General features: G+C 47.9%; 2 protein-coding genes across 9 annotated transcripts; one reads left to right on the plus strand and one right to left on the minus strand.

The window, feature by feature from the left end:
* Window positions 1-1,099: 1,099 nt before the first annotated feature.
* On the plus strand, window positions 1,100-82,447 carry SGSM2 (small G protein signaling modulator 2). 8 transcript variants are annotated; one of them, XM_082201192.1, is made up of 25 exons: window positions 1,100-1,477; window positions 17,459-17,534; window positions 42,347-42,509; window positions 43,904-43,975; window positions 44,812-44,976; window positions 47,263-47,330; window positions 48,230-48,375; window positions 49,719-49,853; window positions 51,973-52,097; window positions 53,318-53,385; window positions 54,002-54,165; window positions 55,345-55,480; window positions 56,489-56,623; window positions 62,132-62,282; window positions 64,002-64,066; window positions 65,711-65,856; window positions 68,383-68,511; window positions 72,483-72,659; window positions 73,488-73,892; window positions 75,495-75,619; window positions 75,969-76,051; window positions 77,278-77,387; window positions 79,538-79,634; window positions 80,170-80,337; window positions 82,219-82,447. In XM_082201192.1, exons 1-25 carry the CDS (start codon window positions 1,421-1,423, stop codon window positions 82,305-82,307), a joined length of 3,255 nt encoding a protein of 1,084 aa, XP_082057318.1. In that variant the 5' UTR covers window positions 1,100-1,420; the 3' UTR covers window positions 82,308-82,447. The 8 variants fall into 8 exon arrangements, with proteins under 8 accessions (XP_082057318.1, XP_082057323.1, XP_082057320.1 ...); XM_082201197.1 differs by having other exon boundaries at window positions 80,263-80,337; XM_082201194.1 differs by having other exon boundaries at window positions 56,513-56,623.
* Window positions 82,448-89,556: 7,109 nt separating this feature from the next.
* MNT (MAX network transcriptional repressor) lies at window positions 89,557-155,002 on the minus strand. Its single transcript, XM_082201247.1, has 6 exons — window positions 154,633-155,002; window positions 132,614-133,193; window positions 129,677-129,718; window positions 128,221-128,332; window positions 94,191-94,383; window positions 89,557-91,247 (listed from the first exon to the last, which is right to left on the minus strand). The coding sequence occupies exons 1-6, from the start codon at window positions 154,703-154,705 to the stop codon at window positions 90,535-90,537; spliced, it is 1,713 nt and encodes a 570-aa protein (XP_082057373.1). The 5' UTR covers window positions 154,706-155,002; the 3' UTR covers window positions 89,557-90,534.
* Between the last annotated feature and the right edge of the window lie 68,512 nt (window positions 155,003-223,514).

Here is a 223,514-nt window from a genome sequence, read left to right on the forward strand (position 1 = left end):
ACACCAACCCACCTACCAGCACCATTTCATCTTGCACAACAACCCTGTGTATGTGTGTGTGTGTGTGTGTGAGAGAGAGAGAGAGAGAGAGAGAGAGAGAGAGAGAGAATGCCACTGGCTCAAGGTCACCCAGCGAGCTTCATAGCTGCGTGGGGAATTTGAACCCCAGTCTTCCTGGTCCTCGTCTGACACTCCAACCGCTACACCATATTGCCTTTTGAATTATTTATTCCTTTGCCCATTGTACGATTGCGTATCGGAGGGGAAGTGTGGTGCACTGGTTAGCACCTGTGACTCCACAGAGAGCCCCGGATTTAAGCCCTCCCTCTCCTGCATTGGGGGATGTGGGTGGCGCTGAGGGTTAAACCACAGAGCCTAGGACTTGCTGATCAGAAGGTTGGCGGTTCAAATCCCCGCGACGGGGTGAGCTCCCGTTGCTCAATCCCTGCTCCTGCCAACCTAGCAGTTCAAAAGCACATCAAAGTGCAAGTAGATAAATAGGTACCGCTCTGGCGGGAAGGTAAACGGCGTTTCCGTGTGCTGCTCTGGTTCGCCAGAAGCGGCTTAGTCATGCTGTCCACATGACCCGGAAAAACTGTCTGCGGACAAATGTCGGCTCCCTCGGCCAGTAAAGCGAGACGAGCGCCACAACCCCAGAGTCGTCTGCGACTGGACCTAACGGTCAGGGGTCCCTTTACCTTACCTCCTGCATTGCAGGGGGGTTGGACTAGATGACCCTTAGGGTCCCCTCCGACTCTCACCCTGACCTACCTTAGGGCTGTTGTGAAGCCAAAAGCACAGAAAGAACCCTCCCTCCCTCCATGAAGACCGTGTTGGAGGGGCAGATTCCCAAACCCATGGGAGCGGAAGGCGGCGTGTGCTTGTTTGTGAGCGCGCGTCCGAGAACTCTGCCCATGCTCCGGATCCCTCTCGTCTCCTTCCTCCCCCGGCAAAACCCAAGCTCCCAGGTAAGGCAGGCGCAACGTGCCCACCCCCGCGACCCGCCCTCACAAAAGCACATTGTTACCAAATAATCCCCCCCCCGCAGCGCCTCCCGTTTCCTCCCGGCTCCCCGCCCCCACCCCAGCGAGGAACCCCCCCCCCGCCAAGGAGGCGGGCCCCGCTCGGCTGACGTCAATGTGGGGGCGGGCTCGGAAGATGGCTGGCGCTGGAGGGAATGCCCTCTTGCAACCGCAGCGCCGAGCGGAGCGCAGGCTTGGCGGGGCCGCGCGGGGGACGCTGCTGGGGCCGGATCGAGGAAGCGCCCACCGCCCTCCTTTTGCACCGGCCGCAGGGACTGCAATCGCCGCCTGGGTTTTAATTTTTTAACCTCTATATCGATCGATCTCTATATTCCTTTTTTTTTTTTTTTGAAAGAGTTCCCTTTGGCCACCTTCCCTCGTTCAGCCCAGGAAGCACCATGAGTCTCCCTGAAGATGCAGTGAAGGAAAAATTGCTCTGGAATGTGAAGAAGGAGGTAAGAGAGGGAGCGGTGGGTGGGTCCTGAGCACTTTTTTTGCACAATTTTTTTTTGGGGGGGTCGTCCCTCCCAAGAGACTGATCCCCCCATCTTCTATTTTCCCCATCTCTCTCCCTCTGGAGTCTTCCTTTGCATTTTGGCTCTCTGCCCCCCACCCCCCAGATAGATTCCCCACCCAACTCTCACCCCAATTCCGGGATTTGTTTGTGGGCATTTGAGGGGTGCCAGAGCTCGGCTCGGCTGAAGCTCAGGTGCGGAAAGGGGGCTTGGTTTGTTTTTGAAGAACCAAGGAGGTGATTTGGGAAAGGTCTCTGGGTAGCCATGCTTGCCCCCTGGGGGTTGGGGTGGGTCGGAGGGGTCAGCACCCACCCCGTCCCCGCTTTCTCAGCCCAGAATTGGGGATCAGGTGGAAAAACGTGTGTATATATGCTGTTTTCGAATAGCGAAGGAAAAGCACTCTGTGCAGGCTCAGAGGCTCCCTTTGCCCCTTCGCTCACACTTTCTATATTGCAAGGTACTGGGTGCAGGTGATGTTTGAATTTCAAAGGGACACACTTTCTTTCTGTGTCTGTCAGTGAACACCATATATTTAAAGCACACCTCCCTCTCCATGTGAATCCTGCGAATTGTAGTTTACTCCTCACAGAGCTACAGTTCCCAGGATTCTTGAGGGGTGTGTGTGCTTTAAATGGGGTGTGTCCCCCCAAAGTGCATGCTCTCATATATATTCTGCAGGCGAGACTTAAACCTTATTCTTAATGGGACTTACTATGTATTTAATGGGACTGACTCTCTGGTAAAGGGCATACAGAACCACAGCTTGGATTTGACCTGGAGGCCTAGGACTCTAGAACCTGTTTTCTTCCTAGGTTCTGCTTTCAAAACACCTGGCAAGCAAACCTGCACCCAGTTTGGAAGCTGCTGTGGATGTTTTTCATTTGAGCCTGGGGTTTGTCAGGCTCAGCTGTCAAGCGTTCGGCTCTGTGAAGAGAGCAGTTTCCCTGGTGCATCTTCAGTTAGACCTCCCCCTTCCTACTACCAGCTGTGTAACCAGTCGCCAGCCTGATATAGTGTCTCTGGGTGTGTGCAGAGTGCCGTTCTCCCACCACCGCGACACGCATAGCTGGAAGAACTCCTCTAAGTCTGGACTGGCACAGGTACGGCCAGCTCAGAGGTTGTGGTGTTGGGGGCTGCTTTGAACCCTCAAGATCTCACAGATTAAAACAACATTGCTCTCAAGGAGGAAGATTGCTCCAGTGTTGCACTAAACCTGGGATTTGCCTTAACACCAAGCAGATCACTTGACCGGCTGACTAGCAGAGCAGAACCAGGGAAGCAGCCTCAGACCATTGCTCCATCTAGATCAGTATTGCCTACACTGACTGGCAACAGGGCTTCAGGCAGGGGACGTTCCCAGCCCTACCGTTGGGGATTGTGACCTGGCCGGAGGCGAGGCAATAAAGGCATTTTACTGGCTGGTTCACTTTGCAGACTCTGAGCACACTTCCCCAAATGCCTTTGGAAAGCCTTGTCCTCTGAGGGAAAGGTTGCCTATTTTTGTGGAGAGGGAGATGGCAAAAAGAAAGGGTCTGGAATACATTTTTTTGGGGGGGTGCATACTGGTTAAAAGCACCAAAAGTCTTCACCAGCTCATTTCCACACACACACCCTGCCTTTAGTGAGTCTTGCACAGAGATAGAGGAGCAATCTGTTCTTCGGTGGGGAGGGGGCTTCTAGGATGGCGATGGATGCTTTGGCTTTGGGGTGGGGGGCAGCTGGATCTAGAGGGTTCATCTCCACGCTTTCTCTCTCCTCTTCTCCGCCTCCCCCCCCCTTTATCAGTTGCCGCGTCCTCAGTGACGCAGATGCTTCTGCCTTGCTGATGTGTGTGTGTGTGTGTTCATCGAAGTGTGTTGGTGGGGGACGGACGGGGACATGAATTCATTCAAAAATTGCAAGAGCCGCATCCAGCCCTGTGTCCCCTGATGCATGTTAAGTAGCCGTGACAGCTTGATTTAAAGGGATCTGCTGCGAATTAGCTGCCTGGGTTCTAATCCATCAGTTAATTGATCTGAGAGCTGCATAAATTTGCATATGAATGACAAACGGAGTGGGAGGGAGAGAAGATTTATTATCTTTTCTGGGGAGGTTATTTTATTTTAGCTGGTGCAAAAAAAAAAAAAAAGGTTTCCCAAAAAACACACCCATTTGTGTGTGTGTGTAAAAGAGAGAGGTACAAATCTTCCTAAGACAGAGTTAAAAGAAGCTCCTTGTGTGAGAGAGACATATAAGTCCCTTCCACTCACAGATTTATCAGGGATTGCAATACGATTATCTTAAAGATGTACTTGGTTGTATCCAGTGTGTAGATGTGCTTAGAGTAGACCCACTGAAATTAATGGCCATGACTGACTTAGGTCTATATTTTCAGTGAGTCTACTCTGAGTAGCCCACTGTGTTTCGAATCCTAGAATTGTGCAGTCGGATGGGACCCCGAGGGCCATCTAGTCCAACCCCCTGTGATATAGGAATCTTTTGCCCAGTGCGGGACTCGAACCCACAACCCTGAGATCGAGAGTCTCATGCTCTCCCGTTGGAGCTTTTATTAAGGTGGCGCTTTTCAATCAATCAATCAAAACTCGGATCGACTTGTCCAACTAACCAATTTCATGGCCTACACCAGGCAGCTTCATGCAAGCCAGAAATCTCTCCAGGAAGATGTGAAAATCGAGATTAAAGGCATAAGAAGAGTTTGCTTGGGAGGAGGCCAAGGTCCATTCAGTCCAACATCTCAGAGTGACTGACTAGATACCTCCGGCAAGCACATAAACAGTGCAAGAACCCAGTAGCCCTGTCCTGACCCCCTCGACCCATATTAAGAGTTAGGGATGGGCAAGAAATTTGATTTGGTTTGCATTTAAAGCCAAATCTATCGAACTCACGCAGTTAAGGGGTAGACTGCTCCTCAACACAGAGACTCTATTTCTAGTTATTGTTGTTAATAAGAGCAGAGTCCTGCAGGATCAGATCAAAGACCTATTAAGTCTGCCGCCCCACAGTGGCCAACTACTGCAGATGCCTCTGGGAAAACCCCAAGAAGGGCTCTGAAGCTACAGCCCTCTACCAGTGGTGTCCTCAGCAAGCTGGAATTCAGAGGTAGGACTCGAACCCATGGCTTTGATTTACAAGAAAGGAGAATCCGACTAAACATCAGGAATAACTTTCTGACAGCAAGAACCGTTTGACAGTGGAACAGACGCTCTCAGGATGTGGTGGATTTTCCTCTATTGGAGGTTTTTAAGCAGAGGTCTGTCTTGGATTCCTGCCTTGCATGGGGTTGGACTGGATGACCCTCAGGGTCCCTTCTGACTCTTGCGATTCTGTGATTCTAGGTAGAACTGCCTCTGGACATGGAGGTTCTATGCAGCCATTATGGCTCATTCTTAGTCCTCTCCTCCTTCATGAATTTGCCTGTACGCATCCCCTTTTTGAAACCAGCTGTGCCCATGGCAGCGAGTTAGACCAATGAAATCAAGGCTGTGTGTATTAATGAGATTCTCCGGGCTGCTGAGATGGCTTGCCTGATGGCAGCTGTCAGCAGTTCATGAAGCAGTTGCCGAATATGTGCAAATCTCCGGGGTCCTCCTAGGCCCAGGGCGGCCCAGGTTTTTGGCAGAGTTGCACCCAGGTTCCCAGGAGACCTCTGCCTCCCTCCCCCTCCCTACATTTATGGGGGGTTTTATAAAGGTTTATATAACACAGCCAGCAATCGAGGCGTGTCTTGGAGACACAGTTTTCTGCGCACCCCTGCTTCCTGATAGGTAGACAAACAGGAAAGTTGGGGGATCCTGGGGGCCGCACTCCCTTCTGGGAGGCCAATTGGGGGGACATGTGCCCTGGTGGGTGTGGCCAGAGGCAAAAGTGGGTGGAGCAATAAATGTGAGCTTTACCATTTTGCAGAGTAAGCTAATTTTATCTCTCACTCTTCTTTGCCCTCCATCAAGAAAGCAGCTTTATAGAAGTTATACTTGCCATGCAAAAGGACCCAAGGAGCTTTTAGATTTCCCACAATGCCTTGGTGCCACACTACATGGCGGCCATTTTTAGGAAATTTAAATGGCAGCCGACCGCTAGGAAAAAGTGGTCTCAGGGCAAACGCTGGCAGTGGGCATTGGAAAAGCAGTAGTGCTCTGAGTGCCTGTTGTTGATGGCGAACCTGCCCCCTCAAAAGAGTCCGGAAGCTTCCTTTGTGGGAACATCCAGCCCACCTTTGCTTAAACCACTTCCTGGCCACGCAGATGTGTTTTGATTGCTAAAGTGTACTCTGATTTCCCCCCTTCCCTCGTGGCATTTAATTCCCTGCATCTTTTTGCGCCGAAGCAGTAAATTAGGCTTTTGCGTGCGGCAAATTGTTGCCCTCGCCCTGCTTGAGAAACTGCTAAAACTGAGTTCCTTTTCCTGAGCAATATGTTTCTCTGCCTCAAACCGATCCGTTTCAGGTAAATCTTCGTCCTTGGGGGAACATTTAAGAACTTATTTGCTGGCTTGGATTTTCTGGCGGCCTTGCTTGCTGTTCCCACTGGGAAGCAATTTATTTCCTTGACTTTAAGAGAAAGGCAGGCCTGTAAAGTGTCTCGAGAAATTTGGCTCAGTTGCCTCCCGACGTTTACCTCCTCTGTGGGGAAGCCTGTCCCGATGAAAAGTGTTGTGAAACTCGCTGGTCTTTCTCCAGCTGATTTATGGGTTTCTGCAAATCTGAACCAGATCAACATGGGCGATCCAGCTTTGACCCTGGGCGACCACTCAGTATGGGCTGTGCAGACCCACAACTCTGAGAAGAGTGCAAGAGGTGGTCTCTGTGCTGGGAGGGAGTCCAGTGTAATCAAACTTCTTTTGGCCAGGGAGCTACTCTTACCCACCACTTTGCCACACAGCTTTCCCCCTCCTCAGCAGTGTTCAAAATTAGACAGGTGCCTTTTCCACCTGACTATTGACCATTTAAAGGGACGCAGGTGGCGCTGTGGGTTAAACCACTGAGCCTAGGGCTTGCCGATCGGAAGGTTGGCGGTTCGAATCCCCGCAACGGGGTGAGCTCCCGTCGCTCGGTCCCTGCTCCTGCCAACCTAGCAGTTTGAAAGCACAAAGTGCAAGTAGATAAATAGGTACCGCTCCAGCGGGAAGGTAAATGGCGTTTCCATGCGCTGCTCTGGTTCACCAGAAGCGGCTTAGTCATGCTGGGCACATGACCCGGAAGCTGTACACTGGCTCCCTCGGTCAATAAAGCGAGATGAGTGCCACAACCCCAGAGTCGTCCGTGACTAGACCTAATGGTCAGGGGTCCCTTTACCTTTTTATTGACCATTTATGATCAAGTGAAGATGCCTGGACAACAGGATGGCATCTGACATCTCCACCATTTGGAGATGCATACCTGGGGACTTTACAGCCATCTTGTCCAAAAATGGCAACTAGACATTCTGTTTTGGTGACTGCAACCTTGGTTTAAGGTGCCATTTTGCACCTAGCTTATATAACTGAGTTTCTAGCACTGCTCCCCAGCACTCACTTTACAGGGTGGCGCTGGGTAGTTTATATCTTTGCTCATCCCGACGCCATTTCTATCTTTCTCTCTTTGCCACTGCCACCAAAATCATTGGGGAGTTGGGGGGCGGGGGCTTTCCAGGCTGGAGGATAGTCAAACTAGTCTAGACTAGAGGTGTGAAGGCATTGAACAGAGAGTTATGACTCAGAAATGGTCTGTGTTCTCCCACATCCTTCTGGGCCTTCACATATCTAGTCTAGTCTAGACCCCAAATCCTTGGTGGGCTTATAGGTCCACAGCAGACACTCTCAACTTTGGTTCCCCAGATGCTCTTGAACTACAACTCCCATAATCCCTCACTACTGGCCATGTTGGCCAGGAAAGATGGGAGTTATAGTCCAACAACATCTAGGAACCCAAGGCTGAGAAAGGCTGGCCTAGAGTCTGGACCCTGAACAGGAAAGTTTATCATGTTTGGCTTCTGTTGCCATTGCAGCTTTGAGACTTGGCAAGTCACCGTTCGCACTGGATGCCAATTTGTATCCATGCTTGGTTCAAGTTGCCAGTCCTGGCCTGTCATCTGATGGTTGCAGCGGGTAGGGAATGGAAAATCAGGAGGGAGAATGGATTGGAGTGTCATGAACAAGGGCATTCTGCACTGCAAGATTTTGTTGCGGGGCTCCCCTGATTTTAATTCCAATTCCTGTTTGCTCCTGTTTTCTATGCAAGCTCACATGGCTTCCCTCAAAGAATACTGGGAACTGTAGTTTAACCCTTACAGTGCTATAGTTCCCAGCACCCTGAATAAAGTGGTCAAAGATCTTGTGAACTGCCCTGGGATCTTGTGATGAAGGGACGGTGTATTATAATCATCTTCATCATCATCATCAAAGCAGCACACAAAAATCAATGAAGCAAGAGTAAAACATAGCCTATAATACATCTGTCATATTAAAACAAGTAAGCTTTTTGTTTTAAAAAAACACTTTTTTATTCCTCAGTTTGCCCTAGTATCTTGTTTGCTCTTCACAACACAGGAAAGAAACACCTCCATGTTTCTTCTTCCCTGATTTCATTGTGTTTGCCAGGTGCTGAAATTTTAATAGAGGCTTCTTCCCTATATCCAGGGCAGCAAGATCCTACTAGCTACGAAGCCATTAGCTAAATTAAATGGATTTCTGCCTGTTTTGGAGTGGGTTGAGGGCCTCCAATGTAAGACCCAATCTGTGCTCAGGTCTGTGTGGGCATGAAAGGAATGGTGCCCATTTTCAAACTGCATCTCCAGGCAGCTTTTCAGGGCAGAATCATAATTCTGTAGCTGGTTGGAAGTTGGGGGGGGGCAGCGGCGGCGAAAGACTCTTACACGTTTTTTGTTCAAAGCAAAGCAAAAATGCCCAGCTGTCTCCAACAACCTGCACCTGATTCAGAGAGAATGGATTTTGTTGCTTCACTGCCTGTAGCATCTTAAAACTTTTGCGGTTTTAATGCATGGTACGTTTCTAGATCTGGAATTAGGTATGGGGGGGCACCCCCTCCCATGGTCAGAAATACTGCCAGCGTGCCAAGGGTGTCTGTCTGCCACCACTGAGTAATTCTCCCATCCTTGACGAGAGGGCAGGGAAGTGCGATCTATCACAGTCCTCCCCGACATAATGTGCAATTTGCGGTTTCAGTTGGACTAGAATATGCTTGGTGGATTTGTGCCCATCTGGGAGACATTTTGCTTGTTGCTGTTGCTTCCCTCTTTGCAGTGATGGATGGCTGTATCCTCTAGACTCCCAAGCACAGAGAAACTTGTGCTGGATCGTTTTCAGTTCTGAGCATGGGATGAATAATCAGCCACCAGCAATTTTTGCTCCCGTTTCTTTCATAAGGATTCTCTTGACTTCCCTGGTGCAGTGAGCCCTTGTCTGCCCTTGGAACTGGCTGCCATGCGGGGTCTCTGCCTAACACAAGGAGTCTCTGGCTTGCCACATGGGGTCTTTGGCTGGCCATGTGGCGTCTCCAGTTGCCACGTGGTGTCCCTGACTGCTACGTGGTGTCTTTGGTTTGCCAGATGGAGTCTCTGTCTTATCAGATGGAGTCTCTGGCTTGCCACGTGGAGTCTCTGGTTGCCCCGTGGTATCTCTGGCTTGCCACATGTAGTATCTTGCTTGCCATGAGGTGTCTCTGACTTGCCAAGTAGCGTCTCCAGTTGCCACGTGGTGTCTCTGGCTTGCCACATGGAGTCTTTGGCTTGCTATGTGGCGTCTCCAGTTGCCACGTGGTGTCCCTGACTGCTACATGGTGTCTTTGATTTGCCAGATGGAGTCTCTGATTTCCTACGTGGAGTCTCTGGTTGCCCCGTGATATCTCTGGCTTGCCACATGTAGTATCTTGCTTGCCATGAGGTGTCTCTGACTTGCCATGTGGCTTCTCCAGTTGCCACGGGTGTCCCTGACTGCTACGTGGTGTCTTTGGTTTGCCAGATGGAGTCTCTGATTTCCCACGTGGAGTCTCTGGTTGCCATGTGGTATCTCTCGCTTGCCACATGGTGTCTCTGGCTTGCCACATGTGCAGTGGCACCTCAGGTTACAGACACTTCAGGTTACATATGCTTCAGGTTACAGACTCCGCTAACCCAGAAATAGTACCTTGGGTTAAGAACTTTGCTTCAGGATGAGAACAGAAATCATGCTCCAGCGGCACGGCAGCAGCAGGAGGCCCCATTAGCTAAAGTGATGCTTCAGGTTAAGAACAGTTTCAGGTTAAGTCCGGACGTCCGGAATGAATTAAGTACTTAACCCGAGGTACCACTGTAGTATCTTGCTTGCCATGAGGTGTCTCTGACTTGCCAAGTGGCGTCTCCAGTTGCCATGTGGTGTCTCTGCCTGCTACATGGTATTTCTGGCTTGCCACATGGAGTCCCCTGGCTTGTCACATGGTGTCTTGGTCTCTTGGCCCTTTGCCTCTGTTCTGCTCGCTCCCCTCAAAACCTGGCCCTTCCCCAACGCACAAATCTATATTATCTCAGGACAGTGCTTTCTGGGTCTTCTGCCAAGGCAAACAGGGAATGGAGCTGGTTAAGACAACACCGCTTGTTCGAGTGAGCAGGGAGGGGGCCGCCCCGTAGTTCAACAAGGCTGCCCAGGTGTTGCCTTAGCGATGCCACTTAGAGGCCCATTTCCACTCCCTCTCGCTTCCTGCTTGTCAATGTGCCAAGCTTTTTGCCTCCTGCCACTTCTCTGAGAACTGGCTTGCATCCCGGGAGGACTGCCCGCCTTTCTGAAGTCAAAAAGACAACCCGATACAGTTCCAGGCCGGGCATTTCCACCTCATGGAGCTACCAGTTCTCAAACTGGTTCAAGAAACATTCTTTCTTTTGGGAGTTTGTGAGGGGACGGGGGGGTCTCCTTGCACCCCTCCGCACCTTTAACAAATGACAGACCCCGGGATTTTTGTGGCTCGAGGAACCAAGACTGCTTAAAGTGGTATAACGCTGCTTCAAATGTATGGGGCAGGTGTGGCCCTAGTCGTTCAGGGGCCTCTTTCTGTAGGGCCCCATCAGTTCAGGATTTTCCACAGGCTTTAAAAGCCCACTTCACTTCAGGTTCCGTTTTCTGCAAGCGTTCCTGGTGCTTGTCATGGCCCTTGGTTGCAGCAGGGAAGTCAGGCTTCTTCAGGGAACTAGGCTGGATATTTGAGGCAGTGAAGGACTTGCCCGTGGGGCAGCGCCAGATGGACGTAAAGAACAAAAAGCCCTTGCAGAAGAGGAGGCCAGTATCTCCTGGCCCAAGGAGGTTTCGTTACCCTCTTGTGACTCCTGGTCCCTCGGAGCCACTGATTTCTGAAGCAATATTTGAGCTCTGCTGTTCTGGAGTCACCAGCCTGAGCCATTCTAGATGCCCTGTGCTCTCAGAACAAAGACAAATTTGACCAAGGATGGAGCAACTTAGGCATAGCAAGCTAGCTTATGGCAAGCCAGACTGTCTGTCCATCTATCACAGCCTTATTGGTGAAGTGTAGTGGTTAGAGGGAGACGTGGGTTCAAATCCCCTCTTGGCCATGAACCCTAACGCTAACACTAACACTAATATTTATTTATTTATTTATACATACATATACCCTGCCCATCTGGCTGGGCTTCCCCGGCCACTCTGGGCAGCTTCCAAAAGAATATTAAAATACTATAATACATCAAACATTAAAAGCTTCCCTAAACAGGGCTGCCTTCAGATGTCTTCTAAAAGTCTGTTAGTTGTTGTTCTCTTTGACATCTGATGGGAGGGCGTTCTACAGGGCGGGCACCACTACCAAGAATGCCCTCTGCCTGGTTCCCTGTAACCTTACTTCTCACAGTGAGGGAACCGCCAGAAGGCCCTCCTTGGAGCTGGACCTCAGTGTCCGGGCTGAATGATGAAGGTGGAGATGCTCCTTCAGGTATACTGGGCCGAGGCTGTTTAGAGCTTGAAAGGTCCACACCAACACTTTCAATTGTGCTCGGAAACGTACTGGGAGCCAATGCAGATCTCTCAGGACCGGTGTTATGTGGTCCCGGCGGCCACTCCCAGTCACCAGTCTAGCTGTCGCATTCTGGATTAATTGCAGTTTCCGGGTCACCTTCAAAGGTAGCCCCACGCAGAGTGCATTGCAGTAGTCCAAGCGGGAGATAACTAGAGCATACATCACTCTGGCGAGATAGTTTGTGGGCAGGTAGGGTCTCAGCCTGCGTACCAGATGGAGCTGGTAGACACAGAATTGACCTGTGCCTCCATGGACAACTGTGAGTCCAAAATGACTCCCAGGCCACACCATTTGGGAACAGGGAGTCCTCCACACCCACCCGTCCCCTGTCCCCCAAAACAGTACTTCTGTCTTGTCAGGATTCAACCTCAATCTGTATAACCCTTGAGCTCCTTCGAGAAAAGGTGGGATAGAAACAGAATAAATAGAATAGATAGATTATTGAGACTGACAGGCAGTAGCTCTCTGGGGTCTCAGGCAGATCCTTTTAACTGGAGATGAATGGGCATTGCACACCTGGGATTGTCTTCTTGCAAAGCAAGTATCTCTGAACTGTGGTTGCTTTCTTCTTCTTCTTCTTCTTCTTCTTCTTCTTCTTCTTCTTCATCATCATAATCTTTTTATTAATTTTTTAAAGATTTTACAAATTCTTTTAGACAACACTCAAAGCAAATCTCTCATATCCCTTCACTTCCCACCCAGCCTTCCATGGTGTTCTTTTCTTACCATATAAAACTGCTATATTTCTCATATTTTACCCATCTTATACATTAATTCTAACTTATTAAACTACCAATTTTCATCTGTTGCTATACTTTAAATCCTGCATATGTTTTAACATAATCACGGTTTTTTAAAATCAAATATTCCACGAAATATTTCCATTCTTCAATAAATTTTCTTCTTTGATTCTGTCAGTCAGTTTAGCCATCTCAGTTTATTTCATCATCTTCATAAGCCAATCTTCTTTCATTGGGACTTCTTCTTTTCCACTTACTTTATTTTATTTATGATTTTCAATTTTATACATTTCTGTAATTTTACAATCATTTTAACATTTCAAAGCTCAACTGCCTTCCCCCTCTTTCTGCGGTTTCTTAATTATTTTTTTTTGCATTTTCTGCATTTTCCAAATTAACTTAATTTACTCATTTATTCATCTACTTTAAATATATACTCTTATAAAACTGCAGGTTATTACAACAATCCTGCCAATGTTCTTATCTGTTTACAGTTTATTTATAAATATTCAATAAACCATTTCTATTCTTCTTCTTTTTTTAAAAAAAAAGGTTTGTCTTGATTTCTTATTTTTCCGGCAAGTTTCACCATTTCTGCATATTCCATAAGTTTTCGTATCCGTTCTTCTTTTGCTGGGACTTCTTCATCTTTCCACTTTTGCACATAGACTATTCTTGCTGCTGTTGTAGCATACTTAAACAAATTAAAACAATTCTTTCGGAAGCTCTGGACCTGTTATACCTAACAGAAAGGCCTCAGGTTTCTTGGGAATCATTACTTCAAACATTTTTTTTTAAAAAACTCATTATAAAATAATCTCCCAATAGCCTTTCGCCTTTATGCAGGTTGAACCGTGTTTGCTTTCCAAGCGTGCTGGTTCTGGGCCAGCTTGTCCACTTTGGCTGTGTGACTCTTGGCTCCTTCCTCGATGGCAGAGTAAGTCCAACCAAAATCCTCTGCAGCCGCTAGCCAAGAGCACTTGATCCTTCGACATCTGCTTCTTCTTCCATCCTTCTGTGGCTTCCAGTGATGGATTTCTCCCTGATGGACCAAACTCCAAGCCTGGAGTGTATTGGCGACTGCTATCTGCCTTCTCCTCGGTGATGTAGCTTCTGTCCTGCTTTCGTGTCCTCCTGGATCAGATCCACGGCTGGCTGGGCCTTCACAACACACGGCACTGTTGCCTCTCCGGCCTGCCCACACATTCTGTGGCTGTGAGTCAGCTGTGCTGGGCACATAGCTGTCAACTTACAGATTTGAAAATAAGGGACCAGCAGCCTCGAAAATAAGGGACTAGCAGCCTCGAAAATAAGGGATCAGCAGCCAAAATAAGGGATTTTGCTTAGCTTATACAGAGGTCCAGCACTGATGGAGCCATGCTGCTTTTGCTGCGACTGACTGTGTTTTGCAGGGGTTTGGACTAGATGATCCTAAGGGTCTACAACTCCGACCAAAGAAGAGTAGCAGACAAAACTGATGAATGACATTGAGATGGCAAAGCTTACAGGCAGAATTAGAAACCAGGAAGAATGGGGAAAGTTTATCATTTATTTGAAAAGCTATTGTAAAGCTATTGTATTGTAAACATACATTGGTAGGATTGACAGAAAACTTGTAGTAAAAATTTGAACTATGGATGGACAAATGATTTATAAAAATAGAGTTATGAAAGGGATGCAGAGGGGGAAATCACTACATTAAGATGCTGCACTGGTTGGAGGGTATGCTAAGCAGCATGTCGGGCCTGCTGTCGTCCTGGCAGGAGGAGTTCCATCGGCCCTTCCCCGCCCAAGAGAGAGGGAGGGAGGGAGAGAGAGAGACTCTCGCCCACGCCGCCCGTGAGCCCGGCATGAGGTGGTTGTGGCGCCGTGGCGGCCGCTGAAGCACCACCCTTCTGCGTCCCTCCCCATCCCCTCCTCTTCCTCCTCCCTCAGGCCGCCTCCTCAGCTGCCGCCGCCACCTCCGGCTTCCCCTGGCAGGGCGGCGGAGGTCTTGCAAGAGAGGGGCTGCCTGCCCACCCGCCGCCACCCGTCTCCCCACAATGCGCCCCTGAGGGGGGGAAGGGAGAGACGGAGACGCGGCAGCTCGTGCACGCGCTCTCTCGTGCGGCGGAGGACCCCGAGCCGCTGCTACCCTCCCGAGCCGGGCGAGCGTGAAACCCGGGAAATTTAAGGGACATCATCAATATGGGACAGCAGCGGGATACAGCTGGGATAAGGGAGTTTCCCGCTAAATAAGGGACAGTTGACAGCTATGGCTGCGCAGCCTCTTGTCATTGCACCCCTCTTAAGTTGCCTGGTCATGGTCAATGGGAGAGGAGAACAGGTTAGCAGCTGGTTCCCTCTTGCCAAGTGTTGCATCGCTGTTCGCTTGCTTCAGGAACCTGGGAAGATTTTGGCAGCCCACCCACATTCCCACACCGCAAACGTGCTTCTCAAGTGGTTTCAGGATCCAACAGTCTCGCCTTCTGCTTCGGGGAGATGCCATTTCATACAATGTCCACAGCACCCACCTGTTCCACCAAACTTGTAACTCTTATCATAACAAAGGAATGAGATTCATTTGGCATGGCTTGTTTTTGAGAAACCCATAGGATTTATCCTGCAGTGTTTTTATTCCTCACTGCCTCCTCCTTTTCGGACAGACACCCTAGACAGGCTTCAGTGCCCTGTGCAGCAAGCGCTTGGGCTAAGAACTGGTTAAGCACTTGGGGTCGACTCCAGCTGTGTTTGCATGTCCTTCTAAAACACCGTTGGCCAACCGGGTCTCCTCCAGTTGTTTGGAGCTTCCAGCTGTCATTCTCCCATCCCAAAACAGAATTCCCCAGGAAAAAGGGATTGATTGTTTAAGCGTTTTGGGAACTGTAGCTCTGTGGACAGAATAGAGATTCTCAAACCACCCTCAGTGCCCTTCAGTTCCCGGGATTTTGGGGGAAAGGCCATGTTTGAAAGTACAGTGGTACCTCTGGTACTTAATTCGATCCGGAGGTCCCTTCTTAACCTGAAACTGTTCTTAACCTGAAGCACCACTTTAGCTAATGGGACCTCCAGCTGCTGCCACGCCGCCGGAGCACGATTTCTGTTCTCATCCTGAAGCAAAGTTCTTAACCCGAGGTACTATTTCTGGGTTAGTGGAGTCTGTAACCTGAAGTGTATGTATCCTGAAGCGTATGAAACTCGAAGTACCACTGTATTTAAAGTGGCATGATGCTGTTTTAAATGTGTAGTGCAGATGGGACTTTAGCCAGCATTCCATAGCCAGCCAGTGAATCTGACCATAGAATCACAGAATTGTAGAGTTGGAATGGATCCTGGCGGTCATCTAGTCCAACCCCCTGCAGTGCAGGAATCTCCACTAAAGCATCCATGACAGATGGCCATCCAGCCTCTGCTTAAAACCCTCCAAGGAAGGGGAGACCACAACCTCCCATAAATGGGATGTGGGTTTTGGGGTGGGGGGGGGCGGGAGTCAGTGTCTCTGAATTTTTTCCTAAAAAAGTGTTCTGCTTCTGCCAATCTCAAGTCTGCTGATCCATTCCTTTTGTGACGGGTGGCGTAGTTTTGGCTGTCTGGTGAATGGCGGTTGCAGCCAGAACGCTGGGAAAAGAAGGAATAACTAATCAAACAGGCAAACCTGGCTGTGGCTCCCCACTCACATTTGGCTTGGCCCAGAGATCCAGAGACAATAATGTTTTCCAAAGCAAGCAAAGAGGGGTGGGGGTGGCAGCTTTGCAACGCTGCCATCATGCTTCTTCCTGCAGCGGTTTTTGCCTGTTTCAGTGTGCTCCTTCGTTTTCCTTCCCTCCTCTGCCTTAGGCCAATTGCTTGCAAATAATTCTTCTTTCAATTTGCTTTCTGTCCAGCTGTGTCGGCAAGCATCTTTTTCCCCCAGTGGTGCTTGCTGCAAAATGTCAGTGCAAACAAAAAACGAAACCCTCGGTGCCTTCCTGCGCGGCCTCCTGTTCAATTTGATCTGATCCTGCACTCATTTGGCTTTGTTCTAAGGCAGGCGTGAAAGGTCACTGCGAGACATCTTTCGGGGATGCTTGGCTCCTCCTCCCAGGGTGGAGATTTATTTGTTTGTTTTTGTTCTGCTGCTGTCAAAAAACAGCCAAAAGCACAGGGTTAGCGCACTGCTTTCTTTAATCGACTGACACAGCAACGCCCAGCAAAAACCAGCGAGGGCCATGGGATTGTCACTTAGACTGAACATTAAAGCAGGCTTGCATGTTGGACAGAAACAGGTATAAAAGCTCCCTCAAGACAGCTGCTTGTTTTAGGAGGATTGGAAGGGTGATTTGGAGCAGAGGAAAATGATCAGTTTTCCACCTGCTACTTTTACTCTTTTCCTAATTAACTGCTCCCCCTTAAGAGGACTTAGTGGCAAGAGCTCACCACTCTCTCATCTGGCAGAAATAAAGGATCGGCAGAGACACCCATTGGCATGAGGGGGGGCACCAGAGGGCAGCCTGGCAATGGCCCCTTCGACATCGGCCCCGGGGAAAATCAGTCCCCAAGACCCTGGAGGATCTTTGCCAGTTAATACCGGGATACTCATAGAGTCAATGGGAACATAGGACAGAGAATTCAGCCTTCTACTGAGTCAGAACATTGGTGCATCTATCTCACTGTTGTCTGCACTGACCGGCAGCCGCTCTTCAGGGTCTAGGTCACCCTACCAGGAGATACTGTTGAGGACTGAACCTTGGACTGTTATCTTTTGCATAGAATAGCACGTTGTAGAATTGTGGAATTATAGAGTTGGAAGGGACCATGAGGGTCATTTAGATCAAGACCCTGCAGTGCAGGCGTCTTTTGCCTGATGTGGGGTTCGAACCCACAACCCTGAAATTAAAAGTCTCATGCTCTACCAACCGAGCTTTCTCAGGCCTGCCTGATGCTCCACCACCGAGTGAGCTGGGGTCTTGCAGCCGAGAAGCAGAGCACATTTGCATGTGAAACTTCTGTGCTCAGTGCTTGGCATCCGCTGTCATGAAGGAATCGGGTACCAGGTTGTGGGGAAAGATACTCACTCTGCCTGAGGCCCTGGAAGCCTGCGGTCTGCTTGAGCAAAACTTGCCTAGACAAACAAGCCAACCTGTTGCTGGACTCTCTAAGGTTCTCCCTCTGCGTCTTTATGACCCATCGAGTGTCGCTTTCCATGCACAAACTTCTTTATTTCTTCCTGTTCAGGTGAAGCAGATCATGGAAGAAGCCGTCACCCGGAAGTTTGTGCACGAAGACAGCAGCCACGTCATTGCATTGTGCGGTAAGTGAATAATTGTCGTGTTAAGGTACACAAAACCGTTGTGTTTTTGCTTCATGCAGCAAGTGACAAACCGTTGCTTCGTCGCTGTATTATGTGGTAAATAACAAAATTGCTGGAGCTCCGAGCTGGTGTAAACTAGGATGGCCTTTGTAATTTTCCTACCATTCACTCTTTTTGTGTGTGTGTGCTGCTGCAACAGCTTTGCAGCCCAACAGAACCGCAAGTTCTGTGCCTGGAATGCATGTTGCAAATCATGACTACATTAGCCACAGTTGAATACACTGGCTTTGATCAGATTGTAGAGTTTAGAGAGCCAGGAACTTTATTGCTGAGCTGTTGTTGGGAGACAAGGCAGATGTTCTGCTACTGAAGTATGGCCCCTCCCTGGTCACCAGCCTTTTTGAACCAGTGGACACAGAATACCCTGTGTGCCCCTTCGCAGGAGGGAGGCAATGCAAGGCCTATTCAGTGGTGGCTCCCTGCTTGTGGAATGCCCTCTCTGGGGAAGCTCACCTGGAGCCCTCTCAGTCTAGTTTAAGGCACTCTTGGCCCTTAGTTTGAAGGGTTTTTAAGTATTTCTGACCTCTTTTGGTGGGGCAGGATCTGCTGACTCTGTCTTCTATTTGTATGGAGGCGTGTGTTTTGTTTTTTAGGTTTTAGTGTTTTTGTTGTGTTAGCAGGTCACTTTTGAGTCATTTTTAGGAGCAAAGTGGCTAATTATTGTTGTTTAGTTGTTTAGTCGTGTCTGACTCTTTGTGACCCCACGGACCAGAGCACGCCAGGCACTCCTGTCTTCCACTGACTCCCGCAGTTTGGTCAAACTCATGTTCGTAGCTTCGAGAACACTGTCCAACCATCTCGTCCTCTGTCATCCCCTTCTCCTTGTGCCCTCCATCTTTCCCAACATCAGGGTCTTTTCCAGGGAGTCTTCTCTTCTCATGAGGTGGCCAAAGTATTGGAGCCGCAGCTTCACGATCTGTCCTTCCAGTGAGCACTCAGGGCTGATTTCCTTCAGAATGGATGTGACTAATTAAGTAACAAATTAATAACAATAGCTCCCCTAGGAAGTACAGGTACTCTACTAACCCTTAAGATATTTGAAGATGGTCACTGCATGTCTCCACCTCGTTGGTTTCCCCTTCTGCTTCCTGAAAGACCTCTAGGTTCAGTTTCTGATCTCTTTCGTTGAGACGATCGTGGATATATAGCACGGCACTAGATGGATAAAGTTTCCTTTTGGGACAAACCTCTTTCACATGGTCCTTCGATGTAGTGCATTCCCTCCTACTCAAGTGTTTCAGTGGATCGTTTTATGTTTTGCATTGTCGCCGTGCGGAGGCGAGTGCTGTTCCATTTGATTGACACCCGCTGTTCAACACTAGTGGTTTTTGATTGATTCCTCACTTTAAGGAAATAAAATAAGATCCCCCGGCTAGGCCTCTTTACCGGCACAGAGGCTGGTTTCTTTTTGTTTGCTTTTTTTGCGGAGTTGTGGCTTGTGCTTCAAGTGACAGTTTTATTGGCAACATTTTTTCATTTCGCTTTTTGTTAACAACTCCTGGAACGTTAGTTGCTTGGCAGCCCATCCCAGCTCGGAAAAGGGTTGTATTACAATCTGCCTCCCCAGTACCCCAGGAATGTCTTTTTTGCAGTCTCTGGAGAGATGGGAAGCATTTGCAAAGTTTATGCAGAGCTTCCCCAGCAGGTCAGATGGTTGAGCTGAAGGACGGCGAGGCGCAGCGCATAGTTAACCTATGGAACTCTCTTCCACAAGAGGCAAAGATGGCCATCTACTTGGATGGATTTAACAGAGGATTGGACAGATCTACAGAGGGAAAGGTTATCAATATACTACAATGACTATGTTTTAACTTGAATTCCAGCAGCAGTCTGTGTGTGGTTTGGGAGCTGCACGGCCAGGGAAAAAACAGTGCTATCCAGGGTTGTAAAGACTGCAGAGAGAATAATTGGGTGCACTCTTCCCACCTTAGATCAAATCTATGCTGCCAGGTGCCATAAGAAAGCGGCAGAGATAGCGCAGGATAGTACGCACCCCGGAAATGATTTCTTTCAGCTTCTGCCTTCTGGAAGAAGGTATAGGGTTATAAAGGCCAGGACTAGCTGCCTGAGAAACAGCTTCTACGCAAATGCAATTCTGGTTCTAAACGCAGCATAAGGTGTCTCTGTGTATTTTAAAATGGGGTTTCAGAGTTTTTAGGGGTTTTTGAATGTTTTATGTAGTTTTCATGTAGTTTTATGTAGTTTTTATGTAGTTTTATGTAGTTTTTATGTAGTTTTATGTAGTTTTTATGTAGTTTTATGTAGTTTTTCAATTTCATTGTTCTGCATGGGACAATGACAATAAAGATATTGTATCGTATATATTGTAATGCTTCTGAATGCCAGCAGCTGGAAACTGCAGGAAGGGAAAGTGCAGGTTTTGCATTCAGGTTGTGCTTGGGGGTGTCCCACAGGCATTTATCTGGTTGACCACTGTGAGAACAGGGTGCTGGAGTAGATGAGCCACTGGCATGATCCAGCCGGGTTTTTCTTAACGTCATTCAAATTATTACATTATTCAAATTATCAGGAAGATGTTTAATTGTGTTTTTATATTTTGTTGGGAGCTGCCCAGATCAGCTGGGTCAGCCCAGTCAGATGAGTGGGGTCAGTGTTTGAAATTAGCCGGGTGCAAGGTGCATTTTGCCCCTGACTATTGGCCACTTGTGACAAAGTGATCTGATCTGTTCCAGCACGTTGCCCTCCTTTTTTTCCCTTTTTTTACATTTTTCAATTAGATGTACACTAAAAGAGTAAAAACTGAAATGTAGCATAATCATACATCGGCACATTATTCTAGAAAACATTATCATACCAATGTACTTAATTATCACAGCAGCGACTATTTAATAATCTTAGGGTAAATATCAATAGTGTCAGTGATCAATTATGAACCTGCCTATTGTGTTCCGTTGCAATCCTCCCCCACCAGCTTTTTTCTTTAAGTCTTTAAATTCACAGCATTTCATTGCAGATTTCCCTAATATACTCTGCTCAATATAGACATTTTTGCAACCAATTCCCCCTAATAGGATGCATTTTTGTACGTCATTTTCACTAATACATGCATTTTAATGCGTTCTTGTGAACACCTTTACCCTGGTATATACATTCCTTAGCTGGACAACTGCATTGCAGAAAAGCAATTCATCCACTCGGGTCTTGGTTACACAAGCCAGTTCAGTTCCCTCATCCATGATCACATCATAGATAAGGCTGGCTCTTACTCCTGCACTGACCTGCCATTGAACAGCGCAACCAGGTTAGGAGCCTCTGTAGCCAGGCAGCCGATTCTCTGCTGGATAGGATCAGTCGAGGGGAATAGCCTGAATCAACAATTAAATGGCTTTGTCTACTTGCAAATCAATCGGGTCTCTCTTGATTTAAAACCAAGCCTGATAAGCACTTTTTAAAAAAGTCAAATAAGCCTGAGCTTTGCAGACAGATTGATTCTGTGCACAGTTCCACATTCCGCACACTTGCAGAGTATTGCGGTCGATAGACAGCCCTGGTAATGAGCGATGCTGTGCTTCCTGAGGCCTGAAAATCGATGCAACACCCTGATCTCTTGTCTGTCTTGTAGGAGATGGAGTCAAGCAGCCTTCAGGGCATTCATTGCCTGTGGTCACTGAGCCTGGGAGCTGTCTGCATCTAATGCATCTGTCTGGAAAGTGGGGGTGCGGCTTTGAGGCTTAAATGCAGGCCACCCCAGTCAAACTTAATGCAGCTTTCTGGACAGTGTTAGAAACTAAGATATAGTAAAAGCTAATCACCAAATAAGGGACGCGGGTGGCTCTGTGGGTTAAACCACTGAGCCTAGGGCTTACCGATCGGAAGGTCGGCGGTTCGAATCCCTGCAACGGGGTGAGCTCCCGGCGCTTGGTCCCTGCTCCTGCCAACCTAGCAGTTCGAAAGCACAAAGTGCAAGTAGATAAATAGGTACCACTCCAGCGGGAAGGTAAATGGCGTTTCTGTGCCCTGCTCTGGTTCACCAGAAGCGGTTTAGTCATGCTGGCCACATGACCCGGAAGCTGTACACTGGCTCCCTCGGCCAATAAAGCGAGAGGAGTACTGCAACCCCAGAATGGGTTACGACTGGACCTAATGGTCAGGTGTCCCTCTACCTTTAATCACCAAATGGGACCTTAAACCTAGGTTACGGTCACCACAACAGAGTGTCTAGGTGCCCTTTTTATACATTGCAATTTATTATTATTATTATTATTATTCATTTCATTTCTATATCTCTGTCTTTTAAAGGGGGGAAATCTCAAAATGGTTTGCAAGACTTTAAAACATCAGATAAAACAATCCAGAATAAAACAAATTCAAGCTTCAAGGAAAATATTTCAGATCCTTCTCTAAGTGACATTTTGCTTTCTCCATGCTTGTTTACCTACTTAATTTAAAGAGCTGCCCCATAGCAGAAGTGCTCTAGGGAGCCAGTGTGGTGTAGTGGTTAGAGTGTCAGGCCAGGACCTGGGAGATCAGGGTTCACAGTGGCGTAGCGTGGGGGGTGCCAGGGGTGCCGGCCGCACCGGGCGCAACATTTGGGGGGGGGTGCGTTTGGCCGGCCCTCCTAGAGGAAGCAGGAACCCCACTGTCCTCTGACCTCCTCCGAAGCCTGGCGGTGGGGCGGAGAGACCTTCTCCCCGCGCCAGCCTTCGGATGGCTGCCCTGAAGACTTGTGGTGGGAAAAGTGGCGTAGCGTGGGGGGTGCAGGGGGGGCCTGCCACACCTGGCGCAACATCTGGGGGGGCGCGGAAGAGACTCGAGTGCTAAAATCCACGGGTTAGGGGGCGCAAATTACTTGCCTTGCCCCGGGTGCCCACGCTACACCACTGAGGGTTCAAATCCCCCCTCAGTCCTGAAGCTTGCTGGGTAACCTTGGAGTCAGTCACAGCCCCTTAGCCTACCCCACAGGGCTGTTGTAGGGAACTGACTGGGGAAGGAGGTGAACCATGTACAGTCATACCTCATGTTAAGTTTGCTTCAAGTTACATTTTTTTCAGGTTGCGTCCTGTGGCGACCTGGAAGTACCGGAAAGAGTTACTTCTGGGTTTCACTGTTCGCGCATGTGCACTAGTGCTAAATCACACTTCGCACATGCACACAAGCACCACATTTCGCTGCGCACCTGCACAGATACGGCGCTTCAGGTTGCGGGCGTTTCACATTGCGAACGGGCCTCTGGAATGGATCCCGTTCGCAACCAGAGGTACCACTGTACTCCTTGGAGAAAAAGGTGGGATATACAGTGGTACCTCAGGTTACAGACACTTCAGGTTACAGACGCTTCAGGTTACAGACTCCGCTAACCCAGAAATCGTGCTCTGGCGGCGCGGTAGCAGAAGGAGGCCCCATTAGCTAAAGTGGTGCTTCAGGTTAAGAACAGTTTCAGGTTAAGAACAGACCTCCAGAACGAATTAAGTTCTTAACCTGAGATACCACTGTAAATACAATAAATAAGCTCTTCTGCTTACCTGCTTAAGTAAACTGGAGGGGCCAGCCAGATGGAGACAAGAGTCACCAACTTGGTGGTCGCCATTGGACCCACGCCAATCGCAGAGCACACCTGGGAATTTCTAACGCTGTTTGTGGATGCTTTGAAGCCAAGCCGGCTCACCTGTCCACCTCTCTGAGAACCCCTTCCTCTTCTGTGATGCTTATATGGAGGAGAGCAAGAAAGCGCTTGGGGAAGGGACCTTAGCTCACTGGTTTGCATTTAGATACACCCAGGTTTGATCCCTGGCATCTCCAGGTCCGGCTGGGAGCAGCCCCTGCCTGCAACCCTTTAGGGCTGCTGCCAGTCAGTGTAGAGCTGTGCATCTCAAACTTTTTTCTCTCGGCCACCCTTTCAGAGTAAAAATTTGCTTGTGCCACACCAGATTCTTTCTTGATTAAGAAATACGTTGGAAAATGCAAAGAAACAAATCCTAGCAGTGCTTGATTCATAACACAGAACACGACTGCTTTATAAAATGATTGTGAGGCATCCAGAAAGTATACTGTAAAACAATGCAGCTGCATAAGAACATGTCTCAACACGCCCCCCCCCCAATATAATGATAAAGGGGCCTCTTGCAAACTAAATGAGAGGCATGAACTTGCTTTCGCCGGGATTCCAAAGGCAGATCTGTATACTGACACCCAGGAAGCCCCAATAAAGAATGGGAGAATGAATCCCCACTGACTGGCAGCGAGGCTGGCAAAACCTCAGACCCAATCAAGAGAGCCCAAACTGTTGGGTAAGGAGAAGTGTGCTTGCAGGCGAGTGACTCACCCTCTTGTGTGGGGCGGCTTTCAAAAATAGAACGGGAACGAGCCTCACAACAAGCTGGATGAGAGGGGAGATCAGCAGATATAGATAATATGAGAACGTAAGAAGGAGCCTGCTGGTCCTGTCTTGTCCGGCGTTCTGTTCTCACCATGGCCGGTCAGATGCAGGTGCAAAACCTGCAAGCGAGACCCAAGCGGAAGAGCGTTCTCCCATTCCGTGGTTTCCAGCAAGGGGTATTCAGAAGCATGACTGCTTCCAACTGTGGGAGCAGAGCAGAGCCATCATGTCCAGAAGCCTTCTGTAGCCATGAATGTGTCTCATCCTCTAGGCTGGTAGCCCTCACTGCTTCCTGTGGCGGTGAGTTCCGTAGTTTCACTATGCACCGCATGGAGAAGTGCTGCATTTTATCTGCCCAGCATCTTCCATCATTCAGCTTCATTCAGATGCCCACTAGTGTTACAAGAGAGGGAGAAAAACAGTTCTCTATCCACCTCTTCCACGCCAGGCTTAATTTTATAAACTTCCATTATGTCGCCTCTTACTGGTCTTTTCTCTAAACTAAAAAGTCCCGGGCGCTGCAACCTTTCTTTATAGAGGAATCGCCCCATCCCCTCAATCAGTTTGCTTGCCTTTTTCTGAAACCTTTTCCAACTCCTTTTTGAGGTGGGGCTACCAGAACCCTACACAGTACTCCCAAGTGCAGTTCGCACCGTAGATTTCTATAATAGCATTACAATATTGGCAGCTTTTATTTTCAATTCCAATGATCCTGAGCATGGAATTTGCCTCTTTGTACACACACGCAATTCATAATCCGCCCCCCCCCCAATCAAGGCCATTTTTCCAAATCTGTTGGAAAGGTTTGGCAGTTCTCCTTTCAATTAGCCAAGGTGTGATCACAACAGCCAATGTCACCTCCATTGCTTAAAAAGACTAATTACAGGCACCCTCTCACATTCCGTACGGGGAAGTGGATTCCTTCCCAAGCCTCACTAGGAGACCTTAGCAACTGCGAGGTAGCTGGCAAGCGATTAACTTGCACTATCATATCCATCAACACATATCCAGAAGCAGATACTAAAGAGAAGCAAAGCAGTATCAGATTCATCTGTGATGCAGTGGGGGAAACCAGAGGTGGTGATTGAGCCAGAAGCAGGCAGAGTTTGCCTCACTGCAAGAGTTTGCCACTGCTTCCTATCTCTGCCCCTCCCTCTCACAGAGGTGTTTAAGCAGAGGCAGAAGAGGAAGAGTTGGAGGGAGAAAGAGCAGATAGCGGGCCTGGAAGAGATGGAAGAGGGAGGTTCTTCCCTTGTAATTCTCAAATATTGGAAAGGACTGCAAGGGTCAAAGTAGGAATCTTTTGCCCAGCTTCAGACTCAAACCCATGACCCTGAGGTTAAGAGTCTCTTGCTGCTACCGACTGAACTGTACCGAGATGCCAGAGAGGGGGAGGCTCTCCCCCCCCCCCTTATGGAGTACAGAGCCTCATCATTGGTCTGGGAGGAGCACTTAGGCCTGCCAGAAGGAGTGGGGGGGGGGTGGCAGCAGAGCTGGTGGCAGAAGGACAAGGCACAGTCTTGTAGCCATGAACCAGGGGCCACCTTTGTAGGTGGGATCAGACACACCTGCCCAGCAGGTACGTGGTGGAGCCATAGGGGGAGAGAGTCCCTTGAGTGAGTCCACTGCCTCTTCTTTTAAAGTTCGGTGGGAGGGATGTGTCCTCTGTTGGGACACCTGTATAGCTTCCATTCAGTTCTTTTTTTTTAAAAAAAAGTTTTTTTATTCAAAATTAAAACAAGACATATTATCCAAAAACATATCATCCTCACCCCCCCCCATTTTTCCTCCCTCCACCCACCCCCACAAAACCCACCCACCCCCACCCCCCGACTTCCCTCAGTTCCAGTCTTTGGTTTCTCTGAGACTGCTGTTTTCTGCATGTTACAAAGTTGTATAGATCCTCAAACTATTTAGCTGATTATTATAAATAAAAGGTTTGTGAATGTTTATTCGAAACCTGCCAAGGAGTCCAGTTCACTTTGTTGCATCTTCAGATACTTTGTAAAGGGTTCCCATTCATCCTTAAAGTCACAGTTATCCTTGTCCTGTAGCTTATATTTCAGTTTTGCCAGTTCTGCATAGTCCGTCAATTTTTCTTGCCATGATTCTTTAGTTGGGGTTTCTTCAGTCTGCTTCCGTTCAGTTCTAAAGCTCTTGCCTCGCTCCTGTTCCCTGGCGTCCTGTTTTCTGGACCTTACCCTTGCAGCTGAGCCTGTGCTACTATCAGCCTGAATAAAGGTCTCTTCCTTGCTTTTCAAGGAACAGCTTCTGCCTTTGCGTTTTGGGGCGAGAGCTTGACAGCTTCCCTCCATCAGTTTTATGAATGAAGTCTGGGAGCATTGTAAAGACTAGCAGATTCCCAGCCCTCTTTCTCCAATCTGTCTGTAAGCCCCTGAAGCTTGTGCCGCAATAAATCAGCCATTTCCCCCTGTGCTATGAGAATCTTGTTTGGCAGTCAAGAATAACCCTGGAGGCCTGAGAGCAGTGACTGGTATCAGAGGCCTTTGGAAGGGAAGCAACGGCATTGTCTTTTGGAGCTGTCTGTGGTGCTGATCTGGTGCTTTTCCAGTTAAGCTCCAGGATCCTTCAGGCATTAGAGAACACCCTTCCTCTCCTTTCATTTAGCAGAGCTTTGGCTCATTTGATATTTACCCAGTGAGGGCTTTTGAGTGGAATATGACTAATAGGTTCTGTTCTTTGTGCGTGTGTGTGATATTCTGATCTTGTTCTTTTTGTAGTTGCTGGTAGCCTCGGGTGCTCTTTGAATGGAAAGTCAGGTTAAAAACCCTAAATAAATAATATCCGACTAGGAGGAGAGTTGGCTGGCTCAAAGCATCACAAGCTGCCAATGCCTTTGTTCCAAACAACACACAAGAGTTATTTTCTCAGTCCTTTGCATAAGCCTAGGTTGGTGATATGGGCAGGGCAGCTGTGCACTTGGTCAACGCAGAGAGCAGGGCCTTTCCCTTGCTGTGATCCACACTTTGCCTTCTCTGGCTCAAAGGTCCACCTCTGGAACCCTCTCCTAAGGACTCTGGGCTACTGAACACAAAGTTGCAGGCCTGGGATTTGGAGACAACTGCCCTCTTCCCTTCCATTGTTGTCTAGGAGGTGCTCTTGGGGTCCAGGGTCTTGCTCCAAAGAGGTGAAAGCCTTTCAACAAAAGCATTTATCCAAGAGAGTAGGGTTCCAGGTGCAGCATAGTCTGAACTAGTCAGGGTTGTAGAATTGTAGAGTACGAGGGTTGTCTAGTCTAACCCCTCTTCAATGCAGGGATCATTTGCTCAACGTGGGGCTCAAACTCACGACCCTGAGGTTAAGAGCCTCATGCTCTACCGGCAGAGCTATCCCAAGTCCATCTCAAGCACTGAGAATCATTCTAGCTTCCAAACATAATCCAGGGGCAATCAGGAAACAGCCCAGAGTCGATATCACAAGGAAGGGGGATTAGAAATGGGGGCTCAGCCCCAAAGTACAAGGAGCCAGGGGCCTGTGTGGTTTCTGGAAGGCTCAGTAGGGAGCCCTATATGGTGGCTTCCCTAACCCTAGCTGCTGATAGTGTTGCTGCCCTGGGCTCCATTAGAGGAAGGTGTGAGCACATAGGTCTGTTCAGTAACTAGCAATTGATCAAGTTCTAGGGATTCTTTACTCAGGAGCTGACAACCATTTCGCCTGAATTGGGAGATAACTCTGGGCTTATAGATGAACATAAGAAGAGCCCTGGTGGATCAGGCCAATGGCCCATCTAGTCTAGCCATCCTGTGCTCAAGGTGGTCACCCAAATGCCCCAAACTGGAAGCCCCAAGGCAGGAGCTGAGCACAAGAGCTCTTTATCCCCACTTGCGACCCCCAACAACCAGTGTCCAGAGGCATAATGCCCCCGCCAGTGAAGTTCTTCCTTGACTTGGACCTTTCAATTCTCAAGGAACAAGGGTTGGCTGCCCATCCCCGGACAGCTCCAAGGGTTTCCCAGCAGGTCACCCACCAGAGGGTATCTCTCGCACCAGTTCCAGGAGACCCTTGCCTGCTCCTCAGGTTCCCCCACCTGTGGACTGTCTCATCTGTCCTTTGAGGACTTGGTGTCTGGCGCTGGGTCAGAGCTGAGCATGACACCCTCCCTCCCTGACTCTAACGCCACCATCTGACAAGCATGTTCCACCAATGTGCAACACTGGAAGGCTTTGCTGGTGCGAGGTTGGAGAATCTGGTGGCGTATTTCCTCCCTCCGTTCTGTGACCTTTTTCTTTTTCTCAAGCTCTCTGCCAGCTGCTACTCTGCCATGGAACGATTGGACTGATCTGTCCATTGCAGCGTGAAGAGGCACATGCTACTTCACTTGCAGCCGTTACGCCCTTTAAGGGAGAGATGTGTTCACGTGGCCATGGGGACAGGTTATGCTCTGCTTCTGTGTGCCATCTTGTAGAGCCAACAGAAACACTGCTGTCGTCATTAGATGACCAAGCCTTTGGCAATATCTTTACTGCCGGCACAGGGTAAATTCTTTGAATTGCACAGTCCATTAAGTGCTATTAATAGCCATTGATGGTACAATATAATAGCAGCACGTTGCTTATTACCAGCAGGGACCAGGAAACTGCGTACGACCTCTGTGTTTCCGTGTGGGTTGTGGAGAAGCTGCACAAGACCTTCTCTGTAGTGGCAGACGTAAGCCGTGGATGTCCCAGCAACCATCTCCAGTCTGGAAACGGCTCGCTGATGTGCTCAGAAAAGGCGTTGCTTGAAAACTCATGCCACAGGGAAGGTTGGTGCAGATCACAGGTAGGGAACCTGTGGCCCTCCAGATATTGTGGGCCTCTGAATCCCATCATCCCTGATGTGAGGAGCAGGTCATAAGTGAAGTTAACCCTTCAAACAAGGTTTGCTCAGGAGGTCATGCCTAGTGAGCACAGCAACTCAACCCGGTTGATCTTGCCTCTATGAGGCAGTTGTGGGGACAGAAGGTCACTGCCTTTCCCCAGTTGCCTAAGCCTCTTCCTCTCCCAGGTCCTTCCTCAGCAATCTGAGACCACATCATTATGTCTGTCTTTGCTACTCCCTCTTCATGCCTCTTCTGGTTCTGGGAGACTAGCAGGAGAGGGACACACACTGGCCTCTTCACCAGCCTGATTCATCTCTGCCTCTTGGCCTCCCTTCTCTCTGGCTTCTGCCTCTGCTTCTGATTTGTGACTTCTCTCTGCCATAGACTCCTCCTGCTCACTAAACCCTGTTGCCTTCTTCCTCTGACCATTCATTGTCATCCCACCACCACTCCCCGGGCTCTGAGTCTTCTTCCCCTGGGGGTTCCCCAGCCTTTCACCACTCCTCTGCGTCTGGCCAGTCCATGACACCTGGTCATTGGTCATGATGGCTGAGACTGATGGGAATTGGTGGCCATCAAGTTCTGGAGAGGTGCAGGTTCCACATCCTTGGTGTATGGACCCGTCTTCTTCAACCTAGTTCTCTCCAGATGTTTTGAACCATGGCTCCCATCAGCTGCAGCTAGCATGACCTATGACCAGGGGTGTTGAAGGCCTACAATATCTGGGGGCCATAGGCTCCCCACCTCTGAGCTACACCAACCCTTCCCGATGGCTATGTTTCCATCAAACTCAATGTTATGCTGCCATTCTCACTGGAGCTGAAGGGAATCGTTTCCCTTCTCCACCAGTACGGCTGATGGCCAGGGATGATGGGAACTGTAGTTCATTAGCATCTGAGGAGGCCAGAGGTTTCCCACGTCTGTTTTGCCGCAAGGAGTTAAAAAGGGGGCATTTACGTCTCCAGTGTTAAATATATTTGCATAGGCCCTGTTTTGTCAGTTCAGCGTGGCTTGTGACATATCTGGAGGCGGCAGAGGGGGCTCTGAACTACCGCCGTAATTGCTCTGCGCGGCTGACACCCAGGTCTCTGGCAGCCTCTGCGTTTCAAATTCCCCTTTTCACAAAGTGGATATCAGCCTTTCTAAACCATACACGCATTTCTCTCTCTCTCTCTCCCTGCCTGAAAGCAAAAGCCTATTACCGGCAATTAAACCGAATGTAATTTTCAAACGCAGAAGACAACCGTGGACAAATTGAAAAGCCCACATTCTGTTGAGAAGGCCTATCTCCAGAATTGGCTTTGGCGATTAAAAAAAAATAAAATCCAGAGGGAAATGTATTGCAAGGGAAAGGGAAGGAATTCCTTCCTGGTGTGCCTATGAGGAGGAGAGAGAACTTTAAAAAAAAGCTGTGTAGGCTTGTTTCCCCACTTCCTGAAATGTGTAAGAATTCACACACACAAACAATTTGTTTTATGGGGGGGGGGGATCTGCTTATTTGTTTGCATCATTTTTTTGAACTGATCTGCATCCAGCAATCATAATCTGAGGCCTTTCTTCATGTGCCTTCTCTGTGAAAAGTCTGGAGAACGGACATTGTTGTTCTTTTTGTTTGTTATTGTTTGTTCCTATGGTATGTCTTTTTCCTCTTGTAAACGGCCCTGTGGTCCTCGGATGAAGGGTGGTATAGAAACTGAATAAATAAAAGTTTAAAATAAAATAACCGTTTGCTGGGGGTAGCATAATGCAGTTAATTGGGCCTGGTGGGGTGGAAGGCAGGGAACCCAACAGTAGGTGGCGCCAGAGGTAATGACAGCAGTGGTTGTGGACACTCACTGGGACTCTGGGGTAGAAGGGAGCCCAGACCGTGGCTGGAGCCAGAGCCAATGGCAGGCAGATCCTGCTCATTCTCACCCCCATCTTCTTCCCTGCGAACTTCTACGAGGGAAACTTTGCTAGGAGGTGGAAGCTGAGATGAAGGGGTTCACTTGGAACCTTGCCAAACAGAGCGTGATTTTAAACCCTGCGCCACTTCCCAGCCGATGAGCGAGGGTTAACTCCTGCAGAATGGGCTGCCTGCACCAGTCCCTGGAGAAATGGCCTGCACAGGCAGTGCAGGATTAAACCCCACCTGCTCCCCATCAGCCGATGCCTCAGCTGTTGACCCAGGGGTTCTGGTTTCAGGGAAATGGACTTCTGGGCCAAACCTCTGCTCAAAAGCCACCCGATGGTTGTCTGAAGCAGCTCCCCTTGGCAGCTGGTTTGAGGCATCACGAAAGGCCAGCAATGTTTTACCTCCTTAATTTATTAGTATTCCCTCTCTCTCTCTCATCAACAAGGACCGGGAGAGTTGCTTGTAAGGTGTTCTGCCTTGGTTTGCAAAAAAGCTTGACCCCCCACTCTGGGGTGCTATGCACATTGTGCTGGATGGGGGGGGGGGCTCTGTTTGTCTTGGGGTGGCGGCCTGTCGCTTTGAATCCACCACATTTTGCCAGGTCCCGCAGAGCACATCTGGAAATCCTTTCCCCTCCCCCTGCGGTTTTGTTGCCATAGTAGCGGCTGTTGGCGCTCCTGATGTTTTAAAATACCTCACGCCACCTGAGGACGTGGTGTTTCTCTCTGTTGTGTTCTTCTGCCAAGGAGCAGATTATTGGTTAATTGTTCTTTGTGTATCAACAAACCGTTTTTTTCTGAGCTGACTAATAGGATCGTGGCGCTAATGGTAATGAGACAATTAGTGCAATCATCTCTCTGACCCGCCTCCTCCACTCTGGTATTAAACGAGCTTCCCTTTTTTTCATGGGGGGGTGGGGGTGAATTTTTTTTTTAATGGAGCTTGTGTTCCAAGAAGACCCAATATGTGAAAAGGGGCCGGTTTAATTCTCAAAGTTCGACAACATGCTTTATTCAGTTTCTGGGGTGAAAAGCAGTTCTGCGCAGGCCATTTGAATGGCGTGTTCTTAGTAGTGATGGAAGGATCTGTCAGCTTTGGTTCTCTCAATTTGTCATTGTTCACATTTTGCAGGAATCTGTTATTAAAAAATACCGTATTTTTTGCTCTGTAAGACACACTTTTTCCCTCCTAAAAAGTAAGGGGAAATGTGTGTGCGTCTTATGGAGTGAATGCAGGCTGCGCAGCTATCCCAGAAGCCAGAACAGCAAAATTGCAGAGAAAGGGAGAGATAAGTATTTATGAAAGGGGCAGTGACATGCCTGGTGTGGCCTGCTTTTGCATGCTGATACTTTGAGCTGATAAGCGAAAGGCTGATCGTCTGGCGATACAGCAGGAGGGATGTGCCATTGTTTCACTCCATCACATGCTCCTCAGAACCGGGGTGGGGGCAGCGAATTCCAGGTCTCCAAGTTTTTATATCAGGCGGTAACACCGGATTGGCACACTAGTATCACCTAACCAACTCCCTGTGTTAGGAGGGTTCTGGGATGTTGTGCTGCCTGAATGGTCTGTACCTCCTTTCTCTAGCCAGCAGGGGCCCAGGTAAGCACTATTTTATTTATTTATGTTACGGTAATTATTCTTCATGCAAGGATTTATCCGGTGTTTTCCAGGGCCTTCAAAGCACTTCAGCCTGCATTATCTCGGTAATTTGTTTACAGCAGCTCTGCAAAAGTGGCTCGGTATTTATTGTACCCATTTTACAGATTGGAGGGAGGGAAGTGGAGGCGGCAGCCTAGAGGAAAAGCAGCCTGCTTAAAGCTGGGGACAGGACATGGGGTATTGAAATGAAAAGACAGCGGCTGTTATTTTGATTTCATTTATTGCATTTACACCCCACCTGTTTCCTCTAAGAAACTATAAGGAATTATGGATTTGTAGAGTTGGAAGGGACCCTGAGGGTCATCTAGTCCAACCCCCTGCAATGCAGGAATCTGAACTAAAGCATCCATGACAGATGGCGTACATGGTTCTCCCCCATTTAATTCCCCACAATTACCCTGTGAGGTAGGTTATGCTGAGAGGCAGTGACTGGCCTAAGCATCATGGCTTAGTGGGGATTTGAACCCTGGTCTCTCAGGTCCTAGTATGGCATTCTAATCACTGTACCACACTGGGGCTGTTGTTAATTATAATATTTAATGTAATATAGCATTCAATTTATCAGATATTTCTTGTTTTGTAGAGAAAAGGCCATTGCAATGCAGTTCTGTAACAACCCAGACCGGGCAAGCCTCATAAGTAATTTTTAGGAAGAATCTGAAAACATTCCTGTTTTGGTGGCTGAGAATTCTGTTCCTGACAAACCTAAAAAGATTACCGGTACCTGTAGAAACACACAGACACAGCTGTGCCCCTGCTCATTCTGCTTACCAACCCCCTGTGATCTTGCTATTGACCCCTAGAGCTCCCTCTTCCCATCCCTTGCAGAACTACTAAGTTCAGTTTTAGTGGCCCCTTGGGTTTATCCTGGATTGTGATGTGGTACTACAAATCCTCCAATGGGGGCAGTGCGACGACAGCCTTACATTTCTATGTATATAGGAAGATATATATATATGATGCAGTTACATAAGAGTTAACTGTGAAGATTAAGGTTGTCATGTCTGCTGATCTGATGTCTGCCGAGGCTGCTTTTGTGAATCTTCTACTGAAGGCAGAGAGAAATTGTGCTGGGGAGATAATTAGATTCCCCCCCCCCTTTCTGTCTTACAAATGCAATTAGGAGCCTCTGGCTGCCTGATTTCTGAAGCTGGAGACCTCTGTGTTTGCACTACTCTCCCCCACGCTATCCTCAGGGTCTTGAGGTCCAGCTATGGTCCGAGAAGTCAAACAATGGCCTTTAAAACATTGCAGGAAAAGAGCAACAAATCGGGCGGGGAGGAGAGAATCACAAAGCAATCCTGAAAATAATGAGCAGTGCCACACTCTCTAGTTTTCTCTCTGGGAGCAAGCATTGGCAGGAGTGGCTCAGAACATAACAGAATTGTCCATACACCCAAGTCACCACCCTTGTAGAAAAAAAAACCATCTTCCCCTTTTTAAGCGAAGGTACCAAGAGGGTTTGGAAATGGCAGCTTCTTGAATGTGGTGGAAAACTTAGCAGGGGTGGGCATCCCTTTCTTAAGATAAGCATTTTGCAAATCTGGGAGACAGCCGAACAAGCCAGAAGTCCCGTTATCTTACCTTTGTATTTGTGATGAGGAGGAAAATTCCTCCCAAATAGGCTCCCCGGCTGAACAGAATAATGGGGTGGGGTGGGGCTCTACGTCTTCCTAGCTCTGTGTAAATAATTTTATTTATTTAATGTTCCTGTATGCTGCTTTTTTTTTTGTCACACGAGACCCCAGTGCGGTTTTACATGAAAATAAATAAGTCACATCATTGCAAATCAGAGAACACAGTGAAGAGCGCAGTAGAATATAAGCAGCAGTGCTATAAAGCAAATAACCAAGACAGTACTTTAAAGCTATAAATCAGCACCATAAAACGAAACAGACTCCAGGCTCCAAAACGGGCCCAACCAGAAACCACCAAAAGTGAGGGGGAAATAGAGAATATGAACAGGGAACTCCTGACAAACGTGTGGCCAACTCTGTCCTCCTGAAGGAAGGAACATTTCAGAACTGGGGGCAGCGCAATGTAGTTTTATTTTTATTTATTCCAGCAATTTGTAAACCACTTAATCACAGTCTTCTCTGAGGGGTGTATAGGATCAGTGTATTGGATCTGGATGTATCCCAAATACCAGGCTGATGTCCTTTGCTTGATAGGCTGGTCAGACACAAAGTGGAATCTTTACCAGGGTGGAATCTAGACACATATTTAGAAATGCTGTGAAAATGCTTTTTTTAAAACACGTTTTAAAAAAATAAGTTGAATTTGCCATAAGCTCACCATTGCCATCTAGTATAATGCACTTAAAACACACTTAAAACTTTTTAACTTCATTAGGTCTGCATAGTTCTATCTTAAAGTATTACCTTTTATGAACAGATGCCAATTTTATGCTTTGACCCATATATTTTTGTATTGTCCCTATGCCAATAAAGGTGATTGATTGATTAATTGATTGATTGATTGATTGATTGATAGTTCTTCTTCACCCCAAATCAACTTTAAATGTTTCCAGCACAAAAGACCCCAGATCTATTTGCCTGTAATTTGGCAGACTTTATCCACTTGGAGGAGCTAGCATTCCTGCAATTTTCATCTACTTCTGCCAAAAGAGGAAAACAGCTGTAGCCATTAAAAATATATTATTATTTCCCAATAACAAATGTGGGAGCTTTTGGGGTGACGGACTCAGATCTGGATAGGAGAGCCTGTGAAGCTCCTCAGATGAAGGCGGGGTGTTCGCCGAAGTGCTGAATCAGGGTCTGGATAAAATATTGCAGGCAGTGCGCACCCCTAAAATGTGGTATCTCCCAGTTGGAACATGCTGAGCTATTATCTCAGGGTGGAAGGTGCCAAAAGGGGCATGTTTCAAAGGCAGGGGAAGCTCTGTTCAGAGAGTCAAGATCTAGGAACTCCTGGATTCAGGGCTCTGGGAAGGCAGCGATGACATGCTTTTCAGAAATATTCTTGCAAGGAAACAGAAGCATGCCGTAGGCCAGCTCTGGGCTGTCGTAGTTGAAATGATTTCCTGAAGCAATAAGGGAGAAGCAAGCACGATTGCGGCAGGAAAAGTCCAATTAAGTCTTCTTTGCTGCATAATTGTCACCTGGAGTTAAATTATAGAGGAAGAACCCTCCTGACTGAGTCTAGGTTTTTATTACTTTGCTTCACTTTTCTGTTTTGATGCATGTGGTGCTATCTCAGCCGACGGGCAGCTTCGCAGCTGACGTATGATTTCATTAGTTCCCTCTCCCGTCTCCGCGGGTGTTGTGCTGACTCTAGGCTGATTCCATGGCCGCTTGCTTTCCTTAATGTTAGGCATTAGTTAGGCTGGGATAGCAGGATGGTCCTGTTGAGACCAGGGATGTAATATACTCCCAGACACCCTTCCCTTTCTTGCCCCTTAATCAAGTCAGCCGACTGAGGATCCAGGATTGATCTCCAGTGTTAAACTGCCGGCTTTACATTTACCAGCTTTTCCTTAAGAGCAGAGCCCTGCCAGGGCAGACCAGTGGCCCAGCTGGTCCACCATTCTTACAGTGGCCAACAAGATGCTTCAATGGGAAGCCCACAAGCAGAGCATGAGGACAACAGCACTCTTGTCTCCCTGCAATTCCCAGCAAGTGATATTCAGAAACATTAGTGCCACCAACAATGAATGGAGATCATAGCCATGGGCTGGCAGCCACCAAGAGCCTTATGACCAGAACAGGATGGAGGTGCCAGAAAAATGGAGTCTTCTACAGAAGGGCATCAACAGTGAATAAGGAGTATTGGCCAGTGAGTGAACAAGGAGGACATAGCCCATCCTCAACTGTTGTTGTTTTTTTTACCTCCAAAGTTCTCCAAGTGTCACAGACTGGTTGGACGCAGAGAAATGGTGGGAGGCAGGAGGTGGGGAACGTCCCATGGGATGAAGACGCAGGGCCAGGGGATTGGTGGTAGGATGGTGTTCAGCGGTCAGAGGGAGAAGCCTGGGGGGAGGAGGAGGAGGTGACAGTAGCAGGAGAGGTAACAGGGTTTAGTGAGCAGGAAGAGGCTGGGGCAGAGAGCAGTCCAGACTCAGAGACAGGAGAAGAGGGAGGCCCAAAGAGATGAGTCCAGCTGGTGAACAGGCATGGGTGTCTCCCTCTCCCACTGTGGGAAGCACCTCACTCTCCTGGTCTCCCAGGAGAGGCATGAAGAGGGCAGAGGAGAAGCCAGCTTCATGCAGGCGCAGTCTCAGATTGCTTGGGGGAAACCCTGGAGAGGAGGGGACTTAGGCAGCTGTGGGGAGGTGGGAGACCTTCAGTCTCAGCAACTATTTCAAGGGGGCAAGACCTGCCAGAGATGAGTTGCTGTGCTCCTGCGCAGATCCTGTTTTTACTAATTGAGAGTGAATTCCAACCTGCTCAGCCCTCTCCTGTCTCCAGGGCTCCAGGTCTCTCCCAACCCTACTTGGAGATGCCAGGGATTGGACCCTGCTTTGCGTTGGTGACGGCGTGCGCCTCCAGACTGTCAGGTGCTTTCCGGGAGGAATCCAAGCCCATTCTGGAGCTTGGTTATTTCAAAGGAGATTAAAGGGCTACAGTGCAACAGATGTGCCTTGAAAACACCCACCCATCAAGATAGAAGTTTTGCAGTTTGGAAAGTGACAGTGAAAGGCACAGAGAAGTGTGGGGTAAATGAACGACAAATGGGAAGATGTGCAAACACCCTGAAGCAAATCAGGATGGATGCTGAGTGAGCAGGTCCTCTGTAGGGTCCTGGGGACCTCCCTCCGTGGATCCAGCCCTTCCAACAGTTCTAATTTACTGTGCGGACAATCTGCCCGTCCCACATTCTCCCCAATTTTAATTTTGTTGGAGCTGATAATCTTCTGTGCCCCCAGCTCATGATGGAAGCCAAAGACAGCAATCATGCCTAGCCTGTGTGTGGGATGCCTGGAAGGTGAAAAAGCCATATATCCTGTCTCTCCCGCCCACACAGGCACTGGCTGCAATCTGGAGCCTGCCTGGCAGACACAGAAGCCATCTCCAGGCAGGGCGTGTGTGTGTGTGTTCCTGAAATGGAATTAACATGCATGCAGATTGGCTGTTCCCTGGCAGCAAATGAAGGTGTTTTAAGGATGCTCAGACAGGGGCGGGCTCGGTTGAGAGCTTGCGGCGACGTAAGACGGGTCAGCAGTACGGACAGGGGAGAGTTTTGATTCAGTGCACCTGGAAAAGCCTGTGGGCCAGATCTTGCAAACAATTCCAAGTACAGAACACAAATGTTCCGAGTGTTTGTTCTCTTTTGGCGGCCGCTAAAGGTACCTTTTTCATGGGCTGCAACAGTGGATAAGAGTTGTAGCAAGATTTATGTTCCTTCCAGTATTGCAATACTAGCCTTTTGGCCACCAATGTAGAGTCCACTTAACTTTGCCCCTCCGTCAAGGCCCAGAGCATTGGGATGTTACTACGTATATAGCATGGCATCACGGATTGGGTAGATGCAGAGAAGTGGTTCCCCAAAGGGAAGAAGGCTCAGAGCCAGGGGATTGGTGGCGGGACGAGGGAGAAGAGGGAGCAGACTGCAAGGAGGAAGTATCAGCAGTAGGAGAGGTGACAGGGTTTAGAATCATAGAATTTAAGAGTTGTGAGGGACCACGAGGGTCATCTATTCCGCCCTCCTGCAATGCAGGTAACTTTTTGCTCGAACCCAAACCCTGAGATTAAGAGTCTCTTGCTTTCATGAGCAGGGAGAGGCTATGTCAGAGAGCAGTCCAGAATCAGAGGCAGAAGGGTCAAGAGGCAGAGATGAGGCAGGCTGCAACAGGAGCCAGGAGCTCTCCTGCTGCTGCTGCTGTGACCAGCTCCCTTCCCCTCTGGTCTCCCAGACCCTGCAGAGGTATGAAGAGGGCAGAGCAAAGAGAGACAAGACAACGGAGCCTCAGATTGCTTGGGAAGGAACCGGGCAGGAGGAGCCTTAGAGAGCAGTGGGAAGGCAGGGATTTTCGTCCTCTCAACTTCCTCGTTGGGACAGTTCCCTGCTGAGAAGAGTTGCTGTGATCACTAGGCCTGCACTGTTTTCTTTCTTTGAATAAAGAGTTAACTTCACTGACTCCAGTGTTTTATTGCTGACCTATGCCTGATTCTGGCTTCTGACACATGAGTATCTGACTGCTTTAGGGATTTTCCAAGGCGGTGACTTTCATCCAGAAAGGTGCCACTCTAGGGAATGGCCAGATCGTATGTTTCAGTGCTGCCCCGGGCATACCACAGTGCCAGAAGGTGTCCAGGGATGCCACATGCTTTAAAGGTGTTGTGTGTGTGCAGCCTGAATCTCTGGGAGTAAATTTGGACAGTAATGTTGGCACCAGGCGGGCCTCACTGGGGGAAACATTCCATGATTTGGGGTGGGTGGAAGTCACCACCGAAAAGACCCTCCTCTCATCTAACCCAGTTGGCTCCATATGGTTAAGACTGGGGATCTGAGACTGGCAGGGTGAGAAAAGCAGGAAGTTCTCCCCACTGGTGTAAGGACCGCTCTAGATTTTTTTTTTTTTTGGCATGTGTATTCAGTAACATGTCATTGATGCTATAATGCTTGCTTAGTGGTGGATCTCTACTGGATTTATACTCCCCTGTCCGCATGTCATTCCGCTTGTCCTGTGAGTCTTCCCCATTATTACCACCTGGAGGGGCGCTCTTCCTAGAATCATAAAATTGTTGGAAGGGAACCCGAGGGTCATTTAGTCCAACCCGCTGCAGCGCAGGGAATCTCAGCTTAAAGCACCCATGAGAGATGGCCATCCAGCCTCTGCTTAAAAACCTCCAAAGGAAGGAGAGCCAGCAACAAAAGGGGGACAGAACACAAAACTCCGGAACGTTTTGCAGTATGAAAAGTTACCGGATTTCAGCAGGAAGCTGCAGGGCACATTCCAATTAGACACGACGCAGGGTGCAAAACCTTTTAAAGTGCAAACAGGAGGGAAAGTGGCGTTATAACCAACCACAATACAACCATGAGCACAAATTTTCACGAATGTAGAATGAAAAGAGAGCCTGTGGAGTCATGTTTCATTTTCTCAGAGCCTTTGGTGCTTATCGATGGAGCTGTGTAAGTCACAGAAAGACACCCCCCCCCCAAAGAAGACGCAGAGTTTCCTCTCCCTCACTCCCCTTACATGTTTGAATGAAGTGTGTGGTTTTTCTTCAGCCATGCCTGTGTGTGAATTAAAAAGCTTGGTATTTTTCCACTGCTGTGCTACGAATGTTCCAAGTTTGGGTCTGAGATGTTCGGCCTTTTCTCCTTTTAAAAAACACAAAATGAAGCTTATCTTCCCAATGGATAACGCTTTTCTCCCCCACCCTCCTCCTCCTCCTTTTTTTTTTTTTTTTAAGGCTGCAAAATGCAAGTCTCTTTCCCCAGAGGTTGCTCACAGTAATTGACACAGGCAAAGGCAAGCACTTGTGGTCAGATCAATCTGGAAAAGAGGCAATCCGCTTTATGCTATCATTTTCTTTGGGAGGGCTGTGGGGGTTGGAGGAGCGACTGGGGAGGGGGGCGCAGGATGCTGTCTCTGAGACGTCCGTGCTCCCTGCCTCTTTCTTCCCTTTCCGAATTTAATCACCAATCAACTGGGGTTGATCATGGATGAAACTTTCCGTGGGTGTTAAGCGCCAAGATTGCGATGCGGCTCAGTCCATTTGGTAACTACAGAATTCAATACGTGGGCATCTTCTGAAGCGGCAGGAGAACTCATCGTGAAGGGTGGGGGGTGGGAGAGCTAAATTCAGCCTCCAGTAATTTTGCAAGCACGTTTCGGACTTCTTTATCGGCGCCTCAGAGTTGTTAAACGCTTCTTGCTTCCAGGTGATCAAAAGCAGTGCTGGGGTCCTGACCTCCCTCGCTTCAGGAATCTCAATCTGTATCGCCTGCTCTGCCGCGGGACCCCTTTATGTTTGCTGCTCCAGGAAGGGATTTTGGGCAGACCCACAAGGAAATAGGGAGGGGGTATCGCTGTGGGTTAAACCACAGAACCCAGGACTTGCCGATCAGAAGGTCGGCGGTTCGAATCCCCATGACAGGGTGAGCTCCCGTTGCGCGGTCCCTGCTCCTGCCAACCTAGCATTTCGAAAGTGTGTCAAAGTGCAAGTAGATAAATAGGTACCACTCCAGAGGGAAGGTAAATGGCGTTTCCGTGTGCTGCTCTGGTTCGCCAGAAGCGGCTTAGTCATGCTGGCCACATGACCCGGAAGCTGTACGCCATCTCCCTCGGCCAATAAAGCGAGATGAGCGCCGGAACCCCAGAGTCGGTCACGACTGGACCTAATGGTCAGGGGTCCCTTTACCTTTACCTTTTATGCTTTGGAATGGGCACACTGGAAATTTACGTGGGCCACAAACAGACTCGTTTGAATCCCTGATCTCTCGTTGCCAGGGATGCCTTTTGCCCTGTTAGGATCTGGTCTGGTCTGGCAGCTTCAGATAGGGGAAAAAAGGAGGAAATAGAAGGAGCAGGGCTCTGTCTTGTCACTGAGAACCAGGCGCTGCCTTCATAGGTGGGATCAGTTCATGCACCTGCCCAGGTGGGCCATACATGTGGGCACACAGCAGGCCAGCTGGGCAAGAGGGTCCTGCTCATGAGGTCTCATCTTTAAAAGCTTGGCGGGAGGGGCGTGTCCACTAATGGGACGTCTTCTGTTTGGTTGTGAACCTCTTCCGTTGATCGTGTGCCTTGGAATCTCAACTTCTGGACCTCGCTAGGCCTGTCCTGCTCTTAGCCAGAATGAAGATCTCTTCCTTGCTTGCAAGCAACAGCCGTGTTTGCAATGAGCCAGGCGCCTGGCGCATTTTGCACCTGGCTATCGACCACGTAAAGATGCCTGGGTGCCACGATGTCCCAGCCTGACATCTCCATCATCTGGAGGTGTGTGCCTGGGGAATCCTTGGATCTGGGCGGTTTTCACACACTAATACCCTCTCCCTTAGAATCCTATCTGTTCTTTTTTGTCTGCACAATGGGCATGAATTTCTGGACCCAAAATGCTTTTTCTGTGCAGCCTGAGCAGCAGCAATCACCATTAAGAAAAAGAGGTCGGAATAGGCCAATGCCTCTGGATCAAGTGACTTTTCTTCTTTTAAGTTGTCAAAGTTCTTAACCTAGCTCTAGGTCGCCACTTGAACTAGCCGGATATTTAACTGAGAATCAATCACAGTCAGTCCATCATTTGAAAAAATAAGACTTGAGAGCCGTCTTGCCCCAAAATGGCAGCTAGACATTCTGTTTTGGCAACTTTAACCTTGGTCTGTGGGTTAAACCACAGAGCTTAGGACTTGCCGATCAGAAGGTCAGCGGTTCAAATCCCCGCAACAGGGTGAGCTCCCGTTGCTTGGTCCCTGCTCCTGCCAACCTAGCAGTTCGAAAGCACGTCAAAGAGCAAGTAGATAAATAGGTACCACTCCAGAGGGAAGGTAAACGGCATTTCCTTGCGCTGTTCTGGTTCGCCATGGTTAGTCATGCTGGCCACATGACCCGGAAGCTGTACGCCGGCTCCCTTGGCCAATAAAGTGAGATGAGCGCCGCAACCCCAGAGTCGTCCGCGACTGGACCTAATGGTCAGGGGTCCCTTTACCTTTAAGGAGCTATTTGGCACCTAGCTTATACATCTGAGTTTCTAACACTGGACAACAGCCACTGTCGTCGTGTTTTGCGACGGGAGCCTGATGGTAGTCAGAGGTAGTTCTTCATTTGTACGCCCAGGTCATCCCAGGTAATAGCTTAGGATGGGATGCAGTGAGGCTGTTGGCTCCTCCCCCTGAAGCGCCATCTTGTAGCCTTGTAGCCTTCGCCATCCATGCTCTTATTTTATACCTGGCTGTGGTTGGTGGACCACTGAGTCCATCCACCCTGAGCTTCCGGGGAGACCCACCCCTGAACCACACCGTCCTTTTGCTCTTATTGTTAAACAAGAGCCTGTGTTTGCCCCAAGACCACAGAACTCTCCAGCGGAGTGGGGTTTGCTCCTTAACACTCTTGCCTTCTTATCTCCTCCCAGGGGTGGTGGAAGCTTGCCTTCTGCACATGCTCAAGAGACGGGCAGCCGGCTTCCTGCGGACCGACAAGATCGCCGCCCTCTTTACCAAGGTCGGCAAGACGTACGACGTTGCCAGCGACGTGTGCAGGAAAGCCCAGGAGCTGCTGCAGCAGGTAGAAGGCAGGTGAGGGTTAATGTCCGCCTCCGAAGGGAGTCCGCAGCTCAGTGACGAAACCTTGTTTTGCAGAGTTTGCCCGCCCGCCCGCCCACCAGCCCAGTCCCGGAGTTAGATCTGCACTGTTTTCAGCTGAAAGACTGGAGCGTGTTGATTTCTGCACACTGCAAAGGGCTGGCATCAGGGAGGCATAGCTGTCAACTTTCAGATTTGAAAATAAGGGACCAGCAGCCTCGAAAATAAGGGATCAGCAGCCTCACTTGTCCCGGCGACAGTCTATGGGATATCTAACAATCCGGGAAAGCAGCGGGAAATGGCGCTGGAATAAGGGAATTTCCCGCAAAAAAAGGCAAGGTTGACAGCTATGTTGGGGGACGGTATCTTTGCGCAGCGGCCAAGGATCCCAGCACTCTCATGCCCCCCCCGGCCTTGATGCCAATTTGCAGGGGCACATTTTAGCAGACCGGTTGCAGGCACGCATTGCAAGGCAAAGAGAGACCTTACTTGCACTCTTAAGAGGTCATCTCAGACAGGTTTTTCGGGTCCTTTTATTCCTTGCCCTGTTTAAATATTTGCTTCAACTGTGCTGCCACATTTTGAACAAGTTTATATTTAAATAGCCTGTGTGGTGATGGGAAAAGGTTCCACGATGGCTATGCAGCAGATATTAAATCAGTGCTGAAAGGGGAGGGGGAGTGTTTATTTTAAAAACAAACAAACATTTTATAACGGAGAGAACAACTCGTAACAGCAGACAGAAATCAAAAGGTGAAAAAAGAAAACTATAAAATAGGCACACGAAATGAGTACAGTCGCTCCGGTTTTAACATGGGGTTAAAATAACAAAATCCAAGTAAGGACTATTGGTATTATCAGATTATCAAGTATAGTTCCTGAATTGCTAAACTGGTGACAAGGGTTGTCTTGAAAATGATGGTTGTGCATAAAAGCACGCCAAAACGTTTTAAAAAGTGTTCTAGTCCTCCCTAAAATCTCAAATTATGCATAATTCTCTCCATTATAGCTATATTAGGTACCATTAGTTTTCCAGCACCATTAATTTTGGACAACAATAGTTTATTTAGCAATATTTATCATTTCTGTCAAAAACAAGCCATCCTTTGTTTTTGTGAATGCTCTAGGAGGCTACTGAAATTGGCAAGGTGTTATGGGGGGGGCAGCCGGTCTCTCTCGCACCCCTTCTCCTCTGAGACTTGTTCCGGTTTAACCCAGAATTCCTTTGGAACACACTGTTCTAGGTGCCGACTGTTTTGTCTGCGTTGGCCCAGACACCAAAGGCATGACCCCCAAAAGTGCAAGTGTGCTTATGTGCACTCTCACACACAAACACGCCCCCACCAAGAAGTCTCAAAAGAATCCATCTTTCTTTTTTCCCTTTTCAGGTCACCTTTAAGAAAGCTGGAGAATATAGTGAGGAGTTTCAGCTATCAGCCAGCGCCTCTTTCTCTCCTCAGGTTATTAGTTTATGTCAAGTGAGAATAAGATGGGGTAGTCCAGCCTACAGCAATCTGGTGCCTTCTGGATGTTTAGGACTACAACTCCCATCAGCCCCAGCTCCCAGGGACTGCTGGGAGTTGTAGTCCAGAGCATGCAGAAGGAACCAGATTGCCAAAGGCTGAGCTAGACAAATAAGGGTTTTTATTTTCTTTCCCCATAGTCCGGAAGATTGAAGGAGGGAGCAAAAATGTTTCTGATGGATTTTTTTCTCCTCCTCCTTGCCGCCCCCCCCATCCATCCTATCCAGTTTAAACTAGTTTACCAATGACAGTAAGACTTCTTTTACTGCTAGCATGTTCTCCTATCAGCTGTTGCTTTAACACTCTTTCGAAAATGGACCAATTAGGCCTTCTGGTTTGGAAATGGTAGCTCCAGTCAAGGCACGAGCACAAGGTGAACATAACAACATCACAAGTGTGGTTCAAACACCTGCCTAATGCTAGAACAGGGAGATATCCAATGGAGCCAAATGTCGGACAATTCAGGGCAGATCGAAGGAAGATTATGGGGGCATTAACTGTGGAACTCACTGCCACAGGAGGCGGGGATGGCCACCAGCTTGGAGGACTTCTGAAGATGATTAGACAAAACCAGGGACAAGGCTGTCAATGGCTACCAGCCATTTATAGGTGCTCTCCCCCCAGAAGTGACCCCTTTGAGGAATGCAGGCCTTGCATTTGGGGCGGGCACAGAGTTGTCAGTCCCTCTCCAGACAAATTAAACCGTGTTTGCGATGAAGCTTTTAAACTCTCTCTTTTTTGAGAGTTTTTGGGCTTTCTTTATTTCTCTTTAGCAGGAGAAGTCAGCCGGCTGGCCAGGAATCCCTCAAGAGGCAGACGTCCACCACGAGCAAAGCCCCTGCCCTGACCCCACAAGCCGTCAAGCACATCTGGGTTCGCACCGCTCTGATCGAAAGGGTGCTGGACAAGATTGTGCAGTACGTGGTGGACAACTGCAGGTAAGGGACGAGCAAAAGGAAAGAGAGCCGCGAGTGGCGCATGCTGTCGTTATAAAAAAAGCTTTCAGTGGCTTGGGGGGGGGGGCTTTTTCAGCCTGAGGGCTGCATTCCGTTCTGGGCAACGTTCCGAAGGCCACGTGCCACTAGTGGGGAGAGCAATGAATGGAGGCTCTCTCATCATTAGTAATAATTTTGATTTATTGCCCATCTTTTACCCTAAGACTCCAGAATGGACCATATTAATTTAAAAAGCAATGTTAAAAACAGTTAAAACAAATTAAAATCACAACTCGACTGAGTCTTTCTTTCTTTCTTTCTTTCTTTCTTTCTTTTTTTCTTTCTTTCTCTCATCTATCTAATCTGTATCTGTCTGTCTGTCTATCTATCTATCATCTGACTATCATGTATCTATCTATATCTATATCTATCTGTCTATCATCTATCTATCTATCTGTCTGTCTATCCATCTATCTATATCTATCTATCATGTATCTATCTATCTATCTATCTATCTATCTATCTATCTATACATCTATCTATCTAATCTATCATCTATCATCTATCTATATCTATATCTATATCTATATCTATATCTATATCTATCTATCTATCATCTATCATCTATCTATATCTATCATCTATCTATCTATCTATCTATCTATCTATCTATCTATCTATCTATCTATCTATCATCTATCTATCTATCTATCTATCATCTATCTATCTATCTAATCTATCTATCTATCTATCTATCTATCTATCTATCTATCTATCTATCTATCTTTCTATTTTATTTTCCTTTCTTCTGTTTCTTTTTTCCATCTTGCTTCTCTTCTCTCTGCTCCTGTTTCTTTTTAGATTAGATTTTTTTAAACACTTCTTTTATTCTAGCATTGGGCATAATCTTTGTGTATCAATAGCAGCACACCTGGAACTAGAGACGATGCTTTCCTTCTCACCGGTCAATGCAGAGCAGCTGGCTTTTGTTGTGCCAGTTCCCTCTCTGTGTTAACAACATGCCTTCAAGAGAGGCTCCTGTGTGCTGTGCCCCCAAGTCTGTACGAACGAATGCTGATGCTGCCTCTTTCATTTTTGTAAAAAAATGGTCTTATGGGCAGCAGCCAAGGCAGGCCACCGAGTTGCAAAGGCAGCCCACTGCTTCTTTTTTTAAAACCAGGAAAATATTCCTGGGCGGTGGGAATGACATCAGCGCTCTTAGGGGAAAGAGTGAGGACTCCTGTTCCCTCTAGTGGTGAAATGCCACCATTCCCACCATAGAATCAGAGGGATGTAGAATTGTAGACAGAAGGGGGGACGCGGGTGGCGCTGTGGGTTAAACCACAGAGCCTAGGACTTGCCAATCAGAAGGTCGGTGGTTCGAATCCCCACGATGGGGTGAGCTCCATTGCTCGGTCCCTGCTCCTGCCAACCTAGCAGTTCGAAAGCACGTCAAAGTGCAAGTAGATAAATAGGTACCGCTCCAGCAGAAAGGTAAACGGTGTTTCCATGCGCTGCTCTGGTTTGCCAGAAGCGGCTTAGTCATGCTGGCCACATGACCCGGAAGCTGTACGCCGGCTCCCTCGGCCAATAAAGAGATGAGCGCCGCAACCCCAGAGTCGGCCACGACTGGACCTAATGGTCAGGGGTCCCTTTACGCTTACCTTTTAGACGGAAGGGACCCTGAGGATCATCAGGTCCAAACACCTGCGATACAGGAATATGCAAGGATAGAGCCTTGGCATTATCAGCACCCACGCTCTAAGCCAGGCATAGGCGACCTCGGCCCTCCAGATGTTTTGGCACTACAACTCCCATGATCCTTAGCTAACAGGACCAGTGGTCAGGGAATGATGGGAATTGTAGTCCCAAAAATGCCCGGAGGGCCGAGGTTGCCTATGCCTGCTCTAAGCAGCTGAGCTAAGTAAGAAGTATGAGGGCAAACTGAGGTTGGTGGGGCAGACCTCCCATTTGCCGTAAGGCACCAGCCTCCGCTCTGGCCTGGAGAACGGCTGCCAGTCAGAGCAGGCAACCCTAGGCTCAAGGAGCAAATGCTTTGCCAGGGTATATAAGGCAGGGACCCCTGTGTGAGGAAGCCACCCCTGCTTTTTTTTTGTTTCAGGCTCCGCTCCTTTCAAAACGTGGCCTGTGTTTAAATAATAATAACCGGAAGAGCGCCTCTCTCTCTCCTCCGCACGGCAAACTTCATTAACGCCCATGCTCCTTTTTTTCACTGAAAGGTAAATGTTATTTTATCGCCGGTCGTTTTGTGTGGTTTCTCTCTTCCAGCAAATATTACGAGAGAGAAGCTCTGCTGGCAGATCCGGTCTGTGGGCCCATCTTGGCTTGCCTGCTGGGTGAGCATCTTTCAAATGATATTTCTGTGTGCTTTGGAAGAGCCCTGTTTTGACAGTCCCCATGTGGTTCGCCGAAAAGGCATTTGCACAGAAAATGAACATGAGTCAAGAAACGTGATGCTATTGCACCAAAGGAAAGAGCAAGGATTCAGGGAGAGGAAGGGAGAGGAGGTTTCGTGAAGCGATGGGCTCTATCTGAGGCACGGCTAAGCTTTTGGCATCAGCATCAACAATTTAAAAATCCCAATTTTCCTTTCCTGGTAAAAGAGGAGTGGGTTATATGTTCTATGGAGCTGGGTCTGGGTAGGGGAACCTGTGACTCTCTAGACATCGTTGGACTCCAACTCCCATCAGCCCCAGGTAGCATGGCCAGTGGTTAGGGATGCTGGGAGTTGTAGTCCACAGCAGCTGAAGGGCACCACTATTAGCTGTCCCTGATATAAAGGCTGATAGGTACTTAAATCCTGTTTTGCCAAGGGCCAAGATGCTGGATTTGGCAGACGTCCACAGGCAATTAGTTGTGTAATCTGAGGGCCACCACCAAGAAGCTCCTGCCACCCTGATTGATGAAGAGTTTCCCTGAGCGAAAAGTAAAGATGTTGCTCTTCCGCCACTGGAAATCAAGCAGTACCCAAATTTGAGATAACCTGGGAAACAACTTATTTGCCTCTTCCTTTAGACCAGGGATGAGGTCCTCCAGACGTCATTGTACTCCAGATCCCACCAGCCCCAGCCAGTACGGCCCAGTAGTCAAGGTTGATGGGCGTTGGGAGTCTCACAACATCTGGAGCCCCCATCAGTGGCTTAGATCTCTTTAGCTGAGGAGAAGCTACTGGCTTTCTTCCACCCCAAATGAGTTTCCCAATTCCATTCTCTCTCTCTCTTTGGTCTGTTCTCAGTTGGACCCTGTGCCCTGGAATACACCAAGCTGAAAACAGCCGACCACTTCTGGACAGACCCCTCGGCCGACGAACTGGTCCAACGGCATCGCATCCATGGAGCCCACGGCCGGCAAGACTCTCCGTCCAAACGGCCGGCGTTAGGAGTGGGTCCTTTTTTCTCCCTGATGTGGCAGCACAGCCTTTTCCATCCCATGGCCCTTCAGATGTTTTGAGGCTATAGCTTCCATCAGGCCCAGGCAGATGATGGGAGCTGAGGTCCAGAATATCTGGAAGGGTGTGGCAAACGTGGTTATAACCCATTTAGGCCGCATGCACACTGTATGTTTTGGGCAATTTTGAAGCACAGGTCTACCCCACAAATCCTTGGAAGTGTAGTGAGACTTCTTAGGGGCACCCGCCCCTCAGACTGTAAATACTATAGAATCATTGAATTGTAGAGCTGGAAAGAAATGTGCATCTGTTCCATATAGGGATCAGTAATATCCAAAGGCAACATGATGACCGAGTACCACAATGTAATGTCAATATAAACCCTTTATATAATCTATACAGAGCACTGAACAATATGAAATATATGAAATATGCACTCTCTGCAAAACCAAATAATGGTGGCATGCTATTATTATTATTATTATTATTATTATTATTATTATTATTACAAAAGCATAAAACTTAACACTAAAATATCTGGACTTCTGAATACTCTTCCTTGGACAGTGAAGCCCATCAAAATCAATAGGATTTCCTTCTGAGGAATTCAGATGGCGGCCTTGCTGCGAAATGTGACGCTGTTCCTCTTTCGGAAATCTAATATGGGGCAAAGCTTTTGTTGTTTCTCCCACCCCAGAAAAGGGCACTTCTCTTTGGTGTCTTGTTCAGTGGTGCCCTGCAAGACAAATGCCTCGCAAGACGGAAAACCCGCTAGACGAAAGGGTTTTCCCTTTTGGAGGTGCTTTGCAAAACGAATTTCCTATGGGCTTGCTTCGCAAGACGACAATGTCTTGCGAGTTCCTGCTGGTTTTTCCCCTCCCCCCTTTTTTCTAAGCCGCTAAGCCGCTTATCAGCTTCCGATCAGCAGATAAGCCGCTAAAAGCCGCTAATAGTGCTAATAGCGCTAATCCGCTAATCCGTCAATGGGCTTGCTTCGCAAGACGAAAAAACCGCTAGACGAAGAGAATCACAGAACGGATTCTTTTCGTCTTGCGAGGCACCACTGTATCACCATTGCCCATTGAACCAGCATGGCCAGGGGGACAGGATCAGGTGATGGCTAGCAAGGGGTGTTGGGAGTTATAGTCCAGAAAAACAACAACTGGAGACACAAGCTTGGGAAACCCTGGGTTAGGGTAAAGCCAAGGAATAACCACAACTTAACAATGAAAATATAATTAATGTGAGGCCGCCTCTCTCAACAAAGCAGGAGGTTATTCACAGTTGCCCATTGCAGCCAACGCAACGGTATCCTTACGTGTTTTCCCCACCCCAGATACGGAAACGGCACTCCAGCGGAAGCATGTCGGAGGATCGCTTTGCTGCCTCGGCTAGAGATTACGTCGAGTCGTTGCACCAGAATTCCCGGACGCACTTGCTGTATGGAAAGAACAACGTCCTGGTTCAGCCCGTAAGTGCTTGGATCGTGTGGCGTGGGGCAGAGGAGCTCATCTGCCTGGGGTGACGTTTCATATTGGTGTTAGAAAGAGGAAACCGTGCCAGGAATCCTGCTTCTGTTCCCAGCCCCCATACAGCAAGCCCCCATACAGATCCTGCCCCCTGACTTGTGTGAGCGAGAGAGAGGTATGGGGGCTTGTTCAGTAGGGCTAGGTGATTTATCTCAGCTGCTTCTTCCTCCCCTAAGGTAGAGAGAAAGAAGCAGTTGAGATACATTCCATACTGTGATATACAGTGGAACCTTGGTTCTTAAACTTAATCCATTCCAGAAGTCCATTTGACTCCCGAAACCATTCGAAAACCAAAGCGCGGTTTCCGATTGGCTGCAGGAGCTTCCTGCACTCAAGCGGAAGCTGCGCCGGACGTTTGGCTTCCGATAAACGTTCGAAAACTGGAACACTTCCGGGTTTTCAGCGCTCGGAAGCCAATTTGTTCATCAACTAAGCCATTCAAGAACCAAGATTCCACCGCATCAGCATATCGCGTATTTAGCTGCTGATATATCGCAATGCTGGAAACCAGATGTTGCCCAGCCCTGCTGTACCTTTAAAGCAGTATCAAACCCCTTTAAGCAGCTGGGCCTTCACCCAAATAACTCTCCACGGGAATCTCTGGGAATTGTAGCTTTGGGAGGGGAATAGGGGCCTCCTTGCAACTCTCAGCACCCTCAACAAACTACAGTTCCCAGGATTCTCAAGGGCAGGCCATGACTGTTTAGAGTGGTATGATACGATACTGCTTTAAATGTGCAGTGCAGATGAACCCAAGGTAAGTCACTTTTAGCCTGTTGCCTTGATAATCCCAATAATGTACTGAAGGAGAGAAAAGAGTCTGGCGAGGGGTGTATATTTATTCACCTCGTTTGCCAATATCACGATCTCTCCAGAATCTTGGCTGTTAAGTGCATCATCACAAGCCAGCTGGGGACATGTGCCGCTTCACGTCAGAATTAAAAGATATGAAGTGGACACTGACAAGGGAATTCATTTAAAGACATGAGTCACAAACAGGACAGAGAGGGTTGGAAGCATTGCGATGAGTCACCAATTCGTGCAAGTCAATGAAGGGAAGGCCAGAATGTTGGCTTCATTTACATCTAGGTACCTGGGTCGAGGAGACCCCGGCTTCGACATCACACGTCTCCTATTTTTGGTCCCCTTTCCTCTCCCTCGCTCTCTGTCTCTTTGCTGTGCCCAGCAGGACATCTCGCAGCCTTACTGATCCTTCACAGCTGCCTAGAAGCTGGCTGTGCATTCGAAGTTGAGGACAAGCAACAGAGAAACATTATACCTCCCTCTCTCCTTACAATAGAATTGGTGGAACATCTACGGAAGCTGGATGTCGGGAGATTCAGGACTGATGAAACAAAGTCCTTCTTCGCACAGTCAGGGCATAGTTAAATTGCGGGACTCTCTCCCAGAGGAGGCAGCAATGACTAAAGGCTTGGATGGCGTTAATAGAAGATTAGATCAATTCTTGGAGGAAAATGTTCTAGTGCTATGAGAGAGGGAGCAAAAGACTTTTCTCTGCCTGCTTTCCGATGTGCAGCCCAGGGCCTTGCCTGCTCCCAGTTTCTTTCCAGTTCAAAGCCGTGCTGTTGAAAGGTTTGAGGCCCTTTGGGGATGGGATGTGCAGAAACAGTGTCCCCAGTAATAATAATACTATAATAATTTATTATCTGTTCCCTGCCTATCTGACTGAGTTTCCCCAGCCACTCTGGTTGGCTCCCAACAGAATATGAAAGCACAATAGGACATCAAATGTTAAAAACTTCCCTAAAGAGGGCTGCCTTCAGACGTCTTCTAAAAGTCAGATAGTTGTTTATTTCCTTGACATCTGATGAGAGGGCGATTCACAGGGCGGGCGCCACTACCAAGAAGGCTCTCTGCCTGGTTCCCTGTAACCTCACTTCTCACAGTAAGGGAACCGCCAGAAGGCCCTCGGCGCTGGACCTCAGTGCCTGGGCCGACCAGGACTCTTCTCGTTTTTGCGGTACACAGTGTTGCTCTCTTTCTCCTACATTTGTCCTAAACTGTTTCCTCTCCTTATTATTTGGCCGGCTTCCCAAACAGAAAGATGACATGGAGGCCATCCCTGGCTACCTGTCTCTCCACCAGTCGGCCGATTCCCTGACTCTGAAATGGACGCCAAACCAGCTCATGAATGGGGCGCTGGGGGACTCGGAGCTTGAGAAAAGGTAAGACGCAGTAGTGGCCCTTGCGGTCGCTGGGTGTAAGAAAGAAGTCTGGCAGGCGGGGGGCTGGCTGAGAGCAGACTGTGCTTCTTTGGGGCAAGCGCCCCATTCGCTGCAATGCACCATTGGGGAACCTCAGGCCTGGGAGGGGAGTGTGCAGATGTGGTCCTCCCAGGGCTCTCTGCCCGGCTGTCACAGACTGGCTGGACACCTAGGAATGGTGAAAGGAAGCAGCTGGGGAACCCCCAAGGGAAGAAGACTCAGAGCCCAGGGAGTGGTGGTGGGCTGACAATGAGGGAGAAGAGGGAGAAGACTGGGAAGAGGAGGTGGTTTCGGAAGATGAGGGGTAACAGGGCTTAGTGAGCGGGGAGAATCGGTGGTAGAGGGAAGTCCAGAATCAGAGGCAGAAGCTGAAGCAGGAGAGCTGGGAGGTCAAGAGGCAGAGGGGAGTCTGGCTGGTGAAGAGACCCTGGTGTCTCTCCTTCCTGTTGCGACAAGCTCCCCTTCCCCCTAGTCTCCCAGAACCAGAAGAGGGCTGAAATGGGTGGAGCGGTGGCAGGCTACATGCAGGCACAGTCTCTGATTGCTTGGGGAAGGTCCTGGAGAGGAGGAGACATAAACAGGTGTGGGAGGTGGAGGCCTTTAGTCTCTGATTTTCATGGAGTAAGACTACTAGGAATGAGCTGCTTGATCTTCTGCCAAATCTGGGAAGATCTTGCTTCTGTTAATAAAGAGTTAACTTCAGCTTTGAATGGTGTGATTTACTGCTGGGTCGCACTTTGACACTGGCCTTCAGATCTCTTTGCAGGCCACACCCCTCCCTGGCTCTGCTTTGTTGCTCCCTAGGCTAGGCTGTGTCTTTGAACCCTGATACTGCCTCTTTCTCACCTGGGCAGAGGGCAGAGAGGGGCATGTGCAAAACCCCTCTAGCCCCAAAGTGGGTGCTTAGTGCTGATACTAATTTTGTGTGTTGTGCGTTGCCTTGACAAAAGCTTCAATTATTAGCCAATCAATCAAACAGTAATTAAACAAGTATCTGAAGAAGTGTGCATGCACACGAAAGCTTATACCCAGAACAAGCTTAGTTGTTCTCTAAGGTGCTACTGGACAATCCTTTTTTTTTTTTTTTTAGTAATTAAACAAATTTATGTTGGGTTGACAGGGCCTTGAAGAAATGATCACCTCTTGTATTTCTGTTTGTTTATCTTATTACATGCATTCAGCATCTACTGGGACTATGCCTTGATTGTGCCATTTAGCCAAATTGTGTGCATCCACTGCCATCAGCAACGTAAGCATCATACGCTCTTACTCATGGGGAATCTGGGGAATCACTGGACCATATGCACTTTCTCCGGTCAGTATGCAGATTCCCCAAGACACATGCCACCTTTTCCAATTTCTTGTTCAGCAGTGTGCAGTCTTCACTCCTCAGGCTGCTGCTGTTCTGCTGCCTAGTCTTACATGGCCCACAACACGCCTTCCCATTGACTGGAGAAAATGCATATTGCCCAGAGATGTACAAAATTCAGTCACAATATGCATATCATTGAGGGCGAGAGGTGGGGTCTTGTCGTCTGGGCAGCCCAGGACCTCCATACACACTGCCCAGGCTTGCACCCCAGGGAGGTCAAACGCTTATGCACATTCTCCAAGGCTTGTTGGGGATTATGCACAATGACAAGAGAATGTACAAAATTTAGTCGCAATATGCACGTTCTCCAAAGTCTGTTGGGAATTATGAATACTGACCAGGAAATGTGCTTCATGGAAAGATTATGTGCACATTCTCCCTGAGGCCTGGTAGGAATGTGCCAGGTTCCCCCCCCCCCACATTAACCACTCTACTTAGATTCCTCTTGACTTACGTAAACAGAGCTAACATTGAGGCATATTCATTCCTGCAGCAGAGCGAGGGGGGACGCTGGTTCTGGTGAGCCAAGATGGCATCCAACGGCCCCCGCTTCACTTCCCGCCTGGCGGACACCTCCTTGCCTTCCTCTCTTGCCTTGAAAACGGCCTTCTGCCCCGTGGACAGTTGGAGCCTCCACTGTGGTCTCAGCAGGGAAAGGTAAGCCCTCTAGCCTGGCAAATAACGCCTTCCATATGGACCTGACAGGACAGTAATGGGTAACCTCCAGCCCTCGTGATGTCACTGGACTCCAGTTCCCATCAGCCACAGCAGCCAGCATGGCTGATGGAGAGGGATGATGGGAGTTGTAGTCCAGGAGCATCTGTAGAGTCACAGGCTCCCCATCTATCAGCGGCACCTGTAGGGATCCATGCAGAGTCCCCATGAGCTGTGCGAGGTGCTTTGCAGGCCCAGCAATCGGCTCCCTGTTGGGACTTCAAAGCTTGCTTATACCTCCACTGTTTAATTTCAAGTGGCAATTGATAGGTGGCCCAGTCCCCCACTCTGCTGTGTCCAATCAGGGTCTCTCTTCCAGTCTCGACCAACCATATGCTTCCCAGCTCTCGACGGCTATGCACCTCACCCAACCAACTAGTATTCGGTTATATTTCATGAAGGGGGAGGTTGTATTTTGGCAAGCAGCTGCTGAGAACTGCTCCACTGGAGGGTGGAGCGCTGCTGCTTGGGAGCCAGACACCCAGCTGTGCCCTTTTCCAGGATATCCAGTCCAGTCCACCACCCGCAGTTAGTCAGCATTCTGAACATTCTCGGTCCTCTTTGGACTGTTGGAGGATGCAATTGGCAAACCCCAGGATTTCCAAGCCTTCCCAGACCTTTGTGTGTTCGTGTGTGGGGTGCCATTATGGCTGTATAACTCTTGCACATCAGAAATTGCCGGAGCAAGATAGACCATTCCTCCTTCTCCATGAGAGGCCAAAAAGAGCCCTGCTAGATTGCACAAAAGTGCCATCTAAGCTAGAACCCTATTCTAGTGGCCAGCCGAATGCTCTTCAGAAGCCCCCAATCAGGTCTTGAAGGTTATATTGCCCTCTACGATAGTTGCTGCTCCTTAGCAACTGGTACTCGCTGATAGACTGCCTCTGAACATGGAGGTTTCATCTTAGCCATTGATAAAGAGACCGCCCTGCTCCATTAGCCACCTCTTCTGGCAATTGACTTCCACATCTTGCAAGGAAGTCCTCCTTTGGCCTGCCCTGGATTTACTGCTTTGTTGGGTAACCCCTTGAGATCTAGTGTCATGAGAGAGCGATTTAGAACTCTCTACTACAGCCTCTCTGTGAGTTACATCCTGTCGGATTGCCCTGTTTTACATTGTAGGGCAAAGTTTTCCCCAAACTCCGGAAACGGAACACCCACAACAGGTCTGTGGATCTGGAAGAAATGCCAGTGGCTATGGAGACGGCTGCAGATTACGTCTTCAGGATCATTTACCCAGGCCATAGGCACGACAACAGTAAGAACTTCCTTTGTTTTGATTTTTCATTTTACGTAGATGACGGTAATTTCTTTGGTAGGGGCGACATTGGGGATTTCCTTGAAGTTCTTAATCTTATTTAGAACATTCGCACCGTTCCTTTTTGGCTTAAATTGCCCTCGAGGCATCGTAAAAATAGATCACACCATAAAATACAGTGCCATTTAAAAATAATAATTAATGAACTATCATCAGGGTCAGGGATGGGGAACCTGTGGCCTTCTATTTTTATATCAATTTCATTAAGAGTTTTCAACATATGATACAATAAAAACCCAATTAGTCTAAAAAAAGAGAGACTTACCAGCAAATTGGCATTGCATTTGAATTTCCATGAGAAATTATCACGTACAGAAAACTGAGTTGTAGCATTCAATGCAGTCATTGGTAGCATGCGTCTCTCTTTTTAAAAATAAAAATAAAATAAAATTGAAGGATCTACTGCAGGGAGTAAGAACCTGGAACCCCCCAGATGCAGATGGACTCCCAAAACCAACAATCCCAGCCAGCATGGTTAGTGACTAGGGATGATGGGAGTTGTAGTCCAATGATTCATCATGCCATGGATGTGTTAGCTGAGATTCCTTAATTGCAGGGGGTTGGACTAGAGGGTGTTGTGGTCCCTTCCAACTCTACAAATCTGTGATTCTGGAAGGTTGTTTGTGACATTGAGGGTGGGGGAAAGTATACAGTTGTGTGCAGTCTTCCTTGACTGGCTGAGTAGGCAAGCCAATTTTCAACAGCTTTTGGAAACACCAACCCCAGCTGTTGCACCGTTTATGCTCGGCTCTTAGGAATGGATGAATGGGCCTTTGGTTGGAAGGTGGCCTTCCTACCAATCCATGATGTCAGAATCTTGTGTTTGCCCCCTTGTGGAGGGGAGGACCCGGTTCCCTTTGCTTCAGACATGTCCTTTCAAAGCTTGACTGGTGGATCCCAATGCCCGTTTTGTTTTCTTATTCCTCTTTCACTATTTTCTTTGAGCAGTAACTATTAACTACCACCACTTAGCTGCCAGCCGCTCTGCCTCCGTCGACGATGACGAGGACGACGAAGACAAGCTGCACGCAATGCTATCCATGATCTGCAATCGGAACCTCACAGATCCTAAAAGGATGAAAGGTTTTTATCCTTCTCCCCCCGCAACCCCACTCCCTCTTCATCCCCACCCCCTGGCAGCTCCAGAGCAAAACATACTTTCTCACACTCGCACGCAACGTGCAATGGTGCTGGCATTGCTGCAGCCTTGATGCTCATTCTTCCGGGTCAGAGGAATTGCAAGGAGGCCATCTTGGAAAAAGGGAAACCGAAGAGACCAGTGGCTCTTTTGTCCCCTGTTTCCGTTACAAACAGTCACTAACTCCTTTCTCTTCTCTGCTTAGATCAGCAGTTCTCAACCTGTGGGTCCCCAGATGTTGTTGGACTACAACTCCCATCATCCCTGAGCTCTGGCCTTGCTAGCTAGGGGTGATGGGAGTTGTAGTTCAACAACATCTGGGGACCCACAAGTTGAGAAAGTCTGGCTTAGATGGTAGTCTGCGCTCAGTACTCAGGGACCTTGAGCCAAAAAAGCTTGAAGACATGGCTGTCCACAGTGGGGTGGCAGTGAAGAAGGGGGTAGTTGCCCCCATCCTGCTGGGCAACCCATAATCCCTACAATCCCAGTTTTCCTTTTTTAAAACAAGGTTTCTCTCATTTGTCGAACCTGAGATGACAGGCAAAATGTGTGTGTTTGTAATTTCTTTAGAGAGCAACTTGCCTGTTCCTTCCTTTTTCATTATGTTATGTTATGTTATGTTATGTTATGTTATGTTATGTTATGTTATGTTATTATGTTTGTAGGGTTTACTTTGCTGTCCCTCTGCCCCTCCAAATTCCTGCCCATGCCTCTAAGGTGGTGTGTGCAAAGGCCTCTTCAGGCAGACAAGGGAACTGCGGGTATAACATTGAGCCTCCTGATTGGCAGCCTATGTGAAGCCTCCAGATTGGTCAGGCCTGATATAAATACTTGGAGTCGAGCCTTTTTTTGGGGTCAAATGCCTTTTCTCGTACCAGCATTAATCAAAGCCCAGGCTTATACTGTAGGTGGTGAAGCTGCAACCCTCCAGATGGACTCCCAACACCCATAGCAAACGAACCAAAGGCGATGGGAGTTGTATCACAGCAAGATCTGGAGGGTCGCAAGCTTCCCACCCCTGCCAAAGATGGTGGCACGCAGGTCTCCAGTTTCCGCTCCAGGAAAACCATTGTTAAAGTTTGTGGGTCGTAAACCCTTTGACCCACTGAGTCTGCTGCAACGGCCGTGCAATAAATCTGAATTTATTGCCACTCCGACAACCTTCAATGGCGCCCACACGCTTCCACTCTCGCGCTGCCACTCTTCTCAGTTGCCGGATAATAGCAGAGTTCACACGCCGTGTAAAATGGCTTGTCTGTGTCGACGTGGTGTCTTCAATAACTCAGCTCGACACCAGTGCTTCTATTTTAACACTCTTTATTTAGGAGCATAACAAACAGAAAAGAAAACCTACAGAATCTAGCTGCATGTTCGCAGCTTTCTGTCTCTAACAAAAAAGAAACTACCTTGCTCACATTCTCAGACAGACTGCTCTCCAGAAAGAGCTCAGCCCCCAGAGAGCACAGATCAAAGGGAAGTGCCCGGATCGTGTGGGCAGTGCACCCAGTTAATAAGAACATTTCTGGAGTATTAACTCTTGAGTGTCCAGAACCATAACAACCATTACTGCATGTCTGAATCTGTACACAGTCTGGCTCCGACAAGTGGTATCTGGGCGGATGCAAAACGGTGAAGAAGGCAATTGGGGCGCCAGATCAAAGCCCGAGCCCCTGTCCTCCCATCCTATTCCAACACAGATGGGGGACCATTTGTAGCCTGAGGGCCTCATTCACCTCTGGGGGCCAAATGCTCGTGGTGGGCGTGGCCAGAGGTAAAAGGGGGTGGAGCGACAGGCAGTCATGCTACCTGTTGTACAGTGGGCTAGTTTCTACAGATATACCCTCCTGTGTTCAGGCAAGCAACAGGCATGATCAAGAGTTCAAAGACACATCCCAGCCAGGCAGAAAACACACTGGGGTGATGTGACGTAGGGCCAGTGAAGGGTGTGGCCTGGCTTGAGTTCTCAGGGCCGAACGGAGAAGCTTGGAGGGCCACATTTCTCTCCCCCCCCCCCCGGACTGAGGTTGCTTTGTCCTCCTATGGCCTGGTGCTTTGTCACTCCAGCGCACTCGGTCAGCAACATTTGCTGTCTGAATGAGCAAGCGGGGAAGGGCATGGAATCATAGAATTGTAGAGTTGGAAGGGACCCTGAGGGTCATCTAGTCCAACCCCCATGTGCACCTACATGTCAATAGCTCCACACACCTACGTGCATGTGCGCAAGAGCCACGTGGCATCCAGAACACACACCCTCCACAGAGCTAATGGTGGGGCACTCCAAAACACCCGAAAAGTAGCAACATTGGCAGCCAGGACTGCCATACTTCTACCTCATTTTAAATTGGGTTATTTTTTGTTTTGTCCTGCAGGCTTTCTATAGCCACTTTGCTTATCTCTCTTTGGAGAGAGGAAAATGCGGGAAACAAATCTGATTGCAAACAAGCAAAATAAATATTTTTTTAAAGAAATTTCCCCAAAGTCAGTCTCTCTCTCTCTCATAAATAAATAAATCTATAGTATCAGGAACATGGTTTAATAGGGATAAACGGAAGAAAATCCATGCACATATAAAATTAGCATGTCAGGAAAAAGACTACCGTATTTTTCGCTCTATAACACGCACCTGACCATAACACGCACATCGTTTTTAGAGGAGGAAAACAAGGGAAAAAATATTCTGAACGAAACAGTGGATGTATCATTTTTGTGCTTCATGCTGTGGCCACAGACATGTGATCTGATGGTGAATTTGGGCTGACCCAATGCAAAGATCCTGAGGATCCATGTGGATCCATGCTTTGTAACCACGTTTTTGCACCATTGCAGCCCCAGACAACAGTGGGTGCGTGATTTGGGGGGGGGGCAGGCTGTAGCCATGGACATGCTATGTTCTCTGGTGGTGAATTTGGGGGTGACCCAATGCAAAGATCCTGAGGATCCATGCTTTTTAACCACATTTTTGCACCGTTGCAGCCCCAGGCAACAGTGGGTGCATGATTTGGGGGGGCAGGCTGCAGCCATGGACATGCTATGTTCTCTGGTGGTGAATTTGGGGGTGACCCAATGCAAAGATCCATGTGGATCCATGCTTTTTAACCACATTTTTGCACCATTGCAGCCCCAGGCAACAGTGGGTGCATGATTTTTGGGGGGCAGGCTGTAGCCATGGACATGCTATGTGCTCTGATGGTGAATTTGGGGTGACCCAGTGCAAAAATCCTTAGGATCCATGTGGATCCATGCTTTTTAACCACATTTTAAGTGGGGAGGGAAGGAAAAACACAGAAGGGCTAAGAATGCAGGAGTGGGGTATAACGGGAGGGAGGAAAGGAAGGCAAAAGTTTCCCCCACGCACCCACCCAAGCCAGCCAGCTCTCTCTCTCTCTCTCTCTCTCTCTCTCTCTCTCTCTCTCCCACCTGCATGTTTTCAGCAGCACCGGAGCACAGAGAGGAAGGAGCGACAGTCTGCTTTTCCCCTCTGCTTGCCTGGAGGGGAGGGGCTTTCCCTGCTCTTTGTTCCGTTTGAGCAAACACAGTAACGAAACAGAGGAGGGCGGGCAGTAAGACCCTGAGGCAGAATGCAGGAAAGCAGCAACTTCCTGTCTCACGGAGCTCCCTTCTCCCTGAAGCGCGGTTTGATTTTTGCCTTATTTTTCGGCTCCAGGGACCACACATTCGCTGCATAACACGCACAGACATTTCCCCTTCCTTTTTAGGAGAAAAAATCTGCGTGTTATAGAGCGAAAAATACGGTAAGTCTCCCTGACTTCCTAGTTTTCAGTGTACGGGGAATGTTTATAGAGGAGCCCAGAGCACATTGGAAATGATGGGACAGAAGGCAAGGAGCCCAACTGTAGGTGGCGCCAGAGCCAATGACAGGCAGAGCCAACTCATGCTAGTTTTGTCTCCCTCCTCTTCCCTGCTACAAGAGGCAACACTGGGACCAAGGATGAGAAAACTGACAGGTTGTTCTGCCAAGCAATGCACATTACTTAAGCAGACGCCATAAGACCTTGAAGTCCAGAGTCTCTCCTTACCCAGCCTACCCCTTGCACCTTGACCATTCCTCTGGGCAGCATAATGACAGCACTCTTGCACCCATCTCGCTCTCCATTTTGCTTTTGAGTTCCTTGCCACCCCCTTTTGACATTTCTTGCATGCGGCTGAAAATCTGGCCATTGATCAGGAAGATTTGCGGAAACCCGATTTAAAACAAAAACAAAAAGCAAAAACAAACAAAAATGAGCTCTCGTTTCTGTTCTCGATGCTGTTCACTCTAATTCTTCACCAGTTCTGGTACCTTTCATCTGAATTCTTAGGTTCTGTGGGGTTCACCTTAAAAGGATATGGATTCTTTTAATCAATAAAGACCTTCCAAAGCTGTCTTTTTCTTGTCTTGTGGAGGGGTGGGGGGAGAAGGGGAGGAAAAACCCAAACCACACTCCCCCCCCCTTTAAGATTGGTTGGCCAAATGGATTTGGGGTGGGGGAAGTTGCCATAAATACTGGCTTGCTCAGCTCCTTCCTGAAGAATTAAGGTGAAGAGCATTTTTTATCCTCCCTGCTCGCTTTTGCTTTAATGGAGTTTGGCTTCTATAGCATGAACATAACATCTCTCTCTCTCTCTCTCTTTTTTGGATAACACTAACCGCATTCTCCGTTCCAACCCATATACCTTTCTGTTAACACTTTCTGTTGCAATAATAGCTGAATCCATTAACTGCTCCAACCCCACCCTGAATTAGGCCACTTTTTGGGAACGTGAATACACACTGTGTCGGCTAGCCAAGTTGCATGTTTTGGAGTTCCTCCTCCGTTCTTATTTTCTAACCCTTTCCTGCCAAAATCTGAAAGCGCAGCTGTGGGGAGATAACCTCGCCAACCCGCCTCTTGCTTGCATGTTTTCCGTACGGCCGCCTGGTTTGGGCCCAAGCCATTTGCCTTAATGGACATCATGGATGAGCTGACAGCCAGTCGTTTATGAAAGGCATCATCCGGTTTAAAAAGAGGGAGGGGAAATAAAGGGGTGGCGGTTCCCCAGTCTGGTGCCCTTCCAGATGTGTTGGACTACAACTCCCATCGTCCCCGACTATAAGCCATCTGACTGCGGATGATGGGAGTTGTAGTCCAACACATCTGGAAGGGCACCATGCTGACTGTGCCTTACGGAATCAGAGTCACAATGTTTTCTTTTTCTTTTTCTAGCTATATTTGGCCCAAATGGAGCAAAACAGAAGCAGGGAGAAATCAAAGTGTTGCGACTTGTTGGTGTTGGTTGGGGGGGGTATTGGAGGGGAAGCACACTGCAAATCTTTGCAGCGTACTTCTCCTCTTCCCTCCCCGTCCTTGTTCAAATCTCAGCCCAAAGGACGCATGATCTGCTCCGAGGCTTCATATCACACTAAATATTTCTCCCTCTCCCCCGCCTCCCCTCCATTTCTCTCTTTTGCCTAGATATCGGCGACATGTCAGAGATGCAGGGGTTTGGGGCCAGCTTGTTGTCGTGGCATCTGGACCCGTGCAGCCAGGGGTCCTCCTGCCTCTCGTGCTCCACCAGCAGCTCCCCTTATGACGTTCCCAGCTGCTGCACCTGCATCCACGACAGGTGAAATGAATTGCTCAGGTGTTGACCTTGCTTTTGGGGGGCTCTCTGTGTTAGTGCAAATATCAAAGAATAGTTGGCGTTTCAGTTTGCATACTGCTTTGGAAAGTGCAGATTTTACAGATCTGTGCTTTAAGTGCCTACTGAATTCAATCTCTCCTCCATCCCTCATTGCCAGCATGCACGGTTTGGCGGCAATCGCATGATTGACAAGGGTTAAATCACAAAACTGTTGAGAACACAGAAAAGCAAAATTAACATAATCAGCATTGTCTCTGTGCTTTCTTTTCAACCTCACTGTTTACAACACACACACCTCCAATGATAAACTCAGAAGCTGCGCCATGCATCTGATGAACCAGACTCTACGAAAGCTTATGCCAGGCACCCCCAAACTCGGCCCTCCAGATGTTTTGGGACTACAGTTCCCATCATCCCTGACCACTGGTATTGTTAGCTAGGGATGATGGGAGTTGTAGTCCCAAAACATCTGGAGGGCCGAGTTTGGGGTGCCTGGCTTATGCCATAATAAATAGGTTCATCTTTAAGGTTCCACAAGACTCTTAAGTCTGTTGCAGCAAAAAACAACAGGGTTTCCCCTCTGTAAATTCTTCTAGGTCAGTGTTTGCCATCTGCATTTTTTTCTTTTTTCTGTTTCTAATAAATTTTTTTTAAAAAAATGAATACAGAAATCACACGCACCATGCGAACTCTAAATGATAGTACAAATATTAACAAGAATATCATATAATGCAACATAAACTTTTTGATATTCCTGTGACACCTTAATACAAAACCTTTAACAGTGCAGCTATATATTTTCAAAGATACGATGAGATATATATTGAATAGCCATCTATTTTCTTTAAATAAATGTATGAATCATCTCTAAAATCTCCGTATCAAACATTTAAACGTTTGCTTATAACGTACATTTCTCTGTGTATAAATTCATTTCATTTACAGCAGCCACCTGCAATCTGACCTTTAAGATTTAAAGCCATCTGCAATTTCTGTGAACACTTCCATTTATCATTTCATTTCATTTTCAAAAAAGCATTATTTTATGGAATCTGCCAATCCAGGAAATTAATCTGAAGGCAAAATTAACCTGAAGGCACCATTCTGTTATTTATTTACTTATGGTGATTGCATCCTCTCCCTTTAGTAAAAAAAAAAAAAAAGAAGTTCCCAGAGCAGTTTAAAATACAGTGGTACCTCGGGTTAAGAACTTAATTCGTTCCAGAGGTCCGTTCTTAACCTGAAACTGTTCTTAACCTGAGGTACCACTTTAGCTAATGGGGCCTCCTGCTGCCGCGCGATTTCCGTTCTCATCCTTAAGCAAGGTTCTTAACCCGAGGTACTATTTCTGGGTTAGCGGAGACTGTAACCTGAAGAGTATGTAACCTGAAGCGTATTTAACAGAAGTGTCTGTACCACTGTATCCATTATTAGGACCATCTCTGCACTCAGGCTTACAATCTAAAAAAACCTGACACACAAGTCTATTGAAATGTTGTCAATCCCAGGGGCGGAGGAAGGGAGGTGCGGTGGGTGCAGGCCGCCCCGGGTGTTACCACTGGACTTTGCTAGCTGGACTTCAGGCTAAGAGACAGCAACAAGCCCATCTCTTCTCGTCAGGTTGTTGAGAAGTTTCTTCTAAAAATAAATTTTAACATGTGCATTTGTCAGTTTAAAGCCTTTGGATATTCCTTTCAACAGGACCCCTCTAAAAATGTTATGCCAAAGCATGAAGAAACAGATTATTTCCAGAGCCTTCTATGGATGTAAGTAAAGCCCATGTTTGCAAGTGGGGGTGGTGGGGGTGTAAGTCCGCTGTCCCAATTGAGATGTATCGTGTTTTGCCTGGAAATAAGTATTCCGATGTTTGAAAGAGACCTCTTTCTCTCTCAGAGCTACGATTCCTAAAGGACCCCAGGGATCGATGGTTAAACTGCTCTGGGAATTGCAGCCCTGTGAGGGAAATGGGTACCAATGGAAAGTTCTCTCCTGGAGCGAATAACATGCTGGAACATAGGGTGATATTTAGGGGAGCAGATAGCGCTGTGGTCTAAACCACTTAGCCTCCTGGGCTTGCCGATCAGAAGGCCGGCATTTTGAATCCACATGATGGGGTTAGCTCCCATTCCTCTGTCTCAGCTTCTACCAACCTAGCAGTTCGAAAGCATACCAGTGCAAGTAGATAAATAGGTACCGCTGCGGAGGGAAGGTAAACGACATTTCCGTGTGCTCTGGTTTCCGTCACGGTGTCCCGTTGGGCCAGAAGTGGTTTAGTCACGCTGGCCACATGACCCGGAAAGCTGTCTGTGGACAACCGCCGGCTACCTCAGCCTGAAAGCAAGATGAGCGCCGCACCCCATAGTTGCCTTTGACTGGACTTAACCATCCAGGCATCCTTTACTTTTACCTTTGCCTTTTTATTCAGTGGTACTGCAATGCATAGGGAAGGGCCTTAAAAGCCCTTCCCCTCTTAAATCAGCAACAATGGGATATCAGCTCTGCCCAAGGCATGACGGATAATAGCAACAGCCGGGGGAAAGACATCTTACAGGACCAGGAAGAAACACCACGGACCGAATAATTGCCACACGCAGGAAGAACAAGGATTTAGTTTTGAGTTCCTCACTTGTACTTGTAGAAATCATTTAATGTGTTCACACGAATAGAAGTTTATTAATATTGCAGTTGTTGTATGAGGGATTACGATGATGACTGGATTGTAATTGAAATTAATAAGATTTTGGAATGCAGAAATAAAGAAAATCATCAAACCATTTAATCCAGTATTTGCGAGGGGGCACTTTATCTAAATTATATAATTCGGTATTTGAACGATTGGTATTAATAATTGTATTATATATTGGTATTGTTAAAATGAGGCTATTATTGGACTGTAATTGAAAACTAATAAAATTATTATCAAAGAGGGGGATTAAAAGCCCTTCCTCTTCCCCATGTACTGTTGTTCATATCCTAGGTGGGGAAGGAGTTACAACCCTCCCCCTGGTTCACTGTGGTCCTTAACCGGCATCTGGGGAAAGGATCAAAACCCTCCCCCTTTTCTGTGCCCTCCTGTGTCCCTTAACGTGCATGGGGAAAGAGTTGCAACCCTCCCCTTACAGCACACTGTGGTCCTTACCTGAATGGGGAAAGGGTTACAATTCTCCCCCTCTTCATGCTCTGTGGTCCATACCTGCATGTCGAAAAGGTTAACCCTGTATGGCGCCCTACTTTCCTTAACCAACACTGGGGGAAAGGGTTAAAACCCTCACCACCACCCCCATACACCAGTGCCTGCCCTTTTAAAGAACTTTCTAAAAAGCATGTGAAGCACTCATTCAACTTTAAAGTGGCATGTCGTTCAGTTCTCTGCTAACCATCTTTTTCTCTCTCCTCCCCCTCGAACTCAGGGCTCGCCTACTGCCGACACCTGTCCACCGTCCGGACGCACCTGTCTGCCCTGGTAAGCCACACCATCATCCCTCCGGACAAACCCACAAGTGCTGCAGGGGGCCTGACGAAAGAGGTCTGGAGCAAATATCAGAAGGACAAGAAGGTAGGAGGCTTCCCTCTGCACTGATCGATTTTACAGAAATGCTCTGCTGCTTGATATAGTAAGAATCTCAAGCATGCGCACACAGAAACACACCACATGCAGTGCACATGCGCACAAATAGCTTTTCCCTCTTTCCATTCTGTCCATCTATCTATAAAATCAGGTTTGGGGAGACTTTAACTCTAGGGCCACTTTCCCCAGCAGACAGTTTGGAAGCGGCCAACGACCACCGGCTTATTGATCTATTTCGTAAAATTCATACACACTCAGTTGTAAACAACAACAACCCAAAAAGCTTCAAAGTGGCTTAGACAGCTTAAAAAGGAAGTAGATAAATCCACAGAGTGGGAGGAGGGCTCTGATGATGAGTCCACCCTTGACAGCTGAAATCGAACTTCCGTGCGCCATGGCAGTGTACCTCTGAGCACCAGTTGCCGGGGAAGAAGATGTCGACGGCATGAGAGGCCTGTTGCTTTTGCGCCCTGCTCTCGGGCTCGGGCTGGCCACCAAAGGAAACGGCAGTGGGCGGATTTTGTTGCCGTCTGACCTGGCAGGGCTCCTCTGGCCTTAGCAGGAAGATTCTGGCCCATGGCGTCTGTCGCCTGAGTAGAAATGCTCACAGGCCTTCCATGGATGCCGCCGTGATGTATGGAGTTGGTACTCAAACCCGTAAGGCTCCTAGTCCTGCGGCAGATTCTCTGAAATCAATTTGCTTAAATAGCCGTGAGCCCATTGAAGAAGCACTTGATGATAACAGGCCATTAAGAAACCATTATGAGATGCAATCAGGTTAAGTGTCGATGGGTCCCCCTCCTTTTTTTATTACGTTGCTGAATCAGATTAAGGCCCATCTTCTCTTGTATATTGTTTTCTATCAGTTGCCTCATGATGCTCCCAAGGAAGGCAGGAAAATGATAGCCCCAGATAGCCAGAAGTGGAAGAGAGCCTCCAACGAAGAGCCTTTTAGTCACTGACCCAGCAGGTCCTCCAGAAATCCTCTAGAGCAGTGTTTCCCAAAGTTGGGAGTCCAGCTCTTGTTGGACTACAACTCCCATCATCCTTAGCTAGCCGGTCAGGAAAGATGGGAATTGTAGTTCAGCTGGAGACCCAAGTTTGGGAAAACACTGCTTTAGAGTAAGGATGAAACTTGACACACTAGGCCTCACCGTTCTGTTCGGAGCTGCCCAGAGTAGCTGGGGAAACCCAGCCAGATGGGCAAGGTATAAATACAGTGGTACCTTGGGTTAAGAACTTAATTCGTTCTGGAGGTCCGTTCTTAACCTGAAACTGTTCTTAACCTGAGGTACCACTTTAGCTAATGGGGCCTCCCACTGCTGCTGCGCTGCCGGAGCACAATTTCTGTTCTCATCCTGAAGCAAAGTTCTTAACCCGAGGTACTATTTCTGGGTTAGCGGACTCTGAAACCTGAAGCGTCTGTAACCCGAGGTATCACTGTAATAAATTAATATTATTAATACTAGCCACACACACCCTTCTGGGGGTTTTTTTCTGGGCCCACTGCTCAAATTAGGACCCACCCCCCAAATTCTTCACATTTTTTCTTAGGCCTTCCCATCTCTTAACCATGCCCACCTGCCTCACAGATCAAGCCAGGTGTGCGGCAGGTGGAGAGGTGGCTGTGATCCCTGCAATGCAGGGGGTTGGACTAGATGACTCTGAGTGTCCCAGCTCCACAGTTCTACGATTCTAAAGTCGAATTCAGCACACACATTTGCTGATGATGCAGGGAGTTTGTTCCTGCTCTGTGCAGGATTTCAACATTCAGTTTGGGGTCATTGCATTGTTTTTTTTCCTGCAGCCTTGCTTCTTTGAAACTCATGTTTATACAGTGTTAGATGCTGGCAAATTTTTGGAAGAAAATTTTTGGTTGTATAAGTATGATAATGAGTTACAGGTAGGTAGCTGTGTTGGTCTGCCATAGTCGAAAGAAAATAAAAAAAATCCTTCCAGTAGCACCTTAGAGACCATTGGTCTCTAAGGTGCTACTGGAAGGATTTTTTTTTTTATTTTGTTATGATAATGAGGAAAGAGTTAAAAATTTCCAGAAGATAGCATTAGCTTAAATTATATACCTAATATATGGGGCTTTGCAATCGGGCAAGTTAAATGGATTCTCTGTGCCCTTACATCTGCAAAAAGATTGATATTGATACATTGGAAAGAGGAAAACGTGGCCTCTTTCAGTGAATGGATGGAAGATGTGACAACTTTTGCCAGCCCATTAACAGATCGCTTTCAGACAAAAGATTATGTGTGGGAAAATGTAATGATATTTGGAAAGTACGGTATTTATTGTGACCCAGGAATCAATGTATATTTGAGGGAAACAGTAAGTTCATCCATTTACGTATATGTTATAGAGTAATTTTAATTATATTTTACTGTCATGTTGTTTTAAAAGGTTTTATGTATTCTTTTTCTTTCTTTTTCTACTTTAACTCATTGTAATAGTCTTCATAATAATAATAATAAAACAAATCTCTCTCCCTCCTTTCTTTGGCTCAGAATTACAAGGAGTTGGAGCTCCTCCGGCGAGTTTACTATGGTGGGGTGCAGCACGACATACGGAAGGAGGTCTGGCCGTTCTTGCTGGGACACTACAAGTTTGGCATGACCAAGAAGGAGATGGGTCGGGTGAGTACTTCAGGTTATATTTAGATGCTTGATAACTGACCTGGTCTTTTTGGGGGTGTGAGGAAAGGAGTGTTCCTTGAAGATGCTGTTAAGACAGGGAGGTTCAACGGCAAAGTGTCTCCATTGCGCTCTCAGTTCCACCCTGGGCATTTTGAATTACAAAGGGTTGCAGAATAACTTTTGCCAGCAATCCCATGCTGTGTGCACCAACAGAAAAGGCAAACCTCAGTTTCCCTGGGGAGGCTTGCTCCTAGATGCAGGTTCACCAGATAAGGCAGTGTGGTTCTCAAACTATATTGGTGCCCCATTCCCTTGCTTCTATAAACACATCCCTATCCTATTAAAAACGAAGATCATGGCCACTGTTCCCATCACCTCCTGGCAAATAGAAGGCGAAGAAATGGAGGCAGTGAGAGATTTTACTTTCTTGGGTTCCATGATCACTTCAGATGGTGACACGGTCAGGAAATTAAAAGACACCTGCTTCTTGGGAGAAAAGCAATGACAAACCTAGACAGCATCTTAAAAAGCAGAGACATCACCTTGCCAACAAAGGTCTGTATAGTAAAAGCTATGGTTTTCCCAGTAGTGATGTATGGAAGTGAGAGCTGGACCATAAAGAAGGCTGATCGCCGAAGAATTGAGGCTTTTGAATGATGGTGCTGGAGGAGACTCTTGAGAGTCCCATGGACTGCAAGAAGATCAAACCTCTCCATTCTTAAGGAAATCAGCCCTGAGTGCTCACTGGAAGGACAGATCGTGAAGCTGAGGCTCCAATACTTTGGCCACCTCATGAGAAGAGAAGACTCCCTGGAAAAGACCCTGATGTTGGGAAAGATGGAGGGAACAAGGAGAAGGGGACGACAGAGGACGAGATGGTTGGACAGCGTTCTCGAAGCTACAAACATGAGTCTGACCAAACTGCGGGAGGCAGTGGAAGACAGGAGTGCCTGGCGTGCTCTGGTCCAGGGGGTCACAAAGAGTCGGACATGACTAAATGACTAAACAACAACAACAATCCTATTAAAACCATTATTCAGAATTCCATTCTGCACAACCCACTAAGGAAGATAACGATGCAATAAAATACAAAACGCTGACAATTAGCTGCACATTTATTCAAAATCCATTTGAAACCTATTTAAATTAATTAATTCAACAAGATGGATGACCTCGATCCAGCAATAACAGCTTTTCAAAGCCTGAGAGTCATTTACGCCCACTGCCCGCTTACCACTTAGGCAACCCCTTGGGTAATATCCCCCAAGGGACGGGAACCACTGAGATACAAAGGGGTTAGAATCATACAGTTTGAAGGGACCCCAAGGGTCATCTAGCCCAACCCCAAAGGCTGTAGCCCTTCAGCCCCACCCTTCTTTCATTTTTTTTATCCCCCAATCTTTCAGAGAAGCAGCACCTACACTTTGGAACTTCCTACCTATTGACATCAGGCAGGTAACCTGGCTCTACGGTTTTTGGCAAGTCTCCTTCCTCCTAATTTGTCCTGCCCCTGCCTTTCTTGGCACATCACTTTGGCGCTAATGCTAGCCGGGTGTGGAGGTCATTGTGGCTTCTTGCTGGCTCAGTCTCAGAGCCCTGCACAGAGACCGCCCCACGTTCAGCTCACAGCACCGCTAAGTTGGGCTGAGAAACCTTCTGCTTCCAGTCTGAAGGGTTACAGTCCAGGAACAAGACTGTACCCTGAAGAGACGAGGCCTATCAAAGCCGCCTCGTTGTGTATTAGGGTATGTCGTTTTAGGGAGCGAAACCTATAGGTAAAGGTAAAGGGACCCCTGACAATTAGGTCCAGTCATGACCGACTCTGGGGTTGCAGCACTCATCTCGCTTTATTGGCCGAGGGAGCCAGCGTACAGCTTCCGGGTCATGTGGCCAGCATGACCAAGCCGCTTCTGGCGAACCAGAGCAGCGCACGGAAACACCGTTTACCTTCCCGCCAGAGTGGTACCTATTTATCTACTTGCACTTGAGGTGCTTTTGAACTGCAGGGACTGAGCAACAGGAGCTCACCCCGTTGCGGGGATTTGAACCGCCGACCTTCTGATCAGCAAGTCCTAGGCTCTGGTTTAACCCACAGTGCCACCCGCTTCAGTGAGGAGTCTTAAAATTAGGTTTTTGGGTGTGGGGAATTCAAGCCTGGCATTATTTTTGTGATGGGATAACATTTAGCTTGGTAAATCTGTGTTTGATTAGAAAACCACATAAACAACAGGAGAATTGTGTTATTTTTCGGCATCAAGACCTTTACCCTCCCCCCCCCCCCGGAGGTAACGTAGAAATTGTTTTTCCTGAGGGTACCCCAGACTACTAGGGTGGGCTTGGTGATTTCTTGCTGGTTACCTCCCCCCCCCCCAAGAGATAAGGTAGAGGATTTGCTTCTGAGCAGCACCCATGAAAATAGCAAAAAGTGTGGGTCGCTGTGCAGACCCAGCTTGTGCTTATATTTATCTCCAGGGTTGCGATTTAAAAGATGAATTGTTTAAAATATAAAAAGCACGTGAACTGCTCCTGAAAACCAAATAATGTTAATTGTACCTTCTGAAAATGTCAGGTAATGCTCGCAACAACAATAACAACAACATATAAGTGAAAGTGCAATGTGTATGCAACCCTCCAGCATCTGCCTACGGCGAACCAAAATGTAATTATTCCCTAGGCGGGAGTGACAAACGATGGTTATAATCGACAATAGATGTGCATTTCTGTCCCAGGAGAGAAATGGGAACAGCTGCAGGCTGCAAGGTCAGCGTGACCTTGGGGTTTTTGGCCAGAAACAAGTGTGCAGATAAAGTCTGGAGGAGGAGGACAATTTGCCTCTTTTTCCCAGCCTGCTAGCCCCCTCCTCAAAGTCTTTTTCTTGCAGCTAAGATAAGATTAGTGGCAAGTCAAAGAGCATTCTTAGGTAGGGTTCTGAAAGCTTTCATTTGGCGATGTTGCCCAACCCTGGGCCCCCTTCTCTCCCACCAGAACCTCGGGTGCGCATGGACAAGACGAGTTTATAATTCAGGGGCGTTTTGGGCTCAAAACTCCCATCAGCGTGGCCAATTGGTCCATGAGGCAGCAAAATCCTGTGGGTCGGCACCTGACCTGCCACTGCCACCACAGAAGTGAGGAAAAGTGCCGGCAGTGGCGTTCAATGAGATTCTGCTGGAAGCTGCCACCGTGCGACTCAGGGCTGAGGTAGCAGGAGGCAGCATGTTCAGCTGTTTTGCCTCAGGCGGCGAAATGGGACAGGCCGCCCCGTTATAGTCCAGCAATCTCTGGAAGGCCACAGGCTTCCCATCCCTGACTTGGGAGAAAAAGCTAAGAATTGCTGCAGGAGAGGCGTGCAAGCCCCCCCCCCCGTCACTTTTGGGAGAGCTGAGACCGCAGTGGTGATGGATTGCAGTGGAGCTGAGGAAACAGTGGATCCTGGACTAGAGTGAAGACTTCAGAAGATTTGAAAGGCACCTGAGGAGAAGTTAAGACTTCATTTAAAGCCCTCTGAGAAAGCTTGCGAGTTAATTTCAATTGTGTTAACAATGGTACTTGGCTTAAGGTTGTTGTCTAGGGCAGGAGTGGAGAACCTGTGGCTCTCCAGAGGTTTCTGGACTACAACTCCCATCATCCCTCAATACTGGCCAGGCAGGCTGGGACTGATGGGAGTTGTAGTCCAGCATCGTCTGAAGAGCCTCAGCTTTCCCTGTTGTGAAAACCTTTCAGAACCCCCCCTTTTTTTTGTAATGCGCACAGTATATATTTTTTATTTGTTCTGTCTTGTTTTCTACGTGGATACTATTTCTTGTTTCCTTCTTTTTGTGTGTGTCTTATCTCACTCTATGCACTTGTAATTTTGTACTTTTGATTTTTTTAAAATAAAGAATATATATATTTAAATGAAAACCTGCAGAGGTTTCCCAAGGCCTTTCCAGAGATGACTTCCTGACAGCCTTTCCCCCCCTTCCTTTCTGAAGGTTGATGAGGAAATTGCGCTCAGGTATCAGAAAGTGATGGCCGAGTGGAAAGCCTGCGAGGTGATTGTGAAGCTTCGGGAGAAGGAGTCTCAAACAGCCACCAAATTCTCCTCTGGCAGCAGCATAGACAGCCACGTCCAGCGGTTGATCCACAGGGACTCCACCATCAGCAACGATGTAAGGCAATGTGCCTTGTTCCACATACCTCTTTGCTGTGACATAATGCAGAGAGCCTTGCTGGGTCAGACCAAAGGTCCGTAAATCTAGACCAGGGGCCAGCAACTAGAGGCCTGAGAGCCCCAGTTGGCCTGAGGCCTAATTTCATTTGGCCATTGCTCTAGTTTCATGCAGGTGCAAAAGAAGGGAATGAGAATAGGGAGAAAGAGGTGGCACAGAGAGGGAGAGGGAACAGGATACCCTGCCCATAATTGGCTCTGCCTCTGGACCCCCATCTAGGCCCATCCACAGCCTGCTTGCAGCCTCTCCCCCAGCAGATTGATTTGATTTATTATATTTCTGTGCCGCTTTTCACCCAAGTTCTAGTCACCACACCATGGCAGTTTTAAGGTCCAAAATAGTTTACTGCTGCGGAAGATAAGGCTTCAGCAATATCAGTTCTGGACGTTGATTTATACATAAAGCTTGTAGCCTTTGCAGATACAGATACAGATATATACAAGTAGAAAGCGTTTCTGTTGCTCCAGCAGTTCCAAAACGTAAGACAGACTCTGACTCATGGGCGGGACTCATGGACTGACAAATGAGCTGACATGCCTTAATCACTTATATAGATGGTACTGGGCCATTGCCATAGCAACTGGCTTGGCTGACCTTGGACCTCTTGCCTTATCTCATACATGGGGTGTTTTGTGCCCATGAAATAAATTCACCCCTTCCTCCATGTCCGGTTCTTCCAACTGTATCAGGTGGTGCATCAGACCTTCACCTTCCTGCTGTATTCGTTTAATCCTTCCTTCCTTTCATGATAAACATCTTGCCCTTCAGGTGTTTATATCCGTCGATGAAATGGACTCGGTAGAGCGAGACCTGAAGGTTCAGGAAGACCCATCTTTGACCGGGGGCTGCAGCGATGCGCCAACAGTCATTGTGGCCATGGAGCAGCAGCAGTCGGTAGAATTTGACTCCCCCGACTCCGGGCTCCCGTCCTCCCGGAATTACTCGGTCACGTCGGGCATCCTGTCGAGCATTGATGACGGGCAGAGTGTCTGCTTTGAGGACGGGGCTGAGGAGGAAGCTGGCTCCGATCCACAGAGGCAAGATTCCGACCAGGACCCTCAAGCCAAGGGCTCGGAACCTCAGGACTTAGTAACTGAGGAACAGCTCTGTTCCCAGATGGACTGTAAGGAACCTGCAGAGGAGGCCATATCTGTGTGCTCTGCGTCTTATACGGTAGGTAAGAGGGACCCTGTAGAGATGGGCAACCGGTGGGCCTTCAAATGTTGCCGGACTATAACTCCCATCATCCCTGACCATTGGCCTTGCTGGCTCAGGCTGATGGGGTTTGGAGTCCCAACAGCATCTAGAGAGAGCCACAGCTTCACTCTTCCATCCTACTCTCTTGGACAGCCCTGAATACTGCATTTTGGTGATCCAAAAAGTCTGAACCCTTTAGGTCTGTTTCATTGGGCCCTGCCATCTCCTGCCCTCTCTCCCCCCTCCCCCCCGAACTTAAAACAATGCCCTCTTTTTTGGCAGGGCATATTGCAAAGTTAAACAAAGCTGAACATATTTTAACAAAGTTAAAAATCAACAAAACTTTTGAAAAGAAATATAAGCATCTCAATCTTGAGTCTGGATAGACAGGCCTCAACGGAAGAATTCTCAGCAGGCATCTAAAGCAATATAGTGTTGCTTAGAGGAATGACTCTGTAAGTTCTGCAGGTTGAGGAGTATGTGCCCATAACTGGGGTGCTGTTGCAGAGAAGGCCCTGCGCCCAGTGGCCTCAATAAGCGAGGGTGCCTGAAGCAGGGCCTCCACTGAAGAGCTCAGCAAATGGGTGTTTTTATGGGAGAAAAGGGTCCAGTTGATTTGCTGTCTCCTCACAAGGGTTGCTCTTGCACTTGGAACACAGAATGAAATAAGCCGTGTTCCTGATGTAAATGAAGGACTGGGATGCATTAGATGAGGGGTAGTCAACCTTTTTATACCTACCGCCCACTAATGCATCTTTCTTGATGGTAAAAATTCCTTACCGCCCACCAGTGCTTGATGGAAGGAGGATTCAGCTTGTGCCGTAGAACCCCCAACCGCCCACCTAGAATCCTGAAACGCCCACTAGTGGGCGGTAGGGACCAGATTGACAACCCCTGCATTAACTCAAAGTTGGGGAACCTTAGACCTGGTCCAGGGGGACCTCCATAGGCTATGTTTTGACAGATCTGCATCAGTCACACTGAATTGCAGAATTGAGTAGGTCCCACACAGAATTCCCAAAGGAATTCTAAGATACTAGTCCTCATGTTGGCTGTAGAGAAAGAATGAAATGCAATGAAAAATGCATTTGAACCTCTTGGGTTTTTTTGGGTGGTGGTGGTTAAAAGCCTTTTTTTGCTCTCTTCCCCCCATTACAGAAGGCAATTAATAAATCAATGATGATTAGAATAAATAAAAATTAGTAAATTCCTTCCAGTAGCACCTTAAAGACCAACTAAGTTAGTTCTTGGCATGAGCTTTCGTGTGCATGCACACTTCTTCAGATACACACATGCACACTTCTTCAGATACACACATGCATGCACACGAAAGCTCATACCAAGAATTAACTTAGTTGGTCTTTAAGGTGCTACTGGAAGGAATTTTTTATTTTGACTATGGCAGACCAACACGGCTACCTATCTGTAACTAAAAATTAGTAGTGGTTTGTGTGTGCGTGTGTGTGCGTGCGTGTGTGTGTTTTTAAAACACACGCCACTTTCCAAAATTTCAGATTGCAACAGAGAAGTCGTGTTTTATTCAGCAACACCTCTGTGACGTGTGCTTGTATCTTCTAGATAGAAATGTTGGACACTGTTGCCTTAAACTTGCACAGAATCGATAAAGACGTACAGAGGTGTGATCGGAATTATTGGTATTTCACCGCTGAGAACCTGGAGAAACTACGGAACATTATGTGCAGGTCAGTGGAGCCGGGAGGCTCCCAGGCGCGGAGTCTGGGATTCAGCAGGGGTGGAGCCTGACAGTTTGAGGGCGGAGCCTGTTGGAGCAAGGGGCGGAGCTTGGGAGAGTTACAGAAGCGAATAACGATAATATGGTTCGAAAATCAAGTTAGGAGAATAAGAATTCAAATTTTCAGGAGGACGTTCCAAGCTCAGAGAAGCTTCTTGAGATCCTTCCTCCAGATCCTAGTTTGTTTTGGCTGAACCGAAGTTCCAAGCTACATTTTGCAAATTTGCCCTTTAACCGGAAGCAGTTCATTTAAGAGACGTTTCAAGCGTATGACTCCATTTCTCTTCCCTCTGTTGCAGTTACGTTTGGGAACATTTAGACGTTGGCTACGTCCAAGGAATGTGTGACCTCCTGGCTCCACTCATGGTTATACTCGACAAAGGTTAGAAGTCTTCATGGTATCTGTGCAGCCCCATATAAAAATATATATTCATTTATATCACAGTTGCACGTTCATGCTAATCCATAGTTTACCTTAGCTTACAATTTATAAGGGGTGGATGCAGACTCTCCCTGGATTTACTAGAAGTTACTAGAATATTCTCGTGCTTTCTGGACAAAGCACGTCCACAGCTGTTGTTATTCATAGAGTCCTGTAAGAACTCAAGGTCAGTGCTTAGAGACAGAGATATAAACCTGCCACTGAGCGCTGCCTGAATTCTTCATCGTCTTCTTTTTCTCTCTCTCTCTTTTGGTTTCTGTATATACCATGTGTTTTTGCTTCTGCAAAAGCGAGGTTTTTGCCTTGTTGGGGATTCCAGCAAGTTTCGGTATGCTTTTAAAAACCTCAGTAAACGTTTACTGAAGAACTCTGCCTGTGTGTTTTACTCCTTTGTACTCTACACAAAGATGAACTTCCATTACTCTGCTGATTTTGGCCCATGCCCTGCAGTTGCCCAGTTATGGAGACACCCGTTGGCTGGACTTGGCCCCTGGCCCTGACACAATTTTATTCTAAATACAACTGATTGATGGACTTTTTTTGCGTGAGAGAGAAAATGAACTTGTAATATCTGGAATTGAAGTTTGAAGAAATATTGGTATACAGAAGGCAGAATGGTTGGATGTTGTTAATGAGTGAATACTATATTTAGCTGCAGGACAGAGAACTGAAAGTCTTTTATCTTTCTTTATTCTTTTCTCTCTCCTTTCCCTTTTTTTCTGTCTTCCTTTATTTATTTATTTCTTCTTCTTTCTGCCTCCATTCCTTTTTACATCAAGCATTTATTTTCTGTGTATTATATAGTAGATACTTTGCACGGAGTATGAATTTTTGTATATCTATGGGCAAGTATCAATAAATATTTTTTTGAATACAACTGACGGATGTGCTGGTTCATAGTTCAAGCCTAAGCATGTCTACTCGGAAGTAAGTCCTATTGAATTAAATGGGGCTTACTTCTAGGCAAGTGGGGTTAGGATTTCAGCCTTAGATTGCAACCTTAAACACTTGGGAATAATCCCCCTTGAACACAGTAGGGCTTACATCTGAGTAAACATGTATAATAGGATTGCACTGTTTCTTGATTAAAAAGCAGATTTACTCTTTAAAAAGCATTGCTTCACTGTTCTTGTTTTAAATTAACATCTGCCTGCGTTTGATTTCAGACGAGTTGGCTTACAGTTGCTTCACCCATCTCATGAAGAGAATGAGTCAAAATTTCCCTAACGGAGGTGCCATGGACACACATTTTGCAAACATGAGGTCCTTGATCCAGGTGGGGCTTTGCATGCCTATGTTAAAAAAAATAATGTTTAGCTGTCCTGTTCCGTTCGTTTGAAGCTGAAGGCAGTTTAGCAAAATTAAAATGGGCACAAAACTAAAGACTGAAACCAAATTAAATACAATCCACCCAAACAGCAGCGCTAAACCAATGATTTGCTGCCCACAATTAAAGCCCACCCCCCCAAAACTTTAGTGCAGCTGATGCTCTCCAGATGTTTTTGACTACAGGGGCCATAGAGCATGTGCAGAAGGCCTCAGGAGTGATCCCCAGCATCTTCTGTAGAAACGGGAGACGCTTCTCTGAAATCCTGCTCCCAATCATTGTAGACAATCCTGAGCTACATGGATCAATACCCAGCCACCAATATAAGACAGTTTTCTGTGTTCCCATCACCCCCAGCAAGCTCTGGCTAATGGGAGTTGTAGTCCCAAACATTTGTCAGGCGCCACGTTGGCAGACTTAGTCAATGGCACAGAATTTGCCTGGCACTTAAAGGCCAAACGAGGCTTGATCCCTCCTTCAGTCTCCTGGAAGAATGCTGGGACAGACATCCCATTTGTCCAATGGCCCTGCTGTTGATCTTGTAGTGGCGCTGGCTGCAGATTTTGGGCCGTTGGGCAGGATGGCACCACTGCTGCCCATTTGCACTCCCTCTGGGCCCCATCAGCACATGGGTAAAAATCCAGAGGTACGCAAGCTTTGCGTGGCTCTCAGACATACAGTGGTGCCTCGCAAGACGAAAAGAATCCGTTCTGTGATTCTCTTCGTCTAGCGGTTTTTTCATCTTACAAAGCAAGCCCATTGACGGATTAGCGGATTAGCACTATTAGCGGCTTTTAGCGGCTTATCTGCTGATCGGATCAGCTGATAAGCGGCTTAGCGGCATAGAAAAAGGGGGGAGGGGAAAAAACCAGCAGGAACTCGCAAGACATTGTCGTCTTGCGAAGCAAGCCCATAGGAAATTCGTTTTGCGAAGCACCTCCAAAACGGAAAACTCTTTCGTCTAGCGAGTTTTCCATCTTGCGAGGCATTCGTCTTGCGGGGCACCACTGTACTGTATCTGATTCCCAGCTCACAAGTGCAGCGTCTCCCATTTCTTCCCATTATCCCTGCACAGAGGAGGTTCAGCCACGGAGCGCGGCAGCTAGAGTGGCCTAGAATCCTTTGGAAAGATGCTTTAGCCGGCACACTCCGTGGTCAGGCGTCTGAGTGCAGATGGGCATCCTCTGCTCAGTTTCCTCTCTGGACACCTGGCAGCCCATAGCTGAGGACGGTGGGGAGGGAAGAGCTGGAGCAGCTCCCCACCTCTGCTGTCTCTGGGCAGGGGGCCAGTTCCTATGGGAACCGTGCAATTCTTCTGACTTCTCAGCGCCTCTCCCTAAAAGGGGGAAAGCTCTGCAGCAGGGTTGTGAAGGCAGCTCAAACGCCTCCTTGGGACGTTACTTCTGAGTAGACACATGCATGAGATCAGGCCGGCAGGTCTGGAAGAAGGGAACGTTAGGGCAGGGAGGTGTCTGCACACTTAAATCTGGAAGAGATAATGCGCTTGGCTGGAAGAGATAATGAACGATGGTTGACTGGGGTTCGTGTGAGGGGAAGAATGGATGCCAAAGGGTGGAAAGAGAGGAGATTGTAAAGAAGAGTGGCACAGAGAGAGAGAGAGAGGGAGGGAGGGAGGGAGAGAGAGAGAAGAACGTGTGAAGAAGGGCATTGTGGGAAATTAAGATGGTCCCCAGTGCCAGTCAGAGCACCTGGCTGGGAGTCTGTTTCAATGTGGTGGCCAGCTGGGAGCCCATCATCTGCCAAAGGTCGCCAGGTTCTGACGTGGACCCTGAGCTGCAGCCCCTTCACCAAAAAAAGCCTTGTGGCACCTTAGGAATCAAGTGTCCTACCTCCTCCTGCCTTGAACTCCCCACCTCTTCCCCCCTCTGGGTTGGAGGCCCAATAATCTCACCTGATGGTCAGGCCATGGTAGGTGTGGCCTGCTCCCAAATCTTCACGGTTCAAAATCCTGAGACCTTGCAAGCCCCTGATTGCACAGCTGTATTGTCGCTCGGATATCTGTGTTGTCAGATATTTAAAACTGGAACTCATTTTTGTCTTCTGTGTTGTTGTTGGTGTTTTCAAATTTCCCCCCAAAGATTCTGGATTCTGAACTCTTTGAACTGATGCACCAGAACGGGGATTACACTCACTTCTACTTTTGCTACCGCTGGTTCCTGCTGGATTTTAAGAGAGGTAAGATGCTTGAGCCACATATTGATCATGGAACCGAAAGGGTTGGGTGGCATCTTGGGGGTCATCTAGTCTGACCCCAACGTGCGCTTAGTGCAGATTCTGCCATTTCAGAATGCAGCAACAGCATCCCCGGCAGGTGACCCCTCCAAGTCTAAAGATGCCATTAGAGATTATTTTTATTATAGTGGTACCTTGGATTAAAAACTTAATTCGTTCTGGAGGTCCGTTCTTAACCTGAAACTGTTCTTAACCTGAGGTACTAATTTAGCTAATGGGGCCTCCCACTGCTGCCGCGCCCCCTGGAGCACGATTTCTGTTCTCATCCTGAAGCAAAGTTCTTAACCCAAGGTACTATTTCTGGGTTAGAGGAGTCTGTAACCTGAAGCGTATGTAACCCGAGGTACCACTGTAGTCTTAATTTTTCCCCCAGGGGGAGGGCAGTGGGGGGGGGATTAATGTCGTCAAGAAAACTGTTGTGACCATGACGCGCTTGAGTAACTGGATGCTCTCTGCAATGTTTGTTCCTTCCCTTTAGAATTGTTGTACGAGGATGTTTTTACAGTGTGGGAAGTTATTTGGGCAGCAAAGCACATCTCTTCAGAACATTTTGTCCTTTTCATTGCCTTAGCACTGGTAGAGGCCTACCGAGAGATTATCCGCGATAACAACATGGACTTTACTGATATCATCAAGTTTTTTAATGGTAAGGGAGCCGAGCTCAATGCAATTTCACTCTCTTTTTCTATTCTTTTTTCAAGGACTTCGATGTTGTTCAGTTTAAGATTGCGGGTGTTTAGGGAAAGCTTTTTATTTGTTTGTTTAGGAAGCAAGGGATTTGGGCAGAGGGAGGACAGGAGCAGATCAGAATTCAGTCCTGATCATCTGTATTTTGGAAAGCTGCCTATTTTTCCACCTGTTCCATGATAGTTCCTGAGACAGAGGAGCAGGTTTTTGTCTGCGTTCAGATACCACCACACACCATTTTGAATCAAGGCGGCAGACCAAACCTTTCAGAACAACTCGAGATTGTCACCAAATTTGGTGTGATGGTTTCTGAGATCCAGGAGCAAACATTTGTCTGTTTTTGGGTACAACCCGTTGCCACCTTGAATCAAGAGAGCAGGCTGCAACTTTCAAAACTGTGCTTCTTCTAATCATTTTTTTTGGTTGTTTGTTTTGTTTCTTAAAATGCCCGAGCAACGGCAGGTAAGAGGCTTCCACTTGGAAATAAAGCGATGCTTTCCTTTCTGATTATTCTCATCTCAAGCTGAAAGCTGTGAACTTGTTTCTCAGATGAAGTGCAACAGAGTACAGAAGGGGCTCCTGTGATGGGAGTGTTGCTGTGCAACAAGAAAAGGGCGCACTCTGCATCTCAGCAGGGTCAGCGTCCTAGTCTAGCATTTTCCTTGCCATGGAACTTTTCCGAAAATGGGGCTGTTGGGTTTTTCTTTGTAGTTTCCAGGTGAAGATAGCTCAGCGGTTAATGTGAATCGGCACATGCAGACAAGGAGCGTATCTGTATTATCTGTTTTCTGTGTGGGCTTAACAGCCATATCTTTAATTGGGGAACAGGAGATGGAAGAGCAGCTGTTTTGGCTCAGCATTTTTAACACTTAGAAGGCCATCTCGACCCAAGGGTGCTCTGCAGCTTTAACATGGCCATGACATGAGCACATAGTGCTTCAGTTAAAGCATCCAGAACTCCATTGTCAAATTTAGTCCAGAAAACTGTGCTATGGACTATTGTGACTCGGCAAGGTGGGCCGGGTAACTGCAACTTGACTGCGGCAAGAAGAAATTAATCTATCTTACATGGACAGCTCTGGTCCTCTAAGTTGCAAGTGTGCAAGTAATGGGGCTGGAATAGCCTTATCCCAAATAAGGTTTTGCTGCATATTCCTCTAGTGAAAGCTTAGCTAACTGGTCAGTTGAGCTCGTTAGGAGTTGATATAAAAATTGAGGGCACAAGGAGAAGGGGATGACAGAGGATGAGATGGTTGGACAGTGTTCTGGAAGCTACAAACATGACCAAACTGCGGGAGGCAGTGGAAGACAGGAGTGCCTGGCGTGCTCTGGAGTCACAAAGAGTCGGACACGACTAAATGACTAAACAACAACAACAAAAACAAGGAGCTGATATATATACTAGTGGCCAAAACTGTGGAAACCTTTTGGAAAAAGTGTATTTCTGAGGTTTGAAAAAGGAAGCACAACTGCATATCAACTAAAAAAAAGCTGCATAGCAAACACTTAGTTGTGCTTCCTTTTTCGGGTTAAATGGCTATAACTTTTGATAGAATACAGATAAGTGAACAAACTTTGTTGCATTACATTCTTCATTAAATTATCTTTCCATTGATATATAATTTTATGGTATTAATAATAATAATAATAATAATAATAATAATAATAGTGCTATGAGCCAACAAACCTCAGAAATGCACTTTTCCCAAATGGTTTCCACAATTTTGGCCAATAGTGTATGCTCCCAGGCAATCTCAGCTTCCTCCACTCACTTTTCCCTCTGGCTCCTCACACTACTGGTCCTCCCCTTCCTCTTACTTCTGTTGTGTGATTTGTGCAGAAATGGCAGAGCACCACAACGTGCAGGAGATCCTGAAGATCGCGAGAGATCTGGTCTGCAAAGTGCAAACGCTGATCGAGAACAAGTGAGTGAGGAGGCGGAACTGAGAGGGTTTGCCTGAGGCGACGGCAGCAGCAGCAACTGCAGCCTGGCTTGCACCCTTTTAGGGGGAGGAAGGGGGAACGAGAATTTGCCTGCACTTGTCACTTCAATTAATGGTTTACTGGCATCTTCTTCCATGTAATCATGTTTGTAAATACCTGAGAGAGTTCTTTCCAGGAGAAGAAAAAGCACACAGGAAAAACAAGGTGGCTTCCCACCAGGAGTTGAGGTTGTGTGTTCACACACACGAGAGTCTTCGCTGCAGACTCTGTATTTCAGGGCCAAAAAATATTTGTGTGTCTTTCGTTTCTCCAGTTTGTTGTGTTAATTGAGTTTCCCAGCACTGGGATGGTCAAAGGGTGGCGAGCATGGGCAGAAGGAAGACTTGATGTGTGTGCCCCCCCCACTGTAATTTGTGCAAAGCCTTGTCCGTCTTCGAACCCACCTACCCACCCTTCCCAACGCCCCACCTTCTTGCCAGTATTTCAAGAGCACCTCCCTGTTTTAAGCGAGCAGCATCTATGACAAGCTGCGCCACATTCTGTGATGAGATCGGGCATAGACCGAGGTGGGGCATCCTTCTGAGGTTGCGCATAGACCAAGGACTTTATGCCGGGAAATGAGCCTGTAGTTCTCTGAAGCTCGTCTGCAAACTGGAGGGCCCCATCTCCTCCCAGCGTTTGCGGCACGGCAGAAGCTCTGTGGAAGTTAAGCGCCAAAAAACAGGCTTCCCTCTGCTTATGTCACCCCTATGAAGCATTTTCTCCTGAAGTGTTTGGCCCTGAACGGGGAAACCATGATAACCAGCCACGGACAGAGAAAGCTCACCGAAAAATAGTGGGGAAAGGAGGGCAGCAGGCAGGTAGTCCTGTTTTTTTCTGCACAACAATGAGGGCTAAGAATCTTGATTTTTATTTTTATTTTTAAAAAGAGAACAACCAACCAGCCAAACTGTGGAGCCCAACGAGGTGCTGAATTCTACAAATGCATGAAATAATTATGTATACTTGCCCTGGTTTCCTTCTCCATTGCCTGTTTGAGGATCTTTCAGTTTTTATGCTGCCTCGTTGCTCTTCAGCTTTTTCTGTTATATAGACCGTTGCAGGATTTAACCCAGTACTCTTAACTGCTGGAGAAACAGACATGGGAGGTGGGGCAGCTAGTCCCCAAAGCATCGCTGACTTCCAGCTAGTTGGGTTTTTGTTCCTTTTCCCTTGGAATGCAATAGAGGGGAGTGTCTTAAATCAGGAAACTGACTCTTTCTCTTTTTTTGGCTAATGCTGGCATGCTCACACGGTTTGTCCCTTAGTCCTGTCGTTTTTTCTCTTTCTTCCTTGTGCCAAGTTAAGTGTTCGAAACATGCATGGTTCTGCCAGACAGTGTCGCAGGCGAGGAAACCGCTTTTCCGATTTTGTGTGCATTTTCATTCAGTTGAAAGGTGAAGAAGTCTTTAAAATCCCCAAAACCCCCTTTAAAACCTGATGGGTTCATCCATGTTTTAAAAATGAAAACACAGTGCACTACATTTTTGGAGAATGTATTATATACGACACTTTACTATGTAAAAAAAACACACAGAGAGAAAAAGGAAACACAACCAAAAACAACAAAAAAATTAATGAATTTAACTGTGCAAACTTTGTTGTACCTGTTTATTATAATGTTTCTGCATAATAGTATTTTATGAATATTGTGTACTGCCTTATTTTTGTCAGGAGCAGAATATTTTCTTTATTGCTCAAGAGTTTATTTATCTTTTACGTGCAACCAATGGATTAAAAGAAAATACATATTGTCAAAGCTTTTTCTAATGAGTAAAAAGTTTTCTTTGTCGCTCATAAAACGAAGTGTGACTTTGCCACCTCAGACCAAAAGTTACATCTTCCTACAGTAAACAAGCAACTGCCTCCTTTGGTAACAAGGGTCATAACCTCTAACAATGGAGACTCCATTCAAATTATTGTAGTTTCTTATTCTTCTTGTTTGTTGCTTGTTACCAAAAGTCTCCAGCGAGACTCCAGCACATTTAAATATATTAATATAAATTGGTCGTACTATAAAAATGTAACAAAACAACCCCCATAATAAGCAGCCACAGGAAGGTTTGGCCCCCACACTGGTAGCCACAAACAACATCTCGCTGAGGCGAGCATTCCAGAGACAGGGAGCCACCACTGAAAAGGCCCCTCTTCCTCAGAGGGAGACCTAGAAAAGTGTCTCATAAGGAGGTCTAAACATCTGGGCAGGTTCATATCTTGAGGCGCGTTCCAGAATATATCGTGGTCCTGAGCTGCAATGAGCTTTATTGCTCAAAAGCAGCATTCTGAATTGTCAATCAGTTTTGACAGCACTGGTGGTTCTGTGATCTGCTAGACTCGGATTGTGTCAGCTGCCAGGATGGCCATGTTCTGTGCTCCTCGAAGGCTGCTTTCAAAGGCAGCCCCATACGGAGCACAGTGCAGTAGTCCAACCCTGAGGTCATCATACCAGACTCCTGATTGAGCCAACCAAAGCAAACTGGAGGAGTAGGAGGAGGAGGAGGAGGAGTTTGGATTTGATATCCCGCCTTTCACTCCCTTTAAGGAGTCTCAAAGCGGCTAACATTCTCCTTTCCCTTCCTCCCCCACAACAAACACTCTGTGAGGTGAGTGGGGCTGAGAGACTTCAAAGAAGTGTGACTGGCCCAAGGTCACCCAGCAGATGCATGTGGAGGAGCAGGGAAGCGAACCCGGTTCCCCAGATTATGAGACTACTGCTCTTAACCACTACACCACACTGGCTTATCTAGGCCAGCATACTGTTCTTGGCAGTGACCGAACAGCCCCCATACCACTTGTCTGAAAACCTTGAGCTGGACGTACAGGAGGAGGAAAAAGAGCTTTGCCAGGTGACGTCAACTGATGCAGCTTGCTGTTCAAAATAGACATCACATCCCTAAAGTAGAGCCACAAACAGGAGAGGCCAGCATGTTCAAGGGAGTACAGTGGTGCCCCGCAAGACGGATGCCTCGCAAGACGAAAAACTCGCTAGACGAAAGGGTTTTTCGGTTTTGTGTTGCTTCGCTAGACGAATTTCCCTATGGGCTTGCTTCACAAGACGAAAACGTCTTGCGCTTTTTTCTTAAAGCCGCTTGAAGAGGCGCAGTTGCGACGGACCGTGCTTCGCAAGACGACAAACATCGCAAGACGAAAAGACTCGTGGAACGAATTATTTCCGTCTTGCGAGGCACCACTGTACTGAAATGCACCCAAGTAGCAACAAAAAAAGTCTCTCCAATTTTCTGAACAGCTTAACGAGGACTAAACATGCACAGCAGTCATTTGGAAAGGAAAATAAGGAGAGGGGTAGAATGGACTGTCAGGAGGCAAGGATGGCTGGCAGCCTAGCCAGAAGCGCTCCTCATAGATTGCAACATCTCATTGCAACACAGGCTCAGAGCGCGTTACTATTTCTGTGCAGCCTTAATGCAGTCATGCAATCACAGACGCTGGCACTAGGTGGCAGACCATCCCCGTTGCAATAGATGCTTAGGAAAGGGCAGGCGTCTCTGCAACAAAATGTTACGGTTTGCACAGGGCTCTGCTTCAGGGTCCCAGCCAGACATGCACTCTCTGCCAGGATACACCCACCTCTTCTCTGTCCAGGTTCCCGTCCCCATCCCCCCCCAACCAAACATGGTACATTCACATACTAGCATCCTGCAAAATGTTAGAAGGATCTCCATTCAGTGCACCATTGTTCATGGAGCCCAAACTAGCAGTGAAGCAGATGTTTATTCCCAGGTTAAAGTGGACACCCTTGCAGCCTGCATCTCATCCTTGCCTCCTTCAATGCGGCTCTGCTCTAACTAAGGCAAGAAAGCAACATCTGACCATGGAGGATGGTCTATTTGGGCAAATGTACCAATTGGAGGGACACGGGTGGCGCTGTGGGTTAAACCACAGAGCCTAGGACTTGCCGATCAGGTCAGCGGTTCAAATCCCCGGGACGGGGTGAGCTCCCGTTGCTCAGTTCCTGCCAACCTAGCAGTTCGAAAGCACATCAAAGTGCAAGTGGATAAATAGGTACCACTCCGGTGGGAAGGTAAACGGCCTTTCCGTGCGCTGCTCTGGTTCACCAGAAGCGGCTTAGTCATGCTGGCCACATGACCCGGAAGCTGTACGCTGGCTCCCTCGGCCAATAAAGCGAGATGAGTGTCGCAACCCCAGAGCTGTCCATGACTGGACCTAATGGTCAGGGGTCCCTTTACCTTTACCAATTGGTTTGTCCTCACCTGACTACCTTACTTACACCTGTCCAGGGGTTGGCATTGCCCGTCAGTTTCCTTCTGAAGTCTCTGGGTCGCCTTAGAACTCAGCAGAGGGGAGGATGGGGGCAGTATTAGAATTGGTTGGCTCCAACGCCACCTACTGTCCGTCTCCTTGCCTTTGGCCCCACCAGCTGCCAATGACATATGACCTGTAGGTACCCCATAAGTGTGTCACATGCCTGGATGCATCTCCCCAAAATAGGTAGAACAGAACTTTGGACTTACCATATTCAGGTTCTTTTCTATACAGTGGTGCCCCGCAAGACGAATGTCTTGCAAGACGAAAAACTCGCTAGACGAAAGGGGTTTTCGGTTTTGCATTGCTTCGCTAGACGGATTTCCCTATGGGCTTGCTTCGCAAGACGAAAACGTCTTGCGCTTTTTTCTTAAAGCCGTTTGAAGAGGCGCAGTTGCGACGGACCGTGCTTCGGAAGACGAAAAACATCGCAAGACGAAAAGACTCGCGGAACGAATTATTTTCGTCTTGCGAGGCACCACTGTAGTGGACTGTATCCTTGAATGGGTGGTAATCAGTGGCACTGAGAAGGGGCACATAGAATTGCAGAGTTCGAAGGGACCCCGAGGGCTATGTAGTCCAACCCTCTGCAACTCAGGAATCTTTTGCCCAACGGCCTCGAACCCACAACCCTGAGATTCAAGAGTCTCGAGCTCTCGCGACTGAGCCACTCTGAACGCATTATGACAGATCCTCTGCAACGGAACAGGTAACCACAGAGGGGACTATAAGGGGCTGTTGTTGCCTGTCCCCCCTCAGCAACTGGTATTCAAACTTTCTGTCCTGAATCAGAATCACCCCCCCCCACTCCGCTTTCATGGCTTTCGGCCACTAGATCTAACCTCCACAAATTAATCTTACCTCATTTTAAACCCAACACTCATGGCATTCCAGTGCCCCAAGTGATTTCTAGGGACGCAGGTGGCGCTGTGGGTTAAACCACTGAGCCTAGAACTTGCTGATTGGAAGGTCGGCGGTTTGAATCCCCATGACGGGGTGAGCGCCCATTGTTCAGTCCCTGCTCCTGCCAACCTAGCAGTTCGAAAGCATGTCAAAAGTGCAAGTAGATAAATAGGTACTGCTCTGGCGGGAAGGTAAACGGCGTTTCCGTGCGCTGCTCTGGTTTGCCAGAAGCGGCTTAGTCATGCTGGCCACATGACCCAGAAGCTGTCTGCGGACAAATGCCGGCTCCCTCGGCCAGTAAAGCAAGATGAGCACCGCAACTCCAGAGTCGGCCACGACTGGACCTAATGGTCACGGGTCCCTTTAAGTGATTTCTTCATTGAGTGTGGCTTTCTGAATCTACTGCCAATTTCACTGCATGACTCCCAGGCTCTACTCTCATTTGAGAGGGGGGAGAAAGGAAGCATCTCTTACTTTGTAAGAACCCAGGAGACCTGTTGGATCAGGCCTTTGGTCTATCTAGCACAGCCTCCTGTTCAGTGGCAAACCAGGTATCTGGGAAAAACAAAACCTGAGTACAACAGAGATCTCTCTCCTCCCATGGTTTCCACAAACAGGTATTCACAAGCATACTGAAGCAGCCATCGCAGCTCGCAGTCACTGACAGTGTTATCTTCCACGAATCCTTTTTTTGGTAGCCATCACTGCCTCTTGCGGGAATCAAACCACTAGTTCCAACTACACACTGTGCGTAGTCCTTTTGGCCCGTCCCGAATCTGTCAGCACTGAGTTTCATGAATGTCCACGAATTCCGGCACTATGATAATTGGAGAAAAACATTTCCCGATCCGTTTTCTACATGCTGCACATTAACTTCATACAATTCTATCACGTTCCCCTCCCCACCACCTCCAAAATCTGGAACAACAATGTTACAGCCCCCTCAAAAGAAAAAGAAGGAAGTAATTTGAAAGAACAAAGACTACACACGCCATTTGAACCGTCTGGGAAGGAAACTAAGCCTGGCATTTCAAAATTCTGTCTTAGGGTTTGACCTGAAAATTTGACTACTCAGAATCATAGCTGCCAACGTTTCCCCTTTTTTAAGGGAAATTCCCTTATTCCAAATAGGATCCCTTGCAAGAAAAGGGAAATGCTCAGAATCTCCAAGGAAATGAGTACTATCCTATCTAGGGGAGGAGCCAAAAGCAAGAGTGGGAGGAGCTTGTTATCAGCTGCTCATAGCTCCGCCTTCCGCGTTCTTGAGGCTCCGCCTCGGAGGCAACCAGCCAAAGCCTCTCTCTCTCTCCCCGCAGAAATGTTGAAGAGCCTTGGGCCCCACTGGGCTGTGCTCCTTCCCTAAAAAGCTCCACTCTTCTAAGGTTAATATGCCTGGCAGATCAAAGCTGAACGAGGAAGCATCCCGTGTCCCCCCCCCCAAAAAAAAAAACCCCCTGGAAGAACAACAACAAAAGCCACACATCGAGGCCACTGGGTACTTGGCAGGGAATTCTCAACTTTCCCTGTAGCCACAGATCCGAGAGTAAGGCACAGCATGCTCCTCATCTTCAGAGGGAATGTGGGTCAACCAGGTGTCCCTTTCTACTATCCAGCAGCTCTTTATTTTCGCTTTCAACCTGTTTAGGCCCTAGGCTTTGAAAAACACATTGAAAAATGCAGCAACGTATGAGGTTGTCATCTCAGAGGGGAAATAGGGGCACCGTAAACCCCACTGAAGTCTCTCACATCCCAATGTCCGCTTCCTGGGCATGACTTGATTATCTCTTCCAGTAATCTGAATGGGGCCATGGCAACCTCAGCCGGGTTGAATACACAGCAGCAGAATTCGACTGCCCCCCACCCTCAATCCACGCAGAGAGAAAGGAACGTTATTGCAAATCGTGCATGTTTAAAAATAATAATAATAAGCGGAAAAGGAACAAAGGCAAACACAGCGAGTAATTTATAAAACGAGACCCTTTAGGAATTACAACAACAAAAAATCCAGTTGTGTGCAATTTTTTCTCTCTCCTTTTATTAGACAGAGGGTTTCCTTAAAATGCCAGTAACAAGTCACAGTGATTATTGATGGTTGAACTGAAATGCAAATATACGGAAAGGAAAAAATACTGCAACATGTCGCGTATGTTTTTTTTTTATTTTAAATATGGTTTTACCCTGGTCCACCAAACCATCTGTCTTTGAAAGATGCTCATTTAAAAAGGATAACTCTGTCTTCTCTTTCCAAAAGGAAGAGATTATTGTTTGTTTTGTTGTTTTTTTTCAAATTTTCTGTTAACATGTCTAATATTCCTGCAAGGGGGAAAAAAAAAGCAATCAGCCTTCTCAACGGCCTTCATTTGATAACAATATTTATATATATATGTAGCTATAGGCAGGTAGATATATATATAAATATATAATATATATATTTCTATGATTCTCTTCTTCTTCCTCTTCTTAATCTATGCAAAGTCTCTCCATAAAGAGATCAGCCATTTTTTTTAAAAAAAAAACAAACCTACAAAGAAGCAACACATTTTAAAAAATAAAAATAAAAATAAAACAGGGTAGGGGGAGGGAAGGGGAAAAAATGTCTTAAGAACATTATTATAGTCATACTTCGTTGATTACATGGAAAAAAAGGGGGGGTTAATAATCACTAAGTAGGACTGTTCATTAAATGTTCTGATTGGGGGAAATTCAAGTGCAGTAGCAGGACCCGGTTTTTCTCAATTACCAGGTTGCCTGATAGAAATCAAGAAAGGGGAAAGCGGGAGGAGAAAGAAGAAAAGAACAGCGCGTGTGTTGTGTGTGTGTCTTTTAATCTTTTTTTTCCTGTCCCCACCCCCCTCCTCCCCAGACCTGTTGCACCCTCCCCTCTTCCTCCTCCCTCTTCTTCCTCCTCCTCCCTCCTCACTTCACAATGGGGGGGGGGGCACGCAGTTTGGAATGTATGGAGTTTCGGCCGGGCGCCCGGCGGTCCCTAAGCCAGCTTCAAGGTGCTCACTGGGAACGAAGGCATGGTGACCATGGTGACGGGGTTCAAGACCGTCTGCCCCACCAGCTGCGGGTGGTGCACCACCTGAGTCCCGACGGCCGGCTTGGCCATGACGGCCGGCTGCCCCAGGCCGGCCGTCCCGTTCACTTGCTGGTGAGAGATGGTGTGGGCGATGTGGCTGACCACCGGCTGGCTGACCGCCACGGGCTGCGGGTAGAGGGGGAGCTGCTGGCCTAGGTGTGCCACGTGGTTGAGGGCGGCCGGGTGCACCGTGATGTGGCCGATGGGCTGGGCGGCGGCTGTGAGCTGGACCGGGCTGGAGGCGGAGGAAGGGGCAATGTGCGCAATGTGCTTGCCCGGCGGCCCCTGCAGGACGTGGTTGACAGTCTGGATGACGGAGGCATGCGTGGTGGCCGTGTGGGCGATAACAGTCGATTGAACGGTGGAGGCCGCCACCAGGTGAGTCTGTGCGGGGACGATGGCCTGGGGAGGCACCAGCGCTTGGGGCGGAAGGGGGGGCTGCGCGTGCGGCGGAGGAGGGGCGTGCTTCTGGGCCAGAGGCAGGACGGACGGGTGGTGTGAGGCGGCGATGGGGGGCACCGCCTTCAAGAGCTCGGGGTGCTGGCGGTGGGACAGCTTCGGCAAGGAGTTCGCCGGTCGGTCGTCTTCCATGTCTTCGTCCATGTTGTCTTCACCCTCTGTGGAGAGGACAAAACGGGGACACATGTATTTATTACAGTCATACCTCGGGTTACAGATACTTTGGGTTGTGTTTTTTTGGGTTACGGACCGCCCAAACCCAGAAGTACCAGAATGGATTACTTCCGGGTTTCGGCGGTCGCGCATGTGCAGACGCACTACATCACCCTTTGCGCATGCGCAGAAGTGCTGAATGGCAACCCTCGCGTGCGCAGAAGCACTAAATCACGCTTTCCGCATGTGCAGAAGCGCCGAATGGCAACCTACGCATGTGCAGATGTGCCGCTGTGGGTTGCGAATGTGCATCCCGCACAGATCACGTTCACAACCCGAGCGTCCACTGTACATGTTTGAAATTTTTTGTTTTTTTTGGAAATAATTTTTGATTTTACAAATATAAAATTCTAACAATGCAACCACACCCACCCACATTTAAAGATTCCTCCGAATCTCTGGACTTCCCACCTTCCCTTTCACATGGGTCCTATTATCAAACCTTTTCTACTGCATCTTTTTCAATAGTCCGTATTTTGTATAACTCCGTTATCTCCATAGTACTTGCTCTGTGTTTGAAAAGAGGCACATTTTGCGCAAGGCTATCGACCGCTTGGGACCAAGCGAAGGTGCCTGGCGTCTCCACCCTCTGGAGGTGCGTGGCTGAGGATCACTGAATCGCGACTGTTTTCACACACTAAGGCCACATCCTGTAGAATTATATCAGTTCTTTTTTATCTGTAAAATCGGAATGGATTTCAGGAACCACCATGTTTTTTTCTCTGCAGCCTGAGCAGGAGCAGTGAAAAGCTTTGCAGTTCACTGTTGCAGCTTCTCTTCACTTACCCCACCCCACTGCCCTGCTGACAGCTGCAAAGAATACTTTTACGTTATGAATGGTCTGTGTCACCATTAAGAAAAAGAGGTCGGAATAGGCCAGTGTGTGTGTGTGTGTGTGTGTGTGTGTGTGTGTGTGTGTGTATGGACTGTCCGTGGATAGAGCGACTTTTCTCATCTTTCATAACCTAGCCCGAGGCTGGCCACTGAACTAGCCAGATGTTTAACTGAGAATCAATCACAGTCAGCCCATCATTTGAAAGGTAATTTCACCTTGCCCAAAAATGGCAACTAGGCATTCCGTTCTGGTCACCTAGCTTATATATCTGAGTTTCTAACACTGGTGTGTATCCTCACTCTTTCTGCCAAAGGAGCTCAGATGTGGCACACAGTGGAAATTCCTGAAGTTGCTTAAAAAAAAAAAATGAATTCCAATGTAGATGCAGGGTAGGAAGGTCTGGAATCACAGAATTGTAGAGGTGGGAAAGGACCCTGACGGTTATCTAGTCCAACCCCCTGCAATGCAGGAACCTTTTGCCCGATGTCGGACTCGAACCCTTGACCCTGTGATTAAGTCTCATGCTCTAGCAACTGAGCTATCCCAGCCTCAGCCTCTACTTAAAAGGCTTGTTAGAAGGTGAAGGTCTTCAGAAGACCCCAGAAACAGACAACAGAGATGGTGCCTGTCTAATGATGGCATCTGCAGATGTCCACCTGCCAAGCACAGTGATCTGTAAGGTGTATTACAAGGGGTGAGATAATTTTTCAGGTATTCTGGCACCAGGTTTCCACACTAAAACCAGCACCCTGATCTTAGCGCAGTAGCTAATTGGCAACTACTGGTACCACTGCCTCTCTGGCACAATGGAACATGAACATACGAACTTCATCGTGTCCGAAAGTTACAGACAGTCACTTCCTGGCGTAGTCAACAGAGACTGCACCACCCCCGTCATGAGATGGGAAATGTGTGTTTGGGCTGCACCACTTCAGACTCCATATAAAAAAACAAATCTAAAAAATGTATTTCATTCCCGCTCACAGAAAGCTAATATACACCAAGGTCCAGTGCCAAGCGCCTTCTGGCGGTTCCCTCGCTGCGAGAAGCCAAGTTACAGGGAACCAGGCAGAGGGCCTTCTCGGTAGTGGCGCCCGCCCTGTGGAACGCCCTCCCACCAGATGTCAAAGAGAAAAATAACTACCAAACTTTTAGAAGACATCTGAAGGCAGCCCTGTTTAGGGAAGCTTTTAATGTTTAATAGGTTATTGTATTTTAGTGTTTTGTTGGAAGCCGCCCAGAGTGGCTGGGGAAACCCAGCCAGATGGGTGGGATATAAATAATAAATTATTATTATAAATTATTATTATTACTATATATATATATAAAAATAATATTATTTATATTATTACTATATATATATAAATTATTATTATTATTATTATTATTATTATTATTATTATTATTATACAAGGGGAAAGTATTCTGTCACCCTGAGAAGCTAGTTTTCTACCTCCAGGGAATTTGTTTGCAGGGAGGAGCATTTAAATCATGCGAGCCTGAATCGGTATAGCCTCAGACACGGCAGCTGGGGAGGGGGCCAGAGGAGAGGAGTTTTCCTGGATGGTGCAGATCTGGAACTGCTTTTGGGGCATGTGCAGAGCTGCTTGCATACCATAGTGGGCTGGCCCTGGATGGGAGTTTCGTACATGGTTCAGAATGCAGCCAACTGTGCAGAAGAACATAGGGAGCCGTCTTATACAGACACACCAAAGACCAATCTAGCTTGGGAGCTGGCTATGCTGCCTGGCGGTGCCTCTGCAGGATTTCAGGCAGGATTTCAACTGGAGATCCTAAGGACTGGAACCTGGGACCTTCTGCACACGAAAGATAGCTCAGTTGCCCAGGAGGACTCAAGCTGGCAGAGCATGAGACTCTTCATCTCAAGGTTGTGGGTTCGAATCCCAGGTTGGTCCCTTCCATCTCTATGATTCTACAAAGCAGGTGCTCTACCAATGAGCTACAGCCGTGAGCGCATCTCTGTGTGCCCCGCCACCCCCAAAAATCAACCCGCCACACCACCGGGCCCCGCTGGGCAGCATTTCGGACGCACCTGACGCAGTCGAGGTAGACGCTTGATCGTCCTCCGGCTGAACCGTCTGCCGGATAATCCGGTCGATCTCCAGGATATCCATCCACTGGCTGAGCTCGTGCTTCAGGTCCGCCAGCCGCTGCTGCGTGGCGATCTTCTCCCTCGCCAGCCGCTCCATCTCGTGCTCGTACTCCTTCTCCTTGCGCTTCAAAGTCTGCAAAAAGGACCCGGATAAAGTAAGGAGACCCGCAGGAGGAAAGGAGGGCCACAAAGGCAGAACGACAGATTTAAACCCCCAAAAAAACCGGGGTTGGGGGCAACATCTCTGGAACTCACTATACCCCTTGGGGATTCGCCAAAGCTTGTGCCTGAGCACGCTGGGAAAACAGCAAAGGTTTCGCACTCAGCACTGCTTCTCTTTCCGTGGAGGAAGTGGAAATCTTTGGGCTGCAAAACCCTAGACGCAGCAGAGGAAGAGTCTGGAAATCTTTTTTAAATCACTCAGAAAATTCTCTGCTGCAACAAAGCCTGCAACCCAATCCGAAGCATGCATAACTAAAATAAGCAGCGTATTCCTTTGGTGCTTAACCCCCTTCCCACCCGCTTCGCCTCTTGTTTCTCCTGTGTTGAGTTTTACAAAGCGTCTCGGAGCAGAGATCTGCCCTGCTTGTGCGTTGCAAAAGTACTATAAACACTGACGGTACCGTATGAAAACGAAAGCCAATCGATCAATACTAGTAACTGAAACGCAAACAACAGGAGGGGAAGAAAGGGAGGTTTTTAAATCAGGGGTCAGCAATATATGAGGAGACAACATAAAGAACTGGACTCATTGGCAGGATTTGAGTAAACAATCACAATTGTATATAATAAAAGAAAATATAAGATTATATGTATTGGGAAAATTTTGGGGAAACAATACACAGGGTGAACAATATGGAAATAAAACAAAATGGGAGTATGAGGGAAGTCCAGGGGAGAGGGTAGGAAAATACGGAAAACTGTTAGAGAAATATTGTTAGAGAATGTATACACAGAAAACCAATAAAAAATATTTAAAATCAATCAATCAATCAATCAATCAATCAATCAGGGGTCAGCAAACATTTTCAGAAGGGGGCCGGTCCACTGTCCCTCAGACCTTGTGGGGGGCCAGATTATATTTTGGAAAAAAATAATGAACAAATTCCTATGCCCCACAAATAACCCAGAGATGCATTTTAAATAAAAGCACACATTCTACTCATGTAAAAACACGCCGATTCCCAGACCGTCGGTGGGACTGAGAAGGCGATTGGACTGGATCCAGCCCCCAGGCCTTAGTTTGCCTACCCATGTTTTAAATGCTGCAAACACACCAGCGCTTCTGCATAGGAAAGAACAGGCACCCCCAAACTTGGCCCTCCAGCTGTTTTGGGACTACAACTCCCATCATCCCTAGCTAACAGGAGCAATGGTCAGGGATGATGGGAACTGTAGTCCCAGAATAGCTGGAGGGCTGAGTTTGGGGATGCCTGGTAAAGAACATGCCATATGTGGAAATGAAGGTCCGCGTATGTTAATCGCCATCACATGGGTGATGGGACATGCTGCAAGGAAGCCTCGCCAAATCACAGCTTCCTAGATTGCACAAATGTAGAGGAAGGGTGCGAGAGGCAGCGTGGTTACCATGAGGGGCAGTGTGGTGTCGTGGTTAGAGCGCTGGGCTAAGACATGTGAGGACTGGATTTGAATCCCTGCTCAGCCACGGTGCTCACTGGGTGAGCTTGGACCAGTCACTGCCTCTCAGCCTTCTCTATCTCACAGGGTTGTTGCGAGAACAAAGTGAGAAGGCATGCAGGAGAGCCATTGAAAGCAACGGAACTAAATAAAGACACAATTTATACACAGAAAAGACCCGCTGAAATCAACAGACCCGCTGAGCAGGAGACAAACTTTGGATACAAGCCAGTGTGTTTTAGCACAAAGGCACAACAAAGGATGCCTAATCGTCCCAATGACACACAATTAGCTGATAATTGGGGTGGGAGAAAGATAAATACAGTACTAGCTCTCAAGGATGCTTTGGGGAGGCTGTTCCCAGATTCCCCCCCCCCCATCTTGGGGCATCCCTCTGAATTCTCCCGTTTCTGCAACGCTCTTCACACCACTGAGAATGCAGAATTTCCCCCAGCTCAAACCTGCACCCTATAAAGCACAGAAAGATCAAGGAGGCAAATTCCTAAAAGCAGGAAAGCCTCGCTTCGGAAGGGCTGCGCGGGGCTCTCTCTGGCAGCCACGGCCCTGGAAGGTGGCGGAGGGAAGGGGGTTGGCGGCGCTGCTGGGCAAAGCAGCCAGAAAAGGATGAGATCAGACCTCTAGTTGCACGTGACCAAAAGATTCTGCTTCTCCGCCACTGCGGTCTAAGCGGCAACTCCAGGAGCCCGGCTAATGAAGTGGGAGGTGCGTTTATACTGTGGAGAGGTTTGCGGGAAGGGGAACCAGACTTTGAGGCCCTCTCTTGCACCCTTCGCGCTCCCCATCTGGGGTGGGGAGAGGAAACTCGTGTTATTTGAAAACAATAATAAAACCGCTTCCAAAAAATAAAGTGTTGAAGGTGTCCGTGGGAAGCTTCCTGGTGCAGAGTCAGGCCACTGGTGTCCCCTCCTCCCTTCCTCCCATTGTTAATGCTGTACTGCCAGGGTTTCTCAGAGCTGGGAAGGAACCCAAAGGTCATCTAGCTCAACCCCTGCTTCATGCACGGTGCAGTTCAGATTCTGCTACGGCACCTCCAGTGAAAGGGAGCTCAGCGCCCCCTGCCCCCTGCCTGGACAAGCACCCCCAAAATGAAAAGACAGAATGTGTTTGTGAGCGAGCTCCCCCGCCCCACTGTGCCCATTTTCCTGAGCATCTAAACGAAGGCAATTTGAAAACAGAAACTGTTGATATGCTTGGGAAACAAGGGGGCAGGGAGAGAGAATTAAAGGAGGTTTTTATTTGTGAATCAAATTGGTGCAGGGTAGATTCAATACTAGACAGCATCTTAAAAAGCAGAGACATCACCTTGCCAACAAAGGTCCGTATACTTAAAGCTATGGTTTTCCCAGTAGTGATGTATGGAAGTGAGAGCTGGACCATAAAGGCGGCTGATCGCTGAAGAATTGATGCTTTTGAATTATGGTGCTGGAGGAGACTCTTGAGAGTCCCATGGAGTGCAAGAAGATCAAACCTCTCCATTCTGAAGGAAATCAGCCCTGAGTGCTCACTGGAAGGACAGATCCTGAAGCTGAGGCTCCAATACTTTGGCCACCTCATGAGAAGAGAAGACTCCCTGGAAAAGGCCCTGATGGTGGGAAAGATGGAGGGCACAAGGAGAAGGGGACGACAGAGGACGAGATGGTTGGGTAGTGTTCTCGAAGCTGCCAGCATGAGTCTGACCAAACTGCGGGAGGCAGTGGAAGACAGAAGTGCCTGGCGTGCTCTGGTCCAGGGGGTCACGAAGAGTCGGACACGACTAAACAACTAAACAACAACAGATTCAATACTGGCCCAGCCCTCGCTCAAACTAGCCAACCTTCAAATTGGAATTCTGCTTTTTTCAGACTCTGCTCGCTTGACCGAATGCTCCTGTATGCAAACATTATACAAATATCATTGAATAGAGAAAGCCAGCATGTCAGGGAAAAGGATGCACACACGTTCTCTGGGATGCTTGCCTTCTTTTTATTTTCTTATTTTGCATATGGGGAAGAAGCGTTCTAGCATGCTGCCCGGAGGCTGAGGCGATACAAGCCAAGACACATGTGGCTTGCAGCCTCAGGAAGTACTAGGCCCTTGAAGGGAGGGAGTAACGGATTGGGCAGGGATGGCGGCACTTACAACTTGGCTTCTTTACCGAGATCACCCAACGCTATACGCTTTGCTGCACCAGATCAGGGCGCATGCATGGACTGGTTTTGCACCAGCAGGCTGAAGCAGAGGGTTTTCCCCTCCACCCTGGGGAGGTGCCCTCTCGCAGGGTTGCAAAGATGCTTTTCAAAAAAAAAAAAAACCCACTTCGCGAAATCTAAGCCTACAGGCATTGTGCAGAAAACCCTCGCGAGGGAACGGCAGCGGTACACAATTAGCAAGAGCGAGAAAGATGCTTTCAAAACACACACCTAAAAACAACAACACTTTCCTGCCAGTGTCTGCAAAGTGCTGGAAAAGTGGACTTTTAGCTTTAATTGCCCGTCATCCTGAACGACCCCCAAATTCAAGCAATGTCCCCTTTACACTCTGCCAATAGACAGGCACCCAATCCTGGTTTTTGCTGAGTCATGCATTCCCAGGATGCTCCGGGACAGACGCCCTGCAGGAAGAGAGTCAGAAACCCCAGCCTTCCCTCCAGCTAAACTCTGTCACCAGCCTCAGCCTCGCCCCTCTCCCTCCCGGGAAAAACAACTTGACCATGTGCTATTTCCCCACAGCTGCCCTCCTCACGCAGCAGACTCCAACCGGCACATTGATTCTGCCGCCAAATCAGAGAGAGGGTTGCCTGCCCATGAGGGTTGTGCTTACTAAACACAAGCGAGCAGAATGCATGAGCACTCTGCCCAGGAAACTCTCCTCCGCTCTCGAGGGCTGATCCTCAGTGGGGAAGTGGTGGGGAAGTGGATACAGAATTGGCTGGAGCCCAAACGGTTTGGAATCAAAGCAGGGAAAGTGCTTTGCAGGCCCCAGACAAGCAGGTGGTTGTTGGGGCTTGCAAAGCGTTGCAACCGCTACTATGCTATAAGATCCACTATCCTGTAATACTACATATGAGCCTGTTCTACTGATGAAGCCTAGGATGGCGAAACAAGACTAATATTCTGGAAATCCTCATCTTAGACTCTGTGAAAGGATTCTGTGGAACTGTAACAACCCTTCATGTGGATTATTGGACTCTATGAACCGACAGGTGAAACAGACACTTATACATGTATGGACCTTGTTATGTACTGAAGTTCTCACCCTGGGCCAGCAGGGGGATACTGTAGATAGTTGTCACTCAGGTCCACATATGCAAATAAGGGATTGAAAGTGACGTTCAGTGATTGGATAGTTACAGAAAGTTGTTACAGTTGCGTTGTAGTGGAGCTCTATATAAGCAGGCTGGCTGAACCCTTCAGTTCAGTTCTGTTCTGGCCTGTGAATAAACAAGAGCTGATTGAAGAATCGCTGTGTCATCCGATATGTTCACCCACGACTTAACAGACCTTATGCATGAACTGACTAGCGCATGAACCGATCCACCGGGTCTTCTGCTTTTTTCGTTGAACTTTATGAGACTTCCGTTGAAATCTACAATTTGATACAATGAATAGTATACCTTATTTATTCAAAGTACAGCCGGTTACATCGTGTGTGTTTACTAAGTATGTTTCACGTAACCATAGATTTGTTGTTGTTTTGGGGAAGAGGATACAGCATTGGCTGGAGCCGCCTGTGCCCGAATGGTTTGGAATCGAAGCAGGGAAAGTGCTCTGCAGGCCCCAGACAAGCAGCCGGTTGTTGGGGCTTGCAAAGCGTTGCATGACATCAATGTGACCAATGGGTGGGAAGGTGAACCACTGAGTGGGGGTGGAGAGGTCTGCTTTACCAGCACCAATTGAGAAATACGCTGGCAAAGCAGCACCGGGCAGGATTGGACTCTCCACCCACCGGCTGATGAGCGGAGACTTCAACCCTGCTCTCTCTGCGGGGGTCTGCTTTGCCAGTGCATTCCTTGCAGGGGTTGTGCTGGCAATACTGGATAGCTCAACTGGTTAGAGCGTGGTGCAGATGAACACCAAGGTCGCAGGATCAATCCCCATATGGGACGGCTGCATAGTCCTGCATTGCAGGGGATCAGACTAGATGATCCTCAAGGTCCCTTCCAGCTCTACAATTCTATGATTCTGTGATACAGACCCCAGCAGGAGAGAAGCATGTCCCTCTCCCTATATGGGTTCTAGGGAAATGGCCTCGCAGGATGAATGTTCTCCACTTAGCTTTAGCAGAGCAGTGCAATACAGTGGAACCTCGGGTTACGAACCATCCTCCTAACGAACGCTTCGGGTAACGAGCTCCCCTAACCCGGAAGTAGGTGTTCCGGCTAGCGAACTTTGCCCCGGGATGTGAGCGCAAGTCGCGCGGCGGCAGGCCCCATTAGCGAAAGCGCACCTCAGGTTAAGAACGGTTTCGGGTTAAACCCCGACAAAAGAACAGTGGCAAAAGAAATTGATGAACTATGCAGAACTGGCGAAATTGACATACAAATTGCGAGATAAGGACCATTGCGACTTTAAAGAAAAATGGGAACTTTTTAGAAATTACTTAAAAAGACAACAAAATGAACTGGACTCTTTGGCAGGTTTTGAATTAACACACACAAATTTAGTGAGGGATAACATAGTAGATAGAAAATATAAGGATGTATACAATTTTATAATATGCAGAGAACAACATGAGTTGAGAAATCAGATTGAGGAGCTGAGGGAAGTCTTGGGCGAGAGGGACGAAGGGTTTGTTGGGGAGAGGGGAAAGGGGGAGAAATAATGAAGATTATTTGTTTTGATAATTTGTTATGTTGAAATTGTTAATAATTTTTATTTTTTTAAAGAACAGTTTCGGGTTAAGAACAGACCTCCGGAACAAATCAAGTTCATAAACGGAGGTAGCACTGTATTTTGCAGGCTGGCAACTGTGCATGCGGCTCTTCCCAACCTTGCTTTATCCTCACAACAACTGGCTGGCCCAAGGTGCAAGCCCAACACTCTAACCATTGTACCACAGTGGCTCTCCAAAAGCACAAACGGGGATTCAAACTCAGAGACTCTGGATCCCCACCTACAGCCACTTTTACCCACTGTGCTCTTCTGAGGCACAAGGTGCATTTGCTGTTCCCCCCAATATTGCCACTTGGCCCCTGGATGCTTGCGCAGAGAAGAGTACGGCTCTCAGTCCCCACCCCTGGTCTTATTATGTGTCCCCCAGGATGCCAGGGATAGAGAGAGAGAGAGAGAGAGAGAGAGAGAGAGAGAGAGAGAGAGAGAGAGATAAAAATACTAAAATGCTGGGAGGTGGCAGAGATTGAACCCAGGACCTCATAGCAGCTCAGCTTGGGCAGCACACACTTTGCATGCAGACGTTCCCAGGATCCGAGCGAACCAGACTCCCTGCCAAGGTTCCCTTTCCGGCTTGGCTGATCCGGAAAGCTCCCTAAAGGAAACGACGGACACGGCAAACACGTACGTGCCGTAGCAGGACAGGGTGGCTGGGTCCGCAACTGGTGGAATCCTCAAAGCAGCCAGACTAAGGAAGCTTCCCCCCCCCATGGCTCCCCCCTCTCTTGCTCTCTCTAAGGAAAGACAAAGGTTCGAGTCAGCTGTGGCCTCCTCCTCCTCCCCCTGGGGAAACCATGCGGGGGACTATCTGCGGAGAGCCTCCTCCTCCTGGCGGCTGCAGACGGCAGCTTAATCTTTATCCTGGTACCAGCGGCTTGCAAAACTCTTTATCGGAGCCTAAACCTTCCTAACCCCCCGCCTCTCATTTCTATTAGTCTGACAAATAGGGAAAGTGGGTCAAAAGGCAGGGAAAGAGGGGGGGTTGGGGGCTGGAGGGGAGCACTCCAGGCACGGTGACATTCCCAGATCGTGGCTGGCACAGTGCGGCGGCAAATGCCACTTTTAATGGGTATTACAGGCCCAGCAGGGACGCAGGTGGCGCTGTGGGTTAAACCACAGAGCCTAGGGCTTGCTGATCAGAAGGTCGGCGGTTCGAATCCCCGCGACGGGGTGAGCTCCAGTTGCTCGGTCCCTGCTCCTGCCAACCTAGCAGTTCGAAAGCACATCAAAGTGCAAGTAGATAAATAGGTACTGCTCCGGCGGAAAGGTAGACAGCGTTTCCGTGCACTGCTCTGGTTCGCCAGGAGCGGCTTAGTCATGCTGGCCACATGACCCGGAAGCTGTACGCCGGCTCCCTCGGCCAATAAAGCGAGATGAGCGCCACAACCCCGGAGTCGGTCACGACTGGACCTAATGGTCAGGGGTCCCTTTACCTTTTTACAGGCCCAGCATTTTGACTCAAGGGGGTTTAATAGTCTTGTGGACAAAGGGGATCGCTTTCTTCAATACCAACTTTTTGGTTTCTGAGATTCGTTCCAATTGAGCAGATGAAATAGAACAGAAAGAATTCGACAGGATGTGGCATTAAGTGTGTGAAAACCAGTCGAAATCCAGGGATCCTCAGGGATGAGTTATCCCGGTGCCCGGGCATCTTCACCTGGTCACAAGTGGCCATAGCCAGGTGCAAAATGCGCCTGGTGAATTTCAAACGCTGAGCCAGTTGCACTCTCTCCTGGATAACCCCTGAAGGAATATTTAAGACAACAACAGCTACGCTGGCTCGAACGGGAGGGAATCCAAAATACACAGTACAGCGAAAACACCTTTATAAAGTCTGCTACCAAAGTGTGACAAAACTGTGAGCAAGCTTTAGAGTCCCCCAGAACTCTTCATCAGGGGGTTCACACACACAAAAAAAACACATCAGGTGTTTGCTAAGTGCAGCGCTTCCCTGGAGGGAAGAATCCCATCAAGCATTTGTCATGAGAACGGTGGCAATTTTTAGTTTTTTTAAAAAACAAAACAGCAAATACACCGGGGGGGGGGATACACCACGAGGCAAGCTATCACATGGGATTGGGTTGCTATAGCAACTACGCACCTACAGGCTCCGGTTCTGGGAGACTTGGCCGTTGCTCGGGTAGCCACATCTCTCAACTGCATTTGGAACCTGGGCTGTTTTCATTTTGTTTTCTCTTTGATAACACGGCCCCAAAGAGCTGATCCTGGCCCAAATGACCGGCACCCCGATTCTGTGTCGCTTGCAGGTGGACACAGGTGGGTGGGAAAAGCCTCCTTTCACCAAATAAATGAGGGAGATATGTGTGTGTGTTTGTGTGTGTGTGCACGCACGCGCACACACACACACACACACACAAATAGCATCAACAAGGATCCTGATGGAATTCTGTGCTGGAATTCCAAAGCTGAGCCGGTTAAATCGTGACCATTTTTCGCTTGCTCTTCCAGCAGGTGGGCAGCGAGGATAAAAAGAAGAAGAAATGCTTCCTTTTCGTTTCCACAACCAAATTCTGCTACTGGACTCAATTGTGCCAAGGAAGTCCAGCTAGAGCACGCTTGGGAGCATATTTTGCACACTTTATTCATTGGGGGGGGGTTGCTGCTGAGCCCCTGGGTATCATACTGACCTTCCCCCCCCAAAAAAGCTCTGTGTGATTTCACTTGCCCGCCATAGTGGGCGATATCTGTGGCCCCTCCAGATATTAAAGGTAAAGGTAAAGGTAAAGGTACCCCTGCCCGAACGGGCCAGTCTTGACAGACTCTGGAGTTTGTGCGCCCATCTCACATCTATTGGCCGGGGGCCAGCGCTGTCCGGGGACACTTCCGGGTCACGTGGCCAGCGTGACAACGCTGCTCTGGCGAGCCAGAGCCGCACACGGAACGCCGTTTACCTTCCCGCTGGTAAGCGGTACCTATTTATCTACTTGCCCCCGGGGGTGCTTTCGAACTGCTAGGTGGGCAGGCGCTGGGACCGAGCAGCGGGAGCGCACCCCGCCGCGGGGATTCGAACCGCCGACCTTTCGATCGGCAAGCCCTAGGCGTTGAGGCTTTAGCCCACAGCGCCACCCGCGTCCCCCTCTGCCCCTTGACTAGAGTGGCATGCATGATGGGGGCTGGAGTTTGGCAATGGCCCCAGTGCTTGGCCCCGCACCAAGACTGGGAAGGAGGAGGAGGTTGAAATCAGCCAACCAGTGGCTCGAGGAGGGGATCCACTGCTCCTCTCCAAGGGAAGCAAAGCACATGGCTTCCCCCAAAGAAGCAGTTTGCCCTTTGCACAGGTCCAGTTTCCAGAAGCCAAACAAACTACAGCCCCCAGGATTCCATGGGAGGAGCCATGGGCTTTAAATCAGGCATAGGCAAATGTTTTGGGACTACAATTCCCACCGTCCCTGACCACTGGTCCTGTTAGCTAGGGATGATGGGAGTTGTAGTCCCAAAACATCTGGAGGGCCGAGTTTGCCTATGCCTGCTTTAAATGAATGGTGTGTCTCAGCAACATCAGGAGTAGCCAATGTGAACCCTTCAGGTTGCTGGGGTCTCCAGTTTCCATTAGCCCCAGCCAGTGTGGCCAGTACCAGAACCTCTGGTGGCCTCCGCAGCACTCCCCCACCAGCTGGCCCTACAAGGAGGTAGTTTCCGGGTCACCTTCAAAGGTAGCCCCACACAGAGCGGATTGCAGTAATCCAAGCAGGAGACAACCAGAACATGCACCACTCTGGCGAGACAGTCTGTGGGCAGGTAGGGTCTCAGCCTGCGTACCAGATGGAGCTGGTAGACACAGAATTGACCTGTACCTCCATGGACAGTTGTGAGTCCAGAATGACTCCCAGGCTACGCACCTGGTCCTTCAGGGGCACCGTTACCCCATTCAGGACCAGCGAGTCCCCCACACGCACCAGCCCCCTGTCCCCCAAGAACAGTACTTCTGTCTTGTCAGGATTCAACCTCAATCTGTTAGCTGCCATTCAGTGGCAGGTCTTCATCCTCTGATCATGGAAGCTCTGTTTAGGCATCATGGCAAGTAAGCTACGGATGAAGTCCAAGTGTTAGCGTGGTGTGGTGGTTTGGGTTCTGCACTTTGACCTGGGTTCGAATCCCCACTCAGCCACTGAAGCTCGTATTGTGTGACCTTGGGGCCACTCACTGCCTTCTCAGCCTAACCTTGTGGGAGGTTTAATGGAGTGGGGGGGAGTGCTTAAGCACCTTGAACCCCGAGGAGAAAAAGCTAACTGTTGGTGGTGGTGGCGGAAGCACCCGTCTGTCTCAAGAGACAACGGAGTGCGCCTCTTCTCTGCGGTGCCCAGACACCAAGACTCACTGACGTAGTCCCAAGGAAAGCAGAGAAAAACATTTGGCACCAGCAATAATAATAATACTACATGTTGGAATTGCATTTATCCGATTTAAACGCTTTCTCTTTTTGTGCATTTGCCGCCTCAGGCTCCTTTGGGAGGAAAAGCAGGAGCGAAATGTGATAAATAATGAACCCTCTCCCCGAACAATCATCAGTTCAGGGGCACCATTTATGCCTCAGTTACCATCTGTCAGGAGACGGAGGAGGAGGAGGAGGAGGCAGCAGCAGCAGCAGCAGCAGCAGCAGCGAGAGAGGGGTTGGGATTCCTCTCTGGCATATGGTGGCGCCTGGGCCAGCCTCTGTGGGTGGGGAAGTCTCTGGATCTGTGAGTCATGGTTTCCCCCTACCCACACACCCAAATGAATCCTGGGAGCCAGCGTGAGAAACTGAGATATGAAAGCTAGGAGCTCAATGGCACCTGAGACCTAGGTTATGGGCACAGCAAGTCTAGGCACACTTTAGATATATATATAACAAGAACACGGAAGCTGAAAATGAATGAACTGCAGTTAAAATATTATGTTCATTTTTCACATGGTCTAGTCCTTCCTCTGCCCACCCCCCTAATATTCTTAAGAGGGTATGTTCTCCAGTCTACAGAGAGTAGCTGGAAGTGGGGAGGCAGAAAAAAGTCCTCCTTTCCTTCCACTCTGCAGTTTTAATCTGAAATCTTAGGTGCAGCACTGTGCCCAGAGCTCAGAAACGGCTCGCACTAATGAAATTCCGTGTCGCAAAATGCGCCTAGAACAAGAGGAATTTCGAACACAGCTGGGAGCTGTAGCTTTTTAAGGGTGCTCAGATTTCTTAGGAGACCCCCAAGTCCCTACAAAAGCTATAATTCCCAGAGCAGTTTAGCAATCCCTCGCTCTGGGTGGGAAATAGGGGGCTCCTAAGAACTCCCAGCATCCTCAACAAACTACAGTTCCCAGAATCCTTCAGGGGAAGCCATGGCTGTTTAAAGCTGTATTATAGTACTTTAAATGCATGGTGAGCAGGCAGTGCACATGGTGGAACCACTCATTTCGTCTTTGTGACAACCCAGGTTCGACTGAGAGGCAGTGACTAGGCTGAAGGTCACTGAGTGAGCTTCCTGGCTGAGTCGGGATTCGAACCCTGCTCTCTCAGATTATATGCTGATGGTACCCTAATAGCTACACCACACCGGCTCCCTAATTATTTATTAAATTGTCACCCCACCTTTCCTACAAAGGAGCTCAAGGTGACATGAGTCAGCCTTCGCCAACCCGGTGCCCACCAGCTTTTTTTTTTTTGGGGGGGGGGAAATACAACTCCCATCAGCATCAGACAGCTGGACCTGATGGGACGTAGTCCAAAAACAGGTGCAGGGGACCAGCTTGCCAATGGCAGATCTAGATGGTTCTTCCCCTCCCCCCACTTTAATCTGGATTACTGCAATGCGCTCTATGTGGGGCTTCCCTCACGCTTGACCCGGAAGCTGCAGTTTGCGCAGAATGCTGCAGCACGATTGCTGACAGGAGCGAGGCCTCATCAGCATATAACGCCTGTGCTCAGAAATCTGTGCAGGTTGCCAATTTACTACTGGGCCAAGTTCAAGGTGTTGCTAGATAGAAAGCCCCTGACAACTTGGGACCAATTGACCTATGAGATCGCCTTACCCCTCATGTCCCCATTTGGCCACGTCAGTCGGCAAAACTGGCACTATGGCAGGTGCCACACCTGTTCCACATCTGTGAGAATTTGACTATTTAATTTGGCATGGCCAAAACTTTGGAACTCCTTGCCTGTTGAGATCAGTGTACTCTGTTAAAAGCATTCCTGTTTCAGACAAACCTACCCAGGTGCTTAGAAAACGGAGGCACCGTATTTTTCGCTCCATAAGACGCACCAGACCATAAGACTGGTTTTTGGAGGAGGAAAACAAGGAAAAAAATATTTTGAATCTCAGAAGCCAGAACAACAAGAGGGATCGCTGCGCAGCGAAAGCAGTGATCCCTCTTGCTGTTCTGGCTTCTGGGGTAGCTGCGCAGCCTGCATTCGCTCCATAAGACGCACACACATTTCCCCTTACTTTTTAAGAGGGAAACAGTGAGTCTTATAGAGCAAAAAATATGGTAATTTTAATCCATTTAAAAACAACAACAAAAAACTTCCATGTGTCTTAAGGTATGGTTGTGAACTGTTCTTGATTTTACTGTTTTATCTTTTGTAAATCGCTTTGAGGATTTTATTTTATTTTTTAACGACCAAACACTGTATAAACTTTATGAAATATAAATAAATATTCACAGCGCTTCTGTGAGGTAGGTGAAGCTCAGAGACAGTGACTATCATCCCCAACGTCACCCAGTGAGTTTTATGGGCCGAGTAAGGATTTGAATCCGGGGCCTTGACGCACAAGGAGTGTGTTTAAAAGTACCAGACGCCTGGAAAGACTCGCTTTGTTTAAACGCCCTTGCAAGCAGCGCATTTGAGGCAAGGCCCGCCCTGTCACTACTCCACCGCGTGCCCGCATTTAGGACACAGCAGCCTACATTTGTCGCTGTACAAATATTTCCCAGATTTTACAGCCGACTGTAATTAAATCGCTCGTTCTTGCATCCGAGTAAAGAAAACAAAGCTCCGGGGGCAATTTCTCTCTGCGCCTCGCCTCTGGAAGAGTGCTGCGCTGTGCAATTTGCAAATGGGAGGTTAAAAAAAATAGGCCTTATTTAAGAGGAGAAAAGGAGCAGCAATTTGCTCATAAGCGTTCGAGTAGAAGCATGCGGCGCGAGCCGCCGAATCGTTCCATGGGCTGCAGAGACCAAGGTGGCCGAATAAAAGGGCCGGGTCATCTCAGGCTGCAGGCGGTAACCGAGAAGAATCCATTCGCTTGAAAATAAAGACCTCTCTGCAGATAGAAAATCAGCACCTCAGGGAGAAACACATGACACAGCCATATTGGGACCAATTTACCTGCAAGATCGCCTTATTTCACATTATGCCCACTCGACCAGAACTGGAACCGTTACAGATGCCACAGAATACCTGTTCGACATTTGTAAGAACTCAATCTTTTAGTGTGCCAGCACCTATATACTGTGGAACTCCCTGCCTATTGAAGTGGGCACTTTCACTGTAGTCTTTGGTGCCTGCTAAAAACATTTTTGATTAGACAAGCCCACCCAGACATGTAGAATGCTGATGCATGTTTTAATCTGTGTTTAGTTTATTGCTTTTAACTTTTTTTAATGTTGTAAATACAGTGGTACCTTGGGTTAAGTACTTAATTCGTTCCGAAGGTCCGCTCTTAACCTGAAACTGTTCTTAATCTGAAGCACCACTTTAGCTAATGGGGCCTCCTGCTGCCGCCACGCCGCTGGAGCATGATATCTGTTCTCATCCTGAAGCAAAGTTCTTAACCCGAGGTACTATTCCTGGGTTAGCGGAGTCTGTAACCTGAAGCGTATGTAACCTGAAGCATATGTAACCCAAGGTACCACTGTAGTTGTTTTTAACGGGGATTTTTGCTGAGGCTTTTCTTGTTTTATTCTCTCTGTAAACTGCAACCAGACATCTGGTCAGATTTCTCTCTCTTTCTCCCTGACACCCACCCACACCCATGTTCAAAATCCACCAGGCGCATTTTACAACCAAGTGAAAATGCTGGGTGCCATCTTGGCACCTGATGTCTCTGGAGGTGCATGTTTGGGGATCCTTGAGATCTTGAATAATACCACATACTGTAGAACTCTATCGACTGGAATCTGCACAATCAGAATGAATTTCAGGAACCAAAAGATCATATCACAAATATTAATTTTGAGTCGCCTGGCCCAAAAATGGCAACTAGGCATTCTATTTTGGTGACTGTAACCCTGATTTTCCTGATTTTGATGTATGGAAGTGAGAGCTGGACCATAAAGAAGGCTGATCGCTGAAGAATTGATGCTTTTGAATTATGGTGCTGTCCCATGGACTGCAAGAAGATCAAACCTCTCCATTCTTAAGGAAATCAGCCCTGAGTGCTCACTGGAAGGACAGATCCTGAAGCTGAAGCTCCAATACTTTGGCCACCTCATGAGAAGACTCCCTGGAAAAGACCCTGATGTTGGGAAAGATGGAGGGCACAAGGAGAAGGGGACGACAGAGGACGAGATGGTTGGACAGTGTTCTCGAAGCTACTAGCATGAGTTTGACCAAGCTGCGGGAGGCAGTGGAAGACAGGAGTGCCTGGCGTGCTCTGGTCCAGGGGGTCATGAAGAGTCGGACACGTCTAAACAACAAAAAACCCCTGATTTAAGGAGCCATTTGGCGCCTAGCTTATATATCTGAGATTCTAACACTGACACACACAACCTGGATCATTTGCTGAGGTTTCACCATCCCACAGTCCTCATAAGGTCTAGCAACATGACTAGACTTCTGCTTATGAAGCAAAAAATCACAGCCATGAAGCACACAAACTCAGGTGTTAAGACAACGAAATAAATAAAGGCTGCTACTGGAACCGTGCAAGGAATTATACTACGAGGGCTATTGCTGGGGGCGGGGTGGCCCACCGCCGATAAGGTCAAGTCATCCAAATCCCAGCCCCATATATTTTAATCTAGTTATTTCAAATATTTATGACCTGCCCTCCATCTACACAGACCTGAAGGCGGGCTACAATTCATAAAGCAAACAATAATTAATTAATCTATCTATCTATCTATCTATCTATCTATCTATCTATCTATAGATATAAAACGATAACACAGTAAATAAAGACAGATAAAACACAGCAGCCCAGGTTAGAATTGCCATGTCCCACAATGCAACACCGCCGCAAGAACATTGCAGGATTGAGCCCCAGCGCCTGCAAAGAGGCGCATATCCTGCATTCCATATTCTGCATGTGTAAAATAAAGAGGGGGGGGGGGACCCTGCCGGTCTCCTAGGTAACGAAAGCTAGAGTTGCCATAGCAACCGTTTCGTGCAACCGGCTCTTTCAGACAGTGGCGCCGATGGCAGAGAGGTGCCTTCCCTTGATTCTCCAGCCACAGACTGGAAAATACAGATTGGGGGGGTGGGCAGGTGGGGGGGGGGAATCTCTGCACTACGGTGTCATTAGCATGCAAAGAAGCCGGAGATGGGGGAACCCAGGCTAGACAACACCGGGGTGGCTGGTGCAGGTTTGAATGGCTGGGGGTGGGACTGCGCAGGCCTTTCCGAGCTAAGATTGCAGGATGGGCTCTCGAACCACAGGTCGCGTGTTCTCTTCTGAGACACCCCCATGAGAAAGCAAACTGGAACCTGCTCACGCGGCCGACTGGAGGTGAAGCTACGAGCCATGGATTTTTCACAGGCAACTCCTAAGTTATGTGGCGGTCTGCACAAGGGCTCCTGGGAGGACACTTGCAAAGGCTTGTGGGATTGCTAGGCGCTGTTTCTGCCCCATTTCCATGCTCCTGGGGGGCTTTTCACGCGGCTTCCGGGTTCACAGTGATGCATGTGTGTGAGGTTGCACACATACTGAAAGCACTTAAATGGGGAGTTGCCTGTACTTATTTTTTTATGCTCCCATGAGGAGTGCAAGAGTAGAAAGCCAGCACACCAGGGAGAAAGGTTTTCCGCTTACAGAGAGCTCTGGGGGTGGGGTAGGAACACGATTTCCTTCCCCTTCATCTGCAGCCATCCCATTCTGCCGCGTCACAGAACCGTACAGCTGGAAAAGGACCTCAGAGCTCATCTAGTTCAACCCGCTGCAATGCTGGGATCACAACGTCAGTGTGTAGAGATCTAGGCTGCAGCTGAACATACGCACCACCAGAGATGTACATATTTATTAAATATTATTCTGCAGCAAAGATTCCAAGAAGAATGCTATCTCTGAGACACACACACATAGAGCATTTTGGGTTCAAAACAACCAGAAATCCTATTTCCTTCTGCCACTCCCAGTTTCAGAGTTCTCACAACAATGTCCACATATTTTCAAGCGTTTCTTAACTGGCTTAGTTAAGTAGAGCCACTGCCTCTAGCAGCTTTTTCCAATCAATGCCTTCGTTATTCTCCTTTAACGATCTGTAATTGTTGCTTATCGCATTTTATTTTTCGTTTTGCCTGCCGGCACATTTGGTTATCTCCGCCGTCAAAGAGCAGGATGTAAACAAAACAGCAGCGGGCTAGGAGGTAGGTGATATTCTCTGCACACTTGACACCCGAAAGCAAGTGAAAAAATCCTGCGCCTCCACTAGACACTGACGGAATATAAACATAGCAGAGTTAGAAGAGATTTGTAGCTGATGCATTTGGCTGGCCAGGGCCGGGGGGGGGGGAGCACACTTAGAAATGCTTCCGCGACAGAGAAAGTGTCAGGACTGTGATCTCCATGGCAACCTGCCACGGCCTATTCCAGTTCCTCTCTCTCTTATATATCTCTATTATCGGACCTCAATTGTGCTGCATTTTGCCAGAGCTTTAAAATAACACCAGCACCTTAAGGGAGATGGAAGATGCTTGCACGCAAAAGGTCACAAGCTTTGATTGGCTGATCCGTCAACAAAAGCTTTTGACGATTTAACAAAACGAAATGAAAATCTGCAAAGGAATTCCATTTCTGAAGCTGCCTCAGCAATGATGTCATACTGCTCTCTCTATATAAAAAAACCATGCTACAAAGGGCCCTGCTTGGGTCAGACCAAAGTCTGACATTTTCTCTACAGTGGCCGACCAGATGTCCCCTGCTATGTCAGGTGTGGCCTTTGGCCGCCCTGATGTCACTGAACTACACCTCCCATAATCCCCGGGCACTGGCCATGCTTGCTGGGTATGATGGGAGTTGTAGTTCAGCAACAGCTGGAGACCCAGAGGTTCCCGCACTTGGACGAGGTGATGCTCATGGGCTCTACAAGTCTACTCTCCTCTGTGCCTCAAGACAGAATTACACTTTCCCACATAGGGATAAAGAACCCCCTGGCCCATTTTTAGTGGCGCTTGCTATTAAAATGACCACATGCTTCTTTTCCCCGTTTATTCCTCCCTCTGCTTCCCAGGTCGCACCTCAGATTGTAAGCTCCTCAGGGCGAAGCTGCATGCACACAGATGGGACGTGGAAACGGAAAAAACCCAAATAAACAAGAATAAAAGTTGAATAGTTGTAGCCAATGCAGCACCAAGTAACTTGTTCTCTTAGCACAATGATTTATGCTTGCGCAAGAATTCTCCACTCTCCTCCTCCCTCCCTAAAACTGATATGGGGGATTCCCCCAAACCCCCAGAGAGGATTCAGGGAGGGTGCGGGACTTATGCAGAGGAAATGGGAGTTCTGTTGCGCAAATCCTTATGCCAATGGAACAAGTGTATTAGATACCACTCATAGGGTTTTTTAAGGTCAGGAATGGAGATAAATTTTTGGGTTGAGATTTAAAGCCCCACCCAAAAAAACCAAGGAACCCCCCCCAAACTTTCCAATCCCCCTGAAAAACTAAAATATTTTTGGATTAAGAAGTTTGTTTGTTTTCACAATGATGAACAAAATGTTTGACGATATGTTTGCTCCCCCACAATCATTTCCGAAAGTGTAGAAGGGGAACTGTTGATGGTTTCTGCTTTCTGGTTTTTGCCTGCTCCTCACAAACAGCCAAAACCAGAGAGAGGCCAAAGCAATTGCATTCATTTCAGCGTCTTGTAGCTACTTTTGAAAAATGCAGTAAATAAAAACACATTTCTCTTCCCCCATTATCACGTGAACCTCACCACAAGCCAAGGGGTAAATGACTAACCCCAAGTCACCCAGTACGCTTTGTGGCAGTTCAAACCCGGGCCATCCTTGCTTCTAGCCTGAAGCCCTACCCTAACCACTCCACCCCACTGACTTCCATGGCGTCCACTGTCCAAATATGTGGCTTGGGTGCATTTTGAGAAAGGCCAGCAAAGCTATATACTGGCTAAAAAACCCCCCCTTTTGCTTGCAGCCATGCTGGTGGGGCGGGCCATTTTCCAGAACCTCTTTCCCAGCAAACCACTAACATAGCAGCACCACCACAGTCCTTGGGAACCTCCTCCTCTTCCTTCCTTCCTCCTTCTGCCACGAAATGTCCACAAGGGCACCCTTTAGAGCAGTGTTTCCCAACCACTGTTCCGCAGCACACTAGTGTGCCGCGAGATGTTGCCTGGTGTGCCGCGGGAAAAATTAAAAAATTCGAAAGATTTTTTTTTAAGTCAAATTTTCGATTGGGGCGCCGTCACTAGATGACCCCTGGGGTTCCCTCCCGCTCTGCGCCTCCCTCCTCCTCCTCCGGGGAGGCCTTTCCTGGCTCTCGGCCAAGGCTTGGCGGCTGCCACTCACTCACTCGCTCACCCACCCGTCCCTCCATCCCTGCACCCGGCCTCTCCCCCTCCGTCCCCGGCGCGGGGGCTGCCGGGATCCCTAGTCCCCTCGCCCTTGGGCTCCGCGCCCGCGCGGGGTGCACGAACTACGTTTCCCAGCGTGGCTTGGCGGGCCGGGCGTTTTGTTTGAAGCGCTCTTCTCCCGGCCATAGAATGAGCGCAGCGGCGGCGGCCGGGCGGGCAGGGGCTCTTCCGCGCAGACCCCGCGCAGCCTGCCTGCGCCCCCGCGGAGATCGGGCGGCAGGATGGAGCCCGGGGATCCCCGCGGAGGTGGAGCGGCGGAGGCGGAGGCTGCCCCCCAGGTAGGGCTGCGTCGGGGGTTTTTTATTTTTGCAATGCTGCATCCGCGCCGGAGGGGACGCATCGGACCGCGGGGAGACCCCTTGGCGGGCGTGCAAGGCAATGCATGCGTGCAGGCATTGCATGGAGTGCAGTGCAATGGCAACGCGGCGCCCTGCATGCATGCATGCAACTTCCACCAGCGCTCCGGACTTGGCAGGTGAGGGGGGTCCCCAGTGGGCGGCAGAGAGAGCTGGGAGGGCGAAGGGGAGCCGGGGGGAGCAGCGCTGCTCCCCGAGCCGAGCCCGGGGGGAAACTTCGGTGTCGTTGCGCCGGGTGTTGGAAGCGGAGGCTGGCGGGGGCCCCTCACCTGCAAAACCTGGTCACCTCTCATATATTTCGTCCATTGCATTCATCGCCCGCTTTCTCCTCCAAGGAGCTCCCGGGGGCACGCGTGGTTCTCCCCGTGTTATCCTCGCAACAACAGCCCTGCGAGGTGGGTCAGGCGAGTGGCCCAAGGGAGCACCCAGGGATTGTCCTGGCCAGGTGGGGTGATTTGAACCCTGCTCTCTGCCTGGTCTTCGTCCTCATTTAGCCCCCACATGTGCATGACTGTGCATGACTGAGGTTTTCCCCCCTCGTCTTGGCTATGGTGTGAGTCTGTGCTGTTAATTAATGGGGTTCTGCCTTCGGAGAAGATGAGCCAGCCCTCAAGGAGGTGATTATGTAATTTGCTAGCAATTCATGTCCCTCCCGGCGTGACGCTGCGCGCTGACGTCACGGGGCTGTAATGGTGGTGTGCCTCGAGATTTTTTTCATGAAACAAGTGTGCCTTTGCCCAAAAAAGGTTGGGAAACACTGCTTTAGAGGCTTATGGAAATCTAAACTGCTAGTGTCCTCTTGACCTACTTTCCCGGGCTATTAAGTGTGCCGGCCAGTTAAAAGGCAGGAAAGCATAGAGTATGGTCTAGAATCGGAGTTTTCTGAAACACGAGAAGTAGAGAGAGAGAAATGGGGAGCCTTTGCACCAGCCTTCATTTGCTTCCAGCATGCAATATCATCCACCTGCCTGTCTCCTTCCTTGCAGCCAGCCCAGAGGGCGATGCTGTCAGCTTCCCCGCCCCCCCTCCACACTTAATCTCAGCATTTCCCCTTGCAGAGCTCAGTGGTCGTGGGGGGGGGGGCGTGCTACTTATGGCCCTCCAAATCTTCCTTCGATCATGGCCGCAGCTGCCCCATACATCTAAAGCACGGCAATGCCCCTTTAGACAGCCCTGGACTTGTTGAATTCTTTTATATCTTTCCTCCAAGGGGGTCACGTAAAGTGGTGAAGGAAGTGTCCCCCCCCCAACCTTACAACAACCCTGTGCGGTTGGTTTTAGGCTGAGAGACTTCAACTGGCTCATGGTCACCCCGTGAGCTTCGTGGTTGAGTAAGGATTCGAACGCTGGTCTCCCGGGGCCTCGTCCAACGCCCTGACCCAGGGGTCAGCAAACTCTTTCAGCAGGGGGACAGTCCACTGTCCAACAGACCTTGTGAGGCTGGATTATATTTTGGGGAGGAAATGAACAATTCCAATGCCCCACAAATAACCCAGAGATGCGTTTTAAATAAAAGGACACACTCTACCTGGTTCCCGGACAGTCCGTGGGCCGGATTTAGAAGGCGATCGGGCCGCAACCGGCCCCCGGGCCTTAGTTTGCCTACCCATGCCCTAACCAGTACCGCTCACTGGCTTCAGCACCCCCCAAAAAAGAAGAATCCTGGGGACTGCAGTTTCAGAAGCAGCTTGTTTTCTCCTGCTCTGGAGGGTAGGACTTAAGCCAATGGTTTCAAGTTACAAGGAAGGAGTTTCTGACTAAGGGTCTCCCTTGGGAGGCTGTGGACTCTCCTCCTTCCTTGGAGGTTTCTTAAGCAGAGCTTGGATGGCCAACTGTCTTGGGACGCTTTAGCTGAGATTCCTGCACTGCAGGGGGTTGGACTAGATGACCCCCTGGTGTCTCTTTCAATTCTACAATAAGATGCTTACACAGCACTGGATTCCAAAGACATGGAAGGGCAGAAGTGATGCAAAGGTCACCAAGCCAGGGCATCAAGGCTCTTTAGGTTTTGAATCTAGGTCTGAAGCCAGACTGAAATGGGTCTAGATAATTCTTTTCCTCCAACCACCACTAACTCAATGGCCTTGCCCACCCATTTAAAATGCTTTTTAAATGTATAGTTTCATGTAGGTGTCGATAATTCAGGTACAGTGAATGAGGCTTCCACTCATGGCAGTGCTGGGGTACTACTGACTTTACTGAATTGCATTAATTGTTAAAGTTACGGCCATGTTTGTTGTCTTTTAACACTATGATTTGGGATTATTGCGAGCCGTTTTGAGCGCAATGATTGTTGTTGGGTAAGTGGAATGCAAATTAAATAAACTCAACTCCTCAACTCTCCCTAGGGAACTCTGGTAGGGGGGAAAGGGGTCTTCTAACAAATCTCAGCATTTCCCAGAATTCTTAGGGGGAAGCCATGACTGTTTAAAGTGAAAGAACTGTGCTTTAAATGTACAGTTGTACCTCAGGATGCGAACGGGATCCGTTCCGGAGCCCCATTCGCATCCTGAAGCGAACGAAACCCGCGTCTGCGCAGGTCACGATTCGCTGCTTCCACGCATGTCATTTTGAGCATCTGCGCATGCGCCGAAACCCGGAAGTAACACGCTCCGTTACTTCTGGGTCGCCACGGAGCGCAACCCGAAAACGCTCAACCTGAAGCTACTTCAACCCATGGTATGACTGTACTGTGGAGATAAGGCCTAGAATACAGGCATTCATTATTAAGCTCATGAAGGATCCCTATTCCGTAACCGAGCTATTTAAAGAAAGCAGGCGTTTGGTTTTGCCTGTGACCTTAATCAGCTCTCTCCCCCTCCTTGCTCAAAGAGCTGTTCTTAGAACAAAGCTTTTCGCGGGACAAGAATTCTGCTGCCCAGTCACCAACCGTAAGCTAAAAAGGTGCCAACATAAGGCTAGGGCATGGGAAACAAAAAGGTTCCGGAGACTTCCAATGACCACAGCTTTCATGTGCGTTCACAGAAAGGCCACCAAGTTTCTAGTCCTTGTGACATTGAAAAGCCAAAAGAATTCTCCAGTGCAGAGGTGGGGTAGATGGGGAAATCCTGAAAATACTCCAGACAGGCAGCCTAATAATAAACCACTGTAATCATCATAATACTCATAATAACACTCCCTCTCCCCCACATTTTTACAGGCCATAGACTATTTAACAGCCATAGGCCTGGGCAAAGAGTAATGTTTTTGCCTGGTGCCTAAAGACATGATGACGCCAGGTGGGTCTCTCTGGGGAGAGCATGCCACAATCAGGGAGCCACCACAGAAAAGGCCTGTTGCCACCTCCGAACCTCTCTGGGAGAGGGGACACAGAGATGACAAGGGCAGGATCTGGGTCAGTTTGTATGGGGAGAGGCGGCCCTTAGGATATTAAGGTACTGAGTAATGTAGGAGCAATGTAATGCACAAAGCAACGATGTTAGACACAGATTTTTTTTTTAGAAGAAAGGGAAAGGGAGGAAAATAGTAGAAAAGCGCCATGTGGTTCAAGTTTCAATGGTTCAGTGGAAACAATACGACACTACGTTTTCAATATTCTTTCTTGGGCAATAAGGACTAGAAGCTTAAAAAAATAACTCAAAGCTAGGATTCTAACAAGAAGCTGCAAGCTGCATAACTAAAGCTTTGGGTGCAATATGCGGTCTGCCAGCTGCAAACTGTCTACTCAGGTGTAGAAAGCGGGGAAAACACACAGGGGAGGGGGGGGAGAAACTATTTTGATTTGACTTCAGTGCCTTGCACAGCCCCTCTGCCCACCCCCCCTCCCCCAGGGCAGTGTGTGCTACCTCTTGCAAATTAACCAAGCTAAGCTCATACTCCTCATAGCAGACATTCCAAGGGGCTGCATAAAGTCCATTTACCAGCAGACGCTTGTACAGGTCACACTGCTGATTGCACCCAGGCACGTGGGGGTGGGAGGAAGGGGGTAGGGTACTTAAAACTGCACAATCGAGAGATTTCTGCTCAACCACATGATTTTGCAAAGGTTTCCACTGTAGTAATCACCAGTCTTCCCTTTCAGAGAAAAAGCTTTTTTCGATTGCTATCAATATTGTTACTGTTGCTTTATTACTTATTTTCGTTCCTACGCACATGGCCCAACTGCAGTTGTTGGGAGTCATTAGTATAATGAGCTACACTTACCATTATAGCTAAAAGAAATAATCCAACGGCTTTCAAAATTAAAACGTGCGGCAAGGAAGGGAAGTAATAAAAGCCCTTATACAGTGGTACCTCAGGTTACAGACGCTTCGGGTTACAAACTCCGCTAACCAAGAAGTGGTTGCTCCAGGTTAAGAACTTTGCCCCAGGATAAGAACGGAAATTGCGCGCCAGCGGCGCAGCGGCGGCAGGAGGCCCCATTAGCGAAAGCGCGCCTCAGGTTAAGAACCGTTTCAGGTTAAGAACGGATCTCTGGAACAAATTAAGTTCTTAACCCGAGGTACCACTGTATAAGCTTTCAAAGCAAAGCTAGACACTAGAGCACGTGGGGTTTGATTCACAAAAAAGGAACAAGTATAAGTGACAACAAAAACAACTCCCATCTCACCCCTTTCACTTCTTCTATTGCAGAGGTGAGGGGTCTGTGGCCAGTCCTGGACTCCAGCTCCCATCATCCCTGGACTCTGGCCGGGCTGGCAGGGGCTGATGGGAGTTGGAGTCCAACAACATCTGGAGGGCTACAGATGTTCCCCATCCTTGGTCTATTGCTCTCCAAATCCTCAAGACTTTAGGTTCAGAATAACTAAAACATTGGGGATAAAATAAAAACAGCAGCAAAATGAACCCAGAGAGAGTATGTACATGAAGATGGTTTTGGTTTTAAAACCCAGACTTTGAAAAATATGTATTTGGCAGTCCCAAGTCGGCCAGGAACTTTTTTTTTTAATGGTTGTATTAAAACAGTACTAATCTTTTTAAGAACCACTAAAGGCCATTAGGCAGAACAGAGGTGCAGAGTCAAAACTAAACACCAGGGCTCAGTATTGGAGAATGAGAAATTTCTGAACACACGCAGAGTGCTCTTTTTTCACCGCTCAGCAAGCAAAGTCCAAGACCCAAGTGTGCGAGGGGGCGGGAACTGAGCCCCCAAATCGCAGACTAAAGCGTCTAGACATGTATAAACCACAGCAGCTATTTGGTGGTGGTTTAGGGTTGAAAATAAGCAGGTCAGCTTTTTTATACCATTTTGCCTGAAAAGCAGTCTTAATTAAAAGATGTGTGCGTCTTTCTCTCTCCCTCTCTCTCTGTGTAATATTGATGCTTTCATTCAACAAGATTTAAGTAGCGGTTAGTCTGAAAGACCAGGACCTGGGAGACCTGAGTTCAAATCCAGCCATGAGCCTCACTAACTGATCTTTGGTCCAATCATTGCCTCTCAAGCCTATCCTACCTGACAGAGACAAGTCAGAGAACTAGGAGAGCACCCACAGCACCTTGGAGAAAAGTTGGAGGATATAAAGGGTAATTGTTGCTCTCAAAAGATTTATTGCAAATTTTTTGGGCGGGAGGAGAGAATAAATGAAGGAAAGGGGAGAAAAATGAAGCCAAGGGTTTTGCAGGGGGAATATATTGGATGAGGAATGGTTCTCTGACTTATCTATGTACATAAAAAGATGAAATCAAAGGGGAAGAAAAGGCTATGGGGCCTGAACCAAAACTTTCCAAACCCACACAGAGAGTTTTGCAAACTGCTCCTAACTACGCATGCCCATTTGGAAGGGAGTAAGCCCCTTCCATTCAGTTATGCCCTACTCCCAAGTAAACATGCACTGGACTGCACCCTTGGACACACGGGTTGTAAAACCCTATGCTGGAATTAAGAGGTCAACATGGGAGCTGGATTGTACTCCCTGCTCTATTCCAAGGAAACTGGGACGGATTGTGTTTTATTTTTTAAAAGAGCAAGCCTCCCTTTAGGGAACCTGGGTGCGGTTCTTGCTTCTCCCCTCCGGGCAAAACCCCCGCTGCCTGATTACCCTGGAGAGCGGCTGCCAGCCAGTGTAGGGCAGGCCATACTGAGCTCTGCAGACGGTAGAAGGCCGCTTCCTACCTTCCCTGCTGTTTGCGGTTTTCCAGGCAGGCGCATTGAAAAGAAAAGGGAGGGGGTGGAAATCAGGAGGCTGCTGCCAGCATTCAGCCACAGCAGCGGCAGCAGCAGCAGCTGGTTGCACAAGCTGCAATCCCTAGCTAGGCCAGGGGAACAGGCAGGCATTGCTCCCTCCCTCCTTCCTGCAGGCCGCAGCTGCATGGGTAACCTCGCGCGGCTTGTTCCAGCTTGGCTTGTTCCAGCTCGCATTCCTGTCTGGGCGGGCAGCCCTGGTGACGTCACTCGGCTGGGGCCGGCCATGTGCTCTCTGTACACGTGGACGAGCTGGCGGGAACAGAGCAGAGGAGGAGCAGAGGAGGAGGAAGACCAGTGGGGGGAAGCCACACAGTTGCAGTGACCTTTGGCCGCAAGGCGGGGGGGGGGGATGATGACATGCACACGCACCTCCCGTTCTCTGGGCATCTCCCGATCCCTTTCCAAGAGCAGAATGCAGCTTAGATCAGAACCAGGAATCCTGAGCGTATGCAGAGAAGAAGCACATGGCAAAGTGCCAGGGGTACCACTTAATCGCCAATTCTGGAAAGGGTGGAGGGGAGAGAGAGTGCAAAGCTGCAGACCCACTCCTTGGGGGGGGCTCCGGACATCAGTCCTGGGGGGCTCCCGGGCCCAGACGCAGCGTACACAACAAACGGCAGCAGAACCGAATGCAAAGGAAGCCCCCGTTTTCTCGGTTCCAATGTTAGGAACCAGAGTAAAGCTTGCAAAGTGAACACCTAAGCAACCGGGAGGGGGAATTTTTCCCAACCAGGTGCAGTCAGTGGTATTTATTTATGACACGCGCTCACAGTGAGGGACAGCCTGGCCTTTCGCAAAAAGCTTGGCAAATGGAAAGGTTTAAAGCGTTCGTAAAAAAAAGAGGCCCAGTGGGGAGATTTCGACTCAAAACGCAGCGAGAACGAGACACAGGGAGAATAACGGGGCAACTTGCCCTCAATGTGGTCCAGCCACTTCTATCCAAGTGTCAAAAGGAGTCCACATCACACGTCTAATCGGCACACACACACACACACACACACACACACGGTTCATAACCACAGACTGAGAGGCTCAAGACACACAGAGAAAGCACGCCATCGCAGTGCATATTGAAACTATGGAATCTGCTCCCGCCAGAGGCACTGAAGGGCACCCACTCAGATGGGCTTCAAAAGAGGGTCAGAGAATGAGGCTGCTCATGGCCACTAACCCTGATGTCTCTGTTCTACCTCCATCGTTGGAGGCAGGGCGCTTCTGGATACCAGTCGCTGGAAACCACAAGAGGGAGAATGCTGTTGCGCTCAGGTCCTGCTCGCAGGTCTCCCCTTTGGTCATCTGGCTGACCACTGCGGAGACAGGATGCTAGACTAGACTAGGCCATATGGCTCATCCAGCAGGGCTCTCCATATGTTCTTCTATCAGGCTGACACATGCAAAGATGTGGGATGAGAGAACCAATGGCTGCATGCTGCTGGATCTTTCACGGGCAGAGGGGAGGTATCATTTGGCTGAATTTCCCAGCCCTGGGGCTCCGTCTCACTATAACAGGGGCAAGAGAGGAAAAGTGGGTTGTGGTTTGAAAATGCAACTGCATTCCGTGCTCCTGCTCTCTGGACCCCGCCTTCGTAGGGAGAAAGAGAGATCCAAAGTCCTCGCTTCCAGCTGCTAAACTCTGACTCAGAAGATTTTGCTGACAAACCTGTCTTAGACTGAGTCGGGGTGGGAGGGGGGAGTCTGTTCCTAGAGCGGATCCCTTCTGGTGGTGGGCACCTCTTTGCATACAAGAAAACTAGCAGGCCAGGAAGCATGAGCTTCCATGCTGGTTCTCTATGAGCAAGACCAAGCCCAAAAGCACACACAAACACCCCACCTGCAGTCCACAGAGAATCTGGTTTTTGTACCTGATCTTCAACTTGGCTGGCTGGCCGGACTTCTCCCAACATTTACGCATCTCTACACACACACACACACACACACACACACACACACAGAGTTAGGAGCCCAGCTGTTATCAGACCAAAGGTCTGCCTATGCCTGTATACAAGTTTCCGGCAGTGGTCAGCCCAGATGATTCCAGGAAGCTCACAAACAGCCTTGGAACTTGGTCGTCTCTGCTCACATGCTAGCGAAATCTCAGACGGGCACCTCCAAACGGCAAGGCGGGCAGCAATTTAGCCAGAACCCAAAACAAAACAAGAGGCAGCGGGAACATTTTATCCTTCACCCAGAGATTATCTTAGTACAGTGGCTCCCAAACCTTCTACTTTAAAATTCCTGAGAGTTTTGAAGGCCCTCTCAGTAACATTTCTGCCTGTTTGGGCAACTGCAATGCACTGTGCTAAATGCTGCGTTAAATCAACATTTAACGTCTTGATTCTAGCCTCCCATTAACTTCGCCGCCGATCTTCTCCACTCCTTCCCAGTGCCTCTGCCTCCTCCGGTCACTCCTGGTTCATCCTGCTCACCTATGGGGGGGGGGCTGCCACGGACCAGCCACGGCACCCGTTTTTGTGCACAGCTCCTGCTGCTCCTCGCAGACCCGCCACGGACCACCTGAGTGAATGTCGCAGGCCACAGTTTTGGAAGCCCTGACTTAGTTGTGCTTTGGGGACAGCTTTTCTTTACAGGATGTGGGGTGTCCTCCTAACACCACGTAAAGAACAACGATGTGCTTTTGGCATTAGGTAGAGATGGTGCAGGCGCGGTGCTAAACAAAAATAAAACTAAGCCTACTGTGCCCAGGCACATTCAAAGCGCTTCTCCAGAAAAGCCAAGCAGTTTGCACGTTTGCACATGAGCGCTCTCTCTTTTTGCATATTTTATTTTGTATTATTTTGCGTAAGTTCTTTGGTGTTTTGCTAGCTATAAAAGGGATAAAGGGTAGCAGGTTAGTGAAGTGCTACCTTTGATTGTTGGGGGAATCTTCTTTAGCAATCTCTTTGGAATTCTGAGGGCCAAACTAGACAATGTGTTAAAGTTATATAGGCATCTAACACATTTTTTAAAACCTTGAAAACAACAGCCGTGGAATTGGGAGGCACAAGTTAGAACTGGGGCACATTGGTGGTGGGGGGTAAACCCTTTCCCTGTGGGTCCTGATCCCAGTGAACCACACAAACACACAAACAAGCTGCTGTTTCCAAGTCTACAACTGTGAGCGCCTAGGGATCTCTAAACTGCAACTGGCGTTTCATTAGCCCAAATATGGAAAACGAGCAAAGTCCCAACTAAGGAAGAATGGCAACTTAAACTGATGGGATATGTGCAGTTTGCGGACCTAACATATAGAATAAGAGAACAAGAAGAACATTTGTTAAAAGAAAATTGGAAAATGTTTATGAATATATGGGAGGAAATTGTGTATTTTTGAAAACGTGGGCAGCATTAAGATAAATTCAACAGTGTAAATAAGTTTTTATGGATGTAGTAATGGAATACTGAATGGTTTATTTTATACAGAATATGCCTGGATTTATGTTATGCAAAATGAACCATGGAAAGAGGAGAAATGAAGTCATTGATATTTTAAGGTTGTTTAAATGAATATTCTAAAATGTAAAACAGAAAATTTAATATAAATTTTGGAAAATAAATAAATAAACAAACTGCAACTGGAAACCCTGGAAAAAAGAGTTCCCAGCCTAAAAGGAGCTCTGCACAAACATGTGTAAGAGCAAAGCGCACATGATCAAGCAAATGTGTACAAGACGTGTGTTCCCTCATGCTGACTATATCATGAGAATGAGGACACACCTTTTCCCCAAGCTCTGATGGGTAGCACATTCCAAAAGTGAGAGAGAAAATATTCCTTGCTATCATAAGAGACCATCTCCCGCTAAGAGTGCCTGCTGATGAATCACCATTAATCTAACACAGTCATCCGTTTAACAGAAGGATGGTCAGTTAGCAGCCACCGCAATACTGTCACAGCCATAAGGGCTAGGAACTTTTGGAGCTCTATGGAAAGCTCGGGATTCTCAGAAAGCAGAATTCACCCAGCAGCACCACAGCCTGTGCACATGTGATTGGCCTCCATCTGTCTCAAGAGACAATGGGGTGCACCTCTGGGGGTGAAGTCAAACCGCCGGAGAATCACAGCGCCTGCTGTGGCTGCAGAAACCGGTAAAACATTAACTGCTCCCGTGTTGTTTCTGCTGCATTAGCAGCAGCAAAGTGACCTCTCCAGGGTGCAAGCCTGGGCAGTGCGTATATAGGTCCTGGGCTGTCCAGACAACAAGACACCCCTCCCAGACTCGCTGACGTGGTCCAAAGGAACGCAGAGCAGTATGTTTGGCACTGGCTTGGCTGCAGGAATTGCTGGAAGGAGGTGTGCAAGGCACCATCCAACTGTCTTAGGGACTCCTCTTCAGATTGGTGTAGGGTTTCCTTAGCCTTTTATTCTCCCCACAAGACAGAAGGTATGGGTTTTTCCTCAGAGTTTGCTCCCGAAGGCTTTCTCACAAATGAGTATCGCCGTAAGGCAGTGGAGGTTTAGGATCAGAGTTTTCCTTCTCCTAGGTGGGCTCCCTTTCCAGGTAGATGAGCCCCATCTGCCCCTCACTTCCCTCTAAAGCACATGCAGAAACTGCTGCCTTTTCCCCTCTCTTTCCAAAGCCCAGGGCCCAGTCAGCAGGAAGAAACCAGTGCTGAAAGGGGCCGCCCCTCCCTTCAGCTACAGGGAACGGTAGCTGTCTAGAAGATTTGACTAGCGATTGCTATCTCCGTGACCAACGGATGAACTCCCAAACAACGCTCTTGTCGTGTGTCCCCCGCCCCCAGTTCCTTGAGGAATACTTGGGGCTCACAACCTAAAATTACGAGGCTGCACATCGCAAGGAATTTGGCTTCATCCCCTGTGATGCGGAAACGAGCCGAAACTGGATGATGGAAAAGCAAAGGGGGTTGGAGGAGGCGGGGGGAATGGAAAATGGCTTTTGCTGCTGCAAGGATTATATTTTGGCTTGCTGAACACGTGGATTACGTCTGCTAGGCATCTGAGGACACCGGCTCCGATTTTCTCTGCTGCTCATCTCCAGCAGAGAGAGAGAGAGAGAGAGAGCTCCGTCGCCGTTGGGGGAATAGTAAGATGCTGATTGTCACAGCTGGGAAAGGAGGATGAGATGCGAGCCCAGCAAAGGACGGCACCAACATTTTGGAACAGCCAGCTAGCTGGGGCAGGGAGAGAGACCAAAGTATACATTCACAAGGGGATTCACATAGTCTAAAAGAGCCCGATGAGGGACTGGCAGTTGCCCAGTGATGGAAATCTACATTCATGGAACGTGCTGGTTTGCATTGCCTGCAGCATCCAGGCCTATGACGTCAAAACCGTGAGTTCTGCTCCCTAGTGCAACAGGGAGAGGAACAGATTGCATCCTCTACTTTCCATTGGCATTTATGGACCTCCACTTCCCACCTGGAGTTTCCCCTGGTTATAAGAAGCAGCTGGGCATCAAGCCAGAACGATAATGGTCTGCCTCTACTGCAGTGCAGCCCCCCTTGCTTGACCCCACAATGGGAGAAGAGTCCTGCAGGATCGCAGCAAGAAAAAGACCACCTAGCACAGCAACTTCTCTTTTAGGTCAACCTTTGGTGAGCGCAGAACCTGTGGCTGGACTACAAGCCCCATAAACCTCTGCCTGAATAGTTGAATGGGAAGCATCTAAAGCATATCTCTGTGGTCAAATAACTGCATACCCGTCGTATAAAAATAAAGAATTAAAGGGAGGGGGGAACTGTTGAAAGAAGAACTTAAAAGATCTTGCGGCTCAAATGGTCAAGAATCCAACCACCACAATAGATAAGGAAATACAAAAAGGATATTTGAACTAAATAATACACTGTCCCAGCAAATAAGAATTTATGCTCGCCTGTGTAAGACAGAAATACTGGGAGAGTGGTGAAAGACCAGGGGAAAAAATTGTCCAATCATTTAAAACAAAAGCAGATTAAGGCATTTATCCCAAGTATTAAAGGTGATAAAGGTAAAGTCTATAAAAACTCAAAATATATTAATCACCAATAATCCTCGGCCATCAGCCATGCTGGCTAGGATGGATAGGATTTGGGGCTCCCAACAACATCTGGGGTTCACAAATGTTTGCTGCCACGCTGGGCCAATGGAAGAGATGTCATTCCCATATCTTCCTTTTAGGATGTCCACTCCCACACCAACACTTCAGTGCAGGATGCCTGCTTGCCAACCACAGACGTTTCTCCATTTGCTAATACGTAAGAACATAAGAAGAGAGCTGCCAGATGAGGCCAATGGCACATCCATTCTGATAGCAGCCAACCAGATGCCTAGAGAAATCCTGCAAGCAACAACAGCACTCTGCTCACCTGTGAGTTTCTAGCAACTGGAATCCAGAAGTATTACTGCCCCGGAAAGTGGAATAAAACACAGCCTTACCATCTGCAACTGCATGGAAACAACCCCCAATTTTTGAAGGAAGGTTCTCACGTCAGCTCCCTGTGCTCCCAGTTAGAAAATGGAGCGTCCAAACCAAAGCAGACAGGAAGCCGCCCACCCCCCAAGAAACAGGAAGATGCTGTCAACAGCGTGAAGTTGGCCAGAGAGGCAGGAAACACATTGCTGGTCCTGCAGTCACCTCTAGCAGCTCTGCCAGGACAGGTGGCATGGACAGCAGTTTCTAAGACCATGCGCAAGCTGCAATGAACCGCTGCAGTAGATGAGCACTGCATATCCTTGCTCCAAGAATGAAATGGGCATGTTCCCCAACACCAACAGTGCTGCCTACTATAGTACAATCCCAATGCTCGGCTTTTTCCATCAAGCATGAGCTGGGACCCTCGTCTGCCCTCTGACTCATTCCCGTAGGACTTCATCAGCTAGACCACAGCACAGACTCAGCCACCAGCCACCTACCCTCTCCAAACACACTGCCCCCTGCAAAAAAACAACACCACCTCAAACTTTTAGGAGGATTCACCTCCACGGAATCTCTCGGTGTGTTTGTCCGTGGTTAAATCCAACTCAATGTATCAGAAAGCAGAACAGCAACCTGGCAACGTTAACAAAAACATGCATGTCTGGATGTGCATAGATGTGGCAGAATTTAGGTATCACCTCCAGACGATGGTGAAGAAAGCTTAAACCATCTTTCTTGATCAGCAGCAATGGTTTGAAGCAGGATTCGCAAACCAATGGTTTATACCATCTACCGTTTAGCAGTGTCTAAATGGATAAACCATAGTTAAGAGGCATCTCAGAGACTCAGTTTCCACATTACGGTAAACCACAGTTAATGGCTTGCTGCAAATATGCCAACCTGGGCTGTTTTGCTTCTCCGTTATTGAGTGGGGTGGGGGGTAAGACCCATGACCATTAGGTCCAGTTGTGACCGACTCTGGGGTTGCGGCACTCATCTCGCTTTATTGGCCGAGGGAGCCAGCGTACAGCTTCCAGGTCATGTGGCCAGCATGACTAAGCCGCTTCTGACGAACCAGAGCAGCGCACGGAAACGCTGTTTACCTTCCCGCCAGAGTGGTACCTATTTATCTACTTGCACTCTGATGTGCTTTCGAACTGCTAGGTTGGCAGGAGTAGGGACCAAGCAACGGGAGCTCACCCCGTCGCGGGGTTCGAACCGCCGACCTTCTGATTGGCCAATCCTAGGCTCTGTGGTTTAACCCACAGCGCCACCCGAGGACATAAATCACAGGCCTTGGCTCAGCATTGTGTTCACAACTGGAATTGTGGTTTGTTCCCCACATGTAAGAGCAGGGTCAAGCAAAGCAAACCCCCCCCCCCCAGATTGGAACACCAACAGTAATACAAGTGTAACTGAGGAAAATAACCAGATCAAAAACACATAAACCAGCACCAAACTATCACAAAGCAGCATAAGATGAAGGAAAACAGCAATTTCAGGACAAAATCCAGCACAGAGACTGGGGGGGGGGGGGTTTGAGGAGGAGGAAGGAAGGAATTAAAATATTTCCAAGAACTGAAATGCCCTAAAAGGCCTGGGAGAATTGGGCACCTGATGCCCAAAAGATTCTAACAAAGGCACCATGTGGGCCTCACTGGTGAAAACCATGCACAATCAGGGTGCCACCACAGAGAAGACCCCGTCCTTAATAATCCCCAGCCTCACCTCAATGGGTGGGGAAATGTGGAGAACAGCCTGCAATGGTAATCTGAAGGTTCAGGAAGGCATATATGAAAAGAACTAGCCATGAATGAAATAAGCACACATACATACACATATCTTTTTCTGGCCCCTACCTGGATATATCTCAAGGCACTCCTTAGGACGCTGAGGTTTGAGGTTTTCTTGTCGTCGACGTTGGGGATGTTCCGCTTAAGGGTTTCAAAGCATTCTTTCAAATGGGCACGTCTACAGAAACAAATCCCAAAGTCACCCCCTCGGTCAAAGGACACTATGAGCAAGGCGGGAGGGTGCACCGTCACAGTGGATCAAGGAAACCCATTGACGTAAGCCTAAGGCAGACTTTTCCAACATGGCACCCACCAGACAGATGCTGGAAACCGAAGTTTAACCAATTCCAGGGAGCGATTGGCCAAGGGATAGCATGTGTACAGCAACTAAGATTTTTGTACCTGCTCTGGACAGCAGGTCTACCCAGTGGCCCGCAGTGCGGTGCAGTGAAACTGCAGTGCCAGAACAGGTATAAAACACCAGGGCTTTTTTTCAGCCAGAACTCAGTTCCAGCACCTCTCAGGTGGGCGCCATCACCATTATAAGAGAACAAGGTGTTCATGGTGAGTTCTGGCACCTCTTTTTCTAGAAAAATGGCACCGCAAAATACCCTCACCCATACAAATTACTTTTGTCTCCACAGGTCTTACCTAGGTAAGATATATATTAAAAAAGTGCATTAGCAAGTGCTTTCTCCTTGAAAATTTGAAAAACATAAGAAGTCAGTGTTTAATGGGCATCCGCAGAGGGAGAAAGGGGCAGTTTCCCACCGTCTGAGAACAAACCATAATCTCCAGTTTTAATAGTTTTTTAAAGGAGCATTTGTAGAGCCTGAGATATGAGGCACTTTTGTTTATTTTGGTGAGAAACTAGCCTACTCCCAACTTTCAGTATTTAATTTTGCCTACCCCCCCGCTGCTAAATTCTGCAGAAACACATGCCCCCCCCCATAATTATGGTTGGGTGTGACACCCAAACTGACAAGCCAGCAACCAGCCCCAGAAAACGTGGTTCAAAGTGGGTTTGCAAACCGTGGTTTGTCCTGGGATGTGACATGATTAAACCATGCCTGGAAATCATACAGCAAACTAGAATTGCAGAAAGCCACTGTTAATAAATCATATTGTGTGCTCATGATGGTTTGGTGTAGCATTGCTACTGACAAACCAGCTACAACCTGGAATGCTGAGCAGGTGGAATAGCAAAAGCAGCACCAGGCAACTTTGGTACCCTGGTTTGCCTGCTGCCCATCTGGAAAAAAAACAAACCATTGTTTGGGTTCTGAACTATGGTTAGTGAAACCAGTGGTTTGGCACAGTGTCTGAATTGATTTCCTCCCCTTTTTAAAAATCAGAGAATCTCGCCTACCATATCCGACCTCCCTGGGAAACCTCTGTGTCCCCTGGAACAACAGCTGGAATGCCCCCACCCTGGTCTAACCTCCAGCCGACCCAAACAGTCCACTGGTTACGTGCAAAACCGGTTATCATTTTGCATTCTTTTTTTTCAAAAGCTACATACCTGTTTTTCTCCAATTTATTATGGACTTCCCTGGTGCCAACCCTAAAGTCCAAAAGAAGAAGAAGAAAAATATATAAAAATTCACCATCAGCACCAGGTTTCAGAAGAGCTCTGCACTTAAACCTAAAAGTTTCCAAATGGAGATTGGGGGGGGGGTTAAGAGAGCCAGCTGTTGCAAAGGCTTTGCAGATGAATTTAGGCATGCTGACTTGCTGTTAGGGGCTGGAACAAAGCCAGAACATATAGACATGGAAGGAATTCTTTGGAATAAGGATAAAACTCTCTCTCTCTCTCTCTTTCTCTCTCACACGCCATCTCTCTCGCACAAAAACAATTTTACACATTCCTATGTGTAACAAGCTAATGCGCTTCACTCAAATTATTCCTTCTGATCCTTGAACCCTCCCAGTCCCACAGCAGAAGACACCCTCCCAGTCCCACAGCCCATGTTTTCACAGGCACACAAGGCTTGCGTGGCACCCCGATTGTCACATCCCCTGTTGTCGTGGCAACAAATGCATCTGTTTGCAGTCAACCTGCTGAGGGAAACACATGCCACTTAACAAATCTCCACACTGAACCCGAAGGGCAGGGCTTTGTCTGCAGCACAGAAAAGTAGCAACACGACCCACTTGCTGCACAATTTTGGGTCATTTTTACTGGGGGGGCGGGGGGGCGGGCATGAAGAGAAGTTCCCTAATGCAACAGTTTGCATTCAGACGAACGAGGCAAACAGCATCGTCTCACACTGTAGGTGATACAGTCTTCAATTGAATGGCTTGGTCTTCTTCTATTTTACAGATACTGGATGTACCCAATATTCCTCCTCCTCAGAGAAGAAATTGCTGGGACCCAACTAACTTAAATCCTCCATTTCAATGGATCTGCCCTCACAATACATTTAAAGCACAAGGAAGCACTTTAAACAGGCATGGCTTCCCCCAAGGAATCCTGGGAAATGTAGTTTGCTAAGGGCGCAGAGGGTCGTGAGGAGGCTCCTATCCCCTTCACAGAGCTACAATTCCCAGAGTAGTTTAACAAGCCACCCCTCTTTCCATTGGCCTGCAGAAAAGTGTATTCGGCTCTTCCAGGCGTTCTACTGGAGGTATTTCCCCAGGAACGTAAGAAGAGCCTAGTTGCATCAAGCTGATGGCCCAGGTATCACAGGTATCCCAGCATCCTGTCCTCACGGTGGCCAATTAGGGGAAGCCGACATGCACAACAGCGCTGTCCCTTCCTGCGGTTTCCTGCATTCAGAAGCATATTGCCTCCAACAGAACACTGCCATCATAGTTGGCAGTCGCTTCTTGGCAACTGGTCCACAGTTCCCGATTTCCACTGGGGATGTGCAAACTTGAACCTGGGGGCGACTGAATGCAAAGCATGCGGTCTACCACACACAAACGCTTGCCTTTGGTCAAGCCAAACCACTGGTCCACCCGCTTCACTGGCTATCTATGCCCACCTGCAGCAGATCTACAGGGTCTCAAATAGCATTCCTTCTTATTTATTTAAATAATTAACCCAGTGTTTCCCAAACTTTTTTGGGCAACGGCACACCTGTTTACTGAAAAAAAATCTTGCGGCACACCACCATTAAAGCCCCGCCCTGTGACGTCAGCGCGCAGCGTCACGCCGGGAGGGACGCACGAAAGTGAAAGTTTTTTCCCTCCCCCTTGCCGGGGAACCTCCAAGCTTTGGGGGTGGGAGGAGGCAGCAGAGCGAGGGACTGAGGGACGGCGGCAACTGAGGCGGCGGCGGCTGTTGTGGTGGTGGCAGCGATAGCGGGCGGAGGAGGGGGCGGCAGCGGGGCTTGAGGAGCCGTCGCCGGGAGTTGCTGCTGCTGTTGTTGCTGTTGCTGCCCGGACATGCCGGCCTCCTCCTCCTCCGCTGCCTCGCGCTCCTCCCTTTTGCACGCGCTGCCCCGCTGCTCGGCACCACCACCGCGGAGCCGCCCCCGGCTCGACGCGGATCCTCGCCGCTGCCGCCTCTCACCGCCCGACTCGCCCGCCTCCCTCCCACGGCACACCAGCCAATGTCTCACGGCACAGTAGTGTGCCGCGGAACACCGGTTGGGAAACACTGAATTAACCAAGCGAAAGAAAAACCTCACAGCACGAAAACCAGAAGAACGGCCCTCAGAAGGACCAGGGAAGAATTATTATTATTATTATTATTATTATTATTATTACTACTACTACTACTACTACCGTATTTTTCGCTCTATAAGATGCACCCAACCATAATAAGACACACCTAGTTTTAGAGAACAAGAAAAAAAATATTCTCTCCCTCTCTGCGCAGTGACGCAGCAGGAGAAACGGAGCTCCTTCCATTTCTCCTCCCGCTTCGCTGAAGGGGCGCTGCGCAGAGGGAAAGCTGCGCAGCGCCTCTCCAGCGAAGCAAAGCCAGGAGAGAAAGAGGGATCAGTGCGCACCAATCCCTCCTCCTCTCCTGGCTTCAGCGAAAGCAACGTGAAGCCTGCGGAGCGTAGAGGCTTCGGGTTGCTTTCGCTGAAGCCATGGAGCCTGCATTCGCTCCATAAGACGCAAACACATTTCCCCTTACTTTTTAGGAGGGGGGAAGTGCGTCTCATATAGTGAAAAATACGGTATTTTGAAGTCTTTGCCTGATGCTGGAAAGACATCAAGATGCAACTTGAGACAAGCTGCACGGATGAGAGCCTTTTTGAGCCAAGCTCTCCTCATTCCCCCTCACTTCAGATTTGGAGCCGTTGCAAATGGCCCAGTGGATTTTTAATTTTATTTTTAATTTAATTTAATTTTATTTTTATTTTTTATTATTTTATTTTATTTTTGTGGTGGGTGGGAATGTTCCACACAAAACAAGATCCCGGGCATTGCAGATGGTTGGACTTAATGGTTCCTGAGTGGGTCCCCTTTCCACCATAGCTGCCCCCAGCGACCCCACACTCACCCTCCGGGCCTTTTCTTCTGCTCGTTGGGCTTGACATCCTCCGACGAGGGAGCCAGCTTGACGCCGAGGGGCTGGTGGTGGGGCTGGTGGGGCTGCAGAGGGGGAGGCTGGGGCTGGATCGGCTGCTGGACCATGTGGTGCTGCGAGATAGCCAGCACCGGCGTGGCATAGTGAGGCAGCTGCTGCTGCTGCTTCGGGCTGCTGCAAGGGGGCGTGGGGGCCTTGATGTCCGGAAGAAGCGAGGGGCCGGTCTTCTGGATGACGGGGGCCGCCAGGGGGGGCTCCTTGCCCAGGCCGGGAGCGCTCACGAGCGGCTGGTGGCGGTGGATGAGAGGCGGGGACAAGGCGTTGTGCGCCGCCGGAGGGGCGGGGCTTGTGACCACGGGGATGGGGATGACGGAGATGGGGGCCGCCAGCGGCGGGGGAGGGGGCGGAGGCGGGGCGGGCGGAGACAAGGGCACGGCCGCCATTTCGAGGCGGGGCTCCTCGGGGCGAGTGACATGGTTAACCCTAGGCACGCTGGCCTTCTTCTGCTCCTGTTCGCGCTCCAAGCGTAGCTTTTCGTGCTTCTCGTTCTCCTCTGTTCGGGAAGGGAAGGGGGGGAAAGAGAGAGAAAGAACCACAGTCATTATCGACAGACATTTGTTCTTGCAGAGCGAGGGTCTCCGTGTTATAAGATACTGTATTTTTCCATGTATAAGACGCCCCCTCTTTTTTGGGACTCCAAATTGAGAAAATGAGGGGAAATTGTATCCAGGACGACCCCAATTTTTAAGATTAATTTTTTTAAAAAAAACCACACTAGTCCTATACAAGGAAAAATACGGTATATGCACTAATCGCCAAATGGCACCTTAAAGCCTAGGCTGCGGTCACCACAACCAAATGTCTAGGCGCCTTTCCCCCCACTCCCACTGGGATTTGTTGTTATTGCGTTTCATTTCTATACCACTTTAGATTTTAAAAGAAAAAGAAAAATCTCAAAGTGGTTTACAGCGCATTTAATTGAAAAACCCAGAACCAAACCAAGTCAAGCTTCAAAGAAAATACTTCACATCCTTCTCTAATGGACATTTTGCTTTCCCTACTTATTTATTTATTTACCTACTAAATTTACATAGCTGCCCCGTAGAAGAAGGACTCTAGGAAGTCAGTGTGGTGCAGTGGTTAGAGCAGAGCTTTCCAAACTGTGTATTGGCTGAGCAAATGCTCCTCCCGGGCGGCTGGAAAGGCATTAGTTTAACCTCCAGTTTGCTAGTTAAACTGAACGACTGTGTCACGAAATGACACAGGTCTGAAAAGGGTGTCAGCAGCATGAAATGTTTTGAAAGCTCCGGGTTAGAGTGTCAGACTGGGACCCGGGAGGTCCGGGTTCGAATCCCCACTCCCATCATGATGCTTGCCGTCAGTCACAGCCTCGTAATCTACCTCACAGGACCTTTGTAGGGGTTATAACTGAAGAGGGAGCTGAACCACGTACTCCTGGGGTGGGAAGGGAAGTGGTATAATAAACACAGTCATCTCTTCTGCTTACTGGCTCAAGAAAGCTAGAGAGGCTGACCAGATGGAGATGTAATCCGCCAACTTGGTACCCAGAGATCTCCATGGGGTCGCTGGTTGCAAAACACACCTGGCTAATTTCTAACAACATCAACAACGACAACAATAATAATAAATTTTATTTATACCCCGCCCTCCCCGGCCAGAGCCGGTTTCAGGGGGGCTGACACCAGTAAAATTACAGTAAAAACGTAATTGGGGGGGGAGAACCAATTTAAAATACAAGTTAAAATGCAATTTAAAATGCAGCCTCATTTTAAAAGTAGCCCATAGATCAAAACCCTAAGGGGAGGGAAACATAATGGTCAGACTGAGTCCAAACCAAAGGCCAGGTGGAACAGCTCTGTCTTGCAGGCCCTGCGGAAAGATGTCAAGTCCTGCAGGGCCCTAGTCTCTTGTGACAGAGCGTTTCACCAAGTCGGGGCCGGTACTGAAAAGACTCTGGCCCTAGTTGAGACCAATCTAACCACCTTGCGACCTGGCTGATGACCCCTGCGGACCCTTTCCGACTCTTACGATTAATAGGAACTAGAGTGCTTCTCTCCGAGGTCCGTTCATCGCGAAGGTGGAGGGTCTTGGGCCCAGGGCACAAAATGGCCCCCCCTCCAGGCCCTGAGATCCCTCATTGCTTCCTTGGGGAGTTCACACCACTCTGTGGCCCTGCTCTGCGCTCTCCTCAGGCACTTCTGCCTGTCTGGGAATGTGTCCCCAAACTGCGATGGTGCCTCTTGCTAGCCTGGATGAGGATAGAGAGGTGTGGTTTTTTAAGGGGGGGGCGTAAAAAAAACAACAACCCTCAGACCTTTGTGCCACAGGAAAACATGACCGACACCTCTTGTTCCTCCCACCGCTAGGCCTACTGGTGCGCCCGGGCATAGGAGTCAACTCCTAGGGGCTGAGGTCCCTTCGGCCTCCACAACATTTGAGGGGGCCAGCCCCCCCAAGTGGATAGGCATTGCAATTCAAATGGTGTGAGCATGCTGCACCTTGTTATTTTTAATAATGTGAATTTTCGACATAAAATACAGTGAGAATCAAACTGGTCTACCGAACAAGAATAATAAGAACAATTTTAAAAACCCAAAAATAAAAATGGGGGGAGGAGAAAGAGGGGGGGAAATACCCATTAGGCCCTTTACCATATTTATATCATCTCTATCCTGTCATTCATCAGGATATTCTGTGCTGTGATCAATTATGCAGTGCAGGGCTTACTTGCCCCCCCCCAAATATGTTATTCAAGTTTGCCCCTCTGCACCCCCTGGAAGCTTGCTCACCCCAAACTGCGGCCCCCCCTGGCTGAAAAAAATGTTTACTGCACTGGTCCTCAACTGGTGGGTCAGTACGCACCAGTGGGTCATGGCCTAATCCAAAGTGGGTTGTGACAGGAACGTGGTAAATGTAAAGGACCCCTGACAGTTAAGTCCAGTCGCAAATGACTCTGGGGTTGCGCCACTCATCTCACTTTATTGGCCGAGGGAGCTGCCGTTTGTCCGCAGTTTTTCCGGGTCATGTGTAAAAGCCGCTTCTGGCAAAACCAGAACAGCGCATGGAAACGCCGTTTACCTTCCCACCGGAGCGGTACCTATTTATCTACTTGCACTTTGACGTGCTTTCGAACTGCTAGGTTGGCAGGAGCAGGGACCGAGCAACAGGAGCTCACCCCGTCGCGGGGATTCGAACCGCCGACCTCCCGACCAGCAAGCCCAAGGCTCAGTGGTTTAGACCACAGCGCCACCCGCGTCCCCAGGAACGTGACTGCCAGGAACGTTAAGAAATGAGTCTCCAAATGGGTTAAAAGTGGGTCTTAAAAGATTGAAGATTTCAAAGGCTGAATATTATTTATGGAGTGGTATACATACACGAGGGGGCAGTTTTTTTAACAGAGTAACACTCACAAGTGAGGGGAGGACCCATAGGTCACAGACCGCAAAGAGCTTACACTTATAAAACAACTCAGAGCTGCCTCACCCTGAAGAAAAACAAATGCAATAAACCTGACTAAGGGTAGGAGTCAAATGTTGCGGCCAGAGGCAGACAGTGGCTGCTCTTTTCCTCTCCTAAAGGCATCTTTCCTGCCCATTATTTCGACTTTATTGGTATATCCAGCTCCTCAAATCTTTATGACGACGCTCCGATACTTTATTTATTTGCCTATTTACAGCGTTTGTAGCCTGCTCTTCAATTTCTTTTAAATCCCAGAGTGGCCACCAAAGCAATGAAGATTTAAAGGGGAGGGGGCGCAAAGATACCATAATATACACAAATGATTAAAACAGCCCCAACAAACAACAAATTAACAACTCCAACGTAAGGCGAAGAAGCAAAACCATAAGAATGAAACTTATCCACACACCCCACCCATTTAACCAAGTTTTTAAAAAATACACTCAAGATTCAAACTGATTCAGCAACCAATGGTCTTGGAAATAGTTCCCACACCATTTCTCACCTTTGGCAGCCTAATAATAATAACAACAACAGCAAGAAGAAAAAGAAGAATGTTATTATTTATATGCCCATCTGACTGGGTTGTCCCAGCCACTCTGGGAGGCTTTTTAGTAAAATACAGTGGTGCCTCGCAAGACGAAAAGAATCCGTTCTGTGATTCTCTTCGTCTAGCGGTTTTTTCGTCTTGCGAAGCAAGCCCATTGAAGGATTAGCGGATTAGTGCTATTAGCGGCTTATCTGCTGATCGGATCAGCTGATAAGCGGCTTAGCGGCTTAGAAAAGGGGGGGAGGAGAAAAAAACCAGCAGGAACTCGCAAGACATTGTCGTCTTGCGAAGCAAGCCCATAGGAAATTCGTTTTGCGAAGCACCTCCAAAATGGAAAACTCTTTCGTCTAGCGAGTTTTCCGTCTTGCGAGGCATTCGTCTTGCGGGGCACCACTGTATGCATTAACTTCAAGCATCTAGTGCTCATTATTAAATCTGTATTCCCGCCCCCTTTACACCCATTTCTGCTTCCGCCCATTCTAACCAACCCGACATCTGCTGCAATTGGCCCTCTGGCCTTCCTTCTTCCACACGACTCCGCCCCCGCCTATCCAGTCCAGCCAATCACATTTCTGTCTCTACATAACAAATACGCAATACCTTATACCAGGTATAAGGAACAAATGTGGCCCTCCACGCTCCTTTCCCTGGCCCCCGAGGCTCTCCCCAGCCCACACCCCCTTTCCAGACGCACCCTCTCCCGGGCCTGCTTTGCACCCTTGGGTGGAGTGTATAGATAGGGATACATGACATGTGCTAAGAAAACGGCCTATTTGAGGAAGGTAAAATGTGCATTTCATGCTCCACCCTCAGCCATGTGGCCTCCAAGAGGCTGCCCAGAAGTGAATGTGGCCCTCAGGCTGGAAAACCACCCAGGCACCATCTGCATGGCTCCCCACATCGCCCTGGCTCCCCACCCCACCCTATCCCTCTGAGGAGAGAGATCATTCCCCTTTTCTCTAACCCCTGCCTGAAGCCCTGGAGAGCTGCTGCTGGTCAGTGCAGACAACACTGAGCTACACGGACCAGTAGTCTGACTCAATTATCCTAGAGCAGCAAGAACACTCTGCATAAGCTCAGAGGTATTCATGGTGACTCCTTTAGACCCGAAGCCTGGTGGATGTCAGCCAGGCTCTGCCTCACAGTCATTTCGTTTCTTTCTTTTTTGTTCTCCTGACAGGGAAAACAGACCAGTGAAACCAGTTCCCCTTGCTGCCGCGGAATCCAGTTCAGCCTGGTGGCTTTCTCGGCAGCCTCCAGTGGCCTGCCATGTGTTTTGACAATGCACTGCTTGAACTCGATAAATGAGATACGGGTGTCCTCGCTAGGGCTGGGCAATGTCGGGTTTTCAACATCGCGGTTTGGCGATATACCACAGAAGCTGAAAAAAAGCTGCGTTGGCCCCAGTCAGCACGATGCCTGGGCAAACTGCCACAGCTCTCATCATGGGAGATGAGGCGCTTTTACCCCAGCACCTCAGGGTGCTGTGGCCAAAACAGCTGACCCCAGCCTCCTGCTCAGCCGGGGGGGGGGGGCAGAAAGGCTCCTGCCCCCAGCAGACCCTGCCCTGAGTCCCCTGCCAATATATCGCCTAGGCCTCGGCCTCACCTTGCCAAATAAACCCATACATTTGAAGAGATTTATAACCCCACCTTTCCCATCTCTGCGCACCCACGAGACAGCTTTAAACAATATAAAGCAGTACAATTAAATACTTAACAGCTAAAGCATAAAAACGCAAACAGCAGTTAAAAAATACACACCAAAAGCAGACAGAAGACAAGGGCAGGGGGTTATCGGCTGTCCCCAAAAACCCTCTGATTTAAGAGTCTTAGGCCCCATCTGCATTATACATTTGAAGCAGTATTATACCAGTTTAAGCGGTTAACGAAGAAGCCTGCAAACTGTAGTTTGTATAGGGCGCTGAGAGTTGTTAGGGGACCCAGCTAATCCCTCAAGAGAGCTACAATTCCCAGAGATCCCTTGGCAGAGGGGCTGTTAAAAACCACTTGGGGAATTGCAGCTCTGTGAGGAGAACAGGTTGTCTTCCTAACTCCTCTCAGCACCCTTAATAAACTACAGTTCCCAGGATTATGGTTTTTTGAGGGGGAGCCATGATAAGAAGCCGCTATGAAGCGCAGATGGCATGGTATGTAAACACAAACATTCAAAATGGCTAGACCCACCCAACCACCCTGCTCTTCCTTCTGCGGCCAATTCTTATCGCTGGGTGATTTTGTGGTGGACAAGAACCAAGCAGTGCAGGATCAACCCCATTTCCAAGCAAGATGCCTCCAGGAAGCCAGAGAGAGAGGCTTATGGGGGCGACAGTTAATGCCCCCACCCCAAGCTCAAGGTTCTCAGTGCCTTTGCACAGAGGACGGCCATCGTCTCCCTTCGCCGGCCCCAGGAATATTTACGCAGCAGCTAAAAAACTAAAACCACACACACCACCTAGGAGAAAACGGGCCAGAGTTCTGGAGCAGGTGAGCCGAGAGAATTACTCAACCGCAAGAGGCTGCGGAAAAAGCTCCCTCTCCCTCGAAAACACCGGGAAGGGGGGGGGGACCAGCCCCCAAGCACGTGTCTGCCTGCTGTGCACTTTAGAAGACAACACGGCAGGTCAGCTGGGCGGCAGCCAAACGGCAGAGAGAACCTCTCTCGCCCATGACGCACGTCACCACCGGGAACGGCCAAAAGACCTCATGATGAAGTCGCATGCAGCATCTGCAGTACGGGATGCCAGCTTCTGGGGCGGGGAGAGAGAAAAGTGGGGCGGACTCCAGCGGCCGAACTCTTTGAGTCGCTTGCGCCGTTTGCAGGATCACGCAACTGCATCGGCGAGTCGGGAAGCACGCAGCAAAACTGAGCCAAAGCTCGGATTCTGCAATGTTGCACGCTTTGCTCACGGGCGTTACACAAGCCTCGGGTGCTTTTTGGCTCAACGGATGCCTGGTTTGTTCCGTATCTGAGACGGATCCAAGGAACCCTGAACTGGGTGTTGTGCATAGCTGTCAACTTTTCCCTTCTCTTGCAAGGAATCCTATTCGGAATAAGGTAATTTCCCTTAAAAAAAGGGAAATGTTGACAGCTATGGTGTTGTAGCCAAGAACCATCCCCTTCACACACATACACAGATGCGAATCCTGCTCCAACAGACGTCTCTGACATACAGTGGCACCTCGGGTTAAGTACCTAATTCGTTCCGGAGGTCCGTACTTAACCTGAAACTATTTTTAACCTGAAGCACCACTTTAGCTAATGGGGCCTCCTCCTGCTGCCGTGCCGCCGGAGCACGATTTCTGTTCTCATCCTGAAGCAAAGTTCTTAACCTGAAGCACTATTTCTGGGTTAGCGGAGTCTGTAACCTGAAGCGTATGTAACCCGAGGTACCACTGTATAAAATTATCCAGACCTTCCTCTGTCGCCTTAAGGACTAGGAGCGTCAGCCCTCAGGGTAGGAGGTGGCGCTGGTGGAAGGGTTCTTTGAAGCTAAGCAAAATTCCCAGAAATCTTGAGCCCCGTGCCTCCTCAGTTAATTTCTACAACAACCCTGTGAGGTAAGTTAAGAGGCTGGGACTGACTCCAAGCTTCATGGCTGAGTGGGGATTCGAACCCCAATCTCCCAGGTCCTAGTCTGACACTCTTAACCACTACACCCCACTGGCTTCCCAGAGTACTTCTGCCATGTGGCAGCTCTATAAATTAAGTAGGTTAATAAATATGGGGGAAAGCAAAATGCCACTTAGAGAAGGCTCTGAAATACTTCCCTTGAAGCTTAAATTCTGTTTTCTCCTGGATTGTTTGGTTTGACGTTTTAAAGTGTTGCAAAGCACTTTGAGATTTTTTCTTTAAAATATAAAGTGGCACAGAACTTAAATGAAGAATAATAACAATAAATCTTATGGGGTGGGGGGGAATGGTGCCTGGACATTCCGCTGTGGTGACGGTAACCTCGGTTTAAGGTGCTATTTGGCAATTAGCTTATATATCTAAGTTTCTAACACTTCATAGTGATAGGGAGTGGCAATTTTAACCTGGCCAAGAATGAAACAAGGGCTGTATGCATACCATACATTTAAAGCACACCATCCACCTGCCAAAAAAGAATTGTGGGAACTGTAGTTTATCGTAGCACCCTTAAGAAACTATAATTCCCATGATATTTTTTTTTGAGGGGGTGCTTTAAAAGTATGATGTGTACGCAGCTCAGGTCACAGTGGAGGGTTCCCTTCCTCGAGGAAACGGAGGAGCCACAGACAGGAAGGAAAGTTTTTGGAGGTTGACCACCGCGATACGTCTTCTACCTGTGGCTCTAGGGATCTATCTCTCTTAGCCGCAGGGGTGACTCACGCCTGCCCAGCTGGGTGGGGAGTTCAGGTAGGTGTCACCTGACCTAGATGGAGGCTCGTACGCACTGAGTCAGCTCCTATCCCAAAACATTCTTCCCACTTCCTGTTACATAAACATACCCAAAGAGTTATGCCAAGACGTCACAAAGTCGCATTCCAAGGCCAGCTCAACAGGTGGCTACCACGGGTCAACCTACGGGCAATGGCGCCACTTATGGGGAAGAAGTCTAGGGGTCCCCTCGACAGAACTGAGCATGGGAGCCCCGCAAGGCAGCCAGGCTGCCTTAGCACATGTGGAAGCGAGGGAAGAAACCCACACCTGTAAAAGACAGAATCGCCCTCTCACCTGGTCAGAACGTATGAGGCCAAAGCAGTGCTAGAAACTCAGGTACGTAATCCAATTGCTAGTCTCAGGCTAGAAAAATAAATAAAAACTCCAGTATACAGATGCACATGCTCTTAAAATTAGAGAAGCAAGACATCCCAGAAGCTAGTGCTTGGGATATGGAGCTGGTTTCAGCACCCTCTTTAGCTACAGGTTTCACAGCCTTGTGCATCAGTCTTCCATATCCCCTTTCTGCCAAATGGGTATGCTGGTCAGTATTGCTTATCCACAATGGAAGGATGAATCCCAAGGGAGGCTATAAAACACTGCCGTGAGGCACCCCCTTACTATCCCTGAAGGCCTAAGCTAGGCGTCCCTTCCAGATGTCTAAAACTACCTGTCATCATTGCCAAAGAGAAATATTTCCTAAAGTGCAATTTGCATTTTCCCAGAAGTCAGTCCTCCTGCAGCAGGAATGGGGGGCCTGTGGCCCTCCCGGTGTTGCTAGACTACAACTCCCATCAACACCCATTGGCATGGCCAATGGCCAGGGATGATGGGAGTTGTAGTTCAGCAACAACCTGGAGGGCACTGTCCTGTCTCCCCGGGCCTAGGGGCTGCTGAAGCATCTCCATCACCTCTGATCACACTACAACTGCAATTTTGCTCAATAACCACAGGGCAAAGAACTTTGCAGGGTCTCACTGCCCATTCCCACCACACCCCCATGGATATCCTCTCAGGAAAAGTGTTAGAAACCCAGATATACAAGCTAAGCACCAAATGGCTCCTTAAATCAAGGTCGCAGTCGCCAGTGGTACCTCTGGTTACGTACTTAATTCGTTCCAGAGGTCTGTTCTTATCCTGAAACCGTTCTTAACCTAAGGTACCACTTTAGCTAATGGGGCCTCCCGCTGCCACTGCCATGCGATTTCTGTTCCCATCCTGAGGTAAATTTCTTAACCAGAGGTACTACTTCCGGGTCAGTGGAGTCTGTAACCCGAAGTGTCTGTAACCCGAGGTGTTGTTAACCTGAGGTACCACTGTATCTGGGACGTGGGTAGCGTTGTGGAAGGTCGGCAGTTCGAATCCCCGTGACAAGGTAAGCTCCCGTTGCTCAGTCCCAGCTCCTGCCAACCTAGCAGTTTGAAAGCACGCCAGTGCAAGTAGATAAATAGGTACCACTCTGGCGGGAAGGTAAACGGCGTTTCCATGAGCTGCTCTGGTTTCGCCAGAAGCGGCTTAGTCATGCTGGCCACATGACCCGGAAAAACTGTCTGTGGACAAACGCCGGCTCCACAACGCCTGAGTCATTAGTGACTGGACTTAACCATCCAGGGGTCCTTTACCTTTAACCACTGTATCTAGTTGCCCTTTGGTGGCAAGACAGCTCTTATTTTTCAAATGATGGACTGACTGTGATTGATCCTCAGTTAAATATCTGACTAGTTCAGATTATAACCTTGAGCTAAATTAAGAACTTTGACAACTTAAAAAAGTAAAGTCCCTTAATCCAGTCCACATCTATTTCGGCCTATTCCTACCTCTTTTTTTTTTTTTTTAAAGGGTGACTGCTCCTGCTCAGGCTGCACAGAAATAGCAATTTGGTTCCAGAAATTCATTCCGATTGTGCAGATAAAATGTAACTGATAGAATTCTACAGGATGGGATATTAGTGTGTGAAAACAGTGTCCAGATCCAATGATCCCCAGATGGTGGAAATGTCAGGTGTCATCCTGGCACCCAGATATCTCCACTTGGTTGGATGCAAAATGCAAATTTCAAACACTGCTCTGGAACCTCAGAGCACAGGTTCATCCTCGAATCAGGGATGTGCAACATAGATAACCATTATTCCCACTTTACAGATAGGGGAGATGGAAGACTGACAGCGAAACCATGGCTGAACAGCGTTCACGCCACCATTTTTCCTGCTTCGTTTCCCACTGATTGAGCAGCCTCCTTCTCTGCCAGCCGGTTTGTCTGGGTTTTGCCTCAGCTACAGTAGGCGGGTGCCGCAGAACTGAGGAACAATCTCTGCTTTGAAACAGATTTCAAGGGAGAAGCCTCGAAACACCCAGAAGCGTAGTTGGGACACTGGCCTCCAACCATCAAAAAGGAAAACAGAAAAGCACACACAAAGGTGACCTCAGGTGTGACTGGTTTTCCTAAGTAGGTGACTTGCTTCCCTGTAATCCTTGCCAATGAAAGGTTGTCGTATTCTTTCCCAACTCCCTTGAAAGGTTGGCCGGCGTTGCCTCAGAACCACCCTAGGAGGTAAGTCAAGCTGAGAGCACACAAAGTACTCAAGGAAGTAGTTACCAAAGGAAAAGAGCTCATTCTACAGATCCAACAACAGTTGAGACCTTACTTAAACCATTGTTTTCCAAGGGAGTCATTGTGATAACTGCAGCAGAAGAGTCACATGTTCCTACATTATCACTTGATGGCCACAGAAGCAGCTCAGGCAACAGAGCTGAGTATTTTGCCTCCAGCCATCCTCTTCCATGAATCTGCCCAGCTCCTTAACCTAATGCCATTTAAGGCAATAGCCGCAACTGTGGCAGAAAATTCCCTAAGTTGATGATGCAACAAAGACAACATTTATATAGATAGATAAATTCAGGTAACTGGGACACGAGTAGCAAGACCTAATTGTAGGTCATCTGAAGTTGGGGGTGTATGGGGGGTGTTAAGGGAGGGGCAGTGCCGCTAACATGTCACGCTCCTTCTGGGGTAGTTTGTTTGCCTTTCGTCCCCCACCCTGCACTCAGCTCTCACCTGTGGCTCCTAGAAGATGTCAGCATGTGACAGCGGCCACATGGGAAACGGCTTGGACTAGCCGACTAAACAAGATGTAGGGAGCCGATGGGTGTCAAACCCTCAGAGAGTTAGGGACTTCCCCTGCGTGCAAAGACAGGTTCTTCTACCTAGACTCTAGGTACCCCATCGAGGAGAAGGAAAACTCTGCCCTTAAAACCTCCACTGTCTTGTGGGAAATCTTCAGGAGAAGAAAAGGCTAAGGAGTAAACACTTCTTAGTGTTGGTGCTGACCTTTCAAGCCCTAAACGGCCTTGGTCCAATATACCTGAAGGAGCGTCTCCACCCCCATCGTTCTGCCATCGTTCTGAGGTCCAGCGCTGAGGGCCTTCTGGCGGTTCCCTTGCTGTGAGAAACCAAGTTACAGGGAACCAGGCAGAGGGCCTTCTCGGTAGTGGCGCCCGCCCTGTGGAACACCCTCCCACCAGATGTCAAAGAGAAAAACAACTACCAGACTTTTAGAAGACATCTGAAGGCAGCCCTGTTTAGGGAAGTTTTAATGTTTATTAAAATTGTATTTTAATACAGACTACTGTATTTTATGGGACACGGGTGGCGCTGTGGATTAACCACAGAGCCTAGGACTTGCCGATCAGAAGGTCAGCGGTTCGAATCCCCGCAACAGGTGAGCTCCCGTTGCTCGGTCCCTGCTCCTGCCAACCTAGCAGTTCAAAAGCACGCCAAAGTGCAAGTAGACAAATAGGTACCGCTCCGGCAGGAATGTAAACGGCGTTTCCGTGTGCTGCTCTGGTTCGCCAGAAGCAGCTTAGTCATGCTGGCCACATGACCCGGAAGCTGTACGCCGGCTCCCTCGGCCAATAAAGCGAGATGAGCACCACAACCCCAGAGTCGGTCATGACTGGACCTAATGGTCAGGGGGCCCTTTACCTTACTATTGTATTTTATTACAGTGGTACCTCGGGTTAAGAACCTAATTCGTTCTGGAGGTCTGTTCTTAACCTGAAACTGTTCTTAACCTGAAGCACCACTTTAGCTAACGGGGCCTCCCGCTGCCGCTGTGCCGCCGGAGCACGATTTCTGTTCTCATCCTGAAGCAAAGTTCTTAACCCGAGGTAATTATTTCTGAGTTAGCAGTCTGTAACCTGAAGCGTCTGTAACCCGAGGTACTACTGTATTTTGTTGGAAGCCGCACAGAGTGGCTGGGGAAACCCAGGCAGATGGGCAGGGTATAAATAATAAATTATTATTAAATTATTATATTATTACTATGGAAAGCCAGAGTGGAGTCCCTAAGGCAGTTGGATGGCACCTCTTTCCGGCAACTCCTGCAGCCAAGCTGGTGCCAAACGTATTGCTCTGCTTTCCTTTGGGCCACATCAGCCAAGACGAGAGGGGGGTCTTGTCGTCTGGGCAGCCCAGGACTTCCATACACACCAACCAGGCTTGCACCCCGGGGAGATCATTTCGGTGCAGCTAACGCAGATATTTGACTTCACCCCTGGAGGCGCATTCCATTCTCTCTCGGGACAGATAGATGACAACAACACCTGTAGCTGCACTGAAAGGAAAAACTGCATCATCCTAAATAGAATGGTCTGCAAGATTTATTCAGGTGGTCCAGAGTGTCAGTGAAGAGCAATGGCTACGAACATTGTTCCTAGACCCTGGCAGTCTGCTCAAGTAGTGAGCAGAATGAATCAGAAGTGATTTTTTTTTTGGAGTGGGGGAAGGCACTTGAAAGTAACTCTATTATTATTATTATTATGATTATTATTTCCAAGATGGCAGACTTAGGCGTCCTCCAAGGTTTGCAGAAGTACAGTGGTACCTCGGGTTAAGAACTTAATTCGTTCTGGAGGTCCACTCTTAACCTGAAACTGTTCTTAACCTGAGGTACCACTTTAGCTAATGGGGCCTCCCGCTGCTGCTGCGCGATTTCTGTTCTCATCCTGAAGCAAAGTTCTTAACCCAAGGTACTATTTCTGGGTTAGCAGAGTCTGTAACCTGAAGCATCTGTAACCTGAAGCGTCTGTAACCCAAGGTACCACTGTACAAAAAAAAAGCTTTAGGAAACCCACCCCACCCCCCAAAAAACACAGCACAATGATGACTGAGTGTTCTCAGTTGTGCAGTGCTAGCCTGAGCAGAAGCTTCACTCACATACTGCAAGAATTTGTTGCAGGTTCCACCTGAATACTGCCATCTCAATTCTCCCAGGCCTTGTGTAACCCAAACAGCACCATCCATAACTCCACCATCCTTCCTCTGCATAAGAGACAGCTACTGGCAGACTCAGAGAAATGGCAAAATATGCAGGAGGACTAAAAAAGAAAAATAAATTGGGGGGAACGCTGGCCCTTGAGGGAAAACACCCGAAAACAGCCTAATGAGGACTAAGCATGCTCAACAAACACAGTGCGTGTTTATGGGGATGAAGAGATAATGGGAACACCAAGGGATTGAGTAACGGAATGGAGTTCTTGAAAGAGGGCATGGCTGGCTGAGTGCCACCCTGAACTGGCATGCACTCCACATTGCAACATTTTCCTGCAGGCTCCAGGTAGGATGTCTCTAACGATCGTTTATCCCAATGTTACCCCTCCATTCCATTGATTTATTCCAAGAATTTGCAGGTTTTACAGCTGCGACCTTCCCCCATGTGCTGAGAGCCTTCTGTTGCGTGACCATCTTCCAGTGTGATGTAGTAGATTTAAAAGGGATTTGTGTCAGCACCCCACGTACTATATTCCTCAGCTGCATCAGCTCACTGGGTGAACTTGGGCCAGTCGCTGTCTCTCAGCCTAGCTTACCTCACAGGACTGTTGTAAAGATAAAAGGAGGAAAGGAGGAAAACAATGACCACCAGCTCCAGCTCCTGGGAGGAAAGGCTGGATTTTAATGATGGTGATGCAACAGGAGAGGTAATAAAACAATGACGACAACAACACAAGGTGGGTGGAAAAAGAGGAATCTATCCTGCAGCTCTAAGGTTTCTTTCTTTTTGCTGTTGTGGTTGAATTTTAATTTCCTTCTCATCCACCTTTCCTGGAGTGACTCATTGCTGAGACAATACGTTTCAGGCTACCTTCCATCAGATATGACACACACACAAAACACAGACATTTGATCCTCCACTGTGGTTGCAAAAGGTGTGCCCCCCCCCTTGCATTGGAGAGGCTTGCCACCCTTGGCAAGGAACAGGAAGGCAAGGGAAGAAAACACACAAAAAAGGGAATTCCCCCCAATCTTTTGGCAAGGGATTTCACAAGGTGAGCAGGTCTAAAGGAATGGCTCAAAGATTTAAAGCAGGAGACCTTGAACCGCCCCTAACCCCACGTCACAGAAAAAAACAATCCAAATTTCAGAAAAGCGAACACAAGAGCTGTCGACACAGGTAAAGTGCTGGCGTTCTGTCCCATCGATGTGCAGGCCACTCTGCAGTGAAGTCATATCAGCTCCCTGCCCCAAGGAGCTTGCAAACTAGAAATCACCCAAGTGTGTGTCAGACAGAGGGGACCCATGGACAGAGACATTGGTAGATGGTATAGTGGGGTGCCGGGGCACTGCACATGGGGCCTCCAAGCAGCTTTTTGCTGCTACTTATCTAAAGGGGGGGATGCGGGTGGTGCTGTGGGTTAAACCAGAGCCTAGGACTTGCCATCAGAAGGTCGGCGGTTCGAATCCCTGCGATGGGGTGAGCTCCCGTTGCTCGGTCCCTGCTCCTGCCAACCTAGCAGTTTGAAAGCACGTCAAAGTGCAAGTAGATAAATAGGTACTGCTCCGGTGGGAAGGTAAACGGTGTTTCCATGTGCTGCTCTGGTTCGCCAGAAGCGGCTTAGTCATGCTGGCCACATGACCCGGAAGCTGTACGCCAGCTCCCTTGGCCAATAAAGCAAGATGAGCGCCGCAACCCCACAGTTGTCCTTGACTGGACCTAATGGTCAGGGGTCCCTTTACCTTTTTCTAAAGGGGATGAAGAAGTAGACCCGGTGGAAGCACAACAGCAGGGGCACCTTGGGGCCCTGAATCAAAACAGTGATAAGCCTTTCCTCCACCCAAGAGAAACTGTTTGCTCATTAGGCAAATGATGAGTGGGATCTGCGACAAAATGTTGCAGCGTGGAATTCTCTCAGGATTCTAGTTGGACTCAGAAATGTCCACTTCCAGGATACTCCAGTTGCTCTCCCACCAAGTTTTCTAATCCTCACCCTCCACACACACAAAAAAAACCCAGACATTCTGTGCCCGTGGACCAGTATTATCTATTATTATCGTTACTTAATAGTTAAGCTTCTGTCCCACACTTCTTCCTCATGAACCACAAGGCAGTGAAAACAATGACTATTTTAAAAAAACAAAAAAGCACACACCATAAAAAAAACAATCCCAGTACAGATGCAGACTGGGAAAGCTCTCCATGCAAAAGGCTTGTTGAAAGAGGAACGTCTTCTGCAGGTGCCGAAGACAGCTGACAGGGTGCCTGTTTAATATTTAATGGGAGTGCATTCCAGAGGGGAAGGTGCCAGGACACCGAAGACCCGATTGCAAGATTGTGTGGAATGCACCTGATTAAGATGGTAACTGCCAGAGGCCCCCGTCTGCAAAGCACAGGGATCAACTGGATACAACAGCGGGTGAGACCATATTTCAGGTACAGTGGTACCTTGGGTTAAGAACTTAATTCGTTCCAGAGGTCCGTTCTTAACCTGAAACTGTTCTTAACCTGAAGCACTACTTTAGCTAATGGGGCCTCCTGCTGCCGCTGCACGATTTCTGTTCTCATCCTGAAGCAAAGTTCTTAACCCGAGGTAATATTTCTGGGTTAGCGGGGTCTGTAACCTGAAACGTATGTAACCCAAGGTACCACTGTATCTGGATCCCAAGCTCTAGGGACTTTATACGCCAAAACCAGCACCTTGAGCCTAGCCCAGTAGGGGGTCCTCCCTATTACGGACAGGTGTCGCTGCTTCGACCATATAAGCAATAACGGTCAAGAGAACTGAAACAGAATCAGAACGTGGTTTAATCATGCTAGGTAAAAGGTAAAGGGACCCCTGACCATTAGGTCCAGTCGTGACCGACTCTGGGGTTGCGGTGCTCATCTCGCTTTATTGGCTGAGGGAGCCGGTGTACAGCTTCCAGGTCATGTGGCCGGCATGACTAAGCCACTTCTGGCGAACCAGAGCAGCGCACGGAAACGCCGTTTACCTTCCCGCTGGAGGTACCTGACGTGCTTTCGAACTGCTAGGTTGGCAGGAGCAGGGACCCAACAACGGGAGCTCACCCCGTCGCGGGGATTCGAACCGCCAACCTTCTGATCGGCAAGTCCTAGGCTCTGTGGTTTAACCCACAGCGCCACCTGCGTCCCTTTAATCATGCTAAGCCAGACACAAAAGGCCCCAGAAATACAACTGCACTTACGTGGCAACTGGCTCAGTCAGGGGCCTGGGTTCGAGTCCCACACAGGGTGAAAGATTCCTGCATTGCAGGGGGTTGGACTAGATGACCCTCATGGCCCCTTTAAACTCTACAATTCTAGGACTCTTATGAAATTATTGTAGGTCAGGTTGGAGAACACCCATCTCCTATCCTGCCAGTTGCTCAGGCCCCAACACCCTGCTAGGGACTATAAGGGGTGGGTGCCTTTTCTTCCATTCTGCCCCACCTTAATTATTTTCCTGGTCCAGGATGCCAAGCAGTGCTTATCAGCCAGATCCAGTCTGCGTTTTGATTTCCCACAATGCCCCTGATGTTAAGTGTTGCTCAAGGGCATTGTGGGAAACCAAAGGGGGACCTAGACACAGCCGTCTACTGCTTCAGGAGCCACTCACTCAGAGGAGTGGGGCCAACCAGAGAACATTTTGCCTAGCTCCCTCCCACCAAACCTGGAGCCAGCCCAAAGATTTAAGGGCCTCTTCTAACCCATAATCTTACCTGCCACATGCAGCGGCCAGGTAGCAGCGTTAGAAACTCAGCTAGGCGCTAAATGGCTCCTTAAACCAAGGTTGCGGTCACCAAAAAAGGAACACCTAGTTGCCATTTGGGGGCGAGACGGTTCTAAAAGTCTTACTGGCCTGTGACTGATTCTCAGTTAAACGTCTGGCCTGCTCAGATGGCAACCTTGAGTGACTTAAAAAGTTAGAGAACATAGAGGAGAATCGTCCCACAATCCACATATATATTGGCCAATTCCGACTTCTTTTTCTTAATGGCAGCACAGACCATTCACAACGAAAGAATGTTCTCCACACCTGTGAGGTGGGATAAGTGAAGGCAAGCTGCAACAATTAACTATAACGTTGCTCGCTGCTTTGGGTAATCCACAAAAACAGGGCAGGGACTCAAACGATGCTGCTTTATGGTTTCCAGAAGCGCAACGCCTAACCACGGAGGGTGCACATGGCCCAGGTGAAGGCAATCTTTGACCGTCCAGCATGGCCAGGGATGATGGGAATTGTAGTCCAGGAACACGTGGAGGTTCCCCACAGCTCACCTAGGCTTATCCACGGAATTGTCTCCAAGACAATGGCTGCCTTCCTGCCTGGCCACTGTTCCTCTGTCCCTAGCTGTCAACACTTCCCCTGCCCACCCATGAAATGTGGACTGAAAACCAGACTTCAGCATAGCATACTAAATCTCAGATATTGCCCTCAATATTACGACTATTGGTTAATCAGGGTAGCTGATGGGTCTCAAACCCAGTGTGAGTTAAGGACTTCCCCTGCATGTGAAGACAGGAAGATTGAGCAGAGGAGACCAATTGTGGGTCCAACGGTCAAGAAGACGGTTTCTGCATGTGCTGTAGAGGGAAGTAAGAGGCAGGTGGGGCTTGTCCACCTGGAAAGGTAGCCCACCCAGGAGAAGGAAAACTGGTCTTAAATCTCCGTTGCCTTGCAGGAAATCTTCGGGAGGAGAAAAGGCTACACAAATCTGGAGTGGAGTCCCTAAGATGGTTTAATGGTGCCTTGAAGGCCACCTTCCAGCAACATGTTCAGCCAAGCTGGTGCCAAACGCTTTGCTCTGGCTTTTTTGGACCACATCAGCAAGGCCAAGAGGAAAGTATTTTCATCTGGGAAGCCCAGGACCTTCATGAACACTGCCCAGGCTTGGGCCCTGGGGAGGTCACTTCAGTGCTGCTAACACAGCAGTTTGACTTCACCCCCGGAGGCGCACTCCATTGTCTCTCGAGACAGACAAATGCCAACAAGCAGCTGTTTTTATAATTGCAAGATATATCATTGAGTTCTTAAGAGAAAAGCATGGCAAACTGTGTTCCAAGCCAGGAACCGATTTCATAAGGAAACAGGTACAACTGCGGTCACACACCCACAAGCCAACCTGCCTCCACAATGTTGCTTACTGAGCTATGAGCCGTATGTAAATTTTCAAAATGAAAGCTGTGGATTAAAACGGGACAGGGTGAGGAGGAAGGAGATGGGAGAGTAGCTACACGATAGGTCTCAGATCTGCCCTACATACATAGCAGCAGTTTCCGTGCACTCTGGCTTCCGTCACGGTGTTCCATTGCGCCAGACACGGTTTAGTCATGCTGGCCACATGACCCGGAAAGCTGTCTGTGGACAAATGCTGGTTCCCTTGACCTGAAAGGCAAGATGAGCACTGCACCCCATAGTCACCTTTGACTGGACTTAACGATCCAGTGGTCCTTTACCTTTTTACACAGCAGCAGTACTAATATAGTATGATGACTCTCTAGCAAAGTACAAATTCTTGTTTGCCTGCATGCCTGAAGCTGTTGTTACTTCAAGCCAATCAGAGAAAGGTAAGAGATCTGGGTTCAAAAAAGTAAGGCGAGATCCCCCCCCCAAATGCACCTAACTTTTATTTATCAAACAATATTTAAATTATTCTACAGCACAGTCCACACGCCTGGGGCTGATTGCAGGGACATGGCTGTTGTTTGCTACAAGCCATAAACAGATAGTTGAAGGAGATCTGGATTAAAAGTCTATTTATGACCCCTAACAGTACAAAGCTATATCCAAGCAGTTCAGAGTGTACGCAGTGCTATAAAGAATAATGATGATTAATAGGATGTAGGTCTGGAAGATCCCAGACTCAGCATCCTTCACCACAACCATTTTTAATCTGGAGCTCTCCTTCTTTCAGAATGCAGTAGAAAGCAGCGTGCAAAAGATCTCCACCAAATTAATTTTCATTGTTAATATTCCCAAATTCTATGTTGCCATTCCACGGAACACAGCCCCACACTCTGAGCTGCCTGCATAGTCAATACAGGCTTTTACCACGAGCCCTGAATACCAACAAGAGGTCTGGAGTTTTAAAATCTGTATTACAGCAAATAAAACAACAAAAACCAGCATGCTGGTTTTCAGATCTTTCCTGCATGCCATTTCACATCACCCTCGTCATCATCACCACCAACGTTCCTGCAGCACAAACAAGTGAGGGCAGGCCCTCCCCACCACCCTCGTGTACGCACAAGCGCGCAAACGAGAGAGCGCGCACACGCGCATAGTTGCAAGAATGAAAGCGCGCATCCAAACAGCAGCAGCAGCAGCAGCAGAGAGGGAGTGTCCCCAGCGCACGTGGTCGAGGGCAGGGCCTTGACACGTCACCCGTTCCCCGCTAACCAATGGAACGGGCCTGGAACGCAGAGCAAACACGCAACGTTCCAAACCTGGGGGAGGGGGAAGAAAATGAGAAGAAGAAAAAAAAGGATACAAGCGACGCCAACGTTCCATTGTGCGCTTAGATCTCGACCACGCGCTAACGCAACATCTCTCCGGAATTTTAATGCGTGCATATGTGTGTGTGTGTGTAGCGTGTGTATGCGGGGCGGGGGGGGGGTCGGTTCCTCCCGCATGCAGCAACAGCCCTTTCTGGATCTCTCCCAGCAGATTTCCCAATTAGGGGAGCGGCGCATCATCAGACGAAAGAGGCGGAAATAGTTTTTTAAAAAGTGCATCATATGACACCCCCCTCCCTCTCTCTCTCGCCTTAAGATCAGGAGCGCCAGCAACCCCGCCACCGCCCTGGAGAAGCCTCCGTCGAGAACGAGAAGGAAACGCTTCCCCTCCCCCAAAAGGAAACCCAACAGATTCATCAAACCCTCCCCACAGTTGCTGCCTAATGAAGAACTGCTCCTGATGATAAATCAGGAGGCATCGTCAAAAAAACAGAACGGGGAGGCAGCAGGGAGGAAAGGTTCCTATCTTTTTTTCTGTTACGGTTTTTTTTTCTCCTTTTTGGCGCATAACTACATGACATCGTAACCCACCCTCTGATCCAGCCCGCCTCTTAAAAAGCCTGCGCGCGCCTCCTTGCATTCACTATGCGCCTTAGAAAGTTTAAGAAGGAAATAATTAAAACCGTGTGAAAAGGACGGATCGCTGCCGGATGCATGAATGAAGAACCGCAAGAGCAGGCAGAGACCCAAGCATAATTAATTATGGCTATTACGTGGGCTGCATCGGTTAACTACGTCCGTGTTGCAAAGGCTTGTTTTTCCTTCCCAGCCCCCCTTACACTGCAGGGCGGAAAGGGGTCAGGTAGTTTATTTTTGGGGGGTGGCAATAAACGCGAGCACGGGAATCGGGGAGAATCTGCCCATCCGCAGGAAATGAATGGGCTGAATTATTAATTTTTTAGTATATACATGCATGCATGCATACATACATATCTCGGCTAGCATGTGTCAGCAAATTCAGAATGAAGCATTTAGACCACGTTGACAGGCTGCTCCCGCCCCCGGCTGTAATCCTGGACGCATTTACCTGGGAGTAAGTCCAATCTAACACAATGGGGCTTGCTTCTAAGTAGGCAGGTCCACAACGCGCTTGTTAAGCGAGGCAACCTACTATCCTCACAACCGCCGCCTCGTTAGGCAATCTCATATTTTTCTTAACCCGGTGCAAAAATATTTCCGCTCACCCCGCCCAAATGTTCATTAAAACGAAACAAAAAAGGGACATTTTACAAAAACGGGAGGAGGGGGGAAAGGAGGAAGAACCCGACTAGAAACCCCCACTGAGGGAACCGACGAGAAATCAGAAGACCTGATCATCATTGCAAAATCTGCGCTACAGAGGAGAAAGCAATCGTAACGCAGTGCAATCTTTTTTGGAAGCAAAGCGGGGAGGAAAAACTCACCTCCTAACCCGCCAAAATAAATACTACGGCTTCGGCTGGGGGAACCGACGGGCCCCAAACCCGGGGCGCTGTTTGCTCGGCGGCGAATCCGAGGGGACTTACTCCCGTGTCAAATGCACGCGCCAGGTTTTGCAACCCGAGGCGATGGCGCTGCAAGCCTGTGACAAGGGGGAGTGAAATCCCCGGGCTTCCGACGAAAAGGCGACTCGCCTCGCGCTGCAAAGTTGGTTTCTCTTCCAACAATCAAAAAACCGGGGGGGGGATAAGATAAATCCCACCGCGTGCATTATTATTTTTAAATTATTCTGCGTTTCTTTCAAAAAGGAGAGACACGAGATCTTAATTCCCACCACCACCACCCCTGGCTTACCACGTGTTTTCTGTTGTTGCTGAGCTTGCCATTCTAGATACCTGGCCGCTTCTAACAATGTCTCAATGCTCATTTCTCGGGGCTGCGTTTCGGCGGAGGATCCAAAGTCTTGGGGAGACTTATTTAAAAAAATAAAATAAAAAAGTGGAGAAGGGAAACTCCACGCTGCCACCCCCGCGGCAGGATTCTTTAATTTTAATATCGGGGTTTGGTTCTTTTGCAAAGGGGGAAGAGGGAGGGGGGAGGAGGAAAAAAAAATAAAGAAGCCGGAGCCAGCCAGGCGATCGCCCCCTCCGCCCCGAGCCCCTCTGCGAACCTTCCAGACAAGGAAAGGGCTTTGTAACAAGATGGCGATGTGTAACAGAAACACAACAAGAAAAAAAGGGACTGACACTGCCCTCAGCTACTATAGGGAGAATTGCAGGCAAAGCCCGGACTGGATCGCAGCGCTTCGCCGGACGGGAGCGCGCCTGCTTGCTTTTCCTTTTGTTTTTTTTTTTTTTTTTTTGACAGGTCGGGAGTTTCCGCTTAGACGTCTCAGCGCAGCGTGGCACGATTGTGAAAAGAAACAAACACAAAGCCCTCTTCCTGGGCGGTGCCGTTCCAGGCTGCACGTGGAGGCGGGCATGCTCGGGTGCTTTCCTGCAGGCGTTCTTTGCACGCAGAAAACTAGGGTGTCGGGTTCAGCCTAACGCTGGGCTCCAATTATTTCTTTCAGGGGGGCAGCCTGCACCCTGAAGCGTTAACTGCAATACACAGATACACACATTTCTTCCATCAGGCTGCGTTTATAAATTTGGCCTATTGGGGTGCATACACACCATATATGGAAAGTACATTTGAAACACATGCCCAATAATGCTGGGGTCTGTAGCGGATCCACAATTCCCCCTAAGGAGCTGCAATTCCCAGAGTTCCCTGGGAAGAGGATATGAATGTTAAACCATCCTGTGAGGGGAACGAGGGTCTTGTAACAGCTCTCAGCACCCTTCACAAATGAAACCTCCCAGAATTCCTTGGGGAAAGCCATGGTTGTTTCAAGTGGTATGTTACTACAGTGGTACCTCGGGTTACATACGCTTCAGGTTACAGACTCCACTAACTGAGAATTAGTACTTTGGGTTAAGAACTTTGCTTCAGGATGAGAACAGAAATCGTGCTCCGGTGGCGTGGCAGCAGCAGGAGGCCCCATTAGCTAAAGTGGTGCTTCAGATTAAGAACAGTTTCAGGTTAAGAAGGGACCTCCGGAACGAATTAAGTACTTAACCTGAGGTACCACTGTACTTGAAATGTATAGTTCAAATGGGGCCTGAAAGTCAGTAGTCAGCAAGAGGCGGCACAATGGAACTTGCCACTTTTCCCAAAATTTGAAGCAGGCAACCTCCCCAGTAGATATCTTTATTTTATTAATGCATATAGCTTTTAAATACTGCTGACTGTATCCATATTTTGACAAGTCTGTTATGTCTCCTTATTTTTAAAGACTGCTGATTTTATTGGCATGTTTCTCATGAATATTGATAGATGTGTGTTTGTTTGGATTAAGCCACATATAAAGCTGGCTAGGCAACGTGATAATTTTTTTTTTACCCCTTGTCTGCTAAATAGCCTTGGCAGGAAGCAATGATTTATGGGTCAACATGAAAGACAGGTTCCCATGATGGGTTTTGTTGTGTCCACATAATTGCAATGCTAATTATTAATCCGTTAGGTGCTGTTTCATAATGCTTGGGCAATTTGGCCTATTAATAGGTATCAATATACCCTTCTAACTATCTTTTTGTGTATGTCCCTTGATCGTAAATTCTGCTAGATTTTGCCCCAGATCACTGAGCTGGCACAGAGGTCTCAACTCATCATGGGAATCTTACCCAAACCAGACTCCTTGCAGCTGGTGATGACAACTTTGTGTGGGCCATGCATACCAATGTAAGTATATACCGGAAAGTAGGTAAAGGACCCCTGGATGGTTAAGTTCAGTCAAAGGCGACTATGGGGTGCGGCCCTCATCTTGCTTTTCAGGCCGAGTGAGCTGGCATTTGTGCACAGACAGCTTTCCGGGTCATGTGGCCAGCATGACTAAACCGCTTCTGACACAACGGAACACCGTGACGGAAACCAGAGTGCACGGAAATGCTGTTTACCTTCCTGTCATAGTGGTACCTATTTATCTACTTGTGCCAGTGTGCTTTTGAACTGCTAGATTGGCAGGAGCAGGTACTGAACAATGGGAACTCACCCCATTGTGTGGATTCAAACCACTGACCTTCCAATCAGCAAGCCCAAGAGGCTCAGTGTTTTAGACCACAGCGCCACCTCCTCCCCAAGATAAATAGGTAGCGCTGCGGCGGGAAGGTAAGCGGCATTTCTGTGCGCTCTGGTATGTCATCACGGTGTCCTGATGCGACAGAAGCGGTCTAGTCATGCTGGCCACATGACCCGGAAAGCTGTGTGTGCACAAACACCGACTCTCTCGGCCTGATAGGGAGCGGTGGATCTGAACTGATTCATCAGGGTTCATCTCATTCTTCTCCTGGGGAAGGTGCCACCTTCAATCCCCGCCATCTCCAGGCAGGTCAAATAACAACCCACTCCTTAAATTCCAGAGAGCTGCTTTGGGTCAGTTTAGAGTAAACAATGCAGTAAGCCTGCAATTTACATGCATTTTTGTGCATATTCAGCTTTATGCACGGGGCAAAATAAAAAATTACAACAATTAGGAAGTGGGGTCATAAAGGAGGCAGCATTCTAGGATAAATGACTTTGGCAATCCTACCTGCCATTGACCCCAACATGGTTTGACAACACCTGATTTTGGCTTTTGGCACGATCCCTGGAAATGTAAGGTTCTGCACTTAGGCAGGAAGAACCAAATGCACAAATATAAGGTGGGGGACACCTGGCGTACTAGCAGTACATGTGAAAATGATCTGGGGGTCTTGGTGGACCACAAGCTTAATGAGTCAACAGTGTGATTCAACAGCAAAAAAAGCGAATGCTATTCTAGGCTGTATCAATAGAAGTATAGTGTCCAGATCAAGGCAAGAAATAGGACCGCTCCATTCTGCTTTGGTGAGACCACACCTGGAATACTGTGTCTAATTCTGGGCCCCACTATTTAAGAAGGATGTTGACAAGCTGTAATGTGTGCCAAGGAGGGCAACCAAGATGATCAAGGGTTTGGAAATGAAGCCTTATGAGGAATGGTTGCAGGAAATGGTTATGTTTAGCCTGGAAAAGAGGAGACTGAGAGGAGATATGATAGCCATCTTCAAATATCTGAAGGGGTGTCACATCCTCCAGGAGGGAGGATGCTTGTTTTCTCCTGCTCTGGAGGGTAGGATTTGAACCAATGGCTTCAAGTCGCAAGGAAGGAGATTCTGACTAAACATTTGGAAAATCTTTCTGACAGTAAGAGCTGTTCAGCAGTGGAACAGATTCCCACAAGAGGTGGTGGACTCTCCTTCCTTGGAGGTTTTTAAGCAGAGGTTGGATGGCCATCTGTCATGAATGCTTTGGGTTTCCTACATTGCATGGGGTTGGACTAGATGATGATGATGATGATGAAGAGTTTGGATTTGATATCCCACCTTATCACTACCCGAAGGAGTCTCAAAGCGGCTAACATTCCCCTTGACCCTTGGGGTCCCTTCCAACTCTACATTTCTATGATTCTATGAAGAGTACATAGTGAGACCTGGACCATAAAGAAGGCTGATCGTTGCAGAATTGATGCTTTTGAATTCTGGTGCTGGAGGAGAGTCCCATGGGCTGCAAGAAGATCAAACCTCTCCATTCTGAAGGAAATCAGCCCTGAGTGCTCACTGGAAGGACAGATCGTGAAGCTGAGGCTCCAATACTCTGGCCACCTCATGAGAAGAGAAGACTCCCTGGAAAAGACCCTGATGTTGGGAAAGATGGAGGGCACAAGGAGAAGGGGATGACAGAGGACGAGATGGTTGGACAGTGTTCTCGAAGCTGCCAGCATGAGTCTGACCAAGCTGCGGGAGGCAGTGGAAGACAGGAGTGCCTGGCGTGCTCTGGTCCATGGGGTCACGAAGAGTCAGACACGACTAAACAACAACATGTGCACTACTGAGCTAGGGGAACCTATGGTCTGACTCAGGATGAGTCCCGTACAGTTGCACAGGACTGCAGTGGGGGGCCTTGTGCAATTGCTAGCACTTTTGCAAGCTCGACTTCCTCCCCGCTCTGTCGCAAACGAGGTGGTCCTACATCTCCTCCTGCGGTTCCTCTTCCTCTTCGCCGCCTCCTTCCCTTCCACCACCATCCCGACTCCGCCTCCCCCCTCCCCGTTTAGACTCTGGCCCCGGCGCTGCTTCCCTACTCCGCCGCCGGGTTTTCCGGGCGATCCTCCCCCCCCGCAGTGCGTTCGCATGCTGCTGGAAGACGTCACCCGGGCTCCGGCCAATCGGCTCGCAGAACAACAAGGCATGGAGCAGCTCCACATGGGCACTCTGCTGCGTGTGTCTCCGACGGCGTCCTCTTTAAAGGGACAGGCGCCCCTTTCGCCTGGAGTCTCTCCCGGAGCTCCTTCTCGGGCGTCCTCCCACCCGGGGAGGAGAGGGGCACGTGGTCACCCCCGGTGAACTCTGGCGGAGGAGGCTGCGCTTCCATCTGCGTGCCAAAGGGAGAGAGAGAGAGAGAGAGAGGGTTTTTCCTTCCCACGCTGCCGCTGCTACAGGCGGCAAGAGGGAGCTGGAGCGCCCAAGTGATAGGAGGCTGTGGAGGTGATGCGTCCCCTCCTTGTCAGCGCCGCAGCTCATCGCAGCGCTGCAGGATATGCCACGCACGTTTCGTTTTGTTGCAAGAAATCCGCTTCTTGAAACCCAGGACTTGCGCATTGGATGCGTATGGGGCCAAATCATGAGCTTCTATATATATAATGAGCTTTTATATATATAATGAGCACGTGTAGTAAGTAAATCCCACGGAGTGCAAGGGAATTTGCTCCCAGGAAAGCTGGGGACGGGTGTAGGATTGCGCCTTTCGTTGAATGCATGCCGTGTAAGGTAGATTGTAAGCTCCTGCTGGCAGGGACCTGATCAGTCCAATGCTGCGCTCTCGCTCTCTCTCTCTCTGTGTGTGTGTACTTTACTTATATGCAACAACAAAATCATCAAAAATAATAATGTATTAATGTGAGAGAGGTATTTTCCCCACACTGGTATTGGGTAAGTGGATTCCTCCAGGTCTTATCTTTAAGGCTGCAGCCCTGTACAGAAGGTCTCAAGCGAACTTAACGGCGTTTGCTTATGAGTAGCATCTTCCACACTGAATTTGTTTCTTCTGCTGCACCTGATGAGCCTAGGTCAGTACTTCAGACCATTGGTCTATGTAATTTAGCATTGTCCACACCGACCAGCAGCAGATCTCCGACCTTTCGCGGCAATCTCTATATTTCATCCTTGTTTTTATGGTTTCACATTGGGACAAGAGACCGAGTGTAGGGGTTGGACTAGATGGCCTCTGGGGATCCCTTTACCTCTACGATTTCATACGGCCAGGGTTGCAAGGGCGGGCATGGGAAGCTGCACAGTTACGGGAAACCCTCCGCCTTCCTCCTTTTGCAATACTTGGAGGACCGGGCGGGGGGGGGGGAGAGAGAGGAGGCGTGGCTTGCCCCAATCCCACCCACGTGGCTGACTCTGCGGGAGGCGGCGCTTCGCCCAACCCCGGGACCTATCTGGGACAATCTGTCTAGTCATGGCTGGTTGGGAGCATGGCGCGTTGCATTCTTAAAGGAGCCTCGCCCTATTTCCACCCCGAAATGGGAGCGGGAGGGGGAGGGGGAGGAGGAAGCACGTGAACCCGGGATGCGTGATAAGGAGGAGGAGGAGGAATTATTTGTGCAGCAAAACAGGAAAGGCTGCTGGGGAGGCGCTTCGCAGCCGGGCAGAGGGAGGGAGCGAGGCACCGCCTGGTTTGCGCCTCCCTCCGATGGTGTCAGATGAGATCACATGCAGGCATGCGAGGCAGCCCCGGGCGGGAGCGAGCCTGGAGGAGGAGGAGGCGAGGGAGGGGGCAGCAGCGCGCGCGTGTTTTGCAAGGATGAATGACAGCCGGAAGTCAGGCTGCAGAAATCGCACCCCGCCCCCGCGCCGAGCAAAGCTGACCTCGCTGGCTGGAGTTTCTGGCTTTCCTCTCCGGGAGGAATGTTTCGCTCCCCGCGAGTCATTATTGCCCGACAAGATGCAAGCAGTCACAAGGAATAAATGCGAACGTCCCGATCGGGACGCAACAGAATTGAAAACAAACTCCCAGCCAAATTCGTAAAAGGGTCCTGCAGTGAAGGTGGAAGAATGGAATGAATGTGGCAAGTACAGCGAAAGCGAAGCATCTCTGGAATTAAATATTCTGACCGCCCCCACCCCCGACGAAAATGCCTATACAATGTACGATTTACGTTTGCATTTCAGCACTAAAGTGCTTTTGTTATATTTGCATAGTCCTTTCAGTGTGGAATCGTCGTAAAGACGATTGCATAAGGTCCGATCTTGAAAGTAAATTCCATAATTAATTGTGAATATTATTATTGCTGTTACAACATTTCTAGCCTATCCTTCATCCCAAGGGAGCCCATGTCAGCAAACAGCAGAACAATAACAGAATCAGAATTGTAGGATTGAGCAAATAAATTGTTTTGGTGGATGGGCCTGATGACACTGGTAGGGTGGAAGGTAGGGAGAGGAACAGTAGGTGGCGCCAGAGCCAATGATAGGGAGAATTGCCCCCTGCTGGCTGGAAGCAGAAGACAGGCAGGTTGGGGGAAGACTGAAATTGGTGGGGCACTGTCCCATTTGCCCTCATGGACCAGCCTCCCCTGTAATTCACACATGCCACATCCACACCATATAATTAAAACACACGGCTTCCCCCAGAGTGTCCTGCGAAGTCCTGTTTGCCACTCACAGATCAGTTCTCAGCATTCTTAAGGTTCAGTGTATGGTGTGCCAGGAAAGGGGCAGTGCTTCTGGTGGGGGACACATTGTGCTCATTCTAGGGGTGTTTTTCCACCTTTGGCCCCCGCCCTGCACTCGGCTCTCCTCTGTGCCTCCTGGAAGCTGTCAGGATGCGACAGCAGCCACGCCTTGGGAAATGGCTTTGACTGACTGGCTACACCATAATAATAATAATAATAATAATAATATATTTATATCCCACCCATCTGGCTGGGTTTCCCCAGCCACTCTGGGCGGCTTCCAACAGAACACTAAAATACAATAACCTATTAAACATTAAAAGCTTCCCTAACTACCAAATGAGAGGAGCCGATGGGTTTCAAACCCTTGGTGAGTTAGGGACATCTCCTGCCTGCGAAGACAAGATCAATAGTGGGTCCACAAACAAGAAGGTAGTTTCTGCATGTGCTGTAGAGGGAAGTGAGGGGCAGGTGGGGCTCATCAAACTGGGAAGAGAGCCCATCTAGGAGAAGGAAAAATCTGATCCTAAACCTCCTCTGCCTTGTGAGATATCTTCAGAGAAGAAAAGGCTCAGGAGTAAACCCTGCACAAATCTGGATTGGAATCCCTAAGGTGGTTGGGTGGCGCCTTGGACGCCTCCTTCTGGCAACTCCTGCAGCCAAGCTGGGGCCAAAAATATTGCTCTGCTTTCCTTTGGACCACACCAGTGAGGCCAAGAGAGGCGTCTTGTCATCTGGGCAGCGCAGGACCTCCATACACTCTGTCCAGGCTTGCACCCCAGAGAGGTCACTTCGGTGCTGCTAATGCAGTGGTTTGACTTCACCCCCGGAGGCGCACTCCATTGTATCCTGAGACAGAGTGACACTAACAACAAGTCTCAGTTCCCAGGATTCTTTGGGGGGGGAGATAGAGGGGGGGGGGAAATAGCTGATGTTGAAGCTCTAGAGCATGGGTAGGCAAACTAAGGCCTGGGGGCCGAATCCAGCCCTATCACCTTCTAAATCTGGCCCGCGGACTTTCCAGGAATCAGTGTGTTTTTACATGAGTAGAATGTGCCCTTTTATTTAAAATGCATCTCTGGGTTATTTGTGGGGCATAGGTATTCGTTCACCCCCCCCAAAAAAAATATAGTCCGGCCCCCCACAAGGGACAGTGGACTGACCCCCTGCTGAAAAAGTTTGCTGACCCCTGAAGAGTTTGCACCTGGTGACTTCAATATCAACCAAGCATTCCTTTTCTCTCATACTCATTGCTCTGTTTACCATCTAACCCAGGGGTAGTCAACCTTTTTGCACCTACCACCCACTAATCAATGCATCTTTCTTGATGGTAAAATTTCCTTACCGCCCACCAGTACTCGATGGAAGGAGGATTCAGCTTGTGCCGTAGAACCCCCTACCGCCCACCTAGAATCCTGAAACGCCCACCAGTGGGCGGTAGGGACCAGGTTGACAACCCCTGATCTAACCTGATATAAAGAGTGCTGGAGAATTCAAAAGTCTGCACATCGCTAGCTGCAGCAAGGGGGAGACCAAGCTGTTCCCATCCATTGGCCAACAAAGCAGCAGTTTTTCCGGTGCTTGCTTTCCTCTGCCCTCCCCATACCTTTTTCCTTTTGTATCTTGTTCTGTACAGTGCTTTTAAAATGCTAGGTGCTTAATAAGTATGATTGATAGATGATAGATAGATAGATAGATAGATAGGCGGGCCGATGCCCCCATCAGCAGTCTGACTACCATGTTCTGCACCAGCTGGAATGATTGCTGGGAGGAGCGAAGGGAGAAGAAATGCAGTGGCGCATCTTCAGCCGAGCAACCAGAGGTCTTCATCTGCCCCAGCTGCAACAAAACATGTCTCTCCTGTATCTACAGCCGCAGCTCGCGCTGCAACCTTCCAACAGTTTGACTTCACCCCCAAAGGTGCACTCCTCCATTGTCTCCAGAGACAGACGGGTGCCAGCAACAACAAGGAGCTTCTGAACCAGGCCCAAGGGCAGCATAGAGTGCATTGCAGTAATCCAGCTTCCAGGTTACCAACTCGTGGACCACAGGAACAGCTGTAGCTGGTGAACCAGACCAAGCTGGCCAAATGCACGCCAAGGCTGGATCTAAACATGTCAAAGAAGCGATTCAGTTAAACACGTAAACTCATACAGGGAAATCTGGTAGGGAAAGATGGAACTCCACAGCGCCATCTGGTGTCACAGTGTTATATTGCATATAAATGCTTTTTCTTTACCAATCTAGCTGAGTCCCCAGGCTCAGATCTGCATGATGGTGAAGATTTAGGAATGGGAGCTCCAACCTTCATAAACAACCTGCCTCAGATAGCACCCATTGCAGGGGACATTCAACTGAGGAGGGCTTCTTGTGGGCTTCTTGTGGGCTTCCCAGGATAGTTCAGTCGGTAGAGCATGAGACTTTTAATCTCACGAGTCGTGGGTTCGAGTCCCACATTGGGCAAGTTTCCTGCATTGCAGGGGGCTGGACTAGATGACCCTTAGGGTCCCTTTTCAACTCTACAATTCTGTGATTCATTTGGGATGCTGGATGAGAGAGACTTTTGATCCGATCAAGCAGGGCTCTTCTTATAACGACAAGGAAGGAATGCCGGTTCTTTTCCAATGGGTAGGGAAAGTGGGGAGGGAATAAAAAACCCCTAGAGATTTAGCAGAAAAGGGAATGTGATTTCCAAAGGCCTCGTTTCCCACTCCCAGCTGCCATACTAAGAGGTCTCTGCAAATGGTTGTGTGTGCTTTGCTGGCTTCTGCCATACAATAGCCTGTTTGTTTGCCTTTGCAAATCACTTAATCAAGTTAGGGTCCTTTCCCTCCTCCTTCTTCCCTCATTGAAAAAAAAACAAACCATGAAGGGGATGATTTATCAAGCAGCACTTTCAACCCAGCAAGGTTCCAGGAGGGGGAAGGAGGAGGAGAAAAAGCCTCTGGGCTTTTTTTGAACCCTGGATGAAGGAGAAATTTCTAAAAATACAGTGGTTTTTTTAAATAGCTTTTTTTTATTAAAAAAAAGCAAATCTCTTGTCCTTCGATAACCCCATCCTTGGGAACAGTTAGATTACGTGCTGAAAGTAAAAATAATAATAATGATAATAAAATCCTAAAGCCCATCATAGGGTTAGACTTTTATTAGGCCTGAATTTATTGTTGTTGTTTTTTGAAAAGTGGGAAGCTTTCAGGTTGTCTAGAATTCTTCAAGATATTGTATGAGGAAAAAGAGTTTAAGAAGTAGAACAATTAGACTGGATCTTATGGCCGTGAGGACAGCCAGGGGTGGGAGGGAGTCTGTTTGGTTCACACTTTTAATACCAGTGCTGCTTAGTGCCCATTGGGACTGATGGGGCAAAAAGCAGGGAGCCTAGCAGTAGGTGGCACCAGAAATGCCCCCTGGTGTCACAGGAGCCAGAGTCAGGAGCAGGTCACCAGTAAAAAATACACCAAGTGCTAGCGAATTCTTCATTCAAATAAAGCAAAACAGTGGAGGCCTAGTGATCCCAGCAATTATTCCCAGTAGCTCTTGCAGATCCAAGGAGGCAGTTGCAAGGACTGAAGGTCCCCGCCTTCCAACAGCTGTCTAAGACTCCTTCCTCAGGTCCTTTCCCAGCAGCCAAAGGTTCAATTGTCTTGCCTGTCATTGCTCTGTCCTCTTCATACCTCTTCTGGTTCTGGGGGACCAGGGAGCTGGTTGCAGCAGGAAGGGAAGACTCCCTGACTTCTTCAGCAGCCCGCCTTATCCCTGGTCCTCTTCCTCTCCAGCCTCTGAGTCTGGACTGCTCTCTGTCACAGTCTCTTCCTGCTCACTAAAGCTTGTTGCCTCTTCAGCTTCCGATTCCTCCTCCTTCCAGCCTGCTCCCTCTTCTCCCTCTGACCATTCATCATCATCCCACCACCAATCCCCGGGCTCTGAGCCCCCAGGCAGAGCTAGCTGCTCCGGCACCCAGGGGCGGGACCATGGGGGCGGGGCAAGTGTCATGGGGGGGGGGAACAGAGTGAGCCACCTGGGGGAAGAGTGAGGCGCCCATGGAGGGCTGCTTCCTGGGCAGGGAGTGGGGAGGGAGCTGTGCCGCTTTGCCAGCAGCCTTCCTCCCTTCCCTCTTCCTTTTGACAGCTTGGGGGAGACTTCCCCCCCCCAGGAAGCAGCCCGGGAGCAGGGGGGGCAATGGCGCGCCACCTACCTGCGATTCCCAAGCCTCCCCCAGCTATCAAAACGAAGGGGTAAGGGAGGAAGGCCACCGGCAAGGCGGTACAGCTCTGCCCCTTCCCCCAATGGCTTGGGGTAGGCTTGGGAGTCACGGGCAGGTGGCGCGCCGAATGTCACCCCCCTCAGTGATGACTCCTTCCCCTGGGGGTTCCCTCCAGGGCCTCCCATCATTCCTTGGCTTCCATGACACCTGTATGCAGAAGACAGGCAAGCGGAGGCAGACTAGGATTGGGAAACTCCCATCTAGTTTTGTCCCTGTTCGCCTCCTCCCTGCCAAGTTCTACAGTAGTACCTTGGGTTACAGATGCTTCAGGTTACAGACGCTTCAGGTTACAGACTCCGCTAACTCAGAAATATTACCTCGGGTTAAGAACTTTGCTTCAGGATGAGAACAGAAATCGTGCAGCAACAGCAGGAGGCCCCATTAGCTAAAGTGGTGCTTCAGGTTAAGAACAGTTTCAGGTTAAGTACGGACCTCCGGAAACGAATTAACTACTTAGCCCGAGGTACCACTGTACAAGGGCAACACTGAGAAGAAGGAGGTGGAGGAAACTGAGAGGCAAGACCATTCTCTGGACTGGTTGCTAGTAAAAAAAGAAAAAAGCAGACAGGAGGCACCTCGCTGACAGCAGACTTGAGGTTGGTGGGGCAGTGCCCTATTTCCCCTCTGGGACCAGCCTCCATTGTTTTCTAGAAACCTACCCAATTCGCACTTCCCGAAATGCGCAGACCAAAGGAAAATTTTCCCAAATTAAATGCAAACATTGCATGCAAGCAATATGCAAAATTGCATCGCGGTTGGGGAAATTAACTTGCAGAAGGGTGTCTGTTGTGGAAAAGTGTACGGGGAATTGAAACGTATCAAGAGAAGTTTGTACTAAGATGCTTTTCCAAAAACGTTCCAAAAAAGAGCCGAATTTTGCAATGTGGTTCGCTAGCCAAGTAATGTCTACAAACATGCATGTGCCTAGAGTAAAGTGTGCCTAAAAATGCAAATATCAGCATAAAAATACCATGACAAAACTGCTTTGAAGAAAATCACACAATACAGTAAAGCTTATTAATTTTCATGAGGAACCCTAAAAATAATAATCACAAACTGATGTGGAAAATCAGACTCAAGATTGGGGGAGACATTAGAATCAGAGAAGAAGCAAAACTGATAGATTCACCCATCCCTGTTAGGCCAAGGACTTGGCTTAAACTTTTTGAATATGATATTCTAGTGCCGTCTCTCTCCTCTGCCCCTCTTCCAATTTGCTAGTTGATGTCATGGGGTGTGTGTGTGTGAATCTCCCAGTTTTGATTTCTCATTTTTCCAATCTCAAACTCAGTCCGCCTAATTTCTGCATGTGATTCCATTTTTTGTTTTGTTCACATGAACACATGTATGCATTTGCATGCTCATTGCTCCTAATATGCATCAGCCGAAACTGATCCCACAACATATTGTCAGTTTTGGCATTTGAGACCTTCAGCCGCAGCTGTAACAAGTGCAGATTCAAGTTCATGCCTTGCACTTCTCACTGCGAGACACATTTTTGCACACTCTCTTTGGTTTGTGGACAGAACCGCAAAATTCTAAGAAGTGTGAATTTCAGAGGAGAGCCGAATTCCGGTTTGCATATTAGTCCAGGGTGTGTAAATGTGGCAATTCAAACCAAATTTGTTTCTTCCCTATTATTCTTTACAGTGCAACCCTACACATGCTTACTCCAAAGTAAGCACCGTGGAATCCAGTGGGGCATACTCCCAAGTAAATGTGCAGAGGACTGCAGCCTTAAAATTGTGTGTTGCTCCAAAGCTTGAAAGGGAGCAAAGAGGAAATAAAACGAAACCAAAACAGAAAAAAATGATCATTATACAGTAAAAGAAAAGACTGTCAAAAGTTTCTGTACAATAATATTAAAAGCACATGGATTCTAATGCCAACTCTGCCATCTACTGGGCACAAGAGGAAGCACAATAACAAAGAACTTGATCTGCTGTTGGGGGACCAATCTGCATTTTACACAGATATATTCTCAATTGGACACACACCCCTCCGTTTTTCAGCTAAATTCAGGCACATGCAATGGGAAATGAACCAGACTTTTGCAATATGGAAAGAGGCAAGACAACTTTCTGGAATGCACTAGCTAACATCTGCTGGGCACAACATCCCTGCAAACAAATCAGAATGCTCCATGAATAGCCAACGTCATCTAACGGCCCCACAAACTTCGTGCAAATAAAGCAAGAGTTGAAATAAACATTGCTTGGAAATGAACACAGGTATCTGCACCAGAGAGGTTGCAAGCAGCATCTTCTAACCAAAATGCGGCCCGTTCTTTTATCTGGCCACAAGGTGGTGCCCTGTTCCCACCACACAATAACATCAAACTCCACCCTTTCCCTAAATATTATTATAATAAGCCAGCCTCCAGATCCAGTTTTTGCGAAGGGAATAGTGATGGGCAGCTTTCCAAAGAAACCGGAGCTTTAAATCTCTGCTAGTGCAATCCTATATAATAATAATAATAATAAATTTTATTTATATCCCGCCCTCCCCAGCTGAGCCGGGCTCAGGGCGGCTAACAACAATCAAATAAACAATCAAATAATCATACATTCTAAAAATATTTCATTATAAAATTAGTTAAAATCAAATTGATGGCAACCGATTAAGCAAAATTTTGTTCAGGTTGCCAGAGGAGGGAGTCAGGCTGCGCCCTGACCAAAGGCCTGGCGGAACAACTCTGTCTTGCAGGCCCTGCGGAAAGATGTCAGGTCCCGCAGGGCCCTAGTCTCTTGTGACAGAGCATTCCACCAGGTTGGAGCCGCAGCCGAGAAGGCCCTGGCTCTAGTTGAGGCCAGCCTAACCTCTCTGAGGCCTGGGACCTTGAGGATGTTATTATTTGCAGACCGTAGGTTCCTCTGTGGGGCATACCAGGAGAGGCGGTCCCGTAGGTACGAGGGTCCTAGGCCGTATAGGGCTTTAAAGGTTAAAACCAGCACCTTAAACCTGATCCTGTACTCCACCGGGAGCCAGTGCAGCTGGTACAGCACCGGATGAATGTGATCTCGCAGCGAAGACCCCGTAAGGAGTCTCGCCGCGGCATTCTGCACCCGCTGGAGTTTCTGGGTCAGTCTCAAGGGCAGCCCCACGTAGAGCGAGTTACAATAATCCAGTCTGGAGGTGACCGTCACATGGATCACAGTGGCTAGGTCAGGGCGAGAGAGATATATGCGGTAAAGGTAAAGGGACCCCTGACCATTAGGTCCAGTCGTGGCCAACTCTGGGGTTGTTGCGCTCATCTCGCTTTATTGGCCGAGGGAGCCGGCGTACAGCTTCTGGGTCATGTGGCCAGCATGACTAAGCCGCTTCTGGCGAACCAGAGCAGCGCACAGAAACACTGTTTACCTTCCCGCTGGAGCGGTACCTATTTACAGTGGTACCTCGGGTTACATACACTTCAGGTTACATACGGTTCAGGTTACAGACTCCGCTAACCCAGAAATAGTGCTTCAGGTTAAGAACTTTGCTTCAGGATGAGAACAGAAATCGGGCTCCGGCGGCACGGCAGCAGCGGGAGGCCCCATTAGCTAAAGTGGTGCTTCAGGTTAAGAATGGACCTCTGGATCGAATTAACCTGAGGTACCACTGCATCTACTTTCACTTTGACATGCTTTCGAACTGCTAGGTTGGCAGGAGCAGGGACCAAGCAACGGGAGCTCACCCCGTTGCGCGGATTCGAACAATCCTTTAAAAGAGGATCAGACAAATGCATGGAGGGTAGGACTCGAACCCAGGGCTTGGACTCTCCTTCCTTGGAGGATTTTAAGCAGAGTTTGGATGTGCCATCTGCCAGGGACTAGATGACGCTTGGGGTCCCTTCCAACTCTACAATTCTATGATTCTATGATAAGGCTATGAGTGGCTAGTTGCCACAATGGCTATGTTCTACCTTCATTGTTCTTTTATAAGGTAGCATTGCATTAAAAATTGGCATATTAGGGGAAATTCTGGAGGGTTTTTGTGTGGACTTGTAAAAAAAACAACACCACACCACAAACTAATGCAGGAACAGGGCAAAATGCATTGAAGATTAGAAAAACGAGAAACCATAATTGTCAGATTCATTCAGTGCAGGGGGATGGGATATTGAGTTCTACAAACATGGCATTCTGATAAAACTGGGCTTTAAAAACAAATCTGCAAAGGGGATAAGCAGCCTGAGAGATGCATTTTTATATTTCTAATGGCTATTTGAGGAAAAACAAAGCACCCAGGTGTTTTTCAAGAGCGTACACAAAGAGCCACGCTTGAGCTTTGCAGGCAAGGAGCAAACATACATTATTCAGCATTTTGCGATGTTTCCACATTGATGCCTGACAGCGGCTAATCCAGCTTAATGCAAGGGCTGGGAGAGAGCCAACGAGTCAGCGCTTTCGGATGATGCGGAGAGGTGCTTCTGGAAACAGTTCCTCCGAATAAGACCCACCTTTCCTGTGTCGCTGCTCAGAATGTTAATATATCCGGGAAATCCTTTCGCCATGGTTTGGCAACATGCGCTGTGGCTTTCTGCACTGGGGGAATCGGCGTCGTTCTGCTTCTGATGTGAACGTTGATTAAAGCTGCTGCTTAAAAATGCTGACCTGTGTTCTTTTCGGGAGCTGCATTCATTGACGTGGCTTCCCCTGCGTGCGAAAACAGGATCTGGCACATTGAGCGGATGAGACCAATTGTGGGTCCAATGATCAAGAAGTGTCATGGAAGGGTCTGAAGACAAGGACTGGGGGATGCATTGCATGGCAGACCAATTTCTCTCTGATGGAGAGCTGGAGAGGGAAGAGTCGCTCCCCTTGTCCACTGCGTGTTCAGAAGCAGAGAGAGAGAGACAGGAGCTGAACAGCTTAGGGAGGAGTTACCCAGTTAGGAGATAATGGCAAGAGAACCAGAAGGGAGGGGGCAGCTAGTCGAGACATCACATGAGATTGTGGGGGACCCCCTCTTACCATGGACTCAGAGGTCCGAACGTATCAGAGAGCAAAGGAGTCAGAGGGAGGGAGGAACTTCCCGTTGGCACCTAAAATGCTGCGGAAGTTGGATTTAGAATAGCCAACTGCCCTCCTTGCCGGAAGCTGTGTATTTGTGCTTGCAACATCATGCTGTATTAAAAGGACTACAAATATATCAGCTGCTCGTTAATTCTTATCTGTGAAGTTACCGAAGGGAGAAGAGGACTCTCCACACATGACAAGGAGGCAGTTTTTGCATGTTCTGTAGAGGGAAGTAAGAGGCAGATGGGGCTCGTCCACCTGGGAAGGGAGCCCATCCAGGAGAAGGAAAACACTGATTCTAAAACTCTGCTGCCTTGAGGGACATCTTCAGGAGAAGAAAAGGCTAAAGAATAAACCCTACACAAATCCAGAGTGGAGTCCCTAAGATGGTTGGATGGTGCCTCCTTCTGGCAACTCCTGCAGCCAAGCCGGTGCCAAATGTATTGCTCTGTTTTCCTTTGGACCACATCAGTGAGGCCGAGATGGGCGTCTTGTCATCTGAGCAGCCCAGGACCTCCATACACACTGCCCAGGCTTGCACCCCAGAGAGGTCACTTTGGTGCTGCTAATGCAGTGGTTTGACTTCACCCCTGGGGGCACACTCCATTGTATCTCGAGACAGACAGATGCCAACAATTCATTGACATGCTGTACTGGAATTCCAGGGAGCTGATGTGCAAATAAAATTCCCACCTCACCCAGTGCTGCCGACTCAGACTGGCAGCAGTTGTTCAGTCAGGGTACCCGGGATCTGCAGGCAGTTACCGGGGCCCAGTCCTCTGGCAGGGGGCCCCTGTAAGTCTCTCCCCGCCCCCCAGACTGATGCTCTAAGCAGCACCAGGAAAATTGCAGAAAATGTTGATCCAGATCGAATGAAGACACAGGAAACTGCCTTGCGCCAAGGCAGGCCGTTGCTTTGTCTAGCTAAGTATTGTCTACACTGACTGGGAGGAGCTCTGCAAGATTTCTGATAGTGATCCTTCTCAGACCTATGCACTTGGAGATGGCGGGGATTGAACCCGGTACCACCTTCAAGCAAGGCAGATGATCTACCATAGAGATGTAATATGGGATGGTGATTTGAAGAGGGTGCACACCGTGTGGACCCTGCGCGAAACCTCTGTGTGTAAGCAGGGCCACGTCCACAAGAAAGTCCCCCTGGGATCCCAGTGCCTTGTCTCCCAGGGGTTGGAAGTGTGGGATGTGATACATAAGTAGCAGTCAAGTACAACATTCCTTGTTTTCCTAGAGTGGACATGCAAGGGGATGTTGGACCAGCCAGTCGATAACTTCCTGTTTCCTCCTGGGCTGGGACATACTTCCTCTTGCATGTGACTAGAGATGGGCATGACCTTACCTGTGCAGGTAACAAAAGCACAAGGCCCTCCCCCCTTCTTCTCCATCTTCCTTTCGTCGTGTGAACTGCAGTGACTGCCAGTTTGCAGTCACTGGGATTAACCCCTCATATGGGGTAGATCCACATATATATCTGTAACTAAGTCTGCCTTCAGGGATCCAACTGTGAACTGATGATGTGAGTAAACTACTTTTATATATCTTAAATAAGTTTGTGGCATATTTATTCTTTTAAGAGGGGAAAAAAAGGATCTTACCAGGAATCTATACTGAGAAGCTTGAACAAGCTTGCAACCAGCTACCTGTTGTGCGTTTAAAAGCGGAATGCTAAAACTCTCTGCTAAGTTACAGAACTTGCTAGCGCAAGCTAGGAAGGATATTAATAAACAATATATCTTCTCCTGCCTCCCTGAACATTCCCACAGGAAGAGCAGCTGGCAGGGGGTGGAGGAATAATAGAAACAGCCCATGAGGAGAAAGTTAAGCTTCCCCTTTCTCTGCCGCTGCTGCAGTCAAGTTTGACTTCCGCCTGCATGTTGGTTGAAGGCTTCACACGCTTCCTACGTTCCACCTCAATTGGGGCCAAGATTTGACTGGTTTGTTTATTAGAGAAAGAGCAGTAAAAATGTAGAGAAAGAAGGTTCTTTATTTCATTTGTGGTGGTCTTGTGAGGTTAAAGCTTACTGGGAAATGATATCTAATGAATTGAAAAAGATGTTTAAAATAACTTTTATTTAAAAACAACAACCCAGAAGCTTTTCTTTTAGGAATTATAGGGTCAGAACTAATTGTATAGAAATTTATTTATGTATGCTACTACAGCAGCTAGAATGTTACTTGCCCCAAAGTGGAAAGAAGCAGAAGTCCCAGTGAAGGAAGAATGGGTACAAAAACTTATGGAATATGAAGAAATGGCGAACATCACCGGAAGAATAAGAAACCAAGATAACAAACTTTTTATAAAAGAATGGAAATGGTTTATTGAATATTTACAGATGAATTGTAAACAGATGAAAACATTAGCAGGGTTAGTGTAATAATAATCTGCAGTTTTATATGAGCATATATTTACAGTAGATAATTAAATGAGTGAGTTGGATATGCAGAAGATATTAAGAAATAAATTTAAGGAACCGCAGAAAGAGCGGGTAGGAAGTCAAATTTCGGGATGTCAAATTGAAATGTATAAATTTGAAAACTATAAATAAGACACTTAAAAGAAGAAGAAAAAGAAGAAGAAGTAAAAACTCTTCCTTATGTGGGACTCTCTGTTTTAGGTAAGCATAGCAGGGGATCTTTACAAGCCCCAGAAGGCAAGAACTCTGCTGGGCATGCAGAACATTAAGAAATAAACCCTCTGTATGCATCTTTATTTCTTCTTTGTTAACATTGCATTGTAGCCAACACAACACTATATATAGAGAGAGAGGGATGTGGAGGCCGCATCTTTCCATTTGCCTCTAGGGAGAAGTTCTCTCCCCGGCAACGTGGCTGCTTTATCCCAAGAAGCACTCTCCTTTTGACTCCCGCTGTTCTCCATTGGGCTAATGTGCTGTTTTCAAAACCTGGGGCAACAGGCTTTCAGGCTATCGGCCGTTTTCTCTTGCAAAGCTAAAATGACTGTGGCTGGGTTCCTGCGATGGGCATTTTGGAAGGAGGCTCCAGCTGGTGCAAAAATGCTGCAGTTAGACTGTTCCTGAGGACAGACTCCTGCCAGCACATGACTGGTTCTCAAAAGCTTGCACTCATATCCTGTGGGCCAGGTTCAAGGTTGTTGTATTAATTTTCAAGGTCCTCAACAAAGTAGGTCCAGAACTTGCTCTTCTCCCGGATGTTTCCCAAACAGTCTCAAACTGCGTCTGCCCACCTCTGACCTCTGTCCTGCTCTCCTCATTACTGCGTTCTTGGAGACCAGGAGAGAGCGGAGCTTGTCACAGCAGGAGAAGGAGACTCGATTCTTCAGCAGCCTCTTGCCCTGCCCTCCTCTGCTTCAGCCTCGGAGTCTGAACTGCTCTTTGTCACAGGCTCTCCCTGCTCACAAAACCCTGTTGCCTCCTCCCTATCTTTCCCCTCTGACCTCAGTGTCCAACCACCAATCCCATGGCTCTCAGCCTTCCTCCTCTGGGGTTTCTCTTGGGGGGTTCCCCTGGCTGTTGCCTCCCACCACACCTCCTTGTCCAGCCAGCCCCTGACATCAGGTAGGAGGAGGATGGGAAGGGGAGGCAAATCTGGAATGAGTTGGCTCTGCCTGTCATTTGGTCTGGCGCCACCTACTGTCAGGCTCCTTGCCTCTCGCCCTACCCATGTCAATGGGTGCTCACAATGCGGGAGAAAGTCCACTGGAGGGCATTCTGCTGGGCACCCCCTCAAATCGAGAGACAATCCTGTGTGTAACAAACACATCCCACCCAATTTATCCAGCCCCTGTAGCTTTGACGCTGGACAGAGCGGCCAACTGATGTCCTGCCCAGGATATTGACCCTCCTGGCCATCTTTGGCAGGGAAGAAAAACCCTCTTTCTGAAAGACCACATGGCTTTTCTTTTGCCTAAAGGAGCCAGAGGACTCACTGGGCCAGAAAGCCAAAGTTACCATAGAAACAGTGCAACCACAGAGGTTCGGGTTTAGAATATAGGCCAATATTTCTGCTCAGCTGGCTCCTGGGCTTGATGTATTCTTCCGCCTACCCGGATTAAGCAAGGACATGTGGAAGAGTCGATTTCCCATTCCCCCCCCACACACACCAGGCAGTGGGGATGCCCTTGTCCCTCTCCCATTCCTGGGAAAATGGTCTCTCTGTGTGCGCACACATCGGCCGGGCCAATGCTAAGAAACTGTTGCTGGGTTACTACAAACCAAGAAGCCTCGCTCTCTCTCTCTTGCTCCCTCATTTAAGTGCATCTGGTAGAGCACTGGGGAACGCAGGATGAAAGCAAAGGGCTGGTGGCAGCTGCAGGATTTTGACAGGAGATGGCAACAGCTGAGCATCACGGTTGACCAAAGTCTTGAAGGTGGCCAGGCCCAAAAAAAGGAGAGATACTGGTTCTCTTAAACATCCAAGTTTGCAATATACAGTGGTACCTTGGGTTAAGTACTTAATTTGTTCCGGAGGTCCGTTCTTAACCTGAAACTGTTCTTAACCTGAAGACCACTTTAGCTAATGGGGCCTCCCACTGCTGCCACGTGATTTCTGTTCTCATCCTGAAGCAAAGTTCTTAACCCGAGGTACTATTTCTGGGTTAGCGGAGTCTGTAACCTGAAGCGTATGTAACCTGACGCGTATGTAACCTGAAGCGTATGTAGCCTGAAGCGTGTGTAACCCGAGGTACCACTGTATTGGGTCCCTAAGGGCATGTAAAGGATGGATAAGTCTGATAAGACCTAGGCACCTTTAGCGGTTATGTAACAGGACAGCGAGGGTCTTTGCTGGCCCCCAAACACACAGAGATTGTTTTGGGCAGACTATCAGTGCTCCTAAAATATTGAAACAGGGCAAGAATCTGTGAAGACTGCAAAAATACTTACCATTTTTAAAAGGAAGGAAGGAAGGAATTTATTTATCGTTTTCCATTTTACAACAAAACATACAGATTAACAAAACCAAAAATAACATCAAATAATAACATCGAATTGACTCCCCTCCCCATCTGTAGTTCCTTCCATTTTTTCTCTACTACTGCATATCCACAATAATTCCTTAATTATTTATTTTATCTAAAAATTTCCCTATGTTTTCTTTACTGCTCATTTTACATTAACCCTGCAAACATTTTAAGTTGTCTACAATATTCAATATTCTTTCTTCCTGGTTCCTTATTCTTCCTATGAGTTTACCCATCTCCACATACTCCATCAGTTCTATCTGGCAGTCCTCTTTGGTTGGAACCTTTTCTCCCATTAGCTTTCAGTGTTTCTCATATTTGGGTCCCCAACTGTTGTCGGACTACAACTCCCATCATCCCTGACCACTGGACCCGATAGCTAGGGATAATGGGAGCTGTAGTCCGACAGCAGCTGGGGATCCTTGTTTGAGAAACACTGGCAGGTGCACCTTTGATTCAGTTCGTAATCTGCGCCTGCCATTTATAACTGTGATTTTCAGTTGCAAAATCTGCAAAGACGATTTTTTTTCCCCCGGGGTGCGGGGAGGAAATAAAATAAAAACAAATGGGCAAATCTTCCCAGTTTGGCATCTCTTGGTTTCTCATTGTTGCAAATGTCAGTTGTTGTTTTTCGGTCCACTGATGGATCCCACAGAAGAGGTGGGTCAGAAGTTGCAGGACCATGGAGAGCTCCAAGTGAGCCACCGGTTTGGACAAAGGTTGGAAGCAGATCTGGAGGGGCTTTCATGCCTCTGTCTCCAGACTGCATTTTCCAGGTTCCACCAGCTTGTGGATAACTTTAGACTGAGCCTCAGAGGACTAGCCCTCTGGCTGGTTCCCTGTAACCGCATTTCTCGCAGTGAGGGAACCACCAGAAGGCCCTTGGAGCGGGACTTCAGTGTCTGGGCTGAACGATGGGAGTGGAGACGCTCCTTCAGGTACGCAGGGCCAAAACTGTTTCTCTTTACACAGCAGCATTTATTTATTTTTAAAGCCCTTGTGAAATTTCACCAGTATCTTAGTGGGAATTGATCGTACCTTTTTTTTAAAGGTTTTTTATAAACAATTTCAACATATCAAAATATCAAAACGTATCATATTCATTATTTTCCCCCTTTCCCCCTCCCCATCAAGCCCTCCCCCCGAGACTTCCCTCAGCTCCTCTCTCTGATTTTTCAACACATATTATTCTCTGCATACTGTGAAATTGTATAAATCCTTATATTATCTATCTGCTATGTCAACAATCAATAAATTTGTGTATGTTTATTCAAAACCCGCCAAGGAGTCAAATTCATTTTGTTGTCTTTTTAAGTAATTTGTAAAAAGTTCCCATTCTTCTTTGAAGTCACAGTTGTCCTTATCTCGCAGTTTATATGTTAGTTTAGCCAGCTCTGCATAGTTCATCAATTTCTCTTGCCACTATTCTTTTGTCGGGGTTTCCTCATTCTTCCATCCTTGTGTTATCAAGACCCTTGCCGCTGTTGTTGCATACATAAATAAATTCTTTATTTTCCTTGGCAGGTCTTGTCTTACGGGAATTGATCATACCTAATGCACAGGTTTTTATTTGCAAGTTTGCCTCGTGCACGCATTTGCAATGCCACCCCACCCCCAAATGAACACTGCGGTGTATTATGCCATCTTGTTTCGAAAAGCAGCTTTAAAGGAGAACCGAATCGAAATCCACACGCCCACCCCCACAATTCCTCTGTGGCCCTTATCATTCTTAAGTGCAGCACATGTTGAAATCTCCTTGCTTACAAGCGCGCCTGACAGCTGGGGAGACAGGTGGCTGCAGGCCACACCTTTCCCTTTCAGAGGCTCTTGCAGGGACGGAACATCTCAATCTGCAAGCGATCTGTGTCAGTTCAGCTATGACAGTTCTCTCATGCAGTTTCCAGTTCCCTCGGGATCCACATAATTACATTGAGCTATCCGCTGGAGGGGAAGTCAAGACAGAGGTACGGCTGGGGGTGTGCGTTGGGTTTCTTTTCATATTGTCGCCGCTGCAATACGAAGGGTCAGGATGCCTGTCTGTTGCGGCAGGGAACGTGTCAGTGTGTTGCAGCAAATGACAACAAAGAGGGGCGACACCCAGCGCTCCGAGCAGTTTCAAGCAAGTGGATCTCTCCCTCTGTTTAAGTTCCCACGATGCCTCTGACCTAGCGCTGCTCAGAGACGTTGTGAAAAATTAAGATTGCCCCCAGACCGCAGGAGGGATTCAAGGGTATACTGGAAATTTAGGTTTACAGTGGTACTTCGGGTTAAGTACTTAATTCGTTCCGGAGGTCCTTACTTAACCTGAAACTGTTCTTAACCTGAAGCACCACTTTAGCTAATAGGGCCTCCTGCTGCAGCTGCGCCACCAGAGCATGATTTCTGTTCTTATCCTGAAGCAAAGTTCTTAACCTGAAGCACTATTTCTGGGTTAGCGGAGTCTGTAACCTGAAGCGTATGTAACCCAAGGTACCACTGTATTTACTTATTAAAATTATATCCTGCCTTTCCTCCCCAAGGAGACCAGGGCAGCCAACACTTCTGTGATACAAGTAAAAAGTTATTTTCGTAAGTGTTAAGAACATCTAAAAACGAAATAAGAGATTTATTAAACAAACTGAAGAACAGCTGCAGCCAAATCATGTGTCTAAACAGGCCTGCCAAATCAGAAAGGTTTTCAACAAGTGTCTAAATGATTACAGTGATGGCGTATACGCCTGATGTCAATACGCAAGGAGTTCCAAAGTTCAGGTGCTGCTATGCTAATGGAATAGTTCCTTTGTTGTTGTTGTTGTTTAGTCGTTTAGTCGTGTCCGACTCTTCGTGACCCCATGGACCAGAGCACGCCAGGCACTCCTGTCTTCCACGGCCTCCCGCAGTTTGGTCAAACTCATGCTGGTAGCTTCGAGAACACCATCCAACCATCTCGTCCTCTGGCGTCCCCTTCTCCTTGTGCCCTCCATCTTTCCCAACATCAGGGTCTTTTCCAGGGAGTCTTCTCTTCTCATGAGGTGGCCAAAGTATTGGAGCCTCAGCTTCACGATCTGTCCTTCCAGTGAGCACTCAGGGCCAATTTCCTTCAGAATGGATAGGTTTGATCTTCTTGCAGCCCATGGGACTCTCAAGAGTCTCCTCCAGCACCTTACAAAAGGTTCCTTACAAAAGAGGAAATGAAGACTCTGTGGCATAGAGATGGCTGTGGACAGGATTCCTGCACTGCAGAGGGTTGGACTACATGACCCTCGTGGTTCTCTTCCAACTCTACAATTCTAAGTTCAACAGATTCAAAGTGATTGATTTGGTGCATATAGCTTCCTTTTGTTTATTTGCATTTAATTGGAATTCTAATTTGCTTGTGCGATTGAATTGTTCGTTTGCTTGGAAGCCCTCTTGGAAGGTCTCAGCACAAAGTTGGGATGGGAGTGGCTGGAATAAGAGAAAAGCTTGTCCAATGTATCGTAGGGTGAACTTGCAAAGCCCATTTCATCAGTTGCCTCTGCTGATGGGAAAGTCTTGCCTCCAGGCCAGGTTAGGCATTAGGAGGGATGCTTGGCTGCTGTCTCCGTGGCAACCTGGCATTGTGCTTTCATGCTCAGAGTTTCCCTGCCACCCACAAGTGACAGCAAATGCAAGGAGTGATGTTGAGGGACAGCTAAGAGAGTGGTGATATCACTTCCTTTATGGATAGTCTCGGTTGTAGCTCAGGTCTGACAGAACTGTCTGTTTTGGTTTCTTGCAGCTTGTCGTTTTATAAACCTTCAGCTGAGTTCTCTGCATTCCCACATCAGTTTGTGATTTATTTCTAGAGTCCTCACGAAAATTCACCAGCGTTTTCGTTCACATTTCCCCTAATGTACACATTGTTGCAGTGCAATTTTCTGTAAGATACGTACAATGGTACCTCAGGTTACATACGCTTCAGGATACATACACTTCAGGTTATAGACTCCGCTAACCCAGAAATAGTACCTTGGGTTAAGAACTTTGCTTCAGGATGAGAACAGAAATCGTGTTCCAGCAGCGCGGCAGCAGCGGGAGGCCCCATTAACTAAAGTGGTGCCTCAGGTTAAGAACAGTTTCAGGTTAAGAACGGACCTCTGGAACGAATTAAGTACTTAACCCGAGGTACCACTGTAATGTTATTTTCACAAATGTATGCATTTTGTGTGCAAGTTATCTTCATATACCTTTTTTTAGGTTTTAAACTGTGCTGTGATCTGCGAACAAAGGGGGGGGTATGTAAATTTAACAAATAACAGCAATTAGTATATGCATTTTGGTACACATTAATTGGCTAAAGAACTGTACTGTCGAACGCAGAGCAGTGTGAATTTCAAAAGACGGCATACAAGGATCGAAACACAGCTATCCTTCAAAGCGCGGGAGCCGTCTGAGGCAAAGAATGCATGCATTTGAGAAAATAACGTTAAAAAGTGCATTATATTAGGAGAAAATGCATTGCAAAAATGTATATATTAGGCAAGAATTGCATATGAAAATGCGTATGTTTAGGAGAAATTTGCATTAAATGCTGATGAATGTTCATGATTTTTTAAAAATCGTGAACTGATGTCGACTTGTGCAGAATGGAATTTAAGTCTGGGAAAACGAGAAATGGAAAGAAACAAAGACGGGCAGATTCACCCAACTCTCACTGCACATGCCTTAAAAAGGTAAAGGTAAAGGTACCCCTGCCCATACGGGCCAGTTGTGTCCGACTCTGGGGTTGCGCGCCCATCTTGCTTAAGAGGCCGGGGGCCAGCGGTGTCCGAAGACACTTCCGGGTCATGTGGCCAGCGTGATGAAGCTGCATCTGGCGAGCCAGTGCAGCACACGGAAACGCTGTTTACCTTCCCGCTAGTAAGCGGTCCCTATTTATCTACTTGCACCCGGGGGTGCTTTCGAACTGCTAGGTTGGCAGGCGCTGGGACCGAGCAATGGGAGCGCACCCCACTGCTGGGATTCGAACCGCCGACCTGATGATCGGCAAGTCCTAGGCGCTGAGGTTTTACCCACAGCGCCACCCGCGTCCCCATGCCTTACTGGGTCTTATTTCTAAAAAGCAACAGATGCCTGAGGAATGTTCCACTGCTCTTGTTTCTTAATGTGCAAATTTCAGAAATTCTGTCAATGGAAGCAGAATTCAGGCAGTTCCTGGAGCAATAAAGCAATAAAGAGTGTGACGTTTGCTGACTGCAGTCTCTAAGCAAGCAGCCTGTCTGATAAAAGGCATGCGCTCCACTTTGTGTTAAACCACCATTCCAGGTTTCTTCCGATGTTTAGGAAGTAATTGATATATGCTCTGCTGAGCTTATATGCTCAACACCTTCCTTCTTAGGCCATTCAGCATCTCTGAGTTGAATTCTGGGATGCGAGAGCTCAATTATTCCTCTCCTGCAACGCCTGTCATTTCAGCCACATGTGGCAGGAAGAGAAATCAGGCGAGACAAATGGCTGTTCCTTTGGTCCGCTCATTCGTCTAATGACAGGTGTGGCTGTCCTCCATAATTAGCCATCAAGAAGAGATCCTCTTCACCCTCCTCTGAAAAGCCGTTAGCGGCCTCTGTCTAACTTCATTAAGCCTTTGACAGTTTGCCGTGTACACATCTGTTTTTCGTTTGCTGGTTTGATTTGAAGAATGAAACGGGGGGTGGAATCAGAGGAGAGTGGCCGCAAATTTATCCAGGCTCGCGACTGAGAGCAGAGTCTAACTGGTTGCTCATCAAAAGCCCTATCTCAAATGCATCGTGACGCTGTTTTCAGAAACGCCACCAGCTTTTTCGTGTGGAAATCCCATTCCTTGCACGTACCTGAATTGGAGATGCACACTGGTGTACTTTACCAACGTGCTAAAAGAATGCCGCCTCTAAGCGATACCCCAGCATTCAGCAGTGCGGCACAGTGGTCTGTGTGTCCCAGGCTGTGACTGAAGAGACACAGTTTCAAATCTCTCCCGTAGCCACAAGGCTCACCTTGGGACCGGTTCCTCTCAACTGATCCTAATGTGAAAAATGAGGCAGGTAAAGAACCACATATGCTGTCTTGAGCTCCTTAGAGGACAGCAGGATATACCGTATTTTGCGCCCCATAGGACGCTCCGGCCCATAGGACGCACCTAGTTTTTTGGGGGGGAAATAAAGGAAAAAAAATTATTTCCCCCCCAGGTGCGGGGCTGGAAGAACCAGGTCGGGGAACAGTGGGAAGGCACGCTCTGCCTCCCCGCTGTCCCCCGAGCTTGAGGGGCTGGCGATGTGGAGAAGTGCGCTGATCCCGGGACGGCAGGCAGCTCTGCGCCGCCATCCGGAGCGGGGCGGGCTTCGCCCCGGCTCCCGGTGGCCGCGCAGAGCTGTGCTGAGCCGGGGACTGCAGGCAGCTCTGCGCAACCCTCGGAGCCGGTCTCCCGAGGGTTGCGCAGAGCTTCCTGAAGCCTGGAGAGCGAGAGGGGTCGGTGCGCACCGATGCCTCTCGCTCTCCAGGCTTCAGCGAAAGCCTGCATTAGCCCCATAGGACGCACCCAGATTTCCCCTTCATTTTTGGAGGGGAAAAAGTGCGTCCTATGGGGCGAAAAATACGGTAAATAATTTCAAAGTTATAATTGTTATTTATTAAATTTGTATACTTCCCTATACCCTATCTATCCATCTATCTATCTATCTATTTATTTTACCCCACAAATTTGGCTGGGTTTCCCCTGCCACTCTGGGCGGCTCCCAATAGAATATTAAAAACATGATAAATACATCAAACATTAAAAACTTCCCTAAACAGGGCTGCCTTCAGAAGTCTTCCAAAAGTCAAGTAGTTGTTTATTTCCTTGACATCTGCTGGGAGGGTGTTCCACAGGGCGGGCGCCACTACCGAGAAGTTCCTCTGCCTGGTTCCCTGTAACCTCACTTCTCACAGTGAGGGAACTGCCAGAAGGCCCTTGGAGCGGGACCTCAGTGAACAATGGGGGTGGAGACGCTCCTTCAGGTATAATGGACCGGGGCCGTTTAGAGCTTCTTTTTTTAGGTCATTGCTCACTTGGATTTTTTTCCCCTACTTTCAATTAAGAATAATAAAAAAACATCCAGGAAGCTCTAGGAAGAGAACATAGAACAATAGAAATATTGGAATTATAGGAATTACAGTGGTACCCCGCAAGACGAACGCCTCGCAAGACGGAAAACCCGCTAGACGAAAGGGTTTTCCGTTTTGGAGGCGCTTCGCAAAACGAATTTCCCTATGGGCTTGCTTCGCAAGACGAAAGCCCATAGGGAAATCTCCGGGACAGCGGGGAAGCGCAGCGCGTCTTCCCCACTGTCCTCGGACCTCCTCCCACGCGGCATCGGGACGAGGCTCCGATGCCGGGCGGCGGAGGGGGAACGTCTCCTCCCGCCGCGCGGCATCGGGACGAGGCTCCGATGCCGGGCGGCGGAGGGGGAACGTCTCCTCCCGCCGCGCGGCATCGGGACGAGGCTCCGATGCCGGGCGGCGGAGGGGGAACGTCTCCTCCCGCCGCGCGGCATCGGGACGAGGCTCCGATGCCGGGCGGCGGAGGGGGAACGTCTCCTCCCGCCGCGCGGCATCGGGACGAGGCTCCGATGCCGGGCGGCGGAGGGGGAAAGCCTCCTCCCGCCGCGCGGCATCGGGACGAGGCTCCGATGCCGGGCGGCGGAGGGGGAACGTCTCCTCCCGCCGCGCGGCATCGGGACGAGGCTCCGATGCCGGGCGGCGGAGGGGGAAAGCCTCCTCCCGCCGCGCGGCATCGGGACGAGGCTCCGATGCCGGGCGGCGGAGGGGGAACGTCTCCTCCCGCCGCGCGGCATCGGGACGAGGCTCCGATGCCGGGCGGCGGAGGGGGAACGTCTCCTCCCGCCGCGCGGCATCGGGACGAAGCTCCGATGCTGGGCGGCGGAGGGGGAAAGCCTCCTCCCGCCGCGCGGCATCGGATGGCTTTCCTGAAGACTTGGGGTGGGAGGAGGGTTTTCCTTCCCACCGCCAACATTCAGAATGCTGTTCTGAATGTTGGCGGTGGGGAGGAAAAACCCTCCTCCCACGCAAGCCCCGGGAACAGAGGGAAAGCGCTGCGCCCCTTCCCCTCTGTGCCCGTACCTGTCCTGAAGGCTTGCGGTGCGGAGAAAAGCCCTTCTCCGCACCGCCAGCCTGGCAAGCGGTTTCCCTAGGAACGCATTAATTGATTTTCAATGCATTCCTATGGGAAACCGTGCTTCGCAAGACGAAAAACCCGCAAGAAGAAAAAACTTGCGGAACGAATTAATTTCGTCTTGCGAGGCACCACTGTACTCATCTAAAAGCCCCCCTCCCTTCTCCATTAGAATGGATTGGCTAAAATAAGTACAAAACCCCTAGATTTTCTTTTTTCTTTCAAATTCAAAATCCATATTCTTTTCTAACATAAGCCTATTACATAGATTACCTAAATTAAAATATACATAATTACTCTAGGCTTTCTTTTGTTATATGTAAATACAACAAAGTTAGCAATTTTATATTACAAATAATATTATAGATTCCGACATGCCCCCCACTCCCCTTCACACGTATGTGATCTCAGTATTTTACTTCTTCCATTTTGTTGTGTTGTTATAGTTTAATAATTATTCAATTAATTCTATTGTTATTTTCTTGCTTACCCCTGCACGTTTTACCCATTATCTATTAATATTTCAGTTCCAGAACAATATTTTTTTATACATTCCTTCACACCATCCCACTCTTTGATTATTCTCCGATTTGAGTGGCCTCTAATAATTGCCGTCAATTTTGCCATTTCTACAAACTCACAGAGTTCGTGTTGCTATTCTGATAATGATGGGATTTTCTTCCCTTTCCAATTCTTTGCGATCAGTATTCTGGCCGCTGCAGATGTGTAAAGGAATACCGTTTAGAGCTTTAAAGGTCAGCACCAACACTTTGAATTCTGCTCGGAAACGTAGATCTCAGAGTGGTTCACAACAGAAAACCACAATATTTTTTAAAAAGACAAAATACAGTGGTACCTTGGGTTAAGAACTTAATTAGTTCCGGGGGTCCGTTCTTAACCTGAAACTGTTCTTAACCTGAAGCACCACTTTAGCTAATGGGGCCTCCTGCTGCTGCTGCACCGCCGGAGCACGATTTCTGTCCTCATCCTGAAGCAAAGTTCTTAACCCGAGGTACTATTTCTGGGTTAGGAGAGTCTGTAACCTGAAGTGGATGTAACCCAAGGTACCACTGTACATAATAAAAATAAGAACAAAAACAAATCAGTAATCCCCTCCCTCCAACAACACTTTAAAAGGGCATCGGATGTTCATCAGCCAAAGGCCTGGTTGAAGAAGAGGAACGTTTTTGTCTTGTGCCTAAAGGTGTACAGTCGTACCTCGGGTTACAGACGCTTCAGGTTACAGACTCCGCTAACCCAGAAGAACTTTACCTCAGGATGAGAACAGAAATCCCACAGCAGCGGTGCAGCAGCAGCAGGAGGCCCCATTAGCTAAAGTGGTACCTCAGGTTAAGAACAGTTTCAGGTTCAGAACGGACCTCCAGAACGAATTAAGTTTTTTTAAAAATTATTATTAGTTTTTTAACATATCATTTTCAACAATACTTAAACACACTTTAACATCTTATACCGGTTTTTTTTTCTTCCATCAATCACATCTGAAAATTTCCAATCTGTTCACTTAATATACATTTCTTACTTTCAGTACAGTGGTACATCTGGATGTGAACGGGATCCGTTCCAGAGCCTCGTTCGCATCCTGAAGCGAACGCAACCCATGTCTGCGCGTGCACAGGTCGCGATTCACCGCTTCCACGCATGTGCGTGACGTCATTTTGAGTGTCTGTGCATGCACAAGCGGCGAAAGCTGGAAGTAATGCGTTGTGTTACTTCCGGGTCACTGTGGAGTGGAACCTAAAAACATTCAACCTGGAGCTACTTCAACCCGAGGTATGACTGTATTACATTTAAATCTCATAACTAATATCTCTCAGAACGAATTACTGTATTTTTCACTCTATAAGACGCACCAGACCACAAGACGCACCTAATTTTTGGAGCAGGAAAACAAGAAAAGAAAAAATTCTGAATCTCAGAAGCCAGAGCAGCAAGAGGGATCGTTGCGCAGTGAAAGCAGCAATCCTTCTTGCTGTTCTGGCTTCTGGGATAGCTGTGCAGCCTGCATTCGCTCCATAAGACGCACACACATTTCCCCTTACTTTTTAGGAGGGAAAAAGTGAGTCTTATAGAGCAAAAAATACAGTAAGTTCTTAACCCGAGGTACCACTGTATAATGAAGGCACCAGCCGAATCTCCCTGGGGAGAGCATTCCACAATCTTCTCCCTCTGACCACTCATTGTGGTCCCACCTCCACTCCCTGGGCCCTGAGACTTCTTCCCTTGTGAGGGATCCCCAGCTGGCTCCTGCCACCATTCCTCTGCACCCAACTGGTCCACGACCATTATGCTGAGCAGCAGTGGATAACCTGTACATCCTGGCTGCAGATAACCTGTAGCAAGCTCTTGCGCCTGTCACTTCCCCGACATCTTTTTAATCGCCGACTTCCAAAAACAAAGCAGCTGGCTTTTTTTGAGCAATCTCCACTTGATGGTTGGAAGCAATTCCAGAGTTATTACGGAGATAATGAAGTGGAACAATTTATTAGTCTATCATCACTAAACAAATGGGTTCCCAGTCATATTAAAGCCTTAATGGAGTGTTCCGAGGTTAACCATCTTGTGAAGCCCCCGTAGGCGCTTCTCTATGTGGGGTGGGACCGTGAAATAAATAAACAAACGAGCAAGATGGCTCCTGTAGGCTTGCGAGCTTCATCCTTGGACATGCCAAACCATACCTGGTAGATGTAATGAGGGTTTATCGCAGCAGCGGCGAACAGCGCAATCAAATTGCAGATTAATTTCCCTTCTTTTCTCTGTTGAGGGATGATTGCTTTAATTAGACGGAGCCCCATGAAAGCCGTTTCCCTCTCCCATATTAATTCTGGGCTAGCCGGAGGCAGTTTTGCACCGCACGGCTCCGTGGAGCGTTGGCCCTCACTGCTGCAAGCGGGCAGCCAGCCTAGCAACCGTGGAGAGATGAATGGTCTTTGCTAGGCCTGACAAACTTAAGAACTAACTTTGCTAGCGCAGGGCGAGGACCCATCGAGCCCGGCGTCCTGTTCTCACAGTGGCCAACCAGATGCTACTTGGAAGCAGCCCGTCAGTGGGACCTGAGAGCAACGGTGCTCTCTGCACTTGAGATTCCCAGGAACCAGGATTCAATTCTCTCCTGGACCTGGGAAACAGGAGCAGGAGAGGTGCTGGCAGCAGCAGCAGGAGGTATGGAAGCCCTTGGTGTGAAGACACCAGTCTGATCTTGCTTCACCTCCTCCTGCCTTGTTCTTCACTCTAATTCTGCAGTTTCTCCTGCCTCTGACTCTCATCTCCTGGCTGATACAGGTTCCCCCAGTCAGAACGCCGCTTTTCCCGGTGCCCACTCATCCAGCCACCAGTTTTCAGCTTATGCCAGGGGACAGCAAACTTTTTCAGCAGGGGGCCGGTCCACTGTCCCTCAGACCTTGTGGGGAGCCGGACTATATTTTGAAAAAAATAATAATGAACACATTCCTATGCCCCACAAATAACCCAGAGATGCATTTTAAATACAGCGGTACCTCGGGTTACAGACGCTTCAGGTTACAGACTCCGCTAAACCAGAATTAGTACCTCAGGTTAAGAACTTTGCTTCAGGATGAGAACAGAAATCACATGGCGGCGGTGCGGTGGCAATGGGAGGCCCCATTAGCTAAAGTGGTACCTCAGGTTAAGAACAGTTTCAGGTTAAGAATGGACCTCCAGAACAAATTAAGTTCTTAACCCGAGGTATAACTGTAAAAGCACACATTCTGCTCATGTAAAAACACCAAGGAGGCCTCACAAATAACCCAGAGGTGCATTTTAAATAAAAGGACACATTCTACTCATGTAAAAACACCAGTCAGGCCTCACAAATAGCCCAGAGATGTATTTTAAATAAAAGGACACATTCTACTCATGTAAAAACACGCTGATTCCTGGACCATCCTTGGGCTGGATTTAGAAGGCGATTGGGCTGGATCCGGCCCCCGGGCCTTAGGCTGCCTACCCATGGCTTATGCTCACCACCCTTGGGTGTGGACTTCCTGCCCCCACCCTTATTACTGAGCTGCAGCTCCTTCCCTTTTATCCTTCTCAAATGTTCCCCAAATCAGCCGTCTTCCTTCCCAGGCAAGGGGTGACTAGGGGTGAGCAAACCTGTCAATTTTGGTTCTTCGTCCTTCCATGCTTAGATTCCATTCTCCACATCCGTTTTCATGTTCTTCTTTTAAAGAAAACATCCTCGTGGAAGTGCGTTGACTTGTTAGTGCAACTTTCTCCTGATCTACACGTTTTTTGGTAGGCTATGTTCCTACCCTCCAACATTTCTCCGATGAAAATAGGGCCATCCTATTCCATAATGATAACTTTACTATTTATACCTCACACGTCTTACTGGGTTGCCCCAGCCACTCTGGGCAGCTTCCAACATATATAAAAACATAATAAAACGTTAAACTTTTTTTTTTTTAAAAAACTTCCCTATACAGGATTTCCTTCAGATGGCTTGGGGGGGGGGTCGGATAACTCCATACCCTTCAAAAATTCTCCAATGAAAATAGGGAGATCCTAAGGAAAAGTGGGACATTCTGGGATCAATTCAGAAACCGGGACGGCTTCTCTAAATCAGGAATGTCCCTGGAAAATAGGAGCACTTAGAGGGTCTGTATGTTGCCAATAAACATTTATTTTTATGTTTGCAAGTGACTTCCCTGTATGCAATGCATTTCTATCACCACCGATATATGAAATTTCCCCCTATAGTCTGTGCATTTTTGTATGTATTACTTAGCCAAAGAAGGGCACCCCAAAATTCAAAGGTGTTGCGGCTGTCAAAGGGTGCTTTGGTCTGCGTACTGTCCTAGGAAGTGCAAATGAAGGAGGATGAGCTTTAAAGGCAAAACAGGCCCACAGTTCCTCTCCATTCCAAGATGTTCTTGACATTTGGGGCCACAAGCCCCGTGACCCAACAGAGGTGCCTGCCCTGGGCCCTCCTTCTCACCTCTGCCACTTCTGCTTCCGAAGGAGAGGACTGCCTTTATGGAGAGGTTCTCCTCTCAGCCCCCCGGCTATGGGCAGCTGTCCCCAGCCCTCCATTGTGCTGCTTAATGGACTGGTGAAGCCGGCCGTGATAACCTGGATGATTTTCATGCATGACAGAGAAAAGGGAAATAATCCCCATGGGCTCTGGGTGTAACATTGGCACAAGGGCTTTTCTTTTCAGCTTCTGACTCTGCTGCGGTTCTTTCTACTCAGATGGTAGGAGTCAGCTGCCTCTGCGGTCCTTTAAGAAAAAACCACTATCTAAGAGGAGGGGAAAAAACTAGGTTAAGGCCTTTCAAAGTGGAAGGAGAAAGGGAGGGTAGGAATCACAAATCTGCCTGGTTGCATTCCCCGTCCCTTCCCACAAACCGCGGCCCTTTGCAGCTTCAACATTAAAAACATCACATTCCAGGTGCTCTCTTTTTGCAACCGCTGGTTTTTAAAAAATCCTTGAAAGGAGACAAACCACATGCTTTTATTATATCACAGCCCGCTTTGCAGCCGGCATTCCCTTGTGCCAATTACCTCTTATATATTCCACGCTCCGCCAAAAATTAGATTTATTTATAAACCACTCATGTGTCGCAATGCAATCATCCGGGTTATGGTGATATCAGCCGTGGCTGGGGGCCATTTTATGTGGATGCCTGGACCGTGAAAAGTGTTAAGTCGTTGCCTGGTTATGCCTGCAGGGGGCAGCAGTTCCCCTACAGCAAGGGGGGGAGGCAGACCTCAGATCACGACTCTAAATGGCGTATCCCCCCCTTTAGCGCAGTTATGTAATGTTCATGTATAAGAGCATTTGTGTACCACCATCTCATGTAAGAGATCAAGGTTGCGTTCAACAATATATACAAATATAATAAATTGGATTCTCAATGGTAGGCTCTCAGCCTAAGTCGGATGCCTTTATAGTTTATGTAGTTGACTTTTTCTTAAAACAGATCCCTGGTATCAAAATTTCTCCTGCAGCTCAGAACATAGCAGTTTCCTAAAATTGGGGGTGGATCTACACACAGGAAAAACCTGCTATAAATAAGTCAGAAATTAAATCGTTATAACAAAAGAAAAAAAACACCTCTATGGAAAATTGTATAGAATTTTATTTTGCTCTCCAGCGCCATCTGGTGTTGCATGCATATAATGCATTCAAAAACACTGGGTTTTTTTACTAATGTAGCTGAGTCCTAAGTTGCAATAACCATATTCCCAGTGGGTGGGGGAAATGTAGGATTGCACCAGCCTGACCAGAATGAGAGAAAGAAGAATGTGGTTTTGTTGGGGGTGGGCATGTGATCGCTCTGAACACCTATAGCTGACGCTAGAATCCAGCTGATCAAACCAAAAGATGTAATTTTGTTGTGCCAGTTCTGATAAACACGGGGCATATGTCAGGTGTTTGCCTCAAATTGCTGCTTTTAAGGACATGTGCACAGACCTGGCCTAAGGAAAATTGGTTCCTGAGGTGAACCACAAAATTGTGCCTCCCCCACCAGGTGATTGAAGTTTTACATTGGGAACACTGGTAAGAAGAAACCAGCAGTGCCTATTTCCATTTTCCGTTCTGCCCTGTATTTGTCTCATGCAACGCTGTTTCTGCTCTGCTGCAGCCTGTCTTCCGCCCCCCAAAATGTAATGTCTTAGTGTACGCTGTGACAGCATTATGTACTTTATGTAATTTACACAAGAAATTACCATACTTTTCCATGTATAAGGATATTCTTTTTATTCAAAAATGATCTTCAAAATTTGGGGTAGCCTTATACATGGGTAGTGGCATTGTGGGGACGTGGGATTGGTTGCTGCCACGAGTCTGAGATTGTTATTGATGGCTGCGGCAAAGGGCTGGTGTTGATTGGCTGTCGTTCTGGCAATTGGGCGGGCGATTTGCTGCTTTTGTTGGTGAGGGGACAGAGGATAGTTTGGTTTGCTCAGCAACTCTGGGCGATCCTTCCCCCCCAAAAACTCAACAACTTTGGGGGATCTCCCCCCCCCCATTTTCTTAATTTTGAGTCCCCCAAAATAGCGGGCGTGTTATACATGGGAGCGTGTTATACACAGAAAAATACATGGTACGTTGTCATTATGCTATTCTACCTCATGCATTTCAGTGCAAAGGAAATACAACACAAATGGGGGCAGGAAGCAATGAGTTATATATTGTTTGTGGGTTGAAATGTATGTGTTCATTTCTATATTGTAAATCATTTTGAGTCACCTTGAGAAAAAGGTGACCAAGAAACTTAATTATTATTATTAATTTGTAATGTTTGCTGCCCTGAGAAATGACCCAGGGACACCTCTTCTCTTTTAAATCATTCCGTTCTTCTCTTCTAACAGGGAAAACTCTATTTTCTTTTGAAGTACATTTTAGCTATTTGCTCAGATCATGCGTGTGTGTGTTACACACACAGATATCCATGCAGACAAACGAACGGGGCAAGTCCAGAGATCCAGATGCTGATCTTCAGACTCTGGGAACGAAGGTGCCAAGTCCCAAGGTCACAAATGATTAATCTCAACCTATGAACTTCGAAAGCATCAAAGCTTCCTAATCGGCGCCTCATGCCGTACATCAAAAGCAGAACATGCTATGCAGGCTGTGCAAAATAATGAACTGAACCTTCCCAACCTGATTCTCTGGGTGGCAATTAAAACACTCTGCAGATGAGATCTTTTAACCTCTGCAGGGCCCTGTGGAATTAGGATGTTCACAATTTTCTGCGCTGTTTTCTGTCGTCTGTGGAGGGCACGGGGCTGTGTATATTTGAGCACAGCATTTCCACTGATTTCGGGTCTTCAGAGAGCTTTAGTGCTGCTAACAGGTCGACCAGACAATTGTAGTATTAATTACAAGTCGCTTGGAGACCTTAAGAAATATCAATAAATAATAGTATAGATTATTTGGGAACAAATTGTTATACAATTGTACACACACATGCGGGGTGTATGGGGATAAATGCACTTTGCACCAAGCTCATAATATTCTCACAACCGAGCAAAACCGAGGCTACGTTTAGCCCTTAAAGGTAAAGGGACCCCTGACCGTTAAGTCCAATTGTGGACAACTCTGGGGTTGCAGCGCTCATCTCGCTTTATTGGCGAAGGGACGGACACACACACACACACACACACACACACACAGCAGTGGGTATGGGACACTGGCTTGTGTTTTATTGTTGTTGCTTTTATCATGGACTTTGTGTTTTTATATTGTACAGTGGTACCTCGGGTTAAATACTTAATTTGTTCCGGATGGCTGCACTTAACCTGAAACTGTTCTTAACCTGAAGCACCACTTTAGCTAATGGGGCCTCATGCTACCGCCACGCCGCCGGAGCACGATTTCTGTTCTCATCCTGAAGCAAAGTTCTTAACCCGAGGTACTATTTCTGTGTCAGCGGAGTCTGTAACCTGAAGCGTATGTAACCTGAAGCGTATGTAACCCGAGGTGCCACTGTATTTTTATGTTGTAAACCGCCCGGAGATCTACTGACGAAGGGCGGCGTACCAATTTAATAAATCATCATCTCGCTCATACCAGTCCCCCAAACTCTGCCGTCAACTCTGGCTTTTTCTGTCGAGGGACGTCCCCCCCCCACACATTTGCTGTCTTGCACTGAACCCCCCATCACCTCACCAGGAAAATAGCTTGGCCATTTCCTGGAATTAGAAGGCTGGGTTAGATTGTAACACTTGCTAAAACCAGGGATTAGAGGGGTCTGGCACACAAACACACAATTCGGAAAGGAAGGTCAGGGAGGGCTGGTGGGCCTGAGGAGATGAGCTGTGTCCTGGGCAGAGAACCCTGGAGGGCTATGTGTGGTTCTCCACCCCTATTGGAAAAGAACCAGATGTAAGTTGGGTCAGACTGGATGATCTTCGGGTCCCTTCCAACTCTACTTTCCATCTCAACAATTCTGTGAACACCAGCACCAGAAGCAGGAAAAGACAGTTGGAAATTGGCAATGCCGCTTTCAGCCGAAGAACAGTAGTTAGGTAAACCTGAGGGCCAGCGAGTCTGAAGCAAACTCTCCGCTCCCGTATAAACAGGCTGTGAACTGACCATTCACGCTGGGACCTTTCTGCTCTGAGATTTAGCCTTAGGTCAAGACAAGCCTTTCTCTACAGCCCCAGAACCTAATCTGCCACTGCTCGTTTTGTAAACCTCAGCGGGCGGGTGATGTGGCAATAATTTATTCCGCTGGGCTGTTTATGTTTCGTGTCAGAAGGGCTGCTTTTTGCGGGAGACAGTCTCGCTTTTGTGTCAAATGGCTCCCAGAAAAAAAGGCTTGTTTATTAGCCGAAATACAATATTGTCATTATGTCCTCTCTGGCATCAGAGTGGCAACTGGGCCTCAGAGCCAACTTAATATGTTGGCTGTGGAACTGAGGTCATGTGTGAACCGGGCAATGTTATAACGCCTTCCCAAATGTACAGCTTGCACCTCAGCTTCCCTCTGTCTCGTGCAACCCTGCAACTTGTGGACATCCAATGAAGGCAAACGTCGGAAGATTCAGGAAAGACGAAAATGGAGGAGTTCTTCAGTCAGCACCTCTCCCACAAGAGGCAGTGATGGCTGAAGTGTAGGTGGGTTCCCACAAGGCAAGACACAGTGATAACAGCAGGCATAGGCAAACTCGGCTCTCCAGATGTTTTGGGACTACAACTCCCATCATCCCTAGCTAACAGGACCAGTGGTCAGGGATGATGGGAGTTGTAGTCCCAAAACGTCTGGAGGGCCGAGTTTGCCTATGCCTGGATAACAGCAGGAACCTTTATTGAACTAACAGAACTGGACAACAGGGGCAAAGCAACTGCTTAGATACATTTCTGAAGGCCTGGGCCACTCCCACTCCCACCGTGACTGGCTGCGAATCATGAATCAGACTTTAAGGGCCAATGGCAGAGGCCCAAATCCTGAAATGTCCTGTGATTGGATACCATGTATCAAATCAGAACACAGGGGCTGAGAATCCTTAGTCCAGGCTCAAGCTCAGGCAAACACAGACCACTGAATCCATAACAATGGCCACCATCTTAGATGACTTTGAAAGAGGATTAGACAAATTAATGGAGGATCAACAGCTATCAATGCACCTAGTCATGATAGCTATGTTCTGTCTCCATTATTGGAGGCAGCATGCTTCTGAATTGTAGTTGATGGAAACCACAGGAAATGGTGGTTCTCACGGTAGCCAACCAAATATGCAGGGAAACCCACATTTTAATGTATTTTTAATCTTGAATGTAATTTTAATGTATTTTTAATCTTTGTTGGAAGCCTCCCAGAGTGGCTGGGGAAACCCAGCCAGATGGGCAGGGTACAAATAATAATATATTATTATTATTATTATAAGCAGCACCTGAGCACAATTGCACCCCCACTTCCTGTGCCCTTTTTAAACCTGGACTGAAAGGCTCATCTAATTCGACAGTCGTTAGAGACATTCAATGAGGTGCCCTCCATAAACTTCCACCTTCCCTGATCGCTCGGTACTGATGGGTGCTGGAGTCGAACAACATCTAGAGGTCTGCGAGTTCCTGGCCTTCAGCCTTAGGAATATTGCACTTTCTAGCCCACAGTTCTCCGTGGCCTCTCAGGCAGAGAGGGGGTTCCTTTCCCATCACCTGCTCCCCAAATCTTGGGGAAGTCAGGCTTTGAACTTGTGGCCTTCTGGATGTGAAGCATGCGCTCCACAACCGCCTCTTCTTTCTGAGCCAATAGAAAACCACCTTTCCAGACCCCAGGCTGGTGGCGAGGGCAAAGGCATTCTGAACAGGCTTAGCATCCTTCTCTGTTTCCTAAATTCCAGGAGAGAACCCTGAGGGGCACAGCAGAAGCAACGGGCCAGATTTACGCCAGATTCATTTGGGGACGCAATGCCGAAAGGCACAGGAGTGGGTACACAGCTGCATTGTGAGTGGAGGACAATGGCAAAAGGGACATGACCTCCGCTGTAGACACCACCTGCTCCATTCCTCTGTAACTCCCCCCGCCTCCACCTTCCCGGCAAGGTCACATTTTGCGTCTTCGTTCCGGTGATCTATTGCATCTCTGAGTTGCCCCGGGTGATGGACAGCTCCCTGTCCCTTCAACGGGCTTCTCGTGGATGGCTGCCGATTATGGCTCAGCGCCTCCTTCTCCAAGGGAGAATGCGTGCCCCACAGATCTGCTGCAGCTGGGGGACAGGGATGGATGGCATCACAGATCGGCTCAGACGGCCCTTGGCACCGGCACTGTGCCGCAGCTTCCAGTTGGAAGGGCACTAAAAAGCCTGCATTGTATCCACGGAGGAAGTCAGAGCTGCCAGGTGTCCCAGATCATCCTGGCCTACTGACTTGGCTGTGGTGGTTTGGGGGCTTTTTTTTCTCCCCCAGGACAAAATGCGAGGAGTGAGGTTTTTTTAACTAGTCGAGACCTGATGTACTTTCAGAGCAACGCAGTCCTTTGTTTCATTTCATACTGGTGGTAATGAGGAAGGAAAGGGGCTGGCAGAGAGAGAGAAGGAGGAAGGGAGGGAGAAGCGATATAAGATTCCTTACCTTGTGTGTGTGGGTTGCCAAACTGGGCTTTTTGGCCCTGGGTAAAATAAAGTCTAGTTTTAGACAAGGAAATTGTCCTCTCCAGAAAACTAAAATAAAAATTCTGTCAACCTTGCCTTACAGCAGCAGATCACTCCCTACAGTCATACCTTGGTTTTTGAACAGAATGCGTTCCGGAAGTCCGTTCGATTTCTGAAACATTCAGAAACCAAGGTGTGGCTTCTGATTGGCTGCAGGAGCATCTTGCAGCCAATCGGAAGCCACGGAAGTCACGCCAGACGTTCAACTTCTGAGGCAAAGTTCGCAAACCGGAACACCTACTTCTGGGTTTGCGACATTCAAGTTCCAAGTTGTTTGTGAACGAAGCTGTTCGAAAACTGAGGTACGACTGTATTTGACCACAGGGGCGCTCTTGGAATCTCTGTCTCTCTCTCTTTCATGATTTCTATTAAAGGTTTTTAAGATAACAGCTACATAAAAACCCAAACAGAAGAAGTAAAATTCAGAGTCCTCTGCTAAAGGCCATTCTCAGCCCCCACCAACCACAGAAGGGAGCCAGCCCCTCCTGGCTCTCACCTGGGATCCTTCCTTTCTCCTCCCAGCCTCTTACCCTGGGAGTCCAACATTTTCCTGTCTCCCACCCAGGGTCCTTCATCCACCATCTACCACCCTCAGGAGTACGGTGGTCCCTCGGGTTACAGACACTTCAAATTACAGACGCTTCAGGTTACAGACTCCGCTAACCCAGAAATAGTACCTCGGGTTAAGAACTTTGCTTCAGGATGAGAGCAGAAATTGTGTGGCGGCGGCAGCAGGAGGCCCCATTAGCTAAAGTGGTACCTCAGGTTAAGAACAGTTTCAGGTTAAGTTCTTAACCCGAGGTACCACTGTATGCAATCCCTGGACCTTAGCAAAGGCTTCAGACATGGGACTTCAGAGAAAGAAGGAAAGGAAAGAAAGGACAAAAAATAGAAGAAGGAAAAAAGGAAAGGAAGGAAACTCTTGGAATTCTAAGGAACTGCTGTGGGCACGCCAAACGACCCATTTCCCAGAAGGAAAAACTGGTCGTGCTCACGACCCTCCTTGTGGAAAAACTAGGCAAAACACCTACACCCCCCCCCAAAAAAAACCCCAAATAAAGCCAGGCGGGAAAAGCCAGCGACCACCCATGAAAACGAGCAGCCTCAAACCTGCCCCAGCAAAACAAAACAAAACCCTCCATTACAAAAATAAAAATCTGAAGGTGCAGAGAATGTGCCATGGGTGTGTGTGTCTGAGGATACTGTCGGCAGTTTTTCCGCTGAACCTACATTTGAGGTGGACCCAGCGGCGTAGCGTGAGTTGTCAGCACCCGGGGCAAGGCAAGTAATTTGTGCCCCCTAACCCGGGGCAAGGCAAGTAATTTGCGCCCCCCCTAACCCCTAGCCTGCCGCGTCAGGTGATCTGAGGCGAGTTGCCGCTGGCGCTGGCGCCCAAACGACGCCGCTTGCCCAGAGGAGGAGGGGGGCAGAGAGGCGAGGAAAATGCAACATGGCCCAGCAGCTGCAGCAGCAGCGGCGGAGGCGGGGCTGTGAGGGGGGGCTGCCTGGCGCGTCCTCCGCAGCCCTGACGCGCGGGGACCGCGACGAGCGCTGAGAGCCGCTGCCTGCCGGACGCCTTCAGCCCGGACGCGCGCACAGCTCGTCGGTTCCGCGAGAGATGCGGCTCTGCTACAGCCTGCGCCCGAGGCTCTTCGGCGACTCCAGAGGCAGCGAGCGCGCCCCCCAGATGTTGCGCCCGGTGCGGCCGGCCCCCCTTGCACCCCCCACGCTACGCCACTGGGTGGACCCAGGGCCTGTCCGCCCATGAGGCGAGGTGAGGCAGTTGCCTCAGGGTGGCTGGGCTCTGGAATCCAGCTTCTGCAGAGAACACCAGGCGTTTGTCAGCCTTCTGTTAAATTAGGGCTGCCATATTTCAAAAAGTAAAAACCAGGACACCTCCAAACTGTTAAACTTTTAAAGGAAAACCCAAGGTTTTTTAGACAAACCAAACCCCAAGTTGCTGAGGTTTTTTTTTTTTTTTACAACCCCCCCCCCAATTTTTGGATTGACTTGCCTAAGATCCAGGACAAAGCGCCACATTTCTGACGTATGGCGGCCCTAGTTAAATAAAATATGATAACATTCTTTTCCTATACATACATGCTTATACATTATTTAAACAAGCATATTGCTTGCAAGTCCTACTCAGAATAGACCTATTAAAAATAATAGCCAAACTTGGGCTGTACGCTGAGTAAAACTTGGTTGGCGATGACCCATTGCTATTTCTCACATGCAATCAATTAATTAATGGCTCGATCAATTCAGGGACTCGTATGATTAAATCAATCAAATTGTAGAAGTTAATTGGCTTACAGCACTAAGTTATGCCCTTTTAGAAGATCCTGAGGATGATGGATGTAAATTTAACACACATTGGCAGGACTCAGGGATTCTAGTAAAACCAGACCACACAGGCTATATGGCCCACCCTGATCCATAGGACCTTACAATGCTATTTCATCAGTAATACACACAGTTCATTATCTAGCATGCTGATATCTATGAATCATTTAAGTCTGTATGAATAATTCATTTTAGTTTCAAAAAAGAAGGGGAGGGGGCCCTGCTGGTTAAAGGTGAATGGCTGTTTAGGGGCATCCCAAATTATATTCAAAACCCAGAAGTGAAAAGTGGGAGGAACCAAAGAGGAAATGTCCACCTTTGTCATGCAGGCTATGTGCAAAATGATCATAGAATTGTGGAGTTGGAAGAGACCACAAGGGTCCTCTAGTCCAATGCTCTGCAATGCAGGAATCTTTTGCAGGGCTGGAACCAACAGCCCTGAGATGTCTCGTGGTCTACCAACTGAGCTATCCCAGGTAGTACAGTGGTACCTCGGGTTAAGTACTTAATTCGTTCCGGAGGTCCGTTCTTAACCTGAAGCTGTTCTTAACCTGAAGCACCACTTTAGCTAATGGGGCCTCCCGCTGCCGCCGCGCCGCCGGAGCACGATTTCTGTTCTTATCCTGAAGCAAAGTTCTCAACCTGAAGCACTATTTCTGGGTTAGCGGAGTCTGTAACCTGAGGCGTCTGTAACCCGAGGTAGCACTGTATTGCAATAAGAATAAACAAAGGCTTATACGACAGGTGAAAACAGTTAAACAGAGGGACGGTTAGTATTTCGCAGGAGATATTCCAATGCGTACCAGATCTCGAGGTTTGTGCGATTAAAGTGGATCAGAGTGCGCTGAACCAGCTTGGAAAAGAGCTGTTCTCTACAAAGGGAATGGAGCACTTTGATTGATAAAAGGTTATATAGCTCTTGCTATACACCAAAAGCAAACTCAGTTTGGTCAGCATCAAGACAGCATCACTTGTGCGAAAGGGGAAAGTATCGGCAGGCTTGAGCGGATCTGAAGTTGACAGAAGTACCATTTTGCAATTGGGGGGGGATTAAGGAGGGGGAGAATCCCAAAATCAATCTAATCAGGACTGACGTGGCAACAAAATGCTTACTGACTATTGTGGGGAGCAATTAGAAAACCAGAAAACCAGGGAGGAGGAAGACTGGAATGGGAAATCCTGAGAAATGACTTGGCTAGCTGGCTGGAATCCTGACCGGGAGCAGTCTACGCTGCAACGTTTTGTTGTAGGGTCACAGATGCAGAACCTCCAGGGTAGAATTCCTCTAGATAAAGATGATCAGACCAATAATGGGATCTTCATCGTGCTGTCAAGTTTTCTCCAGAGTCCATTGGATCTTCAGAGTTCTTTTCAAATCCTGGGCAGACAGCGCAGGTCAATGACTCTCATTTCAGCCTCAATTTTATTTTATCTGACTTCCTAGAACCCTCAAAGGCTTGGACGTATATTTGCCCGTAAGAGTAAAACTGTGTACCTGCTGGATGGAAACGAGACTCCATTGCCTGGAACTGTTTGAGGGCAAGGATGTGTGCAGGATGAATATGTTCATTAAACTGTCAAGGTATAATGCTGGATTTTACAGCTTGAGTAACCAGTCCAGTGGCTGCAGCACGCTGTCAGTTACAGGCCTGCCTTTGCTTAATTAATGGTAAGGATAGATTGATAGGGCTGCCTTGAGCCAGGCGAAGAAAGAGGATGGCAAGGAGAAAGTTTATTCAAGTGAAGCAGGAAGTGGAGTGAGACCTGTCTGCGCCCCACCCTGACCCAGGCCATTCGGTTCTGCAGCTGTGAATCCAAAAGATCTGAACTCACGGTCGCAAAGGTGCAGTAGAATCTCCTTCCGTTGTAAGTATGGACTAAAACAATGAGAAGGAAATTTCCCCCTCTCAAGTGAGCTAGAGGAGCTGGATCCATGTTGAGCAGAGCTAAAAACTGTTTGCATTGGGACGCAGGTGGCGCTGTGGGTTAAACCACAGAGCCTAGGACTTGCCAATCAGAAGGTTGGTGGTTCGAGTCCCTGCGATGGGGTGAGCTCCTGTTGCTCGGTCCCAGCTCCTGCCAACCTAGCAGTTCGAAAGCGCGTCCAAGTGCGCGTCCAAAAGTGCAAGTCCTCTGGCGGGAAGGTAAACGGCGTTTCTGTGCTCTGCTCTGATTCGCCAGAAGCGGCTTAGTCATGCTGGCCACATGACCCGGAAGCTGTACGCCAGCTTCCTCGGCCAGTAAAGCGAGATGAGCGCCACAACCCCAGAGTCGGTCACGACTGGACCTAATGGTCAGGGGTCCCTTTACGTTTTACCCAATTTGCACTTTCCAGCATTTCCATGCCTCCAGCTTTGGTGCAATGCAATTATCCAGCCAAATAACACATACAAAAAGTTGTGGCTACTGCAGGAAAGCATGCCCCTGCCCCCAATCACATCTGAAAAGCTTTCTATTGGGGCACTTTGCTTGCAAAAAATGTGCATGTTGGGAGAAATTTGCATTGAGATGTCAACAGATTTGAAGCTTGGAGAAATGACAAACGGAGAAACCGAAATTGGCACGTTCTATTCTGAGCTGCAGGTGGGTAAGGGTGGGGCTTGGGCTTGGGGGACCTTCCAACTCTATGATTCTGTGTTGGAGGGTATGATGATCCCGGCTAACCATTTAGCAGCAGGAAAGTTTGATGGAAACCCGCATGGCTTTGCTTTGTCCTCACGCTCTTTAGGTACAAGAAAAATAATGGCCATGTTCTCCCCATCAATATTTAACCATATTTGCTTCTGCTGAGTAAGGCCACATCTGCCATCTGGGTGCTAATAAGCAAACAGCTTAAAAGGGGAATGTTTTCCTTTTGGCCTCCAATAGTCTGATCACATCTTCCCAGCCCTCAGATCCTACAAAGGATGTAAAGCCGATGTTCCTCTGCTTTCTAAGAATTATATTGTGCACACACTTTGACTGTAGCCTTTCCACATTTGGCTGGACAATGTCACCAGGAGGCTTGTGGACTCAGCTTTTAAAATATGATTTTACTAAAAAAAATTCTCAGCATTTTGCAGCTCTTCTTGCTTTTTATAAAACCTGCAGGTTGCATTTGTTGTATTAGAAGAAATATTCCCCTCTTAAGTGAGAGAATAAAGGAGATCCATCTCAATTGCTGGCTTCAGATATCATCCCTGCCTGATCTGCAGGCTCCAGCACCATCTGTTTGGTCACAACCTGCAGGGATGCCAGATAACTCCGACCAAAACAGAAGCAGGAGCAGCAATTGTCAATTTTTGCTTATTCATCCCATGACCACAAAATAAATCGACCCAGCAAATGCAATCATCGTTCGCCATTGTTGCTTTCGGTCCACGATCAACACATAATTGATTTACAGCTTCCCACCATTTGCTTTGTGTTTCCTTCGCAATGAAATGAAGTTTATATAGATATAGCTCTAAAATAGCAATGGGAAATACACAATACAGTGGTACTTCGGGTTACAGACGCTTCAGGTTACAGACCCTGCTAACCCAGAAATAGTACCTTGGGTTAAGAACTTTGCTTCAGGATGAGAACAGAAATCGTGCAGCAGCAGCGCGGTAGCAGCAGGAGGCCCCATTAGCTAAAGTGGTACCTCAGGTTAAGAACAGTTTCAGGTTAAGAACGGACCTCCAGAATGAATTAAGTTCTTAACCCGAGGTACCACTGTATACCTGCTAGCTTCTTTTGTTCATAAAATCCAGTAACTGGTTGAATAGACAATACAACCTTTAAGGCACATTCAAAGCCCATTTTCCTCCTCAAAGAATTCTGGGCGCTGTAGTTTACCCCTTACAGATTTACAATTCCCTGCAGCCCTTCACAAACTACAGTACCCATAATTCTCATTCTCTCTCTCTCTCTCTCTGTATGTGTGTTTGTCTCTCTGTGTGTGTTTTGAATGTGTTTTAAGGGTATAGAGCATATGCAGCCTGTGAAAGGGCAATTTGTCTGTGAAGAAGACCTGCTGCTTCTTTCCTTTAGGCAACATCCCTTCTCTTTAGTTTTTCCTGTGCTCTTCAGGGAACGTGGCTGTCTTTGTGAGTCTGGCTTGGCCACCAACATCATCTAGTCCAAATTTTGTCACAGCAGCCGTGCTGCATGCGGCAAATTCAGGATGGAATGGGAAACAATGCCTTCTTACACCCCAAATGATGTGTAAACTGAATGTTGAGCAGGATAGCTCGGTGGTCTAAATCAGGGCTGGTGTCATGGGGCTGTCAGGCAAGGCATGTCCAGAGGAAGGAAGTAACTGTTGTCAAAAAGTACACTTACAAGTTAGGGAAAGGCACGTGCATCAGTCCTACTTTTTTCCAGCTAGTCCTAGGTGTGCAGAAGCAGCAACAGAGAGCCACCCCCATTGCAAGGGGTAGGACTAGATGACCCTTCTGGTCCCTCCCAATTCTACAATTCTACAATTCTACAATTCTATGATTGTATTCTATAAGCTCGGCTTGTGTATCTCCCCCATCCGAGCTGCGTGCAAGCAGGAGAAGGCTACAGCCACATGTAACTTTCTGTTATTTTCTCTTTAATCCTCTCCTGGTCCTGGGAGAGGGTGGAGCAGGAGAGGGGGGGGCACAAGGAGGATGTGTGGAAGCCCTGACATCTCTCTCTCTCTCTCTCTCTCTCTCTCTCTCTCCTCCTGCTCCTGTTCTTCACTCTCCAATCCTTGAGATTCTCCTGCCTCTGATTCTCATCTCTTGGCTGTTTCAGGCTCCCCCAGACCACTACAGTGGTACCTCGGGTTACGGAAGCTTCAGGTTACATACACTTCAGGTTACAGACTCCGCTAACCCAGAAATAGTACCTCGGGTTAAGAACTTTGCTTCAGGATGAGAACAGAAATTGTGCTCTGGCGGTGCAGCAGCAGTGGGAGGCCCCATTAGCTAAAGTGGTGCTTCAGGTTAAGAACAGTTTCAGGTTAAGAACGGACCTCTGGAACCAATTAAGTACTTAACCCGAGGTACCACTGTAATCCCTTCTTCCAAGTCAGTTTCCAACCTGGCTTCTCTCAGTGCCCACTCATCAGAATTCAGCCACCACTCCTCAGGGTCTAGCCAGTCCATGGTAAAGGTAAAGGTAAAGGGACCCCTGACCATTAGGTCCAGTTGTGACCGACTCTGGGGTTGCGGTGCTCATCTCGCTTCATTGGCCAAGGGAGCCGGCGTACAGCTTCAGGGTCATGTGGCCAGCATGACTAAGCCGCTTCTGGCGAACCAGAGCAGCACACAGAAACGCCGTTTACCTTCCCGCCGGAGCGGTACCTATTTATCTACTTGCACTTTGACGTGCTTTTGAACTGCTAGGTTGGCAGGAGCAGGGACCAAGCAACGGGAGCTCACCCCGTCATGGGGATTCGAACCGCCGACCTTCTGATCAGCAAATCCTAGGCTCTGTGGTTTAACCCACAGCGCCACCCGCATCCCGTGCCAGTCCATGGACTCAGCTACATTAGAAAAGAAACAGCGATTTGGTACCATTGGTCCATGATTACCTGTCAGGAGTAATCATGGACCAATGGTACAAAATAGTATGGGAAATAGCCTTATTAGAAAAACTAACCAATAAACTGAAACTGACACGGCGACAAATGGATGAAGATGCCTTCACCCTGGTTTGGCTCCCTTTTATCACATACACAGCCTAACAAGACAACGACAAGAACCCACCAACAGCATATGAATCAATATGGCTAACCTGGTTCAAAAACACTCACCCCCCCCCACTCACACATGAAAACAAAGTTCACCACAGCCATTCACAATCAAGCACACCCTAGGCCAACCCCCAACCCCTCTCACCACCAAAGGAACACAAGCAAATAGTAAAGAACCCGCACAAGCAACGCTGACACAAAATCTCACACATACATTGAGTAAAATAGAAACATCGCCACCTGACTCCACCCCCACTCACCATTCCCCGCCTCCACCTCTTTCCCCCCTTTCTTCCTAATGTAACACTAATGTCAACAAATGAAACTGATCTGTAGAAAATGTAACTTGAAAAAGAGACATTGTACTTTTGTAAACCAAGAAATCTTTAATAAAAAATATGTTAAAAAACAAAAGCGATTTGAATGCACTATAAATATGCAACACCAGATGGCGCCAGAGAGCAGAAAACATTAAAACACAATAGAGATTTTTTTCTTTTGTTATAACGATCTAATTTTTTACTTATTTACAGTGTGTCCCCCCTGTGTTTAGATCCGCCCTACGTCACCTGCTGTTCTCCTGACATGGATAGGTTCCAGCTTCCACTAGCCCCTCCCACCATGACCAAGGCCTATGAATGCTGGGAGTTGTAGTCCCCAAACATCTGGAAAGCCACAGGTTCTCTGCTGCTGCTCTGGAAGATTAACCTGTTCCACGCTGTAGATGTGCAACGAAACCCCAGTGCACTACAGAGAATTCTGGAATGTGCTCTAGGCCTCGCCCAGTGCACCGCCTAGCACCTTTGGGACTTCCTGTTGCACCATCTGATCTGACAGTGCCTTCCTGAGTACACCCTTGTCAGGGTTGAGCTGCAGACAGCTTCCCGAGGGAAGCCAGGAGTCGAGGAAACAGTGCCAGGAGATGCAGCCAAGGAACAAAGCAGAACGCAGTTGATCAGGCAAAATTCTGGTTCAAACCAGACGGCTTTTATCGTCTTTCCTGTCTAGAAGGGTCCAGTGGACAGTCTAGGTGCGCAGAGGCCACTTCACTGCCAAGAAGGTGTCTAGACCTGCAGTTCAAATGATTCCTCACAAAGGATGGCTTAAGGTTTGTTATGTACTGAGTTGTATAGGGTCAAAAATGCAGCAGTCTGATTGGTCCTAGAACAGTAGGATTCAGAATGCAGCAGTCTGATTAGTCCTAGAACAATAGGATCCAGAATGCAACAGTCTGATTGGTCCACAGGAGCCACCCAATCCAGCTCCAGGTGGAAGTGAATCCGCAACCTGATTGGCCTACAGGAGAACCTCGGAATTAGCCAATCACCTGGGGCCCATTGTGTAAATAATGTATATAAAGCAGACATTCTGGGGGAACTTCCATTCCTCCTCACCACTATGAGCTGAATAAAGAGCATGAAATCCACTCTCGACTCCGAGTATATTTCTGGTTCCTGGTTCTTGCTCTGAAAGGGGGGGCTCCTCCCCCCACCCACTGTTGCACAACCATAGGAGTCAGCTCCTATTGGCTGAGGTCTCTTCAGCCCCCCCACCCCCCCCATTAAATATTTAAGTGGGCCAGCGCCCTTCAAGATGTTGGGCATTGCCATTCAAATGGTGTGTGTGCCATTGTGATTGATTATATGGGGTTGGCCTTACCCCCCCCATTTTTCATTCATGTTGGCACCCCTGCCCACAACTGCATGTGGTTCGACTGTCTTTCCAGGGAGTTCATCCACCATTGGTCATCCTGTTGAGAAATCTCAGATAAGCCTGAGAATTTAATCTGCTCCAACTATCCCTATTTATCAGAGCCAGTTTCAGTGTGCCCTTAGTGAATCATTGCACCGGATTGAGCAATGCCCAATGGCCCATTGCTTCATGAAGTGGAGATGGCGTTTACCCTTTTTCTCACCTAAAAAGTATATAGAGGAAGTTGCAGTGGTTGCAGAGGAGAGGGAATTTCAGCAGGAATGCCTTCCGCAACACATGAAAAGGTGCAAGGAGCCCTGCTCTCTTTTCATCTTGAACCGGGCCACCCTAAGCCCACTGCATAGAAGCACAGCATTCATCCGGATCCTACAATCAGGGTTTGCACCTAACCATCACACTTGGATTCCTGGTCACTTACCCTAATTGCCAAATTAGGGTAAGTGACCAGGAGGGATGCAATGGCATGTTGGAAGAAATAAATGCATTTGCCCCAGGAAACAGCACCCAGGGATCATTCGTCCTGATTTGTTTTTCAGGATGAATGCCCCAGATGACCTGTTTATTGAGCATTTGCCCTAGTTTATTTGCACCAAATATTGCGGGGATCGTATGAAATCACCATCAAGTGGCAGTTGCCCTGCATTTTCCAGGGCAGGACTTGGGCATCTTAAAGACAGGTGGGAATAAATAACAGAAAGGCAAATTTAGATTGCACAGTTAAAGTGGACTGCCCTCTTCCTACCCCACCTACTTTTTGCAGTATGGAAAATCATGGAAAAACACACTGGAAAATGTAGGATAGCAATTGATTCACACAAAATTGTGTGCATAAACAAATCATTATTAAAGATCAATAAACAGATTGTCTGGAAGAACCCCTTCTGCAAAAGAGTCTCTTTTTAATTTTTTAAAAAGTGGTTTTGATGTGCAAGAGTTCTATAGTGCCAGCAATATACCTGCTTTCTTTTGGTTAGATTACGAAGGCACACTTTTTTGCATGAATAGTGCATACTGGCATCTGAAGTGATCTGGTCATACTGCTCTCGACTCCCTTTAAAGCAATTGTCAGCCTCCAGTCTTTCCTTCCCCACCCCTATGCAGATTTTCATTTTTAAAAAAGGACAGGACTCCTGATCTCTGAGTTTTGACAAGCACCATTGCAGAACTACCATTCCCAGGGTTCCTTTGGAGGAGCTAATATTAGCACAGTTAATATTAACTCGCCGCAAGCATGATGCAACCCAAGCAGGGAGAATACAAACAAAACAAAACAAAACAAAACACCAAGCCCAATGCTCAGCTATATTATCGTATTAAGAACTGACCTGTCAATCTTTTCTGTATCAAACGTTCTGTTCTTCTACCTGTCTACTTGAAATTGCTATCCTGATCAACCTTTCCCAGCTCCTAAATTGTGCGTTGTCCATTTCCTAGTGAAAGCTACCAGTCCAGGAAAGATATTTGTTTGGTCTCGGGTAGGCCTTGTCTCCGAGCAGCCCAGGGGCCTCCGGAGAATCGTATAATGCTCACGCGCCACAAGTTGTCACCAGACACCTTGCTATGTACGTCGACTGAGCGTGGGGGATGCCGTCATTGGGGGAGGGGAGGGGGGAGAGGAAGGACAGGATAATGGCACACGAGAGAACCACCAGCCAGCACGCCGATTGCTGAAAACATCACCACGTCAGCAGGGAGGAAAGAAACCCCGCCTTGCTGTGAGCATTCCTGAAAGGGAGCATGTGGGCAGCGATGCTTGCAGCCAGCTAGCTCCTCCAGTCCTCATTTGGCTGCTCCTGTGGCAGCTCTGCTGAAAGAGGGAGGGAGAGAGGGAGAGAGGATGATGCAACCGCTTTGGCTTCACTTGTGGCAATCACTAGGCCGTGCCCTTTTCCAGAGGAGGAGAGCAGGCATGTGAATCCAGGACAGACAACAAGGCTAGGCCGGAAGCAGCAGTGCCAGAGATCAGAGGAAGAACACCTTTCTCTCTTCCTTGTTAACCGTCTCTAAGCAAGGGAGAGCCGGTCACCACAACTTGGGCTAAGTGCTTGAATAAGGGAGACTCTGGACTCTTAGTATGCTCCGGGAGGAATTCAGGCGCATACCCAGATTTTTTGTTTGTGCAATTAAAAGCAGAGTACAGTGGTACCTCAGGTTAAGAATTTAATTCGTTCCAGAGGTCCGTTCTTAACCTGAAACTGTTCTTAACCTGAAGCACCACTTTAGCCTATGAGGCCTCCCATTGCCGCTGCGCTGTCAGAGCACGATTTCTGTTCTCATCCTGAAGCAAAGTTCTTAACCCGAGGTACTATTTCTGGGTTAGCGGAGTCTGTAACCTGAAGCGTCTGTAACCTGAAGCGTCTGCAACCCAAGGTACCATTGTAAAGAACTCATTTGTCACCTTAGCACAATGTTTCCACTTTTAAAAAAGCATAGGGGTGGATGAATTTGGCCATTTCAGCTACTTGCTTTTCCGAGGTTTAGTTCAGTTCTCCACATTCCTGTGCAAGTTTGTAAGATTTTTTAAATGAAAAATTCTGGAATTTTTCAGCCTTTTAGTGTGCACTTCTCCTAACATACACATTTGGCCTAATATGCACATTTCCAAAACCAATGTTTCTTAATTGTATGCATTCTGCAGGTTGTTTTTGTGCATTTTGTATATTGTTTCCCCTCATAGACATTTTTCTGTGAACATTGTTTCATGGGAGAATTGCATTGCAAAATTCAGAAAAGTGCAAATTTCGAAGAAGAGTTCCGTTCCAGTTTACATATTGTTTGGGGAACTGTGAATCATGTCAAAAAGCAAACTGAAGCTTGGAATGAGTGATTAACAGGAAGACGTGTAAACTCTCTGCAAACAAATTGGGATTGAGGCAGGACGAAGGCTCATTGTCTACCCACCCTATGAACAAATCAGAATGCTTTCAGAACGAATGTGCAGCGAAGACTTGAGCTTTGTGCAAGGAAATCAGGGTGAACGCTGAACAAACTGGATGTTGAAAGGATCACCTAGAATGGTTGTGGGTGTCTATCCCTGCTCCCTTGGCCACTGTTTTTAAGAAGGTTGCAAGGGGTCCGTGATTTGGCTAAAAACTTAACGGTGCTTGGGTGGTGTGGCTTCATGCTCCCTTCCTTTCTCCCCACAGTTCTGGCACTGCTTCCCATTCTGTTCCAAAATGTCTCTGCACATTTTACAGGGTTACAGGTGCATCGATCTGGGTTGCCCCATCTCTGCAGTTCAAATACACTCAGCTTAAAGGTCCACGAGGTAAGTTGAGAGGGGCTCATGTGGGCAACAGGAAGATACACAACATGGCTTTTGTTGCGCCTTCAACTCAGTGTTGGACTTGGCAGTAGCAATCGCTTAGGACTGGTTGGCCAGGCATCTCTAAAGCTGTTTCTGCACCTATACAAACAGCTTTTGAACTGCTAGGTTGGCAGAAGCTGGAACAGAGCAACAGGAGCTCACTCCATGGACTTATCTGTCCGGGGTCTTTTAACTTACATTTTAAAGGCAACTTCTTTATCCCAAGTCAGACTACAGGTCCATCTAGCTCAGATCTGTCCACAGGCACTGACAACAGCTGCCCAGATGAAGCGATCTCACATTGCTTTTTTGTTCCTCACTGGCCCACACAAATACTTGCATGCTTATTACGGCTGCGGCTGCAGTCCCATTTGCCTGGGCTGAATTCAGCAAGGCTTCCTTCTGAGTAGACACAGTATTGCGCTTAGCTAGCAAAAATGCTCCTTCCAAACCGATGCCGCGTTCAGCATGCTAACACGACACATGATACCAATTCCCAGATGTTTGCAGCGCATTTGGTGCAGGCCAGAGGAGTGTTGCTGCTACACCAAATCATGACTGGCACATGGCAGAGCACAAACGGGCGATGCCCACTTCATTCCGGTTTGGGGAGGTCGCTTGCCTATTTGGCTTTGGGCCAGGCTGATTGTTAATTGCAGTCTGATGGAGCTGGCACTCTCCTGGGCTCGATCAGCTCACTTGGCAAGCTAAGAGGAGAACAGGCCACCTGGCTAATAAAAGGGCTATGGAACATTTCGCTCTCAGCCTGATGAGGCATTTTTCTGTAGCTGACATTGAAAGTAGCCTCTCTTTTCATCCTTGCTCAGTGGCCTTGCCTGAGTTTGCAGGCTCCCCAAGCAAGGAAGACTCGTCCCCCTCTCCTGTCTGCCGCCAAGGATAAACGTAGGCCTTTTTCATAATTGCTAAATTGAAGTCAAAATAGCACTCTCTCCCCTTTCAGTTTCCTTAGTTTCGGGTGCCACATCGCCTGTCCTGAATCCTGGTCTCTTAATCCTTGCTGATTGCAATTTCATATTTCTGTCTGCATCAGTGTACGTGTTTATGATGGTTTGCATATATAAGCACATTTCTGACAGTGGAACTGGGTGGGAATGGTGAACTCAAATTCTGTTCTTATTTACCGGTCAGGAAGGTAAAACAAAACAAAAAAATATGACTGCAATCACAGGATGGGAGTATGGAATATAAGGGTTTGTAATGCAAAATTCAGTCAAACTCCTAAGAGTCAAGTTTCTGGCCCTCGTGGTTGCAGAAAGAAAACTGAAAATGTGTACAGTAACATCTGTTAGTGTAGAATAGCTAGAAATGGGTTTCCACTCCTGTTCCTTTGTTTTGATATTTCTTTGGTTGCCTTTGGAGATCTGTGCTGTGGGTTGGGTCTAGCCTGCTTCTTTTGCTCCTCAGAACCAATGAATGCATTTGCAGTGTCTGTGTGTGTACAGAATAAAGCTGCGATTTCATTCCATTCCCCTTTTCAGGTGCCAAAGCATCGCACACACAACTTGTCTGTTTCCCTGTCAGCTTGCTGCTTCCTCTCCATCTCCCGGAGATTAAGCAGCCAAGTTATTCGGTAACAGCTCATTGGCTCTGAGGCTCTTCTGATGCCTTTTGCTGCCTCAGCCTTTTTCTACCCAAGAGAGTGCTTTCTATTTTCCCCGGCTGACAATGCAACCCTTTGGCAAGGACCCACATTATTATTATCATTTTTAATCTTCAGCTGGAAAAGGGCTGCAGAACAAGGAAGTGCAAGTGTCCTTTCTGAACGTGACATTTACCGCCGCAAAGTGTTTGACTGTATTGCCTCTGCTGAGCATGCTGGCACAATTCTGGGATTATGGGCTTAAAAACAACAACCAACAGCCAGGTTTCTATCTCTGGTGAGCACAGCTCATGCAATCACAACAATCTCAGGGGTTGCCAGGAACAGTATATTTCACCCACAAATGGGGAGCTGCCACCGAAAAGGCCCTGTCAAGAGTCACTGCCAACTGGGGCAGCTCCCAGTGGCAACATCACCAGCAAGCTTCACCTGTCAATCGTAGGGTCTGAGATGGTTGGCATTATTTGGGTAGCCTGTGTATTTCATAACAACTATTATATTTCCATCCTGGTGCTTCAGGTCACAAATTTTCCTCGCTGTCCGCCATTTCGTGTGGTTATATCAATTATACGGCAGTTCTAGCTAATTCCCTCAAGTTAGCAAGGCAGTCCTGGCATTTCTAAATTTGTAATAATCCAGTTCAATAACCACAGTGGCAAAAATAAATGAATGAATGAATATTCAGCTTAAAGTTCCCTGAAGTGATCACTTTTGTAAACATACATGTAAGATATGGATTCATACGTAGCTGTGAAGGGATACACAACCAGATCTGTTAACAGCTAGAAAATGTGTGTCTAATTGTGCAACAGTCATAGTACATTGTTACTGCCTCCTTCATTAGTTATTTTGAAGCCTTGATCAGTGTGTAATACTACATGTTTTAAAAAAGTAATTTACTGGGCTTTAAAATAAGGTACACTGTACGGGATTAGGTTGCTTTGAGGTTCTTTCCATTTCTCTGGCCCAGGTTGTACAGGAATAGATTTCTACAGAGCAGTAGGCACAGCATGTGTAAGTAATGACAGATAATGCTATCAAGGACTTTTCCTAGAATGCGAGGCTTAAAGCATCTCATTAAACAGTACAGGATTCCGCTTAGTCTGATGTACTACGGCTTCAGGAGTGATATTTATGCCAATCGGAGGGCATTATCCTCCACGAGGGACAGAGCACTCCCAGCACGACCTCGGTGCATTTGGATTTTCTTTGTCCCCACAGGTTGGCACTTCAAAATGAGAGTGGCAGGGGCTAATACAGAGACTTAAAACCGAGACTTTCCATTTGATTTCACAAAGAGCGCACAGATAGGAAACTGATGTGGCCAGTATACACCGTAAATTGGTACAGTCCTCATGCAGTGGATTGCAATGATGAAGGGGAGCTTTTGTGTGCAAGCGCTTCTCCCTGATGAGGTGCATGTTTCGTAAGGCACATGGTGCAGGGAAAACCCTCTGGACAGAGGAGGATAGCAGAGCTGGACACACATGAGGATTCAACCACAATGGTACAAGTAGGCAGCCCCTTACTTAATATACCAGTGATGCCAAGAACCCAGAAGTGGCTGAAGGCTTGTAGAGATTAGCAGCTTTTCCCTGATTGGTTCCTTTACTATTCTGTAAGTTCACCCCGCCCTGCATACAATGCTTCCTGAGCTCTGAAATAACTAGAATAATTTATGGAATTAATTAATGAATTAATTCCAGTTTTCTACAACTTTCATCTCCTTTACTTTGTTTGACCGATTTCCCTCTCGATGATGGCAATCCTATACACACTTACCAGGGGATAAGGCAGATACAGAAGGACTTGCTTCTGAGTAAGGATGTTGAGGAATTGTGTAAACAAAAGGGGGGACATGGAAATTGCTATAGTTCGCTTCTTCGCCTGGAGTCAGGAATGGAAATCAGTCAAGCGAATATAATCTGTATCAGTTCACATTTTTAAGTCCACAAAAGAGATGTAATTAATGACTTTCTTTTGACATTTCCTTTTTACTGAAATGAACGTAAGTCTTGAAAATGAAATAGTGTTTGGTGAGATGATTCATGTAGGATTCATTGGGAAATGATGTGCAGTGGAACAGCAACAGCACTGATTGTGACCATTAAGAGTTAGAATGGAAATTGCTGCCTTCTTACATCCCTACTTCTGAGTAAACATGCATAGGATGGTGCTGCATGCTACCAATGTGCAGGTGCAAAAAAAAAAAAAAAAGTGCATCTGGCATCCAGAAGCATATTGCCTCCAACAGTGGTAGCAGTTAGGGATTAGGATTTGTGGCCTCTCTGATAGCCTTATTCTCCATCCATGATAGCCTTGGAAGGAAAGTTTGGGTGCAAAAGTCCCACCATCTTTCCCTTCAGCTTTTCAGCATCACAAGGAAGTATGGAGGAAAGGACTAAACTGCCAGCAGCCTCTTAGATGGGTGAGGCTGGCTCACCCTAAATTTTAATTAACACTGGAGGGAATCACAAGGGCCCAAAGCTGAGAACCCACAACAAACTAGAAAAGGTTGTCTTCTGCTGGTCCCCTGAGCCAAAGCAAACTGAAGTCTGGCTGTCTAAAGGCAAGAACAATGTGGATGTCCCTGTTTTCAAATTGCAACCTTATCTTTTCTCTTGAAAAAGAAGGAAAAAACACCTGAGACCATTGTATCTGGAATTTCAGGGTGTGCTTGTCTTGGTTCCCCCATGATGACAGAAATGTCTTTGAGAAATTCTGCTGACATGCTTGTGTCTCGTTGGACCGGCATGTCGTTGGAACAGATGGAGAAACAAGGTACTATGCCTGGTTCTTCATACAAAGATACCTGACAGTCAGGCCCCTGCTCTATCGAGCCCAGTAGTATCTGCTAGGCCAGATATAACAAACAGCATCAAAAAGATTGCATCAAAAAGGTTTCTTGTATTTGTGGCCATGGGAATAGTTATAATGGCCATTATGGAAGGTTACCTGGGAAGAGCCTTTTGTATTACTGAATCACATCCTAAATCATTTCATTACACGATTTCCACTCCCCCACGGACTGTGACACAATCTTTAAAATAATTGAGCCTTATATTCTGGATTCTCTCCAACATCTATATTGGGAAAAAATAACTTTGCCTCCAGCAGAGAGGAGACAGACACCTTCAGATTTACATAATGTTCATTCTGTTGACTTGGCATACTCTCCTTATTTGATTCCCCTATAACCACCTTCCCAAACACCTCCTTAAAAGGGCATGCTATTTCTTAAAACAAAGAGAAAAGGAGAGCAGCTCAATAACCATAACATTTTAGAAACATTCTATTGATTGCACGCCTGGGATCAATGCCTTTCTACACCAACAAGCCGCATGCTTTGTAACCTGTCAGAAGGACGTCGAAATGATTATTGTATTCTCTTGCATGATAAAATGTCAAAAGTGGTTTAATTTAATATAGCTTTCACAAAGCCACCTTAATACTAAAAGAGCTCCTGTGTTATGTCTGGAAGTGGCTGCAGATTTAATGGCAGAACCTGCACATGGGGATGAGGCCGGGTGGGGGAGGGAGCTCAGGGAGAGAGAAATGTACTGGTTGTCAGAGACGTCCATAGGGATTATTCTCTTGGAATGAACTGAACTCTCATTTCGAAAGAGGTAGCAAACTGCCAATTGATTCCCACCACCTCAAAATGGGGAAAACAAACAAAAACCAGCTGGTTGTTATATATTGAAGGATGGGTCTGATATAAAATTGCACAAGTGATGGCGGCACACCAGGGGGTTGGACTAGATGACCCTTGGGTCCCTTCCAGCAATTTATTGAAATGTTTTCACGAAGAAAAAAAAATTCCCTGTTTTGTTATTTTTCGAAGAGTATTTCTAAACACCCAACTCATAAAAAACCGTGGTGGTGTACAGTAACATCATTAAAATATACTAAAATAATAAAATCCAATATCAGTTTTGCTACAAGGGCCTTTTCAAGGAAGTCTCAGACGATTCATGAAATTAGGAAACAGACATTCCCATTCAAAGGAAAACAATACAGGTACTTCATAATTACTAATTTGTCTTTTCCAGTTTTCTGTTATAGAAGGCAGACAAATTTCATGTCTGAGTGGATTGGCAGCTTTAAAATTATGCCTGCTATTATTTTAATAAAAAGGTGTGTGTGTCCCACACTATGCTCCTCTCATATCTTTTTGTGAGGCGTTACCCCCCCCCTTTGCTATTAACAATTTATTGAAATATTTTCATGAAGAAAAAAAATCCTTATTTTGTTATTTTTCTAAGAGTATTTCTAAACAACCAACTCATAAAAATTGTGGTGGTGTACAATAAAATCATTATAATGTACTAAAATTATAAAAGCATACAGAGCAGAACCAATTCCCAACAGTGAACTAAATTAATTCTCTAAAAAACAACAACACTTGACGGAATGTTTTTAGCAGGCAGTGAAAAAGCAGAGTTGTTTAAAAGAGCACCCCCTCCTCTTCTTTTGAATATCATATTATATATCATGCTGCATACCTACTATCCATTTAAAGCACACTCCCCCCCCCGAACCTTGGGAACTGTAAGGGTGATGGAAATTGTAGCTCTGTGGGTGGCAAACCACAGTTCTCAGGATTCTTGGGTGGGGATGTGTTTTAAATGTATGCTGTGTCTGCAGCCATAAAGAAAGGGAATGTATATGTATGTACACGTACATATGTAAGTGGATAAGTCATATAAAACACTCCTGATTTTTAGCTAAGATTTACACAGTGAGCTTCCCCCTTTGATGTGGTCCAGGTGACATCTAGACGATGTGCAGCTCCAAGACAGCTCCAAGAACAACACCCAAACACAGGTCCCCCCTCCATGTAAATGACTGCAGTGACTGACCCTTTTATGATATCCTTTCTTTGCTCCTCATATATCAAATCTGGTGCATGTAGAGAGGAGAGAAAGATTGGCAGCTACAGCTCTTAGAATAAATAGCTGATACTCTTAGGGAGGGGCGTACAAATCTGTCAGTTTCCATGTCTCTCATTTTCTCATTTTCCAAGCCTTCGGATCATCCCATTTCTATATTGATTTTTGATATTTTTTCTTTAAAAAGTCTGCATGGAAATTTGCACTCATTTTTTTTAGCTCATTTCTTTTAACATACTGTTAGTGTGTGTAGTTTTGTTCAGCTCGTTTCTTTTTGCAAGCCATTTCCCCTATCAGAATGCATTTTTGTACATTAATTTCACTGATATATGCATTTCTGCGCACACTTTTCACCAATATACACATTTTGGCATGCATTATACGGCTGGAGAACCATATCACAAAAACTGGAGAAGAGCACAGTGTGAGGGAGAGGAGTGTTTTACCTTTACCTATTAGTTTGAAAGTGCACGTCTGGTAAATTACATAAAAACCAAATGAATAAATCCCCCAACTCTTGGGCCAATTGACTGGAGGACAGTAGCATGTACAGTGGTACCTCGGGTTACATATGCTTCAGGTTACATACGGTTCAGGTTACAGACTCCACTAACCCAAAAATAGTGCTTCAGGTTAAGAACTTTGCTTCAGGATGAGAACAGAAATCGTGCTCCTGCGGCGTGGCAGCTGTGGGAGGCCCCATTAGCTAAAGTGGTGCTTCAGGTTAAGAACAGTTTCAGGTTAAGTATGGACCTCCGGAACGAATTAAGTACTTAACCCGAGGTACCACTGTATATCCTCTTGGAAGAACAGGGAGATGAGGTCTCCCACCTGCAGTAATACGGCAAAACTGCTACTACCTTTGAGAGAGCAGTACCAGCCATTTGAAGAACTACATAAGACAATCTCTCTTTTCCTTACACATTGGCAAGATGTACTGTATAGGAAGAGGAGATAGGAATGAGAGAGGTTGCCCAATGCCGTGTGTATGCGTGCAAGAGTGTGAGAGGTGAACCATAGGCCTGGATGAGTCTATCTGCCGCTACAGCTACTTGCCCAGCTACAGCCAGGACCAAGCCAACTACCACACAGCAATGGCAAGATGGGATGATCAACCAGTGCTAGTCAACTTTGTGTGTGTAGATAGGTGGGTGGGAGAGTTTCAGTTCAGTCTCTTATTTCCCCCCACCCCAACCACTCTGATATAGGTTTTGGTATGAACATATGTATTTCCTATTCCCTAGAAGTGGGGTGAGGCAAAGTTAGAAGAAGCTGGGGCTTTGAGTATCTCCCTCTCCCTGCTACGAGGTTACCTAAAGCAGGAGATACTATTGCACTTTGATAGCTGAAAGGGCTGGTATGCAAAAACCTAAATCTGGAGGGGGAAAGAAAGGTATTGTCACTGCTCCAAGATGGGTGGGTTAGATAGGAGTCATTTTCTAGGAGGAGATGACTATGCATGCCATAAGAAGAGCCCAGCTGGATCAGGCCAGCGGCCCATCTAGTTCGACATCCCCGTTTTTACAGTGGCAAACTAGATGCTTTTGGGAAGCCTGCAAGCAGGACCTGAGCACAATGCCAGCCTCCCCTCTTGTGGCATCCAGCAATTGGCATTCGGGGGCAGGCTGCCTCCAACAGTGGAAGCATAGTCATGTCTTCTTTTTAGCCGGAACTCAGTTATGGCACCATTCTAAGAGAATGAGGGAGGTGCTCATGGTGAGTTCCAGTATGTATTTTTCTAGAAAAATAGCACTGCCCACAGTATATAAATAAGATCCTTAGCATCGGAAGACAAAGGTAGCATTAATTCCGTCATGCTGAGATGACCTACAAACGACCTACAAAGAGCTTACTGGCTTTGGCTTTTGCCACCACAGAATAAGTTTTATATGATATATGTAGGTGACAGAGATAATGGCATCGGCAGGCATGCCCACTGACTCATTAAATTAAATGGTAAGATATTTCTAGGAGTTAATTTCCTTCAGTAAATACACGGACAGCTAGTTATGACAATATTTGTGCCGCCAGATTTATGCCTGATTGACAGAGCATTAATCTCCCATACCAGGTCCACGCAAGCGATTCTGCATGTCATTTCATTAAAAACAACTGATTATATTGCAGGGTGGGATAATTATCACTGCTGCTCTGTAAGCAATTGCTGGCAGGGTAGTACTGAAAAGCAGTGGTCTTTGGGGGGCTGCATGAGTTGGGGGTGGCACAAAGAGGATTGCCTTTCATTGTTATCCATCATTTTAGCTGAGGAAGGATTCTTCTGTACAGAGTGATGGTTATCCAGCGAGCTTCATAGTTGACCAGGGAATTTAATCCGGGTCCCCATGGTGTAAGTCCAGCATCTACTATAGTGCACTTGGTTTCAAATTAAAACAGGCTAATAAATGAAAACAGCAAGCGACTCAAAGCAGCAGCACCAAATTCCATAAAAGTCTTAAATTAGCCGAACACACTAGATTTAACTGATAGTAGCTTAATAAAGGAGCCTTCACTTGGCATCTAAAAGTGAATGACGTATGAGCCAGGCAATGTGCCCAGGGAAGGTATTCCATAATCAAGGTGTCACAGCTACTGAGCAAAGCCTCTCCTCAGTAGCCAGCCACCCTCAAAATGAAAACGGAATTTGGAAATACAGCCTCTTATGCATTTCCCTCCAAACCAGCTCTGATCCTAATTGAGAAAAAGAACGACCTAGCTGCTTTTAAGCCAGTAGTGTTTAAATAGCCATTCCCATCAGGCCCAATTGGAATCGACATGCTGGCCGGAGCTGATGGGAGTTGTAGTTCAAAACACCTGGAGGGCAACAATTTGAGAAAGGCAGGTGTAAAATGTCAGGTAGCCCTCATATTCTCTCATCCTGTGCCTGCTCTTCAGGTCTGGTAGGACCACCGAGCGCCTGCCGCTTACCACTGAGTGGTCACAATTTTAGGATCAGGGCATTACAGTGCATGTGCTGTCCAAGTTCTGGTAATGGATACTTGCCATGCTTGCACATTCTGCTGCAGATAGACTAGTCTGTAACTCCTTTTCCTGTTTTATTTTTAGCTAAGGAAGTGATTTATGGAACACAGCCACAACTCAAAGCTTCTACCTTGGGAAATACAATGGCTTGTACCCAGCATTAGTCAAAGTAGACCCACTTAAATTAATGGAAGTGAATCAAGCCAACTTGAATAAAATATTGGGGGGGGGGCAAGTAAGCCCTACCCTGCATAACTGATCACGACGCGGTGCATGAATCCCATTTGAATGGCAATGCGCATCACCTTTGGAGGGTCTGGCCCCCTCAAATATTTGACCCTTGGACCCTAGGATTTGGCTCCTGTGGAAGTGAAGGAGTGCTAGGGACTGACCTTCTGCACTTTAAGTTTCTTACCTGCTTGAATGCAGAATCAGGGCCCCATATCAGGGACTCTGATAGAGAACTGTTGGGAGTTAGGTGCAGCTGTGGGGAAGGACCTGGAAAATGCATCTGATCCTTTTATAAAAGGAGTTATGGACCAGGGAGAGGGGCAGGATCAGAGGAGCACACTTGTGTCCCTAACAAGTCAGAGACAGATGGAGAGAAAACTCCTGGATTAGTAACCTTGGGCACTCAGTGAGTGGTAGTCCTTATACGAAGAAAGGAGCAATCCTGAATCCCTAAAGGGAGTAAATGTAGACAGGGAAGCAGACCTCATGTAGTGTATCCCTTTACCTCAGTGTTTGCAGACCTGGAAACATGGATAGCTCTTGGAAAGGAATGGCAAGAGAGTTTTCCCCTTCTTCATACCTGTCCCAGAAGAAAAGCCAAGTCACAGTTGCTTCAGAAAGTAAGGACTGCACTTACTGTTTGTAAGAGAGCTTTTAAGTTGGGATCACTGGCATGGACAGGGGCAGTGCTTTTTTCTAAAAAAATGTTTAGGGGTACTCTCATTTTCCTACTCTTATTGAAATACTGCCCCTCAAAGAGGCCAAACTTAGATTCTGCGTCCCCCCCAGAAAAAAAGCACTGGACAGGGGTATTTAGAACATACTGTAATACCTAATAAAAGCTGCTGAGGTTGGTATTGAGAAAGGAAGCCTGATGTGCCCCTGTCCTAGAGTGGACAAGACTGGCTGAGCTCCATTAATTTCACTGAATCTACTCTGAGTAGAACTTAGATAAACAACAGTGTACTTGCTGCAGTTTCAACCTCTCTTTCCTCTGTGTTTTGCCACAGTCTCCAATTAATATAATGGGCACATCTTATTTAACAATAGACTCAAGTAATAATGAAGGCAGACTGGATATTGCTAATGGGGTAAACAATTGTTCCATTCTGTGGGTGAGACTAAATTCAGATCTACGCTATGTGCCCTAAGCATTTCAACCAAACAACAGTTGCTAAATTATTAGAATGCTATGGTATATTTGTATGCTTAAGAAATAAACATGTAATATAAATTTCTGGTGCCTCACCGAAGCTTAGATAATATTGTGAGACCTCAGCCCACTGAAATTCTCTCTGAAATTCTTTTTATTTTATTTGAAGAAAAAAATTCCCATAGATGATCACAGAGAAGCCTCTTTGATGCTATACACACATACAGTATCTGCATGCCCAATCTTCAAAGGCTTTTTTTTAACAGAGCCATGGTTTAATACTTTTTAAAAGTTTTGTTCCTATTTCATGCACCATTTGATCGTGTCTTCAATCATGCAATGTGAGCTTTAAAATATAGTTTGCAGTCTTTCATTCCTTTTACTAGTCTTCCCTACTGAAAAAGCTCATAAAGACTAACGGCCCTTCTAGGCAAGACTGCATATGTTGGTTCTTTTTCATTATTAGCATGCTTCTGTCACATTCAAGACAGCAGGGAGACCTGATTTGTTACTTAAGAGCCATTAATAGATTACTACATCATAATTGAGTAGAAGCCATTTGTCTCCAGAAGTCAGGTGTTTAGCCAATTGCAATCAAGCAGGCTGGATGCACATCTGTTTTAACACTGGTCTTACCTGTTGTCTAATCTACTGTATATTTTGGAAACAGTTTGTCTGTCTGTCCATCTGTGCTCTATAGGTTTGGCCACCTCTTTTGAGATATTGCCGTCAAATTTGACACGAATGTTCCCAAGGTAGGGGCTGTAGTCTTGGTTGATGTTTGAATGCCAAGTGCCATTTTGAATCAAGATGGCAGACTAAAATATGACTAAAGCTCACAAATTACTCTCTCCATCTAAAAATCTCACAGGGATTGTGTTATTTGAATTCCTAGGCAATGCTGGACTGCTAGTGGAAGCTTGAAGGATACTAAAGTTTAATAAGAGCACTTTCCACAACTTTCATCGTTTCTGACCATTGACCATTATAGCTGGGGCGGATGGGAGTAGGATTCCAACAATATCTGGAAAGCTGTAGGTTATCTGCCTCTGTTGTAGAGGGTGAAGCACCATTTACAACTCCTTACATAACATGTCTGCATTATATATTAAAGTCAATTCAAGTTTCGTTCAGACCAGTTCATCCATGCACCTCCATCTAAGCCAGATGGATTATATCTCCAAAACAGGATGAGGTGTATCTACTTGCTATTTTGCAGCATCACAAAAGTACCAGGAACCCTTGAGAGGAAACCTTAATCCCAATCTGTGTTAAAGTGGATGTGTTGTTGTTGTTTAGTCGCTTAGTCGTGTCTGACTCTTCGTGACCCCATGGACCAGAGCACGCAAGGCACTTCTGTCTTCCACTGTCTCCCGCAGTTTGGTCAGACTCATGTTTGTAGCTTCGAGAACACTGTCCAACCATCTCGTTCTCTGTCGTCCCCTTCTCCTTGGGCCCTCAATCTTTCCCAACATCCGGGTCTTTTCCAGGGAGTCTTCTCTTCTCATGAGGTGGCCAAAGTATTGGAGCCTCAGCTTCACAATCTGTCCTTCCAGTGAGCACTCAGGGCTAATTTCCTTAAGAATGGATGCGTTTGATCTTATTGCAGTCCATGGGACTCTCAAGAATCTCCTCCAGCACCATAATTCAAAAGCATCAATTCTTCGGCGATCAGCCTTCTTTATGGTCCAGCTCTCACTTCCATACATCACTACTGGGAAAACCATAGCTTTAACTATACGGACCTTTGTTGGCAAGGTGATGTCTCTGCTTTTTAAGATGCTGTCTATATTTGCCATCGCCTTTCTCCCAAGGAGCAGGCGTCTTTTAATTTCGTGACTGCTGTCACCATCTGCAGTGATCATGGAGCCCAAGAAAGTATAATCTCTCACTGCCTCCATTTCTTCCCCTTCTATTTGCCAGGAGGTGATGGGCCCAGTGGCCATGATCTTCGTTTTTTTTTATGTTGAGCTTCAGACCATATTTTGCGCTCTCCTCTTTCACCCTCATTAAAAGGTTCTTTAATTCCTCCTCACTTTCTGCCATCAAGGTTGTGTCATCTGCATATCTGAGGTTGTTGATATTTCTTCCGGCAATCTTACTTCCGGCTTGGGATTCATCCAGCCCAGCCTGTCACAAGATGAATTCTGCATATAAGTTAAATAAGCAGGGAGACAATATACAGCCTTGCCGTACTCCTTTCCCAATTTTGAACCAATCAGTTGTTCCATATCCAGTTTTAACTGTAGCTTCTTGTCCCACATAGAGATTTCTCAGGAGACAGATGAGGTAATCAAGCACTCTCATTTCTTTAAGAACTTGCCATAGTTTGCTGTGGTTGACACAGTCAAAGGCTTTAGCATAGTCAATGAAGCAAAAGTAGATGTCTTTCTGGAACTCTATAGCTTTCTCCATAATCCAGTGCATGTTTGCAATTTGGTCTCGAGATCATTCTATCATTTTTGAGATTGATCCCAATACAGCTTTTGCCACTCTTTTGTTGACTATGAGGGCCACTCCATTTCTTTTACGGGATTCTTGCCCACAGTAGAAGATATGATTGTCATCCAAACTGAATTCGCCCATTCCCGTCCATTTTAGTTCACTGATGCCCAGAATGTCAATATTTATTCTTGCCATCTCATTTTCGCTTCCTTATCCTTTCGCTCGTCCTTTCGCTTCCAGGCATATCCGCAACTGAGCGTCCTTTCGGCTTTGGCTCAGCCGCTTCATCAGCTCTGAATCTACTTGTACTTGTCCTCTGCTCTTCCTCAGTAGCATGTTGGACGCCTTCCGACCTGAGGGGCTCATCTTCCAGCATCATAACTTTTATATGCCTTTTGTCTTTGTCCCTGGAGTTTTCTTGGCAGGGATACTGGAGTGGCTTGCCGGTTCCTCCTCCAGGTGGATCACGTTTGGTCAAAACTCTCCACTATGACCTGTTCATCTTGGGTGGCCCTGCACGGCATAGCTCATAGCTTCTCTGAGTTATTTAAGCCCCTTCGCCACGGTAAGGCAGTGATCCATGAAGGGGAAAGTGGATGTAGGAAGGTATTATTTTTATTCCCACCATGTATTTGTTGCATTCAATTCTGCTTCCATTCTGCTGCAGTTCAATTTCCACCAAAAACTAAACTAGAAACTATACAAAAAAAAGTTTCTCTTTTCTATTAGTAAACTTCTATTAATAAAAGAATAATGAACAAAGCAAACTTCTTTTCTGAGTCACAACATTATGTGTCATGCTTGGTTGTTGTTGTGTCGTTGTTTTTTTGCTATTGTGTTATGTATTTTGTGCTTTTATGTTGCAAACCGCCCTCAGATCTTCGGCTGAAGGGTAGTACATAAATTTAATAAATAATAATAATAATAATCCATCTCACCAAAAGCATGACAACAGAGAATAATGTGTCAGCTCGGTCTGCTGTCCAGGTGCTAACTTGATGGAGAAGTACAAGTCCCTCCACTTCTCTCTCTTATGGTTCTTCCTCTTCAAAACAAATTTGGCTCCAACAGAGGAGAGTTCTGCAAATGAAGACATAGAATTGAATCATAGAATTGTAGAGTTGGAAGGGGACCCCAAGGGTCTTCTAGTCCTGCCCACAACTGTCCCTGGATAGGCTTGAGCCACCAATCTTCTAGTTAACCATAAGCAGCATTGACCCATATGCCCAGCCCACCTCCTATGCAGTTTAGAGTCCATGAGACCTGCTTCCAAGCAGACATGGGGTAGCCAGGTTGGTTTTGACCATACACAATTTTGACTTTACATGCTCTCCTTGGAATGTAACCCAAGCATAAATTGAGTCGCTTGTATGTAACTTTAAAAATGGCAATATTTGTGTACCTGTTTTCCTCTTCCCTCCCCATTCCCTTTTCCTCCAATGTGGTGTCTATTAGACTGTAAGCCTGTGCACAGGTTAATCTGTGTACTGTCCCTAGGAAAATTAAAGTGCTTTGTAAATGATAATTTACAGCAACAGTATTTTCCCAGTATA

Source organism: Podarcis vaucheri (assembly GCF_965113315.1).
Source record: "Podarcis vaucheri genome assembly, chromosome: 15".
NCBI lineage: Eukaryota > Metazoa > Chordata > Lepidosauria > Squamata > Lacertidae > Podarcis > Podarcis vaucheri.

Excerpts from the sequence above, each read along its gene's own strand:
- SGSM2 (XM_082201192.1), top strand. The coding sequence starts at position 1,421 with ATGAGTCTCCCTGAAGATGCAGTGAAGGAAAAATTGCTCTGGAATGTG. Across the intron at positions 75,620-75,968 it reads CTACGGAACATTATGTGCAG|TTACGTTTGGGAACATTTAG; the intron begins GTCAGTGGAGCC and ends CCTCTGTTGCAG. Across the intron at positions 76,052-77,277 it reads CATGGTTATACTCGACAAAG|ACGAGTTGGCTTACAGTTGC; the intron begins GTTAGAAGTCTT and ends GTTTGATTTCAG.
- MNT (XM_082201247.1), bottom strand. The coding sequence starts at position 154,705 with ATGAGCATTGAGACATTGTTAGAAGCGGCCAGGTATCTAGAATGGCAA. Across the intron at positions 129,719-132,613 it reads CAGAAGAAAAGGCCCGGAGG|GGTTGGCACCAGGGAAGTCC; the intron begins GTGAGTGTGGGG and ends TTTGGACTTTAG. Across the intron at positions 91,248-94,190 it reads GTCTACCTCGACTGCGTCAG|AGGGTGAAGACAACATGGAC; the intron begins GTGCGTCCGAAA and ends TCCTCTCCACAG.